Here is a 244,957-nt window from a genome sequence, read left to right as displayed (position 1 = left end):
TTAAGTGATCTTTTCTCCTCTAAGGGTTCACTTAAATGATGGGCATCGAGATACTAGTTGGGTGTGCTCATCTTGTTAGAAAATTTCCTATTTATCTCCTATATTTATTGTAGACAATTTGATGTCTCAAAGAATGAGCACTAATAACCCGATCAAATGTAGCAGCATAATATGAATATATGCCATCCGAATCAGCTAACTCTTAGTTTCATTTGAGGCCCAAACTTGGTTGAGATAGCAAAGGTGGGAGGAAATCTTAGGAGTCTATAGAGTGTAATTCATGTGGATTGAGTGTTGTTTGCATGTTGTCTCCCTCATCTTCTTTTTTCTTTAAAAAAATTCCATTCACCAATATATCTCCATCTCTTAAAATATGATTAAAAGCTTTGATTGAAGCTAATGGAATTAGTTGTACTCAGATTAAAAGCGAATGTTCAGAAGTCCAAAATGTTATGGATTGGGCTATCAAAAGAGGAAGCTAATGATCTTGCTGATGTGTTCGGGTGTAGGTTAGGGTTGTTCATTGTGCATTGGGAACCGACGAAACATTTTTGTGATCGGGTTATTGGCAACTTCGGGAGAAATTTATTAGCATTGAAGAGGAGGCATCTTCTTTGGGTGGTAGGATTACATTGATGAAAGCAGCCCTCTTTGACCTCCCATTATATTTTATGTCCATCTTCAAATGCCTGTAGGGAGTGCTAAAGAATTTGGAAAAGCTTATAAGGAATTTTCTATGCTAAGGTTGGAGGAGAACAATAAAATTCATCTTATGAAGTGGGAAGATGTACATAGGTTGAAAGAGGAGGAGGGAGTAGGGATAAGAAGCTTGGAAACAATGAACATGGCTCATTTAGGGAAATGGATTTGGAGATTTGCTTCGGAGAAGGGAAGTTTATGGAAGCATGTAGTAGTTAGAAAGTATGGGGTAGAGAGGGAGGGATGGTGGCCGAAGAGAGTGTCCTTGTATAAAGCGAGGGGGTGTGGAACACAATTATGAGTTTGGAGGATAAAATCAAGGAGGGGGTGGGTTTCGGGGTGGGTTATGGATGGAGGACAAGATTTTGAAAGGACATGTGGTTGCAAGACTAGAAATTAAAAGATATATACCCAAGACTAGCCCAAGTTACCACAGATCCAAATATCACAGTAGCTCGATGCTTCTCATCCCAAGGGGCTAGTGGGGCTTGGACACCTCCGTGTGGAAGAAACCTACAAGATGACGAATTTGAGGAACTTGTGGCCCTATTGTAATAGTTATAATGGGACCAAGACCAGCCCAAGTTACCATGGATCCAGACATCACAATAGCTTGGTGCTTCTCATCTCAAGGGCTAGTGGGGCTTGGACACCTCCATGTCGAAGAAATCTACAAGACAACGAATTTGAGGAACTTGTGGCCCTATTAAAGCAGTTATCATGGGTGATCCTATTGGCAGAAGTCGACACCTCACGTTGGAGGGAGGACAAGTCAAGTAAATTCTCAGTGAAATTTCTTTACAAAATGCTAAGTGATGCTTCTCACGATATTGACTAAGTGCATACCTCAATTTTTTGGTCCTATGGAGCTCCTTCAAAGGTGGCGGCCTTTGCTTGGTTGGTGGGCGGGCTGGAATAGGGTGTTAACGATTGACAACTTGAGGAAGAGGGGTTTATACGTTATTAATGCTTGCCCATTATGTTGGCGAAGTGAGGAGACGACCAAACATTTCTCGCATGTCATGGGTGTTGTGAAGGACACTTGAGGGACTTTAGGAACTAGGTAATGATGAGAAGGGTTAGAGGAGTGTGGAGGATGGCATTGTTATGGGCAATTTCTAGAAAGCCTTTTTTGTGGGGGTACATCTGGAAAGCCTACGCAGATGTAGCTTGGTTGGACAGGATTGGGGAACATTTTATTTTTTGTAATTCTTTTTCGGCACGACCGTCTCATAAACAAATAGTTAACTTTCACAAAAAAGAGGAAGATGAAACCAATTTGATTCAAGACGGAGACCCCTATTTGACTTGGATGAAGCAACATGGTTTCTTCCAATTTTTTATTCCATGATCGAAGTTTATTCCTATAGATATCTATTTTGATAGCTTTAACATGGGACCTGCGATCAAATTGCTATTAAGATCACATCTAATTCTTCATCCTTTGGGAAAACTATCGCTGCCGCCGCCGCCGCCACTCAAACCATGTCCCAACTAATTAGGGTCAGCTACATGAGTATTTTTTTTCCATTCCACTCTATCAAGTACAACATGCCAAACATGCTTCGAAATTCCAAACATCTTTAGTAGTGATGAGTGCATTTAATTTCAAATGTCATGAAGAGCCCACTCCTATGACTAGTAATGTATATGTAGTAAAGCGTTACAAGTTATAAGATAAATGCATTTGAATGACATGTTTATATATTTTATGATTCTTTAAAACTAGTTAAATAATTACCTAATTGTTTGATCATTTGACTTTATAGTTTTTTTTTTTTTTTTTTAAAGATTATTTATGTATTTATTTATAAGCATTTATGGTTTATGAAATCCTACGTTGAAGGCATAGATAAGAGTTACCCACATACAAAGATTGTCTTGCTACGCCTTTAGCCAACAAGCCAGCCACTGTTTGGCTCTCTAGGATTTTTTAAATAAAAAAAAGACGATATATTATTAAGCCAGAGGCAAAAACAAGAAAGACAAAGTGAAGAAACAACTGAAAAAAGAAAAGAAAAGAAAGAAAAAGATAAACTAGTAATACAACACACTAGCCGCACGGCTAGGAAACCCAATCGAGTTAAGGGATCTAATCCCTAAACAAACAAATGACCCAACAAAACACCCTAGGTTATGAGGCTCTTGAATTGCAAAAGCACTAGCTATTTCTTTTGGATCAGATGGCCCAGAGAACAACAAGAAGGATAGTACACCACTTCCTCCTACTGAAAGAGCTCCTATCTTCCCCATGGTGAGGATTATGTTTTTTTGGCTAACCGAGTAAAAATGTGATGCGGACATTAGCGTTGCACCCTTTAGAGTGTACCAAAGGAGGAAGCGTCGTCGACAAAGTACCGGAGCGGAGGAGTTGATGTGGATGGATGCTGGGCCATGGGACCCATTTTCTGAAGCGCTACGAGTGCAGGAGCGGCATGACCGCACCCTGACCATAGATCCATGGGTCGGATTTCACACTCTACCATACGGGTGTTTTAGTTTCTAGGCATTTTTGTTCTTTTTTTTTCTTCTTATTTCAGGGGCTTTATTGCACTTTCTTTATTTTTTTCATTTTTATAAGTTATTTTTCTTGTTTTTAGGGGCTTTAGTGCACTTTTACTTTTTCCATACCTTATATATACGTTGTGAGAAACCCTGTTTTCATTATTATTTAATGAATAAAAATTCGTATCTTTTCTTTATATTTATTCAAGATATTAGGGTTTCAGGATTGGCCCTTGGGTGTTGAGGATTCTACCCCGATTTTAGGTTTCCTTTCTAGATCTTCGAGGTGCAGGAAAAAATAAGAATCATCCTCCTCCTTTTCTTTTGACGACAAAAGAACCTGTGCTTTCTTCATATCGAGCCCTTAATTCTTCACCCATTTCATTCTTCTTTGGATATCCCATTTCTAGTTTGACTGGAAAAGAGAGATGATTAGTTAGTAGAATCAGATCCAAATTTGACCGTGGACTAATTTATGCTACATCTGGGATATCCTCATATCCCCAGCTCTTCCTTTTTACTGTTTACGCGATTTTATGCTAAGGGGCATGATCCTTACGGAATGACCTCATCTTTGTGTTGAAATTTACCTAATCCCTTTGGTTGGAAACGGTTAGTTGATTCGTGTATTTATTTGGACATTCTTTAACCTGATTATACATGCATGTAAGATTAGGTCATCACATGTCCCTACATCAAATTGCTACCTTTAGGGGAGCATCATGCTTCCAGACTGCAACTGTTAAACAAAGGGTAGTAATGGAGGGAGAATATAACGTCAAGATAGAGTGGAAGGAACACATGGAGAAAGCTTCTGAGCAACGACGCCAGGTCATGGAATTCCACATCTCACCCAATTTCCTCCTAAGAGGTGGAACCCAAACACCTTCCTCACTAGACTCAGAAAAACAATCAACCACGCATGTTCTCCTCAGAACTGAGGGTTGCAAAGGACGGGAAAGAGGAAATTAGGGAGGAAGACCCACACCAAGGATCCTCACAGAATCTAATTCTTTCCCCATTCTCGAGAGAGAATCGGTGTTCAGAGAACACTCTCAAAGAAAGCTTGACAATCTGTTTCCAAAGGAACGGGGAACGATATAGGGAGGGCTTAGTTCTCTAGCCACCACATTAAGACCATACTTGGCAGTAAGAATAGACCGCCAAAGGCTAGAATTCTCAACCGCAGATCTCCATATCCATTTGCACAAAAGGGACTTATTCACCAGAACAAGATGCCTAATGTTAGCCCCTCCCTCAACAAGAGGAGCGCACGCCAGAATTCATCAATGCGTACAATGATTAACTTGGGGCAAGGAAAGAGTGACATAAAATAATGAGGGAGATTGGCCAGGGAGTCCTTGATGAAGGGCGATACCTCCCGGAAAAGCAACTTGCTTTTCCTGGGGGGAGAGTTTCCTCTCCATATGTTCTATAATTTTATCCCAAAGGTACATGGGTGGGTTTTTTTTCTCCAGAAAAGAAAAGAAAAAAAAAACTCCATTAAAAAAAGATTAGAAAAAGACAACTACAAAAAGATGGTGAGAAATCATCCGAGGAGCAAAAAAATAAAAACTACAAAAAAATAAAAATAAAATAAAGAGGAAAGTACATAGGGTGTAAAAGAGAAAAAAGTAGGGGCCTCCCCTTATTTAGGCATTCTAGTTATCTAGAAATACTGCAAAAGAAACCTTTGGATTACAAAAAGCTTATCCCATTGTTAATAAAACAACTTTCCTTTGTTGCGAATTTGTTGGAATTTCAATGCCTTTAAAATTCTGTTGTTCCTCTCCTTCTAAAGACCCAACATTGATTGCAAACTAAAGCATCTTCCTAATAATTAATTGTTTTGCATTGAATGGCCTTTGCGTTAATCAACAATTGAATTCCCAATGGATCTGCAAAGAACCCATGAAATCCCAAATCAACTGTAAAATTTGCAATGGATCTGCAAAAAACCCAGGAAATGCCGATGTAAAAATAACCCAAGAAATATCGCCAAACTAATTAAGCTCAATAAAGATGCAAACAATGACAAGCCTTTAATCTCGCTATCCGAAAAACATCCCTACCAAGGGCAAGGCTTAGATCTTGTGACCCCACAAATGCACTTTTTTTTAAAAAACGATAAAAATTTATTAAAGAAAAAGGCTGTAGCCAACAACAAAGCTGAAGGCAATTACAACTCAACCCAATGCTCAAGAAAATGCTTCACAAACCTAGACGCACACACCCATTCCTTGACTAGAGATATTGACTTTTGAAAGATCAATTGCACCATTCATTGCTTATTCGAGGAACATCGATCATTTCTTTCTAGCCATAAACACCAAATGCTTGCTAGCATGGACAAGCGCCATACATATTTCCCTAACTTTCCTTTTCCACCTTCGTGCCAAGCCTAAAAAAATCTATCGATTGAACTGGGAATCACTCAATCCACCCCAAATAAGCTGAAAAACCCCTTCCACATCTTACTTGCATAGGGGCAATGAAGGAAAAGATGATCCACTGTTTTCACATTTTGATAACACATGAAACATTCGGTAGAACCATCTTCCTTTTTTGAAGATAATCCACCGTGAGGACCTTCTTGCAACCCACCAACCATGCGAACACCGCCACCTTGGGAGGGGTGCCATAATGCCAAATATACAAAGTTGGACTAGGATCTTTAGCCCGACAACAATCAATCGATGCTTTGTAGAAAGACTTAACCAAGAATTTTCTAGACCTGTCATGTAACCATTTCATAGAATCCTTTTTTCTATGCCTCAGTCGGACTGAAGAAAGCAAAACAAGCAGGTTGGAGAGCTCAACGATCTCTTCGTCATACATATGCCTCTTGCACATAGGAACCCAAGCAACTTGCTCACCTTGGATCGAAAAGCATTGATCAACAAGCGCTTCTTATACTGCCGCAATATTCGCTAATCTTGGAAAAGATCCTTAAGTTTCTTATCCCTGACCCATATATCTTCCCTATATCTTCCCAAAACCTTATGCCCTTTCCATCTCCCATCTCAAACCCTACTCCTTCCCATACTTTCCTTTCCGAAGTTGCCACCGAATGCTAGATATAAGATGCCCTATTTAAAGATGATGCTCTAGTTCATCTTCTTGTAGAAACAACCCCATATTTCCTTCCTATCACCTCCCTCCACAACGATCCCTTCTCATTTGCGAATCTCCACATCCACTTGCCCAAGAGGGCCGAATTCATGGTCTCCAAGCTCCTAAGAACAGCTCACCCTTGATCCTATGGCTTGCAAACTTCCTTCCACTTCATTAAATGAAATTTATGTTTGCCTTCCGCCCCTTGCCATAAGAAATCTATTCTATCTATTAAGCTCCAATTTTCGACATTCGAAAAGCAACGCGTAATACATCGGAAGGTTTGACATTGAAGCCTTTATAAGATTTAGCTTCTCACCCAAAGGATAAGAGCCTTTGTTGCCGAAGCACTAGCTTGGTTTTGAATCTTTCCACCACCTTGTCCCATAACTGTTTTAACGGCCTGGCTATGCATAACGGGAGACCAAGATATGTGGTGGGAAAAGAACCTTCCCTACAACCAAACATATCGATGAGAGATTTGACTTCCTCATTCAGAATCCCCACTCCCAATAGTTCGCATTTAGTTATATTCACCTTCAAGCTTGAGACCGCTTCAAAGCTAACAATGATGGAATGTTGACTTTATATGGACCCGCTTCACAAAATAACGACGAGTCATCTGCAAACTAAAGGCGCGTAACCTGAATATCGGAATTATCCACACCAAAGCCTTTTATCAACTTTGCATATGCTCCTTTCATAATCATTCTACTCAGAACCTCCATGATTGCTACAAAAAGGAAGGGAGAGATTGGATCCCCTTGCCTTAAACCTCTAGATGCTTGGAAGAAGTCGTTCGCCGAATCGTTGACCAACACAGAGAATTTGGCAAAGGAGATGCACTCTTTGATCTACATCCTTCGCTTTTGGTCGAAACCCATGAAAAACTTGAGAGGGATGCTTGTTGTCCAACAACACATCCCATGATAGGCCCCACACGAGTCACCAACATGGTAAGTATCATACAGTCAACTTAATCATACCTTAATTACAAAATATTGAATCATATAATGTTAAAGAAAAAAAATGCTCATATACTCTCTTCTTCTTCTTTTCAAAGATGAAGCAATATTATTAGGGCCAAGCAACCAAATGAAAAGAAAACAAAACACAAGAAAAGAATAACACCCCCCCTGCAGATTGATTGAAGCATCACTCAACTGACATTCAAGATTTAAAAGATGCTAGACTACACTACTCTGGTGGAAAGAGCAGTGAATGAAAAAGTGATCCACGAACCCACTCAACGTACAAACATTAGGAAGAATCATTGACCTCTTCCACATGTTATCAGTCGTGAGAGTCCTGTTTCTCCCCATGAGCCAAGCAAAGGTGGGGATTTTTAGAGGAGCCCCTTAAGCCCACACAAATGAAGAATGATGATGATCTCTCTCGATCACGAACGGGGTTAAGCGCTTGTATAGGGAGTAGATCGAGAATTTGCTTGAGCTCCTAAAATGCCAATATGCCATACGAGCACATCATCAACCCTCAAAGACATCGAAATCCCCCGCAAACTAGAAAGAAGGCAGAGCAAGTCATCTAGCTCAGAATCATTTAAGTCCCTCCTACAAGGGGGAACCTAGACACCTCCAGAGACACCCACCCTCGAAAAATATCTGGCAACAGTAATATCAACCACAGGACAGAGGCTAGCCAAGGCCGGAAAAGACGATCTAGAATCCCCACACTAGATATTCTCATAGAACCTCACCCTAAAGCCCTCACCCACAGCGAAGCTATAACCAACATGCACCGGCTTCCAAAGAAAAGAAGCCTGATATAAGGTGAAATCTCTGATCCACCACCCCATGGGAGAGGAGCCAAACTTAGCCTCACCCCAAAACGCCAGCCCCATTTACCTAACAAAGTGAAATTAACAGGATCCAAACACCTTGTCCTTGCCCCCCCCCCCCCCCCCCCTTTCACAAGGATGATGGCCCTCTTTACAATTCAAAAGATGGAACTTACCTTTAGAGTCACCTCCTTGCCCCAAGAAGTCCCTTCTCAATTGATCAATATGCTCGATTACCACTTCGGGGCATCGAAATAAGGATGAAGTAAAGTGGGAGATTAAAAAGAGAAGACTTAATCAACATTAGCCTCCCCCTAAGGGAAAGCAACTTTCTCTTGAGGACTTAACTTTCTTTCCAATCTCTCCACCACATTTTCCCGCAAGTGAGCTGCAAGCTTCCCTAGACACAAAGGAAGGCCAAGATAGGAGGGGAAAGACCCCACACGGCACCTAAACAACTCAGCAAGGGGAGAGACCTTCCACAACAATGATTTGAATGCCAAGAAGTTCACTTTTAGACAAACTGATATTAATACTTGAAACACGATCCCAATCCTAAGATCAGGCACCATTGATTCCTCAACCTCACACAAAAAAAGTATCATCCGTGAATTGGATGTGATTAATAGACTTGGGGAAAATTTGAACCTAAAGGCCCTGAAAAGCCCTTAGCCAGCCCATGAGAAAGCATGTTGCTAAGGGCTTCAGCTACAATCACAAAAAGGAAAGGGGATAGAGGGTCTCCCTACCTAAGGCCACAAAAGGGAGACCCATTATTCATAATCGAAAAGGTAGCCGAAGATGCACAACATTGAATGAAGTGAGCGTCTTCACTTCTTGCCTAATCCCATCCGCCTCATCAAGTAATTCAAAAAAGACCAATTCACCTGATCATAAGCCTTTTCCAAGTCTAGCTTGCAGACCACACCTTGATCGCTTGTTCTGTGGCACAAGTCCAAACATTCATGGGCAATCAGTGCACTATCAATAATCTGCTTGCCATATATGAAGGCACTCTGGAAAGGTGAAATGACCTTAGGGAGAATTGCCCTAATTCTTTGGCTCAAGACTTCAACAATAATTTTATACGGGCTCCTTGGGAGGCTTGTAGGTCTAAAATTCCTTAAACAATCAACACCATCAATCTTGCAAATGAGGGTTGGGAAGGTGCAACCCAACTCTTTAGGGAGATAGGCAAGGAAAAGAAATCCTCCGCAAAAGCTAGGAGTTCCAAATGAATAAGGTCCCAACAAGTCTAGAAAAAAGCCAACGAGAAGCTATCGGGCCCAGGGGCTTTACCCTACCTATAGCCCAAACGGCCTCCTTAATCTCCTTGAGGCGAATAGGCACCTTCGGATTGAGAGCATCCTCCACCGACAGATAGTCAAAATCTAAATTATCAAGATTGGGACATCCCAACCCTCATAAAAAAATAGATTAAAATAGAACTTAATAACAACATCACAGATTGGACCTTTCTTAACTATCTTAAGACTATTAATCATGAGGGAGGAGATACAATTGGCCCGAGCATAGGCACTAGCTATCCTATAAAAGAATTTGGTATTCCTATCTCCCTCCTTAAGCCAGGCAACCTGTGACCTCTGCCTCCACTTTATCTCCTCCAATATTGTAGAACGATAGGCATAATATAACCTATCTTTAAGAGCATTATTCTCTACAGAGAGCAGACCACTTTCCTCTTTGATGTCCAAAACTTGGATGTCGTTGAGCATGGCATCTATCTCCTTCTCTCTAAGGTTGAAGACTTCCTGTTTCCAGGAACAAATCTTTGCCTTCAGTATCTTCAACTTTTTGAACAGGATAAAGCCCACTCAGCCTACAACTATGAAGGAAGCTCACCAATAAAAAATGAGATCCCAAAACCCATCAACTTCAAGCCAAGCTAGCTGGAATCTGAAGGGCTTAGGACCCCCATTAATCTCCTCCAAAAGAACTGGACAATTATCAGACAGGTTTGGGAAGGGCTCTCTAATGAGACAAGGGAAACATTTGAACCCACACTGGAGAAACCAAGAACCTGTCTAACAGAGACAAATCCGGAGAAGCCTGACCATTTGACCAAGTGAAGTTGACAAACCCTCCCCTTGCCAACCTAACCACCCCCCCAAGGAGATCTACCTACTTGTGCTTGTTAAACCCAAGCCCCAAGCTCCTCATACTACTGGATCTCCTAATCCCGTGAAGCTTCTTGTGGACAAAGCGAATCACATTGAAATCACCCCCAACCACCAAGGTAGAACCCATATCTACGAATAATTGAATGTAATGTAGTATTTTGTACTAACACTTACAATTTGTCCAAATTAAACACACCTAATATGTAGCAATTAGAATTTAATACAATGGGAACCTGGTTAGTGAATCAAACTGTTTCATTTTAGCAAACTGGAGTGAGCTGGATTGCTGAACCAAATGATTAAATTGAACTAAGCCTACCGGCCTACCCAATGTATCAGTTTTGTCTCAACAGTTGCTATTTACGAGCTGTGAACCAATGGTCGTAGTCAGCATGCAAACAATGCAGGTCATGATTAAAAGGCTGGAATCTACTTGTTAGGCCCCGAGTTGAATTTGTTGGCTGAATTGATGTATTACAGATTGTTGTCTGTGCAATATTGGCCATTAACTTGTTTTCTGCTTGTCGTCAGATGTATAGGAACAAGAGTTGACAAATATGTGATCCTTTTCCTTAATGTATGAGAAAGAAGAAGAAGAAAGTTAAAGAAACCGGTGAGGGATATGGGGTAGAGGAAGGGACACCAAATGGAGAGAGGTCTTAACAAGAAAATATGGGTGGAGGAAGGGGGGCGGTGGATTAAAGCATCCTCGTTGTATCGATCTTCATTTCTATGGAAATTGGTGGTGTCAATAAAAGATAAGAGTGTGGGAAGGTATGGGTTTTAGCTTGGGGGATGGTAGTAGTAGTTTTTCGGTGAGGGATGAAGTAGTCACTTGGACTCCATGTTGTAGAAGAAATCTGGCTGATGAAGAGTTTGAAGAATTTTTGCAGCTTCTTCAAATGCTAGAGAAGGTTTCTCCAAGGCTATCAAATCCAGATTCCATAAAATGGTTAAAAGAAAAGTCAGGATCGTTCTCAATGAGATCTCTTTGTTGGTCTCTATGTGAAAGAGATGGTTTTGATGGGATGGCTCCAACAGTTTGGCTATGGCACTACGGTGCTCCTTTGAAGGCGGCGGTTACTACTTCAAAAAAAAGAAAAGAAAAGACGGGTTTCTTTTCTTCACTACTTCAAGCTCTTCTCAGTTACTACTTTTACACGTTTGGAGGATAGACCAGTTCTCCATGTCTGCTGTGGAAGTCATGCAGGGCTTCATAAGGTATTTTGGAGTTAAGTTGGAGAGGCAATTGGATATGGTCCTTGATAGAGTGGAATGGTGGAAAAGGATTCGTGTAGCTGATCCCAATTAGTTGGAATAAGGCTTAGATGATTATTAGGGCTGTCAATGGGTGGGGACTGGGCCTAGCAAAAGCAATTTTGATTAGTATTGGCCCTAACAGTTCAAAATCCAGGCCTAAGACAACCCTAGGCCTGGTCCATTGGCAGCCCTATATATGATTATGGTTATGATGATAATGATGTTGGAAAAGACATTGGTGATCCAGTAGTGTGGGTAGATCGTTCCTATCCAATTTCTTGAACCCTTTTACTAATGAAATTCCTCAAAAACTTCCAATAATGTGTTGGATATTAGTGTTCACGTCACCTCAATGGGTGGTAGGTCACTGTCCAGCTTGCACGTGTCAATGTTCCATGGGAGTTACAAGATGCAAGCCATTGCAAACATGGGTCCCACCATGAAGATCACCTGGCCCAGAAATCAAGCTGATCTGGGCTACTCATTAGGTGGGCCACACTTGTAGTGAATCAGATCATCAGCTATTCATTCTTTCGTAGGGAGTGGCCATTGTGATGCCTGCAGACATTCCTCTATCATCATCCTCAGTGCCTTCTCCATTCTATATCGACGCTGATGATATAGAAATATATTCTTCTATATATTGAAATACATTATACCCCTTAAATATGTTGGGTATAGCTAATACCATAACACAAAAGAAAAGATGGAGCATGCTTTATAACCCCATTAAGGCTTTGTCCTGATGGTTTTATCAATGGGTTTGTGATATCTTTGCCTGAAACTGCAACTTTTAGAAGGTGGAGCATGCTTTATATTGCTATCATGTGAATCATCGTATTTGGTAGAGCCGTTTCTCCGCCTGGATAAAGGACTGATGAATATCTCATCTTTCTGATATCTAAATGTTAATATTCTCCTTTGGAAATTGGTGTTGTTTTACCCACACTTTCTTCAAGGAGAGGTTTGGTTCCAAATTGCTCACTTAGCATTGTGGCACACAGTTCTACTACCAAAATTTGAGTCTTACCAGCTCAAAACATCTTTTCTCATGTGAAAATACCTCCTTAGAGATAGAAAGCAACGCATCCGAAATGTGGGCCCTAGCAAATCTGAGGAGCCCTATTTATTTATTTATTTATTAATAATTTAAAATTAAATATGACCTTCTTGCTAATTTTACTTGTTGGTACAACATAATAAAGGAATTCAGCATTGTGGCAATTGCTCCTGCTACTTGTGGGCTGAGGTAAACAAAGGAGGGTTGATGTCAGGTGGATGGCCAGCCATCAAAATTTTGCCAAGCTACCACGAGGTTGATCCAGTTTCAAAGATTTTTTTTGTACAGGATTTGTAGCTGGAATACAGTGATGATGATATGATGATTAGCACGACAAACTTATCTATAAACAGAGTACTACTACATAAGTCACACCATAAAAGAAGGAAAACGGACAAGCCGAGGTGTGTCCCAAGTCAGTTGATTTGTGTCCAACATGATCGCTTTAAAGATTGAGGTGCCGTTGTTACATAGGAACATACTCTTTTGTTTTGCTTGCCGTAAATAAACTTTGTCATGCATTAATTAATAATATAACTAGGTCCTTGAATAATTGCTGTGACTACAGTTATTCTCTTTACCATTCGAACATCACATATATTTTCATATTGTTGTATTGGTGTGGCATAAAATGTCTTATACAATATCCATATTGGTTAGTTTTATAGACAAATTGCAATATGTATCCATTCTCTAGGTTGACTTGGTTCTTTTGAGGATTTGGATCTTAGGAAGGTGAGACCATCCGGATAAATGTGAAGAACAAATCATCTAGCGGAACTGGCATGCTTTCAGCTGCTGGGTTGACTGGGGGTGTTTCCAGCACTGGAAAACCCAGTGCGCTTGCACCGCCGCCTCCTGGAGTAGGGAAAATCAAGACTGTCCTTCCACCCCCGCCAAACGACCCTGCTGCTGCTCGGATGACTTCAAGTCCTGGTGTGGGACTTAAGGGTCCCAAGGAAAATTCAAGGCGCACCATGGATCCTTTTTCAGATCTTTCAAAGATCGAGGTATACCCCATCCTATCTCCATTTTGTGTGTGTGTGTGTGTGCACACACGCGTGTGCACTCACGCGCATGCACATGCATGCGTGATTGAGAAGCATGTGTAAATGCATACTACCCCTTGCAGAAGAGAGGAATTATATGATCCTTGACCCAAGGATATTTGTCTTAAATTTTTACAAGGACCCATGGTGTGATCCACTGTTGATCTAATCAGCCCCTGAAAAGATCATACCACAAAAATATCTCACATTTGGAGATCCTAGCTATACAATCTTTGGGTCTTTTTTGTTGAATGTGAACTGTTTTTGTGTTCCTTTAGCACTTTATTCACAGGCCGTGGATGGAAAGGTTCCCATCTGGGAGATTTTTTGGGCACGGTTCATCCGCCATGGGCCCATCTCCTCCACAGTTCGTATGTATTGAATCATGGAACTATAGGAACCACTTGTGTTTTGTGAGGACCTGAAGATCCTAAGCATATCCTCATCCCAAGCTCATATAATTAACTCTCCAGGGCATATCCTCAGCAGTGTATGTCCTGGATCTCAATCTTTTAGGAAAGTACCTCCGTGTTCGGTTCCCATATTCATGCCCTGCAATCATGGCTTGATGCATAAAAACAGCACGGTTTTTCTTCGATGAAGTTTTGCATTCATAATTTCAAGATTGATGCCTGAATTGTCAATGCATATACCCGCACCACTTATTAGTTACAAATTACAAATGACTAACACAATTGCCAAGCTTCACTGCCTTGACCTGTAGATGTCCAAAACACCATAACTTGTTTGTGCATGAAAATATTCAACATAATGTTCTACTCTTCCATATTTTCCAGGGAAAAAAAAAAAGAGAGGCTGAGCCGCATGTGACTGCCATTGCTGGATATCATAGGAGCAGAATTTGAAAATTTTATCAATCAAACTGCACCTTTGTGCAGTTACTGGGGTATAACCTGAGTGGAAAACGGCGGGCAGCCATTCAAAGTTCCTTCATAGCTGTTTTAAAAAGATAAAATAAAATCTGAAATGTAGCTTAACTTGCCTTTCCAAAAAAAAAAAAAGCAGCTTCACTTTATTAAACAACGGCAAACTCGGTTAAAGCAACACCTCAATACTTTACAAACACCAATAATAATCGAAAAACTCTGATGAGCAACCAACAAAAGGCTAAAGCACTAAGGCCCAAGCAACCACATTCAACTTGCCTTCCTAAACACTTCATCTGGGCTCACGAATATGATTTTGAAACCACCTAATATTTTGCTTCTTCCAGATCGACCGAAAACCTGCAAGAAGGAACAACCACCATAGAAATCTCCCTATTTGCCCAAACCTCCCCTCCTGCTAAGCCAAGAACAATGTAGTGATTGATGAAGGCATCAACCAACACGTTTGAAAGGGATTGAGAATATTCTCCCAACTGCCCTGACAAAGATGCAATGCATAAATAGGTGGTCCACCAATTCTACATCCCGACATGGGAGGCACACATTCGTGATGTTCATGTCTTTTCCGAAGATAGTCCACTGTAAGCACTCATTCTTTCCCACCCACCAACCAAAAGCAATGACCCTAGGTGGAGTTTTATATGATCAAATAAATTTTGGATCACATGATTCCCTAGGATTAGGAATTTGAAGAGCCTTATAGAAAGATTTTACAGAGAAACAATAAAATCTATTCAGCCTCCAGACCAAGCATCCTCATAGGATGGCATGGGTCTCTTGCTATGGAAAAGGCTGAGGAAATCCACCAACTCATCCAACTCCTCGTAGGACAAGGTCCTTCAACAAGGGGATACCCAAATGACCATCCCCCCTTGAGATGCAAAAGTAAAAAAAAATAAAAATTACAATCCCTCTATTGGTAGCTATGCCACGAAGCCACCCAAGAGGCTGATCATCACACCAGACATCCTCCCAAAAATGAATGCAGGAACCGTTTCCCACTTTGAACACAATCTCCCTCTTGACACCCAGGGAGCTGGAAATAACCTTCTGGACGCATGGCGTTCTATAGCTTAGACAAGGAATTGGTGCACCGCCCTCCCACTGTCACCCCATGCCCTCTACCAAAAGCTTTGCTCCACCCCAAATCTCCACAACCATTTACCAAGTAACACAAGATTCATACACTTCAAATCTTTAATATCGCACCACCTTTGCTAACTAGCTTGTACACTTCGCCCCTTTCCAAAATGGAATTTATGTGAATCTCCGGAACCTTTCCAAATGATTTCTCTTTGTATCTTTTCAAATCTGGAAAGGATAGTGGCTGGGTATTTATGTGAATCTCTTTATCATTCCAAAGGAAATCTGAATCTTTTACAATCTGGAAAGGATAGTGGCTGGGCACTAGAATGAAGACATAGGAAAGAGACATATTGGACATGGCCGCCTTCATCAGGGGATCTTGCTCCAACCAACAGATATCTGTTCTTCCATCCTGAAAGTTTCCTTTTCATCCTTTGGACCACCTTATCCCAAAGTTGCTTTGCTGGCTTACAAATGCATGAGGGAAGGCCCCAATAGAAAGGAAGACTACTTGGCTTCCACCCCACACTCTTGCCAAGCTATGCCTTTTATTTTTGGGTGTTTCTTTGATTCTTGGTCGTGCTCGTGCACATGGCGGGCGTAGAACTCTATTTTTTTTAGCCTTAACAACCACATTTTATTGCAAGAGGAAAAAAGCCAGAAGATACAAATACAAACCAAACCATGACCCAATGTTCGTAGTATCAATATCGTTACATGTATTGCTGGCTGGGATACGAAAACAGGTATTGATATTATCATTGACACCCGGAAATGTCTCATTGACTGAGGGAAGCATGGGGAAATGGTGGAATTTGTCAATGAAACTTCAGGACATGCTAACATACACACATTTGCATATTTTGGAATCAAATAATTGGAAAGAAATGCATACATAGTAAGTTTCCCTTTAATGCCGACTTAGGGAAATGTGAGGAAAATAGTAGAATTTTTCAATGATACTTAAGGAGATGCTAAAATACACATTTTCACATTTAAGAATAAAATAATAGTAATAATATATATATATATATATATATATATATATAAAGATGCATATTTGCATATTTAGGAATCAAATAATAAGTTTCCCTTTATTTGGGGCCTAAAAGCATGTATCGTTGACTCAAGGAAACATGGGGAAAATGATGGATCCATCCATCCATACATTTCCAATCATCCATCCATGCATGCACATACATGCATACAAGCAAACATGCATGATCCATCCATCCAACCAACCATCCTACATGCATGCATGCATACATACAATGGCACATACATACGTACACGATCCATCCATCCATGCATGCATACATACATACAATGGCACATACATACATACACGATCTATCCATCCATGCATGCATACATATGCACACATGCAAACATGCATTTCATCATTCAACCATGCACCCATAAAAAAAAATTGAAATGATTTATTTTTTTTAATCAACAGATTTTTGGCGACGTCGATACATTAGCAATACAAGCGACACCTAGAATTTACGTAGTTGAAAACATTGGCAATACTTAGTGATATATAGTCGATACCTGGAATTTCTGATGCTACCGGTGTTATTTGTATTGCCCCAGTGTTATCGATACTAATAATGTCACCAATATTTTGATAACATCGCCAATCTCGCAACACTGTCACGACCTAACAAGACATTAAGTTTGGGTCCACATCAACAACGGAAGTAGACCTCCAATCCCTTACATCCCTTATCGCTTTCAAGATGGCCTTTTAAGTTTCCATAGATATGTTCCAAAAAATTGCAATTGTTTCATTCAACCCACAACTCCCGGAGACCCACCAGAAGGGCCATTCGCCAATGACCTTGCCCATTTTTGTCGACGCTTCCTTCAATCCATTTGCACATGAAGCCTTGCACAGATCTGGGATTCACCCATTTCACCCCAAACTATCAAGGAAGCTATCCCACTCCATAGCGAAAGAAAAATGAATAAAAAGCTGGTCAAGCATCTCCTTGTTGCACAGGCACAAGGAACGCATATTGACTAGAGTCATGCCTGTTTTTCACAAATTGTCAAATAGTGAACACCTTCTTCCACCCAACCAAGCACGCAAAAATGACACGGAGGAGCTCCACAATGCTAACAAAAATAAGTATGCATACGAGTGGGATTTAAAGATGATCCTTCCAACAGGATGTAAAAAGATTGCACCCAGAAAGATCTTTTTTTCCAATGAGCCAGATGATGGAATCCTTAGCTGGCAAAGATGGGCTTATCTCCGAAAGTCACTTTAGCAAGGATAGTTCCTCGTTGTGAATCCCTTCTACACAGTGTAGTCAACACCCCATTGACCCCCAAAGGCGACGACCAACGGTTCAACGTGACATCTCCTTCTACCATCCCCAAGAGCAAAACCAATGGCTTCCTCAAACTGCCCTCCCATACTCACTATGTCCTATAACCTTGTTGCTTTGTATAAGGACGATTCCTTTGTCCACCAACCCCTCTCACCCAGACCATATTTGTTAACTATGACCTCCCTCCATAGACTATCCTTCTCATTCCAGAACCTCTATAACCATTTCCCAATTAGCGCTTCATTCATGGTAGACATTTTTTTATGCTCGCTCTCCCTTCCAAAAAAGGTTTGCACACATCTTCCCATCACATCAAGTGGAACATATGCCTCTCCTCCACATCCTGCCATAGGAAATCCCTTCTGTCTCATAACAGACTTGGGGCATTATGAATGTTATGATTCCTATATGCTTCAGATTTTATTTTTTTAAAATAGCTCATTTCACAATCCTTGCTTATAAGGTTGTGTTGTTTAAAGCAGGTGCCTTCTCTTCTATTTCGGTTTTTAGGTTGTTCTGATGATGGACCTGTTTCTCAGCCGCCATCACAGAATGTCAGGTTTTTTGGTGGAAGAGGTGGCTTCCTGGATAGTAGTTGGAGAGTCCTGGGACCTGCAACCCCCAACTCCCAGTTTTGGATTCTCTCTATCCAGAATTTTATGCAGACTCGACTGAGATTTTAAGTATCATCCAAAAGCAGTGTGTATTGCCCATAAACAATATGTGCATATCGGCCTGCTACAGGGCAATACATAATGGTGTCGTGGAGAATGATGATACATTACAACACCCATTTTGAACCTTGCCTTCTGTAAAATCTGATTTGTTATCATTATCATTATTTTATTTTATTTTAAATTTTTGCAGAGAAGCCTTCCTTCAACGACTGGCTCAGCATCAACAAAGAGTACTGCATCAGGATGGGCGGCATTTTGAACCTTCTTGGAGCTTTCTTTGAATACCAATTGTGACCTTTTTTTGTTCTCCATCTTTGGAGGAGAGTGAAAAGCAGACCCAAAAGAAAAGAAAGAAAAAAGGAAAAGAAAGACAAATGTGAGCGCTCTGGACTAATGATCTTGGGTTGGAAGCGTGTGTTGTTGCATTTTTTGGTTTCTGAAAATAATGATTAGAGAAATGTGTTGAGTGCTTCTCTGCTCTTGACTTGAATTTAGATGGCCTTCTACCATCTTTTATATATATATAAAGAGATTGGCTATATTTGCAATTATGTGATACTTGTCTAGCTTGCTCTTTTGATTAGAAGGGAACTTTGTTGAATTATAAGACTGGTTTTTTGCTGTGATTGGAACTGTTCGTCTGTCAGCCTCCATGTGGGATTGCTGTTGCTTTGAATTGAGGAACGTAGATCATGGGCCTTTCAGTTTTAACTATCTGATTAATAGGCCAGCGGGAGCTGCATCGGTTATTCAATTGAATTTTGGACCATGGGTCTTCTATGGTGGGGTTCACAAAATGAACAGCTGCCATCACAGATGGTGGGTCCCATGCATTATGGGGTTTGGTTAGTATTTATGGGTTTAAACAATGTGTTCGGTTTCCAGGTGTTCATCTAATGGGGCCCACTGCAAAGATGGGCCCAGAAATTTGGTGCTGTTTGGATGATCCTGCTCATAAGAACAGTATCCTCTACGTAATGGTTTTTTTTTTTGGAAGGAAGAGCACATCCAAATGCAAAAGCTGTCCAATTGGATGGTTAGGATTGTCCGATGCGGCGTCCTCCTCATAGACATGACCGGTCCGCACACGTGCTGTCCAACATCTACCATGATTTATAGAAGATTAATAGAAACTCAGTGAAGGTTATCCAGCTTAGGTCTTGTCTAGCACTCTAAACCATTTCTCAGGTGCGCCCCACTGGATGGGATGGATGTTGTGAAAAATCTCCCATCGTCAGTGTTGATGTGTTGGGTGCTGTGGGTCCTAACGTGATGTATGTACATCAGATCTGTTCGTCTGTTTTTCCAGCTCATTTTAGGGCACGAATCAAAAAACGAAGCAGATCCTAAGCTCAAGTGGACCACACCACAGGAAACAGTGGTGATTGAATGCTCAAATTTTAAAAACTTCCTAGGCCCACTGTAATGTTTATTTGTCATCCAACCTCTTGATGATGTCACTCGGACCTGGATGAAGGGAAAACACAAATATCAGGCTGATTCAAAACTTGTGGCCCACAAGAAGCTTTTAGCGGTGAGCGTTCAATCACCACTGTTTCCTGTGGTGTGGTCCACTTGATTTTCGGATCTGCTTTATTTTTGAGTCCATGCCCTAAATAAAACACATACATCACGTTGGGCCCCACAGCACCCAACAAATCGACACACCCTCATTGTCAGCCTGTGCGAGTAGTAACCATCTGGTTGCCAGTCTATGAAAGGATAATACACATACACATCGGACACGAGCAAACATAAAATATAAGATTTAAGTAGTATTGCTTACCTGATGGAAAGCTCAGATCTCACATGCATCAGATTATGATACATGTCTCACGTGTGCATGTATGGGTTTCTCACGCGCGTGTGGAATGAGCAAACCTTGTAAGATACGGCCAACAGACCGTATGCTTGAGAAAGTAGAATCAAATGTAAAGGATTGTCCAGTAGCACAGAGCCGGCCAGTTTTATCTTTTATGTGCACACTTAGTGGAAAAACATACGTGTTGTACAAGTTCCTTTTTCCATGAAGAAGTGCACATGGTAACAAGTTCCTTTTTCCATGAAGAAGTGCACATGGTAACATCTTGACCGTAGATGCAGCATTCCTGCATCATGATCAGTTCAGTCAATCTGATGGGACACATAAAACATGGCGACTTGGAACAGTAGCCCGTGAAAGGGACGTTTAGCTTTAAAAAAGAAAAGAAATTTCATCTGCTGAAAGATAATACATTTTCTTTTGCTAAGTAATCCAATTGGTTTTTGGCGAGTGGGCTTTTTAGAAACCGTTCAGGAAAGTATGTACTTAAAACACTGTTGTCTTGACTGATTGAGATCATGAGTTTGAATAGTACAAATTCGTTGAACTTTTTTTAAAAAAAGTTTGAAATCAAATCAACTCGGTAAGTGACCCAGTTCGAGTCATGTCAAGTAGACCAAGTACTCGATACTGACTCAACAAGTCATCCCGAGTTGAGCTCGCTAGCAAGTTTCATAACCATGGTTAAAACCGCAAGGACCTGTTTGGGAGATGCCTAAAAATGAATCCATCTCATTTCAGTTAATCATAATTATGCACTAGATATCATGATTGTTGGTTTTCAAGATTATTTTAATCCTTGCCATAAAGAAAGATTATCTATAATATATCATTACAAATAGCTAAATGAGATAAACTCATTTTTAGGTGTCTACTAGAAAAGCTCAGCAGAAAATAGGCTAAAGATCAAAACACTAAGACCATGTTTGGTCGCCACTTGAAAATTAGTTCATCTCATTTTAGTTAACAATGATTATACATTAGATATCATAGTTTAGGGTGCGTTTGGTTGCACTAAATATCATGATATTTCATTATTAATCAGTCTAATTTGGTGCAAAATATCAGCCAAACGTACCCTTAAATTATGGGTTACAAATAATACTTCTAATCATTCCTAAAAACCTCTAATAAATTATTACGATTCACTATAATGAGATGAACTCATTTTTAAGTAGCAAACAAACAGCATCTAAGAATCTCCAAATTTGTAGATTTTTTTTGGGCATTCCTCATCCACGGCTTCAACCCAATCAGTACCACTGAACAATGGGCCCAATCGATGTTGAATCCTGAGCCACAAGAATCCACACGCACGCAGAATCTGTCTCATGACCTGATAGAGCTACAAAAAGACAAGCAATTTAAGACTAGAACCAGACTAGAAACAGAACAGAAACATAAATGGGGAGTATATGTAACGCTTTTCTCAAATTCTAGACCCTATAGTTTACAATTAATAAAAATATTCTGAAGTACAAAGAACAAAATGCAGATTCTTTCTCCTCAAGAACAAAAGAATTTTAAATGTGTACAAAAAGAAATGCTTCAGCCGCTAGACCACTACTATGGTGCAAAAATGGCAAGCAAGCAAGAGCACGTATCTGCAAGTGACAACACAAGTGCTCAACTTATGCAAAAGTGGCAGGCTTGTGCAAGATCCAGGCCGTTCACAAGTCACATCCTGTGGTGAATATGCACTGGCCCAAATATCAGGCTGAACTGTCTGAGGTCCAGTTATCAGGTTGGGCCCCAAATGCATGTTGGATGTAAAGTGTTGGTTATCCGTTTTCAACAATTCGGTTTTCTCGTACTACATCTGGCTCACCTAACAAGTGGCCAGCCTGTCCAGTGAGGACTGATACTCTATAGGACCCACCTGATGAACAGCACGGGTCTGGCATGTGTGCCACTTTGGCATATGTGTGGTGCTTCAGTTTCGCGATCGCAAATGAGCATCTGCTTAGCATTCCCTCATTCACAGAGATAGACCAACTGCAACCTACCGCGTGCAACTGTCATGTGCCTTTTCGGTGTTTGCAAGATCTTCAAACCAGTTTAATGCCCAGGGAAAACACCGTAGTTGAGTGATAATTTCTAGGATGGCGGATAAGACTGGAAAACTATCATAATGAGGCCAAAATCTGTGACTTGAAGAGATGGCTATTTTTTATACTCTGGTTTCAGGAACCAAGTACCTCCATTAGAGTCCTTCTTCAATGTGGCTATCTCCTTGAGAAGATCCTTAAACAGGGGCAGATCTTTGGAGGGTATCTTGTCTTTGAAATGCTTCACTATAGCAGCTGTAGTGGTGCTTCCACCCACTAACTGTATGAATGTACAAAGCTGGCCAGTCAAGACCTCTGGCACTGAATGTGTTTTATGGGAGGCCTTAGATGGCCCACCATCTGCTGTAGGTTGTGCTCCATGATTAGAATCAGAGGCTGACCCAACCTGACGTTCAAGCCCATCACCCACCGCTCTTTCTTGGGTCCCTCGAATTCTGGCCAATAGTTCAGCCGAAGATAAGGCCTTGACGGTAGAGGCTCCAGCCGCGAGACCATAAAGCTTAGGTTGTGCTCCATGATTAGAATCAGAGGCCGACCCGACCTGACGTTCAAGCCCATCACGCACTGCTCTTTCTTGGGTCCCTCGAATTCTGGCCAATAGTTCAGCCGAAGATAAGGCATTGCCAGTAGAGGCTCCAGCCGCGAGACCATAAAGCTTAGGTTGTGCTCCATGATTAGAATCAGAGGCTGACCTGACCTGATGTTCAAGCCCATCACGCACCGCTCTTTCTTGGGTCCCTCGAATTCTGGCCAATAGTTCAGCCGAAGATAAGGCCTTGCCGGTAGAAGCTCCAGCCGCGAGACCATAAAGCTTACTTGTCCCACTGCCTGAAGAAGAACCTTCTGGTGGTTTTGTAGAACTGAGAAGTCGAGAATTTACGGTAGACCCAAACTTCTTACGGACGGATGATGGGGCACCAGCTGCCCCAGATCTACCGGTCCATGTTGGAACATATACAACCTCTTGGCTGCGAAGCATCCGTGACTTTCGTAAGGCTTCAGCCGCCCTTTTTGCAACTTGGTTAGCTTGTTCCTCAAGCCTCATCTTCTCTCCATCGTTGGCATTCATAATCACATCGTGGTTCATGGCACTCTAGTGAAACAAAAGGAGAGGAGAAAAAAAAAAACCCTCCAACCATGAGTACAAATTAAGCAATGAGCATGGTCAAAGAAAAAGAGAATCCTGCAATCATGGGCAGGACTAACATCTGCATTTTCCACCAATGCCTAAATCTCGGCCACTGACCTACCATATGCGGCATAAATCTATTTCAGTCTAAACCATTTTGACAAACATTGCCCAGATTTTGAAAAACTCGCAATATAATCACAGAATTTTGATTTAATGATATCACAGCAAAAATTTCAAAATCTTGGGAATTCTATATTTTCGAAACTCAGTCAGAAAACTTATTTAGACGTTAAAATAATTCAGTTCATACTTGTACAATCAGTTATTAAACAAATTTAGGAATTTATAATAAGTATTTTTAAAAAAATTGTTTTCAGCAAAACCTTCCCAACAATATCACAAGAAAAACATGTCAAAATCTGAAAATCTCCCAGGAAATTCCTGGGCTAGGAAATTGCCAAAAACGAGATTTGTCACTATGGGCTAGATCGTCCAAAGTGTGATTGCCATTGTAAAATGAGCACATCCCAAATTACTCATTTGATGATCCTAACCATGCAATTGGTGCCAATAAAATAAATCGATAAAATGTGAAGGGTCAGTGGCCCAAATACCAATTCTCAATATCAGATGGACAAATCACCTAGTCAATGTGAATTTCAGGGGATGCTCCATCTACAATGTGCATGCAATTTGGACAGTTTGGGCTAATTTTATGTGCATGAATACATAAAATGGTGAACAAGAACAAAGTAATCTAGCCCTACAATCATTTGACAGTTAAAGTGCAAAGTGAAAAGCAGGAAGCAGTTAATCTAAATCTTACATGAATCCCTTGAGCATCAAAAAGACTCTTCAACACATTAGTTTCTTCGTCTACTTCACCATCACTTTCTTCAGTCTTCTCTTTCCCCTTTCTTGTTCCATGTTTTGAAGAATCGGTTCTTTCACTAAGTGCAGCATTGTCTGTATGCATTACAGCAGTTGAGGATTCCAGTTTATCTACCTTGTTGTCGTGAACACCAACATTTACATCATCAGACAACTGACCGAAAATATTTGATGTTTCAGTAGAACCACCCTCGCCATCATCTTGCAAAGTGAAGAGATCTTTCATGTCTCTAGCTTTAAAGAACCTTCTCTGTTGTGGGTTCTTCAGTATCTTATTGGTTAGGAAATGCTTGTAGATTTGCCTGTGGTATACCTTCTCCTCTATTGTTCCACGGGTAATCAGTCTATAAACCACAACATCCCGTGTCTGACCAATTCGCCAAGCACGTTCTCTTGCCTGTTCCATCAAGCAATTCCCTCAGTTTTCACGAAAATGCAAGCAAATGCACTGACTCACATACATGCAGGTGAGTTAAGCATTGTTAAATTAACAAATATAGATGCTACAGGTGTGAGATTGTTTTATATATGTCCACACACACATGCCAATTAACATCAATTTTCAGAAATTCACCAGGCAGCACGTAACTTAGTACAGTCAATTAAGTTACAGTCAACCTGGTCTGGTCAGGTGGAGTATAGAGTCCAGTCTCTGATTTTGTAACAAAATGGCCACACATCTTTTGGGTGTCCTTACAAAGTAGATTTGAATGACATGAAAATAGAATTTCAGTTAAAATTATAGTCATGGATCGACCAAAAAAAATACCTGCATATCCGTCGAAGGGTTCCAGTCAGGATCGAATATGATCACCCTATTGGCACCAGTCAAATTTGTCCCCAGTCCACCAACTTTAGTAGTAAGAATGAAAATAAACACATCAGTCGAGTTATTGAATTCATCTATTAGAGACATTCGTTGTTTTACGGGAGTGAGCCCATCCATCCGCCGGTAGGTATAGCCATCTGCCACCAGGAATTTCTCAAGAATGTCCAGCATTTGTTGGGTCTGCGCGAAAAAAAGAACACGGTGACCTTGTTCCTTCCACACCTTAAGTACTTGCTCAACCACTTTCATTTTTCCACTGCGCTCCGGATTCCCATAGTCAGGATTGTTGGCACAGTGCTCTCTTTCAAGCAGATCAGGATGGTTGCAAATCTTACGCATGACATCAATTCCATATAGTGAGTTTCTATTTCCATCAAATATTTGTTCCACCTCGGAGCTAGCAAGAAATGCTCGATATGCAGACCGCTGCTCTGCAGTCAAGCTGCAAAAAAGAACATGCTCGGTTTTCTTCGGAAGCTGAGCATTCACATCCGCCTTCATACGTCGAAGGAGGTATGGCATTATCATGTCACGTAAAACTACCGCACACCTGTAGGCTGTGGACACTTGTAATGGGGTTGCATTTGCATACCCACCAACCGATATAGGAACAGCGAATTCAGCCTCAAATACTGGTAAGACACCCAACTTCCCGGGAAAGACAAAGTCAAAAAGCGACCATAACTCACTCAGCTTGTTTTGAATTGGTGCACCCGTCATGATAATACGATGCACTGTCTGAAGCTGTTTACAAACTAGGGTAATTTCCGCATTGGGGTTTCGGATACGGTGACCTTCGTCCAAGATAGCATACCCCCATTCTATATCAAGCAACTTCTCGCCAAGTATCCGGAGTTGCTCGTAGGTAGTAATAAGCAAACCTGATTCCGATCTCAAAACACGATTGATCAAGAAATCCCACTTTTTAGTGCCTTTGTTAGGCAGAGTTCTTTCACTATCACTATCCAATGAACCATCAGTTTCTTCATCACTTTCGCCAGATTTTGCTTGCTTCTTTTTATTCGCAGGAATCTGAGCAGAATCATGCAGAATCTCAACACGAAAGCTTGGATACCATTTTCGAGCTTCCCTTCTCCACTGTCGCAAAAGAGTCACAGGACAGATAATGATGCTGGGCTTATACATTTTACTGAAATGCAAAGCTCCAAGGAAAGATAACACCTGAATGGTCTTGCCCAAACCCATTTCATCACCGATAATCCCGCCAGCTCTTTGGCAATGCAACTCCCATAGCCACTGTACTCCCACTTTTTGATAGTCAAAGAGTTCGGTGAAGATCGTTTCTGGGATTTTTAGCCCTCCTTCAAGTGTTACAGAAGTTGGCTCATTGATGTCCGCATCTTCGACGTCTGCTTGATTTTCTTCCTCATAATCAGAGTGGATAGAGTGTTCCCCTGCATCTTCTTCTGGAACAAGAATAGTAAAGTGAATGATTGGAGTAGCATAGTTCGCAGAAAGAAAGGCCCTTTGTTTCGAAAGGAAGGAAAGGACGTGTGCAGTTATATGTAAAGACTTTGTATAATGCCCCAATAAAGTTTGTTAATAATGGATTATTGTCCATGGTCTTCTACTTGCCCTCTCAAGCTAAATCAACAGTACAGGGAATAAACTGAGAGCGATGCAGGCGTAGTACCCAACTCAAAGAAATGAAAATATTATTGAAAAAACAAGTGCAGCAGGTGATTCTTTATAAGTTTCAACTTTCGAAAGTTATTAACTAACTACAAGATGGCGACGATGATGACTATGAAGATGATAGCTGACCCATCCAGTAGCCGGGACAAAACTATGATGGTGATGACAATATGATTTGAACATGTCCCAGCTAGCTCACCCAAGATCGCTAGGGCAGGGCTATGATGATGATGATATTTAAGTCCATGTCAACTTTTGAATTTCTTGGTCCTCTAACATCAGGAACACCAGCTATTTAGTTAATGCCTAGAGAAATGCAAATGGCATTGCACATTGGATGTGAATTGCCTATAATCAGAATCCCTTGTACCCCCCGACATGGCCAATGACAAAGTACCATGTGTGTATATTAGATGTGGGCCCCAAGTGAAAAGTGGAGATTTCCTTATTTTGAGATTTTACATTTTTCACCGTGGACCCTGCCTCTAACATATGCACATGGTGCTTTTTCATTAGGCAATGTTAGGGGTTATAGGAGATTCAACTCCTGTTACAAGCAATTCACCTCCCCGCACATTCGATTGGCCAAGGTACTAGCAGCCACATGCTCCAATGGGGCAATATGTGTGGGACTGCTCATCAGGCAGGCCGCCCTATCTAGATGCTTGGGCCCAAAAGTAAGGCTAGTTCGCTCATCTGTTGCGCAACCCATGTAGAGGTGTACACGAACCGAGCTAGCTCAGTTAGCTCACTCGACTCGACTCGAAAAAACTCGATTCGACTTGGATCGAAGCTGAGTTCGAGCCGAGTCGAGCTGACTTTTTTAGCTCGAAAATGAGTTCGAGCCGAGTTCGAGCCGGCCCTAGCTCGACTTGACTCGGATCGAATGCAGCTCGAATCGAACTCAGATCGAACCAGTTTGGTGACTCAGTTACTTTGCTATTGATGTTCCTCACCAAGTGTTTGATGAAATGATTCAACGAAGTGTGGCTGGTGGCAAGAAAGGTATGTGCATGAAACAAATACCCTTTTTTTTTTCTTGGTTTTTATGTTGCCTAGAAGGTGTTTGATAAAATACCTGTAAAACCATTGCTTCTGTTTTACATACAGTGGGATTTTGAAGATGCAGTCCAGGTGCTTGTGGTAATGCTGCACAGGGGAACTCGGCTCTATCTTGGCTCGAACTAGCCCGAGCTGCTGACCGAACCGAGCCGAGCTGGCCAGTCAGGCTCGAGGACCGAGCCGAGCCGAGTTCGAGCTGAGGTCAGCTAGTGGCCGAGCCGAGTCAAGCTGAGGCCAGCTCGACTCGGTTCGACTCGATGTACACCCCTAAACCCATGTACACTGAATGTGGACTGTCGATCAACTTTTCTTAGCCATTCATTTCATTTGTACATGCATGGCCAACTGGTTAGCAGCTTCGATCTCAAAGGCATGTGCCACACTGGCATGTGTCAGTTCCAGCCTGCAAGTCCCTTACAAAATCCAAATGCACGGATTCTACTAGCAGAGGTGTCCAAGCAATCAAAGAGAAGTGTCAGACGAAATAATGCGTTTCTTCTACAAAAGGGTCCTACCAACATGATAGGAGAAAATAATTTACAATGCAACCATTTGCTAGTATGTTAATTAGTGTTATCTTGTTATGTAGCATTTTGCCATGGTTTGTTGTCGTATTCCTGAGAGAACTTCAGTGCAATTATTTTATTTTATTTTATTTTTGGAAGGATAACTTCAGTGCAATTATTGGTAATGCATACCTATAAACCATGAATGTTTAAGTCCCTTAAGATGTCATCTCCTGTTCTTAAACTACTGGTCTTCGGCATTGTTTTGGACCTGACAAAATTCTGGGTTCATGCTGCAATAATGTCATCTTCTTCTTCTTCTTTTTTACTTGCTTAACAAAAAATTAACTCAATCAGATGATATCTGGAAAGAAAAAGGAAATTACCAGATATTTCCACTCATTCACCACTGCCTAGCTCTTCTTCCAGGCACTACAAGTACAACAATTGGGCCAAGGGTGGTCTTGAGTAGCACATTGGTGTTTTAGCACACCTGACCACACCACACATGATACCAATTTTGATACCTCATGCCATTAGAAGATCCATCGGCAACACCTATGAAGAAAGTTTCTTTTCTCCTCACTTTACAACTATTAGAATGCCAAAGATCTTAGACTAGTCCATGGATGATTAGGCTACACATATGTTTTGGGCAATTTTCATCCTTAAAGATGTATCAGAACGAAATCATTTAATTTTTATCCTCACTGTCAGAGCACAATGTTTCAAAAAGTCATACAGATCTAGATCATCAGCTATGGTCAAAAACAAAAAATTAACATGGAAGAATAGAAGGATAAATTGACATATGAATGTTGAAGTATCTGAATCCAATGCCCATTTCCTCACATGCTTTTTCCCCCTTTTGAAGGGTGATTTCCTCACATGCATCAAAACAGTGAAAATGCAAGAAAGCATTGGCATGTTCTAAAGAAAGAAAATGGAGCTTTCAAACATCAAATAGTCCGCATCAGCAATTTCAATAATCAAGAAACTGCAACATGAACCAAGTCTATTAGAGCCCCATATGTGGATATCAAGGCAAAAATCAAATTATAAATTTTATTGGACAATTGGATTAGTCAAATGTACCAGTTCCTTCAAGAAGTTTCTCTTCCTGTGACGCTGCCTTTCTCCATTTCTTGTCAGGTAATGGCCTTTTCCGCTTACTTATCTTGCAGTTCTTACCCTCTGAATTCTCAGCACCTGGAGACACTAGTAGCTTGAGAGGTGTTTTCAGCCTGCGAAAAGGATGGGTAGGTGCTTCAAGTTTGGGTAAGGCACTTGCATCGAGCAATTTGGTTGTTGGGCGAGCTTTTGCAATCTCTGAGATTGATCGAGCAGCCTTAGCGATAGTGGTGGAAATAAGATTCTCACTCAAGTCTTCCTCAGGCTCGCCATGCCTATTCGATGGTCCCGGTTGTTGGAGACGGCGTTCAAAGCCTTTGAGTTTATGAAAAGGAGTTAAAACACCCTTGCGTACCAACTTATCCCTTTCCTGACAGAAATAATTGACGGACAGCAGCTCAGCATGAATGCGAAAATGCTTTGCCCAGTTATCATCATCCTAGAGAAATGCCATTATGACATGCTTCAAAGAAATTCTATGAAGTGCCATTCCCACCATACATGCGGAAAACCCGTATGGTGATCAGGACTCTTAATCTGGTGAGCCACCATGGGGATAGGCTGTAGGCTGGCCAATACCATCATGATTGGACAACTCTGACTGACTGTTGTGACTCGTGAGGATGCAAACTGCATATACCGCTTTGAGTTAGGTGTCCCTTTTTCAGGCTACTGATCCACTGGCTAGCAGTACAACTGCCTTGCTTCTCAGAATAGCCCATCCACATGGTAGCCCACCAAATCAATGGTCCTGATCACCGCAAAACACTTGCATGGGTGCCGCGGAAATGTTTTGGTGCATGCTTCACGGAACTCCATGAAGTGCATGAACCATGGTAGCATTCCTCCATCATTTCATTATAATCTGCAAATGTACTTCAATACAACTCCTTTTTTATTCTTTTGGGAAATCGAAGAGAAATTCACCACAGTTCCTCAGCAAATATGCAAACACAAAATGAAGTTAACATGTACTACCGTTTCAATAAATCCTGCAGATGCTGCATCCAACACGGCATCAAAATCAACATCCTCGTCAAATGCAACTGATTTCTGCCTCTTTTTTGAGCCTTTGCCAGTAGGTTTTATTTCTTTCAACCTTCGCTTTTGCTTCGTCTCTTCCCTAACCAACTTGTCAAGAAGCTTCTCATTCCCAACACCCTCAATTGAATCATTCTTATGCAACTCACTAAGATCTTTCTGGAGTTGGGCCTTTGTTTTCTTAAGGCTTCTTAGACGGTCAGCAGCTAAAGCATGTTGAAGGTTTAAACCCCTGACAGAATCTTGAACAGCATTTTTGCTGTCATCTAAATCTCCCTCCACCCTATTATCAGTACTATCTGAAGTATTGTTTTCATTTCTTGCAATATTCCGTGCCTGTTTAACACTGGCTGCAACAGCATCTATTTCAACTTCTACTGCCCTCAGTTTATTAAAAAGTTTGTCTCGGGCTGTAGCTGATGGTTCAGTCCCATGTTCTTCATCAAGAAACTGCTCTACAGTGCTCTCTGTAGCTTCATTTCTGCCTCCAGCATCATTTTTCACCTGCCACATCAACATGGCTATTGTCAACACACAATGAGATATCCAATCATAAGTATCTTTTGCAAGTTGATGGCTTTTCCAGCATATTGCAAGTTGAGGGTATCGATTTCTAATTAAAGACAAATTATGAGGAAAAAAACATATATGGCTTTTGTTGACATTTTATCTATAAAGATTTAAGTTAAAGATGATGGAAACTGCATAGAGAATCCAACTCCATGCACTTCGTAAGTCTTTTGAATATGAAATTTCAAAATATAAAACGAGTGTACAGTTTAATAAACCTAGTTGGTTTGCATAGGATCCAAGCATGCCTATTAAATTATAAGATAACTACAATAAGCATGGTGTGATGTAACAGCCGTTACGGAAAAAAAGACCCATATTGGCACTGTAATGGCCATTATAGCCCCCGTAATGGCTGTAACAGCTCTATAATGGTCCCGTTCTAGGGCCAATGCAGCTTTTTTTCTTCTTTTTTGTCAGAGAGAGAGAGAGGGAGAGAGAGACCGAGAGAGAGAGAGAGAGAGAGAGAGAGAGAGAGAGAGAGAGACCCCAATGACCGTTACGGCCCGATCGTAATTGTAACGACAGTGACCATTACAGCCACTGTTACCATTACAGCACGGCCTGACAATAAGAGGCCTAAAGAGACCACTGCCCCTTCATTTGGTACATGCTAGTAACGCTTTTGAGTGGTCCTTGTGTATTGGGATGTATTAGATTCTTTTTAATGGCTGTATTAGATCATTTGTTCCTCCTGATAGGTTGTGGGGAAATTATGTCATCTGTCTCCCACAACCTATAAGCTACAGAACTAATTAATGTAATAGACTACAGCAGTGTTTCAAATAGCACCCATAGCGTAGCGGTAGTGTACGCTACGTAGCGTAGCGTAGCCGTAGCGCTACGTAGCGTCCCAAATAGCATAAATCCCCAGTAGCGTACGCTACAGCTACGTAGCGCGTACCGTTCGTAGCATAAGCTACAATGTATTTTTTTTACTTTTTTTTTTTTTTTTTTTTCATGTTTTCTTTGTTTCTAATGTTGAGGAATGTGACACTTGTATTGTACTTGATACTTTTAACGTATGGGATTTTTATTTCTTTTCATAATTGTGACTTGTGGTTTCAATTAGAGATTATTAATTAAAGTGGTTTGCTGAGAAAGTTGTTGATGTGATAATTATTTGTTTTGGCTTATATGTGGATTGGCTTTTGATAAATGATAACTAATAGCTTTTTTGAACATGCTTATAATTTTATAAAATAGAATCATCTTTTAGGCAATTTTTTTTCCTTTTTTCACTATTTATTATATTTGTCCTATTGTTAAATTAAAAAATAGAAGTATCGTGTAGCTTACGCTACACGCTACATATTTACGCTACACGCTATAGAGGGCTGAGTGCTACGCATCACACTACTGCTATTTAAAACACTGGACTACAGTGACAAAAGTTGCAGAACTGTTCTGGAATTGAAGCTTTAAAAATTGGAAAGTAAAAAAATTGATGAATCTTCTTCAAGTTCAGAAAAGTAAATAGTACTATATGCAAGTTTAATTGTCTGGTTTGCTTTGCAATATTGCAACTCAGTTTGACATGATGGCCTTTGTGCTTGAGTTTTTTGATAGCGGTAGGCTTTCTAGGGGCATTGGTCCATCTTTTATCGCATTAGTCCTTAAGTAAGAATGTGTGGAGAGCTTGAAGGATCTTCTTTCAATCAGCACAAGATCTTGGCTTAGATTCTTGCTTAAAGACCTCACAAGGTCCTAGAGGGATTCCCTCTAAGGTGCAAGGGGCTTTTGTGTATGACAAGAAAATCCTTGAGGGAGCCCCTTATTACCCACAAATGTATCGACTCTAGGCATAGATTAGGGAAAGCTAGCATCACCTGCAAGCTAGACATTGAAAAAGAATAGGACAATGTTGATCGGAAAATTTTCCCTTCATGCTATTGCAAAGTAGCATGGGGTGTAATAACAAGTGGAGGAATTTGAATCGGCCATTTTGGAGTGGATGAGTTTGGCCTTCTTTTTGGTCATTGTTAATGGCTCTCCCAAAAGGCTTTTTTAAAAGTGGGTGTGGCTTGCAGCAAGGGGACCCCCTCTTCTCATTCCTCAATTGCAGATGCCTTAGTAAATGTTGGACCGAGCTAGAGACAATGGCTTTTAGGTGGTGATGGCCTCTTATTTCGTAAGGCTGACTTTCAGGCCAAGTGTGAGGTCTTCCAGGATGGTTTATCTGTTTCTGATCTTTGTTAGGGCCTCTGTTGGACTTGGTATTTTATCTGCTTTTGTTTCTTTGTTTGTGGCCGGGGCTGGGTAGCTTTGTATTGTTGTTTGGTGTCCTCTCTAGCTTGGTGTGCGTCCTAGCTTGTCGTTTCTCTCTCTATTGTTTTTGTGGTTTAATAAAATCTTCATTCCCACAAAAGAAGGCCCACAGTAAAGTCTATGGCATCATCAACCATACCAAATTAACACTAGGAGATATCAAGCCTCTCATCCACCCAGTAACCAAACCCAGGATACTTGTTAAGAGTCCACATAACCCAAATAGATCAAAGAATTAACTCCAAACTACCCGCATACAATTCCAATAAAGAAAGAGATGATCCACAGTCTCCTCCTCGCATAGGACACATTGGGCACTCAGGTCCCTCAAAATAGTTCATATCATGGGACTTGCTTCATGGAGATTGGTTTCCAATTGCAAAATCCTGTACACACTTTATCGTGCAAGAAGACTATCACAAGTCTTCTTGAGATAAGCGTACAATAAATGGCCGTGACAATAAATTTTGTTTCTGATGAGGAATTCTCATATTTTACCCCTTTATTTTTATAAATTAAAAAAAAAAAAAAAAAAAAAAAATTGGATTTTATCATGTGCATTAACATTTATTATATTTTACAATATCCAACCAAAACGCTAACATCATTTTGAGGACAATGGATCTTTTTCATATTCTCAAATCAAGGTATATCCATGTGCAAGTTATTATTGAATAGAACATAAAAGGATAACCACTTAAGAGAAGAGGGGGAAGTCTAACATGGGTAGTGACTGTAACTCTCCTCTCGATAGTTTAGACAGGTCGGACAACAAAGAAGCCTTCTATCACTTGGAACTAGCTATAGATGCAGGTTTCGAAAAGGAAAAAGGAAATAATAATTGAATCCTTCTCAAAATTACTAATTAAATAGGTCTATAAGCTGATCATCGCTGCCGGCAGCGTCAAACACAACAAAATATACAGTCCCTATACGTGTGAAACTGAAAAGGATGACAGAAAACAATATTACATTTGGCAGTACTCACACATATCAGAAGTAGGTCATAAATTACATGCATTAGAGAGAAAAAGAGAGAAGTGAGACCTCTGTTAGTATGCCGCGCTCAATATCTTCAGGATTCGCAGATGTGACACCCAGACTACTTAATAGGAGCTTATCCTCCTCTTCCTCCATGGAGTTACCTTGATTATCTCATTTCTAAATGACACCACCAAAGATGAGCAACCTATCGAAGGGGAAAATAATCATTTTTAAATAAAAAAAAAAGGAAAGAAAGAAAAGGAATCACAAGCTCAAGTTCTTAATTTTATAATTTCATTTCGATGGGAAACAAGACATACGGATTCGTTGAAGGGGATTCCACTTTCACCATCACTTGGGCTTTTAGGAATTCTAAAGCCCCTTGGAACTTAGCCTTTATTTTGAATTACCTAAAAATCCAATCTTGCTCCATAAAAATTGAAATGATGGGATCCCTAGAGAGGCCACTTGTATTGTAGATGCTCTTGAACAACATGGGGTCCATAGACATTCTCTTTGTATAAGGACTCTCCATTGGTCGGTGTATTTTGTATCTTTTCTTTCTTGTTCGCTTTAATAAAAGTTATCCATTGCCAAAAAATAAAAAAGACAAATACGTATAATAAACACCAAAGTATGTTATCTATGAAGTAAACCTCAAATGGAATATGCTATAGACATATAAAAGCAGATTGCACACTTAGAATTTGTTAAAAGAAAATATTGACATACTGAGATACGTATGTAACGTAATACAACCAATCTATGAAACTATAAATGCACAAGAGAAAGGAAAGTAAATGCTCTCTCCGAATGAGCTCCTTTTGAGGAAAAAGAAATGCATGAGATGTCTCGCATCTGCCACTCAAAGCAATGATATATATGTTCATCAACCAAAATGTGAATTTTTCCCATTGCCTATTGATGACCTGATGCAAAATTCGGCACTCCAATCCATATTAGTATAAATTACAATATAGCAATGCCAAACCACCTCGATTCTCAAACAAAACTAGAGAAGGAATCATAACAACTGAAAAAAGGCTCAATAACCTCCCCAATTGAGGAGTAAACAGTATATCTGCAATAGTAACGCAAGATGTGGTAAAAGGACTTAAGAGGCTAGAGCAAGTATTCTACTCACCCTAAAACCAATAAGTCACAACTATTCATCCAACCTAAAAAACACCACCTTACATCATATTATTATGCTATTATAGTAGCAATTAAAAGCTATTAAGGGCATGTTTGGCGTCCTTCTAGCAACTCCATAATTGATTCTCAAGAAACAATTTTATGGAATTGTTTCTTGAGAATAGCCTATATGAAAAAGCGCATGTTTGGTGAACATGAATAAGAAAAACAATTTCCCCGTGAAGGTTTCAGTGGGGAGAGTTCCACTGTTTCCTTTGGCGTAGCCCACTTAAATCTTATATCTATCCCATTTTTGGAGTCATACCCTAACATGATATAACCTCTCAAAAAAACGATGTAGCGAAATGGATGGCCAGAGCGGACAGCACACAATCATAGGGATGGGCCTCATAGCACTGCAGGAGGGGGTTATAGGAAAGTCATGTCCGTGTGGCTTCTCCCGAGATGAGATCGGCTAAACCCACGAGCATGTCCAATACAGCTCATGTATACACCATGGGTTTGCCATCATGGCACATAGGTCTGAGATCCAATCCATCGATTAGAAAGGCACCACCATTATGCCCTAGCCCAAGAATTAGGTTGATCCAGTGGGTAGGTGGAACCCAACTTGCAAAACAAATGTATGGCTCTAAAACATTGGGCCGAAATTTTCTAATTCATCCACCGTTTCCAATATTGGGGCAGATTAATTTTAGGGAAAACATGGTTGGACCAACCGGCGAATGGATTTGATCTTGGACCTACATGCCATGATGGCACAGTTGTGGATGTTTATGGCTCTACATTCATGTGCAATTAGCAGACCTTCCAACAAGAGAGAGAGAGAGAGAGAGAGAGAGAGATCTTCGATTTTATAAGTGTTTTTCACAAGTTTGTAGAAGTAGAAACAACTGTAGGAAACAGGAAGCTAGGTGCTATGGAAAAAAGCACAAATTTGCACATCCACACACACACACACACACACACAAAATGAGGTGCGCTCACATGGTATCAGTACCACCACAAGTTGTGATGGTACTGAGCTATTGTGGGGACCATGTGATGTGTGAATCAGATCCATTCTGTCCCATCATGTTAGCCCCATCATGTTCATCATAAAAGTCAAAAGGCCACATCAAGTGGAGCAATGTCAAACCATGCCTTAAACCTCTAAATTCACATAGTATGGCTTATCTCAGGGTACCAATTCCATGTGAGAGCACCTCATTGCGCGCGCGTGTGGGATGTATGTATATGTATATGCATGGGTACGTGCATTGTCAACCCTACCGTAACTTCTCTCATTTTCTTTTCACGATGCGTGCCGTAAGCACTGCAGAACTCAGCTGACTCAGCTTGATTTGACTGTGGCTTTTCCGCCGCCACACTCGAGGTGCAATGATAGATCATGCATGGCTGCATGATCAGACGAACCACGCCATCCATGTGACGGGCTCCACCGTGTTTGGCAGCCGTCCAAAAACCTAGCCCCTCCCCTATTGAACACGGACCATTGAATATCCTCGACCCTAACTGTTCATTCAAAAGAAGTAATTGAAAGTATAGGGCCCAGATGACCGGCAGTGGGCATGATCCATCCATGCAACCACGTGGGCCCCATCGTGAGCGGCGGATATCCACGGGCACGATGGACCACGATCGACGTCTGCTCAGATAATATCAAAATCGTCGATTCCAGGAAGAAGAAGGAAATAGTCTTTTGAATTTCTACCGATGATTTTTACTATTTTTACAGAAACGGAAATCCCCAATACATGTTCACATTCAAATCTCTAAGAATGAGAAACGAAAACGGGTGGCATAGATGTGATTAACGAGAGATATGCGGTTAGAGAGGAGTTATTGCTTACCCAAATCTCAGATTGGCGAGGATTCCTCCCTCTCCCTCCCTCTCTCTCAGTCGGAAGAGCCGATGGAATTTCCGGAGCGGTCTCGCGGTGGAGAAATATAAAGCGATTCGCGCGACGGCCGATTGAACTTTTGAGGACGCGGATTTACTGCATAGGCTTTGCACGAAGTTCCTGCGCTGGAAACCGATGTGAGGCCCACCGTGATGTTTTTTAGGAATCCACTCCGTCCATCCGTGTTTTTTAGGTCATTTTCGAATATAAATCCAAAAGTTAGCAGGACACAAGACTCAAGTGTGCCGTACTAAAGGAAAAGGTGGTTAGGAAAATTCCTACCGTTGAAACCTCCTCGGGGACGACGGTGATGTTTACATGCCATCTATACCGTTCGTAACCTCATTCCTACTGAGATTAACTGAAAACACAAATATTAACATGATTCAAAACTTCTTCAGCGCACTTTAGCATTGGATCCGGTTCATTTTTTGCCTTAACATGCTAAAATGAACTCACAAAACGGATGAACGGGGTGGATTTCTCGTAAACATCTTAGCGGGCCCACCTGTGTTCCCAGCCTTTCGCATGAAATCCGCGTCCGTATAACCTCGCCCTTCCCTGACAAGAACGTACAGCGGCTCTAGGTACACCGTGATGTATGGGTTTATCCGCACCGTCTATCCATTTTTCCTACCAGGGTTGAAGACAAAAAATGAGGCGCAGTTCAAATGCTCATGTGCACCATACAGAGGGGATTAAATATTTATCGTTGAAAATTTTATAGGGGCCGCATAAGTTTTTCATCAAGATGATGTTTGTGTTTTCTCATAGTCTCAAGTCTATGTGACCTTATCAACAGATTGGATGGCAATTAATGGTGGGCCTTAAAAAGGTTTCAATGTTGGTGTCATGATCACCACTTCTTCCCATAGTGTGGTCCACTTGAACCTTGGATCTGCCTGTTTTTTTCAGATTTTAGCCTAAAATGATATGGAAAAATAGATAGATGGCGTGGATAAAACACATACACCACGTTTGCCACCTAGAGTCGCTGTTCATTCCTAGCTAGGACAGGCACGGTGGTACCCAGTCCAGGTCTAATTTATGAGGAGCTGAAATGGGTGGTAATATTAATTAAACGGGTTGTTTAGTAGTGGATAATTTTTATTTCATTTCATGTCCATGGGCATTTAAAATGACCAAAATGCCCCTCAACAAGTTATCCACTCTTACTAAGTTAGCTTGCCTTCAAAGTCAATAGGGCATTTTGAGAATGGTAGCAAATAACGTGTTGGATATGTCGAAAGAAAAAAAATATATTGTTTTCACTAGGCTAAATCACGTAAAACGATACATTATCCTTAAAGCGTGATTCGCCTCCTTATCAATTGTTGATGGGTTACACGTAGATTGCTTACAAGATTAGGCAAGCCTGTCTAGATTCAGCATGCAGCAATCACGATGGATCAACTTAAGAACAGTTTAACGCAATAGATCTGTTTTGGCAAAATCAGACAGTGGAAATGTTCACAATATTTTATAAAAGAGATCTGGAGTATCTGATGGGAGAAATGGTGTTGAGATGATTGATTTTAAACCAAAATGATCCAGTTTATATAGGCACCAGGGAGGGGAACGTTGCTAGGTGGCTATCAGTGGTTCAGAACGCTTGAAAAATGTTTCTGACCGTTGACAATTAATTTCAGTCGTTTCTGATCGTCGAATCACAAGATCTAACCGTTGGATCATCATGGTCCGTCCGTTTTTTAATCGTTGTGGCTTTCAAGGTAGCTAGCCATTTTCAGAAATGCCTAAACGTTTCGGATTTATAATCCGACCGTTCTCAATCACCTATAAAGCCATGTCTCATTTCAGACCCATCGCACCTAGGCTCCTACTAGACCCCTTACACTGCGATTGCACCGTCTCGCGACAGTTCGCGTAAGGTCGCGAGGGAGCGACTACTATGTGACGCGATGCGCCAATTAACGCCACTACAACCACACTGCCTGAGCCCGAGCATGCGCGCGCTTGCGTGCGTGTGTTGCGTAACACAACCCGATCATCTCCATCTCCAAAACATCCAAGTAAAAATACTATACACACATCCACATATAAACCCTGAAAACTTTTCAACCATTTCCGATGTGGGACTAAAGGCACACACCACACTTTTTAATTTGAAATTCCCAAAAACCGTTTCAGAGGCAAAATCCCGAAATTTTAAATTTTTGAATATTTTCAAAAAACCACAAATTTCAATCGAGAATAGCATGTAGGTCATACTAAAATTAGGGTTATCCCTCCTTTGATCTGATCCGTTCACTTTAATCGCATGGCCGTAAACCCTTAGTTGTGTCATATAAAAAAAATGAAGCTATTTGTGGCTCACAACTACATTAACGTTGTGAATTAATTCTGAATTATTTCCTCCAACATGGTCCATTCGTAATATGTTTGGCCATCAAACTTAAACAAATGTCATAAAATTAAAATCTCTTTCATGTGGATGGCTTAAATCTGATATGTAACGCCCCGTGTTTTCAGAACCCGAGTATATGACTCGTTTTCCAAAAACTCGAGTGTTAACCTTTAAAGATAGTCAAATTCAAGTGTGTGTGTGTGTGTAGCGCCACTACAACCACACTGCCCGAGCTCGAGCATGCGCGCGCTTGCGTGCGTGTGTTGCGTAACGCAACCCGAGCATCTCCATCTCCAAAACATCTAAGTAAGAATACTATACACACATCCACATATAAACCACAAAAATTTTTCTACCATTTTCGATGTGGGACTAAAGGCACACACCACACTTTTTATTTTGAAATTCCCAAAAATCGTTTTGACGGCAAAATCCCGAAATTTTGAATTTTTGAATATTTTCAAAAAACCACAAATTTCAAAAGAGAATAGCATGTAGTTCATACTAAAATTAGGGTTATCCCTCCTTTGATCTGATCAGTTCACTTTAATCACATGGCCGTGAACCCTTAGTAGTGTCATATAAAAAAAAATGAAGCTATTTGTGGCTCACAGCTACATTAACGACGTGAGTTAATTCTGAATTATTTCCTCCAACATGGTCCATTTGTGATATGTTTTGCCATCAAACTTAAATAAATGTCATAAAATTAAAATCTCTTTCATGTGGATGGCTTAGATCTGATATGTAACGCTCCATCTTTTCAGAACCCGAGTATATGACTCGTTTTCAAAAAACTCAAGTGTTAACCTTTAAAGGTAGTCAAATTCAAGTGTGTGTGTGTGTGTGTGTATTCTTTTAGAATTAACGGTTTAACGAAAGATTGACAAATCAACATGAAGGAAAATTTGCATTTACATTAGCGACTACCCATAATGACTTGTACAAACCAATGTCCCAATACTTACAATTACAAAATGAAATGATATTGCATGTGAAACAAAGTAAATTATAACTAATTTTAAGCTGTAAAATCTTGTAGCAACTCTTAACAAATACAATCATCATCCTTGACAATTTTACCCTGCTCTTCATTGGTTTGAATATGAATATCGTTTAAGCCACATGTACTACCTGTACGGTTATATATTCGATAAATGAGTATCCAGCTCACTATGAATTTCCCTCAAGATTACATACCGCCGCATTAGGTAAGTATAGTTATAAACAAAGAACATTCAAAACAACACGCGATGCAGTCTTATTATATACATAGATGTGTGAGTGCACATCAACTGGGGTGCTCATCTAGTTGGCTTCTGGGCAAAACTCAGTATGTGCCTAGTCACCAACGAAAGTACATCGTACATGCGTAGTGTCAAACTCATCGAAGATGGGACGATAGTCGATGATCTAGGAGCTAGCGAAACGATACCACGACTAAGAGCATGTGCTACAACATCTAAAATTAACTACCCGTCATAGCTTGTATGATATGAATGCATGATTAGTCAAACCATTATTATTCTGATTACAACCAGTCAATTTAAGAAAGCTCAAATGTCACTATGGGGGAGTTCATCACCTAGCGTAGGCCGATAGCTCGGACATAGTGTCTCATTACCACTGTAAGACCCGTATCCTAGTCCGTACTGTTTCATCGAGTCCCGCGATCCTTCCTGTCAAATTTCGGCAACCTGTGACGTATAATCGACGTTGCGATCGACCCTAAGCCTTATGATGTAGATTTGAGTCGGCTTAAATCAAGACTTGTACCATTGCGACCGCACCGTCGCCGCGGTTCCGATGCCGCGTCTCTCGCACCGATCCGATACTCTGGCAGGAAGATGTGAGCCGGCGTTTATTTCGAAGAAAACGCCGCGCGTTTGCAATCCCAAGAGAATCTCTTCAATGTGTCAAATCAATCCCATCAATCAATCCCATCCATCACCTCATGTCAAGTACAAGCAACCCATGCTTTCTCTCTCCAAAGTCAACCCTTTCTCACCCTCTCTCTTACACACCCATGCTAGTCAAGTACACATCACCTCACCCATCACTCACATCCATCACTCTCTCTCTTTACATCCCATCTCTCCCTCTCTCTTTCTCATTTCTCAACTCAATTCCAAGCAACCTAAGAGAGCTCTCACGTCCAAGCTTCTCCATGTGAGAGAGTGCATGTGTGTGGTCCACTTTTCCATCCCAAATCTTCCATCCTAGCCTTTCATTTTCCATCTTCCGCCATTGAAGTGAAGCCCAAGGAGATCGGCTTTCCATCGGACCGAGAAGATCGACCGGTGGGTGCTTCTATAGGCTAGATTTTTATGTTCTTATGATGGGCCAAGTGAGGCCTACCGATTAATGGTGTGGATCTCACTTTGGACCCTTGATATGGCTAATGGCCCACCTTGATGCTTAAGATCATTCCATGATGGGGCCATTCTCCATGGACCCCATCATGATGTTTATTTTCTTACATGAATATGGTCATCTAGACCTTCTAGTTTGGTAGAGAAAGGATCTCCACCGTTGATTTTCAATTTGGTGGGCCCATACGCAATGGGACCCACTTGATGTATGATTGGATGCTTGAACGGAGGGCCCATAGTGCCGGGGTCCCTCCACCGCACGTGTATATCTCTCTCTCTCTCTCTCTCCCTCCCTTTCTTTTATTCTTCTTTTCTTGTGATGTTGGTATGATTGTGTGGCCCGCCCGAATAGACCCCACTATGAGGCTTGTATTTTATGCTAAACCATCTATAGGTGGGACCCACCTTATATGTATTATATCCACAACACTCATAAATTGGTGGCCCACTTAAATAGGGCCCACCTTATGCATGTGAGAGGCCCACCGTCCAGCGTCAGGGACGCTGGACGTCCATGTGAAAACACAAATGTAAGCTTGGTTCCCAAGCTTTTTGGTGGCCAACTCATATAGGCCTCATCTTGATGAATGCTTCAAATCCAAGCCGTCCATCTCATTTTTCAGATTATTTTAGGCGTTGAGCCGGAAAATGGGACTGATCTAACTTTCTAGCGGGCCACACCCTTGAAGATAGTAATTCCTACCGTTGAAACTGACTTTAATTTTTTCTACATGCCCAAAAATATCCAATAGTGGACTCTACGGATTTGTTATGGTCTGTAGAGACCAATGGCTGGGGTAGATCTACCTGATGCGGGCCCCACGTATGAAAAACCCTTGAAAAACGGGTTTAAAAAAAAAAAAAAAAAAAAAAAAAAAAAAGGGGGCCAGAGGCGCAGGCGCTGCCTGCGCGTAGCAGGCGTCCGTGCAGGGACCCACGGCCCCTCATGTGGGCCCCACCATGATGTATGTTTTGTATCCACGCCGTCCATGAGGTGGACCACCCCTTGAGGTGGGTCCCCTCCAAAAATCAGCCAGATCCAAGACTCAGTTGGCCCACACCAAAGGAAACAGTGGGATTGAACTCTCTACCATTGAAAACATTTTTTTGGGCCCACAGAAGTTTAGGATCAATATGAAATTTGTTTTTTCACTTAACCCAGGTCTGCGTGACCTCCTCAACGGGTTGGATGGAAAGCAAACGTTATGGTGGGCCCCACATGGGACCCACAGAGATGTATGGAGGGGGGGGGGCCTACCTTGCTGTATGTGTCCGTCCGCACCGTCCACCCGGGACGGTGGGACCCCCCTGTACGCGCGTGTGTGTGCGTGTGTGCGTGCGTGTGGTGTGTGTATATATATATATATATATATATATATATATATATATTATATATGTTATATTGTATATATTATATATTATATTATATAATATATAATTGTTGGTGGGCCTTAGGGATTTTAATGGTGGAAATCATCCTCACCACTTGTACTTTGGTGTGGCCCACCTTGGGATACATGTAAGGCCCATGTGATGGGGCCCATTCAATGTATTTGAGGCCCATGTTACAAGGCCCATCGTGATATATTCTAAGGCCCGTGGGATATAGCCCATTGCAATGTACATAAGGCCCGTTGGTAAGGCCCATTAATGTGGCTCATTTGATGAATGTAAAACCCATGTGATTAGGCCCATTCTGATATATTCTAAGGCACGTGGGTTATAGCCCCTTGCAATGTACATAAGGCCCGTTGGTAAGGCCCATTAATGCGGCCCATTTGATGAAGGTAAGGCCCATGTGATACGGCCCATTTAATGTGTCTAAGGCCCATGGGTCGAGGCCCAATGGGATGTCCTTAGGGTCCATTGCAATGTGTGATTCCATATGGTTTGTGTAATGGTATTTTATGGCGAGTCATGCCTTGGGAGCGATGTTGGTTTGACGTCCACATTGTAAATACAATGTTGGTTAAATGTCCGCATTGTAACTCTCCATAAGGCCCATTGATAGGCCCATACTTGTTGATAGTTCCTGACTTTATAACATGCTTAGTATAGCTCCATGATACATGCCCATATGCATCATATGTATGCTTGATATGAGGAATGCTTGATCATAGTATAAGCCGTTGGGCTGAGACATTTACGGGACTCCTTATGAGACGGAGTGCCCCACATGATTGCGTGGTACGCATGAGATTGCTGCATGATTGTACGGTGTGACTCATGCATCTTGCATATGTGTGACTTGATCACTGCACGCCCTAGCGACATCAGGGTCGTGGCTTCATAGACACATCGTGGATGGCCGTATCGGATACCAAAAATGTTTGGTTCTGGCACTGTGGGCACTTAGGATGTCCTTAGGTGAAAGTCCTATAACCTTTTTGGTACCAGGAAATGCTCCAATGTCTAGACCGAGTGGATACACGAGTACCCGAGTACCGAATATCAGTAGGTCACATCTCTCACCGTTTCGTGGTCGGTTGGAAGGGGGTGTGGCCTTATCCGCCCGAGTGAGGGGGCTATAAGCTAGGCTGAGTTTGACCAGCTCGCAAATGAGTCCGCTATCGACGAGCCGGGTAGGTATTGGCAGACTACTAGTCAGTGTGGTCTCTTCCACTTGCTTGACTGTGCAGCTAGGGAGGAGGCAGTCAGTGTGAGGTGTATTAGACCCCGGTGATATCCAGAGAGGAACTGTACTGATATGTGTACTTGATGAGGACTGACATGCTTGCTTTGCATCTCGCATATGACATTTGGCTACATAGGCCTCGCATCGCATGGCTTTAGTATGGCCGATAGCATTCATGCCTTGCATCACATAGCTTTAGTACAGCTGATAGCATTCATGGACTTACCTACATACTTCCACATTACTTTGATATTGTATACTTGACACTTGCCTTGCACACACACTCACACCACCCTCTAAGCTTTTGTAAGCTTATGCACGACTGTTGGGTGCAAGTGGCATTGGACAGTAGCAACGCTGAGGCAGGAGCATGCATCAGTTTATTTTGGAGCCTCTTGATCATCTTGTATTTCACTTTCTGCATTGTACTTAAAGTTTTTGATTTAGTGGATATGTGGTGATGCTGTTTTGTGACTTGGTTATGCTTGTGGTTATGCTCTATTACAAAAAATTTTTTTTACTGAAAACCCTCCTTGTAGGATCCCAGGATCGGAACCTGGCATGAGAATGCCGGAATCTGAAAATGGGGTACTACGGAGGCTGTCGGCACCGGATTCGGCGATCGGGAATTTTGTGAGCCCGTTTTCCGAGTTTGGGGCGTGACAACCACCATCTTCAGCTCATGAGGCTACCATCTTAGGATGTTTAATGGGAGTCCGTCGACTAGTGGCCAATCAAATTCAATATATGGGACTTACCATCGCATGGTTATATATAAATAAATCATCGAAGTCACATATGTCAATTACTAAGTCGACGCCACGTAGGGCAAACAACAAATCAAAATCACATAGGAAAAATATCAATTCTAAGCCGCATGTGACAAATATCAAATCGATGCAATAAAAATACCATCCTCAAAGGCCACGCAGACACAATCACCCATGGATGGTAGGCCTACTTCAATACCCACATCATTTGAAGTAATCACTAAATCGAAGGCTCATTATGAACACACTCAATTAAGTTACATCCCAAGTATAGGTGTACATTTTTAAGTAGGGTTTCCCACTAATTGATGTACTAGTTTAAGTTCCATAAGCAATCCACAAGTAATCCACAAGCATGAGAAAATACATAGGATAAATATTGAGAATGTAATCCAACATTCAATTCCAATAACTAGCATATGTAATTATAAGATAAAAATATCAACTATCAACCAAAATTAAGATAAAAAGTATCATCTAAGCTAATGAGATAATAGAAAGCTCAATAGGAAGAAATCATCACCTTACAAGTCGATTCACCAACTAATGTTGCTAGAAAGTGTGCATGCCCCTTAGCGCCGAGTCCTACCACGAATTATGAAATTTGTATGGTTAGATCCAAGTTCTACACACTATTTTTAATTAAAGTTCTAACCTAAGGCTTGGATCACTTAGGCCCAGGGTTTCACCCTAGAATCTAGGTCTAGTCTTAGATCTTAGGATTTGAACTCGAGCTGATGTACAATTAATTATAATGTTAATTTAATAATTATAAGATAATTATTAACATTAATGATATAATTAATATTAGCTAATATGACAATCATAATCATTATAATGGTGATAACTGGTACAGTCTACTGTCGATGATAGTATTTAAGAATAGTAAATAAAATGCTAATGCCTAAGACTGGTACGAGTAATCAGCTTACAACCAATCATGCTTAATAGCCGCAATACTCATGGTAATATAAATGATAATAATAAACCAAAATAATCTATTTTGAGGAGGAAAGTTGACTTATGTTAATCGATCCAACGGCTCGAGTTGTTGTGCTTTAATGTGGCTTAGAGACGAACCTTGCTTCTTGACTTGAACCAAACTAAGTAACACCTCACCCGCACATTCTTATTTCTCTTCTTTTCTCTTTTCTTCCTTTCTTCTTGTCCTCTGCTCTCTCTAGAGCCCTTCACGGCCCAAATTTAAGCCAGACCCGAACTTGGCCGACAGCTCAACCGAGTTGACTCGATTGGTGTAACCACTGCCCAATCTCTCTCCCTCTCTACCTCTCTCCTTCTCTTTTCTTTTGGTCTCTTTTTCTTTATCTCTCTTCCCACCTCCTTTATTTCTTTTGCTGGAATATCCAGCTATACTCAGACCAAACCCAAGCCTAGCTCAACCCAGCTGAACTCGGTGGATTTCAGCCGAGTTGACTAGGAAGCAACAAAGGGCTCAACCTCCCCCTATCTCTCTCGTTTCTCTTCCTCTTTCTCCTTCTCCATTCCTTCTCCTTTATCTCTTCCTTTTCTTATTCATGACTGGAAAAAGGGTCCAGTAATGGATGTCAGACCCATCTTAACTCAACCCAGCCTCATGACTCGACGAGTCAGCATGGTGCAGCATAAACAACATGGCTCTCTCTCTCTATTTACCTCACTCTCCCTTCTTCTCCTTGCCTGACTTGCAACATCTGAACTTAGACCTGTCCCTAAATTAGCATGACTCATGGGAGTGCAGGGCCTTACTCAACATGAACTCATCTTGACTCGAGCAATTGCACCAACAAACTTGGTTGGGCTGAGTTTGGTGCAACACGCACCCTCACTTTTTATCTCTATTTCTTTCTCTTTCTTTCTCCCAACCTTGGCCAGCATGAGTTATAACCTTATCAGAACTCGCCCCAACTCACTGCGACTAGGTGTGATGCAGCGTGACAACCAACGAGGAAGAAGTTTCGGCGCTAATGGCATATTGTAAACGGAAGCTTCTTCTTTCGATTTCGAGCCATTGGGTGGTTTGGTTCAACTCAAGGGAGCTTGTGGACACGGATTTTCGAAGGTCAAATGAAGCTAGGTTGATGGGTTCAGAAGGAGAAGAAAATGGAGGATTTTTGGGTGCCGCCATCGTAAATGGAGGAGGAGCTCTTATTGCTCAATCCTCATGCCCCTTTTATGCTTACCCTAACTTCCCAGAGCCGTTGGATTGAAACCAAGTGGTCGAGATTTAATCTGCTCGAAACCACTTCCAAATACGGCCGGTAATACAAAATCGGCCGTTGTTTTCATTGGGCTATGAAAGGGAGCCCTAGGTTAAAGGGCTGGGATTGCTTTTCAAGGGACGGTTGGGATGAGACAATCCCTCTTTGTGCGGATTGCCAAGCTAGCAGGGCATACGACGAGTTTCTGTTTTTGGAATACTATCGCACACAACTCGATTTGCACATGAGATTGTGCGTATGCACACGTGTTGTATTATGTGAAATTTATCAGGTTTTAGTCTAACGTGGACCCTCTACCTGATGGACGGTTCAGATTAGTTATCTGATTCTCATTTGGTGGGCCGCCTGACGCTCGAACGGATGCTTGTCCGTTCGTTGGGAAAGAAAAACCGGAAAGGAAGGAGATTCCCTTCCTCTTCGAGTTGCCTTGGTCAAACGTGGTTTGACCAAGCTACCAGGTCCGGTGCACAGCAGTGTACCACACCGTGGTGTACAGGCACGCAAGATTGGGGCTCACAGTGATGTTTTGATGAAATCTACTCCATTCATTCTCCTTAGAGGCTCTAATTATGTCCTTTGACCAAAAAACTAGGCTGATTCAAAGCTTAGGTGGGCCCCATGACCTAATTCAAATCATATTCGTGGATTTGACTCGATCCAATGGTCAGATTACATCCAAACTTATCATCAACGGTAAAAAGCTCATAATGGCTCGTGTACGTTCAAGACATTCATAATATATTAGTAACCAAGTAATAGTCTTAATATTAATTTTATTATTACTTTGTTATAAATTATTATTATTATTATCTTAATTTGGAATTGTAAGGCCTACTTCTAAACAGAGCCACCCTTGCAGTATATCAAAATCTAAGAGTCACGTGTCTAATTCTCAAAGCATTTTAATTGTTAAGTGGGCCATACAACTTGGTTTGCGAGTTCCACTAATAATTACCAATAATTAATGGTCGAATCATTTCTTGATCTGATCACCGATGCTTTTAAATGTCCCTAAACTAATACGAGTAGATCTTAACAGCTGCTTTTGCAACTTGGTGGCTAGGTCATATAATTAAGTACTAAATCATCTCACATCGAGTCATGGACTTGATGAATGATGGAGATCTTTAGATTTAGGTCTCGCATTCGATGATGAACGGTTTCATTAGTTTATCGAAGTGATTGAGATCCTAAAATAGACATCCCTAAAGTTGTGATTGGCTATATTGAAAATCAATCGGATAAATGGTTTGTTATACGAACGAGGTTTGTACCAGACGATTGAGATGGATAGATTAAGAATCGTTGCATGGTAACGTGTAAGGGAACACATGTGTAAATTAAATTGGATCTCCATGGTGACACCCAAGTACTGAAAAGTACGGGGTGTTACATGATACAAGGTGATCCAATGGTCCCATATAAGATACGAGATGGGTTCAATATGTGGGTCACTTACGTGTGAAGACTATTTAGCCATATCATTCTATTTTTTCTTCTTCTTTTTTGTACGAAGGGGACCATTCTGGCCATTATGACCATTGCCACCACTGTAAATGGCACCCACTTCGATGAGCTTCCAATGTCATTCCTTCCATTTTGCTTGAGTTTTTATGTTTTTTATTTATTTATTTAGATTTTTAATCAACTCCTAAATAAAATGTACCACTTAATAATAGTGAACTATATTGTGAAAAGTATGATAGACATGAAAGTAATACATACATAAGAATATATAAATGTGTTTAGCATGGGGTGTCATATTGCACTCCTTTTATGGCCTTTTCTAACATAGTGAAAGCCCCTCGTTGGGCTTTTATATATTTCGTGTGGGTTCTATGGATAAGAAAGTCTCATAGTGTAACGTCTTGAATTTTTGATATTTTAAATTTCTAAATATCCTTTAAAAAAATCGATATAATTAGCCTACGTTGTCACTTACTGACCATTGACGCTCGATGTGAGCTTATAAGTGGGTGATACCAATAGAGATCCCCACAAATTTGATTAATCAACCCTGGGAAACCAGCGAATCCACCTGATCACTTAAACCTCAAGTCTAGCCTTGTGAACTGTTCACGCAAGGCCCAAATCTAGCTGACCTATCACTGGCTAATTAAGACAGCCACAACTAAACTAAAGATCTACCCTGAAGCTAGGACAGCTAAGGATTGGTGTAACGTCTCAGAAAAAATCGTACAAGGACCCGAGTACCACCTCAGGCAGAAATCACCCAGGACCAAAACCTTTAGAAATTAGGTTAATGTTAGCAAGTACTAAACTAAAGTGCTTATGAAATCAACACTAATCACTTAAATATGATCTGCAAGACCCAAACCGTGTAGTATCATTAACGCTACGTTACCCTGAAATCTATAATCCATCTCTAAACTCGGTTGCTCTCGGAAGCACACCGAAACTCCGTATCAGACCTGGACCGCACGTCGAAAGTCCGATAACCGTAAAACTATACATTTATGACCGCATGACTGGACTTGACAACTCCCTCGGAAATCAAGTCTTAATTGTGTCTAAAAATGCACAACTTGAGCCCGGAGTGAAGAGTGTGAGAAACATGAAAATATTTATAAATAAAATTTTGAATTTAAGTAATCTGAGTCGCGTCGCTTGCGGGCCAAATATAAGGATTTAGACCGTCAGAATCTGACCTAAATACACCCTCGGATCAGGAAAATTTTTTCACAATGTCGGTGTACTTGTGACCCTGATCGAGTGACCGTGACTGTTGAACTGAAACTGGTCCGCCACGGTTGATCTGTAAATCCGATCGGAACGAAAACTCAGCTTGACCTAAATCCATGGTCGGGGAGCTTAAGTCCGACCACACGTGAAAAAGGGGCCACCAGAAGTGCTCCGTTGGGCCGGAATAGTCCGTATTTGGATATAACCTAAGTATACCTTAGCCTTGGGGTCATTCCCATCAAACCTGGGCCTATATAAGGACCTTAAAACCCTCTCTCTCTCACCCCATACGAATTTGAGAAAACCCTAGGAGAGAGAGAAGGGAAAAGAGAAAGTGAGAGTGAGAGTTGGAGAATCTTCCTGGGATTCGATCCCGCTACTCCACGCACTCAACCACCATTCCCGTATCGCTATACAGGCGATTACGATTCCGTTCTTAAGTAAGAAAACCTAACCCTAATCTGTTTTAGGGTTTCAAATGGTGTAAGTTATGAAATAGCTAACCTAATTCATGCTAAATGTTGCGTATCCGCCGTTGACAAAGACTTAGTTTTAAAACTGAGTTCGTTACAAGTTTATCGGCGAAAGGTGCAGACTATAAACATATAGGTTATGGTTTTCAAGGCTTTTAATGTCGGTTAATGGTTTATTACTGATGTGGGTGCTATTTCACATGCCAAATGCGTCGTTGTTTCGCATTTCAGATATGTATAAACTATGTGGAGTTTAGTGTATTCCATGTATTTGTAGAAAAGACCGTATACGTATGGAATTTGAAATTATATTTGCCATGATTAATTGTCGTATGATTATCCTAGTTGTACGTGTAACAACTCCTTGATGAAAGGATTTACCCTAATATGTGCTATCACCAACATATGTCATGTATGTTGGAATATGTAGTCTAAGTGTTTGTAGAAATGTCTGAATGAGCAAGTGTGTAATAAATTGTACGTTATATGGGCGTTGAGAACAGATTCTCAATTATTTTAACGATATGTATGATTTCCTCCACGTAACTTACATTCTTGTCTGTTTTACTTAGGGACTACATATGTGTGAATTTATGTTTAAGTTGAAATCTATCAAATGCTCACATGCTTGTAAGACTGGAATTGTTGATCCATTACTGTTCTGATAAGCTTGTATGATTATTTGTTATAATTGAACGTGTTTAGGACTACGAAATAGTCCAGGCAATCGGTAACAAGCACTGAATAGGTGGTTGAGGTTGTTTCACCACATAGGATGTGATCGATGAATCCGAGCCGTACTTGAGATGTCGACAGTGTTTAGGCCACATGGAGTGCTTACGCACTTCATGTCGATCAACTGAACGTGTGCTCGTAGTAGTCGAGCTCGTCAAGTTGACCCGATATATGTTCACCATGTATGGACGCTACTGCTTGAATCTAAGGTACCAAACTCACAAGTGAAAACCCTTTTAAACCTTGGTACCTCGATCCGCCAAGACTCATGAGCCGGGCATGGTGGTATGGGACACCGTGGTTGAGCTGTCGGCCTATGCTGGGGTGACGAGCCTCCCTGTAGTGATCAGTGAGTAACTCAAACTCGTGAGCCGAATACCGTGGTATGGGACACTGTATTCGAGCTGTCGGCTTACACTGATAAGGTGACGAGCCCTTTGTAGTGACTTCGAGCGTACGCTAAGACTGCGTAGAGGCGACGAGCCCTTACGTAGCAACAGGAGTACATTAGGCCTGCACTGATAAGGTGATGAGCCATTTGCAGCGACCTAGAACCGTATCATCGTATGAGATTTACTAGGATTGACGACCCTAGATTGGATCATCGTTTGAAAATTGATATAAGGGAGGTACCTTAGCTTCCCAATCCTACTGTACGAAAAGGACTAATATGAACTTGGTAATCACGTTCATGCATCGCACTGCATGTGCCGTTTGGCGTTGGGCAGAGCACTGAGGAAGTGACTAACATGCGCGACCGTTAGATGAAGATCGCAGAGGGAGTGCAGGAGAGGGCATGCATCATTTATACATACCATTCTTGCATTAATCACAGTACTTAGGAATGTTTGATTGTATCGCTTATCATTATTGCTTGACTGAGTTGATAACATGTTAATCTTTGCTTTATTGTTCCACTGAGTTGATCACTCACTCCCACGTTACGGGACGGTGTTGTACACACCAACTAGACACTATCTTAGTTGCAGATGGAGACTCGACTGATGAGGTGGAGGTGGACTTCATAGACGATGAGGATGCCTTCTCCTATATGCAGTATTCTGGCGGGTTTACCTAGACCGTTCTGATCGGTGGGGCTTCAGGGTTATACTCGTAGTGGACTATTACATTTTGACATTTTGTAATTTGAAACAATACATGTAATTATTGACCTGGCAATGCATATATACTTTGGGGACCTAAACTGGTTTATAAAGTTATACATACTCGTTTCAGTCTTCCACTTACGTAGTACAATTGTCCCTGGATTATGTTTTGCTGATTTGGCTTAATCTTATTTATGTTTTATGCACTAATACAGACAACATATAAGCATCATTAAATATGTTGCATAAGTGATGCGTTGGAACTTGAGAGTTGAACTTTTACTCGACCTCCGATTTTCAGGGCGTTATAAGTTGGTATCAGAGCATGATTTGGATTAAATCGGACCTGGGTTATGGTCACACAACGTACGCTAATGCATTTAGACCTAAGTGGGTGCGAGAAAAATGTAGAGATAAGTTTAGGACTTCCAGTTTCGTAGATTGGCGAAAATCACCGAAAACGATCGCTGAGATCAGGTCCGTACACATCCGTGATTGCTTGAGGCAATCTCGGATCATCCCTAGATCGTTAATCGACGAGTTTAGACCATGATTTACCCAATCTCCGCCTTCAACAATCAAAAAATACGTAGTTATACCAGAAATTACATAAAATGACGTGAAACGACTCGAAACGGAGTTGGGGGCCAAACGGAATATTTTCAGGGGGACCCAGGGTGGGTCCCATACGTTTTTTGGGTCCAGGGGGCAGGAGGACCTCGCCCCACCGGCGAGGCATCGCCGGATAGTCCATAGGTCGGCGCGGACCTCGCCGGTTCCGCGAGGCCCGCCCGGCGGGCCGGTTCTGGCCGACTCCCCTAGGGCGCTGTGTGGCCCACTGATGCATGTTGGGTCAATTTAAAACCCTCCAAATATACCTCCCCTTCATAATCTACCCCTCCAAGCTTCCCTTTTTCTTCAAACCTCTTTGGTTCTCTCTCAAATCTCTCATTCATCTACCCATTTCATTATTTTTCTTCAACACATACACCCTCCCACCGTTTTCTGTCAAAACCCTCTCCTATCTCTCTCTTTTCCTTTGATTTGAGAGCACAAATTCCTCATTTGTGTCCCACATACCTTTAAGTTCAACAACCCCTCCTTTTTCCACCTATCTTCTCTTTTCCATGGCTTTGTTCGAGCTTGTGACGGCTATTTTCTCGATTTCCATGCTTCTTTCTCACATGGGAAAGAAGAGGATGCCTATGGATGAGGCCGGGCCTAGTCACCCTACTCGTTCAAGGAGGCCTAAAGGCGACGCTACAAGTGCTAATGTTGATCGGGAGATACAGACCAAGTGGAAGCTTGATCCCCAGGCTCCCCTCGAAAGAATCCTCCTGACGGATATGTCTCATGGGAGATTTCAGGGTTGGAGGGTCCTCTTTGAAGCTTATGTCGATGAGAGGCTCTTCGGGCAATATCTGGTGATGGACCGCCTGGTCAAAGCTGGGTGGGGTCCTGTGTTCGAGGGTGAGTACCGTGCAAATGTGGGCACAGTTCGAGCCTTTTACGCCCACATTCGAGAGCTTACGTTGGAGCCCTTGCAGTTCAAGATCCCCATTGGTAGAGATCGGGAGGCCATAATTGATGCTGGGTTGATAGCTCGGCTTATGAAAGTGCCGCTTGGCGAAGTGCATGCAAGTGAGAAAAATTTGAAGAGTGCACGTGAAAGGGACCACCGCACGCGATTCCTTTGTGGACAACTGGCTCGCTGAAATCCGAACAAGTCTCCTAGCAACTAACATGACTTCTGCCTGCTCCACCACATCTTCACGTACAACGTGTACCCTAGGTGGAACAACCGCAATGAGTGCACCCGTCTGATGGTAAATTTCCTATACCAAGTGGGGCAGGGAGAGAAGTTGTGCGTGCCTACGCATGTTCTACAATAGATATTTTTTACCGTACTCTCCACTAAAGCGTCTGATTCACTTCCATTTGGCCGACCCATATGCAAGATTGCATGTGAGTTTGGCTATAGACTTGGGGCAGAAGTGCCGGTCCCGACCCATTACATTAACGAGACTACTCTGAATCAGATGGAAATTAGGTCACGACAGCGGCAAGCCCGACTCGATGAGAGTGAGGACGAGACGGCTAGTGAAGAGTACGAAAGCGATGAGGAAAGCAGAGATGAGATAAAAGAAGAACGGGAGGAAGAAGTGGAGGCTCAGGATACAGATGAGAGCTCCCCTCCGATGGCAACGAAGCATGACCCTGATCGGGCTGCTCGAGAAGCCCGTTTAACTCGACTTGAGGAGGGCCAGGCTGTCTTGCGACAGGAGATTATCGATGTCCGGGCCCTTGTGAAGCACAAGTTTAAGAGGGTGACCCGCACCTTAAAAGTTATCCTGTGTTGCTTGCAGGATAAGGGCGCTCCTCCTCCGTCGCCAGACTCGGATGTTTAATCATTCATGTCGTTGCCCAGTAGTTTACTTTGTTGCTGTCTTAGAACGTCTGTATTTCAATGTTTAAGAGTTTAGTAGTATCGTAGGTAAATAGTGTGGTTGTGTTTGTTAGTTGTCTTAATGTTTGCAGCTTTACTTGCAATAGCTCATATGCGTTTCCTGTCATGATTCATGTAATGTCATATTTCATGTATTGTGACAATTTTGGTAAATGAAATGCATGAAGTTTCTTTAAACTGTGTGTACATGCTGTGTGGTTGGGGTGAGAATCCTTACTGCCATAGGGACTTTCTCGGACGCTACCAGGATCTGTAAGGGGTGTTCGATAGATGTAGGGAGCGGGGCAGCACTCCTCGACTTGATTGTCACCCCATTACATCATTATGATGTCATTCTTGGTATGGATTGGCTCACACAGATGAAGGCAGAGATCGACTACGAATGTAGAGTGGTGACAGCTTATGGACCAGAGGGCACGACCTTTACTTTCCCGGTGTAGGTCAGTTGGCCCTATCACATTGATTGTTTTGCTTTCATGCTGGAGGATGTTTATGGTCCAGCGCTTGAGGACACTCCTGTGGTCCAAGAGTTCTCAGACGTGTTCAGGAAGATACCTGGACTACCCCCTCAGCGCGAAATTGATTTTACCATCGACCTAGTGCTTAGTATGACACCTGTATCTCTTCTGACCTATCGCATGGCTCCATGTGAGATGGAGGAGTTGAGGAAACAGATCGATGATCTGTTGGATGCAGGTTTTATATGACCCAGTGTGTCTCCATGGGGAGCACCCGTGTTGTTTGTAAAGAAGAAGGATGGATCTCTGCGATTATGTATTGATTATCGTAGATTGAACTAAGTGACGGTAAAGAACAAGTATCCTTTGCCCAGGATAGATGATCTGTTTAATCAGTTAAATGAGGCAAAGTATTTCTCGAAGATCAACTTGCAGTCGGGATATCACCAGTTGCGCGTCAGGGATGAGGACGTGCAGAAGACGGCCTTCAAGACTAGTTTTGGACACTATGAGTTTCTCATAATGTTGTTCGGCCTTACAAACGCATCAGCCGTGTTCATGGACCTGATGAATAGGGTATTTCAGTCATTTCTATTACGATTTGTCATCGTGTTTATTGATGATATCCTGATATACTCTAAGAGTCAGGAAGAGCACGAATAACACCTGCGAGCAGTCTTAGATACTTTGAGGAAGAACCAGTTGTTAGCCCAGTATAAGAAGTGCAATTTCTAGAAAGAGGAAGTCAAGTTTCTGGGACACGTGGTGTCCAAAGAAGGGATAGTTATGGACCTCGCTAAGATAACCGCAGTTCAGGACTGGAAGCAGCCCGATTCGGTTACCAAGGTGAGGAGTTTCCTTAGTCTGGCAGGTTACTATAGACAATTCATTCAGGATTTTTCGAAGATAGATAGACCTTTGTCTCAGTTGACACGGAAAGATCTGAAGTTCGCCTGAAATGAAAAGGCAGAAGCAGCGTTCAGGAGTTGAAAGACAAGCTGACGTCCGCCCCTGTGCTAGTATTGCCATCGCAAGGAGTCAAGTATACGATATACACGGACGCGTCTCGCGTCGGTTTGGGCGGTATTTTGATATAGAAGGACAAGGTTATTGCTTACATGTCGCGACAATTGAGGAAACAGAGGAAAACTATCCTACGCACAACCTGGAGTTAGCTGTCGTCGTCTTTGCCTTGAAGATCTGGAGGCATTACCTCTACGGAGAGGAGTTCGAGCTCTTTTGCGACCACAAGAGCCTCAAATACATATTCACTCAGCAGGACCTGAATATGAGGCAGCGGCGATGGATGGAGACCTTGAAGGACTTCAAGTTTGAGGTTTCTTACCATCTCTGTAAGGTCAACTTTGTGGCAGACGCACTGACCCGCAAGAAGGCATTAGCATTTGCGGTTCCGTTGATAGTAGCAGAGTGGGACATGGTAGAGTTCGTGTGAGACTTTGAGCAGAAACTCACGGTGGAGGAGCCGTATGAGGGCATCGCACATATTCGAGTACAACCCCTCATTGATGACAGGATTATCGTAGCTCAGGCAGACGATGAGCTATTGGCGAAGATGAGAAAGCAGGTTAGTGCAGATGAGGACTCAGAATGGAGAGTTGGTACGGATGGGGGTTTACGTCACCGTGATCACTTATGCATCCCGAACCTCCCTGACTTGAGGAAGGAAGTTCTTGAGGCCGCTCACGATTCAAGGATGGCTATGCATCCAGGCAGTACGAAGATGTATCGTGACATGAATAGGTCGTACTGGTGGGACAATATGAAGGCTCACATAGTAAATTATGTGTCCCGTTGTCTCATGTGCCAGCAGGTCAAGGCAGAGCATCGTCGACCTCCTGGACTACTTCAGCCCATGCCCATAACAGAATGGAAGTGAGACTTCATCTCTATGGATTTCATCTCAGGGCTACCGAAGATAAGGAAGGGTTATGATTCCATTTGGGTGATCGTGGACCGGTTGACGAAATCAACTCATTTCCTCCCTATCAGAGTTTCGAACTCTGCAGACGAGTTGGCCAGGCTATACATCAAGGAGATCATATGTCTGCATGGGGTTCCTTTGGAGATCGTGTCGGACCGAAACACACGATTTACATCTATCTTCTGGACTCGCATCCAGGAAGTGATGGGTGTAAAGTTGAAGTTCAGTACCGCGTTCCACCCACAGACTGACGGGCACACGGAACGGGTGAATCAAATGCTGGAAGATATGTTGCGGGCCTGTGTGCTGGATTTCAAGGACAGTTGGGATAACTATCTTCCTTATGCAGAGTTCGCCTATAACAACAGCTTTCAGGCAAGTATTGGCATGGCTCCTTACGAGGCACTGTATGGGCGTCCGTGTAGAGTGCCACATTACTGGGCAGAGGTTGGCGAGAAAAGCTTGATTGGCCCGGAGTTAATTCAGGTGACTTCAGAGAAAGTCGACATCATCAGGCGCCGACTTCTGACAGCGTAGAGCAGATAGAAGAGCTACGCCAATACGAGGCGGCGACCGCTAGAGTTCGAGGTCGGAGACCATATATTCCTTAGGATTTCTCGTATGAAGGGAGTCCTTCAGTTTGGCAAGAAGATGAAGCTTACGCCTCGATTCATTGGCCCATTCCAGATACTTGATCGGGTGGGGGCGGTGGCATACCGCCTTACGTTACCCACACTACTTGTGGGTATGCATAACATATTTCATGTTTCTATGCTAAAGAAATACGTTCCCGATCCTTCCCACATTAGCAGATGGGGGCAGGTGCAGTTGAGCGAGGACGTTACTTATATACTGCGACCGACGCGGACAGAAAAGAACAGGTACTGCATAGCAAGGTTATTCCACTTGTAAAAGTGCTGTGGACGTATCACACGGAAGAAGAGGCTACTTGGGAGACAGAAGCCGATGTTCGAAAGAACTACCCTCAGATTCTCGAGGAGTACAAAAATGCACTAATTTCGAGGACGGAATTTTTCTTTAAGGGAGGTAGATTGTAACGTCTCAGAAAAATCTGTACAAGGACCTGAATACCATCTCAGGCAGAAACCACCCAGGACCAGAACCTTTAGAAATTAGGTTAACGTTAGTAAATGCTAAATTAGAGTGCTTATGAAATCAGCACTAATCACTTTAAATATGATCCGCAAGACCCAAACCGTGCAGTATCATTGACGCTACGTTACCCTGAAATCTAGAATCCATCTCTAAACTCGGTTGCTCTCGGGAGCACCGAAACTCCGTATCGGACCTGGACCGCACATCAAAAGTCCGATAACCACAAAACATACAGTTATGACCGCATGACTGGACTTGACAACCTCCTTGAAAATCAAGTCTTAACTGTGTCTAGAAATGCACAACTTGAGCCCGGAGCGAAGAGTGTAAGAAACGTGAAAATATTTAGAAATAAAAATCTGAATTTAAGTAATCTGAGTCGCGTCGCTTGCAGGCCAAATATAAGGATTCAGACCATCAGAATCTGACTCAAATACACTCTCGGATCAAGAGAAATGTCCCACACATGTCGGTGTACTTGTGACCCTGATCGAGTGACCGTGACCGTTGAACTGAAACTGGTCGGCCACAGCTGATCTGTAAATTCGATCGGAACAAAAACTCAGCCTAACCTAGATCCATGGTCAGGGAGCTTAACTCCGACCGCACGTGGAAAATGGGCCACCAGAAGTGCTCTGTTGGGCCGGAACAGTCCGTATTTGGATATAACCTAAGTATACCTTGGCCTTGGGGCCATTCCCATCAAACCTGGGCCTATATAAGGACCTTAAAACCCTCTCTCTCTCACCCCATACGAATTTGAGAAAACCCTAGGAGAGAGAGAAGGGAAAAGAGAGAAAGTGAGAGTTGGAGAATCTTCTTGGGATTCGATTCCGCTCCTCCACGCACTCAACCACCATTTTCGTATCGTTATACAGGCGATTCCAATTCCGTTCTTAGGTAAGAAAACCTGACCCTAATCTGTTTTAGGGTTTCAGATGGTGTAAGTTATGAAATAGCTAACCTAATTTATGCTATAGGTTGCGTCTCTGCCGTTGACAAAGACTTAGTTTTAAAACTGAGTTCGTTACGAGTCTACCGGCGAAAGGTGCGGACTATAAACGTATAGGTTATGGTTTTCAAGGCTTTTAATGTCGGTTAATGGTTTATTACTGATGTGGGTGCTATTTCACATGCCAAATGCGTCGTTTGTTTCGCATTTCAGATATGTATGAACTATGTGGAGTTTAGTGTATTTCATGTATTTGTAGAAAAGACCGTATACGTATGGAATTTGAAATTATATTTGCCATGATTAATTATCGTGTGATTATCCTAGTTGTACGTGTAACAACTCCTTATTGAAAGGATTTGTCCTAATATGTGCTATCACCAACATACATCATGTATGTTAGAATATGTAGTCTAAGTGTTTGTAGAAATGTCTGAATGGGCAAGTGTGTAATAAATTGTACGTTATATGGGTGTTGAGAAGAGATTCCCAACTATTTTAACGATGTGTATGATTTCCTCCACGTAACTTACATTCTTGTCTGTTTTACTTAGGGACTACATATGTGTGAATTCATGTTTAAGTTGAAATCCATCAAATGCTCACATGTTTGTAAGATTGGAATTGTTGATCCATTATTGTTCTGATAAGCTCGTATGATTATCTGTTATAATTGAATGTGTTTGGGACTACAGAATAGTCCAAGCAATCGGTAACAGGCACTGAATAGGTGGCTGAGGTTGTTTCGCTACATAAGACGTGATCGATGAATCCGAGCCGTACTTGGGATGTCGGCAGTGTTTAGGCCACACAGAGTGCTTACGCACTTCATGTCTATCAACTCAACGTGCGCTCGTAGTAGCCGAGCTCGTCAAGTAACCTGATTGACCCGATGTATGTTCACTATGTATGAACGCTACTGTTTGAATCTAAGGTACCAAACTCACCAGTGAAAATCCTTTTAAACCTTAGTACCTCGATTCGTTAAGACTCATGAGTCGGGCATGGTAGTATGGGATACCGTGGTCGAGCTGTCGGCCTAAGCTGGGGTGACGAGCCTCCCTGTAGTGACCAGTGAGCAACCCAGACTTGTGAGCTGAATACGGTGGTATGGGACACTGTATTCGAGCTGTCGGCCTACACTGATAAGGTGACGAGCCCTTTGTAGTGACCTCAAGCGTACGCTAAGACTGCGTAGAGGCGACGAGCCCTTACGTAGAAACATGAGTACACTAGGCCTGCACTGATAAGGTGATGAGCCTTTTGCAGCGACCTAGAACCGTTTCACCGTATGAGATTTACTAGGATTGACGACCCTAGATTGGATCATCGTTTGGGAATTGATATAAGGGAGGTACCTTAGCTTCCCAATCCTGCTGTATGAAAAGGACTAATAAGAACCTGGTAATCACGTTTATGCACCGCACTGCATGTGCCGTTTGGCATTGGGTAGAGCACTGAGGAAGTAATTGACATGCGCGACCGTTAAATGAAGATCGTAGAGGGAGTGCAGGCGAGGGCATGCATCATTTATACATATCATTCTTGCATTAATCACAGTACTTAGGAATGTTTGATTGTATTGTTTTATCATTACTGCTTGACTGAGTTAATAACATGTTAACCTTTATTTTATTGTTCCATTGAGTTGATCACTCACTCTCATGTTACGGGACGGTGTTGTACACACCAACCAGACTCTGTCTTAGATGCAGATGGAGACCCGACTGATGAGGCGGAGGTGAACTTCGTAGATGATGATGATACCTTCTCCTATATGCAGTATTCTGGCGGGTTTACCTAGACCGTTCTGATCGGTGGGGCTTCAGGGTTATACTCGTAGTGGACTATTACATTTTGACATTTTGTAATTTGAAACAATACATGTAATTATTGACCTGGCAATGCATACATACTTTGGGGACCTAAACTGGTTTATAAAGTTATAAATACTCATTTCAGTCTTCCGCTTGCATAGTACAATTGTCCCTGGATTATGTTTTGCTGATTTGGCTTAATCTTATTCATGTTTTATGCACTAATACAGACAACATTTAATCATTATTAAATATGTTGCATAAGTGATGCGTTGGAACTCGGGAGTTGGACTTTTACTCGACCCCCGATTTTCAGGGTGTTACAATCGGATTGTAATTAACAAACCAAAGTGACCCAATTATCCAATTAACATACGAACTAATGGTTTAGAGTGATTATGACTGAATCGTCATTTCTGCTAGTTGTGAATAGACTACACTATAAACGTAGTTAATCCAAATTTTAATAATTACGCACAATAAATATTTATACCTAATTCATTTTAAAAATGCCTCGATTATCCGAATAAGCTCTAGATCGCTCATTACTAAGCCACTAAACCTGAGGCTATAGAAAGACATTCGTCTTACCGGGCTTGACGTCCATCACAGTAGCGCACCAAAAAAATGCCTAAAACTGTGCAACTTGTGCTAGAGGCTAAGTGCTTTAAATGTGCAAATATCGTAGTCTGAAACCTGAAACTCAAGTAAAATAGGCTTTCCGCTATTTCGGGAAGTTGTGGCTTTCTGACCATTAGATCGCAACCAAACTAGATGTATGAGTTAAAGATATTTTCATGCTCATATTCATATAGCCGTGGCCTTGATCGATCACTAAAGATCGTCTATCACAAGTGGCGTGCCCGTGGTTTATCGAAGCGTCCAATTGCTACCCGATTTTGACGAACCATAAATCATATAGGGGGCACCTGCCCTTAGTGTAGATGAGCCAGTGGGTCCACAGAAAGACCCTGAAATTTAAAGCAGCCTCCCTCGGGGCAAGTTTAATGGAAAAATGGGCACTAGGACTATTTGTACACATTTTGACATTATAAATAGCCAACCATTCTCACCATTTCACTCTCATACGATTTTTTATTTACAGCAACAGAGAGATGAGAAGAGGCATATGAGAGGAGATGTCTGGATAATTTACCCACCACCGCTAGCCCGCAACGTAGCTACGACCATGTCACACCATCGAAATTACCCCATGTCACACCGTCGAAATTACCCTGATAATAGGTAAAGGCAACTATCGAGTATTCCTCAAGTTTTGGACCTTAAGGGTCGATTGCATGCACCCCTTGCAAGCTAATTTCACTAGCACAGGGGCACCGACACGCTAATCTATGGATCCTAACCTTAGGAGTGGAAAAAAAACCAACGAATCACTTCTAGATGCGGACCATTACCCCTAGGTTGTCATTTATCGAACCCCATGTCACGATTAATGATTTGTGTAGTGAATGGATGATTGCATGCTAACCAATGTATACTTGTATTGCCATTTGCCTTTAATAAATTGCTAATCACATATAATGTACCTTGAACAATCAATTGGATGTTATAATAAGTTGAAATTGCTAAAATTGTTGCTCATGCTTCATATTATTCACCTATATGTTTGATAAAATACCCAAACTAAGTAGATTTTTCCTGATTTGGTGTTTATACACTTTCCTATAGCTGCGATAATTAGTTTATTAGTATATTGATTAATTGTGGATATTCAGTTAATCAAGTTGGCCGGCAAACCATAAATTTACGAGGGCAGTCATAACTGAGTAGGTTGCCCCAGACTAGTCTGATTGACCCGAGTTGAACGCAGACAACTAATAGTAGTTGGAATACACAGGATGCTCACACCCAATGCCAATTGTGTCGAGGTTCGCCGAGTCCATCGAACTAGTCTATAAGCTGACCAACCATGTGCGTCCACCATGTATGATCATGCCTGCTTGAATTTAGAGAACCCTCATACCCTGGAGAGGCCTACTGGTAACCGTTAGTAATACGATCCCCAAGTCCCAAGAGCCAGACATGGTGGTATGGGACACCGTGTCCGTGATGTTGGCTTACGCTGGGGTGACGAGCCTCCCCATAGTGACCAATGAGCAACCAACAAGGCTATGAGCCTAGTACACCAAACCATAATGATGTCGCGACCGTTTTACAAATGCGTTTGGGTAACGTCCCTTACATCATTTGTAGGCGCCCTCCACCAGTCGATGGGTGGCCTAAACTCGTGCGTTTGGGCTATGTCTTTCGGGTCCCGAGTGATCTGTCGGGCCAGTTGATCGGGCCAGTGTTAGCCTCATATTGATTGAGGAGTTGTCGTTTATGTGGTAAACTCTATTATGGATTAAGGATCGCATACACGAAGTCGCTACGGCCGCTCTGGGCGTAACAATCTGGATAAGGCCATTAATTATACGGAAATGTTCTAGCTTCCCCAAATTTGCTTGATGAATTAACTTAATTTATTTACTTGGCTAACACAAACATTCATTGCATTGCATTAGTTAGGTGTGATGATTGAGAGTTGAGGTCACATGACGAGGGAGTGTTGGCCATTTGCAAATAAGGAGATGGAGTCGCTATGAGGGAGTGTTAGATTGTGAGGGCATGCATAATCTCATACATCATACACGTGCATTAATAGGAGTGTTTAGGAAATATGTGTTTAAGTTACTTTATCATTACTTGTGCTAGTGAAATCGATAACGTATGTAACTTAGAGTTAATAGAACCATTGAGTTGATCACTCACTCCCACTCTGGGACGGTGTTTTAAAACACCAACTAGATACTTTTATAGATACAAGTATTATGGAGTCCAACACATTAGAGGAGGCATTCGTGGACTTAGAAGAGGAGCTCTCATACTTTTAGCTGCTGGGCGGGCCGCTGGAGGTCACCTTAGGGGCAATAATGAGATGTTGGGCTGATATGTTTTGTGTTTTGAAACTATATGTATTTTTAGCCGAGATGTAGGCCCGTACATTAGATATATATATTTCACCGTTCGTTGTATTTTGAGTTAAAAACTGTATTAAATTTAGAGTACGTCACATCGTCAAAATGGATGGACACAATAAACATCTCACAAAGATTGCAGCGGAGCGCACCTAGCTTTCCTGCAGACGGGGTGGCAGGCAATCCGCCGTGTCGATTACAGTGGGCCCACAGAGTTTTTGAGATTTTTGGGTCCGTGTGCAGTTATACCCCCACCCGACCACCAGTCTGAATTACCAGAACATGAGCCGAACCAGTGCAAAGTGAAAGGCCTTTGTATCGCACAGATTCATCCACTTATCATATCTAAAGCTAGGTAGGAAAGGGGCTTGTGGCCCCACCGGCAGCTGGGGCAGTCGATCCAGACCAATCATCTCGTGGGTCTGGTCCAAGGGTGACTTGCAGTTGGAAACGACCGTGCCCTCTGCTGTGAAAGCAGGGGAAGTGGATCTGGACCACTCATCTAGTAGGCCCGTCCAGCTATCATTTATGGAAGCGTCTTACCCATCCATAGCCACCAACGGGCAGATGTGTGAGGGCCCCACCGTGATGTATCTGTTTATCCATGCCATTCATTGCTTTTCTTAGATTATTTGAAGGCACGAGTAAAAAAAAGAAAAGAAAAAAAACAACCAACGTTAACGTTTAAGTCGACCACACCACATATGGCTCTTACATTCACTACTTTGTCAACCTAAAACTATCCTTTGGTGTAGTCCAGTTGAGCGTTGATCTGCCTCATTTTTATGATCATACCTACCGGGAGGCCATCGGCGTCCAATGGCGCTAGGTTACGTCCCTGTCGAGAAAGGATTAGGTGGGACGCGAACTTCCGGCTAAAGCCTCTAGCTGGAAATTCCTGCGCAAAAGGATGCTGGGTGGGGCCCACTGAGATGTTTGTGAGAAATCCACTCTGTCCAACAGTTTTAAGAGATTATTTTAGTATTTTAGGAAAAAAAAAAAAGAGTTTCTAACACTCAAGTAGGCCACGAGAGGAAACAACGAGTTTTCAGTGAGCACCGTTAAAGCATAAGACCATAAAAATTTTGTATAAGGCTATATTTTTTGTGTTTTAACTTCATCCCATTAAGAATGGCCTTATAAAGGGTTTGGATAGCATATAAACATCGGTGTGGAGCCAATAAGGTTTCAACGGTGGGAATTTCTTTCCCAATTTTATCTCTCGCGTGACTCACTTGAGTTTAGTATCACCTTATTTTTAAGTGTCCGTGCTAAATTAATCTATCGAAACGGATGGACGGAATGAATTTATCACATACACTGCAGTGGGACCACCCAGCATCCTTTGGCAGTAAATCCGCGTCCGATTAGGTGAGGCAGCGGTGATTGGTCGATGGGTTAGGGTCTGATCTTGGCACCTACCTCGAACTCTGTGTTGTATATCCACGCCGTTCATCCATTTTTATAGATCATTTCATGCTTGTTCAAAAAAAAAAGAAACAAAGAAAAAAGGAAAAAGAAAAGAGAGATTAAAGCATCAGGTGGACCACATCACAAGATAACAGCGGCGATTGAACACCCATTGTTAAAAGTTTCCTGAGGCCACGGTAATGTCTATACTCCATCTGAACCTTTTGATAAGGTTATACGGACCTGGATGTAGTGAAAACACAGATATCAGCTTCATCCAAAACTTATGTAGCATAGAAGAAGTTTTAACGGTGGGAATTCAATTCTTAAATTGTGGTCAACCTGAGATTTGGATCTGCCTAATTTATGGGACCATCCCTAAAATTATCTTGAAAAACGGATGGAGGGCGTTGATACACAACAAATACATGGAGGTAGGCCCCACAGTCACTACATCACCCTAATCCGCCATTACCTACCGGGATTAGTTCCGCAAACCGAGATCCACGTAGGTAAAACTTTCACGAGATCCAACCCGTCCATTATGTGCAGTGCCTCATTCTAACCATTGGATACAAAAATTATAATAATCCAGAACTCGGGTGGGTCACAAGATGGATGGAACGCTCACCATTAGTTTTATGTATCACCCACCTGAGTGTTGAATTGGCCTGATTTTTGGGATCAAGTCAAAATAAGAGGCGTATGCACGATGAACGGTAGCGATTTCGTGCATGTCGTTTCCGACGTTAGATAGAGTAAACAGGTAGCCAAGCCTTTTCCTTCTGGGAACGTGGATTAGAGGCGTTCTTACACGTGGTGAACAGTGAACCCAGCACGTGGAGTAAGGTCAAGCACTCAACGGGACGCCGATTGCCTATTGATGATCTAAAACCAAGTAGCTATTGTAACCAAGTAGCTATTGTATGGTACTGTGTGGCCCCACCATGATATATGTTTTTTATCCATGCCGTTCATCCATTTTTTCAGAAAATTTTAAATAATGAGACAAAAAACAAGGTATATCAAAAGAATACGTGGACCACACCAAAGTAAATAGCCTTGATTGAACACCCACTATTAAAAACTTCTTATAGCCACGAAAGTTTTGGATGAAGCTGATATTTGTCTTTTATCTTCATCCAGTTCTTTTTAACCTAGTCAACAGATTGGATGGAAAATAAACGTTACAGTGGGCCTTGGAAGTTTTTAGTGGTGGTCATTCAATCAACACTGTTTTCTTGTGACGTGGGACATTTGAGAATTGGATCTATATAAAATTTTGGATCATGATATAAAATGATATTTAAAAATTGATGTACGGCATGGATAAAATATATATACCATTGTGGGGCCCGAAGAGCACTGTCCAGTAGCCATCTCGCTACTGCAGCATCAGTATACAATCCCCGTCCAGCGTCCTTATTATTAAAATAAATGAAATCACTCAGTGGAATAGTCTCTACAGAACTCATATGCAACCCATATTCGGTAGAGCCGACGAAGGAAACGGATTGGCTACTGCCCCTGCCAACAGCCCCGTCGCTGGTGTTCGGTGATTTTTGGGCCCACCATGATGTTTGTATTTCATCCATGCCGTTCATCCATTTTTACAGATCATTTTAATGCTTGATCTAAAATATTAGAGAGATAAAAATCTCAGGTGGACCACACCACAGGAAAAAATAGTGATCAGATATCCTCCATTAAAATCCTCCTAAAGCCCACTATACTGTTTATTCAACATCCAATATGTTGATTAGGTCATACAGACCCAGTAATTGGAAGATCTTATCCGTCCGATTGTCCTACTTCAACTTGAGCGGTTCAAAACAGATTTAAAGATTGACGGAAGTGATGTTGATAGTAGTATTATACCAATATATTTTCAACCATGGACAATCTACCATCGTTAAAACAAAATTAACGGTTCCGATCTATATCTTCCTTTACTATACCATGCCGTTGGAAAGTAAGTTGCATGGAATCTCACTGGAGGTTACTTCACTGAATAACGGCTTACTCTTCAGACGACACGCGTCAAAAATCGATTGGTTGTACATCAGCCTATATATAAAAGCGAGATCAGAAGGAAAAATACAAAAAATCTCAGTGAGGCGCTCTTTCTTCTTCTTGGCAAATGGGAAAAGAAGTGGAGTCGGAGATTTCCAGCTGCATCGAAGTATCAGCTCTGCATTTCGCCTACGAATCTCAGAATCCTATTTTCGCCAATTTCAATCTCAAGATCTCTCCCGGATCTCGGTGTCTTCTCGTCGGCGCCAATGGATCTGGTGCGTTCGGTTCCGTTTCTCTGAATTCCCATCAGTTTACAGTCGAAAATTTGCCCTAATTTCTATATTTATCTGCGAATCACCTTTTTAGGTGTAAGATTGCATGAAATTATAGCTTTCAAACTTGAAAACTTGAATAAACTAGCTCGGCTGAGTTTTTTGAGTTCGCATACTGAAATTCAGTAGTATTTGATATTTAGAAGATATAAAATTTGTAAATCTTGGAGAATTGAGCCGATTTTTGTCAGTTTTTGAGTTTTGTTGAATCGAGTTGAGTCGGCCGAATCTTGATGAAATCTGATAAAACAGAATCAGTTCTCGATCACGGCATGAAATCTAGCTTTTCCATCCTAATTATTCTCAGTTGAGATGAATTGTAGTCTTTTAGATGTTATATCTGGTATCTGTTCTCGGATTCGGTTATCCCTTTTTCATCAAGGAGGAATTATCTGTTCATGACCAGGGTGTGAATGATGTCCTGTTGTGATCAGTTTGTGCAGGTGGGGCCCTTGCTTTGGTTATCCAGACCAACGGCCCCACTCTTATGAGGGACGGCCCCACTCTGATGAGGGAGGCTCCCTGATTCGGTGCTTGATTCATCTATTAGAGGCCTAAAAATAGATGACTGAGGGTGCATTTGGTTGCACCGAATATCATGAAATTTCATGATTTGTAATGATTTATCAGTCTAAATCTGTGCAGAATATCATGAAATTTGGTGCAACCAAACACATCCTATGGCAACAATATGGCAAGGATCTGGAGAAAAGGCTCAAGATTGGAATGCTCGGAGATTCTGATCCGGAAAACTTTTTGGCACCCCATATGTTGTGACCCAGAAGATCAACAGCATAGATCAGTGAACAGTGTGCCTGCTTGTACAAAACATGTGTTTCAGACACTGTTCACATCCTGATGCATCTGGACCAGATAATTCTTATTTCTTGGAACCCTAATGCTGTTAGATGCAATGAATTATAGTTTTTCTTAGTTAGTTATTGGCATCATGGAAATGTTGTTCCTTCTATCCCAGTTGCCTGTGTCTATTTTTAGCAGTCTATTTGCAGTCACCGGCATCCAATTCCTCCATTTCACCCGAAGCGCAGTCGCCCCATCACCTAATTCAGGAAGTTCCATTCCATATGTAGGTTACATATTACTCTTTGTTTGCCATTCCCTATACTTTGAATCAATGCATTCATGAGCAGCAAGGATCTCACCGCAGGTCTTCCATGCATGAATGCATCTTGCGATTTGAGACTGCTTTGCCTAGTACCTTATCCTCATTTCCAAAATCTTTGCCAATGTTTTGTAAGAACCTCCAAGTCTTTTAGACTTTCAGCCCCCTCTTCCTTGTGGACCGACACAACAATGAAAAAAGCCTAAATCTCTTTAAAAAGTTACACTTGTTGTAGAATTTTCGAGACAAAATGAAGGTTGTCCTCTTTCACCTCCTCTCAAAATTATTGGTAGAACATGTGGGGAAGCCATTGGCATTGGAACCTTGTTTCTTCCCAATCTGGTAATCATAGATTTCACCTCTTCCTCCTAGATGGGATAGGATGTTCGATCCAATTTGCAGCTTCTCTAGACAAGTGATGAAAACGCAAGTTATTGAGCAAAGGTCATTCCCACCCACCCCTCTTATGAAAGAAGATCCAAATAGAAATTCACAATCAACTCACAACATTTTGACTACTCTTTGATCCCTTTACCATACGCTATCAAGCTGTGTATACTATTGCATCTATTATGTGGAAATTTTGGTGTTTTTGTTATCTTTCTTTGAAGTATACTGCCCTAGATCTTCACTGCCACTTAATCTCCTCCTTTTTTAACCTTCTTTTTTATTCTAGCTTTAGCAGATCTCTTCCTCAAAATAGGACCACCCTATTCCTCCCTATTCAATATATATGATTGCATTCTAGATCTTGGCTTTCTTTTTAGGTACCTGATGTTGTTAATACACTTGCAGGGAAGACCACTTTGCTGAAGATACTGGCAGGCAAGCATATGGTCGGAGGAAGGGATGTAGTACGAGTGCTCAATGGATCTGCTTTTCACGATACCCAACTGGTCTGTAGTGGTGACCTTGCCTATCTGGGAGGTTCTTGGAACAAAACCGTTGGTTCTGCTGTAAGTGAGCTTTCCTATTTACTTAGTTACTTGAAAATAATTGTGATTATCCTCCTTGGCAGTCTTTTGTCTTTTCTTTTAAAAATTAATGTAAGTAGACATGTATTGACAAAGAGCAGAACTCACTACTCTGTTACAATAATAATCTAGTTTGTACAAACTCTTGGTTGAATTCTTAGCATTCCAATTGGTTTTGTGGACATCGTGTGCATTTTTTCTAGGAGTATCATGGATATGTTGCTCAAAGATAGAAATATTTTTGTCTTCTCCTAATGCTTTCTTGGCATGTAGGGCAGAACTAGGTATGTTGAGTGCATCACAAGCAGTGGTTTGGTCACTCAACCATGATCCCATGTGCACAGACAACCCCTTGTATCATTTTTACGGAGTGATCAGTATCCATTCTGTCTTCTCAATAAGATAATTCTACCTCCATGGTCGTTGTCATCTAACACTGTATGACAATATGCATGCACCTCATATGAGGAGCATATGGAATCATGCATCAGATAAGATCTTATCCTGGATTTTGAGCTGCCATGAAGGGTTTAATAGAATTTTCCTTTACAACCTTTGACTGCAGGGGGAGGTTCCACTCCAAGGTGATTTCTCTGCTGAACACATGATTTTTGGAGGTATGCCATCTACAACAAAACTGTAGCGTGCAGGCTTTGGTGCTATATATTATTCATTTCTTTTCTTTCTTTATTCTCATCTGTATTCTTTTGTCATCTTCCAACAATATATTTGTTTGTACCAATAAAAGCTATTTTTCTCATTTACGAATGCCTGGAGCAAAGTGAAGAGTGCTTTCTTCTTCTTCTTCCTTAAAGAGGGGTGAGATTATTATTATTATTATTTTATGACGACAGGGTGTCTCTGCCCCTTTTTAAGGCAGGACTAATCGCTGTGGGTGCACGCAATCACCCGCAAACCACGTGCAGAGGGACAAGAACTTTGTTGAACATAAAATACAGCTATTTTGCTCATTTATGAATGCCTGGAGCAAAGTGAAGAACTTTTTTTTTTTATGATGACAGGGTGTCCCCACCCCTTTTTAAGATGGCACTAATCCCTAAGGATGCACACAATCACCCACAAACCATGTGCAGAGGGACAAGAACTTTGTTGAACATAAAATGCTTTCTTCTTTGAGGTTTCCAATAAATTCGTTTATTGACAGGACTACTATGTTGATATACAGTTCTATTCTGATTTCTTTAGATACATGCAACAGATTTCAATTTTTATTAAGATCTGATTTCCAGTCATCCCAATAATATATCTACTTTAGGATGAAATTTTCTTGCCCTGCATTCTGCCAATGCCAAGTTTTCCTTTATTGCTGGAAATCCAAGCAAAGCATGAGTTTGAGCTGTAAAATTTGAGTTCCTTCTGCTTTTGTTTCATCTTCTTTTTCAATTGCAGTTGAAGGTGTAGATCCTGTTAGGAGAGAGAAGCTGATCGACCTGCTTGATATTGATCTGCAGTGGCGGATGCATAAAGTTTCTGATGGGCAGCGACGGCGAGTGCAAATCTGCATGGGGCTTCTCCATCCTTTCCAGGTAGTTTATGCATCATGTGCTTCAATGCCATGACACATTAGCCTGCATGTGCATCAAGTGCTGCATATCCTACAACTTCAAGGTAAAGGAAGAGCATGTGTAAAACCCCGAAATGGACTAAAATACACTAATTTTACCAAAATTTCATAAACCATTCAAAATGTCAGCTTTACCAAATCTAATCCATGGAAAATCCAGATCTCATTGAATTATCCTAATGATCTGATTTGCAAATTCAAATGATTTCTTACATCCCAATGTCTCATTTGACGGCATTGATCCTTAACATTTTGATAAAAGGGAGAGTTGTGGGGCAAAGAGGGATGGGTGTTTGACAAAATGGAAAGAGAAAAGGGGAACCATGAGTTCCATGTGAAGGAGAAAGAAAACCGATTCAGCGAAGGGCGTTTGATAATCACTTGGGTGCTTGTTCAAGGAAGAAGAAGAAGAAGAAAAGGGGAACTGTCTTGGGTAGCATCTGTTGTATATTTCATCCATCAAATTGTAAAATTGTGAAAGGGAAAAATAACCATCGTAATAATTCTAAGCCTTCCAATGGATATGGATAAAAGTGTCCAATGATATTCTGCTCATTTGTTAAGATGGAGCTGCAGTGGTCTCATGTTAGCAATACCATAATATGTCTGCGCGTGTATGGGTGGGTGTGCATATAGTTTTCCTCTAGAATTTTTTTTTTCTTTTTTTTTTTTTTTTCCTGGAGGTCAATGAGAAGTACAAACATTTCATTGCTGCCTGTGGAAAATGTGTATGTAGGGATGCAAGTATGCCGATATTCATCCTTTTGCATGCGTAAGCTTCTCTAGTTGTATGCGCATGTATGTATGCTTGCATATGCATTGTTGGATGGGTGTGTATTATTAAGCTTTGTGTATATTTCTTTGGGTGGTGTCTATCTCATGTCTGCATGCCGCATCTTTGTGTCTGCGAATGTATGTGCATTATGTTACCCATGTATGTGCACAAGCGATGCATTGCCTTTTGAGCTATCTGTATAAAACTGTCGCAACTTATGACCAAAATCTACTCATGCCTCAGTGGTAGACTCACAAGAGTTTCAATACGAGGTCATGGGTTCGAGTACCCATTATGGTGAAATCCCACTGTGGTGTGTGTGGGGTGTGAGTGCGTGTGTAAAAAAAAGGATGGAACTTTTCCAAGTCAACTTGGTTTGGCCATGGTCCTTGTACCAATTCCAAAGTCTTCTCTCTCTCTCTCTCTCTCTCTCTCTCTCTCTCTCTCTCTTAATTTTTTTTTTAATTTTACATGCACACACACCCTCACACGCTCACGCCGTAGTGGGATTTCACCACCTATGGGTACTCGAACCTTTAACCTGGTGTTGAAACTCCTTAGAGTCTACCACCGGAGCAAGAGTAAGGACCCGGTTCCAAAGTCTTCTCGAACTTCTTTCAACCTGTCATCATGCGAATAAATTCATGAGAGGAAATCTGATGCGAGTGACGAGAGTCATGCAAGAGCAGTATGATTTGGACTGTAGACCATTCAATTTGTGGAACATGTGTTTGGCGTCAAAACATCATGTATGTGCATTTGTGTTATGCATGCATGTTCCTCCCACAGTACAACCATCTTGCATGCCTACAAATTATCTGTATGTTTGTGTACATGAATGCTCGAGATCAGTAGTATGTCCATGAAGCCTATATACATGTATAGTATAGCACACTGATGAGTCAAGCATGAACTGTAGTTGTATACATGTGACTTTTATCTTTATTATTAACCATATTTAGCATTGTAATGAATCATAGGTACTGTTGCTAGATGAGGTCACGGTTGACCTAGATGTTGTTTCAAGGCTGGATTTACTAGACTTTTTCAAGGAAGAATGTAATGATGTAAGGAATTCTTCATTCTCTTGTTTGATCACATGCAACTGTGCACGAATCAGATCTTTCCTATTTCTCCTAAAAACTTCGAGGACTAAAAAGCTTCCATGTTAGTTAGTCCTTCACTGAAATGTCCTCACTAATTCAAATGCATGCTTCTTACTACAGAGAGGAGCCACTATCGTGTATGCCACCCATATATTTGATGGGTTGGAGACGTGGGCGACAGATGTTGCATACATCCAGGACGGTGAATTGCGAAGAGCTGAGAAGCTCTCTGAGCTCAATGAGCTGAAAAATGCTACAAACCTTCTCTCAGTTGTTGAGTCATGGCTCCGTTCTGAAACCAAGTCTATGAGCAAGAAACCTATCAATGCACCCACGCAATTGACCAGGACCTCTCCCTTTGACACCTCCCCATTTAGATCATCTAGGCATATGGCCTACTACCGATGATCTCTGTTTCCTGTTATATTTTGGTGAGCCTGGAACACAGAACACATGACCTAATGGTATGGAATGGTGCTGATCTTTGCTTCAGAACATTCCAACACCATACTTTGATTCTACCATCTCTCTCCAATTTCACTCTGCTTTCCACTGCTTGTAGTAGTTAGCGAGAGTTACAGGCATTATATATCTAAGCCATGCGGCTCAGCCCTGTTGATTGTATTGGTGGTAATAGGTTCACCGGTCATATTGCTTATGCATGTATTTGAATAGGCAGAAAAGTCAGGCAGGGTTACTGAGGCAATCGCGTAAGTTATGCATAAGGAGGCCTTGATGGGATCCACTTCTGTAAGTTGTGTATTGAATCTGCATGTTTGTTACAGTCCTTGTTTTCCCTCCCTTTTTTTTTTTTGATAGATATAACATTGATTTATTGAAAGATAAGTCAAAAGGGATTCATTATGCCCGTTAAAAAATAGAATGCCTATACATATATATTTTGGGAGGAATGTGTTCTTGCCATGTTTACTATTTTTGTGGGAGGTAAATCCAAATGTGTATTTTTGAGGAAGGTTATTCCAAATGCCCATGCAAGTTGCATGTGGTAGTAAACATATACAGCGAAAGATCTAGCTAATTTGAACTTTTTTTTTTTCCTGTTAGCTGGTTAGTACACCCCACTGTGAGTTCACACTTCACTGTTAGCCACCCCCACTAGGGATCGATACCAAGACCTCAGTGTTGAAACGAGCCAATTTGAACTTACATACATGTATTCATGTTCAAACTAAACACATATGTTGGATGAACGCGTACAGTGTCTATCTATGTCTATTACACTCTTAATCCTTCGTTCTCCTATGTTAACACTGCCATAGGATTCTGAGATTGGTTCTCATCTGAGCATTGAAAGGGCATGTGATGACATTTTAAATGGTTGTTTGATTTTTTATCTACGAGTGTAATTTGTGGTAAATAAGTAATGATTATTTACCCGTGTAATTACAACAACGGTCCCGAGGTTGACATTGACAGTGAGCTTGTTTGCAAAGCTTCCAACTCTAGGGAATTGAATTCATACAATTTTCACATGTAAAAATTGTGGGGCCCACCGTGATGCTTGTATCTTATCCACGCTCTGTCTATTTGGCTAGCTCATTTTAGGGCATGAGAATGATGCAAATCCAAAGCCTCAAGTAGACCACAATGTTGAAAGCTTCTCGGGGGCATAGAAGTTTTTGATCAAGCTAATATTTATGCATACTCTTCATGCATGCCAATGTGATCTTATGAACAGGTTGATAGATACGCATCCCTAAGGGGCCTACAAAGGCTTCAATTTTGAACGGTGGAAGTCATTAACCCCTTATATCTTGTGGTGTGGTCCATTTGAGCTTCCAATATACCTTATTTTTGGACCCATGCCCTACAATGAGATGGTAAAACAAATGAACGGTGTGGATCGCATGCATATCACTGGGACCTACAGATTTTGATTGGATTTCATGCATTTGGACCCTGTTTTCAAGGCATAATTACCCATGTATTGTCCTCGCAAACAAATATCCTTAAAAAGTCATTAATGGTTATTTACCCCTATTTACGGATGTAATTGAAAAAGCAAACACCCTAAATGAATTCGAGGAATTTTGGAAATTTTAAGTATGGTGGTGGTTTTCTAACGTAGGGTTCATATTTCATACGTAATAAGTCTTTAAACAGCTTAAGAGTTTACTTGAAAAGGAAACTGAGTTTTTTTCTTGTGAGCTCTACTCTTCATCATGTGCGGCCTGCCCCAACGGGATCATTAGGAAACTAAACTGTGGAACAAAGGTTGTGTGGGGCCCACAATGATGATCATATGAAGTCCACTTCTTATATCTATTGTCCTCGTCTCATGTTAGGACACCCCAAAACGAGCTGCAACATTAGAAAACGTGGGGATGGATCACCTGCCATTTAAAACGATTCTCTTTCTCATCATAGCATGTAGCCACACCTGTATCCTCTTTGCCTCCTCTCAGCTTCCCTTTTCTATTCTCAGCATAGTTATACAGGTGGAGTTGAACTTGCTCTGTTTTTCTTGAACTATTTTGGCATTGGTTTCAATCACCCATCTGATAGCTACAGTTCTCTTTCCAAGTTGGGGTGCACGGTCACGGTCTCAGGCTTGGGCTCGAGGTCCGTCGAACTATATTGGACCCACATCTGGACCGTGAATCTGGTGGCTCTCCTCCTAAACATAGGTTATTCCAAAAATCAGCCGTATTAAAAAATCACATGGGCCACACCATCTGAAATAGTGGTAGATCATGCTTAGAACATCTAAAATCACTCGGTGAGGCCCACATGAGTTTTAGAAGGGCATGAAAGTTGGAGGAACACTCATCTAGGTGGGACGAACACAATGATCTGCCTAAATTTTGGGGTCTAGGCCAAACTGGGGACATTGCATCTGATGGACGGGGTGGATGTTCAACCCACATGATGGTGGGCCTACGTAGTTCAACTTCAACATAACTCATAGCAAGGTCCGCCTTACAGGAACATTTCCCCCATCCATTGATAGGATTAAGTTTTAGCCTTCCAGAAAATTAATTCCACGGAAAGTTTTATCCCCATTTGTGGCAGAGATGAGAATGGTGTTCTGAGGGGCTACGGTGATGTATGGTTTTTATCCACACCGTCCATCGATTTTGCCCTATCATTTCAAGTACAAGCCTAAAAATTACGTAGATCCAAGTATCAAATGGATCACGCCACAGGAAGCAGCGGCTGTTGAAACCTTCCTCGGGCTCACCGTGATGGTTCATTGCACCTCGATAGCAAAAAAAGTTTTCAACGGTTGGTGTTTAAATCCAACAGTGCGGTCCACTGGAGCATTGGAACTGCCTCATTTTTGTGCTTATACGCTACAGTGATATGGAAAAATGGATAGACGGTGTAGATAAAACCCATACATCACAGTGGCCCCCCAGCCCCTGTCCGTCCTTAGCTAGGGACGGGAGGAAGCGGATTGGCTGGTACCACACACCAGCAACCTAGCTGGTGTGGGTACGTGTTATGCGAAGACGAGTTACACCGTTCATCCATTTTTGGAGATCATTTTAGATATTGATTCCAAAAATGAGTAATTTTCAGCCTTCAAGTGGAACACACCACGAATAACAGTGGACAATGATTCTCACCGTTAAAACATTAGTAGGGCCCACCTTAATGTTTAATTTCCATCCAATCTGTTTATAAGGTCACACGGCCCTGTATTAAGAAAAAAAAACAAATATTATATTAATCCAACGTTCAATCTTTCACTGCTTTTTACATTGTGGTTCACTTGATTTTTGGATCTCTCTTATATTTAGGCTCAAGCCTTATGCCGAGCTAACCAAGTGGACGGACGGTTTAGATATAACTCATACCCATAATGGAACCCACAGAGCTTGGTGACGTCAACACACCAGCCACATCGCTGTTGTGGTACTCCAGCCAATCTGCCTCTATAGCTGGCGTAAATACGTGAGAAATTGACGACTGTGGACCCCACCTTTTATCCATTGGATATTCTTGGAACAATACAAACTTAACATACGCACTTGGACCTCTTCGTACGGACGACAAATTTCAGGACGAAAATACCTCTCCTTTTCACGAAACGGAATGGGTACGCCTCCTGCCACCCGCCCATGGCGGATAATCAGTGGTACGTGGGCCTCGCCATGGTGTTTGCTTTTCATCCATGCCGTCCATCGCCATGGTATTTGCTTTTCGTCCATGCCGTCCATATATTTTTCAGATCATTTTATGGTATGAGACCAAAAATGAGGTATATCCAAGTCTTAAGTGTACCACATTACAGGAAACAGTGTAGAATGAGCGTCAACCATTAGAGACTCAGGTGGAGCCCACTGTGATGTTTGGGAGAAATCCTCCCCATCTAAGTTCATTCATAGGGTCACAAAGACCTAGATGAAGAGGAAAATCAAATTTCAGAATGATCAAAAACTTTTGTAACCCCTGAAAGGGTTTCAATGGTAGACGTTCAATTGCCCACTGCCTTTTACAGTGTGGTCCACTTGATAGCTAGATCTATCTTATTTTTCGTCTCAAGCCTTAATATGAGCTCGCCAAATAGATGAACGGTTTGGATATAACACAAACCTCATTATTGGACCCACACATGCAACATAGTAAAAAATATTTTTTTAAAAAAAACCACATACTGCCGCGGCAGGCGGTAGTCTGGCAGGATTTTTTTTATTTTTTTTATTTTTCTAGGAGAACTTTTTCTCCCTTACATTTTTCTCTAATACATAATTATATAAATATGTATATATAAGTATAAAAAAATATTTTTTTATCTTTTAATTCATTTCTTTGTCCATGTAGTCAACAAGCATATCTCCTAAATTAAAATGATTTGTTTTTTTTTTTTTTACACATGCACACACACCCCCACACACTCACACTAGTGGAATTTTACCACCTATGGATACTCAAACGCTTGACTGGGTGTTAAAACTCCTAAGAGTCTACCACCCGAGGGAGAGTAAGGATCCAAACTAGAATGATTTACTTAACGTACCACATATGATTTTGGGGTAGGAGAAGCTAATTTAGCCAACTAACCTAGTTATTTTCCAAGATTTCCTCGGGTCGATGGTTGAAAATTTAGCGGGGCAAACTAGAAAAACAGCGGAGCAAACTGAAATATGAGCGGGGCAAAGTAGAAAAACAGTGGGGCAAACTAAAATATGAGCGGGGCAAACAAGAAAAACAGTGAGGCAAACTGAAATATGAGTGGGGCAAACTAGAAAAACAGCGGGGCAAACTAAAATAGGCCTACACTCATGCTCTATATAGCCCACTATGCAGTATGTGTGAAACCACCTCCCTCTATCAGGTCAAAACACTTATTTTCACCATTAGCTATAGGGTCCCACTGACCCTAATTCACTAGCTTCTTTTTCTTTTTCTTTTTTCGTTATAATTCCTACGACATTTTGTGGGTCCTATTATAAGGTACGTGTTATATCCAAACCGTCCATCTATTTGACGAGCTCGTATTAAGGCTTGAGACGAAAAATAAAACAGATCTAGCTATCACCTAGATCCATAGCTCAACTAGCAAACTGAGTGGAAATACCTCGTTTCAACACTTGAGGTCTTGGTATCGATCCTAAGAGCGGGGTAAGCATGAAAAAGAGCGGGGCAAACATGAAAATGAGCAAGGTAAGCATGAAATATGAGCGGGGCAAACTAGAAAAACAGCGGGACAAACTGAAGTATGAGCGGGGCAAACTAAAAAAGCAGCGTGGCAAACTAGAAAAGCAGCGGGGGAAACATGAAAAACAGTGGGGCAAACTAGAAAAACAGCGGGGAAAACATGAAAAACAGCGGGGAAAACATGAAAAACAGTGGGGGAAATTAGAAAAACAGCAGGAGAAATATGAAAAACAGCGGGGCAAACTAGAAAAACAGCGGGAGAAACATGAAAAACAGTGGAGAAAATATGAAAAACAGCGGGGCAAAATAAAAAAACAGCGGGGGAAACATGAAAAACAGTAAGGAAAACATGAAAAACAAGAAAAACAGTGAGGGAAACATGAAAAACAGCGGAGCTCATGTTTCCAACTCATAGTAAAAACAAATCCTAGAAACTAACACTATCAATAATAATAGTCCAACTCTATCGTCTCTTTTCAAAATAATAACATCATTCTCAATAAATTCTTCTCCTAAAACCTAGGACCACAACTACCTACTTTATTGCTAATTAAGTTCTCAAAAAATTAAATTCTAAGCCTTATTTTTATGACTTGCCTAAGGCCCCCAAAAATGTTAAGCTGCACTTGTTTAGACCTGCATCACTTTCGTGCTCATACTCTAAAATGAGCTGGTAAAATGGACAACCACCTAGCATGGAGAAAACACATCTATCATGATGGGCCCATAGAGTTTTTCATGTTTTCCCTACTGTTTTTCTAGTTTCCCCCGCTGTTTTTCATATTTCCCCCATTGTTTTTCATATTTTTCATGTTTTTCATATTTTTCCACTGTTTTTCATGTTTTTCCCACTGTTTTTTATGTTTCCCCCGCTGTTTTTTATGTTTCCCCCGCTGTTTTTTTAGTTTGGCCCACTGTTTTTCATGTTTCCCCCACTGTTTTTCATATTTCCCCCGCTGTTTTTCTAGTTTGCCCCGCTGTTTTTCTAGTTTCTCCCGCTGTTTTTCATGTTTGCCCCGCTGTTTTTCATGTTTTCCCCGCTACTTTTCTAGTTTGCCCCACTGTTTTTCTAGTTTGCCCCGCTCATACTTCAGTTTGCCCTGTTGTTTTTCTAGCTTGCCCCATTCATATTTCAGTTACTCCTCCTGTCACCCGCCAATGGCGGATCGTCGTTGGTCTGTGGGCCCCATCATGAGGTATGATTTTCATCCATGCCGTCCATATATTTTTCCAGATCATTTTATGGTATGATACCAAAAATGAGGTATATCCAAATCTCAACTATACCACATTACAGGAAACAGTGTTGAATGAGCGTCAACCATTAGAAACTTAGGTGGGGCCAACTGTGATGTTTGTGAGAAACCCGATAAAACTTAGGTTAGGCTTGGGTTGAGGTCTCAGGAAAAAAAAATTTCATAATGATACAAAACTTCTGTAACCCCTAAAAGGGTTTCAATGGTAGACGTTCAATTCCCGACTGCATTGGGTTGGGCTTGGGTAGGATATATCGGGTCTGATCTCAAGCTTGGGCTATACAAACACCATTCCGATAAAACTTAGATTGGGCTTGGGTTGAGGTCTCAGGTTATCCGACCTAACCCGAACTCGATCAATATATTAGTTACTTATAAATTATAATTGAGTGTGGATTGTTTGTGTAGAAGGTACACTAGTGATGTCGGGTCTCATTTGTCCACGTCATTTCCAAAGGATCACACCACGGGAAACAATGGGCATAATGATTTCCACCGTTGAAACCATAATGGGCCCAATAGTGATGTTTGTTTGTTATCAAACCTATTCATAAGATCATATAGACATGGATTAATAGAAAAAATAATTATAAGCTTGATCCAAAACTTCTATAGCACATAAGAAATTATCAACAATAGAAGTTCAATTAAAAATTTCATTTCGTGTGGTCCATTTGAACATTGAATAAGTTTAGATTTATCGGCTTAAGCAATGAAAATATCTGTTAAGTTCGCCCCATTGATTGTCTAGTTTGCCCCATTGAATTTCATGTTTGCCCTGCTGATTTTCTAGTATCCCCCGCTGATTTTCTAGTATCCCCCGCTGATTTTCTACTTTGCCCCGCTCATTTCCTAGTTTCCCCCGCTGATTTTTGAAAGTGATGATGGATGAATGGGATGGAAGGATTGGGGTTAAAGCATAAACGTAGGTAAGAGCCACGATGATTGGTTGAGTTTATTAGAGATTGGGCAATGTAGAGACACTGGAGTTGACTCAACTCTGTTAGCTCCATTAAACAAAAACCAAACACATTCCACCAGCCAACCCTATGACCGAAGTAAATAACATCCATTTGATCACTTGATTAGTACTCCATGGAGTATGGAGGTCCAATTGGGTAATGTTGGACAATGAAGTTTCCATGAGTGTCAGGCTAGCACATCACGAGATTGCTGCTTCAAATGATAAAGAAGGATTTCTGACTTCTGAGCAAGGTTTTAAATAATGTTGTGACTGTATTAGCCAGGCCCTAAAATGATACGATATTGGGCGTATCAGATTATAGGATCCATATCGGCCGAAATTGTCTCTTTACACACACACATCAAGAAAATAGGAAATTAAAACAATGGAACATGCACAACAGAAAATAGGAAAAGTTAGTGAATGAGAGAGAGGAGTTTATTAAGGAGAAGGAATGTAGTCGTACACGGAGGGGACATTTTGTGATGGAGGAGGAGGGTGAGGAGTTGAGGACGCGAGGGGAAGTAAATGATATTGAAGATAAAGAACCTGGACATGGGCACCTAGACGTGCAATCGTATAGTTTGTAGATGATATTTGTCCAAGGCATGAGATGGATTTTGAAAATATGTTGTATACATTGTATTATATACATCGTTGAATATACATTGTAAATTATGATGTATAGCATACTTTATAAGTTTTGATGTATAGTATACTTTGTAATTTTGGTGGATAGCATATTTTGAAAATTTTTTACATATTCGTCGGAAATGTAAGTTATGATTCATACCTAGCTACATGTCCCCATCAAAATCACTGTTTGTCTCGCTGATTTTGTAGTTTGCCTTGCTGATTTTACAGTTTCCCCCGCTGATTTTGTAGTTTGCCCCGCTGATTTTCTAGTATCCCCCGCTGATTTTGTAGTTTGCCCCGCTGATTTTATAGTTTACCCCGCTGATTTTTCAGTTTCCCCCGCTGATTTTGTAGTTTGCCCCGCTGATTTTGTAGTATCCCCCGGTGATTTTCATGCTTGCCCCGGTGATTTTCATGATATGATCGTTGAAAAGATAATATGAATAGTACTCTGGGGTCTTCAGTTTATTCAACTGTGACGCATGGTTTGGTGATTCAGTTGAAGCTACAACATCCAATAAGTTTTATTTTGAGACGCATACCTATCAATGCAATGTGCTTATTGGAATGAACTTTTCGAACATGATCCAAAGCATTCCTTAGAAGATCCATAAAGTATTCTTTTAAGACACCTCCATAGTTTAATAGTGAAATTAAAAGTCTTATTTAGGTACGTTTTCCTTGGTTGGTTGCTAAAAAAGGAAGACAACAAGCCATCTATACATCTTCGAAGATAAATGATAGCACGCATTTAACTGTCATGCGTAAAGACAACAGGCTATTTATACATCTATACATCTTTGAAAACAAACATGAAAATTAAAGACCCGCTGATTTTCCAGTTTCCTCCGCTGATTTTATAGTTTGCCCCGCTGATTTTCTAGTTTCCCCCGCTAATTTTGTAGTTTCCCCCGCTGATTTTCCAGTTTCCCCAGCTGATTTTGTAGTTTGCCCCGCTGATTTTCTAGTATCCCCCGCTGATTTTCTAGTTTACTCCGCTGATTTTTCAGTTTCCCCCGCTGATTTTGTAGTATCCCCCGCTGATATTCTAGTTTGCCCCGGTGATTTTCATGCTTACCCCGCTGATTTGAATGATATGATCATTGAAAAGATAATATGAATAGTATTCTAGGGTCTTCAGTTTATTCAACTGTGACGCATGGTTTGGTGATTTAGTTGAAGCTACAACATCTAATAAGTCTTATTTCATACTTTCCTCGTCCAACTTTCATTTTGCCCCGTTAAACACTGGCCGTAGAGCCGATCTGTGCAAGTTGTACTTAGCGACTGTCTTTTCAGGTTATGCATCGCCCAATGAAGGGCAAAAAAATCTAACTGAATGGGAGGTCATTGGGCTCACTGGGCTTGTGGTACATCACGTACGATAGATCTGGACCGCACCTGCAAATGAACGAACCGCATCGACTAGTGGGCACTTGTAAAGTGCAAATTGCTATAGCCCTGAAATAAAATCTTGTGTTTTTTAAACAAATGGCCCTGCCAATTGGGACAGTGAACTGGGGCATTTCGGCCTTCAGATTTCACCTAAATTTACACTTTGAATATTGAAGATATGTCCTTGTAGCGGGGCAGTCAAATCTGACCCTTGATTGAGAAATGGTGATTGGAATTGGGTCCAACAAGGCCATTTGGATGAATTAGCGAAAGCCGGGGCCAACTGACCCAAAACCAGGGTATAAAATCCTTTAACCCCTCTCTCTTTTACTCACTCCTACAACAATTCCAGCAACATGATTCATGCATGTGTGTGTGGATGTATTCGCCGGAGACCTCGGTCCTACCGTAGTAGATGCGAAGTGTGGCTGATAAAAGATAACAAATTCGAGCTCTCTTCCAATATTCATAGCTATGGCCGCATGCATGTGTCCTGACACAACTAACACAAAGAGAATCGGAAGACAAACCGTTCAGAAAATTTCAGCACTAAAGTCATAGGCTATGATTCACGCATGTGCCTCGTTAGAATCATAGGCTAAGAACTCCTTTGTTGTTCGGTAGAATCAACCAAGAGGTGAGATCCGACCCTTGACCCAAATTCTAGGTTAATTGGATTTTCTCTTTCCAACTATCCTTATAAACTTCGTGTGTTGGATAGGTTCTGACGACCCTTGACCCAAACCCTAGGTTGAAGCATTTAATTGGGTTTTCTCTTTCCAAATATCCGTAAAAATGCTATACATATGTTATATTTGAGGATTATATAAATATGCAAACCCACTGATATGTATTGTGTTCGACGAAATGCCTGTGTGGGCCTAATAATAACATTACTTGTTAAGTATGGTTGACAAAATGAGTTCAAACTTGGTTTTGCTAAGTGATGTTGACAAAAAAGAAAAATGCCATCAGGATTATTGTGAAGGAAAAAAACTAAAAACACAAGTGTTGTAACCTAACCTGGTCGACCCCAACTCACTTTGTGACCTGACCCGGTCGACCGGGTAGACCCGGTTGACCCCATCTGGCTGTAACGGCCGTTGTGTAATGGGTGACCCGGTACCTATGGCTACGGATTCGCGGTACCTATGGCTACGGTTATAATCCGTAGCCATAGAGGCCGCTAAATCCGTAGCCATAGGCTGCCTTACTTAAAAACAAAACCAGCGAGTTGGGGTCGACCGGGTTGGGACCCGGTTGACCGGGTCAAAGCTTGGCCTATGGCTACGGATTATAACCGTAGCCATAACTGTAGTGCTATATACTTTTTTCTCTTTTTTATTTTTATTTTTATTTTTTACATGGAGAACATTTTCCCCCTTACATTTTTCTATAATACATAATTATATAAATATGTATATATAAGTATATAAAAATATTTTTCTATCTTTTAATTCATTTCTTTGTCTATTTATTTAACAAGCATATCTCCTAAATTAGAATGATTTACTTAACTTAGCACATAAGATTTTGGAGGTAGGAGTAGCTAATTTAGCCAACCAACCTAGTTATTTTCCAAGATTCCATTGAGTCGATGGTCGAAAATCCATTTCATTTAGTTTGTGGTCATTTTCCCTTAAGCAATGTTTGGCCCTAGTGATATGGCAACCCCCAAATACGGGTTGATTCAAATTGAATTTTGACAGCTCAGTCAATGTCTCAAACAATCATTACAGAATGGGAGATTTAGTTACAAATAGCTTGGAAGCCTGTATTGCAGCATTTAGGAAGCACCTCAGTGTCTCTATAATTGTGGTGGCAGAGGCCATGGGTCTTCTTATTTGTCAAAGACTGGTGATGAAATTGGAAATTCAGAATATTGAAATTGAAGAAGACTTCGGACCTTGTTAGGCTCTGTTTTGATACAATCTCAAAAAGGGCTTTTGACGCCTAGCTGACGTTTTGAGCCAAACCTCTTCTCGTGATGTGCATTTGGATGCACTTTTGCAAACCCCATTTTATCCTGCCACTTGTCGAAATCGACTCCAAAAAAAGCCCACTTGCCAAAAACCCATTGGCTTGCTTTTGCGGGAAAACCTTTTTTGAAAGTTGCATCCAAACAGGCCTCAAGTTGAAACCTTCGTGGTTAAATACTCAGTTTTCATCACAGTGAATTCCCTGTTCGTTGAGAATTTCCTGATTAAATCTTCAATGTTTTCCTTATCTAGATGGTCATGATTTTCTGCATTGTTGATTGATTCCAGATAGATTGAATGGTAGGGATATTCCAATTTTTGTCCTTTATGATGAGATCAGAAACAATCGTGGGATAACTTCTCAGTCTAATTGATAGATGAATATTTTCATCAATTTTTATTTGAACACGTATCTTGGTAATGCTCAATGTAGTTGCTTTATCAGTCTACATTACTCCATCAAGTTTCTTTCTGGTATTTAAAACCATTCTACCAGTTTAGCTCAACTCGAGACTCAATGAGGTGAGTCGACTCAGACAGTATCTAGTGTTTTATCAAGTTTCTGAACACCGGCATGAAGATGAGCTGATATAGTTGCATGTTGTGGAAGTATTCTAAGATGCCGGATGTTTCAAGATATGCCACGCAGGCTGCTAAGAGGCCAACACTGAAGTCATGGATTCAATCCCGTCTTCTTTTGAGAAGGAGAAAAACCAAATCGGTGATTTTCATCGTAATGTTGGAAGGGAATTCATTTGATTTTGGATCAGGCTTGATTTTGTAACTAGTAGTAGTTTGAAAGGAGAGCTTGTGCCCTCAGCTTGTTCCTCTCTCTCTCTCTCATGGCCACAACTTCACTAGGAATTGGTTTCTATCCAATCTTCTTTCCATCCGCCTTCATCAGGGATGGGTGTGTGTTTGAGATCAGTGTTTTTCATCAGGTAAGCCCCACCATATATGGTCTTGTGACCCAAAAATCAGGCCAATATGATCCTCATGTAGGCTGGACATCTACTCGAAATGGACGATCCAGTGGTCCAAATTTGACATATGTGTGGTCCACCTGAGGACTAGTCTGGGGTGATCATTGGGACATGAGATATGCATTGGGGCTTGTCTGATTAATGACGGTCTGAATTTCTTGCACGTGTTCCCCATTGTCACATTGCATGTGCTGAGTCCTAAGAAAGTAGTAACTCCAACCTGATGGAATCTTGGAAAATAACTAGGTTGGTTGGCTCATTTGTTTTTTTATATTTCGACCATCGCCCCACTTGTTTTTTTAGATTTGTCTCATTTTTTGTCTTATATCATAATGAGAGTAGTCAATTCATGTTTTTAGATTTGTCTCATTTTTTGTCTTATATCATAACGGGGCAAACATGAAAATAGCGGGGCAAACAAGAAAATCAGCGAGGGAAACATGAAAATTAGCGGGGCAAACTAGAATATCAGCAGGGGTTACTAGAAAATCAGCGGGGCAAACTAGAATATCAATGGGGGATACTAAAAAATCAGCGGGCAAACTAGAAAATCAGCGGGGCAAGCATGAAAATCAGCGGGGGAAACATGAAAATCAACGGGGGAAACATGAAAATCAGCGGGGCAAACTAGAAAATCAGCAGGGGAAACTAAAAAATCAGCGGGGTAAACTAGAAAATCAGCGGGGCAAACTAGAAAATCAACGGGGTAAACTAGAATATCAGTGGGGGATACTGGAAAATCAGCGGGGCAAACTACAAAATCAGCGGGGGAAACTGGAAAATTATCGAGGCAAACTAGAAAATCAGCGGGGCAAACTAGAAAATCAGCAAAGCAAACAGTGATTTTAATGGGGACATGTAACTAGGTATGAATCATATATATCTAGAGAATGTCATTGAAAATTCTTAATATGTTATTTTCTTTCCAACTAAAGGGCCGCAATCATTGGCAGATGAGATGACGAACAGTGATTTGGATGGGGACATGTGTTGGGTGTCAAGAAATCGAGGGGTTCGTTTGTGAGATGGCTACCACTATACTCGGTTTGAATTGTAAAAGTATAAATATAAAACAGCGGGGTAAACTAGAAAATCAGCAGGCCAATCTCAAGCATTGAGTTCCATGTACATTGAATTTGATCGACGAGCATAGCGAGGTAAACGGAAAATATAGTGGGACAAAGTATAAAATTCATTTCATCATCCACAAAAATTACAAAGTATGTTATACATCATAACTTACAATTCTGACAAATATGCAAACAATTTTCAAAGTATGATATCCACCAAAATTACAAAGTATGCGCTATACATCAAACTAGAAAAACAGCGGGGCAAACTAGAGAAACAACGGGGCAAACTGAATTATGAGCAGGGCAAACTAGAAAAATAGCGGGGCAAACTGAAATATGAACTGGGTTTGTTGGGAATGCTGTTGTAACAGCTTGTGCAAGTGCAAAGGTGGTGGATTTGAATAAGGAGTCTTTGGAATTTTGTGTTGAGAAGGTGAAAGAAGCAATAGATATGGTGACAGATGAGTATGTGAAATCAGAAGTGGATTGGTTAGAGGTTTGTAGAGGGGTCCCTTCCATTTTAGATGAGAATTTTTATGTGTCAGCTTAGTGGAAGCTGCCCTTCCATAAGTTGGATTTTGGGTATGGGAGGCCCACCTATGGTGGCCCAGTTGTGAGTGGAATAGATGAGTTTGTGCTGTTATTCTCTGATGGTATTAGGGTGAGGAGAGGTGGAGGTGACAATGTATGGATGGCCTTAGAACAAGAGAAGATAGAGAAATTCATGATGCATGTGTTCGAGATGTAATCCTTTCCTTACATATTAAATGTTGGTATACACGTGAAATAGGTAGTGTCCTTATCATGTGTATGAGTTGTACTGTAGTGAAAAGAGTACAAACTATAGTGTTTGACTATTTACTTTGTTGGTGTCCTTGTACAATGGTTTGATTACAGTGGTCCACATATTTGTACAGAATGCATAGTTTTTAATTTTCACAAGTGGGAGACATTTTTGGGTGATGCAGAACAATTCATTGGTCGGTTGACTTCCACTGAAGATGTATCAAGGCACAAAGCAACATATATTCACTATAAAAGAATAAAATTACAGGAGATAGAGATTACCCGATTCGAACAAGTCTTGAATCACTTAAGCTATAAGCTTGAAACCCTACGAACGAATTAGAAAGCTTTTGATACCCCATATTCTTGATTACACCCATATATATATATATGCATGGCATCTAGGTGACTCACAATCGAAATAGAAAATAAATCCTGCACGATCGTTCGATGAAACATTCGATAACACTTCGATGGCATCGAACATCTTCGATGTTATCGAACTAACCAAAATGTTCTAGTGACTAAACATGTATTTTTCAGATTTTCTCGATAGGACTTTGATGTCACCGACGGTTCGTCAATGGCATTGAACCTCTTTTAATAGCTTTGAGCAGGACACCAAAAGTGTCCAATAACAAATCGTGAGATTTTCGTATTTTAGTCAGTATTGCACTAAAAAAGAAGAGAAAATGGGCTTTATTGTTATACACTGTCAGCATGGCGATTCATATGTAGGTGTAGCAATTATATATGACACAGGCAAATAGCAAAATTGTGTTTGCAAAAATGACGATTCATATGCTTGACCTGCTCATTTTCATGCTTGACCCACTCATTTTCATGCTTGCCCCGCTGATTTTCATGTTTGTCCCGCTGATTTTCTAGTTTTCCCCGCTCATATTTCAGTTTGCCCCGCTGATTTTCTAGTTTGCCCCGCTCATTTTCATGCTTACCTCGCTCATTTTCATGTTTTTCCCGCTGATTTTCTAGTTTCCCCCACTCATTTTCATGTTTCCCCCGCTGATTTTCTTATTTCCCTCGCTCATTTTCATTTTTCCCCGCTAATTTTCTAGTTTGCCCCGCTCATATTTCAGTTTGCCCCGCTGTTTTTCTAGTTTGCCCCGCTCATATTTCAGTTTGCCCTGCTGTTTTTCTAGTTTGCCCCGCTCATACTTCAGTTTGCCCCACTGTTTTTCTAGTTTGTCCCGCTGTTTTTCTAGTTTGCCCCAGTCATTTTTCAGTTTGCCTCGCTCATTTTCATGCTTGCCCCGCTAATTTTCATGGGTGATTTCGTCATGTATAAACCACATAGTTTCCTTGTTTGGATGAAACTTTTGTTTTAGAGTTTTTGGGGTCTGAATCTTTCTTTCTGCTCCCAATTGAAATAGGGTTTGAGAACACAAAAAATGACGCGTTCACAACTTTTACTCGTAATCTTCATATGGTTAACTCAACTGTGATAATCTCATAATCACTTTCATGACAAACTACATAAATAATTGTGTTCTTTAAATTTCTTCATTGCTTTCACATTTTTAATTAACCGCATGATTGTGAGTTCATAATGGTTTCCTACCTATTCAAATAAATATGAAAATTAAAGCCAACAGTAAAACTTAGAGAGGAATGATATGATCGTTGACACGATATTATGAATAACACTCTCAGGTCTTAAGTTTATTCAACTGTGATGCATGGTTTGCTGATCCAGGCCAGTTGTCTAGTGGGTCGGACCATAAATTAAATTTTTCCCAAAATTTTCCCTGTAAGTAAATCATTCTAGTTTAGGATTCTTACTCTTGCTCGAGTGGTAGACTCTTATGAGTTTCAACACCCGGTCAAGCATTCGATTATCCATACGTGGTGAAATTCCACTAGTGTGAGTGCATGGGGGTGTGTGTGCATCTGTAAAAAAAAAAAAAGAAAAAAAAAACATTCTAGTTTAGGAAATATGCTTGTTAAATAAATTGACAAAAAAATGAATTAAAAGATAGAAAAATATTTTTATATACTTATATATACATATTTACATAATTATGTATTAGAGAAAAATGTAAGGGAGAAAGAGTTCTTCATGTAAAAAATAATAATAAAAAAAAAATAAATAAAAAAGAGAAAAAAGTGTATAGCATTACAGTTATGGCTACGGTTATAATCCGTAGCCATAGCCCAGATCTGAACCGGTCAACCCCAACTCACTGGTTCCTTTTTTTTTTTTTTTTTCTTTACTTTCTTCCCTGTTTTAATACTCACTGATTTTTGTGGGTCCCATTATAAGGTATGTGTTATATCCAAACCGTTCATCTATTTGGAGAACTCGTATTAATTCTTGAGATGAAAAATAAGACAAATCTAGCAATCAAGTGGACCACACTATAAATGGCAGTGGGTAATTGAACGTCTACCATTGAAACCCATTTAGGGGTTACATAAGTTTGGGATCATTATGAAATTTATTTTTCCTCTTCATCCATGTCTTTGTGACCCTATGAATGAACTTAGACGGGGAGGATTTCTCACAAACATCACAGTGGGCCCCACCTGAGTTCCCATCGCCTAGACCGTCCGTAAGCGCTCGTCTCTGCACGCCAGCCAGAGGAAGGCAGGGGTATTTTCGTCCGCAAATTCGGTGGCCGTACGAGGAAGTCCAAGTGCGTATTCTAAGTTTGTATTGCTCCAATAAAACCGCTGGATAAAAGGCGGGGTCCACAGTCGTAAATTTCTCTAAATACGTGGTTTGCGAAGACGAGCTTCGACGCTCCCGGAGCTCTCTGAGTTGTACGAACGGTTCAAAGGAGATCAAAGTTACATGGCCCAATAATGATGTATTTATTATATCCACACTTTTCATCCATTTTTCGAGATCATTTTAAATTATTAGACAAAAAATGAATAATATCCGAAGTTCTAACGGACCACATCGACATCAAAATCAGCAGCAAGAATAATGATTTTCACAGTTAAAAAATTTGTAGGGCCCACTATAATGTTTGTTTTCCATCCAATCTGTTAATAAGGTCAAATACATGGATGAAGTGGAAATTTTTTTTGGTATATTGATCCGAAACTTCTGTGACACCAAAAGGGTTTCAATGATATATGTTCAATCCTCCACTACTTTTTTCAGTGTGGTCCACTTAATCTTTAGATCTGTCTTATTTTTCGGATTAATCCTTAATACGATCTCTCCAAATGTATGGACGGTTTGGATATAACACATACCTCATCATGGGACCCGCCGACGTGCATACACTGGGTATATAGCTGGTGTGTGGTACACCAGCCAATCCGATTTTTTTTTTTTTCTTCTCTCGAAGCCTTCACAAATTGCGAGAAATGATACCATAAGCAGTCTCTAATCATCCCACCTTCGGCCGTACACATGAAATGTTATCTATGAATTAGGACCGTCCACCCAGCGGAATCCGAACTAAGTGATCCACTAGTATAAAACCATGGTAATACAATGATTCAATCTATATTTTTTCTCTCGTCTATCTTACTTAATACTATCCGTTAACTCTTTTGGCGTTTGACCTTCCATTTTGTATTAAAACGAAATTTTGATTAAAATTTTAAATATTGTCCATAAATATATTTCCCACTAGTTACACCGTCGCGATCGACCTTTTTATCTTTCTACATGGACAATGATAGAGACGGATCTTTCTGGCCGTATTCATCTCGACAAACCAACATGACTCGAAAATACCGCGCCATTTTCTGCTAATCCGGGCGGAGAGAACGAAAGAAAACATAGAAACTACCGTGTGCGTTTTGCACTACTACGAAAAGCATGCAACTCATAGTCGTACATGTGGCATGGGGAACACAAGGGCACAACCTCGTACCATCAAGATCATGTGGTCAATCGTAGATGAATCAGAAATCTGACTCAATGGAAGTATCCTAACCATCCAATAGGTGTCCATCGAATGAAAATTTTATAAAAAATCATAAAATGAAACTTAGGTATAATTTTCATCCTTAGTCTTATTAGGGTTGTTTGGCATTGTGGATTGGAGGGAGGGGATTGGAGGGGGTTTCAAATCCTTTGATTGTTTGGCGCATAAAGTAATTGGGGGTTGCAAAATCTATAGTTTGAGCTTGGATTACACCTAAAATCGTTTCAATAATTTCAGGTGTGACATGTGTATCATTGTACACTATCATTCTATTGGGCACATGGCCCACTAATGATGATTAACACCATTAAAATATTGTCCATGTAAATTAACATCATCCAAATATTGTCCAGCATTAACCAAACATTGTTAATATTAATCAATGATTAAAAATTGTTAGTCAATCACTTAGACATGATCCGAACTTGGAATTTCATCATTTTCGGACAAAACATATATTTCAGTGGGCTTATCACAACCCGTGTCAAAAATTATATATCTTATTGATTAGAGATATTAAAATTGATTTAGTAATAAAATTGAAACCCCTGTAAAAATACGTATTTTTGGATTAAAGTTGATTCACACTCCAGGGTACCAAATACACCGTGAGGATTGCAAATCTTAAAGGTTTTCCAATCCTGGGGGCGAATCCAGGGGGTTCCAAATCCACGCTCCCAAACAGGCCCAGGAATCGGAAGACTATCTGGATGGTTTGGATTGACGAAATTGCTTGCGACGTCGACAATGTAGTAGTTTCCACAGTTTATCAAGTCGTGACGTACGCACACGGCAGTTTTTCTTACAAAGGGCAAAAGGTCGTTTTTTTTCTTTGCGTTTTCTGTAACGAGAAACGGAAATGGCGGGCTTTTGTTCGATTTCAATCCCTTTTAGCTTTTCGGGTCGATCCCCATCCATCGGATTCGCGCGGCAATCCGAATTCCTCGACGAATTCTAAGATGTTTCCAGGTTCGGTTTTGGTCCAGATTCGAGGGAGAATTCCCTGGATTAGGGTCTAGGGTTCTTGAAAGGATATTTCCTGCATTTTTTGGGTTTTTGGATTCATACGCCCCTTCCGCGGTTGTTGCAGATCGAATCGTATAGGAATTCGTCAACTGAATCTGCGAATTTCAAACGGATTGGATTTTGATTGGTTTCGCTGCTGCTGTAGTTGTAGAATTGTATAAAGTATGGGATTTTTGTTGTATTTCGGAAATTTTAGGGTTTTTTTTTTGTTTGTTGCATTTGGATGTTGAAGCATTGACGATTGAGATTTAGGTTTTGGAAGTTGGGGAACGGATTTGATTTCTTTTGAAATCCGATTCGTTGCATAGTTTAGTATTTTGTTGAATTTTTGAAAATTTTCAGATTTTGATTTTGTTTGGTATTGAAGCGTTGTCCTTGGTGAACAAAATTAGGGTTTAGAAGAGTTTTATGGGGAGGAAGAAATTGAATTCGTTTTCAGTTGTGTTGAAGGACTGAGAAAAGAGAGGTTTATTGTTTGTTTTTTATTTTTAAATCTGGTATTGTTTTGATGGAATTGAGGTGGGTCTTTGAGAGGAGGATAATAATTTTATCAGAATTTGGGATTTTCAAGTGGTTGGATTGAGATAGGTTGTGGAGCAGATTGCGAAATCTCTTGTGGTGAGAGAAGGAAATGAGTTTCACGAGGATTTGGTTTTTTAAGTAGTTGAATTGGGATTGGCTAGTGAGAGGAAATTTTATTTATTTATTTATTATTATTTTTTTTCGGGTTGTTTGTGAGAAAGGAAATGGATTTGATGAGAATGTGGGTTTTCTGTAGCTGTTGATAGTTTGTTTTTTGTGGGGATGGATTCAGCAAGGAGTTGGTTTCATAAGTTTCAGCCTCGAGATAAGATGCGGTCAGCATCGAGGAAGAAGGAGGGAACAAGTGATGCAAACGAAGGCGGGAAGCCGCCCATGAGCGAGGATGCAACTTCGAATGTCACGAAGCAGAGGGTTGCGGCGGCGAAGCAGTATATAGAGAACCACTACAAAGAGCAGATGAAGAACTTGCAGGAGCGGAAGGAGCGGTATGACTTCTAGACTCACATTCTTCATCCTGTGTCATTGGGTTGCTGTGACTTAATTAATTAATTTATTTTTGGTGGAGACCTAATTTTTATGTGTAGCCAACACCCAATTAGCTGGATAAGGCTTAGATGATGATGGCGGAATTTTCATTTGACTGATAAGGAAATTTAAAACCACAAATGCAAATTTACGTCAGCCGCCCTAAATGCAACTTTGCCGTAGCGCGTAGTATCTCAAAGGACAACTCGGAAAATTTCCAAGTCTCCTGCCATTGATCTGGCTTTGCTACATTGGAAGTGCCCATTGCCCACACCTTATAGAATATCTAAAATCCTCTTCAAAGATTTGGCTGATTCGAAGGGCAGGCCAGGTCCTTGTTTTCACAATCAACAATTTTATTGTGAAATACCAAAGACAATACATGATGCACGTGGTTGTGGGTGATTGAGTGCATCTGCAGGGAATAGTCTCTCCTCAAATTGAAGCGGGAACACCCCGACGTCATTAAAAAAAAAAAAAAAAAAACAAAGACAAATACACTTAATCAAGGGTTAGAGATTTGCCTATGCTAAAATTCTCTGCATATTCTTTCTTTATCAAGGCTAATAGCTAAACAGTTTGCTTCTAATAGACATGCATAAAAATGACTATTTGGAAACAGAAATGTCTCAGAACCTGAGGAATGGGAGTGGCATTTGTGTCTGACACAGTGACACTCTATATCTTATCGTAAATGCTGTACTGGGTAACATAGGCCTCAGGCACTCTTTTCGGTAGTTTATACCCATAGCTCGCTCATTTCTTGGTGAATGCCATCATTTATGCATAGAAGCACATTTCTTCCTTCTCTTGTCAAAATCTCAAATTGTGCATCTTATATTTCATAGTTTTAGTGAATGTTGCTTATTTATTTATCTTTAGAAACTTTGATTTCTTTCTGCTAACTACGTCTCTATATTTACATATTTACACCTCTTCAAGGTCTTGGGGCTGATCTGTTTGCATGTTTTCAATAAACCCTTAAAAATACACACACACACACACACGCATGCACGCACGTGCGCACACACACACATATAAACCTCATGGCGGAGGTGAGAGAGAGATAAAAAGCTCCTGATGCAAACTTATTTGATTTTAAATTTTATCCGAATGTGGATTTTTGGCAGGTCAAATGTTGTTTATTTATTTATATTTATCACATTGCAGGAGTGCTCCCTTGCGAATTGGAGCGCATGGGAGCTACATGTGAATGAAAAGCCCCTTTCTCTAGTGATTCCAACAGTGCGGATGGAGCCTGCTACCTCTTTTAGTTTTGACTGAAAAGAGCAGGGCAAGCCTCTTAGATTCCACTTCCCATTTCTCTTCCATATTTCTCTCCATCCCTCTCTCTTCTGTCTCTCTCTCTCTGACCTAGATTGTCTAAAACAATTATTTTATGCAGCAGCATGAAACACCAAGGCTCTATGCGGTCGAGCATGTTTTATATGTAAATCCACTCCGTCCATCAGGTGGGAACTAGTATTTTAACTGTATGTACAAAAGATCAGCCCAATATTTGGATCATGTTTACTTTTGTATTTTCACTTCATCTTGGTGAGTTACACATATAAATGGGTTTAATGAAAGGCACACACCATAGTGGCCTCATAGGCAAACCAATGGTTGGCATCCCATCCCCACTGCTCTATAGTGTGTCCCACTTGAGTTTTGGATCTCGCTGATTTTTTTGCCCCATATTATAAAGTTGACGGAATAACATGATGAACGGTATGGATTTTACATATACATCGAGGTGGGCTCCACAAGCTTTGGTATTTTATGTGTTGTGAAGCATGTGTTGTAGACGATTCTGATCTCTCTCTCTCTCTCTCTCTCTCTCTCTCTCTCTCTCTTCTCTTTCTACACGAACTTTGGAATCTCTTGTGACACTTGTTTTATGCATTGAATAAGGCACCAAAGTCTGTGGGGCCCACCATGTTGTATATGTAAAATCCACTGCATCTATCTAGTTCTATCCTCGATGTTAGGCCATTAGGCCAAAACTCGGTTGGATGTACAACTTAGATGGGCCACACCACTTGGAACAATTGGGATGGTTGCCAACCATATGTTTGAATGTGGGGTCACCATAGTGTGTATCTTACATCAAACCTGTTAATTAGGTATAACTTATCAGGATGAATAGAAAATATAAAAATCAGCCTAATACAAAACTCAGGCAGGCCACACTACGTGAGTGGTTTTGCGAGCAATTTTACGCTGTTCCCATTAGTGTGGGCCATATGAATTTTTAATTGGGCCTACCTTTTGCATGTGGCTTTCAAGTAATGTTCTCACCTGATGACCATAGTTGAATTTACGTATACAACATGGACCCCACAAAGCTTGGGTGTTTTTATGCACTGCACAAAACATGAGCTGTAGAAGATTTCAGTCTTAGAGGGGAGTTCGTCTTGTCTCTGTCGTGACTCGAATCCAACGTGTGTCGGTGCCCACTGGGGCCCACAGGCTGAGTGGTCTGATTATCAAAATCGTCCCTATTCTGGACCATATTCTATTAGATCCGTAGCAAGAAACTTATGCTAGAGAGAGAGAGAGAGAGAGAGAGAGAGAGAGAGAGAGAGCACCTGTCTCCTACAACACTTAAAACACCCAGGCATGTTAGGGGTCACCTTGTATATTTGAAATCCACTCGGTCTATTAGGTGCCTTCCTCGATGATAGAATTGGGACCAAAAACTCATTCCAATCCACAACTTAGGTGTGTTACAAAAAACAGGGAGCAATGGGGATGAGACACCAAGCATAGGTTTGTGTCTGGGGTCACCATGATGTTTATCTTTTTTTCAAATCCATTCATTAGGTGTGAGCCACTAGGATGAAGGGAATGTACACAACTAGCCTGATCCAATAGTTAGGTGGGAGGACATAATGTAGGGAACAGTTGGAAAGGGATGCCAACCACATATTTGCATGCGGGTTCAACATGGTGTGTATTTTTCATCAAACCCGTTTATCAGTTTTAACTCACCAAGTTGAAGTGAAAATATAGAAATCAACCTGATCTAAATATCAAATGGGCCACACCATGTGAACTTAAAAGTTTTTAGGAGCAGTTTTACATTGTTCACATTGGTATGAACTATGGTTGCACTAACTGTCAAGAGAAGCGGAAACAAATTCTGGTGTGGGAGTGGGAGCAGGGAATCGTCTCTTCAAAATGTAAACAAGTATAAATAGGCAGGAAGCAGGGTGGCACCTAGTTAGAAGGATCTTGCAACTAAGGTGTGGTCCATTGGATTGAGTTGGTCTTTTGTGTGTATGATTCAAATAAGGGTTCTCACTTGATGGAGTTATTGGGTTTATATACACTACACGGTGGCCCATAGACCTTGGGTGTTCTACTTGCTACTTAGGTGTTACAGACTGTTTTGGTGGGAGAGAGTTTGGAGAGGACCGAAATCCTCTACAACACTTATTTTATTGCAATGCCGTAAAACACCAAAGTCCATGGGCCACTAAGTTATATATATATATATATATATATATATATATATATATAAAATCCACTCCGTCCATCAGGTTCTATACTCGATTTTAGGCCCCGGGGCTAAAAATTACCTAGTTCAACAACTCAGGTGGGTCACACCACGGGGAACAATGAAGATATGGTGCCGACCATAGGTTTGTGTGTGAGCCTACCTTCACGTGTATCTTTTATCAAACCCGTTAATCCGGTGTAAGTCACTAGGATGAAGTGAAATACAACAATAAGCCTGATTCAAAATGCAGGCTGGCTACAATGCATGAAACCCAAGGTTTTAGGATTGTGACCATTGTTGTGGCCCACAAGAGTTCTCTTTTGGGCCAATCTTTTGTCTCTATAGTTCAAATAAGGGTTCTCAACTGATGGGCAGGTGTTAGAAGACGATTCGTATGGGGAGAGAGAGAAGACAGGATAGAGAAAAAAAAGACAGAAGAGGGAGGGAGAGTGGCGGAAAGAGAGAGTAGGGATTGCACGAGGCCCACCCACTCTTCTCTCAATATTAAACATCCAGCTGGCTCCATGTTAGCCATTGGATGCACTCTACGAGGGGGATTTTGATTTAAAATTGGCTCCCTTGCACTACGGTTCTCAGGGTATACCTCCTCCACATTCCAATATATTTTCTACACTGATGGTGATAGCATGTCATGAATAACATCTGCAACTTGATACCATGTCTCATCCTGAAGTTGTAACCTTTTGTTTTAACCGTTTTGGTCATTCCTTTGTTTTCAAGCAGACGGTGTACCCTAGAGAAGAAGCTGGCTGATGCTGATGTGTCTGAGGAAGACCAAAATAATCTTATAAAATTCTTGGAGAAAAAGGAAACTGAATACATGCGCCTTCAGAGGCATAAAATGGGCGCGGATGATTTTGAACTATTGACAATGATAGGGAAGGGTGCTTTTGGTGAGGTATGTTTCAATGTAAAAACTGTTAATTTGTTGGTTTCCAAGTTTTGTGGATCATTAAAATTTTCATTGTGACTTGCTGAATATCTTAGCCAGGAGTCTTCACCCTTAAATTCCACACGTTATTATAGCACTGCTGTGTAGATGTATAATATTTAAACATTATGCTAGTTGTTAGGAAACAAGGATTACAAGAATAGGGCCCTGAATTCCGTAATAGTTTACTGATGATATGCTTGTAGTTTTTTTTTTTGGGTTAGCTTGTTAGTACACACCCATGTCAGTACACACACTGATGATATGCTTGTAGTTGTGTAAAGTATATATCAGTCTAATTGTAAATTATATTAAAATGGCGTTTCATTTTATTTCCAGTATTCTTCATGTTTATTTGGTGTAAGGAAGTTTGGCCTTTCTCTGATTGGTGGGATGTTCATGTCTCATATTCATTTATATTAAAAAAATTGTATCTGCAATGTGCACGTCTTTATTCATTTATGTATATATTTAGACAAGAAAGGTGTATTTGTTACACTTTCCATACTATAATCAGGACATTATAGTTGTGTTACCAGTCGGTAGGAACAACATCTATTGGCGACGACCAATTGTCTTGCAGTGTGGGCAGCAAGAACTTTTTTGTTTGTAATGGAACAGCAACTAGATGGAGTCTCCAAACCTGCAGCATAAGGTAATGTATGGCACTCAAAAAAATTATTTGGCTGTCAGAATGGCATGTTATGAAGAACTTACTTACTGCAGTGGTGGTAATTGGTTTGTTGTAATCTGGATATTTGAGCTTCCGTTTCATGTTTTGGCATAATGCTTCTGAAGTAGCTGAACTGGCACATTTAGAATGCATTTTTTTTAAGAGGCAACAAACTTTTATCAATAACTAGAAAAAAAAGAAGAAGAGCAGTGAATGAGGCCTAGAGGAAGAGACCCACTTGTCAGTCAGAAGCTGGGAACCACCAGAAAAAGAATGCATTTGTCTCTAATCGTGCATATGAACGACTTCAGCAGTGGGCCCCACTACTGCAAGTTGCGGTCAGGTCCCGGATCGGACGCTCTGATACCAAGTAGAAAATTAAAATAAAGAAGAAATGTAGAGAAGAAAGAGAAGAAGGAAATGAGAGAAAGGGAGAAAGGGCTAGGGCAACTTGATGTGTTGTGTATTGTCTAAAGATAACACACACACACACACACATTAACTTGAAGCAAATGTTACAGTGCTCCACAAGAGTATATGACAACCATACACACGCACACAGAAAGTTACATATATTCCCACAGAAAAATCCTTTTGCATTCGTCATGTGTATTGTTGTGAGATTTGGAAGGAGAGAAGTGATTGCATACTTAGCGATGTGTGCTTTCCTGTGCTGAAGATTGTTGAATGAAAGTAACAACAGTATTGTCAAATGGTTGCTTGTCAATGGAATTTCATGGGACCAAGGTGTTTGACATGCTTGGTGGGTGGGATCAGTGTTTTAAATATCGACGATATCAGCCGATATATCCCATGATATATCCTGTATCCCACCCGTGCGATACGAAACACAGGTAGTGCCGATATATCCCACCTATTCAATCTACTGAGTATTTTCGATTTTCGATCCATGTTTTTGTTGTAAATCACATTAAACCAGTGTTAAATGGTTACAAATCAATGATTCTTCATGTTTTCTATGAAAAATCATGGATTTGGAACTTCAATTTCGAGATTTGGTGGAGATGGGTCAAGTTGCAGAAAATTAAGAAAAATCGAAATTTCTCAATTTCTCGCAAATCAATTGTAATCTTTGTATCCAGACGCAAAATTAAACATGTATGTAACCTGATCTAGTGATTCTTCTTTTGCTTTTGAATGTTTTGCTTGTGTTTCCATACATGTCTTCAAACGTTTATAAATTATATGAATAGACTCTGAATATACTTGAATATACTTGCGTCAGTTCAATTGGTAAGTGCATATATTAGGACCCCATACAAAGGAAACCCCTATTATGTGCACCCTTTTTTTTTTTGGTAATGTTTTGATTTCTAAGTGTGTATTGATGTCTTTCTCAACAATCCTTGAAGTTTCATTGAAAAAATCGACCAATTTCCCAATGTTCCCATGTTTCCCAACAGCAGTGATACATTATGCGATACAACTGATATATCCCATGCGATAACCGATATGTATCCGTATCCCAAGGGTGCGATACATTACATGATAACGATATTTAAAACATTGGGTGGGATGTTGGGATCAATAGTGAGCCGAGAAGATAGAAGGTCATGAGCAGATGAAAGGAGGTGGAATAGCCCTAGCAAAAGGCATCTGGAAGCTCAATTTTGATGGATTTTGCATTGGAAATCCGGGCAACTGCAGCAAAGGAGAAGGCTTAAGAGACAACAGGTTGTCATCCATGTACATTTGGCGTCTTGTATGGATGGGAGATGCTTGCAATGCTGAAGCTAAGGCCTTCAGTTCAGCACTCGGAATATTCTCAAAAAACTACACCAGAGAGGCGTTGGTGGACAAGACTCATCAAATGCTATGTCTTGGCTACACGTAAATTCCAAGCTTTCGAAGTTGTGCTTCATGTTCCATGAAATTCGGGCCCTTGCAACTAGGATAAACATTTCATTTACCCATGTTGGTAGGGATGCAAAATTCTATTCCCAATGTTTTAGCAAAAGGTGTTCGCTGTGAGGCTTTTTTTATATGGGGAATTCAATTCCGAATGTTTTAGCAGGTGTTCTATGTCCCCACATTACTGTCTTGATTGTTCATAAATTCTATTTATCTCTACAAACAGCATACACCAAGGGACCTCATTCTGGTCACTAGCCATTAATTTGACCATAACAAGTGCAAAAAGTCATGGTTTAATGATGAAGACTCACTGCCACTGGGAACTTATTTGTCTACCACAGCTGTTCTTGTAACAGCACAGTGTCTGTCATCGTTATCATTTTCATAGCCTTTCCACAGCAATTTGGGGATAAGTAGTACAGTATCTATGGTTATTTACTTTAAATGCCTTTCCATCATGCAGGTTAGGATCTGTAGGGAGAAGACATCTGGTCATGTGTATGCAATGAAAAAGCTGAAGAAGTCAGAGATGCTTCGTAGAGGCCAGGTACATAAGTTTGTCTTTCATACTAGAAGATCGTATAAAAATTGTCTCTTTATTCTTATTTCTGGATTTGCTTTTAATTGTTGGCTCAGGTTGAACATGTTAAAGCAGAGAGGAATCTTCTTGCTGAGGTTGACAGCAATTGCATTGTCAAACTTTATTGTTCTTTCCAAGATGAAGGCTTCCTATACCTAATTATGGAGTATTTACCGGGTGGAGATATGATGACTTTACTTATGAGGAAGGATACCTTGACAGAAGATGAGGCCAGATTCTATATTGGGGAAACAGTTCTGGCTGTCGAGTCTATCCACAAGCACAATTACATTCATAGGTTTGTAGATGATTAACTTTTGTTCTTTATTGTGTCAATGGAATCATAGAGATGCTTTGAAGAATAATCAGCTTGGACTTGATCAGAAGGTTTAAATCTTTCTTGTGACATTTTTCAGAGATATCAAGCCTGACAATTTGTTACTGGATAGAGATGGTCACTTGAAGCTGTCAGATTTTGGGCTTTGTAAACCGTTGGATTGCAGTAGCTTTCCTAATTTAAATGAGAAAGATATTGCGACTGGAAATAACAATATTGAGGCTACACAAAATGATGGACGCCCAAAGCGAACACAACAGGAGCAACTACAACACTGGCAAAGGAACAGGCGAATGCTGGTAAATTTCCTATTATCACGTTATTTGGTTTTTGAAATCGTCCAAGACCATGATCCATTTTCACTGAGGCTGCGTTTGCATACACAGGCATAAGCTACTTTTTTGCATGCAGCAGCAAATCAGCTACTCATGCCACAAAAGTTGGTCACGATCCATTTTCACTAAGGCTGTGTTTGCATACACAGGCATAAGCTACTTTTTTGCATACGGCAGCAAATCAGCTGCTTATGCTACAAAATTTGGTTTGGTAAACTGTCAAAAAAGAAGAAGAAGTTGCGGGCACCTTAATATTGCTTATGGCCTTGATTTTTTTTTTATTTATTTATTTTAAAAAATAAATAAATTGTTTTTTGGCTTTTGTTGAACACCTTCTTCCCTTTTTCATGGTTTCTCTATTTTTTTCCGGTTCGGGACCTAGGGTTAGTCCCTGCTGGGGGCAGCATACTTATGCACTAAACAAGTAAAAACTGATACCAGCCAGCTGAAGCAAAACGACTTATGATCTACAAGCTTTGCTGCCTACACGGAAGTTTCTAATCTCGTAGGCTGTGGCATGGTCATTGTGCTGTAGACACTTGTTGACTTGGCAATCACTTTAAACCTATGCTATCTGTATTTATATGTATTATATAAAAGATATTTTTGTACTTATTCAGTTCTACATATGAAGTGGTTTTTATTGGGGTTGATATGGATGTTTAAGTTTCAATAGGATTTGATGGTGATTGATTGCTCATGTTTTCCTAAGACCTCAACTTTGGGGGTGTGCAGGCATATTCTACTGTTGGCACACCTGATTATATTGCTCCAGAAGTTTTGCTGAAGAAAGGTTATGGAATGGAATGTGATTGGTGAGTAATTTTACTTATGTTCGATGCCCCTCTTAAGCAAACAGTTTTTAGAACTATTTTCTGGTTCGTTTTTCCCACAGGTGGTCGCTGGGAGCTATCATGTATGAAATGCTAGTAGGTTATCCACCATTTTATTCAGATGAGCCAATGGCAACATGTAGGAAGGTAATCATAAACGACCCATTTGGACATCCCTTATTTTACTGTATGAAGTCATTGCATTACATTGTGCTAGCTTTTCAGCTTCACATACGAACCTTCTATCCAATTTAAAAGCTCAGTGGAACTTCATGTACTCTCCATTGTGATCATTAACAATGGTTGCTAGACCTTGCTTTAGCTCCCTGTGCTATGAACTGTGAGGAACTGTTTGCCCATTTCTCATGGTTATTTTGAGAACTGCATTCAGTGTGGACGAGGTGGCTCGACTGTAAGACTGTCTTACACATTGCTAGCTAGCCTGCAGCTAAGTGAAGTGAGTCTCTGCCATACTCTTGTTGGCCCTTTTAATTTATCAGCTTGTCTGTTGGTTATACGCATCCTGCCACTGCATTGTAACACATTTAAACTGATGGCTAGCTCCTCCCTCTTAAATGCTTCAGTGCAAAATTGGTGTTCTCTGAAGTTTCAGAAGTGAAGCTTCTTCTAGTTTTTGTTAGGCTGAAACTGTTCCATCCCTTTCTAGAAATCATCATTATTACCGTTTACGTTCATCACTTACACATTTTTCATTCAATTTGTACAGATTGTAAATTGGAGAACTCATTTAAAATTTCCTGAAGAAGCAAATCTATCTCCAGGAGCTAAAGATCTCATCAGCAAACTCCTATGCAATGTCGAAAAGAGACTTGGAGGAAAAGGCGCCAGTGAAATAAAGGTGTTGTATGGTGTGTTCTATTCTATGTTTTTCGATTTGTTGTGAGCAATTCTCCTATCGAGCGAATTATCAGTTTTATGCTTCTGCCAATTTCAGGCACACCCATGGTTTCAAGGTGTTGAATGGGACAGACTATATCATATGGAGGCTGCATTTATTCCAGAGGTCAATGATGAGCTGGATACTCAAAATTTTGAGAAATTTGATGAGGTACTCTCTCTCTCTCTCACATTGTGCAGTTCCTGCTCTTAGGCATCTTATGTTTTTCACTATAATATTCTTATTATTCTTCCATGGATACTCTCTGCAGTCTGAGAACGAAACTCAAACTTCGTCGAAAACAGGCCCTTGGAGAAAGGTGTAGTTCTCATATTTTTGCATCTCATTACTTAACTATGTTTTTATTCAATGTTATGGCATCATCGTGCCATATATTTTTTCTCTTTATTAGCTTGACACCAAGCGCGGATCGTTTTTTATGTGACACACCAGATACAATTGGATCTCCATTGGTCTTTTTTGGTTTGCTGAATCTGCGAGTTGATGGTTTCTGTTACATCATAATCATTGTTGCATTTTGTAATTCCTATACTCCAACAAGTGTTGACAACTGACAGGGACATTCCTACAAGAATGGAGTGTTCTTGTGACACTGCTTCATCTACAACGGTGGGATATGATCCCAAACATGCATGATCAGTATTTGAGAAAAGGGGTGATGCATTTGTGTTGTACTGTTATATGTAGTATACAGAATGCAAGGAGTGCAAATCTCTTTTTACATATTCTACTGTTTCTGGTGGCTGCCTGGAATCCCAGACTAAATGTGGGAATCTTTATCTTCCATTTTGCACTTTCAGATGCTTTCATCAAAGGATATTAACTTTGTGGGTTACACTTATAAGAACTTTGAAATCGTCAATGATCATCAAGTGCCTGGGATGGGTATCTCTCTCTCTCTCTCTCTCTCTCTCTCTCTCTATGGTATGAAGAAATAGACATGCATTTTTTCTTCTCTTTTACAACAATTATCAAATTGCAGTCATTGATAATCCCAGATCCTCCAAGAAATGCATATGCCCCCTCTGGCTGGCTAGTAGGTTGTCCATTGAATTTGGTTTCTGGGAATAAAAAGACTTTCAATTATATTTTAGGATTATTGGCTGGTTAATGATCTCTAAAAATGTAGTGCCCGGCAAGCTTGTTTGGCATTGCATGCTAGAGATCTTAAACTGTTTGCAAATTTCCCTTTTCGGATGATGCCCAGTAGTTAGCCTAAAGTGCAGTTTTGGGCAAGCTTGTGTTGGCATTTCAGTGACTGCTTGATAAACATGTATCAGCGGGCTGTCTGCTATTCCTTGCAACCGCCTACTCGAATGTTTAGTCTGATGGTGGTACATTAGTGTACACAGTGCAAACTTGGGTACCTATGGCTCAGCGGGCTTGTTTGGTGCTGAGTGCTCTAGGCATCAACCATTCACAAATTCCCCTTTGTGTGCATCATAAAACAGTAGACTTAAGGTGGAGTATGGGGCATAACTGTGTTGGCATGTTGTTGATCATATATCAGTAGTTTCCCTGATACTCTGTGCAGTCGACTACTTGAACGTGACCCTTCATGTGTTTGGGTCCTTCATTCTCAGTGGTTTGCTTAGCAACTGTCCCGATGTGACCCTGCTCTGCTTTCTTGCACTTTGGGGTGTGTTTTGTGTAATACTTGGGTTCAGGGTCTATATTTGGTTGGACCATGTTGGCAGGTGAGTGGTGTCAATGTGAGCCTTTGCCATAGATGGTTCCAAAAGCCCCAGTAGAAGAGGTGTGCTGATGTCTCTTGGGCAGATGGTTGTAGAACATTTTCCAATCTACCATTTAAAAGCTGACAGCAAATTGCCGGAAGGATTAGATGATTATGATGATGATCGTTAGAGAATAGGAATATTCATTCATTCTTTGTTATTATGCTCTTTAACGCTTATTTTTCCTTGTGGGCTGATGATCTTTATTTATGAGTAGCTTCTTTTGTGCTCATCTGCAGCTGAACTGAAGAAGAAGGATAACAAACCAAAAAGGCCATCCGTCATGTCTCTCTTTGGTATGCTTCCTTTTGTTCTTAAAAGTACACATTTTTGTATCCACTGTGTCAATGACTGAAATGCCCTCACCAGTGATCGAAAATCAAGGCTAGCTGAGTCTGTGGTTTTGGCGTAATATTCTCTCCAAACTATGTTTCCTTGGAATATGTGAAATATGAGAACAATCTGATTTGGTGGGCTGTAAACACTACCCAGGTGCTGGTTTTCGAAGGTTGCAACTTGCAACATGCTCTGTGGCCATATGAGGGACACTTTCTTAAAACTATGGCAAAATTGTAATGCTGAGTGGGTACGGAAAATGGATTATTTTCAAACTCTTGGTGGCTTCGCTACTGTTTTATAAGTGCGTGCGCGCACACACACACACGGTGAGGTCTCAAGTTCAAGCGGTTGGACAATGAGTTACAGTTCGCCTAGTGGATAACTTCTAATGTATTACGTACAAGAAATATCCAACCCTTCCAATAGTTTTGCACCACCAAGAGGATCACCCAGCAAAATCAGCCCAGTCTACTCATCAGGTGGGCCACACCATAGAAAACAATGTTTAGCCATCGATAAATGATGAAATTCAAGTGTGGTCCTCTTAATGAGCGGACGTGGCTAATTTTTTGCACAAGATTATCCTCATTATGGGGCCATCCTTATTGGACGGGTTGGATGTCGTACACACATCCGAGGTTGGGAGTTATCTAGTTGGTGAACCATAACTTTTATAGTCCAACAGGTTGGACTTGAGAGCTGGTGTACAAGCATGTGACAATCTAGTGTAATATCCTACCCTAAATTTCAGTGTAGTAGGCACATGTGGGGGCCGCCTCCCAGTTTGTTGGCTTTGCACATGATTGGTTCCTGATGGTGGTCTGCATGTGACAGCGGCCCTATCAAGAGGGGTGGTTTGAATCAAATCACTCTCTAGGAAAGTAGCCCCTTCATTCTCTCTCATCCTTTTTTTCTCTACGCTACAGATGATCCAGGGCCAGCTGATGAACCACCATCAGCTGAAGGGAGTTTTATCTGCCTCTTACCTCCCCATCTAGAAGTCTCCCAAAGCGAAAACCCATATTCTCCATGAAAAACCCGTGAATACTTGTAGTGATCAGATGGCTGAAGAGCTCCATCCCACATATTCAACTCCTTGCATATTTCTGCAGCAATGGTATATTTATTTATTTATTTATCTTCTTTTTTTACTTTCTCTTCTCCTGCTGTTGGATTTGGAGGGCAGGTTTTGTAACCATGATATGTAAAAGGTAAAAACCCCAAGGAAAGAGTTTGGGTTTTTGCTGCTTTAGTAAATGGTTGTTGTTCCTGCTTAGGTCAGGGCCTTATGTAAAATTCTTTATTGAAAGTAAATATCAAGTTGTTTACTATTCATATGTATAGTCCCTTTATCAATCTGCAAGTGGTATGAATCCAGGGTGTTTTTGAGATGTTTGATCTTATGGCCCACCATGTGGATGGACCATTTCCCCCAAAGCTGTATGAGTCACTGGTTTTATTTCCTTAAACTTGCCAATAATGCAACAGGTAAGGTCTTATTTTCATTCTCTGTTGGGGTTGGATGGCAGGGATTAAATCAATTGATAATCTGGAATCTCAAATCTTATTTTCTGCAAGAGCTTTTTGTTCTTTTCAAGCTGACTGCATAAACATGAGTTTCATATTCCCCAAGCATCAACAGGCAACCCCACAAGATTGTCCAATCCTTGTAGTTTGTAGCTTTGTCCATTATGGTGGTGGGCCTTTGTGTGAATGATTCTGACCACTATGGGCTTATTGGGCGGAAACACAGATCAAGGTAGCCTAGCCAGCGTGAATGTGGCTTGATGAAGAATAAAGCCTCATTAGCAACTTCTTAAGGTGGGGAGCCTACCACCACTGCTCTTCACAGTTCTCACATGAGGATTGAAGAGAATCTTGGAAGCACGTGTGCCAACTTGGTGTACGTGTGAGGCGGGCATCATCAGTTGTGAACATTCTGGTGGAAATATCGTTCATGTGGGCCATATGTGCATGGAGTACAGACTATCGGTCGGTATCTTTTTACGGTGGATTTTTCTCATCCACATGGTCAGCCTTACACAACTGAAACGATGTTCTTTGGGTCATGTTTGAGATAGGATTAAACGGCCTTGATCATGCACGTGTATGTTTCGTTGCTCCACTTCTCAAATCCAGACCATCTATTGCGTGGGGTAGCTTGCTGACTGGTGGACATCAATGGGACGTTCAAATGAAAGTTAGTCAGCGGTTGGAAAATTGCCCGGTGTTGGACGGTCTAGATTCAGGTACATGTGCCATGCTGAATTTTCGAACAGCAAAGGATCCGTGTACTGATTAAAATGAAAAGAGAAAAAAGGATTGCCTTGCCTTGGGGAAATTTGGAGAATGGTCTATCTACGTTGTAAACGGTCAGAGGAACGGTCTGGATAACTAATACGTGGACACCACTGGTTCTAACTAAAGGTTCGAGGACATGTAAGTCATGAGAAAAGCTTTCATACTCTGAAAGAGTGTGATGGTTGATACGCGGGCAGGTAAAAATTAGTTAGAAGCCGCATAGGTGGCATGCAAGCATGTCAAATGTCCAAGTTATGGTCCTATATCATGAACTAAAGTTAACACTTATTTGATTAATTGGACGGTTAAAATTGAAAATATTCAGTCAACTTCGACCCCAAGCACGGTGGGCCCAACATTTTATTTTAGGGCATGAGACCAATGTGGAATATCAAAAATATAAATGGACCACATCATTGCTGGGGAGGAAAATGCCTACCGTCGAAACATTCCTGGGACTTATTGTGATGTCTATATATCATCCAAACCATTGATAAGTGACTCTCACCTGGATGAAGGTAAAACAGAATATCGGATGGATCTAAAGATTCTGTGGGCCACCAGAAGGTTTCAATGGTCGACATTCAAACCTCTTTGTTTCTTGTGATGCGACCACACGAGTTCTGTTTTCTAGGCTCTTATGTCTGGAAATTAGCTGGCGAGACGGAAGTGAACTAGCTTGGGCGTTCAATCACCACCGTCCCCTATAATGCGGTCTATTTGAGATTTGGATTACTTTTGATTTTTAGGTTCATGCTCTAAAATAAGCTAAAAAAATAAATAGACAACATTAGATATACAATGCATATATCAAGCTGGGTCCCACAGTCAGGGATGCACGGTCTTTGATTGGAGTAAATGAAGATGAAAACAGTTTGAGGTGAGTTTAGCTCAAAGTAAATGCATGAAAATTAATGAACTGAAAGTAGATAGGCTTTTAAATGAAATCCACTTTTGGAGGAGAGAATTGGAAATAAGTGCGGCCAAATGCCTGACCTAGCAAGCTAATGGAACTATGGAATAATTTATTTATCAGCTACATTACTAAAATTACATCAATAGAATGATCTTTGCCATCCAAAGGTTTGACCATATAAATGAACAGTATAAAAACATTAGGGTCTATTTGGGCGGTGGGATTAGAAGGGATTAGGTGGGATGGGATTCAAAAAACATAATTATTATCCATGACAGGGATTGTCCCCTATTGCCATGGGATAAGATTAATTCACTGCTTTGTTGATGATATGGTGGTACATTGAATGGATATACCCACCATCATTTGAAATTACTGAGAATAACACACGTGTTATAGCTAAATTGTTCATTTGTTTTGTAACCTCATTTTATATCTAAAGAAGTTTTCAATGGTAAGTGTTGGGAACAAAAAATATAAGTCCGCAGATTCGGACTTAATGCCTCGGGTCACCAAAGAATGTGCCAAACCCGAGGCATGATTTGCAAAATCGAGACAAAGGTTGAGTCGGTTCGGACGACAAAGGTTGAGTCGGTTCCGACGACAAAGATTGAGTCGGTTCGGACGACTCATCAGCACTCCGGGCATGCGTCGGGCGGACCACCTTACCAGATCAGCCATCGCAAGATCAAGCCTCATCCCGGATATCTTGGGATAAGATCTCCAACCCCGAAGCTCACGGGATCGGATGAAGGCTCCAGATGGGCACGACCCAATCTCCGTGATACTAGGAGAAGATCCCGCGCACAATATCAGGAAGAGAATCCCCGTGCGATTAAATGCCCCAACAGCTATAAAAGAGGGACCCCGATCACCCTGAAAGGTACGAAACAAATTCTCTCTAAAAAGCTCCTCAATACTCTTAGACCTAATCCAGGCCTGACTTTGGCATCGGAGGGTCCCCTGCTCAAAGCCAGGGTCTCCTTTGTCCCCTTTTTGTGCAGATGTACACGAAGGTCCAAGAGGAGGAACCAGACATTTGCATCAACAGCTTGGCGCCGTCTGTGGGAACGTATAAAAAGCCATCTCGTATCTCTATACTGATTTCAATGGTGATGACTAGAACGACGGTCCCGGAAGAAGATTTGAATGAGAATGCGATTACAGGGCCAGCGAGTCCAGTTCCCGCAGCCCATAACCCACCTAACAACCGCCGACGAGGGGCGACCGAAACAAGCAACAATCGGGGTCGCGACGATGGGCGGTTGGACAAGGAGGTTCAAGAAATCCGCTCCGATATAAATATGATGAAGCAGATGCTGGAACGTAAGCAGCAAATGCCGCCACTCCCGCATCCTCAAGGGGAGACGGCGCACGTACCGACGGCGGCGGTTGATTCTCAACCTTCCCAGTCTTTCCGGCCGAGCCAACCCCAAGGCGGATCAGAACCATCTCCAGCGCAGTCAGCCAACGCTTCCCTCCCCCCGACTGATCTTCGGCACGAAATAGAGCGAAGAAGGCGCAATCGCCCATCCATGGAAGGCACGGCAGAGAGCAGTGAACCTTGGAAAGCCGATATTCAAAAATTTAAAAGAGAAGTGCGGGAAGAAATGGCGAAAGAGATGGCAGACATAAAGCACGGCCGGAACGTATATCCGACCGGGTCCGAAGCGAAGGCATCCCCCTTTGTGGACTCGGTACTGAAGGCCCGGTTGCCCGAGAGGTTTCGATTACCTCAAATCACTCATTTCACCTGCAAGACCGACCCGACCGAGCATATTGAATGCTTCAGAACCTATATGGAGCTCCACGATGCCTCAGATGCGGTAATGTGCCGGGCCTTTTCTCTTACATTGACCGATGTAGCTCGACTGTGGTTCAAACAGTTGAAACCAAAGTCCGTCAGTTCATTCGCTGAGCTGAGCGACGCCTTCCTCACCAACTTCATCGGCGGAAAGAAGAAATTGAAGCCCCCTGCACATCTGAACAACGTAGTTCAAAAGCAGGGAGAGCTACTGAAAGATTATATCAAGCGTTTTAATTTCGAATCCCTTCAGGTTCGAAAACATTCAGAAGAAACGGCTCTCAATGCGCTCATGCAAGGAGTTAGAGATATGCCATTCCTGGCATCTCTAGACAAAACTCCGCCCGATACTCTGGCAGAATTTATGGCATGGTCGGATAAGTATGCGAATGCCGAGGAAGCGCGAATCTTGCGTGAAACTAAAACTTTGACCAAAGAGTCGGCCAAAAAGGAAGCCGACTCGACCGGAGGAAGGAAGCACAAGGATGATCAAGCGCGTGATGAGCGAAGGTCAGGCAAACGGCCGGATCGAAGATTTTCCACATATACTCCCCTGAACAAGACTCGGGAAGAGGTATTGATGGAAATAAAAAACGAAAGCTTTGTTAACTGGCCCAGTAAGCTCAGGAGTAATCCTAATCGGCGGGACAAGGATAAATACTGCCATTATCACCGTGATCACGGGCATAACACAAGTGATTGCCGTCACCTAAAAGAAGAGATCGAACGACTCATAAAAGAGGGCCGACTCAGAGAACATATGGTTAAAGCTGGGGCAGCTGAGGCACGCCCGACCGAGAGCCAGCCTATGGAAGAGATCCGGACGATTATCGGCGGTTCACAAGGTGGGGGCGACTCAAACAATGCACGAAGGAATCATGCAAGAAAACTTAGTCAACCTCAATCCGAGCTCATGATCATAGACCGGCCACCAAAGAAAAAGAAAAGAGAAAGATATTGCATATCGTTCACAGAGGAAGATGCCCGAGGCATCTATCACCCCCACGATGACGCATTGATTGTCACCCTGGCTATCGCTAACCGAAAAGTGTTTCGGATACTCGTCGATACGGGGTCATCTGCAGACGTGTTATTTACCCAGGCGTTCGACAAAATGGGGATCGAACGGTCCACACTACGCCCAGTTCGGACCCCGTTGATCGGTTTTTCCGGAGGACAGGTACTGCCTGAAGGGATTGTCTCGTTACCACTCACTGCTGGTAGTGCCCCATGTCAGACGACGATGATGGTTGACTTCTTGGTCGTCGATCAACCCTCAGTATACAACGCAATACTCGGCCGACCTTCATTGAGTCTCCTCCAGGCCGTGGTATCCACATACCATCTTTCAATGAAATTCCCGACCGAGTCGGAGTCGGAATTGTCAAAGGAGACCAGCAGGATGCGAGGCGATGTTACATGATAGCTGTAAAAGGAGCCGCCGACAAAAGTCCGACCAACATATTAACGATCGAATCATTGGACCCTCGGGGCGAGAATTATGAACGAGGACAGCCGGTCGAGGATCTTGTCTCGGTCCCCTTGGTCGAGACAGACGGATCCAAGACAGTGCGAATTGGTTGGCTCGTCTCTGCAGTCCCCTTTGAAAGAAAAGCCGATAGCCCTGCTCCGTAGGTACGCCGACGTCTTTGCCGGAGTCATGAAGATATGCCCGGAATCGACCCTCCGTGGTGACTCACCGACTCAACATCGACCCGTCGTATCGACCGATCCGGCAGAAGCGACGCTCGGCCCCGAACGATACGCTATCATTGAAGAACAAGTTAACAAACTCCTCCATGCTAATTTCATAGAAGAAGTATACTATCCAGAGTGGGTCGCGAATGTCGTGCTCGTAAAGAAATCCAACGGGAAGTGGCGGGTCTGTATTGACTATACTGACTTAAATAAAGCCTGCCCAAAGGATAGCTTTCCGCTTCCAAGGATAGACCAGCTAGTAGATAGCACCGCCGGACATGAGCTCCTTAGCTTCATTGATGCTTATTCAGGATATAATCAAATTGCAATGCATAAGACAGATAAATCAAAAACTACCTTTGTCACCGACAAAAGGCCTTTATTGTTACCGAGTGATGCCATTTGGTCTGAAGAATGCAGCAACCTATCAAAGATTAGTTAATAAAATCTTTGCTCGGCTTATAGGCCGAACCATGGAAGTATATATTGATGACATGCTCGTCAAAAGTATACACGCGGCAGATCATGTGAATGATTTGGAAGAAATGTTTCTCACCCTACGAAAGTTTCGGATGAAGCTGAATCCGAATAAATGCGCTGTTGGGGTGCGCTCTGGAAAGTTCCTCGGTTTCTTGGTTAGTCAGCGAGGAATAGAGGCAAACCCTTAGAAGATAAAGGCTTTGATTGATATGGAATCCCCTAAAACCATAAAGGACATCCAAAGGTTGACTGGACGAGTCGCAGCACTTAATCGGTTCAGAGCCACGGATAAATGTCTCCCTTTCTTCAGACAGTTGAAAGGAAGACAAACAATGGGCTGGACGGAAGAATGTGAAGCGGCATTCCAACAATTAAAATCATGTCTCGGTTTCGCACCTCTCTTATCAAAGCCCGAATCGGGGGAGTCTTTGCTCCTTTACCTAGCGGTGTCCGAGGCAGCGGTTAGCTCGGCCTTGATACGAGAATCCGAAGGAAAGCAACTGCCGGTTTACTACGTCAGCAAAGCATTATTGCCGGCAGAAACAAGATACCCAAGCCTGGAAAAAATGGCCTTGGCTTTAATCACTTCCTCTCGCCGACTCAGGCCATACTTCCATGCCCATACCATCATCGTAATGACCGATCTTCCGCTTCGCCAGGTATTGCAGAAACCAGAAGCTTCCAGCCGACTCACGAAATGGGCCATCGAATTGAGTGAATTTGACATTCAATACAGACCGAAGGCAGCAATCAAAGGGCAAGCAGTAGCTGATTTTATCGCTGAAGGAACACCACCATTCGAGCTCCCGGTCAACGATATGCCAAAGGATGTTGCAGTTCCAACTACAACCGCTCCCTCGACCCTTACCTGCCCTATTCCCTGGAAACTGTTTGTCGACGGTTCTTCCAACTCGAAGGCAAGTGGGGCTGGGGTTGTGTTGGAAACCCCCGATCATACCTATATACAGTATGCCTTACGACTTGGATTCCAAGCGTCGAACAATACGGCGGAATATGAAGCATTGTTACTCGGCCTCCGTCTCGCCGCTAGCTTGGAGGTCACGCACCTCAGTGTTTTCAGCGACTCTCAGTTGGTTGTTAATCAAGTTACCGGTGTATACCAGACACGAAAAGACCAGTTAAGGGCATACATGCAGAAAGCAAAAGAACTTATCAACGGATTTCAACTCTGTCGTGTCACTCGGATCCCTCGTACGGAAAATAGCAAAGCCGATTTGTTAGCAAAGCTCGCCTCAGCCGATGAAGATGAAATACCCAGGTCCGTCCCTGTCGAATACGTCGATAAGCCGAGTATAGATGAACCAATTAGCGAGGCCGTCAATACAATCAACTCGGAACCATCCTGGATCGATCCAATCCGCCAATACCTTGACGAAGGAAAGTTGCCTGAGGATCGCGCCGAGGCTCGACGAATTAAGATCCGAGCCTCCCGTTACACCATACTCAACGGAACCCTCTATAAGAAATGTTACTACGCCCCGTTGCTGCGGTGCCTCGAACCCTGCGAGGCAAACTATGTATTACGGGAAATCCATGAAGGAATCTGCGGAAACCACTCTGGAGGGCGATCTCTCGCCCATAAGGTCCTACGACAGGGATATTACTGGCCCACTATCCAACACGACGCTCGCCAGCTCGTCCAAAAATGCGACAAATGTCAACGATTCGCGGCAATTCCGAGGCAAGCCCCCGAGGCACTGACGCCGATGACTGGTCCCTGGCCCTTCGCACAGTGGGGTGTCGACATCATAGGCCCGCTCCCTATGGGAAAAGGTCAGACCAAGTTTGCTGTGGTAGCAGTGGACTATTTCACGAAGTGGGCCGAGGCGGAGCCATTAGCTAAAATAACCGAGCAGAAGATCACCGAGTTTGTGTGGAAAAATATTATCTGCCGATTCGGAGTACCCCGCACCATTGTCACAGACAATGGAAGGCAATTTGATAATAGGAGCTTTCGCGAGATGTGTGACAACCTCGGAATCAGAAACGTTTATTCTTCACCTCATCACCCTCAAACCAACGACAAGTTGAGGCGGTTAACAAGATTATCAAGCAACATCTTCGGACCAAGCTTGGCCGGGCCAAAGGAGCATGGGCCGAAGAGCTCCCGAAAATTCTTTGGGCTTACCGAACTACAGCTCGAACGGCCACAGGAGAGACTCCGTTTTCACTAGCTTATGGCTCGGAAGCCGTCACCCCCGTTGAAGTCGGATTACCTTTGGCTCGAATCACCTCATTCAATGCAGAAGAGAATGAAGAACTCCTTGCACTCGGACTCGACCTTTTGGACGAACAAAGGGAAGTGGCGCGGCTGCGCATGGAGGCGCGGCAACGACAAGTGGCTCGGTTCTACAATACCCGAGTTAAGATTAGAAGGTTTCGAATGGGAGATATGGTTCTCCGGAAAGTTTTTTCCAACTCCAAGGAATTTGGGTCGGGTACGCTGGGACCCAATTGGGAAGGACCCTATATCGTCTCGGGCACCATCCGACCAGGAACGTATCGGCTAGAGGACCTAAACGGACAACCATTGCCTCACCCTTGGAACGCTGAACACCTCAAGGTCTACTATCCTTAGTTCGGTACTCAATGTTTAAAGACTCTGAACTAAGAAAGATTAAAACCAAGTCAAATGAATAAAGCTAAGCATTTTTTCTTCATTCATCAAAACACATACAAATACAATGTGTGAATACATCAAAGTGAATAGAAAGAAAAAATCAAAGGGCCCTGGTAACTGTCCTCATGCACCGGCCTCGTCCCCAGCAGCAGTGTCTTCAGCAGCGGCGTCCGGGTTCTCGGATTCCGAGGCTGCTCCACCCTCGATTTCTGAAAGGTCAAGGTCAGGAAAAGATCTCTTTATATCCTTGACGCATTCCAGATATCCGCTTTGGAACAAGCGGTCCCTCTCGTCCTCGAACTCCGCCGACTCAAGGAAAGCTTGGACGGCTTGGTCCCTGGCCTTCTCAGCCTCCCGAGTCTTCTCGTCGGCCTGCCGAATATGCTCTGCCGCTTCAAGCTTAGCCCGAGCTAATTCATCTGCGCACGAAGCATGAACTGTGAGAACTCACCGGTTCTCTTCTTCAGCTTCGGAGAGAAGAGCCAGTACCCGAGCAGCCTCTGCTTGCGCATCCTCCAAGGCTCTTCTGGAGGAAGCCGCCTCTGCTTTCGCATCTTCGGCAGCCTTCCGGGCAAGGGACGCCTCGCCTGTCAGGACGCCGACCTGGATTTCGGCCTCCTCGCGTCGCCCTTCGGCTTCCGACAGAAGAGTCTGCAGCCGATAAGTCGAGGATAGCTCCTTGCCGGCCTTAATCAAGTAGGGAGCGAGTTCAAGAAGCACCCTTGCGGCATGGCTGACGGTTTGCGATGACGGGGCGTTGTAGAGCCTCACGAACTCTCTTTCGCCCCCGTGGGCTAAGGCCCAGGGAACCATCCCCGATACCACTGGCTGCAGGACACGGCCCCCCCTGGTTCGTCTCCTCCCCTCTGGAGGATGCGGTCCTCGTCTCACCTTTCCTCCGGAAGACGCGGCCCTGGTCTCTTCCTCCCGTCTCGAACGTCCGTCTCAACGTTTGCCGAGTCGGGTGCCGCCCGAGGTTCCGAGGCAGCGGCCGCCTCCTTCACCCTTTCTTCCGGGTCGGGAATTACGACGACGGAGGGGGCAGAACTCGCCGGCTCTTTCTCCTTCCGCACCGCCCTTTGCCTCTTAGGCGGCCGAGGCCCGACAGAAGAACCGACCGCGGAGGAGCCTTCAACTTCGTGGATCGCCTAAGGGGAGGACGAGCTCGATCATTTCGAGGGAGCCGGCTCGGAACAATCCCGAGGTTAGGACGGGCTTGGGCAGATCTTAAAAAAAAAAAAAAAAACGAAGTAAGTCGGGAAAAATTCAGAAGATACAAGATACATTTTCAGTTACCTGTGACTTTCGAATCTAGACTGCAAGATGAAGGCGCTCCTGTAAAGCTCCTTCCAAGATCTAGTTTCGGATCCAACGTCCTCAACTCTTTGATCCAAGCCGAGGCACTGGAGCCGAGCTTCGGCCGCTTCTTCGGGATATCTGCTAGATACAAGTCCTTCAGACTCAGAATATTACGAAAAATGAAAAGGGGCGAGAGAGAGAAAACCCAAGTCACCTGCCCTATGGAATGTCCGAGGAACACGAGCCTCGCAGGGCCCGGACTCATCCATCTCCCAGCGACCACATGCCCAAAACCAACGCTCTCTCCAATGTTTGTTGGAAGTGGGAGGGTCAGTGATCAGGGAACCGCCTCCGCCTCGCCAAGCAGCGAAGACGTAGAAGCCAGGGTAGTTCGGATTCACCCGCACTTGATACAGGTGGAGAAATTCGTCGACTGTAAGCGGTGGCTGTTCCATCTCGGCCCACAACACCGCACACCCGAATAAGTTCCTCCACCCATTCGGGACTATCTGCCCCGGGGCAATCCGAATGCGAGACAGTACTCCCCGGACGATGGCCTGAAGGGGCAGACGCAAGCCGCATTGCATTGACACTTGGTAAATGGCGACCGCCCCAGCAGGAGGGTGATCCGGCAAGTCATTTGGACGGGGGAGATAGGTGATGACCGACTCGGGGATGTGATACCCGATTCGAATTCTGTCTAAGTCCGCCTCAGTTAAAACTGAGGGAACCGGACCGTTTAAATCTTCCCCCGATCCTTCTCCTTCAGACTCGGCATGCGCCGGTTCATCGATAGGAACTGGATCGGAGGTTCCCTCGGCAATCAATATTTCATCTTCTTCCTCCTCATCTTCCTCCATACCCCTCGGGAAGTTAGGCCTTCCCGGGCGGGTTAATAAAGATGACCCACCACGAGAAGGAACAACAGAAGCAGGGCGCTCCGCCGGAACTTCAGTGACTCTCTCAGATAGAAAAGCAGCGTTGGCATCCACTGCTATCTCCGTCAGTAAGGAAGGCGATTCCGCAACATTCCAAAAATGTTGCGCTTCACCTTCGTCTCCGAAAGCTCCCCCCTGGGGACTTCGAGAACCCCTATCCGCCATTATTATCTAATAAAGAGGAAGGAGAAACTCACCGGAGGGAGAAAGGAAAACGGAAATGGCGGAAGGAAGCGCTGACGGTTAAGAGAGAGGAAAGGAAGAAGATGAAAGACTGAGAAGGCTCCAAAGGGAATGAAAAGTAGGAATGGCAATAGAAGTTCAAAATGCGGGACCCCCACCAATTTATAAGATTGCCATACGGCGGGAGTAATTAATGAGGAAATGATTCGACGCCTGCATCGATTCCCCCACTCGACACGTGGCGCTCGCCGACTGACGACAATAATGCCCTTGCTACGTGTCCAAACCTCATTGGCGGGATGAGCGATTTGACGGCTGACGGCGCATGCGATGTCAGGAACCGAACCGCCTCCCGTCAAAGGCGACATGGAACGCATTAAATGACCACCTACTGTCTCGGACTGGGTTGTGAACCGACTCAAAACTCGCTACTCCTAAGTGTCATATGAAACACACGGAGTAGGGGGGGCTTACTGTTGGGAACAAAAAATATAAGTCCGCAGATTCGGACTTAATGCCTCGGGTCACCAAAGAATGTGCCAAACCCGAGGCATGATTCGCAAAACCGAGACAAAGGTTAAGTCGGTTCGGACGACAAAGGACGACAAAGGTTGAGTCGGTTCGGACGACAAAGGTTGAGTCGGTTCCGACGACAAAGATTGAGTCGGTTCGGACGACTCATCAGCACTCCGGGCATGCGTCGGGTGGACCACCTTACCAGATCGACCATCGCAAGATCAAGCCTCATCCCGGATATCTTGGGATAAGATCTCCAACCCCGAAGCTCACGGGATCGGATGAAGGCTCCAGATGGGCACGACCCAATCTCCGTGATACTAGGAGAAGATCCCGCGCACAATATCAGGAAGAGAATCCTCGTGCGATTAAATGCCCCAGCAGCTATAAAAGAGGGACCCCGATCACCCTGAAAGGTACGAAACAAATTCTCTCTAAAAAGCTCCTCAATACTCTTAGACCCAGAATCCAGGCCTGACTTTGGCATCGGAGGGTCCCCTGCTCAGGCCAGGGTCTCCTTTGTCCCCTTTTTGTGCAGGTACACGAAGGTCCAAGAGGAGGAACCAGACATTTGCATCAACAGTAAGTATTCAATCCTCGTTGCTTTCTATAGTGGGGTCCAGTAAGTATTCAATCCTCGTTGCTTTCTATAGTGGGGTCCAGTAAGTATTCAATCCTCGTTGCTTTCTATAGTGGGGTCCACATGAGCATTAGATTTACCTGATTTTTTGGCCCATGCTCTAAAATAATCTCGATAAATGGGTGGACAGTGTGGATATAGCCCACACATCTTAGTGGGACCTACAACAACTTGCTAACATCGAGTGAAATTGGCACGAACCTAATGCCATTCTATTTAATGTAATTCCAACCTCTTCCATTCTTCCAAACATGGAGTGAAATTGGCACACGACCAGATGAATCCCATCCCACTTAATCCCAACTAATCCCACCGCCCAAACAAACCCTTAATGAATTGCTTGTTTGTGATCCTGATATTTTGCCCCCACTTGAGGCTATAAATTTTCTATTTATTAAAATATTTTATTTCAAATCTGATTTGGATATCACATTTCCTGTTGACATGTTTAAAAAATTTCAATTCCTTCCATCTACTTCCATCCAAACAGAAAATTTGGTTTTCAAATACATTTTGTATTTACTTTCATTTTCAAGCTCCCTTGCGAAACTTATCCGCTCCCGGGTTAGCGATGGCACGTGTACGATTTCCCAAGTGACTGCGCATCAGGAGCCTCATGCGGACAGAGTATAAATAACTTCCTAAAATTCATCCGCCTTCCTCTGCCGCTTCTCCAAAATCCAGAGAGTGACAGAAAACCCTAATATCTCCATTTTCATCATTTCCCAGGTAAGATTTCGTTATGAAATTTTCTTGTTCTTTTGATTTTCTCCCAAGTTTCAAATTCATCTGTATCGTTTTAATTGAATCGCATTTCCTTTTTCCCGTAAATCTCAAGCATCCATTTCAGTTCGGAAGCGGTTAACTGTCATTCTTTCGGATTCTTTGTTTCAATCTTTTTTATTTCTGTTTTCTATTTCTGGATTGTAATGCTTCGATTTTTGTTCTGTAGGTCGAATTGCTGCGAGTTTACAAGATTCAAACCGTTAAATATGCAGGTATTCTTTCGTTTTTGTAATGAAATTCGGAGTATTTCATGGGGTGGGCTGTAACGTGGATTGGCCACGGCCTGGAATTTGCTGCAATTGAGTCATCCTAACTTCTGATCTGTGGGCCTTTTGTCCATTGAATGTAAACTGCTCGCGTTTTTTGTATTAAACATCTGTCTACAAGCGTCATTCAATCTATTTGAATTTTTGGGCCTGCCAGATGTTTTTTATGGGGTTGGTAGTGTAGGAAGCCACCAATTAGGGTGGTGCAGCAACCTACCAAAAAGGTCAACTGTTTTCTATTGCCCTAGGCTCGTTGAGTTTGTGCAATGATTTGCCTTCTCATCATGGCGGATTTCGTGACATGACTTTGTCTAAAACTGTAACATTAAATTCTCCTTTGGATTGCGTGTTTATGTTTATTTTAGGATGTAATATATTTTGGATGGGTTTCGAGTCTATGTATACAACCCTAAACCTGAATTCTCATGTGTTGGTGATAGGTATTTGATTATTCTTGTTTTTAAGTTGTTTTGATGCCCTAATTTGCGCTTTCTGCATCTTGTATTTTGAAATCGTTTCGCCTTACCTTTTCCCTTTCACAAAATTCTCTTTTGGTTGAAATTTTTACTATCGCGTGATGCAGGCAAGTGATAGGTTTAATATCAATTCCCAGCTTGAGCATCTCCAAGCTAAATATGTTGGGACAGGGCATGCCGACTTGAATAGATTGCAAGTCCCCAAACCTTTACAAACCTTGGTCAATTTTTTACCTCTTTTTTTTCAGTCAAATCAAAAGGGCTATCATTTTTTAACTTTATCATTCTTATTTCTTGATGTTTTTGGATGTCCAGTGAGTGGGCAGTGAATATCCAACGTGATAGCTACGCGTCTTACATTGGTCACTACCCCATCTTGGCCTATTTTGCCATTGCGGAAAATGAATCAATAGGGAGAGAACGCTACAATTTTATGCAGGTATGCAGTAGCAGATGACTTTTTTGCAATTGACATGTCATATGTATTATTGCCCTTGTCAAGTATGTTATCTAATTATTATTATTTTTGTTGTTGTTGTTGTTGTTAAGCTACACATACTTTTTTGTGTTGTTCATTATGAAGTGTTCCTTGCCACATGATTTACCTTTGCCTCCATGCTTTCTCAATGCACAGAATTTTTATACACATTGTGATAAGATAGCCTCATAATTTATGATGCTAATATACTCTAGAATCAAAACTGCATGGGTGGTGTATACTTTTTTAATATTTCACATTTTCACTACCATTTGCATTGTTAAATATGTCATGTGGTAGCTTTGCATGCTTCATATTTTTAGTTTTTGTGGTTCTCAAAATCGGTTTGCTTCTTTCCTTTATAGCTTCTCTCTTTTTGTGCAATAAGCTGGAAGGTAGATGCCCTTGTCTCTTATATGATAGCTATTCAGTCTCCTTTATTTTTATTGTTTCTCTTGGAGATGGAAGATTTGAGTGGAGCTTTCTCTGCCAACAGTTTTGTGGCATCTTCTTAAGGGGTTGTTTGGATGTCCAGAAAATAGCCTTTATGGATATGGAGGCTACAGAAGTACATGCAAGTTCTTGCGTTTGGGGTCCCTGGAAATACTTAGAATTGGTTTCTTGTTGGAATCCATTTCCACCAAATGAAACATTTTGAAATTCCTTGGGAGGATCTAGCTTGTAAATTCACTGGCAATGAATTCCTTGCCAACAGTCATATTTTTATATTCCCTTATGTGAATATGCACATTATAATTCTTGGCAATTCTTTCCCAATGCCCAAACATAGCTTGTATTCTGCAAAATTACATTCTTAGTACCCAAAAGGTGTGGCCATTGCATTCCTATGAAAAATGAAGATTTTATAAGACAACCATCAATGGGCTAAGCGGGACTAGATTTCTTCTTGAAAAGATGTTTGCCTTTTCGGTTGAGATGGGATGGTCCTTTGAATCAAAGAATGAACAATGATATCAAAAGTATTGCCTCCTTTGGTTGATAAATCCAAGTGAAGCTGATTTAAAGAGGAGAAACGTGCATGGATGCAACGCTCATATAGAAGGATCTAATTCTTAAAGAATTTATAAAGGGAATATTTATTATTGAACTAATTTGTCTATCTATAAAATGTGATGGAGAATTGATTATGTATCAAACCATAGGTATTTCACTAGCCCACACGAATAAGCATTGAACTAGTTGAAGTTGCCAATAGAGAAAAAATGTTGATGAGAATGGTTTCAACTTTCAATAGAGCCATTGCATATGTATTGAGCAGCTAGGAAGTAGCACATGTAGAGAATGTGTGTCACATAGATTGGGCAATTAGGAAGTAGCAAATGTAGAGGTTGAGTGTCACATAGATGAGGAAGGATATAATTAAGAACGAGGTCATACCAAGCAGCATAGGAGTAGCACTAATAGGAAATAAAATGGAGAGAATGTGATGCAATACTCAAAAGGGGGTCTAGATATTTTGGTTGATGGAGGTAGATATATGACAAGTCGTACAATTTGCCTACATAAAGACCATTTAATCAAGCAGCTCACACAGTGAACTAATCCATACAATTGCAGAGTCCTCATTATACCCTAAATGCATGGATTAGATGAGTTGCTACTTTTAGTTAAAGATGAATTAATTGTTTATTTTTCTAAATAAGTCTAGTTATGTGTTGCTATTTTTGTCAAAATCCACTAAAACTCTTGCTTAGTAATGAAGCTATTAGTTAGGTTAAGGGCCAAGAAATATAATCTATATATGTAAATGTAATCTCCAGAGTTTCGTTTTTTTTTTTTTTTTTTACTTTCAATGTTGAATGCAATAGTTATTGAATAAAAAAAGCTGAGATTTTGTCTTTTCTTTTCTATCTTTATATATATATATATATAAAAAAAAAATTAAGGATTTCTCCTTAGTTTTCTTTCTAGTCAAGGTTTCATTGATCTTGCTCTAGTTACTCATGGATCTTTGGTTTTAGCGAAGACGATTAAAATACACTTAGTGCCCTGGATTCTTTCCTTTTTTAACGGTGTTATGGCATTTCATTATTGAGATGCTCATAGTAATTCTGTGGCCTAGTTATCTAGTATCAATATCAGTTGATGTTCCCGTCTTTTGATGCACTTTTTGCAATTACCTGCTTTGACATATGGGACTGCATTGGAGTATTGGACCTCTAAATTCTAGGTAATTGGTTTTCGAGGATTGCGATTTGACACGAATTTTCCCTTAACACCGCACAATCACATCCAATGTGCTAGAGATACTCCTGAGCTTGTCTCGGATTTTTGTATCTCTTTTGTCCACATTTTCTGAACTTTCTTTGATTCCTTATATGAAATCTCAATAAATAATCTTAGGCGATCTCAAGATAGACTTACCTTACTGGAAGTTTGGCTCTGCTAGATATATAGATTATATGGCCTGGCACTCGGTTGGGAGAATTTGGATGGTAAGCTTGAAAATTGGATGGCTAGACACTTTGGCGGGCTGGGCAGATTATTCGATATGGAGTGGGGATGTCAACGGTTTGGAGAGTACTAGTTAAATGGAAGAGAGACGGTTTGAGTGGGTGTGGGTTTGAGTGGGTGTGCGATAGAAGGGAAAGGAAAAGAAACGAAGGTAAATTGTGGATAAATTAACCTAATTTTGGATGTGCTTTGATGCTACTTCGTGCAAGAATTTTGGCTCTAATACCATGTTGGAACGAATGGCTGTAGAGAGACGGAGTAGAAGACTGGAATATTGACCAAAATTGATGTAAGATAACTAGGCTATGGATTCTTGTGAGCGTCTTAGCAATAAAATACCATAAACCTCTTCAAACACGAGAACCGCATGCAACTTAATGGGCTTCTAATTGCTTTCTTGAACATGAAAGATATGCGAGTGACTCAATCATATGATCAAATCACATTTCTTCAACAATGCGAGAAGAACCCCATGGAAGAGAAAACAAGAAGTAAGGCTTAAAAAATTCAAACTTTCATTCAACATAAATTTTTTTTTTTTAAACACCTAGATTAATTGCCAAGCATGGATATTATTAGACTTTGAGAAAAAAAGAATTATTCCTAATTAGACTTAAATAACAACTAATTCGTGTTTAACTAAAAATGCATCTAGTCACTTGCAGATCTTTCTTGAACATGAAAGATCTGCGAGTGACTCAAGCATATGATCAAATCACATTTCTTTAGCAATGCGAGAAGAACTCCGTGGAAGAGAAAACCCTAAAGCTCTTATGAAATTTATATTGTTCATCTTATCTCAGTTAAATGCTTAAGACATAACTTTCTCTATGGATTTCCACTTCATCCCTTACTTCCCTCCTATCTTGGAAGCCAATGCCAACAAAAATTGTGACAAAAATTTCCTAACTATATTATGAATCAAATTTAGCTAATGTTTTACCCAAAAATCATGAACTTGACTTAATATCACTCTTTGAAAAATGCCCTCGAACTCTAAAGTTACTGATGCAGATGTGAAAAGTAACTACCTAAATATAAACAATCCCCGTGCTATGTCCTCAGCCGTCTGGAGTCTCTGGACTCATTTGATTGCAGAATACGAAATCCCTTGGGTTCAATGGTAATCGATCAAGGAGGTGTTGGTAGGCTAGAATAGAATCATTCTTCAAAGCAGACAATAATCTGGAACCTCATCCCATTCGCTTTTTCTTATGAGATATGGAAAGAAAGGAATCATTGGATTTCTAGGACTCGCTTATGAGCATGGACTTGATTACTAATAGGGTTAGAGGTTTGATTTTGGAATGGTCCATCACCTCTAAGAAAGGTTGGTTGGTGAAAGATATAGAAATCAAGTGGCCTCTCTTGATAAGGAAGCAGTCAAACCTAACCCTGACGGAGGCTGAAAGCTATGGGGAGGATGGTGACTGATGGAATCGCCGGGGACGATCCAAACCCTGCTATGGCGACTGAAAGGTATGGGGAGGAAATCATGGCTCCTCCGTCCCAGAATGACGGAGGCTGGTTTATGGTGCCTTATAGAAGATCCAAGCAGTCATAAAAGTTCCCCGTTTTAGCAGGGCTCTGTCTCATTCAAACAGATTTTGCTGAATGATGATGGTGATGCTCCCATTCCTGAGAAGTATACTGATCCAGTGCAGGAGAAGGTTGAAGCGGCAGCAGAGGGAACAACAAAGACAAAGGAACGTGTCGAACTGGAGATTAAAGTAAACCCGAGGGAGTTCGCGAAATCGAAAGAGTCGCTTCAGAATTCAGTTGTAGCCATTACCAAGGAAGTAGTCTCCCTTACCCAGGTCCGCTAGTGGATGGATGATTGCATTAGAGCTCCGACTTCTACCTTCATGATTTTGCCTATTAGATTCAACGAACTATGGATCAGAACGAGCCCAGATCTTAACCTGAACCTTCTAATCATGGCTGGAGTGATTCACACGGATGGTCCGATTGTTACGATTCAAAGTTGGGAAGAATATTCAATGTTTGGGTTCGAAGAGGTGTGGATTCTGTTGTGGTTGATTCCCCTAAAGCTGTGGTTTGATGGGTTTCTAAAATTGGCGTTCGAAAGTCTGGGACAACTTATCGAGCTTGACTCCAAAACGGTGTCGGGGGAAGAGTTGGGGGTGGCTTGAGCGAGAGTTCGGAGGAGAAAGTGGATGCCCCTACCTCACTTCATCCAACTCTCGGTGGATCAGAGGGAGGTGGTCCTCCCAGTTCAACAAGAAATCAAAAACGCCCCTATCCCGCAATGGGGTGATCTGTGGAGGTCGAAGGAGGGAGCTTAGCAGCCACGGCATGTAGTGCCTCGGGGGATCGCAGAAGATGGAGCACGGTGTGGGTACTCCCTTGGGATACCGAACCAGCGGTCTTTGGGGTTAATGTGCGCACCGGGTGAGTAGTTTAATGGGCTCGACAGTTGTCCTCCGGGTACAGCGCGGGAGGGGTACGTGGTGCATGCAGAGGGACGTCGTCTTGTGGTTGCGTGTCCCTTGGATGTCGGCATCGATTGCGATGTCGACATCCCGCCCTCTCCCAGCGTCACACGCTTCACTAATATGGGGCATGCGCTCGGTCCGTCGCACGTGTGCCAGAGTGTGGAGGGGACTTCTCCTTCTACATGTGTCGAGCCGGTCTCGAAGAAGTCGTCCCTTACTGAGGAGGAGACACGTGGTGTCTTGGCCTGCCTCGAGCGGACACATTTTCTCCAACAGGAGGTAAGGCCTTCTCTTATCTGGGCTGGGGAGGATACTCGGTATACTAAGCAAGACCCGATCCTTAATCGTTTGAATTGGTTGAATCTGAATCTTCCAGCGAGGGTGGAAGGAAATGTATCTGATGCATCTCCCCCTGCTTCCCCCAGGCCAGCGATTAACGCGATGGTGCAACTTCATTCGTTTTGTCAGGGTTGTGAAGAGCGGAAGCAGAATGGCTCTTTCGTTTCAGAGTTTTCTTCTCATCAGATGATTATGATGGAGGGAGACCTCTAAGAAGATCTTTGGTCTATTTCGGTCTGTTCAAATCAAGCCGAGACGCTGTCCTGTGGTTCCCTTCATTCGACTCACCAATCAGAGGTTAAAATGGCTGCAATGAGCTCTGACATAGCCTGGGAGCTAGTTTCAAACCTGGTTTCCACATAATTAGCAAACCTAAGCAGGCTAAAATGGTTGCAATGAGCTCTGGCGGATACATGGAAGGGATGGAAGTTGATGTGGCTTTAAATGAACAGTACAAGGGAATGGTGTAGTGAAAATAATATCAGTAATAAGTAAAAACCGAGAAAATCTATAAGACAGTAAACACTTAAGACGAGGACGGAATTTAAAGCAAACACGTTTTCTTAACAACATAAGAAACAGAGTACTATACTAATAAGGATACAGACAAGAATAAGTCGTTATCAAAAAACTTCACTTTCATAAGTCACTTTCACACTATTTACAAAACTTCTTTCTGCTAATCTGAATTACAACACACTTTTACTAAGCTCTGAGAGCTCTTTTTTCTCACTTCTACTTCTCTAGTTCTTGTTTTATAACACATATTACACTGGTATTTATAGAGGGGAGAGGCCTATTGTGGCGGATCTGAAAGAGGACTTCAATAGATAAAATCTTATCGTCTTGAAGTTGCAAACGACGCGGAAGAAGGAGAAGAGTCGCAAGGGGGGACACTTTCTGTAGATCCATTCCTCTGGGAACAGCTGTTGGGACACGTTTGCCTGGGGAGTGATGAAAGTGGACAGCTGGAGGAGCTTGGAGTAGCACCGTAATAGATATTTATACATGTAGAAAGGAGAACCACTGTTGCTGAAAGCGATGTCTCGAAAGTGACATGCTTGGAGCAGAGATGCTTCTGCATTGCAGGCTTTGATGGCAACTGGTATGACTTTAGTCGGAGCCTGAGTCACTGGTTGGAGTGGTGTGATAGACTGAGTGGGGAGACTCATTATCACTGGAAGAGGGTGTTGGAGCCATTAAAATTTCTAAATTCCTTTCAATGTAGGATGTGAAATGGTCCAAGCACAGATCACTGTTAGCTGTAGACATGGGTGTAAGCCAAATGGAACTTTGGATGTTGGCCTGGAGAACATTGTTCAGTTCACACATTTGTCTTTTGAACAGATAGAAGGGTCCTTCAAAATAAGTCTAGTGCTGGGCAAGATTGTAATTTCTGTATCCTCGTATCACAGTTCTATCATGAGTAGCAGCTGGCACGTAGTAGTGCGAATTTGTTGCAAGTGAGGAGTGGAGTTCTTGAGGATTTCTGAAGGTAACTTCAACAAACTCACTATGGTGGTGGAGATACGAATGCTAAACTTCCAAGTGGATGAAACCATTCGAGGAATACTTTGAGATTTTTGTTGGTCTGAGACAACTGGTTGGAACCAATGATTTCAATCCAATTGAGACGAGCAATATAAGCAGGGAGCGAGGCCACTGGGAAGATAACCATGATGGTGAAGCTTTGTACAAGGTAGTACAAAACAAAGGGCTTCATTGGGTAGGAAATAGAGGTCGCGAAAGGATATGGGAGTTAAGTATGGATATTGAGGATGATGGATGTGCTGGAAAACAGGTTCATTTCATAAGAGGTGAATTTCAAGAAAGGTTTTTAGATTATGGGTAGGCCTGTTTGCAATGTAGATATCACGGATCATTCGCTGGAGTTCAAGGGGAAGAGTTGGGATCCTATCTATGGGAAATAAACAAGGGATGGAGAATTCATGGATGGCTAGTGAGGCTGTGACTGTGGGGGGATGTTTGGTAGGGAGGCGAGACAAAAAGTCAGCAAGGATGTTATCTTTCCCTTTGATCTTCTTTACTGTAAAGCTCCATTGTGAAAACCAATTTGACCAATGTAACAGCTGAGGTTTTGGAATCATCTTTTGTCGGAATTCAAGCATCTTTGGAAATGCAGAGAGATCCATCTCGACCAAAAAGTGATGGCCAAGAAGATGGAACTGGAACTTGGCAATACCATATTTAACGGCCATAATTTCCTGGTAGGTAGAGTGGTAATGTTGCTCGGAGGGCTTGAACTGACCACTACGATACCCACATATATAGCGAGTGCCATTAATCTCTTGGAGGAGAACAGCACCCCATTGGGTGTCACTGGCATCTGTCTGGAGAATGCGATCACCATTTCTGCTTGGACTTTGCAGAGGAGGAAGATGAGGAATAATCTTCTTGAGGGAACGAACAGCTGCCGTATGAGAATCGTTCCAAGCATGAGCATCTTTCTTCAAGAGGGCAGTGAGAACATCACGGTACTTGCACACATGCGGGATGAAATCAGAGACATAATTGACAATGTCGACAAATTGCTGGATCTGTTTTGCTGAGGTGAGAACATCGGGAAACTGGAGCAGATGTTTAGCAATGTGGGGTTGAGGAGAATACTTTCCATTTCTGATTTCCATACCAAGAAAATCAATGTTGGCTTGGGCCAACTGCATTTTTCTTTCTGAGAGCATGATGCCCTACTCAACACAGAGAGCATGAAACTGTTGTAGGAGATCACTATGACTCTTCTCATCAGGAGAATAGAGAAGAAGGTCATCAATATAGACCAAGCAATGGTCAAGGATGGGTTGGAAGATCCGTACCATCGCTTTCTGAAAAAGAGGGGGCGGATTTCAAACCAAAAGGCATGACTGTCCATTGATAATGTGCATTTGGGACAGTGAAAGCTGTTTTTTGCCGATCAGCTGGGTTGATACCCAGTTGCCAAAATCCTGCTTTTAGATCAAAATTTGAAAATAGATGAGCATCTGTCAAATGTTGAAATAAAGAGGCACGATTAGGCAATGGAAACTTGTCATCCTGCAGAAATGTGTTTAATGGTTTATAGTTGATGACAAGGCGAAGTTTTCCGCGAACTTGCTCGGCATGCTTGTTCACGTAAAAAGCTTCACAAGCCCACGGTGAATCTGTGGGTTCAATTAGACCTTCAGCCAAAAAGCTAGCAAGTTCCTCATTTGCAAGTTTCAAATGGTCTGGGTTCATTCCTGGGTGGCTTGCTTTGGTGGGAGTAACTTCAACTTGTTGCTTGAATGGAAGGTTCACAAAGAATTCTGGTCTGGTCCAAAGGGGAGAAGGATGTTTTTTAGCAAACTCGGAATGAGTGGTGGCACAACACTGCTCAATCAAAAGGTGTTTGATGTTGAGAATGGGTTGTGTCAAATGGAGATTTGGGATTTAGGACCAAGGAAGGAGAAAGGTTTTGTATTGGAGGCCATTTGGTAACCATTGGAGACCAGGAAATTTATGAAGAATCTCAAACCTGAGGATGAGATCTTTACCAGAGAGGGAGGAACCAAGGAAAGAATGGGTGATGGAGAGGTTGGGAAAAAGCTTTAGAGAGAGAGGATGAGAAATTTTATCAATATGAAAAACTTTTCCATTGGCTGCTCGAAAGAATTGAGAATGAGAGGACCAAGAGGATTAAGCCTGCAATGTAGAAGCATCTCTGCTCCAAGCATGTCACTTTTGAGACATCGCTCTCAGCAACAGTGGTTCTCCTCTCTACATGTATAAATATCTAGTACGGTGCTACTCCAAGCTTCTCCAGCTGTCCACTTTCATCACTCCCCAAGCAAACGTGTTCCAACAGCTGTTCCCAGAGGAATGGATCTATAGAAAGAGTCACCCCTTACGGCTCTTCTCCTTCTTCCGCGTCGTCTGCAACTTCAAGACGATAAGATTTTATCTATTGAAGTCATCTTTCAGATCCGCCACAATGGGCCTCTCCCCTCTATAAATACCAGTATAATGTGTGTTGTAAAACAAGAACTAGAGAAGTAGAAGTGAGAAAGAAGAGCTCTCAGAGCTTAGTAAAAGTGTATTGTAATTCAGATTAGCAGAAAGAAGTAAGTTTTGTAAAAGTGTGAAAGTGACTTAAGAAAGTGAAGTTTTCTGATAATGACTTATCCTTGTCTTTATCCTTCTTAGTTTGCTGTTAAGAAAAAGTTTTCTGTTTCTTATGTTGTTAAGAAAAAGTGTTTGCTTTAAATTCCATCATCGTCTCAAGTGTTTACTGTCTTATATATTTTCTCGGTTTTTACTTATTACTGATATTATTTTCACCACACCATTCCCTCGTACTGTTCATTTAAAGCCACATCAACTTCCATCCCTTCCATGTATCCGCCAGAGCTTATTGCAGCTATTTTAGCATGCTTAGGTTTGTTAATTATGTGTTTATATATTTGCTGTCATTTCATGTTCTTATCATTATCTAAATCGTAATTTTTATATCCCGTGCTACAGTAACCTGCTACAATAACATCGCTACACTAACACTGCTACAGTAACACACAGTCTGTTTCACAATTAGGGTTTAGATTTCTATTTTTTGAGTCTCCTTCCGCTTAACTAGGGTTTTTGACATTATTTAGGGTTTAGGGTTTAGGTCATGTATTTCCCTGCTGTCAGAGGAGCAGAGGGAGAAGCTTGCGGATTCTGTTCAGGGTGAACGGTGGATTAGGGAAGCTTTGGGACGCGTGGGGAAATTATTGGGGCTTTCCTTTGGGGATCATCCAGAGGATTTTGTTGTTTTATTTCATTGTATCGAGACGCGGGGTTGCCCTTTGAATATGTCAAAATCTCCTAAACATCCCTCTCCAAAATTAGGTAGAAACAGAGAATTGCAGAACCTGTTGTCTTCTTCTTTCAGTTGCACTGATATCACTTTGGGCAGGCCCAGTGGTGGCTAGGTCGGTTTCTTTATGAGGATTTTATCCTGGAATGTTAGAGGGGTGGGGTCTAAGAAGAAGAGGGCTCTTATTAAGAATTCGATCAGTAGAAGTAGGGCAGAAATTGTGTCTCCAGGAAACGAAAGTTCAGGATTTCAACTGTTTCCTGATGGGTTCCATCTGGCAGGATTTTGATGTTAAATGGGTGTCGTTAAATGCCATTGGTAGCTCGGGGGGAGTTCTTGTGGCGTGGAAGTCGTCTCTGTGGACGCTGGAGTGTAGTAGGGTGGGTGTTTTCTCAGTTGCAGTTGTTCTAAGAAAGGTCGGAGCGGATCTGTCTTGTCTTACTTGTTCGGTTTATGGTCCCAACCTTGTTGACCGAAGGGCGGATTTTTGGAAGGAACTGAGTGCTGTTAAGGATAGTTTTGACGGGTCGTGTTGTTTTGGTGGTGATTTTAATATTACTAGATATGCTGATGATAAATCAAAGGGTGGAAGTGTTTCCTCTGCTATGCGTTCTTTCTCCACCTGGATTGATTCCCATGGTCCGGTGGATCCTCCTCCAATTGGATCTAAATTCACTTGGTCCAACCAGAGGGAGGTTCCGTATCTTGCTCGGTTGGACAGATTTTTACTTTCTGGGGAGTGGCTTGACGATTTCTCTCAATTCTCGCAACAAATGCTGCCCCGCCCGACTTCAGATCATTCGCTGATTATTCTTTCTATGGAGGAGGATAATTGGGGGCCCAAACCGTTCAGATTTGACGTTTCGTGGTTCCAGATTGAGGGCTTCCCTCAGCTTATTGCATATTGGTGGAAGGGGTTTGAGATTGAGGGCCATGCAGGCTACAGGCTAAGTAAAAAACTGGTGATGTTGAAGGAAAAGATTAAAAATTGGAAGAATATGGAACTGAGGAAAAGAAAGGAAGATACGGAAGCTTTGTTGCTACAGATTCAGTCTATTAATGCTGCTTTCGAGTCTTCAGTGGCGGACTGCTCTTTGAGGGCTCGAAGGGCAGAGCTGGTTCAGGCCTTCTCAGCTAGGGTCTGTGAAGTAGAGGTGTCGTGGAGACAAAAAGCCAGAAGCAAATGGATAAAGGAAGGGGATAAAAACACTAGGTATTTTCACTCCTTGGCTAGTGCTCGCTCTAGACAGAACAAGATTTCCTCGTTGATTGTTAATGGAGAGAGGATTGATGATAAGGAAAGGATCACTGTCGAAGCCATTTCTTTCTTTTCCAATTTGCTCCAGGCTGAAGCTTGGGATCGTCCGACGCTGGATGCTCTTCCTCTCCAGCGTATTTTTGATCAGGAAGTGACCTCCCTGGAAGTGGAGTTTTCTGAAGAAGAGGTGAAGTCTGCAGTGTTTGCGTTGGGAGGAGCGAAAGCCCCAGGCCCCGATGGCTTTCCTATTGTCTTTTTTCAACGCTGTTGGCAGATTACTAAAGTGGACTTGATGGCCTTCCTTAACGACTTTTTCCTGAGTGGAAAATTGTCTAGATCTATGGGAGCCACCTTCATTACGCTGATTCCCAAATCTCGTGGGGGCAGACTCCATGCAAGACTTCAGGCCTATCAGGCTTCTTGGAGGTCCATATAAAATTCTAGCCAGAATATTGGCTTCTCGTCTTAAGGGTGTTCTCCATAATGTTATTTCTCAAAATCAAAGTGTGTATATTCCTGGAAGACAGATTATTGATAGCGCCCTTATCGCTGCAGAATGCCTGCATTCTAGTTACATTTTAGGGAAAAAAGGTCTCCTTTGCAAATTGGATCTTGAAAAGGCCTATGATCGGGTGGATTGGAAGTTTCTCCTTTATATGCTTCATAGATTGGGTTTTGGGGCGAAGTGGATTACCTGGATGAAGGAATGCATAGGGTCAACTTATTTCTCCATTATCCTTAACGGGTCTCCAAAAGGTTTTTTCAAGAGTTCTAGGGGTCTTCGTCAAGGGGATCCACTCTCGCCCTTCCTCTTTTTGATTGTGGGGGAGGCTTTTTCTAGTATGCTTCATAAAGGTCAGATTGAAGGTTTATTAGGCGGTTTCAAGGTGAAAGGCTTGGATGCCCTGATTTCTCACATTCAGTTTGCAGATGACACCCTTCTCTTTTGTGAGGTTGAAGATTCGAAAATTAGAAATCTCCGCACTTCCATTCGGTGTTTTGAAGTAGTCTCGGGCCTTAAAGTTAATCTCTCCAAATCTAGAATGTTTGGGGTCAACATGGAGGTGGATGAATCTAAAAAGTATGCTGATTTCTTTGGTTGTGCTTTGGGTATGCTTCCGACAACTTTTGTGGGTCTCCCGTTATGTATTGGTAAGCCTCCTATGGCCCTCTGGGACAAAGTTATTGAAAGGTTCGAATTCTTCCTAGCTAGGTGGAAGTGTAGATACGTATCTCTAGGTGGGTGTCTCACTCTGATTAAAGCGGCTCTTTCAAACCTTCCCCTTTACTTCATGCCTCTCCTTAGATGCCCGGCCAAGATCATTGGAATTCTAGAAAAGCTGAGGCGAGACTTTCTTTGGCATGGGTGGGAGGATAAGAAGAAATTCCATTTGCTTGACTGGAAAGAAGTGTGTCAACATTTTCAAGAAGGTGAGGCGGGAGTTAGAAATCTCAAAGGTATGAATGGTGCGTTACTTGGGAAGTGGTGGTGGAGATTGGGGATGGAAGATGGGGCGTTATGGAATAAGCTCGTCAAAAGTAAATATGGTCGATCGATCGATGGAAGGTGGTCCAAGGATTCCTCTTACCATAGAGCCTCTTTTATATGGAGAGGAGTGTTAAGAGCTAGCAAGGAAGTCCGTACAAGAATTGGGCTCTCCTTGGGAAAAGGTGATAACATCAGATTTTGGGAAGCTATTTGAGTTGGTAATTCTATGCTGCGGGAGGATTTTCCCTCTATATATCGCCTAGCCCCTTCTCAGTCCATTGTCCTTGCTGATTGTTTCTCAATGCAAGGTAATGTTGTTATTTGGCACCCCCCTTGTAGAAGATACCTTCATGACTGGGAAGTTGCAGAGTACGTGGCTCTTCTCCATCATGTTGAAAAAGTCTCCCCCAACCTAACACAAGAGGATAGTCTGATTTGGTGTCCTGATAAGAAGGGTCTCTTCTCTGTTTCGTCCCTCTATTCGAATGTGGAAAAAAAGTCTGCGTGTGGTTGATGCAATGATAGGAAAGGTGTGGAAGTATAAAGTTCCTCCAAAGATCTTGGTGTTTGGGTGGCTAGTTGGTAGAAACAAAGTCCTAACGGTGGACAATCTTAGGAAGAGAGGAATGATTCTCCCCAATATCTGTCTCTGTTGCATGGCTAATGAAGAAACGGTTGACCATCTTCTCATCCATTGCTTGTTCTTTCAGAAGGTTTGGTCAGCCTTATTGTCTTCCTTTCAGATGATGTGGTCTTCTCCATGTTCCTCAAATCAAATGCTTGCTGCCTGGCATGGAGTGGCTTTGGGCAAGGAAATTACAGTGGTTTGGAGAATGTCTCTTCTCACTGTTTGGTGGGCTATTTGGGAAGAAAGGAACAATAGATGCTTCCGTGATATTTCGAATCCAGTGGAGGTTGTTGTTAGAAGGGTTCACCATCTTATTTACAAGTGGGCTTCTAATGTTGTAAATCTTTCCCCTTGTAATTTTTCCTCTTTTTGCTAAGGTGTGTGGCCAGCTATCTCAGCGGCCACTCCCTTTTGTCTTTTGTTTTCTGTTTTTTCTTTTCTTCTGCTCTTTTGAGCCTAATGAAATTTGCAGTTATCTCTCAAAAAAAAAAAAAAAACCTAACCCTCGAGCTGATGCTTGGCTTGATCACCACCAAGGAGTTTTCAAACTAAACTTTAGCTGATCTCGGACAAAGGCTTGCAAGCATGGGCAATGCGATAGGGAACACCGCTTATGAGGTTTGTTTGGCCTTTTTGGGTCCTATCAGGTCATGCACGGCCCCAAAAGCAACTACTTGAGCTCTAAGAAAGGGGCTACATATCCGTGCCAGGTCTTCATTGGATTGACTATCGATGAAGGCCATGATGTAAAAATTCTTCATTGCACCACTTATGGAAATGAACCATGGCATCTCTGCTATGTTTTCTCCAATACTAGGAACCTCGTTTCTATGTTAAATTTTGGAATAATGACCAAATACCCCCCTTCACAATGATTCTCAGTCGATCCGCGCTCTCATTTTATTTATATTCCTTCTCTCCCCACTCCTTTAAAAGATACTTCCCCAGTGCCCTCTGAGTTAGAGAAAATCGAAGAACAACATTAAATTTCTATCAAATTCCCATAGTGCCCTTATTCATAAGAGAGACTTATATAATAGTCTGACTTTTTAACTATATACATGGTATAGTTGTTTAGTAATCCATTGTGTTCAAACTTCAAAATGGTAGCCCAAATGGGGATGAAGCTTAACAAACAATTACACCATGAATTCGATGATAGCCATTCAATTTTGCAATTGGAATTTGCCTCATTCATTAATTTATTTTAACCATTCAACTGATAGCCATCAAACAATTGGTTAGGATTGCTTGTTTAATGTGATTTTAGATATACTCCATCCACGTCGCATCCCACAATTTGGATGGTCTGGATAGCCTTATGTAAGTGTCACATATGAAATGGATGAGCCAGAACTATTTAAAAATGGTGACTAGCTATTACAAGAATCATCACCACCTAAACCTTATTCTATCTAATTGGGGTTGGGTACATGAATCCTTTTCCGTCATTCCCACTATTAAGGGCCATAACTTCAGTTAGACCATAGGTCGTCAAGTCTTTTCTTAGTCTCCTGCCCAGTAGATGAGTTGGTAGAGACAGTGTAGTGTGTGAGTGATCCAGGGTTCAATCCCAGGCAGTGTCGTTACCTATCAGGAAAAAAAAATAAAATCAAGGTTTGGTTTTTTTTTTTATTATTTATAATTCTAATTACCTCCACCGACGTCCTTTTGGGTCTTCCCTTGGCCCTTTTAGAGACTTTAACTTGTACTCACTCCTAATTGGTGCAGTTCTTTAAATAGTATAGGAATGCAATCCTTATTTTCACATGGCAAATCTGAAGTACATCCCAATGTTTTCTCCTTGACTAGATGCCTTGGATTAGGGGTCATGTTTCAACGATTCAACCCATTGATCTAACGAGATCTACAACTAGTAGTGGTTGCCTAAAAAGTTCTTCAAGATTTTAAGAACCTAAATTGGCAAACAAAACAATGGTAATGGAGACGGTCCATATTAAAATGATAAGATCAAAGAGGCTGCAATGTTACGATCTTTTTTTTTTTTTCCTTTTTTTTTTTCTTTTTTTTTTCCCCTTTTCGGTATTCCCATTAGACTTGAGGCCCATCCTTCAAATGGTTTCGATCTTTGGTGCATCAACTCGGGTCTAGAAGATATAGCTGTGAAGCATCCTGTAACAATTTAACCCCATATTGCACCAAACTTCCAACCACTAAAAATACCTCATCTTCCAATATTTTCTAAGAAATGTAGAGGACCGCCACCACCTCTCTTCATCTACCGAGGGCCTGACTTGCGCCAACTCAGTGCTACGTGGAAGTAATGTGTGGCAGATCCACCTCATCTGTTTGGTGCACTGCCACATTTTCGCCATGGATCTTAAATATTAGTTGAATTCAAGACTTAGGTGGGCCACACCATAAGGAAATGTGTAAAATAATGATTAAAACCTCTAAATTCACATCATGGGACCCATGTGAGTTTTGAAATGTCCCGATTTTAGGGGCATCCCTTCATCCCTCTCGGGCGCATCAGATGAATAGATTGGATGGCGTATATACACCATGGTGAACCTTGCCTACAATTTGGACGATTTTAATGGTGTGGGCGTCCCCATCAAAAGTTCCCTTTGGTGTTGTAGCCCAACCAGTTGGCTATCGTCTCCAAAGGATTTGAATGGTGGGCGTCTTCATCAAATACTAGTGGGTTGAACATCGTATTTGGAAGCAACTATCTCTCTCCACAACTTACCTCCCTTGGGACCAAACCTCCAATGCCATTTGCCAAGAAGAGCAACATTCATGTGGTCCAAACGCTTCAAACCTGCCCCTCCCTCATCTAATGGCTTACAAACTTCCTCCCATTTAAGCAAATGAAACTTGGCGAAATCCCCGGTCCCTTCCCAAAAGAAGTCTCTCCTTAGCTTCTCTAATCTATCCAAAACTAACTTAGGACATTTGAATAGAGGCATGAAGTAAATCGGCATATTGGAGAAGGCTGATTTGATAAGATTCAGGCGGGCCCCCAATGGAAGATAGTGATGCTTCCACCTTGATAATTTTCTCTCTATTCACTCGATGACTTTGTCCCAAAGATACTTAGCTGGCTTGCCAATACACAACGGTAACCCAATGTAAAAAGAGGGAAAGGATCCCAGATTGCACCCAAAAACTGTAGCTAACTGCCTAAGACTGTCCTAAGGAACGTGAATACCCAACATTTTGCTTTTGAAGACATTAATATTCAACCCTGACACTGCTTCAAAACACGATGACTTTATGAAGATTATCGACTGAAGAGAAGTCCGCATCACAAAAGAGAATCATGTTATCCGCATACTGCAGATGGCTCACTTTCACCCTTGCATCCGCAACCTTAAACCCGCAGATAAGACCATTCTCCTCTGCTTGGAGAAGCATTCTACTAAACACTTGCCCGATAACAAGAAACAAATAAGAAGATTAAGGGTCACCCTGCTTGATACCGCGGGAAGCCTTAAAGAAACCAAAAGAGGAACCACGAATCAGAATCGAGAAAGTAGGAGACTTAATACAGGCCTGCATCCAACCTCTCCATTTGAGACCACAACCTATCCTTTCAAGCTTATAATCCAAAAACTTACTATCAACGTGATCACAGGCTTTCTCAATATCCAACTTGTGCACAATTCCGCCCTTACCTTGTCTATATCTTGAATCTAAACATTCATGGGCTATGAGAGCAGAATCAAGAATCTGCCTACCCACGATGAAAGCTCCCTGATTTTTTTTTAAATGACCGGGGATAAAACCCTTCTAAATCTCAAAGCCAAGACTTCAGCCAACAACTTATAAAGACTGCCCAGAAGACTTATAGGCCTAAAGTCTTTAAGAGATTATGCTCCAATTTTTGGGATGAGGGCGATAGAAGTAGCCCCAAGATCCTTGGAGAGGCGACCTCTATCATAAAACTCGAAGAAGAATTCCATAACATCGCTTCTAACCATTGACCAAAATTTCCGGAAAAATAACATTGGGAATTTGTCAGTGCTAGGAGCTTTATGCCCACACTTGTATCAAGAGCAGATTTGACTTCTTTCTCCGAAAAGGGATTCTTGATATCAATAGCTTCTTCGACAGGCAGCGAAGCAAAGTGCAAATTATCTAGCCGAGGCCTCCTTGACTGCTCACTAGGGAGAAGGGTCTTATAGAAATGGACGATGGAGCTGCAAATTTGCTCTTTTTTGTAATCTTAGCTCCATTGACTACCAAATTGCTAATACGGTTAACCTGAGCTTGGATGTTGGCCATAAAAGAATTCCGTAGTCTTGTCTCCCTCTTTAAGCCATAAGGCTCTAGACTGCTGACACCACTTGATTTCCTCTTCTATGGAGGAGGCATATTTTGCCTTTAAATCTATCCTCACAACTCTTTCCTCTTCCGACAGTTGACCACCTTCTTCCTTAAAAAGGGATTTTTAACTCATAAATTTTCAAGAAATCAGAATTTACCAAGTAGTGCCTTAAGGAACCAAAATTCCTGGGGTGTGCTTTTTGGGAGGAGAAATTACACAACTGCCCTCATATATATGTGTATATATATATATATATATATATATATATATATATATATATATATATATATATATATATATATATATATATATATATATATGTATATAACCTACGCACGTGCGCACCTTTGCACACGTGTCATGGGTGTCGAATCCGAACAGTCCATAAGATGCGGAATCCCATGAAACCTCAGGGGATGAATTTTCACCCTGAACTAAGATTCTGGTGGGCCATAGCAAAGAGAAATTCAAATCAAGGGAAGAAACTGTTTGCATTTTTCATGGCCCACCGAAGTTTTGGTTCAAAGTAAAAATTGTTACCACGGGGTTTCATGAGGTTCTGCTTCATGTGGACCGTTCAGATTTTCGAGACTCATCAGATATGATGAGTTCTCAAAAAAGTTCGTATGTAGTCCGTACGAACTGGTTCGCAGGTGACCGTTCCGCTGTATGTATGTGTGTGTGTGTCTATATATATATATATATATATATATATATATATATATATATATATATATATTAAATTGGAGACTTGAGAATTATGGGGTCCATGTGGTATGTGTCTGACATCCAACCAGTCCAACAGATGCCTCACAATGATTGTATGACAAACGTAAAATATGGCGGATCCAATCATAAGGTGGGCCAAAACATAAAAATAATATACACCACTCAAAGACAGCAGCCCATCTGATTATTTATCGGCCAGATTTTTGGTTCACGTGATTACCATGGTGGCATGAATAGGTTGGATACGTTGGATGTTATATAGATGCCATGTGGGCCGAACAATTCTCGACTTGACGTTTTTGTAATTACAACCTCAAAAAGTATCTCCCTGAAATTTCTAATCGTCCAGGCATTATTTGGTTTAATGATCATTACTGAGGAATTTTGTGGTTTTAAAAAAAAAGTCCCAAATCCTACTAAATCCTTTGCAAAAGTTGCTTTAAAGACCCTAACCAAACCTAGTCATGCAACATTTTGAAAAATTATAAAAATTCCCTAGTGTAAAATAAAGAAAATCACAAGATCTTTCATTTTCTTTAGGCTAGTGGGAATAATGGGATGGTTCCAACTCCAAATTTCTTTGAAAAGTATTGTGTTGGTCTTCTACATAGCTTGCTTTTGCTGATGTCTTCGGCAAATCTCAAACTTCTTTTGCTTTTGATTCTTGCACACACCAGCCCTTCTGACTTCATCAAAGAGGCCCATCTCATTATCAGCCTAGAGGAATTATTAGGTGTGTGGATGCATCAAGCTGTTAATAGAGAGTATTAATGCACACAATACGTGAAGTATTCTTATTATTTTCCCCAGCGTCAATGCGTAATGCAGCAAAAATCTTACAGGCAGGTAAGTACTAGCTATCCAGTCCTTAGCCTTTTCTGTATGTTTTTCTTAACCATCTTCTTAATCGCCGATCGAAGAGTTTTAGTCCAGATAGTTGAACCATGGACCCCAATTCCACAGAGCAGGCACAGAAGGAAATTTTCACATCATGATGATCAGAACCTGATAATTCCTAAAAAACTTTAATGATCGTCTCGAACCACCTGACTGCCTAGGGAATGCTCCTGTTCAAAATTGGTAATTGGCACAAGGCATCATGGTAGCTTTCTCCTGGAATTTTGAATTGGCCTTTATATGGTAGATTGGAAAAAAAAAAGATTTATGATCAGCTGCACATCAAACATCAACCTTGCTCCTTTAATGGGCATTGGAACTTGCCATGAAGGGGCTCCCATCCACAACACTTGCATGCCAACATTGGTTAGTATTGAGTTGCCTCGCATCAAGTTAGAAACAGAGGCACCCAAGTTGGCACAAAGACACACCAAAGGTGGAGATGGTCCCTATTCAAAGGAAAGCAGTTAAATGCTGAAATGGTTGAAATATTCCAATCTGTGAGTTCTCTTCTTTGTTCATCTCATCCATGGTGAGTGAGGCCCATCATAAAAGCGGTTTGGATCATTGCAACATGACCCCAGAGAACATAATACAGAAAATGAAATAGAATTTTTTAAAATTTTATTTTAATGATTTGGTTGTTCACTCTTTTCACTTTCAAGCCAAGCATACAACGCACGCTGTTTGAAATTTTTTCCCTATATTTATGATTATTAAATCTCCTGTCCCACGTGCTAATATTTTTGGCAAGTCTATCAAACCCCTCATATTTTGCTATGTTGTTCCGCAGAAAATGCTGTTGCCTTGTGGCCTTCCCCCAGAAAGAGAAGATGACTGAAGCAGCTCTGGAGCTTCCAACATGGAGAATTCTAGCATCCCATGCCTATTCTAGCCTATGATATTTTATTGTGGTGTTCTCTATTGAAAATAGTTGTTGAAGTTATTGTATGACTTTCCTTTGGAAACCAAATGTTCGAGGAAAGCTCTTTCCTTGAGTTACAAGGTTATGGTTGTGGATTGAAGAATGGATTGTGTTTTGACTTGTGGGTGAGTCCGTTTCTCAATATTTCAATCATCCATTCTCTTCGAATGCAAGATTCTGAATTGTCGTTGATAGAAGTGAGAAATACAAGAACAAAAACCTAGAACAGGTGGTTCTGTGCAGAGAGACTATCTATCTGGTTCTTTTTTCGTTTGTTTGGTGTAGTCGACCTGTCCATTTGTATGCCATTTTTTGCTATGGTGGAGAGGGCCTCATTATCCATGACTTGGTCTGTGCATGCGGCCAGCTGCCCACTCTCTTCACACTTTCTTTTGTATAATGCCTCTACAATCTTTCAGTCTGAGGATATCCAGAGATACTTGGGTTTTCGGGATGTACAAGTATGGCCTATAGTTCAATATCTAGACCATTGTTATGATTTGGCTCACCATGGATGGATCATGAACTTCTCCCCAACCAATCTTGATCTTCTTTCAAGTTGAAGTGGCAATCGGTTTTCAGGTCCGGCATTGGAAGGTTAGGAGTTGGGACCATATGGGTGTCGTCCATCCATTGCAAGTTGAATCCACTATATAGCCAAACGCCAACCACCAAGCCAATTTTAGATTAGCTGTTAATTCCTGTCCAAAACATGATCTACGGTAATTGTCGATGAGTTGGATTGGGGTCCACCAACACCCAACCTAGTCATTAATGGGACCCAAAAGACTGGACCCAAAGTCACCCAAATTTAGGTCCTGACCTAGATTTGCACCAGGTCCCCAGGTAATCAAGACCATCCCACTGTTGATGCTCTAGACGCGTAAATGGGTTGGATCTCACCTGGATCCAGATATGACCGGATGAATCCTAAATGTGTGCCCAGACCCAGAACATCGAGTTTGAATCAATAGAAAACCTTTTGTTCTGTATGTATCGATATTATTATATTCTAATTCCTTCCTGGACTAACCCACCCACCATTACAGGTGAGCACTATATAGATGGTTCACACTCGACGGGGAAGAAATGGACAGATGCCAGCTCCATGTGTGGGAGATTGTGAAGGGATGGTCCATCCGCATGGGAGCTCATCAGATCAACCGTCTTGATTACTAAAACGTTTGGGCCCACTTATTCTAACTCAAGCCAACGGTTACCCTTGCGTCAGGATCATATAATACCATCCTGTGAAATGCCTGACCGTAATTCTTCAAAGAGGTTGAAGAGCTGACTCAGCGCCAGCATGGCAAATGTAGGCCGTGTGTTACAAGGCCATTACAGTTGGAGCCCACCTAAAACATTCTCTGGCCCAAAACCGGGCTTGGGGCCTGCCAGAAGATCTCTCTGCTCTCTCCCTCTCAAAAATTTCAAAACTCCAATGCATCCAACCACCACCACCAACGTACTCAAATCCCTTCTACAAAACCCCTCTTCTATCAAATCAAGATATGAAGCCAAACAGCTCCATGCCCAAATCCTCAAGACCCCATCCTCCTATTTCGTCAACGCCATCCTGTCCATCTATTCCAATCTGGGCCTTGTCCAAGAGGCCCATCTCACCTTCACCACCCTCCCCTCTCCCTCCACCCTCTCTTGGAAATCCATCATCAGATGCTACACCTCCCATGGCTTCTTCCACCAATCCCTCCTCTCCTTCATCAGGATGCGAGCCTCTGGCAAATACCCAGATCACAATATCCTCCCTTCCATCCTTAAATCCTGCGCCGGTTTGATGGATTTCAAGCTAGGCGAATCAGTTCACGGCTGCGCGATTCGGTCGGGGTTGGATTCGGATCTTTATACTGGCAATGCGCTGATGAACATGTATTGTAAATTGCTTGGTTTTGGTGTGGGAGGGGTTAATCCTGGCACTGAGTGCTGTGTTCCGCACGCCCGTAAAGTGTATGACAGAATTCCCGAAAGAAAACTTGTCAGGGAGACTTCATGTGATTTAAGTAGTTCCAGTAGTTTGGTTAGTGGAATTTTGAATGGAGAGTTTGGAGGTGATGGAAAAATAGGAAAATTTGATTCGAAGGGTGGTGATGTTACTGGGGTAGGGTCTTTTGATAATTCTCATGAATTGGCAGTAGAACTTAAAAAAGGGATCATGAGTAATGAGTTCTGCGGTAATTTAGATCCAACGGTCGATGGCTTTTATGAGTTGCCTCTGAGAAAGGGTGGCAAAGAAGCCTTTTGTATGGACAGCGTGAGAAAAGTGCTTGATGGGATGCCAGTAAGGGATGTTGTGTCTTGGAATACTGTAATTGCGGGAAATGCACAGAATGGGTTGTATGGAGAAGCACTAATGATGGTTAGAGAGATGGGGTTGGCTGATTTGAAGCCGGATTCGTTTACTTTGTCTAGTGTTCTTCCTATATTTGCAGAATATGTTGATGTTTCCAAGGGTAAGGAGATTCATGGGTATGCTATTAGACATGGATCTGATTGGGATGTTTTTATTGGTAGCAGCCTGATTGACATGTATGCGAAGTGCACTAGAGTGGACGATTCACAACGGGTATTTGGTCTCTTACCTCAACGCGATGCAATCTCGTGGAATTCAATAATTGCAGGATGCGTGCAAAATGGGTTGTTTGATGAAGGCCTGAGATTGTTTCAGCAAATGCTGGCGGCCAAGATCAGGCCTAGGCATGTCACATTCTCGAGTATCATGCCAGCTTGTGCCCATTTGACAACACTGCATCTAGGGAAGCAGCTCCATGGGTACATAATCAGGAGTGCGTTTGATAATAATGTCTTTATAGCTAGCTCACTTGTGGATATGTATTCTAAATGCGGAAATATTCGGATTGCTCGGTGGATCTTCGATAAGATGGAACTACCAGATATGGTGTCGTGGACAGCCATGATCATGGGATATGCATTGCATGGGCACGCCGATGACGCCCTCTCCTTGTTCTCTCAGATGGAAATGGAGAATGTGAGACCGAACTATGTGGCTTTTGTGGCAGTTTTAACTGCTTGTAGCCATGCAGGATTGATAGATGATGCTTGGAAGTTTTTTAAAAGCATGAGCGAAGATTATGGGATTGCTCCCGGTTTGGAGCATTATGCTGCTGTTGCAGACCTTCTTGGTCGGGCAGGGAGGTTGGAGGAAGCATACGAGTTCATCTCAACCATGCACATCCAACCAACGGCTAGTGTGTGGTCAACCTTGTTGGGTGCTTGTAGAGTGCATAAGAATCTGGGGTTGGCTGAAAATGTGGCAGAAAAAATATTTCAGCTTGAGCCTGAGAACATAGGATCACATGTTCTTATGTCCAATATCTATTCAGCTGCTGGTAGATGGAGGGATGCGGCCAGCATGAGAATAGCAATGAAGGGTAAGGGGTTAAGAAAAAAACCAGCTTGCAGCTGGATTGAAGTTAAAAATAAGGTGCATGCTTTTATAGCGGATGATAAGACCCACCCATATTACGATAAAATACAAGAGGCTCTGAAAGTTTTGTCAGAGCAGATGGAGCGTGAAGGATATGTACCCAACACGGATGATGTGCTCCATGATGTTGAGGATGAGCAGAAAAGATACATCCTGTGTGGCCATAGTGAGAGGCTTGCTATAGCATTCGGCATCATAAGCACTCCTTCAGGAATGACTATTCGGGTGACGAAGAATCTCCGTGTGTGCATGGATTGTCACACAGCTACCAAGTTTATATCCAAGATAGTCGGAAGAGAGATAGTTGTAAGGGATGTTAGCCGATTTCACCATTTCAAGGATGGGGAATGCTCTTGTGGGGACTATTGGTGAGTCCGAAGTGAGAGAGGAAATGTACAATGTTCGATGGAGCAGTTGCTTGGCTCAATGAGGTAACAAAACTGATTGTGTCACCCACCTTGTGGTGATCCAAGCCTCCAATGTGATGGACAGCACCAAAGAAAATATCTCACATCGAATGATCTGATTCTGTCTGGCTGGTTGGATCCCAATCAAATGCAGACCATTGGCTCAAATGGAGCCACCAATTGATATTTGGGGTATGTCCCCACCCCATAATAGCGCTCACTAGATGATTGGCTCAGATTACCAAATGGTGGGTCCCACCTGCACCATTGTTGCGTTGAAAAAAGATTCAGCGAAGTGATATCATGTTATGTTTGTTAAACTGGGGGATTTTTTGCAACCAGGCTGAAAAGGATCTTGAGCTATCCCTGCTCGTGGAGAGCAACTGAGTGACCGAAATGCATGCTACAATCTGTCCTCAGCCAAAGAGGCGGATGTCTCATGGTCTTGCGTTAGAGTTGCTTCCCCAGTGGAAGAATATATTTGGTCTCTTTTACCAAGCTTGTTCATCCAAAGGAATATTCATGTGCATGATCCAAATAATGCTACTTGTTCCTACTAGTCGGAGAGAGACAATGGCATCAAATTTTGGGCAACATTTAGTGAATGGGAAAGAGGCACTGTAAAGACATGCCATCCTTGCCATACTCCTTAGTGGGACCACAGAATGCCGACTCGCCAAAAAAGTCACCATCTTCCTTAGCGCCATCCATTTTCTTGCTACATCCAGGTGCACTAGACAGTGTTGTAAGCCTCTATTACACAGCTAGTCATCAGGCAAATTGACTGACACAACTATATTAGAGGAGCATGTAACATGTATTGGAAATCAATCAATAGAAATACATGAATCGTGATTTTCTTTGACAACCAATGTGCTACTGTTTTCTTTCTATTTCAAGAAACATGTTACAAATATGTTCAGTTTTTTTTTTTTTTTTTGGCTTTTCTTATCATTATTTTATGCTTATTAGCACTGCAACCTGGGTTTGCATTGATCCGAACCCGATTGACCCAACCTGAGTTTGGGTTGGGTTGTAGCGTCCTTGGGTTGGGTTAAGGTTGGAAAAATCCAACCCAATTTGAAATCAGGCTGGGTTCAGGTTGAGCAAATTTGGGCTGGGTTAGGCTGGGTTGGGAATAATCACATGTATTTGGGTCAATCCAGGTCGGGTCTGGTTGGTTTAGGGTTGAGTATAGAGGATTTCGGCTTGCAGGTTGGGTCCTCTTGAGGTCTGGTCGGGCTTGGGTTGACCCTCAACCCGACCCAACCCGCCCACGTTGCATCCCTAATGCTTATAGAACAAGGAAGAACAGCAGTGAACACAAAAATCTAAAGCCTCAGCACCTCAGACCAAAATCAGAAGATTCAGAACAATTTATGGAGTGCATTTTACATCTATTGTAATTTATTCTGATAAATAACAACTTTACCGAAAGAGAAGGTCAACTGTAGATGATAACACTATGTTCATTTGAATTCACCGAGCAGAGAATATTTTTCAGCTCTCTTCGTTGTATTTTTTAGCGGGATTTCCCACTTAGGCAAGTCTACAGACTTGCAGCTAGCTGTCATTCAGCCTCATTCTCGTGGTTTTCTCCTGGTGTAGGTTCAAGTCTTCGAGAGACTCCCCTGCTTTTTCAGCTCAGAAGATTTTTCAGCTCTCTCTTCGTTGTCTTAGCGGGATTTACCACTTCAGCAAGTCTAGCAGACTTGCAGCTAGCTGTCATTCAGTCTCTATCTCTTAGTGTAGGTTCATCTTCGAGAGACTCCCCTGCTTTGGTTCTGACACAGGAACAATTAATTTCTCACGTTTCGCCGTTTTGTGAATTCTTCAAAAATGGAGTTCACCTGCTTCTGACAATTCAATACCCGTGAGAAAGGTTAGAGACATTCCTGCAAATAGCTGTCTTTAGGTTTCCCTTTGATGTATTTAGTCTATTTTCAATCTGTGATCCCTACGAAAGATTCATCCTCCTCCATGGGCATGAAGAGGCTCTCTAGACTTTCATAAATCATCTCTGCCTGCGGATGTGATTTATCTTTGACGAAGAACGAGTGGATTCTCTTGTCAACCTCAATCCAGCTACACCCAGGGTTCTTCTTCAATCCCCTCTCTTTCATCATTGTTCTCACCCGACCCACGTTGTCCCATCTTCTGACAGAAGCATACATATTTGATAGACTTATATAAGCAGATGGGTCGCCAGGATCCTTTTCAATAAGAAGCCTTGCAACTTCCTCTCCCAACTCTAAATTTCTATGGAGATTACATGCAGAAAGTAGCCCTCCTAGCAACCCAACATCTGTCCCTATCGCTGGTGCGTTTTGTAGGATGCTATAAGCTTCATGCAATCTTCCAGCCCGTCCAAGAAGATCGATTAAGCACGAATAGTGTTCCATTGTGGGTTTAATCCCGTACCCTTCAGTCATTTCATTGAAATAATAGCAACCTTCATCAACCAGCCCTGCATGGCTACATGCTGATATCACTGCAAGGAAAGTCACCCGGTCTGGTTTCACTTCCGTTTGCTGCATTTTATGGAAAAGCTCCAAAGCTTCAAAAGCTTGGCCGTGTGACCCATAAGCCGTGATCATAGACGTCCATGACACAATGTCTCTGACTGGTAATCTATCGAAAACTCGACATGCATCATCTACAGCACCGCATTTCGCATACATGTCCAGAAGAGCACACATGACAATTTCATTGGTTTCGAGCTTGTTCTCAACAATGTAGTAATGGATTTCCCTACCTCTTTCTATCACTGCCAGTTGTGAACAAGCTTGTAAAACACTAGTGAAAGTAACGGCATCTGGCTTCACACTGGCAGCTCTCATCTCCTCAAAAATCTGAAGAGCCTCAAAATAACTGCCTACCGTTACATACCCCGAAATCATCACATTCCACAACACCACATTCGCCTTTGCCGTCTTCTCGAAGACGACATTAGCTGATCCAACAATCCCACATTTGAAATAAAGATCAATGAGTGAACTGTTGATGTAAATATCAGCTTTGATCCCGTTTCTTATTATATATCCATGGATGAACTTCCCCTGTCGTAGATCAGCTGATCTAGAGGAAGCCATTAACAAGGTACTCAAAGTAGTCGAAGTGGGTCTCACTCCTTCAGTCTCCATCCTCGCGAAAAGCTCTAGACATGAACTACTATCACCATTCATAGCATATGCCCCAATCATTGAATTCCAACACACCACACTCTTTCTAGGAATCTGCTCGAACACCTCTCTTGCCATCTCCAAACACCCACATTTACCATACATGTCTACAATAGCAGAGCTAACAAACCCATCCAATTCCACCCCACTTCTCATCAGCTCCTCATGGAGCTCCTTCCCCATTCCCAAAGCTGAAAGCCGTGCACACGCAGAGAAAACAGTAGTAAACGTCACCGAATCAGGTTCAAACCCACTACTCCTCATCTTCCCATACAACTCCAAAGCCTTCTCACACTGCCCATCTTGGTAGTAGCACGAAATCACCGTATTCCAACACGCAACATCTCTTTCAGGCATTTCGTTAAACAACCAAACTGCTGACTCGAATACATTACATTTTGCATACATGCCAACGAGAGAGCTTGCGATGACAATGTCAGACCCGAAACCGGATTTGATCACATGGGCATGGATCTTCTTCCCATATTCAATACCACGCAAGGCTCCTAAGGTCTTTATGACACTTGGGTAGGTGTAATTATCAGGTTTTAGCTGAGAGAAGAGTTGCAATTTCTCAAAGAGCTGAAGGGCTTCTCTGTACATGTGGTTCTTGGAGTAGGCAGCCAAAAGGCCATTCCAGAGGGAGATGTCTAATGGGTTTTGAATGGTTTGAAAAACTAGCCGTGCAGATTCAAATGAATGGGAAGAGATGTAGAGGGTCATGAGATTTTTGCAGAGGGAGATGTTGTTTTGAAGGCCTTGAGAGATTATCTTCTGGTGTAGTAGCTTGCCTTGTTTTAAGGATTTTGAATTGATGCATGCCTGTAGTAAGAATGCTAGCTTTTGGCTGTCCATCTGGGAGAAGGATGTTTGGAGAAAATAACAGAAATGACGTTGGTTTGGCACGTGATGTGCACGTGAGCGAGGAAGAGACGTTAGACGGTTTGATTGACCTTTTGGTGAAGATTAGACGGGTTTTTTTTATGCTGAGGGTAGAAAGGACTTGAATTCTGTAGGCGGAAGCTATGTGGGGCCCACCACGATGTAACATGTGACACATCCACTCCATCCATCAGTTTCGCCAGGTCCGGTTCGGGCATGAGCTGAAAAATGGGGTAGATCCAAAACTCAATTGGAGCACGCCGCTGGAAACAGTGGAGATTTAATGGTCACCGTTGAAACCTTCATGGGGCCATGGAAATTCAGTTCATCTCGCTGAGAATAACTTTGTGAACGGTTTGGATGACATATAAACATCAAGGTTGGCCCTAGGAAGGTTTCAACGGTGGTGGTTTTGTGTAGCCAACTCAGTTTGTATCTGGCTCATTTTTGGGCTCACGTACTAACTTATGCTGCCTAAACTGATGGACGGAGTGGATATGGTGGACCCCACATAGCTACGGCCTAGAATGGCTCCCGGTAGACTCCGGACGGACGCAAGTTTCATTGTTACAGTGGGTCCAAGCTCTGTGGGGTCCACCGCAGTCCTGTAAGAAATCCATTCCATCCATCGGCTCATAAAACGATAATGGCCCAAAAATGAGACAGATCCAATAACCCAAGTAATCTCAACCACAGGAAATAGTGGAGATGGAAACGCCCGCCATCAAAACCTTACTAGGGCTCACCGTAATCTCTCTATGCCATCCGACCCGTTCATTTGGTAATTCTCAGCAAGATGAAGGGAAAACAAAAATATCAGCCTGATCCAAAACTTCTATGGGCCGTAATAAAATTTCAATGGTGTCCGTTCAATCCTCATTGTTTCTTGTGGTGTGGCCCACTTAAAGTTTTTAATTTGCCTCGTTTTTGGACTCTCATCCTGACAGAGAAACTGATGGACAGAGTGCAATTTATAAGGACATCACAGGGTATGGCATGGTTGTATACGGACAGATTGCAATTTATACGGACAGATTGCAATTTATACGGACCGTACCTTAGACATGGCATAGTTGTATAGCGTTCCAGACCATCCATATGGATTGGATGACCTGTTTGTGGATGGAGCATAACCCACGAGAATATAGCAAAAATCAGATTTTCCGAGGGCCATTGATTGGACGGTTAGGATTGCCCGATCGGTGTAATCTTAACGATATGCTGCATCAACAATGTGCCTCTCACGATTTTGATGCCTCGGTGGCGCATGTGAGGTGGATGATTCCAGCAGCATTTTCAAAATGGTGGTAAACTATCACTGGTATGAAGTCCTCTACAGTTACATGTTCACCGTACACGTGGCATCATTATTCATAATTTGGACTGCTGTTCCCATGGGCCACCACATGGATAAACCATGTCCCGAAGTAAAGTTTCAACGGTCGAAACTATCATAGATTTTCACAAGGGGTACTGATAGTATAGATGCGGATTCGCTGGATCAATGCCTGTGGGGCCCACCGTGATGTATGTGTTTGATATCCAAGCGTCCATCCGTTTTACCAGCTCATTTCAGGGCAAAAATGAAAAAGATGGAAATCCCATGTAGACCACATCATAAGAATATAGGGATTGAACGCCCTCCATTAAAAGCTTCGACATGCTCACGTTGAGACTTATTTTTCCATCTAACCTGTTTATAAGGTTACCTAAAACAAAAATACCAGCTTGATTCAAAACTGTCAGGCCATGAGAAGTTTTTAAACGGTGAGGATCCAATCACCACTATGGTGTGGTCTATTTGAGATTTTGATATGACGTTAAAAAAAAAAATTATTTAATTTTTAATTTCCCTGGTAAATACAGAGAAATAAGTAATTATTACTTACCCACCTGTTTGAAATTGACGGGAATTACGTTTCAAGAAGCAGTCCGTACAAATCCCGTTATTACTGATTTAAATATGTGAGCTCCACCATGATATATGTGAGTTATCTACACCATCCATCCTTTTAAAAAATACATTTTAAGGCATGAACCCAAAAATTAAGAAAATCAAAAGTTTAAGTGGACCACACCTTAAGGAATAATGATCATTAAGACATCAATGGTTGAAAGTTGTTTTCTCCATAAGGCCCACATTGATGTTTATTTGTCATCCAACCTGTTCATATGGTCACACAGTCATCGATAAAGGGAAAAAAAATATCAGTTTGATCCAAAACTTTTGGAGTCCTCAAGAAGCTTTCAATGGTAGGAGTTCAATTCCCATTGTTTTCCTGTGTTGTGGTCCACTTGATCTTAGGATCTGCTTCATTTATTGGCTCATGCTCTAAAATGAGTTGGCTAAAGGGATGGACGGTGTGGATAAGACATACACATTATGGTGGGCCCCATGATTTAACATTTTTCTCCTAGGGTGAAGTGAGGAGTGTTATTAATGAACTGTGGCGTCAACATCACCTGAAATCCAACTAGAAATACATGGGTAAATAATTATTACCCATTTACCTTGAATTACCTCTATAATTAGAAAATCAAACAAGCCCTAAAGGAAGTTGGATAAGAGCTATATTCCGATGACCGAGCATTGTCTCCATGATCTGTTCGAGGATCAACCACCGACAGAGAGTTCACTTTTGGACGATGTCTTGCTATTGCGACCAATGAACGACCATGAGTGCCAACCTGACCAGCCTCAAAGAAAGGCATGACTACAATTAACACTTCAACTCGGTCTAAGAGACCTCGACCTAGTTGACCCGGAGGTCGGCCTCGACCATTCACCCAGGTCTCCTTGGATCCCTGACCACTTAGAGATCTTATCAATAGTTTGATCTCCCCGAGAACTTCGGTAAAGATTTCTGAAAGATACTCATGACATTCCTGGAAGTTAGATTTCTTCCGTTATACGCACTTGTCATACAAAGGCCTTGTCATACATGTCACAGTCACATTATTAGAAAGATATAAATAAGAGTCTTATCTACTGTGAGAGGTACGTAAAAAGAACACAAAAACCCTAACACAGTAGACCCAGATTCCCTGCATGACTTTGGCAATGGAGGGTCCCATTATTGTTTTACTTGTACAGGGACTCTAAGGTCTGGTTCATATGACAATAAAACTACCTCAATATTGTTTTACTTGTACAGGGACTCTAAGGTCTGGTTTGGATGACAATAAAACTACATCACTATTAATCATTTCCTAAAATAAGCTTTCTACATCATTGCAGACTCTACGGCTCTAGATCCACCAAAGTCGATGGTTCTTGATCCACTAAATACATATAAGCTGCAGAGTGCCTAACCCAACATGAACTGGCCATGACCACCCGGCTCTCCCCGATGTGTTAATTGTATGTTTGTTAATTCATTTTTTTCAGCTCATTTTAGAAAATTGAATCATAACAAAAAGAAAATCCATGCCTAATGTGGACATGTTTGGGACCCCAAAAGTAAACTCTGAATTTGAATTAAACACGTAAAATATACGCACAACAAAGCATGAATAGAAATATACAATTTCATGTATATAAAAAATTCTTGCAAAATGAAAAAAAAAAAACCCATAACACAAATCGATAACCAATTTACTACAAAAATAAATTACTATAGATAGATCTTATTTACCGATGTGAAAACCCTAGCTCCTTCGGAATAAGTATTTTATACCCTTCGGTTGACCGAGCTTCCCGTGTTTGATCAAATGAACATGAGCAAAACTTTTGAAAGAGTGTAGAAGAATTTTTCATATTAAGTCAATGATTGACCCAACCGTTTCTATTGACCTAGCCCATTCAAAACTGTCCAAAAATTAATTTAAAATTCAAGGCTCACTCAATTGAACGAGTATCTTGTTCGATTAGTCAAGACCCATGTTATATGCATAGATCAAAGACAATCATACAACAAGCCAGACAACAGAAAACAATGGTGATTGAATACCTACCTTTAAAAAATTATTAGTACCCTCCTTGATGCCTACCGTACCGTTTCCGTAACGTTTACTTTCCATCCAACTGCTGATAAGGCCACACGGACCTAGATGGAAAAAAAAACAAATATCAGTTTGATTCAAAACTTTTGTGACCCACGATAAAATTTAATGGCCAATCACCACTGTTTCATGTGGCATGGTCCATCTCAGATTTGGATCTGCTTCAGTTTTAGAATCGTGCCATTAAATGATCTGATCAAATGAATGGACGGCGTGGATAGACAATACACATATCAAGGTGGGCCCCACTGTCAGGCCCGCACCGTGTTGGGTGAGGCCGGGCCGCACCTAATCCACTCCTATACCAGGCCGCATAGTACACGGTCACCTGTATATCAGCATAAGAGGATTCCTTTTGAAAAGGTTAAGCCAAGGAGCTCGAAGAAGGTGCCACGTGTCACCTGGACAGCGAATCTGACGATCTCAATGGTCTTACGCATACAGAGTCAATGGTGCGGCGTGGCGCCCACGCTCTACAGGTATTGAGTGTTTCCACCTCATATTCTCTCATTGAGTGCCACGTGTCGAATAGTGAATGGAGCCATCTGGATGGTGACACTGACACGTTTGGCTGTTGGGATCAAGGGAGGGAGGCATCTTTCGAATGAGAGACCCGACGGTTGGGTGGGGTCCCTGATAAGTGAGTTCCTGCAAGTGCGCCCATGGTTCGGGAAGCAGATTGCATGGTGTGCCACACACCACCAACCTCTGTGGTGTTTTGTTGCCACCAAGTTTTATACCACACCATAATATATGTGTTGTATCCATCCCATCCATTCATTTTGTCAAGTCATTTAGGGCATGGCTTAAGTGGACCACACCACAATAACAGTGAAAATCAACGGTTGAAACTCATGGAGATCTCATAAGTTTTGGATTAATCATTGTCATAGCTTCTTTATGTGGCGTGGTTCACATGAGCTTTGGACATGGCTTTTTTTTTTTTTTAGAGATATAACACACGATGGCTTATTAACCTGGTGACGTCAACACACCACTAGGGTCGGTGGTGTGCAGCATTTGATCCACTTCCCATGGTTTGGTGGCCAACGCCATTGATCATAGACGCAGATTAGGTACTACCTTGGGAACGGACAGGGCTTTGAGGGACCACCGTGATATATATAGGTTTTATCCTCACCGTCTATCCATTTTGCCATATCATTCTAGTTAACAATCTAAAAAATGACACCCAACCTTATAACCTTTATGGGGCCACTATGATAGTTAATTGTCATCTAACCTCCTCATAAGGTCTTATCGGCAAGGGAAAACACAAATGGTAGATTGATTCAAAACTTCCGTGGCCTTGATAGGTTTTCAAGGGCAGGTGTTTAATCTCTAGTACATGGTCCACATAAGCTTTGGATTTGCCTATTTTTTTGGCTTACATCCTAAAATAATAAGGAGAAATGAATGGACTGTGTAGATAAAATCCATACAGGAAGGTGACTAGCTAGAGCCCCTGTCCCTTCCAAGCTAGGGACGGCTGGGGTAGTACCCAATAAGCCTCCTGTACTCATGTCCGAGAACACTCCAAGGGCCCGTTTGGCCGGTCGGATTGGAAGGGATTGGATGGTATTGGAAGGGATTGGAAGTCAAATCCCGGGATTGGCCTGGCATGCCAAACAGAGTCGGTGATCTGATCCCAATCCCATGTATCTCAAGACAATCCGCTGGCAACACCATCATTATATTTAAATCCCATTAAATCCACCCTAATCCTTCAAATTTGCCTGGGACGTGTTTGGTTTGGGGGATTAGAAGGGATGAGAAGGTTTAATACCGGGATTGGCCGGGCGCACCAAACAGACTGGATATAGCAATCCAGGATATATCAATCCCATGGATCTCCAGACAATCCACTGACAACACCATCATTACCTAGAAATCCATGCCATCCACCCTAATACCATTCAATTCCTTCCAATCCACCCGGCCAAACGGGCCCTAATGGTATTAAGTTGTATTAAATGAGATTGTATTATTAATACTACTCTAAAATTTTGGGCAACATATATAGAAAGAGTGTGAGTGGGATTAAAATTAATTTTGTAGACTTTGGAAAATTACTCTTATGTTGGAAAGTGTGAGATTAGATTACAAATTCAAATTTTTGTTCAATTCAGTCCAATCCAAATGCAATTTGAAAGTAAATCTTTTATTTTTTAATGTATATATTGGGATACATCCCATCCCAAGGCAATACCTTATACATGCATTTATTATAACTTTTACAATTACATCCGCCTTAATCCCACCTAATGCAGCTAGCCAAAACAGGCCCTCGTAATCATATATCAGAGGATCGTGTTCATCCAAACTATAGCTTTTTTCATTGACCGTGTGGTATGTTGTTAGTATTATTTCTTAACTGTCTATTTTCACGCCACGTTGGCATATTTAGTGCCACTATCCTTCATCCTATGGTCCATCAGATCAACCGTCTGGATCACCCAACCGTTGATTTCAAGACCATCAACCTTCCGGTTTTCAGTTAGTAGAAATGGGCCCCATGGGTTAGTGATTCATCCATGACACAACTGATGCCGCGTGGACCAAAGATCTCCCAGATGGAAGATCTCAGCCATCAAATCTTTGATTATTGATTCATCCACTTTCTTAACCGTCTAATTGTTGGGCACCGATTGAAGGGTTAGGATTTTGCCATGTGTGAGACAGTTTGGGTGTGGAACCTTGTGGACTACAGTGGACTACGATCATGTCTACCTCATCCGAACCATGAATCTCGCCGTGGACGTGGCATGCACCAAAGGTCACACAGATTGGAAATTCCTAACCATCTGATCGGTGGTCACTAAATGTACGGTTAGAAAGAAAACTGGTCAACTGTTCGAATTCATACTGAAGACCACATCTCGAACGGTCTAACTGACGTGCATGTGTGGTGCATGGACAGCGACTCGTGCATGAGCATGGTCCACCTTCGTCATGGTGGCCTACTATTTTATATCGATGAAAAGAGCCCAAGGCCCAAAATATCCCAAAAGGAAAGTAAAATGCCATTTGATTTCTCTCGAATTACCAGACCACCCTTAATGCTTTTCAGGTTATCCATGCGGCTTCAGTTCCTGTATCCCTTTCCAGTACGAGTACCCCACATGCGATGGGGTGGAACGTGAATCAGAGACTAGGCCGTACATAATACATGTTAGATATCCTGTCCATTCATCAGATAGATAAAAATGTCAAAATTCTATCGAAAAAGAAATATTTCGGTTTGGTGATAATTCAATTAAAATATATAGAAGAAAATTAGACGGTTAGAAAAAATCCAACGGTCCAAATACAGTGTGATTCACTTGATGAGAATTACTTCTTGATTTTGATATATGATATGTTAAATGTACCCTAATAGACGATGAATGGACAAGATCTTCCACACGTGTTCCGTCTCTCGGGATTTCTGACACTTTTTTTGCCCTCCCACGAGGGCCCTCGTTGAATCGGACGCGGATTGCGTCCTACCCCCGCTCGTGTCCAGCTGGGAACGGGCAGGAGCTTTGAGTGATCACCGTTATGTATGGGTCTTATCCACACCGTCCATTAATTTTTTTTGTATTATTTTAGGATATGAGACGAAAAATAAGGCATAGTAATCTCAAGTGGGCCACACCACTGGAAGAAGCGGTGATAATGATTCTCACCGTTGAAACTTTTCTAGGGCCCACCATGAAGTTTCTTTTCCATCCAAGCTATTCGTAAATTTACATAGACATAGATGAAGATAAAAATAAAATATCAGCTCCATTCAAAACTTCCGTGGCCCCCGAGAAGTTTTCAACAGTAAGGATTTAATACCCACTATGTTGTCCAATTACGCATTAGATATGCCTAATTTTTTGGAATATAAACTAAAATGACACGAAATGTTTTAAGAACGGTGTGGATAAGATCCATACATCACAGTGGCCACTGAAAGATCCTACCCCTTCCCAGCTGCAGACGGCGGGGGTAGGACGCGACGCAATCCGTGTCCCGTTGAATTATGGGATGCGGATTGCGTCCTACCCCCGTGTGAACGAACTCGGTACAGGCAGCGGATATTTGGAGCCACAGTAATGTGTGGATTTTATCCACGCCGTCCATCCGTTTTTCCATGTCATTTTAGGATATTATCCAGAAAATGAGGCAGATCCAATGCTCAAATTGACCATAATAAAGGGAGTAAAGGTGATAATTACATCTACCGTTGAAACATTACTAGGACCCAACACGATATTTATTTTCCATCCAAACTTTTCATAAGATCACATGGACTAGGATGAAGGGAAAAATCAAATATCAGGTTGATCAAAACTTCTTCAGAGCTCAGGAAGTTTTTAATGGGGAGCATTCAATCCTCACTCTTTGGCCGCATTGAGCCTTGGATCTTCCTTATCTATGGGTCCATACCATAAAATGATCTGAAAAAATGGATGGACGGTGTGGATAAAACCCATACATCAAGGAGGGCCCTACAGAGCCTCTTCCTAGACCGAGTCTGTCCAGCGGGGGCAGGACGCAATCCTCTTCCTGAATCACGACACTTTTTTTTTAATCTGCTCGGATCATAAGAAATGAGACGTTGCCACTTGTCACGCTCATTTCTGCTTTGGTCCTCGTGTTTATGTTTACATACTATACTCGGGTTTTTATTTCTATCAAGTGCCACCCATGAATCAGTAATCTAAGCCATTGGTTTTCTTGGTCCCACCACGGATGGACTATGCCCTAAAAAGCACCCTCATAGGAAAGTCTTAATTCTTTTATTGGTGGCTTACAAATAGACGGTTATGATATGTCAACGTTCAACCGAAAAGATTCCCGTGATTGGTGGCTAGGATATTCCAATATGTGAGATATACGGGGCACGGTCCATCCACGGTCGGATGTAGCATATCCGGTGCATCGGGAATCATACGACGATAGGCCCACTTATAAAACTGAAAATCCACGTGGACGGTGTAAATCATCGGTCAAGGATCCTATAATTCCACCCTATTATTTAAATCTTTCTTTGAGGGAGTTGAGTTGGATAGAGCAACGACTAATTTACAATAAGAACTAATTTACAATAGGATAGTTGGCCCTTTAGCAGTTGGATCGGGGTACCTTTCAATGATCCAAACCGTTTATATGGTGGGCCTTACTATCGATGGAATATACTAAAAATCACACCCAGATTGAATTATTTAAACCGTTTGATTATTCAAAGGTTAACTAGACCGTCCATATACAAAGGAAAAGAGTCAAATGATTAAAGGGTTGAAATACTCCAATCCAAGGTGAGTCCCATCGTATAAACGGTTCGGATCATTGAGATATGACCCCATATGAAAGGACTGAAGATTTATTCTAGAAAACCTCATCTGACTACAAATTACATGAGATTTCTAAGCTCAGACACGTGTACACACCACATGTGCCAACATGGTAGACAGGTACAATATCCAAGCCGTCCATCAGGTGCGTCTGACCACCTAAATATTCACAGACAAAGATGGTGTTGGTCCACTCATCTTAGGGGCCACAAATTAGAAACAGTTGGGTAGGTTAAAAACTTCAACTAATATTTTTTTCTCAGCCATACAATTCTGGCCCAGAGAGGCGATTCCATCGTGATGAACGGATCAGATCTTGTACCTGCGCGCATGTGTGTAACTTAGCAAAGCTCTAGAAGCATGTAACCTCTTAAACTAATCTAAGTTACACATCAAATCACAAAATTATTATTCTAATAATCTCTGTTTAGACAGAACACATCATTGTGATGAGTGGTCCCATTTTCTTAATCAAATGGGATTAAAGAAAACACTAGTTGTTCTCAAGATAATGACCTAATTACCATGGATTGGTCCAACGCAACAGAAAAAATAAAATGTGTTCTCTGATAGGGAAGATCCAACCGTTGATTGGTATCGAGGCCGTATAACATACTTGAATTATTGACGTAGAACGGCTGCGATATAATTCTTCACTTCTTATTTTACTATGGTTATTTGCTTTTTGTCGCCGGTGTTAGGGGTGCGGTTTGGCTAGTGACCCCAACATCAGCCAGCGCTGATGACAAAGCTTTATGGGCCCCACTATGATGTATGTGTTTTATCCATGTCGTCCATCCATTTTGAAAGATCATTTTAGTGAATTATTTAAAAAATTACACGCATCCAAGTGTCCGGTGGACCACACTACATGGAAACAGTGTTGATTGAACGTCCACCATTAAAAGCTTCCTAGGGCCCACTGAAATGTCTATTTTTCATCCAACCTGTTGATAAAGTCACACATACCTGGATGAAGGGAAAACACAAATATCAGCTTGTTCCAAAACTTCTGTGGCCCCCATAAAATTTTCAACACTAATCCTTGGATCCCCACTGTTTATTGTGGTGTGGTCCACATAAGATTTAGTCTTCCTAATTTTTTGTACCATGCACTAAAATTATCTGAAACAATGGATGGAGGGCGTGGATAAAATACATACACCATGGTGAGGCCCACAGATCTTTGACATCAGCTAACTGGCCAGGTTTGAGGTCACTAGCCAAAGTGCGTATGCTGTTAGGGCTGCAGCTTGGTTTTGGGTCAACCCAAGCTTGACTGACCAAACCAGAGTCTAGGTCGAGTTGGGTCAGGTTGCAAGGTCGTCAGGTTGGGTTCGTATTGAAAAATGCCAACCATTCATCAGTAATTTTTAAAAAATGTAAGATGGATCTGATGAGTTGATGAGATTGAATTCTGGGCCAGGCTTTCTACAGTGGGGCCTGGCTAAAGGTAGGTATCGAGCCGAGTCAAGTCGAGGTGGGCCAAGCTTGGCTTGGCTTGTCCATGATATACTCGAGTTCAAGCTTGAGCTTAGCCTCTAGCTCAACATTGAAGCTTGGCTTGTTTGCCAAAGCTGTTGAGTCGAGTTCGAGTGGGGTTAGTGGTTCGAGTCGAGTCGAGTTTACCTCGAGTGGAGCTCGAGCTTGTTGGGTGAGAGAGTAATCGATTCTGTTCTTGATCCTCTTCCATTGATGAAAAATTTTAAAATCTTGAAAGAATCAAAGCAAAATCGATGAAAAAATCAAACAAAACTTCGAATCGGATGAGGAAACTTGTAAAAACCGATCTATTCTTGATCTTCTTCCACCAGCAGAAACCCATGTACTAGAAAAGAAATAGAGTAGAATATAGATCAGAAATCCAAGTAAAGAGCTCTAGCCAATCAAATCATTGGATTTTGTTAAAGCTTTAACAAATCTAAGAAGAATCCATCTCGAATTTCCTGAGTTTCTCGCCTAAGAAGTAGATCTCAAGAGATTGAAATCATACTATTGTGGAGCTGAAATGAAAACTGGTGGTGGTGGTTGAGGCGGGCGTGCAGCTGGCACTGGGCAGAGAAAGAGAAGAAAGGAAAAGGGAAGGGGTTGCGTGCGGTCGGATAGAAACTCTAAGGTTTGTTTTTTATTTTTAATTTTTAACTTGTATCTCAGGGACTTATATTGATATATATATATATATATATATATATATATATATATATATATATATATATATATATATATATAATATTTAATATATTTATTAATCGAGCCGAGTCGAGTCAAGTTGAAATACCCCCTGGTCGAACTTGACTTGAACTCAACTCAAGTTTCAAATAATTAGCTTGGCTTGGCTCCAATCAGCCATTCAAGCCAAGTCAATTCGAGCTGACTCGAGCCGAGTCAAGCTAGCTTTTCGAGCTAGCTTGACTTGTAAACAGCCCTGGGCCTAGCTGATGCATGATTGATGTCCCACACACGTGGCAGGACAACAAACGTGTCTGCTGATTCATCCCACACATCATCACGGATTTGATGTTTTGAAAAGAAGGTCCTTCGATGGGAAATGTGGACCCACATACCCAAAAAAGCAAATTATAAATCGAATTTCTATATTGTTCGATGGAGAGTTTGTACATCGTACAAATGGAGTCAATGGTGTAGTGATCGGAAACCGTTGGAAAGGTGGGCCTCGCTGTGGATATCCAATGCACTGAAAATCCTTAGTATTGAATACTTTTGGAGCTAGAAAATATTTGGTATTTTATTGGTTGAATATGAATCATCGCTGTATTATCCTTTCTAACCGTCTACTCAGTTGTCTACCTATTGAAGGGCTAGAAATTACCATCTGAGGAGATTTTGGACGCGTGGTCCATCCGTTATCAGGCCCATAATATTGACGGTTTAAATCACTAAACTACCGTGCAAATTTCACATATGCAAATGTTCAACTCAAGTATGGTATGGCAGGGCCTCTTAGTCAATGGCTTTGGATGAGAGTCAATGGAGGTAAAAATAAAAGGCATTTGAGGTATGGTCGTTGGATGGGAGTAAACGAGAATAGGTGCATGAAAATGAAATGAAATAGAAATAAATAGGTCTAAAGGGTGGATTTAGTAAGTCGGGTGAGTAAATAAAGACCCCGTTACACATATCCATCACATTCCTAACATGTTCATGATCCTTCAAAATAATCTGGTTATGGGCTACCTGATTAAAATCACACTAATATAAGGATCCAAACCGTCCGAAGGCTAGTCACCTAAATGGACAGTTCAAAATTATTAGTAAGTTGCTTGCTTGTGATCCTTACACTTGTGGCCTATTCGAGGCTCGAAATTTCTTCATTTTTTGCTAAAAATGTAAATTTCAATGGGTTTATTATAATCATTCTATTAAATACCACATCTGTATACTTACTCAGGGTATTGAATTTGATCATTTAGCAGATCACGTGTTATTGTGAATATATTGATAATATTTAATGTATTTAATTCCTCTTCTTTACTTTGATTCAAATAGAATACTTTAATTTCAAATACATTTCAATTACTTCAATCCAAACAATATTGAGTTAACCATTTATTCCTAATTTGTTTATACGGTCCCATCTAAATTCATTTTCCATTGACCTTCATTTATAAGCTCCCAAATGAGCAATAATCATAACTAGATGTATGACACATCCAATGTGTTGACAGAGCAGGAGAAACATAAAGAGTGAAGGGAAATGGGTGGAGCTAAACACCATAGGTAATAAATAAATAAATAAAAAGAAAAAGAAAAAGAAGGGTTTCAAAAGTGAGTGACATATGCTCAATATATGCTAAATATTTCCTTTTAGGCTTAAATTCTAACATAAGCTAATAACATGTGCATAATAAGGATGCTATATAGCCAACGCTTCTATTGCATGACCCGCAGGTGTCACTCCTCCTAGCCTAGGCATAAAGAGAGAAAAAGTGGGAGTAGGCAACTCTTATTAATGAACTGAAAAGATAAAAATGCCCCCTCAATTGAAGGGCCAACCAACCACATCCAAGCCTACAAAACGCCATTTAGCTAGCGACCCCAACACCAGCTAAGTAGCTGGTGTCAAAGTTGTAGGCCCCACCATGATGTATGCGTTTTATCAACACTCCCATCCATTTTTCTAGCTCATTTTAGGGCACAAGCCCAAAAATGAGACAAATCCAATGCTCAAGTGGACAACACCATAGGATACAGTGGGAATTGAATGCTTATTATTGAAAACTTTTTAAGGGTCACGGAAGTTCTCTCCATCCGGACTTATGAAACTTTGTGAACAGTTTGGATGGTAAAGAAACATTGCGTTGCCAAGCTAATATTTATATTTTCCCTTCATCTGGGCTTAAATGAATTTACAAATAGTCTAGATGGTAAACAATGGGTCATAAGAAGTTTTCAATGGTAAGCATTCAATCTTCGTTGTTTCTTGTGGTGTGGTCCACTTGAACTTTGGAATTACCTCATTTTTGGGCTCATGTCCTAAAATGAGCTGGACAAATGGATGGAGGGCATCATGTTGGACCCACCAATACCTCCCCATGACATATTGGGCGGGTAAAATTGACCAACATTATATACTCATGTTATACATATAATATAGACTATAGTAGCTAAATATCATGATTGTCAGTTACTGAAATTATTCTTAATCCCTATAAAAAGAAATATGATCTCTAATACATAATTTCAATTAATTATAGACATCTATCAAACAGCTCTAAATTTGCAAATACCAACATATGTGGAATATGAGATTTACCTAGGTAGGGATTGACCTCCTCGATCTAATGCACTTATTCAGATACATCATGTGTTCAAAAAATCCAATCCGTTCATCAAACTCAGCATCACAGAAAACCCAATTTGTTGAAAATTTGAGCTTATGAGACACATGAGTTGGCAATCTTATGCTCAAATCCAACCGTTGATATGCTTCTAGTAGGGAGAAAAATGCATTAAAACTCATTTTCAATGGCACCCAAAGGCCCTTATACTCTTATATTACAAACTATTCAAACAACGATCCCAAAAAACTATTCTTTACCATACATCATAATTACACACCTTGTCTAACCTCTATAACATATACTTCCCTTTATAGAAATAGCTTATTCTATTCAACTTGTTTAGCTTTATTTGGTGGGTAGTTGTTCTTTCCACATCTTTCCAATTCTAATGACATCTACTATACTAATTAAATCTCTTCTTAAATCAGACACACACATTTTTATTTTTTATTTTTTATTTAAAAATGTAGAACCACTCAAATGGCCATGGCCCATTTAGACAAAACAAGGGCTAGACTCCTATGATAGTTCACCATCCTTTTACAAAATGGTGGTGACTAACCACCATAGACAATCTAGACCATCTAAATTGCTGACCCAATTGTAGATGAAGCAGCATGAGCCAAAGTTAGCTTTGAGAAGATGATAACAGCCATCTAATCTTGATGGCTGAATTTTGAACCATTGAATAAATATCCACCAATTGGACAGTTAGGATCGCGCGATCATCATGATTTCCAACTTACACTCCATCCAAAATATTCCCCACTATTTGTATGGCAAGGATAGTCGTACATGTGTGGCACGTGTAAGGTGGATGAGTCACCATCATTTTGAAGATGCTGGGGGACTACCACAGGTGGTGGTGTCCTTAAAACAATAGGAAATTTGCATGTACAAATTAAAATATAGGTTTGTTAATGAAAAAATCACTACCAAAGTGACGTGTGATTGGCCTTAAGCTATTTATATTTATGTGTATGTCTTTCTATGCTGGCCGGCTGTGCATTAAATAAGTAACAGAGTAGAAAATGACCATTTCTTACTACTTTGAATGAATGGCCTGCAAGGTCTTTAAAAGGCCTTCCCCACCTATGCCTACAACTCCCCCTCTCTCCTTCTTTTCATACAACATACAAATTTCCCAGTGAAAACCCAAATACCATGATGAAAGGAGCCTTTGAAGTCCATGGAGCATTGGACTTAATCCAAACCCATGATCAGTGGGACTTCAACCCCATCGGCTTCGCCCCGTCGGTGGGCCACCACAGCCCGGCGAACCCCACCACCCTAATGAGACCCACCGCCGTCGACGTGCGGTATTCACACGAGCTATCGGAGTGGATGGAGCAAGTGGTGAAGAACTTATCCGAACCGTCCCCGGAGGTTCCACCGGTGGAGAACGGCGAGTGGCGGCCGAGGAAGAGTGCGAGGAGAGACTACGGAGGCGTCGATATAAATATCAACGGTGAGGATGATCTCCACTGGGTGGGACATCATCAAAACTCTAGTGAGAATATGGGAAAAGGTTTAAGTAGGTTAGATGAACATGGTTTAAGTCTACTTACACTACTCCTAGAGTGTGCTGTGGCTATTTCTGTGGACAACCTATCAGAAGCTAATAGAATGTTGCTTGAGCTAACCCAAATGGCCTCACCATATGGACCATCTTGTGCTGAGAGGGTCGTGGCTTACTTTGCTAAGGCCATGGCTAGTAGGGTCATGAACTCATGGCTAGGAATCTGCTCACCGTTAATCACTCACAAAGCTGTCCTTGGCGCCTTCCATGTTTTCAACAACATCGCACCGTTCATCAAGTTCGCACATTTCACATCGAATCAGGCAATCTTAGAGGCTTTCCATCAGCAGGACCGTGTCCACATCATCGACCTTGATATCATGCAGGGACTTCAATGGCCAGCATTGTTCCACATCCTCGCGACAAGGATCGAAGGGCCACCGTATGTACGTATGACTGGAGTGGGTTCATCGCTCGATGTACTGGAGGAGACGGGGAGACAGCTATCCTGCTTTGCTAAGCGGCTTGGGATGTCGTTCGAGTTTCATCCGATTGCTAAGAAGTTCGGTGACGTGGATATCTCGATGGTGCAAGTTCGACGTGGAGAGATCGTGGCTGTTCATTGGCTGCAGCATTCGTTGTATGATGCGACGGGGCCTGATTGGAAGACAATGAGATTGATTGAGCAGCTGGGGCCTAGGGTCATTACGCTCGTTGAACAGGATCTAGCTCATGTGGGGACATTTCTCGACCGTTTTGTAGGATCGCTTCATTACTACTCGACCATCTTTGATTCGTTGGGAGCGTCGTTGCCTTGCGATGATCCTAGCCGTCACCGTGTTGAGCACTGCCTCCTTTCAAGGGAGATTAATAACATACTCGCGATCGGTGGGCCGGCTCGAAGTGGGGAGGATAAGTTCGGGAGCTGGCGAATGGAACTGGCGCGCCATGGGTTTACACAAGTAGGGATGAGTGGAAATTCCATGGCTCAAGCTCAGCTCATACTCAATATGTTCCCTCCATCACATGGGTATACCATTCATCAGGGAGATGGGACTCTTAGGCTTGGGTGGAAGGAGACCAGCTTGTACACGGCTTCAGCTTGGACATGTAACTCCTTTAGATAGCCGTTGGATGTTTTGTACCATTTGAGCCCCACTTTGATTGAATCATGTTTTGTGTGTGTCCATATTCAACTCATTGCTTCTTTTTTCTCTTCTTTTTTTTCAACTGTTAGCCTTGCCATGTTGAACATAAACATCTTTGGAAATGCTCTCTCAAAATTTTTAATACTCTAGCAGAGATGGTACGCAGGTACTTAGAAATTACTTAAAAATTGAATTCATGGTATCTAAGTAATTCAAATGAAAGCTTCTAAATAATGGGTGCTAGTTTATTTGATTATTTGAATATCAGATTGGTGGGACATTTATTGGACGGTTAAAATGAAAGATATTGAATCGCCTTATTTCAATTGGTGGTCTTTCACATGTACATGTGCACGTACATCTCAGCTTGCATGTAGAAATACATAACAAGAGTAGTGGGTTGTTAGACATGGATTCTTTGCATACCCACATGCATGAATGCATAGTTTTTTTTATAGTTTTTCTTCTTCTTCTTCTTCTTCTTCTTCTTCTTTTTTAATAAGGCATAGGTTTTAAGGTGAATGGTAGATAACCCAATGCTGACCTATTTCTCAAGTCATGAATGCATGCATCATGCCAACATATACACATGCACCCATATGCATAAGTGAATCCGCACATTGGTGCACATGTATGGGTGGCGATGGGTCAGGCTTGGGTCGGGCCAACATTAACTAGAGCCTGACCCATTTACTAGATGGTCCAAAAATTCTGAACCAAATTGGAACCTCATGAGCCACTATATACATCCAAAGATTTGATCCATCTCAATGAAATTAATTTGATGTGCTTGACCTTTCTCAACCTGACCCATTGAATTTTAACGTTGGCAGACCCAATCCAGGTTTAATTATGACTACAACATGGGGCTAAAGGTATGCCTAGTCTAGCCGATTGGTGGATTACACGTGTGTTATATTTATACATTCTTGTTCATTTTATTATTTTTTGAAAGAAAAGGCGATGTTCGACACAAACAAAATCTACACAATTCATCAATTTCCATATCGTGATTGATGAACTTAGGTATCCCTTTGCTGCAGCAAGAAAGGCTGTTTCTCATGTAAAGAATTCAACTCCTGCTAATCGTCCTTCCCACGAGTATGTTCAACTTGGCCAAATGTTTGTCAAACCACATAATCACCACTTCTCTACTCCTGTTGTGTCCACCTCTGCCTCACCACTTCCCATCTCCCCCACATCCTCACCACCCGTTGTCTCACCTTCTGCCTCATCCCGATCTTCTAGCCATACTCCCTCTCCAAAACTATCCCTCTCTTCTTTACCTCTGGCAAACCCCATACACCATCATCCTCTGCCAATTCCCTCTCATCCAACGTGCACACGGGTCGAGGATGGAATTTTTAAACCTAAAACACTTATTTCCTCTCGGGATCTATTACCAAGTGCTTTCCATGTAAACTGTGCGTTGGTTGAGCCTACTTGTTAATTTCAGGCAGGTAAGTCGATTGAGTGGTGTGCGGCTATGGCTCTTGAATTTGAAGGTTTATAGAAACATGACACTTGGACCTTGGTTCCACCTCGGCCTAGGCAAAATTTGGTAGGTTGTAAGTTGGTTTTTAAGGTTAAACAACGTTTTGATGGCTCTATTGAACGCTGCTACAAGGCTTGTCTTGTTGCCAAAGGCTTTCATCAATAACCTGGACTTGATTGTGGTGACAACTTTAGTCTTGTTATCAAGTATACTTGTAACGCCTTGAATTTCGTGAACCGATTTATGCTAGGCTCCGGAATTTCCAGGTGTCACTTATGCCTCATGAGGCCTCGAGGTAAGAACAGTTTAGTTGATTCATAAGCAATAGAAAAATTCAGTGGACGATGCAGCATAAACTCAAGTGCAACTAATATGAAATGTATATTTAGCAAAACAAGATAATGTAGATAAACGTAAGGGAACATGTCCTAAAAAAATATACAATCCCAAAAGATATACAAAATCCCTACCCTGGGGTCCCATCACTAATCCTAAGGCTGCATACAAAGATCCGCCCAAAATCTGGAAATAAGAGAGCTCCTCCTCATCCACCCTTACCCCATCTAGCGCATCGAGCTCTGTAACACTTGCATCCAAGATAAGTTCTGGTTGGTGTTTCAAAACATCGTCCCAGAGTGAGAGTGAGTGATCAACTCAGTGGGTTTCATTAGCAATAAGTCACACAAGTTATCAATTCCATAAGCACAATTAATGAAAAACATCAAACATAAAGTTTCTAGTTACTCTTTTTAATGCATGCATATACATGTTATTATGATATGGCGCATGCCCTCGCAACTAACACTCCCTCGAGCGATACCATCTTACGTTCCCATATGCCCAACACTCCCTTAATGTGACCTCGACTGTCGAGTCGCCAACCTAACTAATGTGATATGATGGTGAAGATATAAGCCAAGTATTTAGTTATGTCCATTCATCGAGCAGTTTAGGAAAACTGGGACACCCTAACGGGGTCAATGCCCTAACTCGATCACGAGGCTCAGGCGGCCACGACGGCCTTGCGCTTGCGATCCTTAATCCGTTTGGATTTGTCACTCCCAGATAGAGGTGGGCAAAATACATCCGATCTGGTGGATCCGACCCAATCAGACCCGATCCGACCTGAACAGATGGTCTGGATCGGTCAGGATCAAGTTGGGTAATTCAGATCCAAACGAATTTCGGATCGAAATCGAATATTGGTGGATCGGGACCGACAACCCGACCCGATCCGAAATCGGGTATTATATAAAGCCATTTTTTCCACCTAACCTAAAAACACCCGATCATGCCTATCTCTCTCTCTCTCTCTCTCTCTCTCTCTCTCTCTCTCTCTCTCTCTCTCTCTCAAAGCTCCAACTCCTGCCTCCTATGTTGATGCATATAACGCCGTTTGGAAGGTGACCCCGCACCGGCCAGCTAGCTAGCATCAAAGCTCTCTGACCCACCATGATGTATTTTTAAATCCACGACGTTCAAAGCTCTCTCAAAGCCCTTACGCACTATCAGGCATCAGATATCTCTCTCCCATTCTCTCTCTATCTCTCATTCTCTCAAGTGCAGAAATTGGAGAGTTAGAGCTTCCAATTTTAGGAGTTTTAGGGCCACAGATTTAGGATTTTTATGGTTATGAAATTCATCATTCAATAGTGATTTCAGGGTTTTGAGATAGAATTTAGAGCTTTCTTTCGAGTTTTAGGGCCACAGATTTAAGGTTTTGAGATAGAATTTAGAGCTATAGATTTCGAGTTTTGAGATAGAATTTAGGGCCACAGATTTAGAGCTTTTTTTTCTTCTTTTCTACTTCTTCTTCTTCTTCTCTGTCTGTGATTTTAGGGTTTTGAGATGGAATTTGAGATAGGATTTTAGTCGGACTCGGATCGGATCAACTCATACACATTCCGGATCTGTTCGAGTCAGGTGACCCGGACTCGGTCCCGGATCGGATCGAGTTCAGGTCAGGTTATTGAGATTTCGGATTGGGTCGAGTTGGACCCAATTCGATCCGACTCGGTCCGATGCCCAGCTCTACTCCCAGATAATACATACGAAGGTAATATTGTAAGATAAGATTGTCCGCTGTCACTACGGGAAGGCTCGTCACCCCAGCGTAGGCCGACAACTCGAGCATAGTATCTCATTCCACCATGCTCGACTTCAGAGACTTGTGGATCGCATCATGATGGTTAACAATGGGCGATATATGGACGTAGGGTGCCCCATGTTCAAACAAGTGTGAGCATACATGGTTAACAAATATGGTTGGTTAGCTAGTGGGCCAATTTGCCCAATTCAGGCGAACTGCAAAACACACGACATTGGGTGCGAGCATCCCCCGTAGTCCAACTACTCCTGACTATCTGTATTCAACCTAAATGGGTCAGATTGGTCGTTGAGTGGCCTACCGGTGGGGCTGCCCATTCGGACCTTGAAGTTTTGCTCGCCAAACACGGCAAAGGGTTTAAATTTCTTAACGTTGTAGAGAAAATCACAATCTACTTCTAGTTGCAGAAAATTCAGGCATGCATATGTATAAGGTTCAATTGCTTAATATCATAAGAGGATCATGAATTACTTCTAATTGCAAAAGAAGTTTATGCGTGCATGTAAATAAGTTTCAAATTGCTTAATATCATAAGAAGGTCATATATTACTTCTAATTTCAGAAAATTCAGGCATGCATGTAAATAATCTGCAATTATTTGACTCAAATTAAATGTATAGGAGACATGAGATACATTTCGCCCAAATTACCTCATATTTCAGGATGAACTATATTCAATTTTACATAATGAGAAGGGAAGCAAGGAGAAAGGGCAACATTATAAAGACTTGGTCTAATTTGGCATGAAATTAAGCATCTCTTGCTCTAAACAAGTTTAGGCAGATTATAACGAAATATCTACTAACGGATTTCTTGTAAATCAACATGCAAAGCAAATTTCTCACACACAATCATTAATTCCAACATAGGTTCGATAATTGGCCACTTAAGGATATTGGCCCGTACTTAGGAATGGTTCAACGGCTTGCCGTGCCGGTCCCGCGAGTTGGTGTGTCGATGCCTTGTGCTGATAAAATTCGCATGTTAGGGTGCATGCAAGTGGCCTAATGTGCTAAAACTTGGAAGAGGGCTGGACGAATACCTTCCGATTGCTGGTGGACCGCTTCTACGGCAATGGAGTTGTGAGCTTTGACGCGGGACTGTGGTAGGAGAGGGAAATTTCCCAATTTCTGGCTCATTGGAGCTCTCTCTCTCTCTCTCTCTCTCTCTCTCTCTCTCTCCTTCTTACAGCAAAATTTGTATAGGAGTGAGGGAGAGAGATTTTGGGACTTATATAGTCTGAGAATTTGTCAAAATGGCCCTAGGAACTCTCATTCTAATAAATATACCCCTATTAGGTTGATTTCTGGTGCCTGGGGCTATTCCAGTGGCCCCTTGGTCCGTCCGAGTCATGGAGCAAGTGTCCTATTGCTGGATGAGCGATTGTTCCAAATTTGGTGGCAAACGGATGACCCAATTGACCGCAAGGGCCCGATTTGCGATCAACAGTCACTATCGTTCGATCAGGGCCTTAGCTTTGCGAATAAGAGTAGGGAAATATTCCTGGCCTGTGGCCCGAGTTTGATTATAATTTAACGGCTGGAAAGCCGCAACTTGCCGTTTTAGTGGTGGGGCCAAATTACTTAAGTTTTGGGTTTTGGACTTTAGATCCCAAAGAGTCGCGCTTTTCAAGTGTTGCCTTCACGGTCCAAGTTACGTAGTTTGAGACATCGTTTGGGTCCACCATCCGTGATGGACCTTAAGCCCAATGAGGCCCATAATTTTTTATAGTTTCGGACTCATTGGATTTTCCACGGGCGATTTACGATCATTTTAGTCTGTCATAGTGCATTGTTGGAAAGGCTGGCATTACGGCCCATTCCCGACACTGATCATGCTTGGGCTCGATTGCGTTCGTGACTTGCTTTATCATAACTTAGCGACAGTGGCTCTCTGCGTCGTTTATCCCTAGCTTTTTATGCCCTCACACGTGTGTATCATGCGATCATCTAGTGCGGTCCTATGGCAAATCCGCTAGTGGACACCACAGGACGTCACAACATTTGGTCTGGGTGTTACAATACTACAGTTCAGATAGTTCTTTCTATTGCTCTTCATTATGAATGGGCTATTCGACATCTTGATATGCAAAATGTTTTTTTACATGGTGTTCTTACTGAGGAAGTATACATGACATAGTGAATTCCTCTAAGCCGAATTATGTTTGTCAGCTCCGTAAAGCCTTGTATGGGCTTAAAAGGCCCCACGTGCATCGTATCTTCACCTCACTACCTATCTTCATGGCTTGGGGTTCATTGGTTCTACTATTGATAATTCTCTTTTTTATTTGTCATTCGACCACAGAGTTTACTATTTTACTTATATATGTAGATGATATAATCATGACTAGAAGTAATCGTAATGACCTTTACTCTCTCTTGTCTTATTTTAATCATCTTTTTAAAATGAAAGATTTAAGGTCCCTACATTATTTTCTTGGTATCAAGGTTACTCGTACTCCAACTGACATGTATTTAACTCAATCAAAGTATATTGGTGATCTCTTATGTCGCGAATATGCAAGATGCAAAACCCTTTAAGTCTCTTGTTGCTTCCGGCTCTAAGCTCTCCAAGCTCGACGGTGATCCTTTATTAGATCCTCATGTATATTGGGGTATTGTGGGTATTTTACAATATGTTACCGTTACAAGGCCATATATTGCGTTCGTTGTTAATCAAGTATGACAATTCATGCATGCTCCACGATCGACTTGCTGGTTGGCTGTTAATGGTATCTTGCAACTTCTTAAGGGCACTATTTCTCATGGCAATGCTCCTTTCACTCTTCAGGCCTATTTTGATGCTGATTGGGCAGGAGATCCTAATGATCGTCGTTCTACTTCTGTCCATGCTATGTTTCTCGGCCCTAATTTGATCTCTTAAAGTGCTAAGAAACAACCCACGATTTCTCGCTCCAGCACTAAGTCTGAGTATCATTCTCTTGTCGTCACAACTGCATAATTGTTTTGGATACGTATGGTCTTACATGATTTAATTATTTATCCGCAACATCCTCATCTTCTCTATTGTGACAATATTAGTGTTATTTCACTTGCCTCCAATTCTGTTTATCATGCTTGTACCAAACATATTGAAGTGAATTATCATTTTGTCTAAAAAAAAGTTACTCGCGGTGATCTTGTTGTTCACTATGTGGGTATAGTTGATCAAATAGCTGATATTTTCACTAAAGGGTTAACATCTGCCTTGTTCCACTTATTACAATCCAAGCTTCACGTCATGAATAGTTCGCCATTTATCTTGAGGGGGCATGTTAACAATCCTATCCCATCTCCACCGCAACTACCTTCGGGTGGTTAGCATTCTATCCATGAAGGGTTCAAATTTCAATTTTCAATTCAAATTGTAGTATATTCAAACAGACTCTTGTACTCTATAACACTATAAATGCAAAGGATTCATGTGATCCAATTCAAGATGAGTTTAATTCTAACAGTTTATTTCTTTAAGTCTCACTCATTTCTATATTCACCTTCCATCTATATCCATTCAACTATATAATTGTTGCACCTTTAAAAATATTTAATTTTCAAGGCAAAAAAGAATTCATCGGAGGAAAGCCCTAACCTCCGCAAATCGCCCAATATCTCGCTTAACAGTTGGTTGAATAAATGGACAATCGAACCACGACTAAGCACCGTTATATCTCAATGCTAGGGGTCGGCAATCATGATTGGAATTGGACACAATCGGTTATGGCACGCCCGCAAAATACTTAGGCATCCCGCGTAGCCAAATTCAAGACCAACACCTGAATGGCAAGAAACATAAAGGGACAATGTTTTTACCAAGATTTGGTAGAACTAGATGAATGGCATAGAATAAGCCATGTGGCAGTGCCTGTTTATTTGATTAGCTGACAATCAAATTGGTGGACATTTATTGGACGGTTAATTGTTGGGCTTGCACATGCACAATATGTGCACGTACACCTTAGCCTACATGTAGAAATACATAACAGGAGTAAGGGGTTATTAGACATGAATTCTTGATACCCACATGCGTGCATGCACAGTTTTTTTTTTTCTTTTTTTTTTTTTGAAGGCATGGGTTTGTTTAAGGTAGATGGTAGATCCCCAACACAGCCTTTTTCTCAAGCTTTCCATCATTTGGGCCATGAAAGCATGCATAGATTGCCAACATATGATATGCACAAGCGAATCCACACCTTGGAACACACAAGGGGGTGACAATGGATATTCTTATTTCTTCTATTATTTATTGAAAGAAAAAGTGGTATCCAACACGAATGAGTAAAATCTATACAATTCATCCTTTTATATTGCCCATTGGATGTTCTTACTTAGAAATATTAATTACTAAGTAATTACATAGATCAAACAATTCGGACCATGAGATGACTATATAAAATGGGTTGCAAAACCTTTTGGTTGCACCATATGCATACACCTTTACCGAGAAATCGCTATTATTGTAATTTGATGTTTCTCTTAAAGTTGATTGATTTAAGGGATATTATAATGATTTGTATCAATTATTTTACCCAATTACCGGCGAAATTGTCTCCCCATCAAGAATGATTGCAATGGATGGACAGTCTATCCTCAATATTCTTCACCAAAAATAAAACATTTTAGGTTGTGCACTAAAGCAATTTTCACTACATTCCTAAAACTGGCATCCTAAGCTCCATCAGAGTTGCACAAAAGATGTGTAGTAGATGGAGAGCAGGTTAGGGTCAAATTAATTTAAGGATTAATGACCAGAAATAAAACTTTGATACCACGTTAAACGAGTTGAAAGATTAAGATATGCCATGATACATTCTAATCTTGACGAGATCCTAGTCCTAATAATACAAGTTGGGCGAGGCCGCGGACCACAGCCACCCCTATTTACATGTGGAGTTTAAGAATAAACTGTTGGATCTTGATACAAGTTTACGTAGGATTTACTGTAGATGGAGGATATCCCAAACAAAAATATTAAATTTGGCTTATTTCAAACTTTTGATCTCTTAATTAAATCTTCGTATAGTGTTGGCTCTGGAAGGCCAATGTAAGGCTCAAGCAACCTATGGATAGGATAAGGGATATTTCCATTGTAGCAATGTATTTTAACGCGGATGCACAACGCAAAAGCACCCGTACTCATTTAATTTATCGGATTTTTTATTATTATTGTTGTTGAAAGATAAGCATGGCATTATATTACCAACCAAAAGAGGCAAAAGCCCAAACACGTAATGCATGTGTCCTAAACAACAACATACCAGTCATACCCATGGTCATATGGTCACATGCATGCTTTTTAAAACTCCAAAAGACTCAGCCCAGCTTGCACAGGTAATGTAGACTCAAACATATTTCATCAGGTCTTCAGAAAAAACCCAAATTGGCCAAAATTGTGTTTGGAGAATTAAGGCTGAGGCAAAATAATAATAATAATAATAATAAAATGGAGTTTGTCTTGTGTGTAGAACAACATGGTGTTGAATTGGATTTGGTAGGTAAAATTTCATTCAGCATTTGGAAACAATGAAAAGAATTAGACCAGCATCATTTAATTAAGGTGGAATTTTTGGTAGATTTTGAAATGCACTGCACTTATGAGCCCCCACGTTGATGCATGAGTTTTATCCATGTTGCCCATCTAGAGGTGTCCTTGACATATGGCTACTAAGTTGCATATGTATATAAATGACTAGCGTCAATAATGAAATCTGATATGTTGATTATAATTCCATGATTCACCTAATGTATGTTTCATTTAAAAGTGTTTTTTTTTTTTTCAAAGGAAGAATTTGACTCCGAGCATGAGATGGGATCGGACCGTCAAAATATCATAAAATTTGTAGACATATAATCATTGTGTATTGATGGTGTTAATTCTAGCTACCGCATTCTAAACATGTCCTAAATAAGACAACAAACTCACAAAAATAAAAAATAAAAACAAAAACAAAAATAAAAAATAAAAAATAAAAAACTCAATAAACCTGGGAAACTTGAATTGCACACCAAAAACTTGCACTTTAAATATTAAACATTATAAAAAAAAAAAAAATTAGGTAACTCGTACGGGTTAATTAATTGGCTCAGCTCAAACATGTACATTGAATTTTCAGGATTTTAAACTGCAGCCACAAGTGTAAATTGAATATGAACCTTCTATTATCCATCCATCATCTAGTTAAGCATTGCCCATCTGATGATCCGACCAGCTCGTTTTTTGACTGATCTTTGACCAGCAAGATGAACGGTCTGGATCTTATAAATTGAACCATGCCGGCATGCACAAGTCCGGCCCACGGTACATCCATGCATAAATAAACAATCTATATATAGCTACCTATACGTGTGTATGCATACATGTCATCTCTCTCTCTCTCTCTCTCTCTCTCCATATATATACATATATATATATATATATATATATATATATATATATATAAGTGGGTGGAATGATTCTCAAAGATGTACCACCCACCGCTCCAAATGCCAATATTTAGTCCATTTCGGTTACCAACCAATTCACAAGTTCATGAATTGAAACTCTGGCATTGTATGATAGTTCATAGTATGCACTTAAAATTATAAATTTATCGTAGATGTAATTCAGATCAAAGCACCCCATTCATGGACCACGATTTACGCTGACGATGTGCCCTTACTACATAATTAACGATTCATTTAATGAACGGTTGAGATGAAGAAGAACTGACGTACCCAATTTGACAAACAAATATCCATAGTTAGAGTTTAGAATTCTTCAATTAATCCCATTGTTTAGTGTGAGGCCTATCTAAAGTGGGCCTCACTATCTACACGGTTCAATTTGATTTATATGTATGCTAAGTCTACGACTTCATGGACGCACGTGCATGAAGTATCTATCTCTGCCAGAGTATCAAATAACTCATGATGCAAGCAAACCAGGACCCGGATTTGCAAGATTTTTATCTCCTTTCCTCCGAGGGAGATTGATTTAATTTCCACCACACCTGTTGGAGCCATACCCTTGCTCACATATACATACGTGCCAACACGAAATATCTGTGCGAGATCAGGTCTTTCCATCAGGTGGACCACACGGTTTAGATTGTCTATAGTAAAAATAAGGATATTCTAACTCTCTAGTGGCCCACAATATGCAAAAAAAACGAATGAGCATAGAAAAATGTTTTAACTGTTGGTTTGTTTTCTCTATACAATTGGACCAGGGATGATCAAAACTGACGAATTTTATAAATAGAGATCTAATCATTAACTTGAACTAGATGGAAGGCTCAGATCTTGCACTTGTATCTGTGTGTAGACGAGGAAGGCTCCATAGTATGTGGAATTTGCATAGACAGGACATGCACGTTTGCTTGAAACGTGTCGGCCCTGTTGGACGGGGACGCAGATTGCGTGGTGTGCTACACACATCGACCTCCGTGGTGGTCTGATGACGTAGAAAACTGCTGTGGGCCCCAAAATGTTGTGTGTGTTATATCCACACCGTCCATCCGTTTTATGAGACCATTTTAGAAGTGAACTCAAAAACAAGACAGATTCAAATCTCAGGTGAACCACACCAAAGAGACTAGTGAGAACAATGATGCCAGCCGTTGAAACCTTCTTAGGGCTCACCATGATGTTTTTTTTTCCATCCAAACTGTTCACTAGGTCTTAAAGACAATTATGAAGGGAAAATAAAAATATCAGCTTGATCCAAAGCTTCTTTGGTCCCCAAGAAGTTTTCAACGGTAGGACTCATTGTCCCATGCTTTCTGTAGTGTGGTCCATTTGTGATCTGTATCTACTTATTTTTTTTTCTCATAATCTAAAACTATCTCTAAAAATGTATGAACAGTGTGGATATAACACATACATATGGTGAGTCCCACATAAGTATGCCACGTCAACACACCAGGGAGGTCGGTGATGTGTGGCATACCACGCAATCCGCTTCCGTTGGACGGTAGCTGTAGCGAGAAGGCAGCGCTTAACCCCTCGTTTTCATTGAAAAAGGAGGGATGAAAAGAAAACGAAATTTGTAAGTGAAAAAGAAAATAACATAAAAAATGAAGAGATAATATTCTATACATGCAGTTGGACAGAAACCATCCATACGATTCATCCATTTGTGGACCCGCTGTGGTTGGTTAACGACTCAAACAAATCAATTGGCAATTTTCTTAACCCTAAACATCAATCGTCCATTCTGCCAACGGCTGTAAAGTCACCATGACAAGACAATCCTGACCGTTGATTCAGTCAATTTCATTTAACCGCCACTTGCAAGTAGCGATTTGGGTAGATGAAGTTATCCAGTCTCTGACATCTTCAGCTTAGGAATTATTTGGAGTGCTTCAAATGGGCCACTGCCGTTTGCCAAGAAACAAATGGGTGTGGATTGTCCTGCCCCTGCTTGCCCATAATCCGTGTAGGCAGGGTCTCTGTATGGCCACCATGATGTATGGTTTTTATCTCTCTTGTCCATTTATTATTTTTTTCAAATTGGGCAGATTTAAAGCTGGAGTGGACCGCACCCCAGGAAGCAAATATGACAATGACATCTGCAGTTAAAACTTTACTTATGGCCACCTTAACATTCATTTGCAATCGAACTTGCTCACGAGGACATATAGACTCGAAAGAATGAAAAACATAAATATCATATTATCAAACGTTCCGTGTCTCGTAATAAATTTTTAATGGTGGGGGTTCCATTCCTTTAAGCAATTAATGAGATTCTAAAGTTTTAAATCAAGTTGATATATATATATATATATAGCGATCGACCGCATGTTATCTTCCCATGAGGTTAATTGCTGGCACTATGCTAGCTATCGGATGGTGAAAGTTTTAAAAGAACGGTGAAATTTTATAAGGAGAAAGGTGAGATTTTATAGGAGAGTGGAGAAATAAAACTGGTGAAACTGGCTCTCTCTCTCTCTCTCTCTCTCTCTCTCTCTCTCGTATATTTCCTACCAAATCCTCCCGCACGAAGGTCCTGTCCTAGAAACCTAGGTGGGGCCTACAGTGGGGTTTTCTGAGAAATCCACCCCGTCCATCCTTTTTTCTCATATCATTTTAAGATGTGATCCAACAAATGAGTCAGGTCCAGGGATCAAGTGGACCACAAGTTGCGAATTGAACATCCACCATTAAAAACTTCTTGGGAGATAGAAAAGTTTCGAATCAAACTGATATTTGTGTTTTCACTTCATCCACGTCTATGCGACCTTTTAAATAGGTTCGATGGTAAAAAAACATCACGATGGCCCTTAAAAAGGTTTCAACAGTGGGTGTCATTACCACTGCAGCTTCTTTGGTGTGGTCCACTAAAGTTGTGGACCTGCTTCATTTTTAGGTTCATACCTTATAATGATCTAAGAAAGGCAATGAACGATGTGGATAAAACACTTACATCACATTGGGCCCCACGGAGCCCTCTCCGGACGGATTACCGTGGGGGCGGGGTAGGACGCAATCCGTGTCCTCTTTCTTTTGCGTCAGTGTGAAACGGGCGAAAACGGATTGTCTACTCCCCCTACGCCTGGTGGTGGTGGTCGGTGCTTTATGGGCCCCACCATGATGTATGTGTTTCATCCATGTTGTTCATTCATTTTTACATATCATGTTATGGTTTTATCTCAGAAATGAAAGGGATATAAATCTTAGGTGGACAACACCATAGGAAAACAATAGTGATTTGGATATCCACCATCAAGATCCTCCTAAGGCCTATTGTACTGTTTATTTGACATCCAATCTATTGATTAGGTCATACAGACATAGATGAAGTGAAAAAACAAATATCATCTTGATCCAAAACTTTTTTGGATCCCAAAAAGTTTTTAATGGTCGACGTTCTATCAACACTGTTTCCTGTAATGTGGTCCACTTGAGATTGGGATATACCTTATTTTTAGTCTCATACCCGAAAATGATCTTAAAAAAAATAGATGGATGGCATGGATGAAACATACATCATTGTGGGGCCCACATAGCACCGACCACCCACCACTGGCCGGTGGTAGGGGAGTAGCCAATCTGTTTACAGAACGGGCCTGGTTTGATGGACGCCGATTAGATACTAATAGGTTGAGTAGCTAGTCCTCTAATGAAGTGACGTCACCAAGTTCTGTAGGCTCTGCTATGATGTATGTGTTGTATCCGCACTGTCCATCCATTTTGAGATATCATTTTAGGGCATGAGCCAAAGAATGAGGTAGATAAAAATCTGTAGTGGACCCCAACACAGAAAACAGTGGGAAGAGTGATTCCCACAGTTGAAACTATCCTAAGGCTTACCATAATGTTTATTTGAAATCCAACATACATGAAAGAAGGGAAAACACAAATATCAGCTTGATCTAAAACTTTTGCGGCATTTAGAAGTTTTTAATGATGGGTGTCACTGTCCCACTGTTTTCTATGCTGGGGTCCACTGGAGCTTTGGATTTAACTCGTTCTTTGGGTATTGCCCTAAAATGATCTCTCTAAGTGGATGGAAGGCTTGGATACAAAACACACATCATAGTGGGGCCACGAAACTTGGTGATGTCACTCCAGTAGCAAGTCTCGCTACTACTCAACCTGTCAGTATCTAATCCACGTCCCTCTTTGACGGAAGCAGATTGCGTAGTAACTCACTACGCTTAGGGCCTGTTTGGGCGGCCAGATTGAAAGGGATTAGGATGGATGGGATCAATTTCAAGGTAATGATGGTGATGTCAGTGGATTGGTTTAAGATCCATGGGTGTGCTATATCCCGGGACAAATTCATTAGGTCTGTTTGGCACGTTTGACATATTCGGATTTTACCTTCCAATCCGTCTGTCCAAACACGCCCCAGGCCCAATTGAACGAGATTAGGAGGGATGAGATCAAATTTAAGGTAATGATGGTGATGTCAGTGGATTCGTTTGAGATCCATGGGTTTGCTATATCTCGAGACAAGTTCACCGGGTCTGTTTGGCATGTTTGGCATATCTCGGGATTTTACCATCTAATCCCTTCCCATCCCTTCTAATCCGTCCATCCAAACACCCCCTTAGCGTACTGAGTAAACTCTATGAAGTCCACATGGTTTATGTATATGATCTGCTCTGTCCATCCATTTTATCATATAATTTTAGGGCCTGAGCCTAAAAATTGATTATATAGAATATTCAAATGAACCACACAACATGAAACAGTTGAATTGAACATCTACTGTTGAAAAATTATTGGGGGCCACAGAAGATCTGGATCAAGCTTATATTTGTTTTTTCTTTTCATCCATGCCTGTATGATCTTATGAACAGATTGGATGACAAATAAACATCGCTGTGGGGCGTAGCAAGATTTCTATGGTCGAAATCATTATTCCCACCATCTCCTGTGATACGATCAATTTGAGACTTGGATTTGGTTCAATTTTAGGCTCAACCCCTTAAATGATATGGAAAAACAAATGAACGAGGTGGATTTATCAAAAAATCCCACGGTAGGCCCCATCTAGGTTTCTAGAGCAATACTTCATGTTAAAGGCTTTTGCAGGAAATAAACAAAGTTGTATTTTAATAACCGGTTTTACCGGTTTTGTTTCTCCACTCATCTTATAAAATCTCATAATTGGCTTAGAATTTTCAACATTCGACCGCTAGTGTGTTGCCTGCTCTTGACCTCATGGAAAGCTACCATGCGGTCGAGCACATGATACTTTTTTCCATATATGTATGTATGTATATATGTATGTACGTACGTGCGTGCATGGAAATAGATTTATGCTGTCCAACTCGTGGGAACTTTCCATGAGGTCGAGTTGTGTGGGCTCCAACGTGATGCCTATCAAACATCTACCCCATCATTAAAATGCACCATTCCATGGTGGGCCTTAGGATTAAAAATCAAGTCAATCCATGACTTGTGTGGGCCACACCACATACAAAAGTTGAGAGAGGTTACCCTCCCATTAAAACATTCATAATCATTTGCTGGGCCCACCAAGTAATTTTATATGCTTTAGGCATGTCTTCACATGATTTTAGATGGTATGGCTCCACGTGAGTTTCATATATGGCTGAATTTTGGGATATCCTATCATTTAAAGGGAACCCATTAAATGCCCCATGTTGATATTCGACACACATGTTGGTGTGGCGCACACAGCTTGACCTTGTGTTGGTGTCAGACGTACATTCCGTGAGTTTCAACGTACGGTCAAGGGTTCGAATATACATAGGGGTGAAATCCCACTAGTGAGTAGTGACTAGTGAGTGTGTGCGCGCGCGTAAAACAAAGAAAAAAAACAAAAACAAAAACAAAAGGATTAGATGGCAAATAAACTCTATGGAAATGTTAAGGTGCGCCCAAAAAAGTTTTTAATGGTAGGACATTCAATTACTACTATTTCCTATGGAATGGTCCACCTGATAATTGGATCTGCTTCTTTGGATAATGCCCCAGAATGACCCGGAAAAACGGATGGACGGCGTGGATAATGAATACATACATCAAAGTGGGCCCCACGATAAGGGACCCACCTTCGTGGGTGAGGCCGGGGTCTCACCGAATCCGCTCCCGTAATCCCTCTTTGCCACAGTTTAATCCACGGACGGCCTGCAAAAGCTGCGAAAATTTTCTCATCCGTTGGAAACTGCTATCATACAATGTTGTAGGTCACCTGTTACGCAGCCGGCACCCACAAACGCAGCTAAATTTACTCAATCCAGACCGTCCAAATCATTGGGTCCCACTGTGACTTGACAATACTAGAAAATTATACCGACTGAACAATCTTACACCTTACATTGATGGCCACCAATTGGAAGGTTACCACTGCTCCATCTGTGTGATTCCTGTGTTTTGAATGGCCAGGATTGACATCATGCTCCACGGAGGGAATCGTAGGGCCAATATGCACGTGCCACACGTGCAGAGGGTCTACACTCACCGTTCTAAAAATAGGGAGTCCACTATTTTACTTTTTCTGTATCAATTGGATGGCCAGGATTTATTGACCAGTGTACTTCTGTAGATACGACCTATCCACAACGTGGATCGCGATGCCTGGATAGCTGTACATCAGTGCCCCATGTGAGGTGAATGAGTCACCACCATATTCAAAACGGTGGTAAACGAGGACAGTAGCCGTCATCTTGCGGGTGGAGAAGGAGAGTACGGACGGTTTCTATCCATACTCGACGGACGCAGAATACCCCAATAAGTAAATAGTTAATTTTGCCTCTGTCGCGACTCATAATCGCGAGTGCGTTGCGGCTCACTGGGGGCCACATGCTTAATTATCTGATGATCAGAACCGTCTATTCTGTGGAATCTGTAACTGTGCCAAAAGAAATTAAACATAATGGGTGATTGTGAGTTGTGACTTTCACGACTTTCACTATCTTTAGATAAATCTATAACAACAAAAGAAGATTTTCAATGGTTAAAATTCAATTCGAAAGATCGAAGGCTAGGATCCTTTATTGAAGCCTCGATAAAGGATAACGCATTATATCTTTATTACCTAGAAAAGGAACGGTTTAAATCAATGCCCCACTCGGCATGCTGTCCCTGTTGGTGGCGACATATGCTGTTCATTAGTCGCGAGAGAGGTAAAACCAACTCATAAATAAAATAATTAAAAAAAAAAAAAAAAAAAACACTCTCCCCGGCTTTCTCCTCATCATTCCTCTCTCTCCTCCTTTTCTTCCTTTCCCCTCTCTCTCTCTCACCCCGAAATATTCTCTCTTTAAAAACCCTTGAATTCTTCCGCCATTTCGAGAGACGAGAATTTTCTCTCTTCCGTCTTCATATCTGAAGACAGAGAGAGAGAGATATCGAATTTCTTCAAAGATAAATTCTTTGAATTTGATTCTTATTTTTACGCTAAAAATCGCATTTTCTTCTTTTATATGGTAGGCTCTTGATCAAAGATTGCATTTCGCGATCCCGCATTTGATTTTCATAGCTGGAGCCGGCTTTCTTTCGGAGAATTAGGGTTTTGATACGATCGGTAATATAGATTTAGGGTTTCGATTTGGAGGTTATGTGAGGTTTGATGGTTGATGGATATTTCTAGGGCTTGAAGGTTTTGTTTTGCGGGGAAAGAGATGTGAGGGAATTCTTGGTGGATTGTTGAAGGAATGATATTTGATCTCCTTGGGGGAAATTTCTGGTTGTGATTGGATTGTTTGGCGGATTATTGAAGAAAACAGCGGTTTTGTGGGGTTGTTGATTGATTGGGATGATCGGATTTGATGAATCTGAGGTACTGCGGTGGTGTTTGATCTGCCGTAAAAGAAATTTGGGGTTTCTTTTAGGTAAGAGTTGGTGATGAATCGGTGACACGCATTGGGTTTCGAGGAAAAAAATTAGGGATTCTCCTCTTTGTGATTTGATTGGACTGGGTTCGATCATGGATCACGTCATCGGAGGAAAGTTTAAGCTTGGAAGGAAGATAGGGAGTGGATCTTTTGGCGAGCTTTATCTGGGTATGTTGTCATAATTATGATTTCTTCATGTATTTTTCCTGGGCACTTTTTTTTTTTTGATGTTTTTTCTCTTGGGTAGCCATTCTTATATTTCTGTGCTTTGATTCGATTCAGGTGTTAATATACAAAGTGGAGAGGAAGTTGCCATTAAGCTGGTTTGTATTAAAACGTTCTCTTATGATGAAATTCACAATGCACGTTTGAAGAGTTTGAAAATCTGAATTTTCGTGAATCAAGTTTATTGAAAGTTTAAAAGCTTGATGGTTAGGAGAATTGGTTTGTCATTATTGTTAAACTAATTATTTGTTCTTTTATGTTATGATAATGTTGGTAAGTCGTCAATTTTGCATTCGTTATATGTTTTTTTTCCTATTATGATCGTGAAGTTAAGCATCACCTTTGTGGATAAATATCTACCCATTCTGTATTTCGAACCCCTTCTCTCTTGCATTCTGTATTTCGAACCTCTTCTCTCTCAAAAAAGTAAAAAAATAAAAAATAAAAAATTCTGTATTTCGAACCTCTTCTCTCCCAAAAAAGTAAAAAAATAAAAAATCTGTATCTTGACATGTAGTTTTGTTGCCACAAAATCAGTTAACGGCCTGTGTGGTGTCTGTTCATCTAATTTTGTATTTCACACTATCGATCTATGCATTACACATGATCCTTTCTATCCCACTCTAGTGACTCAGGTTCTTACATAATTGCACCACCATCATCTCCACAATAGTTGTTTTGTCCAGCTCCACCTATTCAGCATAGCATATTTGGCTCGAAACTCCACATGTAGTAGATGCTGTCGTTAAAAAATGACACCATCCCATTATTGAACAATCAAATGTTCATTTGACTGAGTCTTCATCCATCAATTCGCCAGGGCACATAATGTGTTTTCTGGCTTAGCAGTTATCTTGCCTTGGGTGTATTGCGACCTAGAAATATTCTGTGCTTTTTGTTTCAGCTTTTGCAAGATCTCTCATCAGCGTCATTTGCATCATCATGTAAGCCTTATACCATCTAATTGGGTTCAGCTAGCTTGCAAGATCTCTTTTGCACTATTAAATTTGCAAAAGGGTTTCCCTCCCATGTTCCAGTTTAGATAGGATTTTCATGCTTTTGTAAAAATTCCAAGTGGCCTTTTGGTTTGAATAAGTTCCCATCATACTACTAAAATATCTTGATTCACGAATGAAACAGTGAATGTCTCCTTTTGTTTTGTAAAGAAAGCATTCAATTTACATGCACACTTGTGTTTATTATCATTATCTTTCTTTCTTTCTTTTTTATTATTTATTTATTTGGCCTACTCTGGTGGCTGTGCTTCTTTCTCTGTTTTTCCCTGAAGTACATGCCTTGTGTGTGTGTGTGTGTGTGTGTGTGTGTAATTGAATACAGGTCTGGTCTGGCATTTTTACAGGAATCCTTTTTAAATCTTCTTCTGAAATACTTGTTCGGTTATAATTCACAGGAACCTGTGAAGACCAAGCATCCTCAGCTTCACTACGAATCGAAATTGTACATGCTTCTCCAAGGAGGGAGTAAGTTTTACCTGCAAACATAATTGATTTGTTTGATGAGCTGATCTTTGCGTTTATTCTGATTTATACATTTCAAATGAAGCTGGAATTCCCCATCTAAAATGGTTTGGAGTGGAGGGTGAGTACAACGTCATGGTCATTGACCTTCTTGGGCCAAGCTTGGAAGACTTGTTCAACTACTGCAATCGGAAGTTCACATTGAAAACAGTGCTGATGCTTGCAGATCAGTTAGTGAGTAAAACAATCTCTTTTATTTCTGACAAAGATGAGAATTGCAAATGATATTCCTGTTAGGCTGTTACAGAAGTAATAGAACCACATTGATACTTATATTATTATCATCTTTTGATAGATTAATCGAGTTGAATATATGCACTCAAGGGGTTTTCTTCACCGCGATATAAAGCCAGACAACTTTCTCATGGGTTTAGGGCGTAGAGCCAATCAGGTACATGGTATCCATGTAATAATCATCCTCTTCTAGCTGTCTTAGTTGTGCATATACAATAGATGTCTGCATCATGATTTCTGAAGAATGGGAAACTTTTGATTTCTTTGCTTAACTTATATAGCCTTCTAGGGTTTTCTTTTTTCATGAGCTGTATGCACCTTTTCTCCCAATTGTTGGAGATAATGTGCGTGAAAATAATAATGGTTAGATTTTGCAGAGTAGTCTACATGGGGATTGGCTTCCATGGGACCTTATTTTCCGTGGATTTTTCTAAAGAGAGTAGGAGCCAGTTATGTGCTTTGGGCAGGAAATTGTAAGAAGTCCACTTGTTGATCAAAGAGTTATGGGAATTCATATCTTTCCATAATCATATTAATGCTTTCGTTATTGTATGGTCCAGGGTGTTTGTAATATCTCCTTTTAGCTGTTGGAATTTGGACATTGTAGGATCTATTAATATCTTTTAATAAAACTACGGTGGGATGGGATAGTAATCCAAATATTGTGCATAGTTAGATGAAATGTAGAATTATAATTATTTTGAATGGATAGATTAACTTGCATTGGGTGGATTATTGAGATTATACTTATCTTTGGCCTTGAGAATGGTAGCACTATTAATATCTTTTAATAAAACTACGGTGGGATGGGATAGTAATCCAAATATTGTGCATGGTTAGATGAAATGTAGAATTATAATTATTTCTAATGGATAGATTAACTTGCATTGGGTGGATTATTGAGATTATACTTTTCTTTGGCCTGGAGAATGGTAGCACTGGGCATGTTGGGTTTTATGTTAAAGGCATTCAATGGTTGATCATTTCATAAATGTAGCACCTCTCAAACTGGCGTAAGACAAGTAGTGCAGATATTTTAGCCTCAAGATGCCACAACACATAAATCTAGCACCTTTTGGAATATTCTATTTTTTACATTTCTTTTTATCTGTTCATTTTTAATGATTATTTTTATTAAATATTTTAGGCATGTTTCATACACCTCTGTCAGTCTTTTAGGCTTATGCCTTGCCTCACGGGGTCCACTGTCCACTTCCCTTCACTCGGCTTTTGCATTTTTGCCGTTACTTAAACACTGATACTATTGCTATTAGAAAAATTGTTTTCGTTTTGAATAATGCTACAACCTATGGAGTTCCAGTGCATTGAACTGCATATCAACGACCATAACTCATTATTCTTTAGGAAAAGCTAGCAGGTGTCATTGTCTTTTAAGCTATTCAGTCCGCTTACTAAACATTTTTTTTTGGAAGGATAATAAGTCTATTTTATTGAAAGGTTGCTTGACAAATATCCATGCAACAAATAATACAAAAGTGATTACATCCTAAATGATAACCCAAAATCATGGCCCAAATATGGATGAAACATCAAAGACATTGACATGCTTGACCCTAGATACCCATTTTATGAGGTCCCTCTTAGATTACCATGCTACTTCTTCCCACGGACCTTGCTAGTCAAGGATACATCCCCTATTGTGTTCCCCCCAAATATTCTAAGGCACTATAAGCATGACCAGTCGCTAACTTATCCTTAGAAAGTAAAATACTGTGCCACATTCATTGCAATTCGACTACTGATTGTGGCATCACCCAATCGACACCAAAGGTCTTTAGGATAGTGATCCACACTTGTCGTGCAAAGGAGCAATGGATGAATAGATGATCTATCGTTTATGCATCACTCATGCATGGAAGACAAATATTGGGGAGAATCATAGACCTTTTTTGAAGATTGTCTATTATTAGGATGCGTTTTTGCCCAAGGTATGCCAAATCAGTTATGCCTATACATACGGCAACGGCCTAGGTCGTTATGCGATATGGATTTGAATTGGCGTGGGGTGGAAAAACAGACACGTAACGGCCTTTATGGGGTGTAATGGGCATTACCCCTATAACGTTCACTTCAACAAAAAGGAAAAAGAAAAAAAAGAGAGAGGCTTTCTTTTCTTTCCTTCTTCTTCTATCTTCTTTAAGGAAAAAAGAAAAGAGAAAAATGCATACCTAATTGGAGATGCTTCTTCTTTCTTTTTCCTCTTCTTCTTCTCCTTTGCCAACAACTCCTCTCTCTCTCTCTCTCTCTCTCTCTCTCTCTCTCTCTCTCCATTTCAAAATATGCATTGTGGCTTAATATCACCCAAGCTTCTTCATTTTTTTTTTTTAAAATGAAAAGGTCCAACCGGTTGGACCATAAGTTGTGGTCCAACACTGAATAAGTTTGAACCTTTAATATTTGTAAGAAATCTACTCCATCCAATAGGTTTGCCCCATCACGAAGATCACCTCTTGCATAATTCAGGCATATCCACTTATTAAGTGGACCACACTTGTATTTTTGTTATTTATCAATGGATAGAAATTTTTGTGTATGGTATGGCCCACCTAATGAGTAGACATGAATTATTTTTGCACCAAGTGGCCCTCATTTTGGGGCCAATCTATTTGAAAGGTTGGATTTCATTTGCACTTAATTAGTTGGAAGTTATTTGTTAGGTGGACTGTGTCTTGTGGTCTAATCGATTTGACTTGATATCTTCTCTTTTTTTCCTTATGTGATACTCCAGTGGAGCATGACACTTGATACGCTTGCACTAAAATTAACCAATTAACTTATGGGACCTATTGTTGCATCGTCACAATCCTAAAATCAAAATGTTTGAACAATTTTAACCATTGATTTGCAGACACTTGTTTTTTGAAATAGGGCCATTGGATATTTCCCATTCTTCACCGTCCAATAAATGTCCACTGATTTGGGTTCAATTACATTAGTGGGATGTGTGCCAATAGATCGCATGAATTTGAGGCCAATTTGGCACATCAAGTGGTCCCCCAAATCAACCCCAAAACGGCCACATTATTCATTTGAGTTCAATTTCAATTTTTCCTTAAAATTCATTTGGGGAAATAATGTCAAATAGTTAGGGATATGCATTAGTGGGATGGGTATCATAGCCTGCATGAATTTGGGACCGATTTGGCGGCATTTGAGTGGCCCACCAAACTGGCGACACTATTTTACTTGGGAAGAGTGATGGCCTGATGCCCAATGCTTAGGGATATGCATTAGTGGGATAAATGCCATACATCACATGAATTTCGGGAGTATTTGGGGGCATTTGAATGGCACCTACCGATTTGGCGGCATTTGAGTGGCCCACCAAATTGGCGACACTATTTTACTTGGGAAGACTGATGCCCAATGCTTAGGGATATGCATTAGTGGGATGAATGCCATACATTACATAAATTTCGGGAGCATTTGGCGGCATTTGAATGGCACCCTAAATTGGCGACATTATTTATCCAAATTTAATATCAATTTTTTTCTTTAAATTGCGTTGAGCTAATGATGTCAGATGCTTAGGGATGTGTATTAATAGGATGAATGCTATAGCTTGCATGAATCGTGGTCCAATTTGAAACCAATCTAAGCCTGTTGAGTTAATAAAATCATTAGACAGGGCAAAACAACACTCTCACTAAAGAGTGGACTGTTACGCCATCATAAACATGGTCAAAACAAAAGGTTGAAATCCTCTAAATATTTGGGATTTTCCCCACATTTTTGTAGAATTTTTTTAAGCCAAAAAAGGTTTTTTTTTTCTTTTCTTTTCTTTTTCTTTTTACCATTACAGTGGACATATCAACTGTTACGCGACCATTTCGATTGTTACAGCTGATACGCATGTCGATTTCAGTCAGCACCAATACGCCCACAGAAACTGATGTGGCACACCTTGCTTCCGCCTGACCAACGAAACAAAAGATGCCACCTTAGGGGGAGCGCCATATGACCAAAGGCATGGAAAAAAAATCATGTCTTCTTTTTTTCGATGAATCCCAAAGCATCATGTAGAAAGATTTAACCATGAATTTTTGAAGGGTGAAGCGTTCCATACCAAGGAATCCTTTGGAGCTTAACATAGTCCACCGCCTCCTTGTCAGATAAGTCTCTACAGCATGAAGGGCACCACACCTGCCCCAACCGGTGGAGGAGAAACAACTGGCCACTAACATATTCTTCATAAGAGCTAGTTTTGCCAAATATGGAAATTCTACCTCCAAAGATCTATCCCCACACCACGAGTCCTACCAAAAACAGATTTCGTTCCCATCTCCAAGAGAAAAATATCAAACTAGGTTTAACCAAAGCTACTGAATCATGGCCTTCCAAATCCCCAAAGCTCGATAATGTGAAGATTTCTTAACCTCCCATCCCCCGCTTGAACGCCATACTTGGATGCAAATCTCCACAGCCATAATGCGAAGATTTCTCTCCACAACTTACCCTCTTCGGACCTAAATCTCCACTGCCACTTTCCCAATAGTGCCACATTTATTGATTCCAACACTAATGCCTGCACCTCCATCGGATAATGGGTTTTCATACTTCTTTCCACTTGAGCAAATGGAATTCATGCTTTTCTTCAGCTCCTTGCCATAAGAAATCCTGACTCAACTTTTTTAGTCTATCCATAACTCACTTCAGACATTTATATAAAGACATGAAATAGAGAGGAATATTATAGAAGGCTGCATTGATAGCAGTGATGCGTCCCACAATCAACAGATGTCCACTCTTCTACCTTGATAACTTCCTCTTGAACCTTTCAATCACCTTGTTCCACAAATGCCTGCTTACTCAACGTAGTAGGAGATAATGGAGAAAGAGATGTGCATTTTGGCGCATCAGCTAGCTGATGAATAGGCATTTTGATCTGTACATCTACAACAAGCCAGACAGTCTGGTCTCCGAACTCTAGGAGAGTGTTTTTGGACAAGAAATCGAGGAATTTGCTCCCCTTGTGGATTTCTTACTAGTTGATCCCAATAGAAGGGAGAGGGATGTGCAGTGTTGGAATCTAAAAAGAAACGGAAATTTTTGTCAATCGTTTTATCTATGTGAGCTGGGGATTTGGGCAGAAAGATGGCAGATCCTACGGCATGCATTTGGAACACTTTGGGTTTTCCAAAGGTTGTATTGTTCAGTTGGATTTTGGGAAGGGATGAAACCCTAACAATCATTCATTTGAGAAGCAGAAATGTTATCATTCCTGATGTTTATATCCTTTGTCTGCATAATGAGGAGAATGTGAATGTTCTTTTCTCACATTGTAGATTCACTTCAAAGATCTAGTGGAGATTTCTTAGTCTCTTTGAGACAGATTGTGTGATGCGAGGGTGTATTCATAGCATCCTCCAAGCTTTACTGGGGGGTTCACATGGGCAAAGGAAGAGTTTATGACATCTATTACTTCTAGCTGGTTTATGGTCGCGACGATGGCGCCTAAAATCTTCAAGGGAATTGGGTTCTGCATTGGTGATGGGGTAAGAATTAGATTCTTGGATGATGTTTGGGTTGGGGAAATTCCGCTTCGGTTAAGAGTTTCCTATATTGTAAGGTGATGCCTCGTAGTGGAAATCTTGCTGGCCTGGTCTTTTTCTGATGGGCTGTGGCTTCCCCCTTGTAGGCGCAATCTGCTAGTTTCCAAAGTGGATGAAATGGCTCGGCTCTTTGTCTGGCTGGTCTGTGCCCCTCTCTGAGGGTAAATGATTTGCTGACTTGGATAAGAGACCGATCAGGAGGCTTCTCTGTTCGCTCATTGTTAGGTGCAATATCTCACTCTGAATTTGATCTTAGTAAATGCCACACAGGTTATGTTTGGCGTCATGGATCTCCTCCCAAGGTGGCTGCATTTGCGTGGCTGGCTGGCTGGCTGTCCAGAATAGGGAATATCAACAATCTGTGCGAGAGGGCGATGGTGTTGTCGAACATTTCTCTTATGCACGAAAGACGCAGAATCAGTGGAGCATGTCTTTGTCCACTGTCCTTTCACAAAGGGGTGTATAGGGCAGCATCCTTTCTATCTTCTAGGTCTCATAGGTCATGCCTAAGTCTATGGAGGGGCCTTTCCTTGTGGGGCATGAGGGAGGGCCCCGGTCTAAAGGGAGGTCGAACTGGTGGCTCGCTCTGCTTGCAGGTCTCTGATCGCTATTTTAGAAATCGCAGCGCTTCCTTAGTCGAAAATGTTAGGAAGGTTCTGCTGAAGGAGTGGGAGCCCTGAGTTTTCAGGTGCTGGTTGGTCCAGCTTTTTTTTTTCTTTCTTTCTTTTTCTTGTCGTTTCTGGCCTTTTTGCCTTCTTAATAAAGTTTATCACTTCAAAAATAAAAATAAAAATGGTTGATTTGGAAAGAGAGAAAAGGGAGAACATTCTTAACGAAGCTGAAATTTTCCAATGTCTCTTTCAAAGGGTTTGGAACAGGGTTATCAATTGGGCCAAGGGTCTTAAGGTCTTTCATGGTTGTGGCAGGAGTCTGTTGATGTATCTTGGAGGCTGGATTCAGCCTTGTTCTAACTGGATGCTGCCACATCATCTCATCCTCATGTTTTGTTTTTGTGGGCCTCTCTCTCTCTCTCTTATAAATTTACCATTTCCATTAAAAAGCTCAGTCTTTTACCATCGAATGGTTTTAAAACTAGGTCAAACTTGCTTGCATTGGACAGTTCTGCTGTTCTAAAGTCAAACTTGAACATTTGAGGTAGATTTGACATACATTGTCTAATATTTATAACTTACCGAAGGACAAGACCATTAGATGCACGGCATTTCAATAAGACTATTCATCATATTCCCAAAAAAAAAGAGACCATTGCAGATAGACATTTGAGGGATTTCTGATTTGAAATGTCAATATCTGAGAGATTTTCCTTCATGTTTTTTTTTTTTTTTTTTTTTCTTTGACCTTATATTTTATGTTGCCAATGTGCTCTTTACTGCAGGTATATATCATTGATTATGGCCTTGGAAAAAAATATAGGGATCTTCAAACTCATAAGCATATACCATACAGGTACGTATAGTGACCTGGTAAATACAAGAGCACTTCTCCTGTGTTGCTATTCCACTTCCCTGCATATTTTGTCTATTTGAGTCTGCGTTGTAAATGCAGCCTATTTAATGTGCAAGAGCCTGTTGTAGTCTAATGTTAACCTACCATGCAAGTACATTTCTCAAGTGCTCTTGCTCATGCAGAGCGGTATCACATCCTTCAGCAATGCAGAAACCGAAAAGCACCTGTCCCACTGGTCTTTTAACCCCAGGTCACTCATATCCCCCTTGAGCTCCAATCGCATCTGTTGAAAACCAGTCACGGCTCCCACTTCCCCAGGTAGAAAGAATAATCCCCCTATTCATGCTTTGAATCTTCGTCTCCTATTTTGGTACAATTTGGGCTTTCTGGCTTCTGCAAACATTCCTCACCTGCTCTCTTTTCAGTGGTCTTCCCAGCTCTCCTCCCTCCCCCCCAAAATCCAATCCCTAGGGCTTGTCCCCTTCTTTTTTCCTGCATACTCTCTCCCACCTTTCCATGTCATGTTGTCTTTGTTATCCCCTAACAGTTTCAAGATTCTTTAATTCCATACCCACGCCTGATGCCTCATGATGACATCAGTGTAAAAATATCTGCTGAGCCTTGCTAAACTAGAAGACAGGGCTCTAAGAATTCATTCTTATGCCAAAGCTTTGCAAATGGCAGGAAAAAGGTTCGCTATTTGTTGATAAGCGGATAAAATCTATAGAGCATTGGGCCTCTCTTCGTATGAGTTGAAAGGGATCTGGTTGCTCCAAGCTACTCATTGGTTTTCCCTGTAATTAATGCTTGATCTGGCCATTTGTTTGTTTCTTGACAAGCGGAGAAATCTATTCAGCATTGGGCCTCTCATTGTATGTGTTGGTCAAAGGTTCCTCCAAGCTATTCATTTGTTTGCCGAGTGATTGATGCTTGATTCTGCTCTGGGCATTTGTTTGTTTCTTTAGTTTCATTGTACACTACTGTAGATGCATTGGTTCAGAATTTTCACATGAGAGTTTTACAATTACCACTTCTGACAGAGAACCCATAGGTTGTTGGTTTTCTGGATTATGTCTTATATTGCATACTAAAATTTAATATTAATATCACACAGTGCCTTTTTATTGATTACGGCTTGGGATGGTATTAGTCTTTTACCAAGCTTGCCTTCTTGCAGCTTTACGTTCTGGTCTTGATTGAAAGCTTCTGCTTTTTTGAGTTTTTGCTGCAAAGACTTACCGACTCTTTCTTTCAGGGAAAACAAGAATCTCACTGGAACAGCTCGATATGCAAGTGTCAATACTCACCTAGGAGTAGGTGAGTGAAATGCAGTGCTGGTTTTACCTTGCTAGCTACTGATTGGAAAGTGGTCTCTGTCTTTCCTGCTGAAACAGATTATGGCTTCTTTTGCTCCTTTGTCATCTCTGATTGACGTTCGTATCTTTCCTTGCAGAACAAAGCAGAAGAGATGATCTGGAGTCTCTTGGTTACGTGCTTATGTATTTCTTAAGAGGAAGGTCAAATTGATAACCATCTTTACTTTTCATGTTCATGTGTCAGCCTTCCCATTTATGTTGGATCTGTCAGTTTGTAGAGTTTTATTTCTCTCCTCTCTAACTCAATCTTTATGATTACTGTGTATCAGCCTTCCCTGGCAGGGTTTGAAGGCTGGCACTAAAAAGCAGAAGTATGATAAAATCAGTGAAAAGAAGATGCTAACTCCCGTTGAGGTATTGTCACTTTCTGGATAAATTGCCTCCCCTTCTGTTTTTTAGCCAAAGCAGTGGCATTGTAAAAACTGGATAGCCTTTAAAAAAAATTGTAACTGTGATCAAATTTGTACGGTTTAAGATCCGACCACCAGCACATTTTCTGATTCTTGATATATATAGCCGAATGCTCAGCTGCACACCAGTTCGCAAGGAACTTGTGCGAACTTTTTGAGAACTCATCATACGTGATGTGAGTCCAAAATATGAAAGGTCCACGTGATGTAGCACCCCATGAAACCCCCAGGGCCCAACTTTTACTTTGATCCAAAACTTTGGTGGGCCAAGTGTGCCCTTGCATCTCACAGGCAACGCCATTCGAGCGCGGTGTGAAAATGTCCCTGCATTAATCACCCCCGGTGAGAAATCTCGAAAATGAGACCTCCTGCTCTGATTCCAATTTGATGCAGGACAATCAACCACTTACTCTAAAAGCTCGAACTGTTACAGCATGGTGGATCAATCCCTTTATCTTATAGCCCAGGCCCCACATCTTATGGGTTAGGACCTTGGCTGAACCCTCCTCGTGGGTCCCAAATCACATGGGTACCGCCTCACACGAGCCGCCTACCCCAAGTGTGCCCCTGCATTCCATAGGCAACCCCACTCGAGCCTGGTGTGAAAATGCCCCTGCATTAGATAAAGGGATTGATTCGCCATGCTCTATCAGTTCGAGCTTTTAGAGCAAGTGGTTAATTGTCTTGCATCAGAGGCCTGCTCTCCTGCTCACCTTTTCAAGTGAGCAACACACATATGCTGGGCACAAAATCCTGTCGGTCCACGTGATGCGACACCCTATGAACCCCCCCAAGCCCAAATTTCAGCCAGATCCAAAACTCTAGTGGGCCATAACAAAGAGAGAAGCAAATTAAGGAACGAAACACTTTTTTATTTGCCATGGCCCACCAAAGTTTTGGATCAAGCTAAAATTTGGTCTAGGGGGGTTTCAAGGGGTGCTGCATCACAAGGACCGTTCAGATTTTGTGCCAAGACACGTGTGTGCAGGTGGGCATTACACACACACACACCTGCTCATGGGCGTCTAATCTGAACGGTCCATGTGATGCGGCATCCCATGAAACCCTCAGGGACCAATTTTCACCCTGATCTAAAACTCTGGTGGGCCATAGCAAGAGAGATGCAAATTAAGGGAGGAAACTGTTTTCTTTTTTCATGGCTTACCAAAGTTTTGGATCAAAGTAAAAGTTGGGCCTTGGGGGTTTCATGGGGTGCTACATCACGTGGACTGTTCAGATTTTGGACTCACATCACATATGATGAGTTTGCATGAGTTCCATGCGAACTGGTGTGCAGCTATATATATATATATATATATATATAAAACGAGAGAGAGAGAGAGAGAGAGAGAGAGAGAGAGAGAGAGAGAGAGAGAGTCACCACAAATTACAGTCCACCCAATGGATAACTTCCAACCTGTTTAGTGCTTGTGACATCCAATCCTCCTAATAGGTTTGCCCCACGATGAGGATCAACTAGTGCAAAAATCAGCCTTATACAATCTTTGAAAAAAAAAAAATCAACCTTATACAATCATCAAGTGAGTTGGACCATAGAAAACAGTTTATAGCCATTGATAAATAGCAAAACACAAGTATGGTCCACTTGGTCAGTGGATGAGGATGATTTTTGCATGAAGTGTTCATGGTTGGACCAATTGATTGAATAGGTTGGATATCCCATGTACTTGGTAAGTTAGAAATTATCCGCTGGGTGGACCATAACCAGTGGTTCAACCGGTTGGACTTGAGGCCTCTCACACACAGCTATATATATATATATATATATATGTATGTATAGGCATTTTGGTAGTTTTTCTGGGTATCAGATTAAAGTTATTAAATGGCAATATTGTTTAACAGGTGCTCTGCAAATCTTATCCATCAGAATTTATATCGTACTTCCACTATTGCCGATCCTTGCGGTTTGATGACAAGCCGGATTATTCATATTTGAAGAGGCTTTTCCGTGATCTCTTTATTCGAGAAGGTAAGTGCCCAAGCTATTATCCTTTCTTCTGTTCTCTTCTTTTTTCCTCCTTTGGCATTTTTGGTCAGTTATTGAACTGCTACTCAAGGCTGTGATTATTATGACTTAAGCCCATCATATGCTGCTTGTTATCGATTGAAATTATGTGGTTGATAGAATTCATCTTGGGAAGGGTGTCTCAATTTTTTGCTCTGAAGCTGAAATAAAATTTCCCAGATGCATCTTGACGCCATAAAAATGCAGGTTATTCATTCGACTATGTATTCGATTGGACCATATTGAAGTACCCCCAGATCAGCGGCAATTCTAGAGCACGTGTAAGATTTTTAACTGCATAAAAGAGTCGCTTCATTTTTTTAAGTTTACTGTGTGAGATTTGTTTCCATCGGTTAGACATTAGTTGACAGCTATCTGTGAAAAAACGTTGGTTTCTTTTTATGAACAAAAGGTGATTAATGATACATATTAAATATCATTATGCATGTGTGAGCGCTAGCATGTCAAATTCTCCGCGGTCCTTGGTGTTCAACCCAAACTGTGTTTATGTTTCAATGTAATATATCTTATGTGATTTTGTTTGCATTTTGCTTTAGTTATTCTTGCATGTAGTATGGGTATTTTACTATATAACTTAGAGAAAGGTATTGGTGAGCCCCCATGAGACCTGCCTTTCATTTTTTATGGAGCGCCAAACCCAGGTGACAATCCTTCACTTGGCTGGTGGAGAGGAAGAAGGTGTTATCTATTGATAACCTGCAAAAGCGTGGTTTGATCATCCATAATATGTGCTGTGTGTGGGGCAAGCGAAACAAATGGATGCTGTCTTTTGCCTAGAATGGAATCTTTTGCTTGAGCATATAGCTTGAACAAATGGAAGTTTGCTTTGCTGAATATATGCTGTGTTGGGAGGAACAGCACAACATGGATCACTTCTATTGCTCCTCTGTGGGAGGTGGGCCCAATTTTTCCACATTGTTGGAGTGGCCTGACTACTGCTAGGGTGGATAATCGACCTTACTGTGGTCAGGTGGGCCCCTCCAATCATGTGGAATGTGTCAAGAGAGAAATGGGAGAACTTTTCAAAGCATAGCATCCTCTGTCAACACCATATAAAGTAAAATAGCTGCTTTTTTGGTGATGCTGAAATCCAATGGAGCTCCGAGGGTGGAGTTCTTCCTAAATTGGCGATCTGCATCAGGCACCGATGTGGCGCTCCCTAGACTTTGCTTGGGCTCCAGTTTTGAGGGTTTCCACATGTCATTATGATTTCAGTTTTGTTGTAGCTTGTGGCTTTGGCTGCTGTTATTTTTATGGCCCATAGAATGACAAGAGGATCCTCGCTGTGTCAGCTCTCTGGCTGGTTTCTTCCTTGGTTCTCTTGTTTTTGCCTTGTTGGCTGATAAATTGGTGGTTATGTTTATTGTGAAAAGAAAAACAAACAGATGGATTTTCTTTCCATTGTTGCTGCGTCCATGTCCAACATGTGCCTGACAGATGTTTTTTTATGCCTTTCTTTTCTTTTTTGGGAAGTGGACTGTCCATGTTACACATGTAATATGTTTTTGATATGACATTTTTGGCAGTAGACATGCATGCTCATTTCTTCTCTCTCTTTTCAGCAGTCGAGTGGAAGAACAGGTGCACCTGCTGGTCCATCTGCGGAAAGAACCTCAGGTTGATTATCCAGTGGTGTTGGGGTTTTTTTTGTTTTTTATTTTTTAATCCTCGTATTGGCTGGATGATCTCTCCTCTTTTATTCTCCTTAATAAAAATTTTGAGTTGCCTTCAAAAATATTCTCCCTCTGCAAAATTCGTTGCTTGGAACTTAAGCAGGCATTGTTTTCTTTCCAATGGGTTCTTCAGTGCTTGACACGTTGATTTACTTGCATTGTATAGTGGGACAAGAGATCCGTGATAGATTCTCGGGTGCTGTCGAAGCATTCACTAGAAGAAACAATACAGGTTCCGGTCATCATGGTGATCACTCCAGGAACAAGGCTTTGGAAGATGCAGCCGCATCTTCCAAGGATGCGGTAAGAGAGGTTCCAATGCTAATGAGTTCCAAATGGACATTAGACTTTTGAGTAATAATGGATGCTTTTCCAAACAAATTTCAAACCATGTTGGTTTTTTTTTTTTTCTTTTGTGAAATTCACAATTGTATGTGAATTTTGCTACTCCTTGCTATTGTTGTTACATGTTGCATGCCTTTTTCAGGGCGCTGATTCAGGCCGTGGTTCCTCTCGGAATGGAAGCGCGTCGAAAAGAGCCATTGCCTCGAGCAGCCGGCCAAGCTCCTCTGGCGAGCCCAATGAGCATATCAGCCGTACAAGCCGTCTGATTTCAGGCAGCGGCCGCCCATCCACTGCCCAAAGGATCCAACCTGGGTTAGAGTCCAAGTCCTCCCATACCCGTACTGCATCTGCAAAAGTAGCCCGCGACGACCACCCCCTTAGAAGCTTTGAGCTCCTCTCGCTCGGCACAGATAAGAAGAAGTGAGGGGAGAGAGAGAGAGAGAGAGAGAGAGAGAGAGAGAGAGAGGACTCAGTAAGAGCTAGCTGTCCGGTTGCTGTTGATGGCCTTGTGGTGGGCCATATTTGTATATGATGCACAAATCCTATTCTCTGGTATTGTTCTCTTCACGGCTGAAGTTCCTAGTATTATACTCCTGACAGGAGGAAGGTGTCAGGTGTTTTATGAGCATTTCCAGTCTCCTTTTCTTCGGTGGCCTTCTGGCCATTATAAGGTGCTTCTGCCTATATGACTCATTCAAGGAAGAAAAAGGATTAGGAGAAAAAAGAAACGGAGGAAAAAAAAAATCACTTGGGTGAGTTCTTAAAATGTATGGGACCTTTCCTATTAATAAAATACACGTTCCAACTATTCTCATGTTTTGGAGTATGTCTATTAATAGATCTAAATGATCCAAGGAAGCTGGGCGGGAATCCCTATGCACATCCGGAATGGGATTTTGCGACAAAGACCGGTAGGTGATGTTCTGCATGTAGCATCTGGGCCGTTGCAAGATTCTTCTCTGATTAAATGTGAATTCCATGTGGCCATAACCCAACCGTTGAATTCACTGATCGGCTTAGGTTAGCCCCCCTGGATCTACGGTTTATATAGACATAAAAGCGAGGAAATTTGGGGCCCAGACCAGAAAAGAAAGTAGGAGAGTTAGGGAATTGATGGAGAGGAGGGCATGTATTTTTGAAGTAAAAGGACTGGGTGTGGGAGGCAACCTAAGGATGAATATAGTCAATATTGTCAAATGATAAATTGCTCTATAGTAGATTTTCTTCAGTGGGACGTGGTTTAAGCATCGTTTGATTGGTTCCAGGTAGTAGGCAATTATATTCCAATCAAAGATCCTGACCGTTGATCCCTTGCCTCTGTTTTTTTGGCTTTATTAAGTGGTCATATGGTACCAATGTTTCAAATCCAGACTGGCGTCGACCCATTTTTGTGTGCATTCATCCATGTGACCTGAGCGGTTCCAATCGAAGGAGAACCAAAGGCCCCGGTTCTGGCCTAGACAGCTTCAACTGTCTCGTCCGGTTTTCAAATCAGTGTTTGCTCCCCACCAATTGAAGTTTCCAACGTCTTCCTTTTTTGTTATAACTTAGGAGAATTTTGGTGCACGAGCTAATCCCAAGTTGAGGACAATCATATTAACCGTTTGGATATGTCCCATATATAGAAAGCGCAAAGTAAGAGTCAGACCAGTTCATTCTATCTCGGGTCGAGTCTCAACATAGCCTGAGTTACTGTTGAATCTGCCTGACTCGAAACAGATTGGGTTCAACCAACTCCGAGTGCTGACTCGGCCTAGTCTTAAAACCATGTCTCTAGCTGAGCATTATACGGTATAGCTACTTTGCTAGTTCGGGTCAATTACCATTGTTTGGGTCAAGGTTTTAAGGTTTGACAGTTGAAGCATTGTATTTATGACTACATCTCACTCCAAGGGCTGACGTATGGCTCTCTTTAGTTCCTTCATCTGTGAACTGTGATAGATCAATGAAAGACGTTTTAAGCGACGGAACAATATCGACAAAAATCAACAGTTCATTATTGACGTGTTTTAGTTCGCATTTTAAAAATTCGAACATAGGGCTGCAATACAGCCTTACAGCCTTACATTCTATCAAATTCCTTCGTTTTCTTATTTATTTATTTTATCAAATTCCTTCCAAGCTTAATACGTGGAAAGAAAAAATCTTTAATGAAAACTTATGCCTCAAAAAGCTCTCAACATATCGTAAATGGTAAACATGCGTCAGAATCTAGAAGTCTCTTTACATATCCTATCTTAGAAACCATACCATCTAGCTCATTTTCCAAGAGTCACGTGCTAGACAATTTATGGCCATCTAATAGTCCATTTTGCACAGGTGGCCCACCCAATAGATGGAGTTGTCATAATTTATGGCTGATAAACATTCACTAATCACCATGGGAATCACATCTTGCGTCGAATCTCACCCACGAATCACTTGAAGATGAGGCTATGTAGATACCATTCCTCTTCCCGCCAATAGAAAAGCATTCCAACGTCCCACGTAGCATATCTAAAGATATTTAGATCCGGTTCACCAAATCATATATAACATTATGGCTCTGGTAACCTACCAAAAGAGTTGCATGGCATTTGAATTTGGAAGAGTACAACGCTCTTTGAAAGCAGTTTGGGAATGTATGTGTCAAATCAAATTAGACCGTCCAAGTCGCATGACCCAATAGAAGAGTTTTTTCCCACTGTACGACCAACTTATGGGCCACACACCTTAATAAGCCTACTTATTCTTACCTTCCAAGAATACTCCCCTGCTGTACGGAACTTTTCACAAGTTGAAAATGCCCCTGCTTTATCAATTTCACTTCATTCTCTCCCTTACACCCAAATATACGTCCGAACTCATCTCCATCATCCATATTCCTTCTTTTAACCCATTTTCTTCACTAAATCTCCTTAGAATCTCCATTCTACTATCACATTACATCTTCCATGTTCCATTCTACTCATGGCTACCTGCATTCTTTTTCTGAGAGGACGTGGATGCATTGATAAATATGAAATCTTGAAGGTTTGGAAGATGAAGAGAGAGGTGTTTGGAAAGTGAAGAGCATTTGAAAGATGAGAAAATGGTTGTGTAAATAAGAAGAGAAGTGTTTGGAAGATGAAGAGTGAGATGTTTGGAAGATGAGAAGATAGTAGAGAGTTTTAGAAAAAGAGAGAGTTTTAGGAAGGGAGATGAAGAAAGGGTTTAGGAAAGAGGAAGATGAGGGTTTGGGCGTGTGGGGTACCTTAAATACAGGTGTTCTCAAGTATAAGTGGGACCCACGATGGGACCCACCAAAAAAACAAAAAAAATGCTCGGCAACACTAGCGCACCCCGGGCGGAAATGCCGCCTGGACCTCTAGCGGCCGGCGACACAAGCGCCGAATCTGAATTGACAGCGAAGTGAAAGGAATTAACCGCGAAATGCATGGAATTGACCGTGAAGTAAAGGGAATTGACGGCGAAATACATGGAATTGATCGTGAAGTGAAAGGAATTTGCCGAAATTCACCGCGAAATGCATGAAATTGACCACGAAGTGAAGGAATTGACCATGAAATGCATGAAATTGATCGTGAAGTGAAGGGAATTCACCGCGAAATGCATGGAATTGATCGTGAAGTGAAGGGAATTAATCGCGAAATGCATGAAATTGACCGTGAAGTGAAGGGAACTCGCCGGAATTCACCGCGAAATGCATGGAATTGACCGCGAAGTGAAGGAAATTCACCGCGAAATGCATGAAATTGACCATGAAGTGAAAGGAATTCACCACAAAATGCATGGAATTGACCAAGAAGTGAAGGGAATTCGCCGGAATTCACCACGAAATGCATGGAATTGACCGCGAAGTGAAGGAAATTCATCGTGAAACGCATGGAATTGACCGTGAAGTGAAGGGAATTGACCACGAAATGCATGGAATTGACCGTGAAGTGAACGGAATTCGCCGGAATTCACTGCGAAATGCATGGAATTGACCGTGAAGTGAAGGGAATTCGTCGAAATTCACCACGAAATGCATGTAATTGACCGCGAAATCATGGAATTGACCGTGAAGTGAAGGGAATTCGTCGAAATTCACCACGAAATGCATGGAATTGACCGCGAAGTGAAGGGAATTGACCGCAAAATGAATGGAATTGACCGTGCAGTGAAGGGAATTTACAGCGAAATGAATGGAATTGACCGTGAAGTGAAGGGAATTCACCGCGAGATGCATGAAATTGACTGTGAAGTGAAGGGAATTGACCGCGAAATGCCTGGAATTGACCGCGAAAAGTATGGAATTTACTGTTAAGTGAAGGGAATTGACCGCGAAATGCATGGAATTGAACGTGAAGTGAAGGAAATTCACCGCGAAATGCAAGGAATTGACCGTGAAGTGAATGGAATTGACCGCAAAATGCATGGAATTGACCGTGAAGTGAAGGGAATTGACTGCGAAATGCATGGAATTGACCATGAAGTGAAGGGAATTCCCCATAATTCACCGCGAAATGCATGAAATTGGCCGCGAATTGAAGGAAATTGACCGCTAAATGCATAGAATTGACGTGAAGCGAAGAGAATTCACCGCGAAATGCATGGAATTGACCGTGAAGTGAAGGGAATTCACCGCGAAATGCATGGAATTGACTGTGAAGTGAATGGAATTCACTGCGAAATGCATGGAATTGACCGTGAAGCAAAGGGTATTGACCGCAAAATGCGTGGAATTGACAGTGAAGTGAAGGAAATTGACAGCAAAATGAATGGAATTGACCGTGAAGTGAAGGGAATTCACCGAAATTCACCGCAAAATGCATGGAATTGACCGTGAAGTGAAGGGAATTGACCGCGAAATGCATGAAATTGACCGTGAAGTGAAGGGAATTCACCGGAATTCACCGCGAAATGCATGGAATTGACTGTGAAGTGAAGGGAATTGACCGCGAAATGAATGAAATTGACCGTGAAGTGAAGAGAATTCACCGCGAAATGCATGGAATTGACCGTGAAGTGAAGGGAATTGACCGTGAAGTGAAGGGAATTCGCCAGAATTGACTGTGAAATGCATGGAATTAACCGCAAAGTGAAGGGAATTGACCGCAGAATAAATGAAATTGACCGTGAAGTGAATGGAATTGACCGCGAAATGCATGGAATTGACCGCGAAGTGAGTGAAATTGACCGCGAAGTGAATGAAATTCACTGCGAACTGATTGAAAATGACCGCGAATTGATTGAAATTGATCACGAAGTGAATAAAATTCACCGCGAACTTATTGAAATTGACCGCGAAATGAATGAAATTGACCACGAAGTGAATAAAATGGATTTTTGACCATCGACCTGATGGAATCTTGGAAAATAACTAGGTTGGTTGGCTAAAGTAACTTCTCCTACCCCAAAATCATATATGGTACGTCAAGTAACTCAATCTGATTTAGGAGATATGCTTGTTAAATGAATAAAGAAAGAAATGAATAAAAAGAGAGAATTTTTATTTTTTATTTTTTATATACCAATATATACATATTTATATAAATATGTATTAGAAAAAAATGCAGGGGAAAAAGTTCTTCTTATGTAAAAAAAATAAAAATAAAAATTATTCCACAGCCTGCCGCGGCACTACCGCCGATACGGCAGTACTGCCATGGTACACCATGGAATAATTTCTTTTTTTGTTAGTGCAATCCCCCACTGCTTTTGTGGGTCCCATCATGATGTATATGTTATATCCAAACCATCCATTTATTTGGTGAGCTCATATTAAGGCTTGAGATGAAAAATAAGACAGATCTAACTATCAAGTGAACCACACTGTAAAAGGCAATGGGGGATTGAACGTCTACCATTGAAACCCTTTTAGGGGTCACAAAAGTTTTGGATCAATATGAAATTTGTTTTTCCTCTTCATCCAGGTCTTTGTGACCTTATGAATAGATTGGAAGGAAAATAAATGTTATGGTGGGCCCTACGAGATTTTTAACGGTGAAAATTAATTTTCCCGCTGCTATTTGTGGTGTGGTCTAGTTGATGTTTGGATATGATTCTTTATATATATATATATATATGTATATATATATATATATATAATGCTCTGAAATCATCTTGAAATATGGATGAACGTTGTGGATATAATAAATACATAACTGTGGGGCCAGGTAACTTTGATCTCTTTTGAACCGTTCGTACAACTCGGAGTTCTAGGAGTCAGCGCTCGTACACCAAGGGCTTAGTTTGGTACAGTAAGTTTAGAGGGGCGTGATAAGGTTGTTGGCTTAAAGGTGAGGCATCCAGTAAGGAAAAGCTCCCCAATAGAAATGCATAATTTTGTTGGGATTTTTAGAGAAAAATTTCATCCACATGTTATTGATTTTATCAAACAATGCCTCCACATTTTTAAGTTATAGTAGAGTGCCTTATTATTATTATTATTATTATTATCATTAAAATGCTCTCTCTTTTTTCTTTTCTTTTTTTATTATTCTTTAAAAGGTGTTAAAGTCCATGCATTATGGCCCAGGTGGGGTATGTGTACAACATCCAACCCATCCAGTTAGTACATCCACATTCATGATCATACAAACAAAAAAATGAGGGCAATTTAACTGTTAGGTCAAGGACACCATAGGTAATAATATAGACAATCCAAAACCCCTTAAATCTATGGGTGGCCTAGTTAATGATTGGATCAGGTGTACATCATTGTGGGACAAACTTGCTAGATGGGTTGTACCTCTTTAACACACCACGTCTGTAATAGCCCGACCAGTACAATATGATATTGTCTGCTCTAGGCATGCACACGTGCCCGCATGGTTTTGTTCTCAGGTTTCTCCCCTAAAAGGCCTCATATGGGGAAAGGATACTGGTAGCTCGCCTAGGCCCGTCCAATCCCGCCCACATTAGCACCTACCCCGTCAGATATTGTCCAACCCATCTGCCATCAAAGTGCACAGTGGTGGTTTTGTTTGTGTCCAAGCACAAGGCCTCATACTATAAAGGTGTGAACTCCACATATAACCACCGCAACTTCGGACAACGCTTCCAATGTGGGACAACGTTCCGCCCAACTGTGTACACAGTAGCCTGCCAACCATTGGTAGCTCGCCCAAGCCCTTTTATGCTCCGCCCACATCATCGTTAGCCCACGTGCGCCCGCCCACATGTGCAACAGCGACGGAGCGTCACATTATCTCCCACCGAGGGCAGAGCCGTCCTCGGCTCTGATACCATTTGTAACAGCCCGACCAACATAGTATGATCTTTTCCGCTATGGGCACGCACACGCGCTCGCACAGTTTTGTTCTTGGGGTTCTCCCCTAAAAGGCCTCATTTAGGGAAAGGATACTGATAGGTCGCCCAGGCCCATCCAGCCCTGCCACATCAGCACCTATCCTGTCAGATATTGTCCAACCCAATTGCCATTAGAATGCACAATGGTGGTTTTGTTTGTGTCCAAGCACAAGGCCTCATATTATGAAGGTGTGAACTCCACATATAACCACCACAACTTTAGACAACGCTTCCAATGTGAGACAACATTCTGCCCTATTGTGTACACAGTAGCCTGCCAAACACTGGTAGCTCACCCAGGCCCTTTTAGGCCCCGCCCACATCAGCGTCCACCCACATGCGCCCTCCCACATGTGCAACAGTGACGGGGCGTCACACTTGTTGTAAGACCTAAGGCCCCAAAATCTGGTTCGTACACTCGATAGACGTTGACTGTAGGTCCATTGGCCCCGAGAATATTTTGACTTGATCATAATGTTGTTCTGTTATCGAGCCGCAAGCTGCATTTCAACCCGATGTCCGAATTTTAATATACAGACTTAAAATTAAACAATCTGAGAAATGATAACTTTGTCCTTATTTTATCTAGAGGTGAGCCATCATCAAGTTTTCAAAATTTGTTAGGTCTAAGAGCCTAACCGTTGTGACCGTAGTCGAGTTACGAAATTACTGGTGAAAACGGCATGTCAATATGACACCCGGATTGTAAGTTATGAATAGATATGCACCTGTACATTTTGATAAAATAACTCAAATGACCTCGATTTTTTTAAAATCCTTGAAATGCTTTATTTCAAATCACGTAAATAACATTTTGTTATTGTTACCATAAGCTTAAACTTCTCAAAACCTTTCTTTTTAGACAAAAGCCAATTTTAAAACTATTTTCAAGTCGATAAACATAAAAACCCTCTTTCAATAACCCATTTCCAACACTCTCTTCCTTATGTCATGTGAAGCCTAAGGTGAGTGTAGAGACAAAAAGAAAAAGAAAAAAGAGTAGCTTAAGTTTGAAGTTGAGAAGAAGAAGAAGAAGAAAAAGAAGTAGAAGCCGAGTTTGAAATCCAATCATTTGATTGTTACAGGTGAGTACATAGATTAGGAGCACGCATATATGTGCGTTAGATTACTTGAAAGCCCTATAAAAGAATAGATTTTCTAGTCCATGGTTGTTGTGAGAGAGAGAGAGAGAGAGAGAGAGAGAGCTTTGAATTGCCCACTAATGGCTATGATGCTGGATTTTCTGATTTAGTTGGTTATGCTATTGATGTAAGATTGGATGATAGAGATGAACTTGAGAAAAGGGCCATGGGAGAAGCTATGCAAGATCAACCCATCATTGCCCCACCTCCACCATCAATTAAACCATCCGTGCAGCCCACACCAAAGGAATTCGTATGCTTTAGTTTTGTTTAAAGTCATAAGTATTTTCATCAGTTTCCATCTTTGTCCCTTACAAAGTCTACTCGCTACCTGTTTGACAAAACGTTTGAAAGAGTTATCCTTCCTCCTTTTGGTATAGATAACTCATAAAAAAAAGCATGCTTGTGGCATGAAGTCTTATAGCGGAATGAATCCCGGGTTGGATTTAGATTGGCTAAGTCATGTGCATATCATATGCATGGTTCATAGTTGTTGTATCATTGTATGATTGAGAGTAAATGATTCATATCATGGTATGGTGATCATAGTGGGTTGTGTCGCGATACACGATGTGTCTATGATTAGTATGTGAACCGTCTAGATACAGGATGCATTACATGAGACCCCTATGAGAAACTTAAATTCATGAGGAGACCACATGAGGAAGGTCATCTTATGCTTTCTTTGAAAAACATGATATATTGTGATTGTGTGTGGACTTATGCATATAGTGATTGTAAATGCGATAAAACATACTTTGTTATGACTTGAGCATACGGTGATTGTAAATGCAATAAAACATACTTTGTTATGACTTGAGTTGGACACCACACCGGAAATGTGTAATTCAATAGGACATGATTAGAGGGTCCCTGGGTGAAAGTCCCTAAACCCTGATTGGTACCATTGGGAGCAACCAATGCCTACACCGGGTGGAAAAACAGAGTGCTGGAATGTCGAAATACCAAAGTAAGCGGTGACTCCCACCGACGCTTGTCGATTGGTTGAGAGGTTTGACCTGACCTGCTTATGGGCAAGCAAAGATAGGTTGTGTATGACGAGCTCGTAAATTGTCTGCTATCATTTTGCCAGGTGACTTATGACTTCTCGCTGTTAGGGAGATGGTGAGGTTCAACACAAGTGGGTTAGACTAGTTTGGCCCGTGAATTATGTAGTCTCACTTCTGTAGTTGACCACGGTGAAAAATCTTGTGCAAGTGGGTAGTAATCATATGCGAGTCCCACCTCTGTTTCAGACCTTGGTGATCCAATTGAGAAATGTGGAAAGTTGTGGAAACGTTGAAAGAGTATGTATGTTACAAGTGGGTAGAAGTCCCACCTCTATAACGGAAAATTGATATAAAAAAATGATTTGGAACATGAAAAGTGACATAATGCATTGTATCTTTATTTTATTGTTATTGGCCCAGTAGGCATGTGCATTATATGAGCATGACATGAAACATATATTTTCACAGCACACATGCACTCACTGGGCTTAGTAGCTCAAGGTTTCCTTTCTATTTTTTTACAGGTGAGAGTTGAGAGCTGCAGGAGTAGAGGTTATAGACTCCGGTTGTCCTTTTTATTTTGTACATATCAGTATATATATATTTTTTGTAGTACCCTATATATGTACATTAGGTATAGTAAATATGACATGATTTATATTTTGGTTTTTCCTTGATGTGCTCAATTGTACACAGTAACACATGTTGAATATGATGAGATTTTGAGAAATAATATGTGTTTGTCGTCTTCATTTTCAGAAATCCTCCTTGTGGAGCCCCGCTTATGGGACTTAGTATGCGATAGTTGAAAGCTCCAAAATCGGAGTTCTACGAAGGCTGTCAACCAAAATTTGGTATATAGTAATCACGGATTACCGACATTAGATTTAGGGACGTGACAACGTTCGCCTGCGAGGAGTGGTTTAGGTGCGGCCCTTGATGTGGGCCCACCTTGATGTATTTATTCCATATCCAGGCTATTCATTTGTTTTGCTAGATCATTTTGCTACGTGAGGCTAAGTCCAAATCCCAGGTGGACCATACCATAGAAATCGTGGTGATTGATTATTAATAAAGGTGTACACGAGTTGAACCGAGTCAAGCTTGCCACAGCTTGACTCGACTCGGCCACTAGCTGACCCCAACTCGAACTCGACTCGACTCGGTCCTTGAGCCTAGCTGGCCAGCTTGGCTCAATAGCTCGGGCCAGTTCGAGCAGAGTTCGAGCCAAGATCAAGCTAAGTTTGCCTGTGCATCATTTTCACAAACACATGGATTGTACCTTCAAATTCTCATTGTATGTAAAACAACAGCAACGATTTTATTGGTATTTCATCAAACACCTTGCAGGCAACATCAAAATGAAGAAAAAATGGTATTTGTTTCATATACCTACCTTCCTTGCCACCGGCCGACACTTTATTGAGTCATTTCATCAAACACTTGGTGAGCAACATCAATATCAAAGTAACCGAGTCACCAAATTGGTTCGATTCGAGTTAGGTTTGATCCAAGTCAAGTCGAGCTCGGGCAAGCTCAAACTCGGTTTGAAATTTTTTTGAGCTAAAAAAATCAGCTTGACTTGGCTCAAACTCAGTTTCAAACCAAATCGACTCGAGCTTTTTCGAGTCGAGTCAAGTCAAACTAACTCGGTTCGTGTACAACCCTAATTATTAATGGGCTACAAAAGTTATTGATCAAGCTGTTTTTTTTTTCTTTTGCCCTTCAGCCAAGTTCACGCGGCCTTATCATTGGTTGGATGTCAAATAAACGTTATACAAACATTATGGTGAGTCGTAGTAAATTTTTAATGCTAACGTGTTCAATCATCACTATTTTCTGTAGTATGGTCTGCCTAAGATTTGGATCTTTGTTTTTGGGCTCATGCCCTAAAATGATCTGGCAAAACGGATGGACGACATGGATATAGAATAAATACATTATAGTACTGTTTTGGGTGAGGTTGGGGCCGCACCCAATATGCTCCTCCACAGTTAGGGTTGTCAATGGGCTAGGATTAAGGTTGGTCTTGGCCTGGATTTTGAACTGTTTCGGGTTGGCCTGATTCAAAATTCTAATTTTGCAGGAAGGAGCCCAGCCCATTGACACCCACCATCCATGATGCTAAACTTTACTATTTTATTTTGAAAACTAATAAAGAATTACCAAGCAACTCTGAGTAAAACCGTGTATGTATGACAAGTATTCTTACCCTTGGCTGACGAGTGCCTTCTGATTCCATGAGCCAGGGTAAACACCGACTTCGGTTACAACATAGGCCACACCTTAAGGTATTTGTTGTATATCCATGTCAACTTTTAGGGTATGAACCAAAAAATTACATTAGATCCAAGTCTTTGGTGGACCACACCACAAGAAACAATAGTAATTGAATACCTACTATTAAAAACATCTCAGGGCTCACCATAAATTTTGTTTGTGGTCCAATCTTTTGTCGACCTGGATGAAGGGAAAATACAAATATCAGTATGATAAAAAGTTATTGCCTATAAAAGATTATTGTAATGGTGTACATTCAATCACTATAGTTCCCTGTGGTGTGGTGCTGAGATTTGAATCTACTTAATTTCAAGCCTACGCCTAATATGCCCCACGGTCAAGCCCTCACCAAATGCAGAGTTTCTGGCGAGTGGATTAGGTGAGGCCCGGGACACCCACGATGGTGCAGCCCTTACCATGGCCCACCTTAATACATGTGTTCTATATCGACATTCTCTATCTGTTTTTCTGGCATCATTTTAGGGCATTGCCGAGAGAAAAAAGAAAAAAAGAAAAAAAGAGCATTGCCGAGTAAAAATAAAATCCAAATGTTGGTGTACTATACTCTAAACACGTGTTATTGAATACCCTAGCGTACTTTAATTTTTCTGTGGTTTTTATTTGCCATTCAATTCATTGATGAGGTTACATAAGCCTTCATAGGGGAAAATAAATATCAGCTTGATCCAGAACTTTTGTGGCCCATTAACGGTTAATCACCACTGTTTCCTATGTTATAGTACACCTGATAGTTGGATCTGCTTCATTTTTTTGGTATAATGCCCTAAAATAATCTGAAAAAACGGATGGACGGCGTGGATACAATACATAATATGAAGGTGGGCCATACAGCAAGGGCCGCACCGTCTTGTGTGAGTCCGGGGACTCACCTAATCCGCTTCCTTTACCCCGCCTCAGCGAAACCGCTCTCTTTGAGGCGCACGTGCAATGAAATCAAAATAGGAAAGTCTAACGAGAGTCTTCCACTCCCCGCCTCAACGGCCCAACTGTCGAAATCTTCTTACATGATTCGAAATCTTTAATCATAACATGACACGTGCGAGTAAAAGAAGCGTAACGGCAGATACGTATCACTGACTCGGATTTGGAAGCAGATTGGCTGGTGTAGCGCACACCAGCGTGTGTTGACGTCACCAAGTTCTGTGGGTCCTATCACGAGGTACGTGTTATATCCCAACCGTTCTTTAATTTTGAGAGATCGTCTTAAGGCTTTAATCGAAAAATAAGACAGATCCAAGGATCAAGTGGACCACAATACAAAAAGTTTTGGGGGATTGAACGTCTACCATTGAAATCCTTTTGGGGGTACCAGAAGTTTTGGATCAATATGATATTTGTTTTCCCCCTTCATCGAGCTCCTTTTGACCTTATGAACAGATTGGATAGAAAATAAACGCAATGGTGGGCCCTACAAATGTTTTAACGGTGAGAATCATTGTCCCACTGCTATTTATGGTGTGGTCTACTTAAGATTTTTATATGAATAATTTTTGGTATCATGCTCTAAAATGATCTCAAAAAATGTATGAACGGTGTGGATATAATAAATACATAATTATGTGGGCCATGTAACTTTGATCTCCTATGGACCGTTCGTACAACTCGGAGCTGCAACGCTCGTCTTCGCACGACACGTACCCACACCAGCCATGTCGCTGCGAATCCGCTTCCCTCCGAATTACTCAAATTTTCTTAAATTACCAAATAGCCCTTCAACGGTTGAGGTCTGCATTTATATACGAGTGGAGGTCTTTCTTCCTTGCCAAGAAAGCCATCTCTCTATTTCTCTTCTCTGAAAACCTCTCCCTTCTTCCCCCCCCTCTCTCTCTCTCTCTCTCTCTCTCTCTCAGAAAGCCTCTTTCCCTCTCTCATCGCCATTGATGCAAGCGTACCGTAGGAGCGTAGCGCACCAGTCTCTGTTGAAGTCTTCGTGCGTTCTCGCCTCTCTCGGTTTATCTCTCTTCCTCTCTTTCTGTCTTCTAGGGTTCTAGAAATTTCTCCAGATTATTGCATCTTTGCTTCCTTAGCTGCTTCTGATTTCCAATTTGGAAACTAAGGGATGATGTGGGGAGAGATAAGGAAGTGATATCTGGGGTTTGACAGTTTCTGGTTGTCAACCTGGACACCGTTTCTTACTGAATCTGGTTGTCACAATCTGATTTTGAATTCCTCATGTAAGCACTGTTTGGCAGATGCCTAATCATGGTTGATCTCAATTATTCTGTAATACATAATGAGTTCATTTTAACAGTAGTTGCGTATCATTATCCTTCAACAGGAGAAAAAAAAGTCTAAGCCTACATGAATCTTGTTCAGCCATTCTGCTTAGTCAAGGGCTATAATTTTTGTTAGGCTACAATTTCTCGGCTTGGGAATATCTAGGGAGGCTTGGGAATTTCTAGGGAGAGTTTTAGATTTGGACATTTTTCTCATGATATTGAAAACGAGCGTATGAGTTAGAAAACTTCGGCCATGTTTGTCATATCTGTTCATTTATTCACAAACTGTGGCCCACATGACTAGTGGGTCAACCTGATTCTTGGGCCAGGTTATCAATATAGTGTTTCCATTTAGATGGATGGATTGGATCTTGTACCAATTGTGCCATGCTGACACTTGTACACGAGCTTTGCTGGCTTAGCAAATCTATGTTTTTCATTTTTTATTTTTTTTTGGCTTAGAATGACATGTTCAAAAACATCAGTGTAGTAGTATCTATGCCTGTAACTGAGCCATTTTCTCTTTATGTGCTTTGCTCAGGTATTTGCACTTGACATTCTTACCTCCTACTGCACATGGTATCATAAAGGCCGAGGCCCCTCACTTACATTAAGGTGTTTGAGTCTTTAGCAATGGTGCTTTCCGAGTTGGATGTCTTGCTCAGTGTTTGAGTCTTTAGCAATTTTCCCCCTAACTTTAACATTGCACATGTGCTGCATTGGATTGTCTTTTGAAATTAATGTGAAGTTCCATTGGTGCAGGTGTTCGAGTCTTTACAGCTACATTCATTTTCACCTTGAAAGCAATGTAACTTGATTTTGAACTCTGCATTAATATCAATGTCCAGTAATGCTTGGTTACTCCTGCTTAATTGCACTAGTAATTGCAATTTAACTTGATAGTTCATCCAAATGCATTTTGTAAATCCAAAATCATGATATACTAATTAAATGATTTTAATTACAGGGCATAACAAGCGCCTACATGTGTTTGCAAGTACTTATCTTTGAATTATGCAATCTGTTCTTATCTTCATTTTATCAGGATTTACTGCCTATTTCATGGCCTTTATGCATGTTTGCATTTGTTTTAAGCTGTCCCTAGTTTATTGGCGAATGTTGCCATCAGATCATCCTACTATATGTCAGAATGTGATTGTTTGGATGATTTGGTTTCTGGATTTTTTTCATCAGCGGCACTTTTTGAGCCTTTCTTTGATATTTTATTTGAACATCAAACTTACAGTCCAACGGCATGATTTGGAGCAGGTTATTGACTACTCTAACAAGGCACTGTAGGGCTCAGGCATAGATTTGTCACAAGCTAGTATCTTCTATGTAGATTGATCTTGGGAGAGGCAATTACATGACTGTCCATTGCTAAGCTAATTATTTTCTTATTCCCTAGTTTTAAGCTGTTTTTTTATTTTATTTTATTTATTTATTTATTTTTTAATCTCTTGGGATTGCCAGCTTGGGAGAACACCTGACCATGGATTGTGTATGGCCTACCTGGAACTATCATTTACAATGAGAAAATTTACAAAGATACCAAACCTGGAACTATCGTTTTGTGTTGTTTATGCAATAGACCTTTTCAAGGTTTTTTTTTTTTTCGAAAGATGAGAAAATTTACAAAGACCTTTGGAGTCTATGCTTTGGTTTTTATGGTTTGATCCTTTTTTGGTTTCAGGAGATAAACTTTCACTATTAGGTGGATTTCTGTAGAAATGTTTGCCTTTGTGATTTTTGATGCTCATTTAATGGTTTTGGTTTTGAATCCTAGTATGATAATTTTATTTCCATTATTTTTTATGCCAAGTGTTTAAGGACATTAGGAATGGAATCTTTCAAAAAAAAAAAAAAGACAACAGGAATGAAGACTTGTAATGATTCCACCTTTGGTATGGGTAGCAGTTGTGTGCTTGGAGGGAGGATTTTCTGATCTAAGAGCTTTGTGCAGCAGTTGAGCTTGAAGGGAGGACTTACACTTCTGTTTATGCATAATTGCCACTACCATGCTCTGATTACAGTCAAGATGGATTCTCAGCCAAAGGTTATTAAAGGCTTGATTCTCACAGAGGCTTGATTTTGAAGGCTTAATTAGAACTTCTTTTCTAATTAACAGTTCTTTTTAATTTCTATTTATACATTACAAGCCAGAAAATGCTTGTTTATTTTGAAACTTCAGCTAATATACATTATATGAACTACTCCATTTAAAAAAAGAAAAAGAAAAAGAAAAAAAGAAGAAGCTAATAACTGAGAAAATTTACTTGGGTTATTTCAGTGGATGAGTTATCCAATTCATGACCTGATGATATGCACAATATGCTCGGGTTTTCAGTTTATACAAGTGGAGAGATGCTTGATTGGCTGGGCCGCAACAATGGATGGTCATACACTTCATTCTGGGATATCCTAGTCACTAGTGCTTTATTGCTTTTCTCCAACCATTTATTTGCAAGCAACAAATGGAAATGTTTTTTTTTTTTTTTGGTTTTTGTTTTTGTTTTTTTTTGAAACAAACAAATTGAAATGTTATGCTGGCTTCTTAGGGAATGGTCCATTTGCGATGGTGCACAGTGTACTGATGGTCTACATCATAGCCGAAAAACTGGTTGAGCCGACTCCAAACAAATGGAAATGCTTTTTTTTTTTTTTTTTGAAATGTACAAATTGAAATGTTATGCTGACCTATAGAGAAAATTCTTTGGGAATGGTCCATTTACGATGGTGCACAACGTACTGATGGTCTACATTATAGCTGAAAAATGGTTGAGCTGACTCCAAATCAGTGTTTCAAATAGCGCTCGTAGCGTAGCGTAGCCGTAGTGCTACGTAGCATCCCAAATAGCGTAAATCTCCTGTAGCGTACGCTACAGGGGTCGTAGCGTACGCTACGACTGCGTAGCACGTAGCGTTCGTAGCGTAAGCTACAATGTATTTTCTTACTATTTTATTATTTTAGTATTTTATTTCATGTTTTCTTTGTTTCTAATGTTGAGGAATGTGACACTTGTATTATACTTGATACTTTTAACCTATGGGATTTTTATTTTTTTTCCTAATTGTGACTTGTGGTTTCAATTAGACATTATTAATTAAAGTGGTTTGCTTAGAAAGTTGTTGATGTGATAATTATTTGATTTGGCTTATATATGTGGATTTGCTTTTGATAAATGATAACTAATAACTTTTTTGAACATGCTTATAATTGATAAAATGAATCATCTTTTCGGCATTTATATATTTTTTTTCCTTTTTTTTTCACTATTTATTATATTTGTCTTATTTTTAAATTAAAAAATAGAAGTATCGTGTAGCTTACGCTACATGCTACGTATTTACGCTACATGCTATAGAGGGTTGAGCGCTACGCATCACGCTACAGTTATTTAAAACACTGCTCCAAATTTGGTTGAGCTGAAATGGTTGTCTACATCCTAGTCACAACGTACTCTTTGAATCGATCAACTTGTTGATTTTCGAGTTAGAGTCCTGTTTTTGGGTTTTCGAACCCATATAAATCCTCATTGCATTGTATCTTTTGTCAAGAATGACTAATTTGCCTTCTCAAATTGTTTTTTTAACAGCGTTTTGCTGCAGTCATAATGCGGATAAGGGAGCCGAAAACAACAGCTTTAATATTTGCATCCGGTAAAACGGTGAGTTGATACTTCATGGGTTAGAGACTTCTAATTGTAGAAGGAAGATCTTGTGGCTGATAAGATTGTAACTCTTTTAAGAGAATAAGTGCTATGAGCCCACTTGTATATAAAATTAAACTAGTATTCTGTGCATGTCCTCTGGTCGAGTTTCATATAAATCCTCATTGCATTGTATCTTTTGTCAAGAATGACTAATTTTCCTTCTCAAATTGTTTTTTTCAACAGCATTTTGCTGCAGTCATAATGCGGATAAGGGAGCTGAAAACAACAGCTTTAATATTTGTGTCCGGTAAAATGGTGAGTTGATACTTGATGGGTAATGGGTTATGAGAGACTTCTAATCGTAGAAGGAAGATCTTGTGGCTGATTAGATTGTAACTCTTTGAAGAGAATAAGTGCTATCAACCTTTTCATGATAATGCCATAGAACTTAATTACCAGAATATGTTGAGGCCCTAAACTGTAGACTCACTGTTAGATCATTTACTCTTAAGCGAAAGGAATATACATTCATAAAAATTGAATTGAATCAAAAGCATTGTGGGTAGTTTGTTTCATTGGACAAACATCCCAAGTTTTGAAATAACCAGATTGTAATTTACTTCAAATATTCTTATTTAGGGTTGGCTTCAAAATGCTATTATGTCAATCTCAAGTTGGACTCAAGAAGAACTTAATTGCTATTTGGTGGCTGCTTGCTTGTTATGAATACAATGAAACACCATTCATTCTTGTCATTTCCTATTTATTGAAATGACTAAAACAGGTTAGTCTAACTCTATTTATATTTAGGAAGTAACCCTCCAAATTGCAATAACTATTTGAACCTGAAATACATGGAATTTTGATTTGTGTTTGGTCAGTGCATAGATCACACATCTAAATGCATTTGTGTTTCAGAGAAACTCGTTCAAACTTTACTCTTCTTTTTCTTTGTATAGGGAATTCCAGCTAGTGTCTAGATTTTTTCCTGTGACAAGGATGCACAGGCTCAGCCTGTTGCTTGGCGAAGTTTTTTCCGGTGCTCCACGATGCAACTGCACTGGAACTACGCTGCAACAGGACTTCTGACAGTGGCACAATCGGATGTTGATAAAACCAACCAGAGTTACTTTGGTGAATTGAAGCTGAATTACTTGACGATTGATTGGAGCCATGAAGGACTTGTGCCTCTATGTATGATTTTCAAGTTAATTGGCTGACCTTATTAATCTATCATTCTTTGTTTGCATTTGCAAGTGAAATTGCTGATTTTATAGATGGGTTGCAGGTAAAGAAGGGCCTGTCTGTGATAAGTGGGTCTTTGGCCAGTATACTTTTATGTCCAATCTCACATTTAAGCATGTAGCAAGCTGGTTGTGTGCATGTGTATGCAAAATCATCATGCCATTAGTTTTAGTCTAAATGCATAGATTAAGTTGAATGTGATCAATCTTCAAGGTGGTATGTTACACTTCAGCTTTGTTGAATGTAGGATGGCTATTTAAGAGTTTTCAAGTTGCTAGTATGGAAGTCCTTCTTGATCAGCCTGATGCCCCATGCCTCTGTGAAAGATTTGGATTTCAGGTACATGGAAATATTTGTATATGTCTGGAAAATGTTTGGACTTTGTACTATAGTTTAATAGCATAGTAGTTAGCATTTACAAACCACATCAGTTTGCTTGAGAGTGCTAGAAACCCAAGTTATATATATATATATATATATATATATATATCTGATTTGAATAATAGGTTCTCCTTGATTGCAACTGTTTCATATGTCGCTGATTTTGAAGCATTTTCACAGGCCTGCGTGGAATCATTGTCTCTTGGAACACTATAACAGGTTCTCCTTGATTGCTATTGTTTCAAATTATCTCTACTGTTTTAACCTTCCTTTGTGATATTGTGCATATGAATTGGTTGGACAGGGATTGTGTATGTTTCTCATTAGCATGTTTCATTATTTTAGATTATGGGCAGGCGATTGGGACCAAGGATTCTTGGTAGGGCTGATGATTCTATGGTAAATATCTGCTTCTTATTTGCATTTGAAATTTTGACATAAACGATATAAGCTATTGTAAGTAGATAGTTTCTTGTTTTTTGGTGGAATACAAGTTATATATATATATATATATATATATATATATATAAAATTCAGATCCCTTTGTTCTGATTTTATTTGTTATATTGAATATCTTGATTGTTTATCAGACTTCTCAGACTTTCTCATGCAGTTCTGATGGAAAATTTGTAGCATCCTTGGGAAGTAGTGGTCCTTGTCGGGTTTGAGACCTAACGTCATTGATGGTTGTAGCCAATTTACCAGGTGAAAATGTGAGCAGCTTGTTTTACTTGCCTTTTTTCTTTTGATAGGCAATCTAGGCTTGAACCCGTTACCTCTGTTGAAACACACCTTGTCTACCATTGAGCCGTGGGCTCGAGTCCATTTTACTGATTCCTTAAGTACATTTTTGGAATTCCTTTTTTTTTTTTTTTTCCTTCTATCTTTGAATCTAAGCTGGATACGTCTGTCAAATTCAGGGTGAGATTTTCGGGTTCTGCCGTTTTTCTCATAATAGTGATGATAATCAAACCCTACATTTGACTGCATTGCAAGGTGAAATTTCCGATTCGAATAACAGGTTCTCCTTGATTGCTATTGTTTCATATGTTGCTGTTTTTGAAGCATTTTCACAGGCCAGCATGGAATCATTGTCTCTTGGAACACTATAACAGGTTCTCCCTGCTTGCTATTGTTTCAAATTATCTCAAGGGTTTTAACCTTCCTTTGTGATTAATATTGTGCATATGAATTGCTTGGACTGGGATTGTGTATGTTTCTTATTAGCATGTTTCATTATTTCAGATTATGGGCAGGCGATTGGGACCAAGGATTCTTGGTAGGGCTGATGATTCTATGGTAAATATCTGCTTCTTATTTGCATTTGAAATTTTGACATAAACGATATAAGCTATTGTAAGTAGATAGTTTCTTGTTTTTTGGTGGAATATGTGCATGTGTGGATAAAATAAGGAAATGACTCGAACAACGAATGATGCCTAGCGATTTTTTTTTGCATAAACCAGCAAGGTTGAATGCTGTATTTTATAAATGCAATTTGAAGTATGATGACCCTTTCAGAAAAAAAACTGTTTCAAGTGGATTTTGGATAGAAGATTTAAAACAGAAAAATCCAGGTGCATGATCACTCTATAGATTTTGTAACAGGATCCTCTTTGGGTGATTTTGTGCATGTTGCAGGTTGTTGATGCTAGAAGATGCTTATTATGAAGACCAGGTGGAAATGGTGATCGAGAAGATGCTTCATTAAGTACACAAATGGTCGGAGAGGGGTACGTTTTTAAATTTGGTTTTGCTTTTTTCCCCTTTTCTTTTTCTTCTTCTTCTTCTTCTTCTTCGTTTTTTTTTTTTTTTTTGTCTACTTTATTTCTATGAATAGTCCTTAGACTTGTGTCTTTGAATCTAAGCTGGATACGTCTGTCAAATTCAGGGTGAGGTTTTCGGGTTCTGCCGTTTTTCTCATAATAGTGATGATAATCGAACCCTATATGTGACTGCAATGCAAGGTGAAATTTCTGATTCGAATAACAGGTTCTCCTTGATTGCAACTGTTTCATATGTTGCTGATTTTGAAGCATTTTCACAGGCCTGTGTGGAATCATTGTCTCTGGGAACACTATAACAGGTTCTCCTTGATTGCTATTGTTTCAAATTATCTCAACTGTTTTAACCTTCCTTTGTGATTAATATTGTGCATATGAATTGGTTGGACAGGGATTGTGTATGTTTCTCATTAGCATGTTTCATTATTTCAGATTATGGGCAGGCGATTGGGACCAAGGATTCTTGGTAGGGCTGATGATTCTATGGTAAATATCTGCTTCTTATTTGCATTTGAAATTTTGACATAAACGATATAAGCTATTGTAAGTAGATAGTTTCTTGTTTTTTGGTGGAATATGTGCATGTGTGGATAAAATAAGGAAATGACTCGAACAACGAATGATGCCTAGCGATTTTTTTTGCATAAACCAGCAAGGTTGAATGCTGTATTTTATAAATGCAATTTGAAGTATGATGGCCCTTTCAGAAAAAAAACTGTTTCAAGTGGATTTTGGATAGAAGATTTAAAACAGAAAAATCCAGGTGCATGATCACTCTATAGATTTTGTAACAGGATCCTCTTTGGGTGATTTTGTGCATGTTGCAGGTTGTTGATGCTAGAAGATGCTTATTATGAAGACCAGGTGGAAATGGTGATCGAGAAGATGCTTCATTAAGTACACAAATGGTCGGAGAGGGGTATGTTTTTTAAATTTGGTTTTGCTTTTTTTCCCCTTTTCTTTTTCTTCTTCTTCTTCTTCTTCTTCTTCTTCTTTTTTTTTGTCTACTTTATTTCTATGAATAGTCCTTAGACTTGTATCTTTGAATCTAAGCTGGATACGTCTGTCAAATTCAGGGTGAGGTTTTCGGGTTCTGCCGTTTTTCTCATAATAGTGATGATAATCAAACCCTATATGTGACTGCAATGCAAGGTGAAATTTCTGATTCGAATAACAGGTTCTCCTTGATTGCAACTGTTTCATATGTTGCTGATTTTGAAGCATTTTCACAGGCCTGCGTGGAATCATTGTCTCTTGGAACACTACAACAGGTTCTCCTTGATTGCTATTGTTTCAAATTATCTCAACTGTTTTAACCTTCCTTTGTGATTAATATTGTGCATATGAATTGGTTGGACAGGGATTGTGTATGTTTCTCATTAGCATGTTTCATTATTTCAGATTATGGGCAGGCGATTGGGACCAAGGATTCTTGGTAGGGCTGATGATTCTATGGTAAATATCTGCTTCTTATTTACATTTGAAATTTTGACATAAACGATATATGCTATTGTAAGTAGATAATTTCTTGTTTTTTGGTGGAATATGTGCATGTGTGGATAAAATAAGGAAATGACTCGAACAACGAATGATGCCTAGCGATTTTTTTGCATAAACCAGCAAGGTTGAATGCTGTATTTTATAAATGCAATTTGAAGTATGATGGCCCTTTCAGAAAAAAAAACTGTTTCAAGTGGATTTTGGATAGAAGATTTAAAACAGAAAAATCCAGGTGCATGATCACTCTATAGATTTTGTAACAGGATCCTCTTTGGGTGATTTTGTGCATGTTGCAGGTTGTTGCTGCTAGAAGATGCTTATTATGAAGACCAGGTGGAAATGGTGATCGAGAAGATGCTTCATTAAGTACACACATGGTTGGAGAGGGGTATGTTTCTAAATTTGGTTTTGCTTTTTTTCCCCTTTTCTTCTTCTTCTTCTTCTTCTTGTTTTTTTTTTTTTTTTGTCTACTTTATTTCTATGAATAGTCCTTAGACTTGTATCTTTGAATCTAAGCTGGATACGTCTGTCAAATTCAGGGTGAGGTTTTCGGGTTCTGCCGTTTTTCTCATAATAGTGATGATAATCAAACCCTATATGTGACTGCAATGCAAGGTGAAATTTCTGATTCGAATAACAGGTTCTCCTTGATTGCAACTGTTTCATATGTTGCTGATTTTGAAGCATTTTCACAGGCCTGCGTGGAATCATTGTCTCTTGGAACACTACAACAGGTTCTCCTTGATTGCTATTGTTTCAAATTATCTCAACTGTTTTAACCTTCCTTTGTGATTAATATTGTGCATATGAATTGGTTGGACAGGGATTGTGTATGTTTCTCATTAGCATGTTTCATTATTTCAGATTATGGGCAGGCGATTGGGACCAAGGATTCTTGGTAGGGCTGATGATTCTATGGTAAATATCTGCTTCTTATTTGCATTTGAAATTTTGACATAAACGATATAAGCTATTGTAAGTAGATAGTTTCTTGTTTTTTGGTGGAATATGTGCATGTGTGGATAAAATAAGGAAATGACTCGAACAACGAATGATGCCTAGCGATTTTTTTTTGCATAAACCAGCAAGGTTGAATGCTGTATTTTATAAATGCAATTTGAAGTATGATGGCCCTTTCAGAAAAAAAACTGTTTCAAGTGGATTTTGGATAGAAGATTTAAAACAGAAAAATCCAGGTGCATGATCACTCTATAGATTTTGTAACAGGATCCTCTTTGGGTGATTTTGTGCATGTTGCAGGTTGTTGATGCTAGAAGATGCTTATTATGAAGACCAGGTGGAAATGGTGATCGAGAAGATGCTTCATTAAGTACACAAATGGTCGGAGAGGGGTATGTTTTTAAATTTGGTTTTGCTTTTTTTCCCCTTTTCTTTTTCTTCTTCTTCTTCTTCTTCTTCTTTTTTTTTTTTTTTTGTCTACTTTATTTCTATGAATAGTCCTTAGACTTGTATCTTTGAATCTAAGCTGGATATGTCTGTCAAATTCAGGGTGAGGTTTTCGGGTTCTGCCGTTTTTCTCATAATAGTGATGATAATCAAACCCTATATGTGACTGCAATGCAAGGTGAAATTTCTGATTCGAATAACAGGTTCTCCTTGATTGCAACTGTTTCATATGTTGCTGATTTTGAAGCATTTTCACAGGCCTGCGTGGAATCATTGTCTCTTGGAACACTATAACAGGTTCTCCTTGATTGCTATTGTTTCAAATTATCTCAACTGTTTTAACCTTCCTTTGTGATTAATATTGTTCGTATGAATTGGTTGGACAGGGATTGTGTATGTTTCTCATTAGCATGTTTCATTATTTCAGATTATGGGCAGGCGATTGGGACCAAGGATTCTTGGTAGGGCTGATGATTCTATGGTAAATATCTGCTTCTTATTTACATTTGAAATTTTACATAAACGATATAAGCTATTGTAAGTAGATAGTTTCTTGTTTTTTGGTGGAATTTGTGCATGTGTGGATAAAATAAGGAAATGACTCGAACAACGAATGATGCCTAGCGATTTTTTTTGCATAAACCAGCAAAGTTGAATGCTGTATTTTATAAATGCAATTTGAAGTATGATGGCCCTTTCAGAAAAAAAAACTGTTTCAAGTGGATTTTGGATAGAAGATTTAAAACAGAAAAATCCAGGTTCATGATCACTCTATAGATTTTGTAACAAGATCCTCTTTGGGTGATTTTGTGCATGTTGCAGGTTGTTGATGCTAGAAGATGCTTATTATGAAGACCAGGTGGAAATGGTGATCGAGAAGATGCTTCATTAAGTACACACTTGGTCGGATAGGGGTATGTTTTTAAATTTGGTTTTGCTTTTTTTCCCTTTTTCTTCTTCTTCTTCTTCTTTTTTTTTTTGGTCTATTTTATTTCTATGAATAGTCCTTGGACTTTTTTTTTTTTTAAATAAAATTTATTTATTATTATTATTATTTTAGAACACACAAACTTGACACATACACCCACACACGCCGTAGTGGGATTTTACCACCTATGGGTATCGAACCCAAGACCTCGTGTTGAAACTCCTCAGAGTCTACCACTGAGGTAAGGACTCGAAGGTCATGCTTGAAACACACTTTTTGGTGATCCAAACCATTCATGTCTGGGTGCAAGTCCTGTATCTGTATGAATAATTCTAGAAATCCTATTTGTTTCAACGACTTGGCTGACTTTTAAGACGAAACTTTGCATTTGACTAAGTAAATTTCAGGTCGAAAAGGGGTAACCCGGCTTCTACTCAATTGTCCAAATCATTAACATGGAGGGCTACTTTCTAATGATCCATTTGACTAGTTCCGTATGTGTGTGGCTAATTCTGAAAATCATACCTGTTTCAATGACTTATCCGATTTCAAGTCAGATGGCTACTTTTTGGTGATCGAAACGATTCATATGTCTGGGGGGAAGGCCTATATCTGTAGAAATCCTATTTGATTCAACGGCTTTTCTGACTTTTAAGACCAAAATTTGCATTTGGCTAAGTAAATTTCAAGTCGAAAAGGGATAACCCGACCTCTACTCAATTGTCCAAATCTTTAATATGGCGGGCTACTCTGCAGTGATCCATTCGACTATGCCCATATGTGTTTACTAATTCTTAAAATCATACCTGTTTGAATGACTTGTTCGATTTGAAGTTTGAGTGCTACTTTTTAGTGATCCAAACCATTCTTATGTCTGAGGGGAAGGCCCATATGTATGTGACTAATTCTAAAAATTATACCGGTTTTAGTGACTTGTCTGATTTCAAGTCAGAGGGCTACATTTTAGTGATCCAAACCATTCATATGTCTGGAGGGAAGGCCCGTATGTGTGTGACTAGTTCTAAAAATCCTATTTGTTTCAACGACTTAGCCATCTTTTAAGACCAAATTTTGCATTTGGCTAAGTGAATTTCAAGTCGATAAGGGGTAACTCGGCCTCTACTCAATTGTCCAAATCCTTAAAATGGCGGGTTATTTTCCAATGATCCATTCGACTATGCCCGTATGTTTGTGACTAATTCTTAAAATCATACCTGTTTCAAGGACTTGTCCGATTTCAAGTCAGAGGGCTACTTTTTAGTGATCCAAACCATTCATATGTTTGGGGGGAAGGCCCGTATGTGTATGAGTAGTTCTAAAAATCCTATTTGTTTCAATGACTTATCTGACTTTTAAGACCAAATTTTGCATTTGGCTAAGTAAATTTCAAGTCGAAAAGGGGTAACCCGGCCACTACTTAATTGTTGAAATCCTTAGTATAGCCGGCTACTTTCCTGTGATCCATTAGACTAGGCCCGTATGTGTGTAACTAATTCTAGAAATCATACCTATTTCAATGAGTTGTCCGATTTCAAATCAGAGGGCTACTTTTTAGTGATCCAAACCATTCATATGTCTGGAGGGAAGGCCCGTATGTGTATGACTAGTTTTAAAAATCCTATTTGTTTCAACGACTTAGCCGACTTTTAAGACCAAATTTTGCATTTGGCTAAGTAAATTTCAAGTCGAAAAGGGATAACCCGACCTCTACTCAATTGTCCAAATCTTTAATATGGCGGGCTACTCTGCAGTGATCCATTCGACTATGCCCATATGTGTTTACTAATTCTTAAAATCATACCTGTTTGAATGACTTGTTCGATTTGAAGTTTGAGGGCTACTTTTTAGTGATCCAAACCATTCTTATGTCTGAGGGGAAGGCCTATATGTATGTGACTAATTCTAAAAATTATACCCGTTTTAGTGACTTGTCTGATTTCAAGTCAGAGGGCTACATTTTAGTGATCCAAACCATTCATATGTCTGGAGGGAAGGCCCGTATGTGTGTGACTAGTTCTAAAAATCCTATTTGTTTCAACGACTTAGCCATCTTTTAAGACCAAATTTTGCATTTGGCTAAGTGAATTTCAAGTCGATAAGGGGTAACTCGGCCTCTACTCAATTGTCCAAATCCTTAAAATGGCGGGTTATTTTCCAATGATCCATTCGACTATGCCCGTATGTTTGTGACTAATTCTTAAAATCATACCTGTTTCAAGGACTTGTCCGATTTTAAGTTAGAGGGCTACTTTTTAGTGATCAAAACCATTCATATGTTTGGGGGGAAGGCCCGTATGTGTATGAGTAGTTCTAAAAATCCTATTTGTTTCAATGACTTATCTGACTTTTAAGACCAAATTTTGCATTTGGCTAAGTAAATTTCAAGTCGAAAAGGGGTAACCCGGCCGCTACTTAATTGTTGAAATCCTTAGTATAGCCGGCTACTTTCCTGTGATCCATTAGACTAGGCCCGTATGTGTGTAACTAATTCTAGAAATCATACCTATTTCAATGAGTTGTCCGATTTCAAATCAGAGGGCTACTTTTTAGTGATCCAAACCATTCATATGTCTGGAGGGAAGGCCCGTATGTGTATGACTAGTTTTAAAAATCCTATTTGTTTCAACGACTTAGCCGACTTTTAAGACCAAATTTTGCATTTGGCTAAGTAAATTTCAAGTCGAAAAGGGGTAACCCGACCGCTAATCAATTGTCCAAATCCTTAATATGGCGGGCTACTTTCCAGTGATCCACTCGACTAAAGCCCGTATGTGTGTGACTAATTCTAAAAATCTTACATGTTTCAATGACTTGTCCGATTTCAAGTCAGATGGCTACTTTTTAGTGATCCAAACCAATCATATGTCTGGAGGGAAGGCCCGTATGTGTATGACTAGTTTTAAAAATCCTATTTGTTTCAACGACTTAGCCGACTTTTAAGACCAAAATTTGCATTTGGCTAAGTAAATTTCAAGTCGAAAAGGGATAACCCGACCTCTACTCAATTGTCCAAATCTTTAATATGGCGGGCTACTCTGCAGTGATCCATTCGACTATGCCCATATGTGTTTACTAATTCTTAAAATCATACCTGTTTGAATGACTTGTTCGATTTGAAGTTTGAGGGCTACTTTTTAGTGATCCAAACCATTCTTATGTCTGAGGGGAAGGCCCATATGTATGTGACTAATTCTAAAAATTATACCCGTTTTAGTGACTTGTCTGATTTCAAGTCAGAGGGCTACATTTTAGTGATCCAAACCATTCATATGTCTGGAGGGAAGGCCCGTATGTGTGTGACTAGTTCTAAAAATCCTATTTGTTTCAACGACTTAGCCATCTTTTAAGACCAAATTTTGCATTTGGCTAAGTGAATTTCAAGTCGATAAGGGGTAACTCGGCCTCTACTCAATTGTCCAAATCCTTAAAATGGCGGGTTATTTTCCAATGATCCATTCGACTATGCCCGTATGTTTGTGACTAATTCTTAAAATCATACCTGTTTCAAGGACTTGTCCGATTTCAAGTCAGAGGGCTACTTTTTAGTGATCCAAACCATTCATATGTTTGGGGGGAAGGCCCGTATGTGTATGAGTAGTTCTAAAAATCCTATTTGTTTCAACGACTTAGCCGACTTTTAAGACCAAATTTTGCATTTGGCTAAGTAAATTTCAAGTCGAAATGGGGTAACCCGGCCGCTACTTAATTGTTGAAATCCTTAGTATAGCCGGCTACTTTCCTGTGATCCATTAGACTAGGCCCGTATGTGTGTAACTAATTCTAGAAATCATACCTATTTCAATGAGTTGTCCGATTTCAAATCAGAGGGCTACTTTTTAGTGATCCAAACCATTCATATGTCTGGAGGGAAGGCCCGTATGTGTATGACTAGTTTTAAAAATCCTATTTGTTTCAACGACTTAGCCGACTTTTAAGACCAAATTTTGCATTTGGCTAAGTAAATTTCAAGTCGAAAAGGGGTAACCCGACCGCTAATCAATTGTCCAAATCCTTAATATGGCGGGCTACTTTCCAGTGATCCACTCGACTAAGCCCGTATGTGTGTGACTAATTCTAAAAATCTTACATGTTTCAATGACTTGTCCGATTTCAAGTCAGATGGCTACTTTTTAGTGATCCAAACCAATCATATGTCTGGGGGAAGGCCTATATCTGTAGAAATCCTATTTGATTCAACGGCTTTTCTGACTTTTAAGACCAAAATTTGCATTTGGCTAAGTAAATTTCAAGTCGAAAAGGGATAACCCGACCTCTACTCAATTGTCCAAATCTTTAATATGGCGGGCTACTCTCCAGTGATCCATTCGACTATGCCCATATGTGTTTACTAATTCTTAAAATCATACCTGTTTGAATGACTTGTTCGATTTGAAGTTTGAGGGCTACTTTTTAGTGATCCAAACCATTCTTATGTCTGAGGGGAAGGCCCATATGTATGTGACTAATTCTAAAAATTATACCCGTTTTAGTGACTTGTCTGATTTCAAGTCAGAGGGCTACATTTTAGTGATCCAAACCATTCATATGTCTGGAGGGAAGGCCCGTATGTGTGTGACTAGTTCTAAAAATCCTATTTGTTTCAACGACTTAGCCATCTTTTAAGACCAAATTTTGCATTTGGCTAAGTGAATTTCAAGTCGATAAGGGGTAACTCGGCCTCTACTCAATTGTCCAAATCCTTAAAATGGCGGGTTATTTTCCAATGATCCATTCGACTATGCCCGTATGTTTGTGACTAATTCTTAAAATCATACCTGTTTCAAGGACTTGTCCGATTTCAAGTCAGAGGGCTACTTTTTAGTGATCCAAACCATTCATATGTTTGGGGGGAAGGCCCGTATGTGTATGAGTAGTTCTAAAAATCCTATTTGTTTCAATGACTTATCTGACTTTTAAGACCAAATTTTGCATTTGGCTAAATAAGTTTCAAGTCGAAAAGGGGTAACCCGGCCGCTACTTAATTGTTGAAATCCTTAGTATAGCCGGCTACTTTCCTGTGATCCATTAGACTAGGCCCGTATGTGTGTAACTAATTCTAGAAATCATACCTATTTCAATGAGTTGTCCGATTTCAAATCAGAGGGCTACTCTCTAGGGTTCCAAACCATTCATATGTCTGGAGGGAAGGCCCGTATGTGTATGAGTAGTTCTAAAAATCCTATTTGTTTCAACGACTTAGCCGACTTTTAAGACCAAATTTTGCATTTGGCTAAGTAAATTTCAAGTCGAAAAGGGGTAACCCGACCGCTAATCAATTGTCCAAATCCTTAATATGGCGGGCTACTATACAGTGATCCATTCGAATATGACTGTATGTGTGTTACTAATTCTAAAAATCATATATGTTTCATTGACTTGTCTGATTTCAAGTCAGAGGGCTACTTTTTATTGATCCAAATCATTCATATGTTGTATGTGTATGACTAGTTCTAAAAATCCTATTTGTTTCAACGAGACTTTTAAGACCAAAATTTGCATTTGGCTAAATAAATTTCTAGTTGAAAAGGGATAACTCTACTCAAATGTTCAAATCCTTAATATGGCGGGCTACTATCCAGTGATCCATTCGACTATGAATGTATGTGTGTTACTATTTCTAAAAATCACATATGTTTCATTGACTTGTCCGATTTCAAGTCAGAGGGCTACTTTTTATTGATCCAAACCATTCATATGTATGGGGAAAGGCCTATATTTGTATGAATAGTTTTAGAAATCCTATTTGATTCAACGACTTAGTCGACTTTTAAGACCAAATTTTGCATTTGGCTAAGTAAATTTGAAGTCGAAAAGGGGTAACCTGGCCTCTACTCAATTGTCCAAATCATCCTTAATATTGCGGGTTACATTCCTGTGATCCATTCGACTTGGCCCATGTATGTGTGACTAATTCTAAAAATCATACATGTTTCAATGACTTGTTCGATTTCAAGTCAGAGGTTTACTTTCTTGTCATCCAAACCATTCATATGTCTGGGGGAAAGACTCATATGTGTATGAATAGTTCTAAGAATCCAATTTGTTTCGACGACTTAGCCGACTTTTAAGAGCAAATTTTGCATTTGCTAAGTAAATTTCTAGTCGAAAAGGGATAACTCGGCCTCTACTCATTTGTCAAAATCCTTAATATGGCGGGCTACTATCCATTCGACTAAGACTGTATGTGTGTGACTAATTCTAAAAACTATATATGTTTCAATGACTTGTCCGATTTTAAGTCAGAGGGCTACTTTTTAATGATCCAAACCATTCATATGTCTGGGGGAAGGCCTATATCTGTATGAATAGTTCTAGAAATCTGATTTGATTCAACGACATAGCCGACTTTTAAGACCAAACTTTGCATTTGGCTGAGTAAATATCAAGTCGAAAAGGGGTAACCCGACCTCTGTTCAACTGTCCAAATCTATAATATGGCGGGCTACACTCCATTGATTCGTTCAACTAGGCCCATATGTGTGTTATTAATTCTTAGAATGATACCTGTTGGAATGACTTGTCCGATTTGAAGTCAGAGGGCTACTTTTTAGTGATCCAAACCATTCTTATGTCTGAGGGGAACGCCCGTATCTGAATAAATAGTTCTAAAAATCTTATTTGTTTCAACTACTTAGCCGACTTTTAAGACCAACCCATTGCTGTTTCAATGATTGGTCTTATTTCAAGTCAGAGGGCCACTTTTTTAGTGATCCAAACCATTCCTATATCTGGGGGAAGCCTTGTATTTGTATGAATAGTTATAGAATTCCTATTTGTTTCAACGAATTAGCCAGCTTTTAATACCAAATTTTGCATATGGCTAAGGATACTTTCCAGTGATCCATTTGACTTAGCCAGTATATGTGTGAATAATTCTAAAAATCATACATGTTTAAATAACTTGTCCGATTTCAAGTAAGAGGGCTACTTTCTTGTGATCCAAACCATTCATATGTCTGGGGAAAAGGCTCGTATGTGTATGACTAGTTTTAAGAATCCAATTTGTTTCAAAGACTGAGCCGACTTTTAGGACCAAATTTTGCATTTGGCTAAGTAAATTTCAAGTGGAAAAGGGGTAACCTGGTCTCTGATCAACTGTCTAAACCCTTAATATAGCTTACTACTTTCTAGTGAGCCATTCAACTAAGCCAGTATATGTGTGAATAATTCTAGAAATCGTACATGTTTCTATAACTTGTCCGATTTCAAGTCAGAGGGCTATTTTCTTGTGATCCAAACCATTCATATGTCTGGGGGGAAGGCCCGTATGTGTATGACTAGTTCTAAAAATCCTATTTGTTTCAACGACTTAGCCGACTTTTAGGACCAAATTTTGCATTTGGCTAAGTAAATTTCAAGTGGAAAAGGGGTAACCTGGTCTCTGATCAACTGTCTAAACCCTTAATATAGCTGGCTACTTTCCAGTTATCCATTCAACTAAGCCAGTATATGTGTGACTAATTGTAAAATTCATACATGTTTCATTGACTTGTCCGATTTCAAGTCAGAGGGCTTCATTTTAGTGATCCAAACCATTCATTTGTCTGGGGGAAGGCCTATATCTGTATGAGTAGTTCTAAAAATCCTATTTGATTCAACGACTTGGCCGACTTTTTAGACCAAACTTTCCATTTGACTAAGTAAATTTCTAGTCTAAAACGGGTAACCCGACCTCTATTCTATTGTCCAAATCTTTAATATGTCAGGTTACTCTCCTGTGATTCATTTGACTAGCCTGTATGTGTGTGACTAATTCTTAAAATCATACCTGTTTCAATGACTTGTCTGATTTCAAGTCAGAGGGCTACATTTTAGTGATCCAAACCATTCATATGTCTGGAGGGAAGGCCCGTATGTGTATGACTAGTTTTAAAAATCCTATTTGTTTCAACGACTTAGCCGACTTTTAAGACCAAATTTTGCATTTGGCTAAGTAAATTTCAAGTCGAAAAGGGATAACCCGACCTCTACTCAATTGTCCAAATCTTTAATATGGCGGGCTACTCTCCAGTGATCCATTCGACTATGCCCATATGTGTTTACTAATTCTTAAAATCATACCTGTTGGAATGACTTGTTCGATTTGAAGTTTGAGGGCTACTTTTTAGTGATCCAAACCATTCTTATGTCTGAGGGGAAGGCCCGTATGTGTGTGATTAATTCTAAAAATCATACATGTTTCAATGACTTGTCCGATTTCAAGTCGGAGGGCTACTTTTTAGTGATCCAAACCATTCATATTTCTAGGGGCAAGGCCCGTATGTGTGTGACGAGTTCTAGAAATCTTATTTATTTCAACGACTTAGCCGACTTTTAAGACCAAACTTTGCATTTGGCTAAGTAAATTGCAAGTCGAAATGCGGTAGCCTGTCCTCTATTCAATTGTCCAAATCTTTAATTTGGCGGGCTACTTTGCAGTGATCTATTCGACTAGGCACGTATGTGTTTGACTAAATCTTAAATTCATTCTTTGAATGACTTGTCCGATTTGAAGTCAGAGGGCTACTTTTTAGTGATCCAAACCATTCTTATGTTTGAGGGGAAGGCTCGTATATGTATGAATAGTTCTAAAAATCTTATTTGTTTCAACGACTTAGCCGACTTTTAAGACCAAATTTTGCATTTGGCTAAGTGAATTTCAAGTCAATAATGGGTAACCCGACCTCTACCCAATTGTCCAAATCCTTAATATGCCGGGTTGCTCCCCAGTGATCCATTTGACAAAGGCCGTATGTTTGTATCTAATTCTTAAAATCTTACCTGTTTCATGACTTATTCGATTTCTAGACAGTGGGCTACATTTTCATGTTCCAAAGCATTCAAATGTCAGGATCGAAGGCCCGTATATGTACGACTAGTTCTAAGAATCCAATTTGTTTCAACGACTTAGCCGACTTTTAAGACCAAAATTTTCATTTGGCTAAGTAAATTTCTAGTCGAAAAGGGATAACCCAGCCTCTACTCAATTGTCCAAATCCTTAATATGGCGGGCCACTATCCACTGATCCATTCGACTAAGACGGTATGTGTGTGACTAATTCTAGAAATCATACCCGTTTTAGTGAGTTGTTCGATTTGAAGTCAGAGGGCTACATTTTAGTGATCCAAACCATTCATATGTCTGGAGGGAAGGCCCGTATGTGTGTGACTTGTTCTAAAAATCCTATTTGTTTCAACGACTTAGCCAACTTTTAAGACCAAATTTTGCATTTGGCTAAGTGAATTTCAAGTCGATAAGGGGTAACCCGACCTCTACTCAATTTTCCAAATCTTTAATAAGGCGGGCTACTCTCCAGTGATCCATTCGACAAAGTCCGTATGTTTGTAACTAATTCTTAAAATCATACTTGTTTCAATGAGTTGCCGATTTCAAGTCAAAGGGCTACTTTTTAGTGATCCAAACCATTCATATGTCTTGGGGGAAGGCCCGTATGTGTGTGACCAGTTTTAATAATCCTATTTGTTTCAATGACTTAGCCGACTTTTAACACCAAACTTTGCATTTGGCTAAGTAAATATCAAGTCAAAAAGGGGTAACCTGGCCTCTACTCAATTGTCCAAATCATTATCATAGAGGACTACTTTCTAGTGATTGATTCAACTGGTCCCGTATGCGTGTGGATAATTCTAAAAGCATACCTGTTTCAATGACTTGTCCGATTTCAAGTTTGTGGCCTTCTTTCTTGTAATCCAAAACATTCATATGACTTGGGGAAAGGCCCGTATGTGTTTGATTAGTTCTAAAAATCCAATTTGTTTCAACGACTTAGCCGACTTTTAAGATCTAATTTAGCATTTGGCTTAAGTAAATTTCTAGTCGAAAAGGGATATCCTGGCCTCTACTCAATTGTCCAAATCCCGAATATGGCGGGCTACTCTCCGGTGATCCATTTGACAAAGACCGTATGTTTGTAACCAATTCTTAAAATCATACCTGTTTCAATGACTTGTCTGATTTCAAGTCAGAGGGCTACTTTTTAGTTATCCAAACCATTCATATGTCTGGGGGAAGGCCTATATCTGTAGAAATCCTATTTGATTCAACGGCTTTTCTGACTTTTAAGACCAAACATTGCATTTGGCTAAGTAAATTTCAAGTCGAAAAGGGTAACCCGACCTCTACTCAATTGTCCAAATCTTTAATATGGTGTGTCATTCTCCAGTGATCCATTCGATTATGCCCATATGTGTGTTACTAATTCTTAAAATTAAACATTGTATGAATGACTTGTCTGATTTGAAGTCAGAGGGCTACTTTTTAGTGAACTAAACCATTCTTATGTCAGAGGGGAAGTTCTAGAAATCATACCCGTTTTAGTGAGTTGTTCGATTTGAAGTCAGAGGGCTACATTTTAGTGATCCAAACCATTCATATGTCTGGAGGGAAGGCCCGTATGTGTGTGACTTGTTCTAAAAATCCTATTTGTTTCAACGACTTAGCCAACTTTTAAGACCAAATTTTGCATTTGGCTAAGTGAATTTCAAGTCGATAAGGGGTAACTTGGCCTCTACTCAATTGTCCAAATCCTTAATATGGAGGGTTACTCTCCAGTGATCCATTCGACAAAGCCCGTATGTTTGTAACTAATTCTTAAAATCTTACCTGTTTCAATGACTTGTTCGATTTAGAGTCAAAGGGTTACTTTTTAGTGATCCAAACCATTCACATGTTTAGGGGGAAAGCCCGTATGTGTGTGACTAGTTCTAAAAATCCTATTTGTTTCAACGACTTAGCCGACTTTTAAGACCAAATTTTGCATTTGGCTAAGTGAATTTCAAGTCGATAAGGGGTAACCCGGCCTCTACTCAATTGTCCAAATCCTTAATATGGCGGGCTACTCTCCAGTGATCCATTCGACAAAGTCCGTATGTTTGTAACTAATTCTTAAAATCATACCTGTTTCAATGACTTGTCCGATTTCAAGTCAGAGGGCTACTTTTTAGTGATCCAAACCATTCATATGTCTGGGGGAAGGCCCGTATGTGTGTGACCAGTTCTAAAAATCTTATTTGTTTCAACGACTTAGCCGACTTTTAAGACCAAACTTTGCATTTGGCTAAGTAAATATCAAGTCGAAAAGGGGTAACCCGGCCTCTACTCAATTGTCCAAATCTACAATATGACGGGTGACTTTCTAGTGATCCATTCGACTGGTTCCGTATGTGTGTGACTAATTCTAAAAATCATACATGTTTCAATGACTTGTCCGATTTCAAGTCAGAGGGCTACTTTTTAGTGATCCAAACCATTCATATGTCTGGGGGAAGGCCTATATCTGTATGAATAGTTCTAGAAATCCTATTTGATTCAACGACATGGCCGACTTTTAAGACCAAACTTTGCATTTGGCTAAGTAAATTTCAAGTCAAAAGGGATAACCCGGCTTCTACTCAATGGTTCAAATCCTTGATATGGCGGGCTACCATCCAGTGATCCATTCTACTAAGACTATGTATGTGACAAATTCTAAGAATAATACATGTTTTAATGACTTATTAGATTTCAAGTCAGAGGGCTACATTTTTGTGATCCAAACCATTCATATGTGGGACCCACCATATGTATGATTAGTTCTAAAAATCCTATTTGTTTCAACGACTTAGCCGACTTTTAAGACCAAATTTGCATTTGGCTAATATGTCTTGGGGAAGGCCAATATCTGTATGAATAGTTCTAGAAATCCTATTTGATTCAACGACATGGCCGACTTTTAAGACCAAACTTTGCATTTGGCTAAGTAAATTTCAAGTCAAAATGGGGTATCCCGACCTCTATTCTATTGTCCAAATCTTTAATGTGGCGGGCTACTCTCCAGTGATCCATTCGACTAGGCCCGTATGTGCGACTAATTCTTAAAATTATTCCTGTTTGAATGACTTGTGCGATTTGAAGACGAAGGGCTCCCTTTTAGTGATCCAAACCATTCTTATGTCCGAGGGGAAGGCCCGTATCTGTATGAATTGTTGTAAAAATCATATTTGTTTCAACGACTTCGTCGACTTTTAAGCCCAAATTTCGCATTTGGCTAATTTTATTTCAAGTCGATAAGAGGTATCCCAGCCTATACTCAATTGTCCAAATCCTTAATATGGCGGGCTACTCTCCAGTAATCCATTCGACGAAGCCTCTATGTTTGTAACTAATTCTTAAAATCATACCTGTTTCAATGACTTGTCTGATTTCAAGTCAGATGGCTACTTTTTAGTGATCCAAACCATTCATATGTCTGGGGAAAGGCCTATATCTGTTGGAATAGTTCTAGAAATCCTATTTGATTCAACGACTTAACCGACTTTTAAGACCAAATTTTGCATTTGGCTAAGTAAATTTCAAGTCGAAAAGGGGTAACTCGGCCTCTGCTCAATTGTCCAAATCCTTAATATAGCGGGCTACTTTCCAGTGATCCATTCGACTAGGCCCGTATATGTGTGACTAATTCTAAAAATCTTACCTGTTTCAATGACTTGTCCGATTTCAAGTCAGAGGGGTACATTTTAGTGAGCCAAATCATTCATTTGTTTGGGAGGAAAGCCCGTATGTGTGCGACTAGTTCTAGAAATCTTATTCCTTTCGACGACTTAGCCGACTTTTAAGACCAAATTTAGCATTTGGCTAAGGAAATTTCAAGTCGAAAAGGGATAACCCGGCCTCTACTCATTTGTCCAAATCCTGAATATGTCGTGCTACTATCTAGTAATCCATTCGACTAAGACTGTATGTGTGTGACTAATTCTAAAAATCATACATGTTTCAATGACTTGTCCGATTTCAAGTCAGAGGGCTACTTTCTTGTGATCCAAACCATTCAGATTCTGGGGGAAAGGCTCGTATTTGTATGACTAGTTCTAAGAATCCAATTTGTTTCAACGACTTAAGCCGACTTTTAAGACCAAATTTTGCATTTGGCTAAGTAAATTTCTAGTCGAAAAGGGATAACCCGACCTCTACTCAATTGTCCAAATCCTTAATATGGCGGGCTACTATCCACTGATCCATTCGACTAAGACTGTATCTGTGTGACTAATTCTAAAAATCATACATGTTTCAATGATTTGTCTGATTTCAAGTCAGAGGGCTACTTTTTAGTGATCCAAACCATTCATATGTCTGGGGGAAGGCCTATATCTGTATGAATAGTTCTAGAAATCTGATTTGATTCAACGACATAGCCGACTTTTAAGACCAAACTTTGCATTTAGCTGAGTAAATATCAAGTCGAAAAGGGGTAACCCGACCTCTGATCAACTGCCCAAATTCTTAATATAGCGGGCTACTTTCCAGTGATCCCTTCGACTTAGCCAGTATATGTGTGAATAATTCTAAAAATCATACATGTTTGAATAACTTGTCCGATTTCAAGTAAGAGGGCTACTTTCTTGTGATCCAAACCATTCATATGTTTGGGGGGAAGGCCCGTATGTGTATGAGTAGTTCTAAAAATCCTATTTGTTTCAATGACTTATCTGACTTTTAAGACCAAATTTTGCATTTGGCTAAGTAAATTTCAAGTCGAAAAGGGTAACCCGGCCTCTACTCAATTGTCCAAATCTTTAAAATGTCGGGCTACTTTCCAATGATCCATTCGACTAGGCCCGTATGTGTGACTAATTCTTAAAATCATACCTATTTCAATGAGTTGTCCGATTTCAAATCAGAGGGCTACATTTTAGTGATCCAAATCATTCATATGTCTAGGTGGAAGTCCCGTATATGTATGACTAGTTTTAAAAATCCTATTTGTTTCAACGACTTAGCCGACTTTTAAGACCAAATTTTGCATTTGGCTAAGTAAATTTCAAGTCGAAAAGGGGTAACCCGACCGCTAATCAATTGTCCAAATCCTTAATATGGCGGGCTACTTTCCAGTGATCCACTCGACTAAGCCCGTATGTGTGTGACTAATTCTAAAAATCTTACATGTTTCAATGACTTGTCCGATTTCAAGTCAGATGGCTACTTTTTAGTGATCCAAACCAATCATATGTCTGGGGGAAGGCCTATATCTGTAGAAATCCTATTTGATTCAACGGCTTTTCGGACTTTTAAGACCAAAATTTGCATTTGGCTAAGTAAATTTCAAGTCGAAAAGGGATAACCCGACCTCTACTCAATTGTCCAAATCTTTAATATGGCGGGCTACTCTCCAGTGATCCATTCGACTATGCCCATATGTGTTTACTAATTCTTAAAATCATACCTGTTTGAATGACTTGTTCGATTTGAAGTTTGAGGGCTACTTTTTAGTGATCCAAACCATTCTTATGTCTGAGGGGAAGGCCCATATGTATGTGACTAATTCTAAAAATTATACCCGTTTTAGTGACTTGTCTGATTTCAAGTCAGAGTGCTACATTTTAGTGATCCAAGCCCATATGTGTGTGACTAGTTCTAAAAATTCTATTTGTTTCAACGACTTAGCCATCTTTTAAGAGCAAATTTTGCATTTGGCTAAGTGAATTTCAAGTCGAAAAGGGGTAACTCTACTCAATTGTCCAAATCCTTAATTTAGCCGGCTACTTTCCTGTGATCCATTAGACTAGGCTCGTATTTGTGTGACTTATTCTAAAAATCATACATGTTTCAATGACTTGTCCGATTTGAAGTCAGAGGGCTACTTTTTAGTGATCCAAACCATTCTTATGTCTGAGGGGAAGGCCCGTATCTGTATGAATAGTTCTAAAAATCCTATTTGTTTCAACGACTTAGCCGACTTTTAAGACCAAATTTTGCATTTGGCTAAGTGAATTTCAAGTCGATAAGGGGTAACCCGGCCTCTACTCAATTGTCCAAATCCTTAATATGGCGGGCTACTCTCCAGTGATCCATTTGACTAGGTCCGTACGTGTGTGACTAATACTGAAATCATAACTCAATAAAAGAGTTGTCCGATTTCAAGTCAGAGGGGTACTTTTTAGTAATCCAAACCATTCATATGTCTAGGGGGAAAGCTCGTATGTGTGTGACTAGTTCTAGAAATCTTATTTCTTTAGACGACTTAACCGACTTTTAAGACCAAATTTAGCATTTGGCTAAGGAAATTTCAAGTTGAAAAGGGATAACCAGACCTCTTCTCATTTGTCCAAGTCCTGAATATGGGGGGCTACTTTCTAGTGATCCATTCGACTAGGCCCGTATGTGTGTGACTAATTCTTAAAATCATACCTGTTTCAATCACTTGTCCGATTTCAAGTCAGAGGGTTACTTTTTAGTGATCCAAACCATTCATATGTCTGGGGGAAGGCCCGTATGTGTGTGACTTGTTCTAAAAATCCTATTTGTTTCAACGACTTAGCCAACTTTTAAGACCAAATTTTGCATTTGGCTAAGTGAATTTCAAGTCGATAAGGGGTAACCCGACCTCTACTCAATTTTCCAAATCTTTAATAAGGCGGGCTACTCTCCAGTGATCCATTCGACAAAGTCCGTATGTGTTGTGACTAATTCTAAAATCATACATGTTTGAATGACTTGTTCGATTTCGCTATTAGTGATCCAAACCATTCTTATGTCTGAGGGGAAGGCTCATATGTATGTGACTAATTCTAAAAATTATACCAGTTTTACGATTTCAAGTCAGAGGGCTACTTTTAGTGATCCAAACCATTCATATCGTGTGCCTTGAGCATCGCCTTTCCACAACTTTGCCGACTTTGAAGACCAAATTTTGCATTTGGCTAAGTGAATTTCAAGTCGATAAGGGGTAACTCGGCCTCTACTCAATTGTCCAAATCCTTAAAATGGCGGGTTATTTTCCAATGATCCATTCGACTATGCCCGTATGTTTGTGACTAATTCTTAAAATCATACCTGTTTCAAGGACTTGTCCGATTTCAAGTCAGAGGGCTACTTTTTAGTGATCCAAACCATTCATATGTCTGGAGGGAAGGCCCGTATGTGTATGACTAGTTTTAAAAATCCTATTTGTTTCAACGACTTAGCCGACTTTTAAGACCAAATTTTGCATTTGGCTAAGTAAATTTCAAGTCGAAAAGGGGTAACCCGGCCACTACTTAATTGTTGAAATCCTCAGTATAGCCGGCTACTTTCCTGTGATCCATTAGTAACTAATTCTAAAAATTATACCCGTTTTAGTGACTTGTCCGATTTCAAGTCAGAGGGCTACTTTTTAGTGATCCAAACCATTCATATGTTTGGGGGGAAGGCCCGTATGTGTATGACTAGTTTTAAAAATCCTATTTGTTTCAACGACTTAGCCGACTTTTAAGACCAAATTTTGCATTTGGCTAAGTAAATTTCAAGTCGAAAAGGGGTAACCCGACCGCTAATCAATTGTCCAAATCCTTAATATGGCGGGCTACTTTCCAGTGATCCACTCGACTAAAGCCCGTATGTGTGTGACTAATTCTAAAAATCTTACATGTTTCAATGACTTGTCCGATTTCAAGTCAGATGGCTACTTTTTAGTGATCCAAACCAATCATATGTCTGGGGGAAGGCCTATATCTGTAGAAATCCTATTTGATTCAACGGCTTTTCTGACTTTTAAGACCAAAATTTGCATTTGGCTAAGTAAATTTCAAGTCGAAAAGGGATAACCCGACCTCTACTCAATTGTCCAAATCTTTAATATGGCGGGCTACTCTGCAGTGATCCATTCGACTATGCCCATATGTGTTTACTAATTCTTAAAATCATACCTGTTTGAATGACTTGTTCGATTTGAAGTTTGAGGGCTACTTTTTAGTGATCCAAACCATTCTTATGTCTGAGGGGAAGGCCCATATGTATGTGACTAATTCTAAAAATTATACCCGTTTTAGTGACTTGTCTGATTTCAAGTCAGAGGGCTACATTTTAGTGATCCAAACCATTCATATGTCTGGAGGGAAGGCCCGTATGTGTGTGACTAGTTCTAAAAATCCTATTTGTTTCAACGACTTAGCCATCTTTTAAGACCAAATTTTGCATTTGGCTAAGTGAATTTCAAGTCGATAAGGGGTAACTCGGCCTCTACTCAATTGTCCAAATCCTTAAAATGGCGGGTTATTTTCCAATGATCCATTCGACTATGCCCGTATGTTTGTGACTAATTCTTAAAATCATACCTGTTTCAAGGACTTGTCCGATTTCAAGTCAGAGGGCTGCTTTTTAGTGATCCAAACCATTCATATGTTTGGGGGGAAGGCCCGTATGTGTATGAGTAGTTCTAAAAATCCTATTTTGTTTCAATGACTTATCTGACTTTTAAGACCAAATTTTGCATTTGGCTAAGTAAATTTCAAGTCGAAATGGGGTAACCCGGCCGCTACTTAATTGTTGAAATCCTTAGTATAGCCGGCTACTTTCCTGTGATCCATTAGACTAGGCCCGTATGTGTGTAACTAATTCTAGAAATCATACCTATTTCAATGAGTTGTCCGATTTCAAATCAGAGGGCTACTTTTTAGTGATCCAAACCATTCATATGTCTGGAGGGAAGGCCCGTATGTGTATGACTAGTTTTAAAAATCCTATTTGTTTCAACGACTTAGCCGACTTTTAAGACCAAATTTTGCATTTGGCTAAGTAAATTTCAAGTCGAAAAGGGGTAACCCGACCGCTAATCAATTGTCCAAATCCTTAATATGGCGGGCTACTTTCCAGTGATCCACTCGACTATGCCCATATGTGTTTACTAATTCTTAAAATCTTACGTGTTTCAATGACTTGTCCGATTTCAAGTCAGATGGCTACTTTTTAGTGATCCAAACCAATCATATGTCTGGGGAAAGGCCTATATCTGTAGAAATCCTATTTGATTCAACGGCTTTTCTGACTTTTTAGACCAAAATTTGCCTTTGGCTAAGTAAATTTCAAGTCGAAAAGGGATAACCCGACCTCTACTCAATTGTCCAAATCTTTAATATGGCGGGCTACTCTGCAGTGATCCATTCGACTATGCCCATATGTGTTTACTAATTCTTAAAATCATACCTGTTTGAATGACTTGTTCGATTTGAAGTTTGAGGGCTACTTTTTAGTGATCCAAACCATTCTTATGAGTAGTTCAAAAAATCCTATTTGTTTCAACGACTTAGCCGACTTTTAAGACCAAATTTTGCATTTGGCTAAGTGCTTTTCAAGTCGATAAGGTGTAACTCGGCCTCTACTCAATTGTCCAAATGCTTAAAATGGCGGGCTACTTTCCAGTGATTCAATGGATTAGGCTCATATGTTTGTGACTAATTCTTAAAATTATTACTGTTTCAATGACTAGTCCGATTTCAAGTCAGAGGACCACTTTTTAGTGATCCAAACCATTCATTTTTTTAGGGGGAAAGCCCGTATGTGTGCGACTAGTTCAAGAAATCTTATTTGTGTCAACGACTTAGCCGACTTTTAAGACCAAACTTTACATTTGGCCATGTAAATATCAAGTCGAAAAGGGGCAACCCGGCCTCTTCTCAATTGTCCAAATCATTATCATGGGGGGCTGCTTTCTAGTGATCCATTCGACTGGTTCCGTATGCGTGTGGCTAATTCTAAAAATCATAACTGTTTCAATGATTATTAACATGGAGGGCTACTTTTTAGTGATCGAACCATCATATGTCGGGGAAGGCCTGTATATGTATGAAAGTTCTAAAAATCTATTTGTTACAACGACTTAGCTGACTATTAAGACCAAATTGTGCATTTGGCTATGTAAATTTCAAGTCGAAAAGGGGTAACACCTCTATTCAATTGTCCAAATCTTTCTAGTACCTTCGATAGTTGGCGGGCTAATTAAAATCTACTTTCCAGTGATCATTCATTGACTGGTTCCGTATGCGTGTGACTAATTCTAAAAATAAGACCTGTTTCAATGACTTGTCCGATTTCAAGTCAGAGGGCTGCTTTTTAGTGATCCAAACCATTCATATGTCTGGGGGGAAGGCCCGTATGTGTGTGACCCATTATAGAAACCTCATTTCTTTCAATGATTTAGCCGACTTTTAAGACCAAACTTTGCATTTGGCTAAGTAAATTTCAAGTCGAAAAGGGATAACCCGGTTTCTACTCAATTGCTCCAATCCTTAATATGGGGGGCTACTCTCCATTGATCCCTTCGATTAGGCCCCTATGTGTGTTATTAATTCTAAAAATCATCCGTCTCAATGACTTTTCTGATATCAAGTCAGAGGGCTACTTTCTAGTGATCCAAACCATTCATAGGTCTGGTGGAAAGGCTCGTATGTGTATGACTAGTTCTAAAAGTCCAATTTGTTTTAACGACTTAGCCGACTTTTAAGACCAAATTTTGCTTTTGGCTAATTGAATTTCAAATCGATAAGAGGTAACTCGTCCTCTACTCAATTGTCCAAATCCTTAATATGGCGGGCTACTCTTCAGTGATCCATTCGACTAGGTCCGTATGTGTGTGACTGATTCTTGAAATCATTCCTGTTTGAATGACTTGTCCGATTTGAATTCGGAGGGCTTTTTTTTTTTTGTGATCCATACCATTCTTATGTCTAAGGGGAAGTCCCGTATCTGTATGAATAGTTCTAAAAATCCTATTTGTTTCAATGACTTAGCCAACTTTTAAGACCAAATTTTATATTTGGCTAAATGAATTCCAAGTCGATAAGGGGTAACCCGGCCTCTACTCAATTGTCCAAATTCTTAATATGGCGGGCTACTCTCTAGTGATCCATTCGACAAAGTCCGTATGTTTGTAACTAATTCTTTAAATCATAATTGTTTCAATGACTTGTCCGATTTCAAGTCAGAGGGCTACATTTTAGTGATCCAAACCATTCATATGTCTGTGGGGAAGGCCCGTATGTGTGTAACGAGTTCTAGAAATCTTATTTATTTCACCCAACTTTTAAGACCAAACTTTGCATTTGGCAAAGTAAATATCAAGTCGAAAACGGGTAACCCGGCCTCTGCTCAATTGTCCCAATCATTATCATAGAGGATTACTTTTCATTGTCGAAATCATTAACATGGAGGTCTATAGTGACCCATTCGACTGGTTCTGTATGCGTGTCTAATTTTAAAAATCATACCTG

At 40.9% G+C, this 244,957-nt stretch overlaps 9 protein-coding genes and 3 long non-coding RNA genes across 24 annotated transcripts; 10 read left to right on the top strand and 2 right to left on the bottom strand.

The window, feature by feature from the left end:
• The first annotated feature begins 12,998 nt into the window (after positions 1 to 12,998).
• Positions 12,999 to 19,257, top strand: LOC131236351 (uncharacterized protein At1g03900-like). Its single transcript, XM_058233476.1, has 3 exons — positions 12,999 to 13,034; positions 13,309 to 13,587; positions 18,827 to 19,257. The coding sequence occupies exons 1-3, from the start codon at positions 13,014 to 13,016 to the stop codon at positions 18,893 to 18,895; spliced, it is 369 nt and encodes a 122-aa protein (XP_058089459.1). The 5' UTR covers positions 12,999 to 13,013; the 3' UTR covers positions 18,896 to 19,257.
• A 2,596-nt stretch (positions 19,258 to 21,853) lies between these two features.
• LOC131236347 (protein CHROMATIN REMODELING 8-like) lies at positions 21,854 to 37,740 on the bottom strand. 4 transcript variants are annotated; one of them, XM_058233469.1, is made up of 7 exons: positions 37,606 to 37,740; positions 34,661 to 34,802; positions 30,713 to 31,279; positions 29,699 to 30,104; positions 25,320 to 26,806; positions 24,486 to 24,947; positions 21,854 to 23,620 (listed from the first exon to the last, which is right to left on the bottom strand). In XM_058233469.1, the coding sequence occupies exons 2-7, from the start codon at positions 34,748 to 34,750 to the stop codon at positions 22,622 to 22,624; spliced, it is 4,011 nt and encodes a 1,336-aa protein (XP_058089452.1). In that variant the 5' UTR covers positions 34,751 to 34,802; positions 37,606 to 37,740; the 3' UTR covers positions 21,854 to 22,621. The 4 variants fall into 4 exon arrangements, with proteins under 4 accessions (XP_058089452.1, XP_058089453.1, XP_058089454.1 ...); XM_058233470.1 differs by having other exon boundaries at positions 34,661 to 34,774; positions 37,606 to 37,719; XM_058233471.1 differs by lacking the exon at positions 37,606 to 37,740 and adding an exon at positions 34,918 to 35,148 and having other exon boundaries at positions 25,320 to 26,803.
• A 30,524-nt stretch (positions 37,741 to 68,264) lies between these two features.
• On the top strand, positions 68,265 to 74,869 carry LOC131236350 (ABC transporter I family member 19-like). Of its 2 annotated transcripts, XM_058233474.1 has the most exons (6): positions 68,265 to 68,465; positions 70,441 to 70,601; positions 71,185 to 71,236; positions 72,030 to 72,166; positions 73,960 to 74,046; positions 74,206 to 74,869. In XM_058233474.1, exons 1-6 carry the CDS (start codon positions 68,315 to 68,317, stop codon positions 74,491 to 74,493), a joined length of 876 nt encoding a protein of 291 aa, XP_058089457.1. In that variant the 5' UTR covers positions 68,265 to 68,314; the 3' UTR covers positions 74,494 to 74,869. The 2 variants fall into 2 exon arrangements, with proteins under 2 accessions (XP_058089457.1, XP_058089458.1); XM_058233475.1 differs by lacking the exons at positions 73,960 to 74,046; positions 74,206 to 74,869 and adding an exon at positions 72,467 to 72,807.
• An 18,523-nt stretch (positions 74,870 to 93,392) lies between these two features.
• LOC131236348 (uncharacterized) lies at positions 93,393 to 121,975 on the top strand. 4 transcript variants are annotated; one of them, XR_009166703.1, is made up of 17 exons: positions 93,393 to 93,659; positions 94,531 to 94,744; positions 99,034 to 99,208; positions 102,253 to 102,336; positions 102,426 to 102,667; positions 102,786 to 103,005; positions 103,777 to 103,856; positions 103,937 to 104,021; positions 104,602 to 104,733; positions 104,830 to 104,943; positions 105,044 to 105,091; positions 105,594 to 105,678; positions 106,769 to 106,825; positions 107,795 to 107,985; positions 120,854 to 121,013; positions 121,237 to 121,282; positions 121,920 to 121,975. XR_009166703.1 is itself a non-coding variant. In XM_058233472.1 (14 exons), exons 1-14 carry the CDS (start codon positions 93,401 to 93,403, stop codon positions 107,899 to 107,901), a joined length of 1,902 nt encoding a protein of 633 aa, XP_058089455.1. In that variant the 5' UTR covers positions 93,393 to 93,400; the 3' UTR covers positions 107,902 to 108,203. The 4 variants fall into 4 exon arrangements, 2 of the variants coding, with proteins under 2 accessions (XP_058089455.1, XP_058089456.1); XM_058233472.1 differs by lacking the exons at positions 120,854 to 121,013; positions 121,237 to 121,282; positions 121,920 to 121,975 and having other exon boundaries at positions 107,795 to 108,203; XM_058233473.1 differs by lacking the exons at positions 105,594 to 105,678; positions 120,854 to 121,013; positions 121,237 to 121,282; positions 121,920 to 121,975 and having other exon boundaries at positions 107,795 to 107,888.
• LOC131236352 (uncharacterized protein At4g14342) lies at positions 120,919 to 142,857 on the top strand. 2 transcript variants are annotated; one of them, XM_058233477.1, is made up of 5 exons: positions 120,919 to 121,013; positions 121,237 to 121,282; positions 121,920 to 122,009; positions 122,132 to 122,251; positions 142,477 to 142,857. In XM_058233477.1, exons 2-5 carry the CDS (start codon positions 121,277 to 121,279, stop codon positions 142,522 to 142,524), a joined length of 264 nt encoding a protein of 87 aa, XP_058089460.1. In that variant the 5' UTR covers positions 120,919 to 121,013; positions 121,237 to 121,276; the 3' UTR covers positions 142,525 to 142,857. The 2 variants fall into 2 exon arrangements, with proteins under 2 accessions (XP_058089460.1, XP_058089462.1); XM_058233479.1 differs by lacking the exons at positions 120,919 to 121,013; positions 121,237 to 121,282 and having other exon boundaries at positions 121,914 to 122,005; positions 122,128 to 122,251.
• Positions 142,858 to 143,757: 900 nt separating this feature from the next.
• Positions 143,758 to 147,418, top strand: LOC131236354 (putative pentatricopeptide repeat-containing protein At3g23330). The gene has a single exon (XM_058233480.1). It carries the CDS (start codon positions 143,915 to 143,917, stop codon positions 146,441 to 146,443), a length of 2,529 nt encoding a protein of 842 aa, XP_058089463.1. The 5' UTR covers positions 143,758 to 143,914; the 3' UTR covers positions 146,444 to 147,418.
• A 407-nt stretch (positions 147,419 to 147,825) lies between these two features.
• LOC131236355 (pentatricopeptide repeat-containing protein At5g27110-like) lies at positions 147,826 to 150,600 on the bottom strand. The gene has a single exon (XM_058233481.1). The coding sequence runs from the start codon at positions 150,513 to 150,515 to the stop codon at positions 148,422 to 148,424; it is 2,094 nt and encodes a 697-aa protein (XP_058089464.1). The 5' UTR covers positions 150,516 to 150,600; the 3' UTR covers positions 147,826 to 148,421.
• A 15,192-nt stretch (positions 150,601 to 165,792) lies between these two features.
• Positions 165,793 to 167,316, top strand: LOC131236356 (protein SCARECROW-like). Its single transcript, XM_058233482.1, has one exon. The coding sequence runs from the start codon at positions 165,835 to 165,837 to the stop codon at positions 167,314 to 167,316; it is 1,482 nt and encodes a 493-aa protein (XP_058089465.1). The 5' UTR covers positions 165,793 to 165,834.
• Positions 167,317 to 184,574: 17,258 nt separating this feature from the next.
• On the top strand, positions 184,575 to 200,928 carry LOC131236345 (casein kinase 1-like protein 10). Of its 2 annotated transcripts, none has more exons than XM_058233466.1 (14): positions 184,575 to 185,394; positions 185,509 to 185,549; positions 186,863 to 186,932; positions 187,015 to 187,163; positions 187,285 to 187,380; positions 194,193 to 194,263; positions 195,519 to 195,580; positions 195,717 to 195,780; positions 195,909 to 195,993; positions 197,913 to 198,039; positions 198,283 to 198,356; positions 199,662 to 199,713; positions 199,936 to 200,072; positions 200,257 to 200,928. In XM_058233466.1, exons 1-14 carry the CDS (start codon positions 185,319 to 185,321, stop codon positions 200,536 to 200,538), a joined length of 1,386 nt encoding a protein of 461 aa, XP_058089449.1. In that variant the 5' UTR covers positions 184,575 to 185,318; the 3' UTR covers positions 200,539 to 200,928. The 2 variants fall into 2 exon arrangements, with proteins under 2 accessions (XP_058089449.1, XP_058089448.1); XM_058233465.1 differs by having other exon boundaries at positions 184,577 to 185,394; positions 199,659 to 199,713.
• Positions 200,929 to 213,219: 12,291 nt separating this feature from the next.
• Positions 213,220 to 215,025, top strand: LOC131236353 (uncharacterized). The gene is made up of 3 exons (XR_009166705.1): positions 213,220 to 213,792; positions 214,603 to 214,676; positions 214,824 to 215,025. It is a non-coding gene; the product is annotated as an uncharacterized LOC131236353 (long non-coding RNA).
• Positions 215,026 to 217,874: 2,849 nt separating this feature from the next.
• LOC131236346 (uncharacterized) lies at positions 217,875 to 222,043 on the top strand. 4 transcript variants are annotated; one of them, XR_009166700.1, is made up of 8 exons: positions 217,875 to 218,029; positions 218,674 to 218,921; positions 219,207 to 219,298; positions 219,931 to 220,053; positions 220,261 to 220,336; positions 220,417 to 220,455; positions 220,586 to 220,639; positions 220,982 to 221,074. It is a non-coding gene; the product is annotated as an uncharacterized LOC131236346 (long non-coding RNA). The 4 variants fall into 4 exon arrangements; XR_009166701.1 differs by lacking the exons at positions 220,261 to 220,336; positions 220,417 to 220,455; positions 220,586 to 220,639; positions 220,982 to 221,074 and adding exons at positions 221,232 to 221,307; positions 221,388 to 221,426; positions 221,557 to 221,610; positions 221,952 to 222,043 and having other exon boundaries at positions 218,674 to 219,298; XR_009166702.1 differs by having other exon boundaries at positions 218,674 to 219,298; positions 219,954 to 220,053.
• A 2,085-nt stretch (positions 222,044 to 224,128) lies between these two features.
• LOC131236344 (uncharacterized) lies at positions 224,129 to 224,965 on the top strand. The gene is made up of 4 exons (XR_009166698.1): positions 224,129 to 224,209; positions 224,290 to 224,328; positions 224,459 to 224,512; positions 224,854 to 224,965. It is a non-coding gene; the product is annotated as an uncharacterized LOC131236344 (long non-coding RNA).
• Positions 224,966 to 244,957: the final 19,992 nt, after the last annotated feature.

Source organism: Magnolia sinica, unplaced genomic scaffold (assembly GCF_029962835.1).
Source record: "Magnolia sinica isolate HGM2019 unplaced genomic scaffold, MsV1 ctg403, whole genome shotgun sequence".
NCBI lineage: Eukaryota > Viridiplantae > Streptophyta > Magnoliopsida > Magnoliales > Magnoliaceae > Magnolia > Magnolia sinica.
The sequence above is the reverse complement of the archived record's forward strand: the minus strand, read 5'-3'. Positions and strand labels throughout refer to the sequence as shown.

What these genes read in the sequence shown, in the direction of transcription:
- LOC131236347 (XM_058233469.1), bottom strand. Translation starts at nt 34,750, where the DNA reads ATGGAGGAAGAGGAGGATAAGCTCCTATTAAGTAGTCTGGGTGTCACA. An exon ending in GAAACTTCTTGAAGGAACTG is followed by an intron (nt 26,807 to 29,698) that starts GTACATTTGACT and finishes TTCTTGTTCCAG; the next exon opens with AAGAAGATGCAGGGGAACAC. An exon ending in TTGATGCTCAAGGGATTCAT is followed by an intron (nt 23,621 to 24,485) that starts GTAAGATTTAGA and finishes TTGTTTCACTAG; the next exon opens with AGTGCCATGAACCACGATGT.
- LOC131236348 (XM_058233472.1), top strand. Translation starts at nt 93,401, where the DNA reads ATGGTTTGGATTGACGAAATTGCTTGCGACGTCGACAATGTAGTAGTT. An exon ending in AGATGCTTCGTAGAGGCCAG is followed by an intron (nt 102,337 to 102,425) that starts GTACATAAGTTT and finishes TTGTTGGCTCAG; the next exon opens with GTTGAACATGTTAAAGCAGA. An exon ending in ATCCGTCATGTCTCTCTTTG is followed by an intron (nt 106,826 to 107,794) that starts GTATGCTTCCTT and finishes TCTACGCTACAG; the next exon opens with ATGATCCAGGGCCAGCTGAT.
- LOC131236350 (XM_058233474.1), top strand. Translation starts at nt 68,315, where the DNA reads ATGGGAAAAGAAGTGGAGTCGGAGATTTCCAGCTGCATCGAAGTATCA. An exon ending in TGAACACATGATTTTTGGAG is followed by an intron (nt 71,237 to 72,029) that starts GTATGCCATCTA and finishes TTTCAATTGCAG; the next exon opens with TTGAAGGTGTAGATCCTGTT. An exon ending in GGCTTCTCCATCCTTTCCAG is followed by an intron (nt 72,167 to 73,959) that starts GTAGTTTATGCA and finishes AATGAATCATAG; the next exon opens with GTACTGTTGCTAGATGAGGT.
- LOC131236355 (XM_058233481.1), bottom strand. Translation starts at nt 150,515, where the DNA reads ATGGACAGCCAAAAGCTAGCATTCTTACTACAGGCATGCATCAATTCA.
- LOC131236356 (XM_058233482.1), top strand. Translation starts at nt 165,835, where the DNA reads ATGATGAAAGGAGCCTTTGAAGTCCATGGAGCATTGGACTTAATCCAA.
- LOC131236352 (XM_058233477.1), top strand. An exon ending in CCGACTTGAATAGATTGCAA is followed by an intron (nt 122,010 to 122,131) that starts GTCCCCAAACCT and finishes ATGTCCAGTGAG; the next exon opens with TGGGCAGTGAATATCCAACG. An exon ending in AACGCTACAATTTTATGCAG is followed by an intron (nt 122,252 to 142,476) that starts GTATGCAGTAGC and finishes GTTGTTCCGCAG; the next exon opens with AAAATGCTGTTGCCTTGTGG.
- LOC131236354 (XM_058233480.1), top strand. Translation starts at nt 143,915, where the DNA reads ATGGCAAATGTAGGCCGTGTGTTACAAGGCCATTACAGTTGGAGCCCA.
- LOC131236351 (XM_058233476.1), top strand. Translation starts at nt 13,014, where the DNA reads ATGATCGCTTTAAAGATTGAG. An exon ending in TGATCGCTTTAAAGATTGAG is followed by an intron (nt 13,035 to 13,308) that starts GTGCCGTTGTTA and finishes TTTGGATCTTAG; the next exon opens with GAAGGTGAGACCATCCGGAT. An exon ending in CAGATCTTTCAAAGATCGAG is followed by an intron (nt 13,588 to 18,826) that starts GTATACCCCATC and finishes AAATTTTTGCAG; the next exon opens with AGAAGCCTTCCTTCAACGAC.
- LOC131236345 (XM_058233465.1), top strand. Translation starts at nt 185,319, where the DNA reads ATGGATCACGTCATCGGAGGAAAGTTTAAGCTTGGAAGGAAGATAGGG. An exon ending in CATGCTTCTCCAAGGAGGGA is followed by an intron (nt 186,933 to 187,014) that starts GTAAGTTTTACC and finishes TTTCAAATGAAG; the next exon opens with CTGGAATTCCCCATCTAAAA. An exon ending in CCGCATCTTCCAAGGATGCG is followed by an intron (nt 200,073 to 200,256) that starts GTAAGAGAGGTT and finishes TGCCTTTTTCAG; the next exon opens with GGCGCTGATTCAGGCCGTGG.